Below are 288358 nucleotides of genomic sequence, written 5' to 3'. Positions count from 1 at the left end.
ACAGGAGCGGCGAGTTCTGTGCACCCCATCTTGGTGGTCACTTCTTTCTTTAGAAAGACATAGTTTGCTTTTCGTGGTCTTGGGAAGACAGCAGATGACAAAGCGGTCATAGGCTGTGCATGGCCCGGGTGACACGTCTTTGGCTCGGGGGCAGCGTATCTGGGGACACGGGCGGGGTGCCGTTGCTTCGTGTCCACTGGCAGCTGGCAAATGAGAAGTGTGTGCCTTGGTTACTGCCTCTGTTCTAAAGGCCACGGCTTATTTATTCAACTGTTGTTAAGAGGTTCTGAGTTCATCAGCAGTGTGTTGAAAATTTATAGCTCAACAATTAGCCTTTCATGCATACTTTTTTGCACACAATCTTTTAGGTTTAGGGAACACTATTTTTGATGTCTTTGTGGTCTCTCACGAAGACCTCAGACACAGTTAAATAAAAACAAGCATCAGATTAAAAAATCCAGACAGCCCTGCAGAACCAACTTGCTTACTGTGATCAGACGGGAGACGACGTTAACTTGAATCAATGGGGCATCACCCAGCTCTCCAGATGTGCTCTTGGATTTGGCAAATCGCTTGTGGGCGCGGGGGGCACACGCTTCTTCCTAAGGTGCCTCGGTTTCCTTCTTTGTTAGTTCTTCGCCTACACATGGCTGGAGCTAAACATGCTAAAATAAACAAAGCAATGAAAGAAACAAAATCTCCACGTGCAATCCTCACGCTCAGGAAGTGTCTTCAAGTATTTAATCAGAATTCCCTCTAGGACTCCATTCATTTAAATGATATTGAAAAGTCCACTCTCAGTAGCTAAGGAATAGCCAAGCGATGGTCCTCCCAGGTGGGGCTGGATTCCAAGGAACCATTGCCACTTTTTTCCTGGTTCCCTTTCTGTGTACAGACACGTGGGGTCAGCTGTCAACAAATGCGTCTGGGGTTGAATTGCATTGAGCACACATGGTGGGACTGCGTGTGGACAGTCACTGCACCGGGCAGAGCCTAGCTTATCAGCACCCACGAAGGGGATGAGGGTTTCACTGGGTGAAGCCAATCAGCTCCCAAGGAGAGCTGGATCAGGCCTACGACATATGGCTCCATGGCAGATGGCTTCTCCCACTGGAAACCAAGTCCCTTTGCCCCTTTTTGATCCAACCATTCTCCTCTCAAGATTAAATAAAGCTTGCACCGTTGGCCTATACATTTCTTCCAGTTGGCTCAAGGCCATTCAAGGGGATGGGCAATACAGGCCATGCACGCAGAGAAATTGGGTATTTTCTCCAGTTCAGAGTCCAGAGAAGCTGAGCAACCAGACATGTTCACCAGCTGGCACGGTCTGGGCTGGGATTTGAACCTGAGCTGAGAGGAAGCCCACACCCCTTCACTACCCCTCCTCGGTCCTGAAGGGTCCCTCGGGCATCCAGGGGTGTCCCTAAGGGATCCCCTTCCTGGTCAAGTCTTCCAAACACCACAGCTCACAGCTCTGACCACAGCAGCCCACGGCAGAGCTGTGCCCCACAGGGCTTGGCCGGTCCTACCCAAACAGAGCCATTTTCATCCACGAGTGATGTTAACGTATCGGGGGTTTATGTAATTATTATTGTTACTTCGGTCTTGACTTCCTCTTGCCAGACATGATGTCTAAACAGGAAAGACCAGCCTTCCTGTTTGGAGATCAGTGACTTCCAGAAGCAGTTGGCCCGCGGAGCTCCTCTCGTCCCTCCTCCCCTTCATGTGGTTTCCAAAGATTCCTTTTAGGTCTTGCAGATGAGTGGGAAGTGCTAATAATAGCCGCAGTGAAAGAAGGGGAAGCCACAGTAGGCCAAGTGAGTGGACACCATTGCGGCCCAAGAAATGGGCTCTGTTCCAGAAATCTCTCCCTTCCATTCCGCATCCACAGGGAGCAGTGGTGGGCAGCCTGACCCCGGGCATACGGCACAACCAGAGGGTGGGTGGGGACAAGTGTCCTGGCACCCCTGTGACCTTCCATGGGCACCTGTGCCTCATGCAGTGTCTGCTGGTCATAGTCATGGACAGTGGGGCTGGGTGTGGATGAGACATCTGGCCTAAAGTCCATCTTCTGGGTTCCAGGGAAGGTCAAGGTCCTTCCCCATTATCTCCACTCCACAAAACTCTAAGTTATTTCATTTCATTTAACTTCTCACTTACTGAGCAACTATTATATGAAAGACATCGCCTGCAGAAGGGTCTCTGAGAGACCGAAATGGATATAGGAGCCCTTGTCCTGAGAAGGCCATAGACTCAGTGTGGAGAGGACTACGCAGACACACAGCTAAGCTGGACACAAAGGCCAGGGTGCAGGGACAAAGAGAAGTGGGGCCACCAAATCTTGGGGCCCGAGGTGATGTCGGGCAGCCAGCCCAGCCCAGAGGGTCACCTCACATCCCCAAGGGGCAGGGTCTAGCTCTGGCTCATGGGGACCCTTTCTCTGGGGCTGAGGGGAAGGGGTCCGGGCAGATTCTTCTCTTTCCCAGGAGCACCCTCGGGCTACCCACTCTGCCCTTCCAGGCCTTCCCAGCCTCCCTGGGTCCGCATGGGGGTAGGTGCTGTGAGAAGGGCAGGGAGGGAGGAAAGGAGTCACTTTCCCCTCAAATCCTGGAGATCCGGAGACCGGTCTCAGAGAGATGAGGTAATGTCTGTAACTGCTCCGTGGAGGAGATGGAATGCGCAGAGCCACGCACCCTTCAGACTCTCCCTCCCACCCTCCCATGCTCATTTCTCTCTCTGGCAGCCCCCCAAATGCTGATCCTGCAGTGAAGCTGGGAGGGACAGAGAGGGAACAGTATCAATATTTAGGAGGCCTTCAGGAAACCTGGGCCTCCATCCATTAAATCCATCACCTTGTCTGGACATCTCCCTGCCCTGGCTGCCAGCACTGTCTCTCCATCAGGGCCTGGGCCATGTGAAGCCAGGGAGGGGGGCCCCAGGAGGGAAGGAGGGACGCCTCCGACGGGCACGGGCCCAGCATGCTGCAGGCAGAAGGGTTACAGAGCTGCCTCAGAGGAGGGCAGAGGCCTGAGCAGAGGACAAGGGCTACAGGGCTGGGCTGAACTAGTACGTGGACGCGACTGCAGGTGTGCCAGAGACAGGGGAGCGGAAGCTTCTGCCCCACGGGGGCCTCATCACTGAGTAGACGCGTCAGAGCTGCTTTACTGCAGGGTGGCTGGGGTTCCCCAGAGAGACAGTGGAAACCGGCAGGCCTTCTAAAGGTTGGGCCTAGAACTAGCGTGGTCACTTCTGCTGCCTTCTATTGGTCAAGGCAGGCTACAGAACCAGCCCAGGGGCAGGGGGCAGGGAGCAAACCTCCACCTCTTGACAGTGGACAGCATGTGTAGACGGGTAGGGAGGCGGCTGCCGGAAGCCCTCTTTGGAGACTGTCTACACATGGCACGAGGGTCACCAGGTCTCAGAAACGTCAATGCCTCTGCCCTTCCACATGGGAGGGTTCAGCCCCGAGAGCCATGAACCTCTCCTCTGAGGCTGCCAGCTCTGGAATCCTTTCAACCCCCAGAATCTGAGATCCGTAAAGGTCTACCCTCCACCCCAGCCGCTGGCCCTGGGTGATTCCCAGGAAGGAGTGTGGCCAGTGGCCTTGGTCCGGCAGCCGTGGCCCCTCTCGCTCCTTCACACAGCCCCTCCGCCCCCGCCCCCCTTGCAGACAGTGATCAGTGACCAAGTTCCGGGTCACCCTGCCTCGTGGGAAGAGAAGACCCTTCTGTGGAGCTTCAGAGGTGGAATTTGGACCAGTGGGTCAAACTTCTGGAAAGCAGATTTTGCATCCATAGAAGAACGAAGAATGAACTCTCAACAACAGAGCAGGAGGGGGAGCCTCCTGTTCCTAGAAGTATTCAAGCAGAAGCTGGATCACCCCTGCCAGAAGGACTAGAACAAATCCGTAAAGGAGGCTCAATATCGAGATTCCTCACACCTTTAATCACCCTTCATGCCAACTGTCTGGAACCTACTGGGCGACGGTTGTCACCTTGCAAGCCCTGGCAATTCTCCTTTTGGGAGACAACACCCTGTCACTGTTGAGAAACAGGGGCTGGCAGGTTGAACCCTACCTTCCCAGGCATCAAGTTAACGACCAACTTGTTAGGTGGGTCTAAGTGGCTTTGAGTGTTTCTACTTCAAGATGCCTGGGTGGAACTTGGGCTTCAAGGAATGAGTTTGTGCAGAGCCTTGGTCCCTCTCTCTGCTTGGCCTTTGGGCTGAGATGGAGCTGGAGGAGACTCGTAGCTGTGTTCCCTACGAGGTGCCCGGCGCCTTTTGCTTCTCACGTCTGTATTGACCACTGTCCTGGCCCTGAGCACTGTCCTTAGGCCTCCAAGATCCGTAGGGAGCCCAGTCCTGGGGGATGAGGGCCTCCGCAGGTGCGTTTCCTCTCTGGCTCACACACCACCTTGACTGTTGTGAGCAGCGGATGGGCCTGGAGGGAAGGTGGCCTGACCCTGACCCTCACACAGCGCTGGCCTGGCCGACCCTCTGAGGTCTCTGGCCTTAGGGGTTCCAATGGTCTCACTGGCACCTGCTCTTGAGTTAATGCCAAGCGGTGACCTGCCCTTGAGCTCTGGGAGGAAAGGAACACTGTTCCTGGGTCACACAGGCCCTTCTTCTGCAAGAAAAGGGAAGAAAATTCTCCCTCATTAGTAGCCAAGGGTTAGGGCCGAAGAGGCTACCTAAAATGTAAAAGATGTGATTTGGGGTCTATCAGCTTTAATCCCCTCCTTTGCATTACCTCATTGATCTTTCCTTTCAATAGCCTAGAACTCTTGACAAAAATAGCCAAGGTCCGAGGAAACGTGTGTGGAGCAGATTTTCTAGAATATTCCCAGGTCCTTCTCTGCCTGCACTTGTGCCGCCCACTGCAAGTTCTGCAGGTGAATGCAACAGGGGGTTGGCCAGCTCTTCTCATGAGCTGGCATTTCACGTGGAAGGATGATCACTCAGTTGTTTCGAAATCAGCGTGAACGTCACACAGGGGCCAATTCTGGGATCACCCTTCGAAGCTGCTGTGTGTGGTGTATGTGGTGAGTGTGTGCATGTGTGTGTGGGGGGTATGTGTGGGGTGTGTGTTCTGTGTGTGGTACGTGGTGTGTGTATCGTGTGTACTGGGTGTATGGCATGTGTGTGCATAGTGTGTACGTGTGGGGTATGTGTTTACACGGTATGTGTATGTGTGTATGTGTTTATGTGGTGTGTGTGTGCGGTGTAGTGTGGGTCCCCCCTTGAGTGTGGAGGAATTCCAGGAGGAATGGAGGTGGAGGAGGTGAGCTGATTTCCCAGCCAGAAGGCTCCCTCTGTGAAGACTGCTGTTTGGTTTTTGTCTGTTTTTGTTTGTTTTTTGTGACCTTGAGACTCACAGAGGTTTTCCTCCCTGAAGCGAGTGTCTGTGGATGTCGCGTGGGTCTGGTTTCTGGAGGAGGACAGATGGCAGGACGGTGGGCTCAGACCCTTGGGTGCTGGCCTGTGTGGATTCCAGCAGCCGGGCTCTCAGCACTTTGCCACTTCTGACGTCAGGTGGCAGGGACAGGCTAGATGCCTTTGGGTCAACTGCTTGAAAGGCTCTAGAAGGCACTGGAGCGTTAGAAGAAGGCCAGGCCTCGAGTTTAAGCTTTAGCCTCTTGGCTTCTTCTCTCCAAGGAAGGGCTCTGGGGGAACCTTGGGCTGAGGATGGCTCAGGGCTATGGTCCTGCAGCGCCACCTGGGGGCTATGAGGAGAATGGCCACCGGAGGATGAGCCAGTGGGACGCTCCGCGGTGGGTGGCCAGGGGCTCCTCTCTGGCACTGACCCCAGAGGAGACTCCCCAGTCTCTTGGGAGACCCTGGGCATTTGTTTCCTGCTTCCATCAGTAGACAGAAAAAAACTTTCCCTGAAAGCCCTGGCTTCTGTGGGATTGCCTTGCTGGGGAATCCCAGAGCGACCAGAAGACCCCATTCCCCACCCTTCCTGCCCCACTTTTTGTCAGAATACCTGTTCTATTAAGAGGTAACAATTACTTAAAGACCCTGAGGAGATTCAAACTGGGGAGACAGTGGAGTCCGCCAGGCTATTTTATAGATGAGGAAACTGAAGTTCAGAAAGGCTTTCTCCTGACTCCCAGCCCCGAGCCCCTCCCGTTCCCCGTCCTGCAGCGTATGGTCCACCCGCCGTGCGGATCGGGCCGTCGGACCCCAGCAGAGGGGCTCAGGGGACACACGGAACAGAACAGAGAGGACCTATGACGATCTGAAGGGAGGTAGGCTGACCAGAGAATAAGGCCAAGGTAAGCACGGAGCTGAATGTCTCAGAACAGGAGCTGCGGGCACGAGGTGGACAGAGTGACCCTGGGGGGCGGCACAGAGGCAGCACACTTACCGTGAAGATATCCAGAGTGAACCCTGGGTTCTAGAGAGCTGCGGCTCTGGAGAACCTGGATGCAGCTGCATGCAACCTCTGTGGAACAAAGAAGGAATGAATATTGCAATAAATTTCACATCTGAGTTCCACAGCCCAGCCCCCTTCTCCTTTGGCCTGGCCTGGCCGCCTTGTTCTCTGATGCTCGTCATCACCAACCCTCCCCCAGAGCCAGGCCACTGGCCTCCCTGGATGCTCTGTCACCAGGCATTGGCTTTTGCTGGGTCCCCTTGCTGGGATGCCTGCTTTACTCCTCTCCTCTGCAGCAGGATGAGCTGAAGCCCCACTCAGCCAGGGGCTCCTGGAGAGGTGGATTAATTCACCAGGGCCGCTGTAACAAAGTATGCGGCGTGGGTGGGGAGGGGCTTAAACAACAGGAATGTATCATCTCAGTGTTCTGGAGGCTGGAAGGCCAGGATTGAGGTGTCAGCAGGGTTGGTTCCTTCTGAGGGCTGGGAGGGAGCATCTGTTGCAGGCCTCTCTCCTTGGCTTGCAGATGCCGTATTCTCCCTGTGTCTCTCCACATGGCATTCTTCCCATATTCCTGCCTGTCTCCAAATTTCCCCTTTTTATAAGGACACCAGTCATATTGGATTAGGACCCACCCTAATGACCTTGTTTTAACCTGATTGCCTTTCTAAAGACCCTCTCTCCAAATAAGGTCACATTCTGAGGAATTGGGCTTGAGGACCTCAACATATGAATTTTGCAGGGGACACAGTTCAGCCCGTAACAGTATGTAGTTCTGGTCAGACAGTCACTGGGCTCTTCCTCGTGCTAAAGTATCTGAAAGCTGAAGGGAATGGATTTCTGAATGGAAATTCTGAGCTGGAAGATGGCTTGGAAGCTCGGAGAGCAGGGAGGAGGAGATTTGGGGGGATGTAAAGGATGGGTGAGGCAGCTCCAGTAGCAACAGAAACCCTGACAAAGATCAGAGCCCGGTGGAAAGAAACAGTTTGGGGGAAGGTTTTGCTCTTTGAGTGTGAGATAAACTTCTCTTCCATCTCCTTTGGAAAACTTTAGCAAGTGGTACCTTATTTATCCCTAGATTGGAGTTCCATTTGTGTTGGGGATGCAGTGTGAGGACACCCAGATTGGCTCAAGGGCAAGGGCAAGCACTGCTGAGCAGCCCAGGGAGAGCCCCAATAAATCTAGATCCTGCTTGTTCTCAGACCAGTTCATGGCCCTCTTCCCTGCACAGCTGAGCTGCCTTTGTCGCAGCCAAAACACCCACGTTACAGTAAACGGATCATCCACACCATTCCCACCACGACCAGCCCACTAGCTGTTAGCCTTACTTCCTGGCTGGTTCTTGTGCACACGTCCGGATGCAAACACGAGTCAGTTCTGTTTCTCCCTCACCCCACCCCAGGGTGCTTAATATATGCCCTGCACACAGCAGGTGCTCAAAGCATGCTTCTATAAACTGTAGACCTCTGGAAGGTCGACCCACCTCATGCCCCTTTATACCAGCATTAATGCAGCGCCGGGTGCATGCACACCCCCGGCTCCCCAGATGCAGGCCCAGTGCCTAGAATGTTGGTGGGAAGAGTGACCCTCACAGTTTGGGAGCGGCTCCTCCCAAGGTCTTCTTCAGATTTCTCCCTTCTCACCAATGTTGGCAGGGTTTGGAAGTTACTAGAAGAGCCCTGTGTTTACGAGGGTCTGTGGCTGCCGCTCCCTTTGATCTCAGGCCCGCCCTCAGGCAAAGGAGCCAGAGAAGCGTTAGGCACCCCAGGCAGATCTAAACCAGGCTCCGAGGGGCCCGTTGCTTCAGGCGCCAAAGCGATGGAATTTGCCTGATAGTCTCCCAGAATCCCTTCCCACTTAATAAATTCTGTTTGAAAGGAATGATAATGGTTTCAGGGACAACGTGTTCGAGATGGATTGGAACAGTCAGGAGAACAACGGGTTCAAGGCCGCCAGACCCGCTGACACAAGCTTTGCTTCGGGCCGCGTGGGAGGACATATGGGCTGTCTAGACTCTCGGCGGGTACAAATCTGGAGCTGGAGCAGGGCCGCGTTGTGAGCGGAGGGGTGTGCAAGGACAGCTGGAGCCAGAGGCTAGCACGAGGGCAGGAAGGGTGGTGGGGGAAGGGTGGGGAGCCCTCTTTGACGCCGTCCCAGCAAATCAAGTCTTTTTTTTTTTTTTAAGAAGATGTTGGGGGTAGGAATTTATTAATTAATTTATTTATTTTTGCTGTGTTGCGTCTTCGTTTCTGTGCGAGGGCTTCCTCTAGTTGTGGCAAGCGGGGGCCACTCTTCATCGCGGTGCGCGGGCCTCTCACTGTCGCGGCCTCTCTTGTTGCGGAGCACAGGCTCCAGACACGCAGGCTCAGTAGTTGTGGCTCACAGGCCTAGTTGCTCCGCGGCATGTGGGATCCTCCCAGACCAGGGCTCGAACCCGTGTTCCCTGCATTAGCAGGCAGATTCTCAACCACTGCGCCTCCAGGGAAGCCCCCAAGTCTTTTTTTTTTTTTGCGGTACGCAGGCCTCTCACTGTTGTGGCCTCTCCCGTTGCGGAGCACAGGCTCCGGATGCGCAGGCTCAGCGGCCATGGCTCACGGGCCCAGCCACTCCGCGGCATGTGGGATCTTCCCGGACCGGGGCACGAACCCGTGTCCCCTGCATCGGCAGGTGGACTCTCAACCACTGCGCCACCAGGGAAGCCCAGTCTTTTTTTTTTTTTTAATATATTTTATTTTTTTATCTGGCCTCGCTGGGTCTTAGTTGTGGCATGTGGGATCTTTAGTTGCGGGGTGCGGGATATTTAGTTGTGGCGTGCGGGATATTTAGTTGTGGCATGCGAACTCTTAGTTGCGGCATGAGGGACCTAGTTTCCTGACCAGTGATCGAACCCTGACCCCCTGCATGGGGAGTGCAGAGTCATAGCCACTGGACCACCAGGGAAGTCCCTGCAAATCAGGGACTTGAGAGCCCCTGGTTGCCGGTCAGCGGTGCTGCCAGTAGGCCAGTCACGGGCCAGTGACAGTGATTGCCACCTCTGCTGCTTGGGAGACTCGGCACTGCTGAGGGCTCTGGGCTGCCCCTATTCAAACCAGGAGGCAGAGAGCCCTGCTATGGGCTTGCTGGGAGAGGGAGACTGCTCTCAGCACATTCCCATCATTGGGAATGTATGAATACCCATGCAGTGTGTTTTACACATTGTTTTCATGTACCGTGGAGCGATAATAAAAATAAACTAACATTTTGATAGTACTTTTCTGCTTACAAATTCTTTTGTGTACTTATTCGTTGATCTCTAACTCTGGGAGAGGGAGCTGCCCCAGGAACCATCGGGAAACATATGGGAGCCAAGGAGTATATTTTAGAGAAAGCAGACGTCATCATCATCATTGTCATTTCCATTTCACAGATGAGAACACTGAGGCTCAAAGAACCTGGGGCTCCCTGAAGAGCAAGAAGTGAATAGCAGAGGCAGAACGTGTAGCTCTGGGGCTTCTGCTCCTGTTACTCCTACATTCAGCTGTTTATTGAACACGTACTATGTACCAGGCTTCACAACAGCCCTGCAAAAAAACCCCTGAGTCTTGGAGAATCCAAGTCATTATTAGAGCTGGGCTTTGAACCTCGGTCCTCTGATCCCAAACCCCACGTTCCATGTGCTTCCTGGCCTTTCCTTTCCTCGGGGTGTAGCTCATTCCAACCCTACACATAAGGGGAGAGAGGAAGCTCCTCCAGCCCCAGGTTGGGTAGGACTAGGACATCCCTTACAGACTGACCCGGTGAAGGCTGACTTTTCCTTGTTAGTGTGCTGTCCTCACAGTTTGTCCTTGGATGTAGCCGAGCCATTTTTTAATAGGAGATCCACTGTGTTTGAATTTTTAGGCACACTTTGGGGGAATCAAATCTACTGGCCTCCTTACTCTTTTCATGAGCTCACTCGTCAGCTTCCCAGTGCCTGGGGTTTACTGTTTGTGCCTTCAAATGCAGGTTTCAAATATCCACATCGGTCCAGAAAAACTCTTGCCATTGTCTCCAGAGTCAGCTAAGGTGTGTGCCGGAGCTTAGGTCTTTGAAGACGGGCTTCGGAGTTTGTCACTTTCCCATGGTGCTGGGTGAAAAATGTTGCTTTGCTTTTTTCTCTTTCATCTTTTTTTCAGGCTTGTTCTTAATGAAAAGAAATGGCAGTTGGCAACGTCCCTGAAGCTTTTTAGTGGGGCTCCCGTAATGAGGTTTGCTGAAATTCTGGGTAGAAAATGTTTCCTCTGTAGGCTCAGATGCAGGATTTAAAATTTTGTGATGTCTGTGGCCTTTTTCCTTTGAGCCAGCTGGGTTTGCCTCTTCAAAGATGTCATCCCCAGCCTTGCCAAGCTTGGAGTTTACTAATGTCCTACTGTTAGTGAGGTACCTGAGGGTAAAAATAGGTCAGTGCTTTTTCTTCCCTCTATTTTAAAGAAGAATGTGTGTGTATGTGTGTGTGTGTGGTGTGTGTGTGCGTGCGTGTGTATTTTCCAACATCCCATCTGTCAAAAACAGTTGAAGAAATTTTAGCTCACTTTCTCCCCCAAAAGCTTCACTCCAGGACTGAATCAGATTGTGGAACACTTCAAGGAAAAACGTTTCCATGAAAGTTAGCTGCAATTAACGAAGAGGGAGCTGCGGAGGGGGCGTAAAAGAATTCCTCAGTGTTGGCTGTAATGTCAATTTTGCTGCTGTCTGACAAACACATATAAAACACGTAACAGATCCATGGCCTGTTCCCCTCCACATCCAGATTATTATGAGAAGTGAACACTTCTTTCCATTACGAATTTGCATGGCTTCATTTTCTCAGCTGAAACTTTCAACAAGATGAAATTATACACACAGGCGCACATGATAGTCTTTGAAAATACTGATGAAGAACGTTTCTTAAAAATACATAAATCAAGGAGTCAGTTCAGCCATGAATAAATTTGCTGTGTGCTAAAAGGGATGGGTTAGAAGCCTAAATGCAAAACGGCTTAAATGCTTTTTACTGACACAGGGAAGGAGTCAGCTCTGTGAAGACTGTGAGTTTTATCCTATTTGTATCTGATTTCTGTTTCTTCCAAGTTCAAAAGTATCCTTATGGCCTTATCTGTAAGTACAGCCATGGACATTTGCATAGAGGTTTATTAGTTTGCCTTGCCCTTCCCCTCTTCTCCAATTTACTCCCCCCCCAGGCCCCCCTCCCTCTCCCTCCCCTCCGCCTACCTCCCCCCTGCCCATTTTCTTCCCCACCTCCAACCACGGGCCTCCTATTTCTCCTGGGTCCTCAGCGCTCCCTCCCCTACTGGGTCTTCTTTCCATGAGCATGTCAACACCCTCAAGGCTCTTCCATCTTAAAACTGAACAAAAACCTTCTCTTTGCCACATCTCCCTCCAAAACACCCTACATAATTTCTGCCCTTCACAGCCAAGTTGCTTGCTAGAGTGATCTACACTCTCTCACCCGCTAGTCATTCCCCAAACAACTGCTGTGTGGTTTCCTGACACTGCTCTGAGTTCATCAGTGACATCTACATAGCCACAGCCAGGCCTCCTCTTATGGGATTTTTAAAAAATTGAAGTATAGTTGATTTACAGTCTTTTAGGTGTACAGCAAAGTGATTCTCATATATATATATATATATATATATATATATATATATATGAACTTTTTATATATTCTTTTTCAGCTTGTTTCCATTATAAGTTATTATAAGATATTGACTATAGTTCCCTGTGCTATACAGTAGGTCCTTGTTGTTTGTTTATTTTATTATGGGATTTTCATGTAGCATTTGACAGTGACCATCCAACCATCCATCTGCCCATCCACTCATCCATCTCTCCATCCACCCACCTACCTACACATCCACTGAACTACCTAGCCAGCCAGCCAGTCACCCAATCACCTATTCATCCATCCATCCACCCACTTACACATCCATTCATCCATCCATTCATCCTTTCATCCATCTACCCACCTACCTACACATCCACTCATCCATGCATCCATCCACCTACCTACACATCCATGCATCCATTCATCCTTCCATCCACCTACCTACACATCCATCCATCCACCACACAGTTGCCTGATGTGTCTCCACTTTTAGAACCAGCCCCCTGGCTTCCATGCTACTGCTCTTCCCTGGTCTACTCCCACCTACTCCTTAGTCCTCTCTCCCAGCATCTCTTCTACTTGCCCCTTAAATATCAGTGTTATCCACGGCCCTGTCCTTGACCCTGGGGTCGCTCACTGTCCACACTCTTCCACTCTATGCTTCAACTTCTCCTTTGGTACTGATGATGCCCAAAATTGTATCTGCACCTTAGGTCTCTTCCTTGAGCTCCAGAAACCCCCTGGATCCCTCCAGTATCAGGTCCTCTGATTCCAAGTTATCTTATCCACAGCCCACTCTTCACTCTGTGATCAGAGAATGGCTCCAGAATCCTGGGGGTCATCTTGACTCCTCTTCTGCTTTGGTCAAGTTCAAATCCCTCCCATCAGGGCAAATCCCATCCGCTTAATGGCTCCTTTGTGCCTTCAGAGAAGGGGGCCCAGCACTAACCAAGAGAGCCTCAGCTCAACCTCCAATCCACGAGCCTCAACCTGCCTGCTTCTCACTGACCCCAGCGGTAGCCCCTTGGTGTTGAAATAATAACAGTGAACATGTAATGAGTGCCTACTGTGTACCAGGTGCTCACAGTACACTTGTACTGTGTACAAGTATACTGTGAGCTCAGAACTAGAATTATCCCAATTTTACAGATGGGAAAACTGAGGCCCGAAGTGGTTTTTGTTGGGCCCTTCACGTGGACGGTCTCTTAGACAACCCAGCCTGTGTGGCTGTCCCTCTTGCTTCACTCCACAATCCCAGAGCAGCCGCCGACCTCCAGCTCAGGTCAAAGTTCTGGGGTCCCACGTGCTGGGACCTCATTTCCTCTGCCCTCATTCCTGAGTTCCTACCAATTTTTTTTTAATTTAAATTTTTTAAAAGTCTATGAACTAAAATCCTATGTCCTCAGGTTGTATCCTTCCACCCCTTTTCCTTACTGCAGCAGGACTATTTCTTCAAAATACTAGTCTAGTCACGTCCCTTCTTGTTTAAAACCCTTCAGTGACACGACTTTGTTCTCAAGACAAAGTCTGAACTCTGGGCTGGGAGTGGGTCATGGAAGTTTCTTTTTATATATATATATAAAACTGAATCACTTTGCTGTACACCTGAAACTAACACAACACTGTAAATCAACTATATTTCAATGAAAGTTAAAGAAATAAAAAATAATAATTTTTTAAAAGACCTCTGTCACCACTGGTGGTGCTGAATGGGAGGATGTGTGCGGGCTCATCCACAAGGGAATACTTTGTACTACTGCATCTCATCAATTCCAAAACACACTCTTTTCATACTTAACACTGAGCAATCAGGATGCATAATACACTCAATGGCCATTATTTAAATGGAAGTTTTAAAAATTGTATTAGTGACACATCAAATAAAGGAGTATCTTATAATCAGTGACATCTTAGATATGATGCATTATTTCACTTTTGTTTTTATAACCAACTTGGAAATCCATTGAACAAGATGTCTGTTGGCCAAATACATTGTCATCTGCTTCACGGAAATAATGATAAATCTGCCAAAGAAGCAAGTCCTTTGTCAGCTGAGGTTGTGACGCATGTATTGTTGACGCCCTGAAACTTTGGGTCTGTTCTGACCCTTGGGAGGAGCCTAAGAGCTTCTTGTGTAGACGGTGACCCTGGTGATGGCAATCCTATCACTAGGGGTCTGGGGAAGCTTAGATTCTATTGCTGCTTTTTCTATTACTGTGTTTTCCTGAGAGCTCAGGATTTGGGCAATAGTTTTTAGCTTTACTGGGCAGCCACTAGGGCTCGTCCACATTAAATGTCATGGTGGTAGAGACTATGAAACAACTTAAGGAGGCCAGGCAAATAGGTCTTGCGTTCCGTCTACTATTTTCTTTAGGGGTATGTTGTATAAATGAGTTAAAGAGTGGCCCTTGTGTATTGGCTCCTATGTTGTTGATTTCTTCATGCCTACCTGCACTAAGGTCAATTTTTTACACATCAAATGGCTTTTTAAAAAACTTATTTTATTCAAGTATAGTTGATTTACAATGTTCTGTACAGTAAAGGGATTCATATATATATATATATATATATATATATATATGCATTCTGCAGTGGGTTTAGATATAGCCCAAATAAGTACGTTTTTTACCCATTTAGGGCCTACCTGCTTTGCATAACCCATAAGTCATGAAATAGCACCCAGCATCTGCTGTCCATAGATAAAGACAAACCCCAGGTCTATAAAAGAACATGACTTCTCTAAACCGTGACTGCCCTTTGGAGCTCTGACCTAGAGACTCCGCACTACGCTGCTGAGTGACCTCATGTAGACATGTGATCCCCTCTTGATCCCCCTCTCCCCTGGGAGTGCCCTTGACCTCCCACCTTCTGGGTGGTGGCCCTGAGCCTCTGTCCCTGGAAGCTCTCCTGCTCTGAGGGACTCTCCCTTCCAGGTAACCTGTCCAAGTACCATCCAAATAAAGCTCGTTGTGTGTCACTGCCACCTCGTGGTCATGCCTTTTTCCTTCATCAGACCTGAAATCCTAGAATTCACACAAGGGGTAACTGTGTAAAGAGGCAGATACGTACATTCTAATTGTAAACATTGACCTGCCACGAGGCTTCCCTGGAGTCGGAGAGCAGGGCTGATAACACCATTGAAAGGGCATTGTTTTTACCTAAAGACACAATATATGCAGGGGTGAATCATTACATACGCAGAAAATTTCAAGATTAAAAAAATGGCATCAACTCCCTTAATGCAAAGATAAACACATTTAAGGGCTTCCCTGGTGGCGCAGTGGTTGAGAGTCCGCCTGCCGATGCAGGGGACGCAGGTTTGTGCCCTGGTCCGGGAAGATCCCACATGCCGCGGAGCGGCTGGGCCCGTGAGCCATGGCTGCTGAGCCTGTGCGTCCGGACCCTGTGCTCCACAACGGGAGAGGCCACAACAGTGAGAGGCCCGCATACAACAAAAAATAAAAAATAAATATAAATAAACACATTTAAAAATTACAGAGCAGGGCTTCTCTGGTGGTGCAGTGGTTAGGAGTCCACACGGGTTCTATCCCTGGTCCAGGAAGATCCCACATGCCGCAGAGCAACTAAGCCCGTGCGCCACAACTACTGAGCCTGCACTCTACAGTCCGCAAGCCGCAACTACTGAGCCCGCGTGCTGCAACTACTGAAGCCCATGCGCCTAGAGCCTGTGCTCTGCAACGAGAAGCCACCGCAACGAGAAGCCACCGCAATGAGAAGCCTGTGCACTGCAACGAAGAGTAGCCCCTGCTCGCTGCAACTAGAGAAAGCCCGCATGCAGCAATGAAGACCCAACGTGGCCAAAAATATATAAATTAAATAAATTAATTAAAAAATATATACTACAGAGCAGATGAGTGAGCACACTTGGCTCATTGGTTTGTTGCTGTCCTCTGTGGGCCTAAGGGCTGCCCCCTGGACCATCCCAAGGGAGCCAACTCAGCTCCATTCCCAGGAAGAGGGCACAGCTCTTCCCAGTAGCAGACACCACCGACGGGTGAATGTCAATAGGCATCTCAGATGGGGATGAAGCTAGAGACCTAGTGATCATCACTAGAGATTGTTGCACTTGTAGTAGATGCCAAGTACTTGGATTATTGCAAGTAAGACTGATGAAACTCTGTTATTAGCCTTATAATACAAATGAGGGAACCTCAACTCAGAAGAGTTCATTGACTCGCCCAAAATAACAAATCTAATTGGTGAGACAATTGGGATTCAAAACCAGGTCAATCTGAGTCCACGAGTGAGAGGTTTGACCACCTCTCTCTGTTGCAGAAACTCAACCAGCCCAAGCATTTTGCAACAGTTCTGACAAAGGGCTGGATGAAGGATGGCAGTGATGGAGACAGGAATTGTGTCTTCTCCTTCTGTCTCCCCCAAAGTTATGGGCAGAGGAAGGTGGGGGAGGACTCAGGGGATGGGCAGACCCTGCAGACACCCTACATCCTGGAGTCAGACTTGGGTCCTGACCTACTACAGGGCGAGTGTGGTACAACAGGGCTCTGCCCGCCTGAAGCCCAGTTCCACAGGCCCAAGAACCCTATCAGCCTTCCAGACCTCCTCGCTGGTCACCTACAGCACCTGGGCCAAGGGCTTCCCTATTCAAGCGAGAGTGATGCTCCAGTGACAGGGGATGGAATGGGATGCTGAGACATCAAGGGAGCAAAAGATTGACTACCGATTCCCTTTACCCGAAGTTCAGGAACAGGTGAAATTAACCTGTGTTGATGGGAATCATGACTGGTTATCTGAGTTGGGGCAGGAATGGGTACTGGCCAAAAAAAAAAGTATCTCACCATTCTTACACCGAATACTTCCTTCTATTTAGGAGTGACCCCCGAAGGACAATGCTGTATGGAATTGATCAATTTACTGAGGCCTGACTCTGAATTGCTGGGACCCCCCCCCAGTACCCACATCTCAAGGAGGCACTGCTAGTCTTTTCTGTTGCCATACATGCCAACAGTGAGACTTGGCAAAATAGCCTCAAAAAGAATTCCAACTGCTGAGCCTGGTGATGGAAGAGAAGATGAATGAAAAGAATCTAAGAAAGTTTTGGGTCTTTGCCAGAAAAGAGGCGTTTTAGAATAAATTAGAGTGGCGTGTTGAATTCTCTGGTGGCTGGGATGTATTATGTGAACAGGTCCTGCATCAGCTCTGTATGGAAATGTCCAAAGGTGCTTTTCCAATGTGTTTCATTTGTGTTTAAGTAAGAGGATTAGAAAAGGCTGTGGGATAGACTCCTTTCAGAAGTCAAGAGTTACCTGTGTTACAACTTACTGTTCCTATAAATACACATGCACATGTCATTTCACACGTCCTAGGTTTGGTTTGGAGAAAAGAGTCCAAGGGAAGGTCACCCAAAGCAAGGGTGATGCTGGATGTAGAGCTACCTGCCTCCGAGCCCCCCAGCTCCTTCCTCCGGCGTTCTGTCCTTACAGGAGGTTCTGATGGGGAGATTTCATCAGTGTCTGCACTGCCCATGCTCCTGCAGCTTGGGGAGAACCATGGCTTTTGAGCAGGTCAGGCAGGAAAGATCACACTGAGACAAAGTGGCCTTGCTGCCCTCTTCTGAGTTTGTGACTGTAACTGTTACTGGCAGCAATACTTTGCTGTTGGTTTTTGTTTTACTGAATTTCTTAGTATGAGGTTCCTGAGGAACTTCTTCACTCTGTTTTCCTTTCCTATCCCTCCATCTCTCCATCCCTCCATCCTACCCAGCTCCTGGCTGCCAGTCGAGGAGCTCTACCCATGCCCCATCATTTGAAACAAAGGTCAGTAGGTTTCTTAGAGTCTGTGATCTCCCACCCCTTCAGCACCCATGTGGATGTCCAGCTCTCCTGGCCCCTGCCCTGCATGTCCCAGGAGCATCTAATAGTAGCAGCTTTGACACCAGGGAGACTTTGCAATGTGCTTCATCCATTCACCAGGCATTTATTAAGCATACGCTATTGCCCAGGCAGCATACTGGGCTCAGGATACAAAGGTGACAAGACGAGGTCCCTGCCATCAGGGGTCACAGTCTAGGTAGACTCTGCATACCCATACACACTTTGGTACAACACAACGTTATATATCAGTGACAGAAATCTGTGAGGTCACAAGGAATGAGCAGTGGTGCTAGGAAATTCACCAGGCAGACATGGGGTGGGGGTGGGTATGGAGAAAAGGAATCCCAGGGGGAGGAAGCAGCATGGATAAGTGTAGATGGGAAAGTCTCACGTGGTCTGGAAACCATATGTGATCTGTTATGGCCAGTGAGGGTGGGACACGGAAGAAAGGACCTTTTCTCACGGAGCTTATAGTCCAGAGGGGTGAGTGGCCAGACAAGCTCACAACTCTCAGAGGAAGCAGGAAGTAGTAAGAGCTTGTTTTAAAAGAATGGATACAGCGCCAAAAGTTTGCACAAAATGGAGACAGGATTTGGGTTGGAGGCATCCAAGGAGGCTTGGCGGGCTGGATTTTGAAGAGCATGTAGCATGGACTGCAGTGATGGGAGAACATTCCAGAAGGAAAGGACAGAGTGTGTGTGTGTGTGTGTGTGTGTGTGTGTGTGTGTGTGCATAAGAACAAGGCTAATGGGTGCAAGCATTGTTCAAAGAATAAAGAACAATGGCCGCAGGACAGGCTCAGTCTTATGGATCAGAGGGGCCCCAAGAAGTTGGGATGACAACAGGTAGTGTGTGTGTGTGTGTGTGTGTGTGTGTGTGTGTGTGTGTGTGTGTGTGTATGTGTGCTGGAGTTAGGATGGGGGGCGGGCACAGCGAGGGAAGTGAGTGTCATGTGAAATACTGAGTCCCAAGCTGGATTGGATTTGGAGGAAGCTGTTTGGGAAGCCGGGGGTAACTTTGGCGCACCTTCCTTGGTTTAAATTTTCTTAATTCTTTTACAGAAATACATTTCTATATTAAAATAAACATGAAAAAATACAAAATATATATAGTTTTCTTTTAAGATAAAAAAAATACAACTTCTAAGAAATCACGACTGCCTCCAGAAGCCCGCTGGGTGTGGGTTCCCTCTCATGGCCATTAGGGTGACTAAGGAAAAGATCGGAAAGGTACAGGGAGCGGAGTCAAGATGGCGGACTAGGAGGACGTGGAATTCACGTCTCCGCACAACTAGGGCACCTATCAGGCACTGGTGAGGGACCACGGACACCTAAGGGGACGGGAGGAACCCCCAGTGACCGGGTAGGATGTGGGGTGTGGGGGGAGTGAAGGGAGAGAGAAGTAGTGGAGGCCAGACAGGACGGGTGACCCTGAGGGGCGGCTGGGGGAGGGGAAGGGATTCCACACCCGAAGGGGGAAATTGGGGGACCATTGGGAGGGCAGAGGAGCAAAAGGGAGGTTTCCCCTGACCACTTGGACCTCCAGGAACCTGCTGAGATTCTGGGCCTGATCCTCTGCCCACCGAGGCCCCCTCCAGCCATGCGGGTCCTGAGGGAGTGGGAGGCAGGGAAGGGGGAGCAAAAGTAAAGACCGGACCTCCAGAACCAGAATGGCTGGGGGAGGGAAGACGTCCCTACACCCAGAGGACTCACCCACGGTTAGCGGTCCAGTGGTGATGGGGGAGACCCATGGGGAGACCGTGTGGGAGGCATACAGGAACGGAAGGGAAAGTGGCAGTGCTGTCCACTTGGACACCGGGGAGCCTGTTGGGTTCCGGGGCCAATCCTCTGCTCTCGGAGCCTCCCTCCTCCTGTGCAGGGCCCAAGCCCCACCCTTACACTCCAACCCAGGGCCCCACCTCTACATTTGGAGACCCCCTCTGAGACCCCCTCCAACGCGCTGGGCCTAAACCCCACCCACACACCCTCACCCAGGGCCCTACATCCAAACTCTGAAACTCCACACTCCAGAGGCCCTCCTTTCCACACACTGCCTCTCCCGTCCTGGGCAGGTCCTAAGCAGAGGCCCTGCCCCATGCTTGAAGGTTGCCCCACCTAGGTCCCACCCCCAAGGCCTTTTCTGGCTGTATAGGTCTTGAGCCTAGACCCCACCCCACACTCAAGCATCATGCCCCCCCACCTGCCTAGGTCTTGCCCCACTCTAAACCCTGCCCCTGCCTAAGTTCCACCCTGCCTAAGCTCTGCCCCCATAGCCAAGGCTTTTTTTTGTTTGTGTTTTTTCCTCTTTTAGATTGGGGTTCCGTTTTAGCTTGTTGATTCATTGCTGTTGATTCTTTTATATTTTTCCCAATAAATCTTTTATTTTTCCATTTTATTTTATTCTTTTTACTTTGTTATTGTTCTCTCCTTTTGGCGTGTTCCCCCACCACCCCCCCTCCTTTATTTTTTCCTTTTTCTGTTGTGGTTTTATTTTACCTTGTTTCAATTATAGTTTTGTTTTTCCTAATATATTTTTTGTCTTTCTAATTTTATTTTGTTTTTTATTCTTTGATATTGTACTGCTTCTACCTTTCTTTCTTTCTTTTTTTTTTAAACTGTGCCATGAAGCTTGCAGGATCTTGGATCCCAGGTCAGAGGTCAGGCGCCAGCTCCTGTGGTGGGAGCTCCAAGTCCAAACTGCTGGACTAACAGAGAACCTCAGACCCTAAGGAATATCAATTGGAGTGAGGCTGCCCAGAGGTCCTCATCTCAGCACCAAGACCCAGCTCTATCCAACTGCCTGCAAACTCCAGTGCTGGACATCTCAGGTCAAACAACCAGTAAGACAGGAATATAGCACCACCCATAAAAACAAACAAACAACTAAGTAAATAAAATGAAACAACAAAAAAATATGTTATAGATGAAGGAGCAAGGTAAAAACCTACAAGACCAAATAAATGAAGAAAATAGGCAACCTACCTGAAAAATAATTCAGAGTAATGATAGTAAAGATGATCCAAAATCTCGGAAACAGAAAGGAGAAAATACAAGAAACATTTAACAAGGATCTAGAAAAACTAGGGAGCAAGCAAACAGTGATGAACAACACAATTATTGAAATTAAAAATACTCTAGAATGAATCAATAGCAGAATAACTGAAGCAGAAGAATGGATAAGTGAGCTGGAAGATAGAATGGTGGAAATAACTGCCAGGGAGCAGATAAAAGAAAGAAGAATGAAAAGAATTGAGGACAGTCTCAAAGACCTCTGGGACAATGTTAAATGCACCAACATTCAAATTATAGGGGTCCCAGAAGAAGAGAAAGAGAAAGGGTCTGAGAAAATATTTGAAGAGATTATAGTTGAAAACTTCCCTAACATGGGAAAAGAAATAGTCAATCAAGTCCAGGAAGCACAGAGAGTACCATATAGGATAAACCCAAAGAGAGACATGTCAGACACATGTTAATCAAACTATCAAAAATTAAACACAGAGAAAAAATATTAAAAGCAGCAAGGGAAAAATAACAAATAACATACAAGGGAATCCCCATAAGGTTAACAGATGATCTTTCAGCAAAAACTCTGCAAGACAGAAGGGAGTGGCAGGATATATTTAAAGTGGTGAAAAGGAAAAACCTACAACCAAGATTATGCTACCCAGCAAGGATCTCATTCAGATTCGATAGAAAAATTAAAACTTTTACAGACAAGCAAAAGCTAAGAGAATTCAGCACCACCAAACCAGCTTTATAACAAATGCTAAAGGAACTTCTCTCAGCAGGAAACACAAGAGAAGGAAAAGACCTACAATAACAAACCCAAAGCAATTAAGAAAATGGTAATAGGAATATACATATCGATAATTACCTTAAATGTAAGTGGATTAAATGCTCCAACCAAAAGACATAGGCTGGCTGAATGAATACAAAAACAAGACCCGTATATATGCTGTCTACAAGAGACCCACTTCAGACCTAGGGACACATACAGACTGAAAGAGAGGGGATGGAAAAAGATATTCCATGCAAATGGAAATCAAAAGAAAGCTGGAGTAGCAATTCTCATCCCAGGCAAAATAGACATTAAAATAAAGACTAGTACAAGAGACAAAGAAGCACACTACATAATGATCAAGGGATCAATCCAAGAAGATGATATAACATTTGTAAACATTTATGCACCCAACATAGGAGTACCTCAGTACATAAGGCAAATGCTAACAGCCATAAAAGCGGAAATCAAAGTAACACAATCATAGTAGGGGACTTTAACACTCCACTTTCACCAATGGACAGATCATCCAAAATGAAAATAAATAAGGAAACATAACCTTTAAATGATACATTAAACAAGATGGACTTAATTGATATTTATACGACATTCCATCCAAAATCAACATAATACAATTTCTTCTCAAGTGCTCATGGAACATTCTCCAGGATAGATCATATCTTGGGTCACAAATCAAGCCTCAGTAAATTTAAGAAAATTGAAATCACATCAAGTATCTTTCCTGACCACAACGCTATGAGACTAGATATCAATTACAGGGAAAAATCTGTAAAAAATACAAACACATGGAGGCTAAACAATACACTACTTAATAACCAAGAGATCACTGAAGAAATCAAAGAGGAAATCAAAAAATACCTAGAGACAAATGACAACGAAAACATGATGATCCAAAACCTATGGGATGCAGCAAAAGCCATTCTAAGAGGGAAGTTTATAGCAATCCAAGCCTACCTTAAGAAACAAGAAACATCTCAAATAAACAACCTAACCTTACACCTAAAGCAATTAGAGAAAGAAGAACAAAAAATACCCAAAGTTAGCACAAGGAAAGAAATCATAAAGATCAAATCAGAAATAAATGAAAAAGAAATGAAGGAAACAATAGCAAAGATCAATAAAACTAAAAGCTGGTTCTTTGAGAAGATAAACAAAATTGATAAACCATTAGCCAGACTCATCACGCAAAAAAGGGAGAAGACTCAAATCAATAGAATTAGAAATGAAAAAGGAGAAGTAACAATTGACACTGCAGAAATACAAAGGATCATGAGAGATTACTACAAGTAAATATATGCCAATAAAATGGATAACCTGGAAGAATTGGACAAATTCTTAGAAAAGTACAACCTTCCGAGATTGAACCAGGAAGAAATAGAAAATATAAACAGACCAAACACAAGCACTGAAATTGAAACTGTGATTAAAAACCTTCTAACAAACAAAAGACCAGGACCGGATGGCTTCACAGGAGAATTCTATCAAATATTTAGAGAAGATCTAACACCTATCCTTCTCAAACTCTTCCAAAACATAGCAGAGGGAGGAACACTCCTAAACTCATTCTACGAGGCCACCATCACCCTGATACCAAAACCAGACAAAGATGTCACAAAGAAAGAAAACTACAGGCCAATATCACTGGTGAACATAGATGCAAAAATCCTCAACAAAATACTAGCAAACAGAATCCAACAGCACATTAAAAGGATCATACACCATGATCAAGTGGGGTTTATGCCAGGAATGCAAGGATTCTTCAATATACGCAAATCAATCAATGTGATACACCATATTAACAAACTGAAGATAAAAACCATATGATCATCTCAATAGATGCAGAAAAAGCTTTCGACAAAATTCAACACCCATTTATGATAAAAACCCTTCAGAAAGTAGGCATAGAGGGAACTTACCTCAACATAATAAAGGCCATATATGACAAACCCACAGCCAACGTCGTCCTCAATGGTGAAAAACTGAAACCATTTCCACTAAGATCAGGAACAAGACAAGGTTGCTCACACTCACCACTATTATTCAACATTGTTTTGGAAGTTTTAGCCACAGCAATCAGAGAAGAAAAAGAAAGAAAAGGAATCCAAATTGGAAAAGAAGCTGTCACTGTTTGCAGATGACATGATACTATACAGAGAATCCTAAAAATGCCACCAGAAAACTACTAGAGCTAATCAATGAATTTAGTAAAGTAGCAGGATACAAAATTAATGCACAGAAATCTCTTGCATTCCTATACACTAATGATGAAAATTCTGAAAGTGAAATTAAGGAAACACTCCCATTTACCATTGCAACAAAAAGAATAAAATACCTAGAAATATACCTACCTAAGGAGACAAAAGACCTGTATGTAGAAAACTATAAGACACTGATGAAACAAATTAAAGATGCTACAAACAGATGGAGAGATATACCATGTTCTTGGATTGGAAGAATCAACATTGTGAAAATGACTATACTACCCAAAGCAATCTACAGATTCAATGCAATCCCTATCAAACTACCACTGGCATTTTTCACAGAACTAGAACAAAAAAGGTCACAATTTGTATGGAAACACAAAAGGCCCCGAATAGCCAAAGCAATCTTGAGAAAGAAAAACAGAGCTGGAGGAATCAGGCCCCCTGACTTCAGACTATACTACAAAGCTATAGTAATCAAGACATTGTGGTACTGGCAGAAAAACAGAAATATAGATCAATGCAACAGGATAGAAAGCCCAGAGATAAACCCACACACATATGGTCAACTTATTTTTGATAAAGAGGGAAGAATATACAATGGAGAAAAGACAGCCTCTTCAATAAGTAGTGCTGGGAAAACTGGACAGCTCCATGTAAAAGAATGAAATTAGAACATTCCCTAACACCATAAACAAAAATAAACTCAAAATGGATTAAAGACCTAACCATAAGGCCAGACACTATCAAACTCTTAGAGGAAAACATAGGCAGAACACTCTATGACATAAATCACAGCAAGATCCTTTTTGACCCACCCCCTAGAGAAATGGAAATAAGAACAAAAATAAACAAGTGGGACCTAATGAAACTTCAAAGCTTTTGCACAGCAAAGGAAACCATAAACAAGATGAAAAGACAACCCTCAGAATGGGAGAAAATATTTGCAAATGAAGCAACTGACAAAGGATTAATCTCCAAAATATACAAGCAGCTCATACAGTTCAATATCAAAAAAACAAACAACCCAATCCAAAAATGGGCAGAAGACCTAAATAGACATTTCTCCAAAGAAGATATACGGATTGCCAAGAAACACATTAAAGGATGCTCAACGTCACTAATCATTAGAGAAATGCAAATTAAAACTACAATGAAGTATCACCTCACACCAGTCAGAATGGCCTCATCAAAAAATCTACAAACAATAAATGCTAGAGAGGGTGTGGAGAAAAGGGAACCCTCTTGCACTGTTGGTGGGAATGTAAATTGATACAGCCACTATGGAGAACAGTATGGAGGTTCCGTAAAAAAACTAAAAATAGAACTACCATATGACCCAGCAATGCCACTACTGGGCATACACCCTGAGAAAACCATAATTCAAAAAGAGTCATGTACCACAATGTTCATTGCAGCTCTATTTACAATAGCCAGGACATGGAAGCAACCTAAGTGTCCATCAGCAGATGAATGGATAAAGAAGATGTGGCACATATATACAATGGAATATTACTCAGCCATAAAAAGAAAGGAAATTGAGTTATTTGTAGTGAGGTGGATGGACCTAGAGTCTGTCATACAGAGTGAAGTAAGTGAGAAAGAGAAAAACAAATACTGTATGTTAACACATCTATATGGAATCTAAGGAAAAAAATGGTTCTGATGAGCCTAGGGGCAGGACAGAAATAAAGACACAGACGTAGAGAATCGACTTGAGGCCCTGGGAAGGGGAAGGGGAAGCTGGGACAAAGTGAGAGAGTAACATGGGCATATATACACTACCAAATGTAAAATAGATAGCTAGTGGGAAGCAGCTGCATAGCACAGGGATATCAGCTCGGTGCTTTGCGACCACGTAGAGAGGTGGGATACAGAGGGTGGGAGGGAGGCGCAAGAGGGAGGGGATTTGGGGATATACGTATGCATATAGCTGATTCACTTTGTTATACAGTAGAAACTAACACAACGTTGTAAAGCAATTATACTCCAATAAAGATGTGAAAAAAAAAGAAAAAGAAGGGATAAGATCGGAGATGCCCTGACATCCCTGGTCGATTTAACTTTCATGGCATCTTCTGTGAGGTAGAGGCAATCACGCCTACAGATAAGAAAACAGGCCCAGCGAGGGTGTGTAACGTGCTCGAGGTCACACAGCTCATGAGCAGCAGAATCTGAACTCAAACCAGGTTCTTGGTCCAAGTACAAGTTCTTTCTGCAACAGACTGAGTGGTTGATAAATGAGATATAGGGGGAAATAAAGCTGAAATAGGTTGTTGCTAAGTCACGGAGGTTCTTGAAAGCCAGCCCAAAAGAAAGGTTGCAAGCCAAAAAGAATATTCACGGCCCACTAGGGTTAGACCCAAAAGGTGAGAAGAAGAGGAGCAATATGGCCCTAAGAGATCTAGTTATTCTCAACCCAGCTTCTTTGGAGCCACCTTTTATCCTTGAGACTGAGAGTGACCTACACTGAGCAGTGGCATTGTTCCCATGGATATAGTAGGAAGCACACCTCTTTCTCTCTGTTTTCTACTTAATGTTGTTCTGCCATGTACAGAGCCCTCAGAATCACCGAGCAGCCCCTTCTGGAACTGAACACTGGAGAAAGGGTGTCGGCCATCTGTAACTTCTCCCAAGGTGCCCTTTCCACGACTAGGATATATCCCGTAGTCGATGCAAAAGGAGAGAACAGTGTTACCGGGTCTGAAAGGAAATCGATGGAGAGTGGGAACCGTTGCGGGCAGTCGCAATTTTCTAGATCTATTACTTTGCATTTAGAGATCAGTGAAACAACGTCGTGTTGCTATGAAAATCAAGAGATTTATGTGGTTCTCATCGTAGGAAAACAACAACTTCATAAAGGACCCCAAATGGTAACTTAGTGGAAATAAAAAGGGAAGAGTTGCTTGTGGCTTGAGATAAGTGGAAAAGTGCTCCTTTGACTAAGAAATGGTGGTTACACTTTGCAACTGAATGTCATTGTCTTTCTTCCTTTTCTTTTCTTTATTTAGAATGAGCTGAGAGAGTTTGTTGAGAAACCAGCCAACATCCTGGAGATCCTCAGGCCACCTCAAGTACTGCTGTTTCTGGACGAATCCTCGGATGGAGGGATGTTTCATCAGCTGGTACTGGGACAGGGGCCCCACCACCACCATGATGAGGATGCCACTGAGGTCAGCTAAGCACCTGCTCTGGGCGTAACTGAAGGCTTCGAGGCACCACCCGTCTCTAAGGAAGTGTCTGCTCACGAGACAGACAACCTTTCTGCTGCTCCACAGGGCATCCTGGATGTTGGCGATATGGTTTTCCCCGGGCAAAAAGTCTCTCTCTTCAAAGCACAGGTTAAATCTGTTTCGGTCGCTGTACTGGGCATCCAGGTGTTTGAGCAAAGCATTCTGCACCCATTCAAAGTCTTTGCTACTGAAGCACAAATAGGCATCGTATTTGTACGTCTCTGATTCTCTTCCCTTGATGGGGTCCTTGAACACCAGTCTCTGGATTTTCTTATAACAGATGAAACAATACCCCCGAAACTTCGTAACGATGAGGATGGCCACGAGGAACAGAGTCAAAGTGACAGTGAAGAAGGTGAAAAGGGAAAACTTTAGGGACTCTAAAACTTCCTCTTCATCACAATCTTCTGTGGAAAGAGAGTAGAGGGAAGTCCCAGCCATGGAGCTCGGGTACATGCAGTGTATGTCTGCCGGAGAGCCAAATATTGTGACGTTGGTTTGATTGAGCCAATTGATAAAAGTGCTAAGTTCACACTCACAGATGAACTTGTTATGAGTTATGTCCACGGCACTCAGCGATGCAAATAAATCAGGATCAGGAGAGAGGAGCTGGTTTCTGGATATATCCAGGACCTCTAAATTAGCAGGTAAGTCGCCAGGAAAAAGAACGGTCAGCCTGTTGTCCTTGAGGATGAGTCCCCTCAGTGCAGTCAGATGACGAAATACTCCTGGTGGAAGGAAATTCAGGTAGTTTTTATTCAAATATAGGACTCGGAGATGGGAAAGCCCTTTAAAAACATTCCAGCAGAACCCGGCTTCCCAGGCGAGCTGTAACATATTTTCTGCAAGGAAAAGCTTTTCTAAGCTGAGGTTCTCTGAAGGGGCATGGTCTTGGTTACAAAAGGAAAAGCGATTTTGATTTAAAATGAGAATCTGGAGATGAGGTACCTGGAGAAGGAAGTAGAGATTATCCAGATTTTCCAGCCTATTCTCTGATAAGGTGATGAAGTTAGCTGTAAGTGCGATGTTTGGCAAAGTAGCCAGTTTATTGCCACTCAAGAAGATATTAGGTATGCTTGGAAGAAAAGAAATAGTTTTAAGAGCATTATCCCGGAGATCCAAGGTGTTTAATTTTTCCAGGAATCTGAATGTTTGGTCCTGAATGATGCCGATGTGATTCTTTTGCAGATCAATATAGGCTACCTTAGGTAGTCCATAGAAATTAGAATTATACAATTCCCCCAGAAGGTTATGTGATATATTGAGAACTTGGAGGTTGTCGAGTCCATAAAATGCTTTGTCTGCAATATTGTTTATCTTGTTGTAGGCGAGATTCAGAACCTTCAACTCCTTGAGCGTCTCAAAGAGTTGGAAGTTCAGGGAGAAGATAAACCCATGTGAAAGGTCCAGCCGTATCACTGAGCTTCCGGCCAGGCCGACAAAGGTGTGCTGGTCAGGGTCTTTGATGTTATTGAAGCCAAACCCAGAACCCATCACGTGATGGGTAAGAACCAAAGAGAAAATCTGGCTTCCATTGATGGCATTGCTGAAGTTTCTTGTGATGTCCACTGCCCAGCCATTGCCAGAAACATCTAGGGTTCCCAGGACCATGTTTCTGAATGGGTTCAGACACTTCCCCCAGTCCATTGAGACCCTGCTGTACAGGGTGTTATCAGCAAGGCTTAAAAAGGAGAGTGTTTTTCCTTGGAGGGGTTTGAGGTCGTGCTCACAAACAGTGGTTATTTGGTTGAGGGAAAGATCGATGGACTTCAAGGAATTCAATTCCCGGAATGAACGATGAAGGTAAAGACTCTGAATCTGATTTTTGGATAGGTCCAAGTGAGTCAAAGACCCCAAATTTCTGAAATAACCATCTTTTAATACAGCACTGGAGAGACCACAGTAAAACAGTCGAAGTTCGAAGAGATGGGGCAGTTTCTGAAAAGCATCTGGGTGCAAGAAGTCTATCTGACTTTTGCCCAGGTCCAAGATTCTGAGATTGGGCAGATTTTGGAAGGCTTCTTTGTCAATGGTCAAGGGGGTAAACTGAGTCCCGAGCTCCAGCAGCTGCAGCTGCTCCAGGAAGGGGAAGGATGTGGTTGTGACTGTCCTGATGTAGTTGAAGCTGAGCAGGAGACTCTTGGTGGTGTTGCGGACCTGGGGGACTTGGGTGAGGTTGCAGAAACGATATACGGCTCTCCAACCATCGAAGAAGCAGGAAGAAATTCCAAGCGCGGGACTGGCCATGAGCACCATTCTTAAGAGAAGGTCAAGGTGGTTTCCCATGATCCTATGGAGAAGAAGGGAGAGTGAAAACACAGGAATCTAAGCTCAAGGCATTGCGCACGGGTGCTTAGGGCTTGGGGGATTCCTCTGTGATGTGGCTGTTTCTTAGACCCTTTGTTTCTCTGGATCCAAGGCTGTAGCTGTTGGCAGATACTGTCTGGTGTAGACAGAGCTTTTCTCACTCTCTATCATTTATGTTGCATTTTTCTACATAGCAAGCACAGTTCTAAGTACTTTCGAAATATTTCATTTAACCTTTATGATAACTCTGCATTCATTCCTGAGTCTGTGCCTTCATTCATTCAAGATTTGCCGATGGAAGTTGGAGAAAACAGCAGGAGGAGATACATTTTAACTTCACCTCAGCCAGGGACCCCATTCCTAGCCCAAGGCAGGCTCAGCTGAAGATTGGAAAATAAATCCACTGATTTTCTTCCCCTTCTAACCTGTCAAGGATACTAGGTCATCTCCATTCATCCATCCTTACTCCCTACACAGTGCATCTCATAATATAAAAACTGGGTACGTCGTTTTCCACAAAGAGTCAGATTTCAACAGTTGAAGAAAAATGTATTAAGCACCTCCTGCACACCTGGCACCTGCGTGACCCCATGAGTGTACAACTGAACAAAAAACAGTCCCCTTGCCTAAGCCCAATAGGCGAATTCACTGTCTGAGTTGAGCATTTGCTTCACACACACAGCAGCAAACGGCACTGAATGAGTGTATCTAGTTATGTTCCCAGTGCTGTGCTGGGAGCTGTGAAGGGTACAGAGAAAGTGCACGAGGGCCCACCCCTCAGAGAGCTTCGCCTCTACCCATCTGCACAGCACCTCCACCTCGGTGCCTGCGAGGTATTCAACTTGCTCTATGTGTAATATCTGAAGGCCTCTGTTGCCGGGTAAGGAAAGACCTACGTGGCTCAGAGGGCAGGAGAATGAGGGGGAAAGAAAAGACAGAAATAGGAAGAGGGCCCTGGTTTATAAAACCATCACTGGCACAGTTTCAATATCAGGGTAGACAGCGTGAAGCAGCCATGGTGCTAGAGAGGGCACCAGCCCTGGACCACTTGCCGGCTCTGAAGACGTTTCGCTGTGTTGGGGTAATTTGTGGTGGGGTTTCCATAGCACCTTTGAGGCTGCGACACACAATTTACAGCAAATCAGAAGTAGACATTGACTTCTGAGTTGACCCAAAATATCAAAAGCAGGCATTTACACATTAAGAGTAGGGCAGCGTGGTATACTGATGTATACTGTCAGGTGGGATACAACTATTGCCATTTCATATTTGAAATTAAACAATTTCCTGTTGGTAGTAATTAAATATAACCTACTATTAAAAACAACCAGGCATTTAATAATCATTAGAAAAAACTCGCTGAGAATGTTTATCACGGCTCTTAATTTCTCCACCATTTCCACCCAGAGGCTCAGGGTAACAACAGCAGGGTCACCTCTGTTCTCTGAAACGTCACCCACACTTCAGCAAGTCCTGTCAGTTTCACCTTCCAAGTCTACTCGGTTCAAGCCGCCATCTCTTGATGGGGCTAGACTTGAGACTTCTTACTGGTCTCTCTTATATCTGGGCTGACTCTCCATTTTCCAAACAGCAGCCAGGGTGTTCTTTTAGAAACATAACCCAGGTGATACCACGCCTCTCTGCACAGGACCCTCCCTTCTCCTCCCACTGCTCTGGGAATAAAACCCTGCAAAGACTTCCTTCATCCAGCTCTTGCCTGTCTCTTCAGCATCCCCCTCCTCAATAACTTATTCAATTGATATCTGCTGAGCATCTATGTATCTGGCACTGTTTTAGGAAGAGGAGATACAGTGGTAAACGCAATAGACCGAGCCTGCCCTTTTGCTCTCCAAAAATGCACATTTGCATCATAAACCAAAACTTGCACCCAATTTCAGAGGGTTTACTGACCTCCTGAAGGCTACCCCTTTCAACCTCATGATGAGAACCCTTAGTCTACATATAACAACCACCACGTTTTATGTTCTAGAACGGGGCTTGGAAAACTTTTTCTGTAAAGGGCCAGAGGGTAAATATTTTAGGTTTTGCAGTCCAAATACTGTAGTTTGCCAACCTCTGTTCTAGAAGAAGAGAGACTAGAGACTCTGATTTCACAAATGAGGATTTTAAGTGACTGCAAGATAAATGTGTTCTGATATTGAACTCATATTTTCAGGAAAGAACTAGCTTGGCCCCCAAGCTGCTGACAGTTTTGCAGCTGTTGTTTTATCCAAACATCAGAATGAATTCTCATCTTATGTAATCTGACGGGAAAATCCCTGCAGAGACATGGAAGTGAGAACACCAGCTCAGAATAACAGAGTTAAGATGTCTAGTTTCAATTCTGTCTTTTTACAGACCACTCAGGGCTGGCCTCCAAATGCCTACGCTGTACTGGGTGGCTTGACTTGAATTTGTAGTAATATCAGGTGAAAGAAAGCCCCAAACAATACATATTCAAGATACTGAATTTTCAAGTCCATAATAGGGAAGCTAAAATTAGGGCTTCCCTGGTGGCACAGTGGTTGAGAGTCCGCCTGCCGATGCAGGGGACACGGGTTCGTGCCCCGGTCCAGGAAGATCCCACATGCCGCGGAGCGGCTGGGCCCATGAGCCATGGCCACTGAGCCTGCGCGTCTGCAACGGGAGAGGCCACAGCAGTGAGAGGCCAGCGTACCACAAAAAAAATAAATAAAATAATAAATAAATAAAATTAAACCGTAAGGTAGATAAGGCCAGCTGAACAAACAGATTTTAAAGAAAATTATTTGGGCTTATGTCATATTACAAAGATATCGTGCAGACCTATTTTCTTATGAAATACAGCAAGGTGTGAAACAGCTACATCTTCATCTCTGAAGCAGACTTCTTTGGGTCAGGTGCCAGGACAGGTGAGCAGAGGGGCCAGGTGAGCTGAGCTGACAGGAGTCTGGAGGGGTTATTCATGAAGACAGAAGCTGGGAGGAGGGACCACCCACGCAGGGGTGTCCTGGAATGAGAGGCAGGAGCTAAAACGCGTTGAAATAAATATGAATGAGCACTGATACAGGGCAAATCTAATTCAAAGATAAGAACCAGGCGATGAAGTTGTTTCAGACCCGACCAGACCTCAGAAAGATGAGTGAGCCAGAGTGAAGTGTAGGCAGTGAGACAGACCAGGTGGGCAGCACCTATGGACTTTGGGAACCCAAGAGAGATCAAATGACCTAAAACCCCAAACCCCTGAATGCAGATAGCTGACCGCAGCTTCTGACCCTGCGGAGGAGGGCGCCATCTAGTGGTGGCTGGAGTGAGTTCTCTGAGGCAGCAGGTAGAGGAACCCGACAGCGCGCTCCTAAACCATTATTGAAAAGATGGTGAGTAGCGACAGGTACTTACACTGTTAGTTCTGCCATCAGGCGACATAGGCATTCCTTCCTAAAAATCACTCAGCTACTTAGAATCACACAATAAAACCACAGGGCTTCTGGGAAAAAAGAAGACGGCGTATAGCACTCAAAACCTTCATCAGCGGCACCAGAAAACCTCATAAAAATGGTAGCACCATCTTATACGTGTTAGGTGGTTAAGAAATACATACACACTACAATAAATATTCCTTTACCTTGTAAAAGGCCTGAGGGTTGCTGCCTCGGGAGCTACTGTGAGGTGCTGGATGGAGGGGGTTATTTGGTATCAGGGGAAGTTGTACGCCAGTTGGGGATGGGTGTTGGCTCAAATCACAGGTGGAGCAAGGAGGTCACTGGCAGATTTTTGAGGTCTTTTCCTTCCACATATGTAGCTTGGTTCAGCTGGGTACAGTTTTCTTCATTTAAACTTAAGATATGGCACAGAAGCATATGCAAATTTCATGTTCACTTATATGTTAATGTTGTTCCCTAATATATCAATATTGTTCCTTAATATGTCAATCGTGTTGGAACAGATTCATTATTTCAGAACAAGCATTATGGCAGAACTGACTGAACTCTCATTCAAGGCTAACAGTTCCAATTAAGAGTAGAAAAAAAGGAGGTTCTCTATATGAGTCTACCCTCTGTGCCTGTGTGATAGAGTTTGGAGAACCCACGGGACTGGCTTGGGAATCATCTCTGGGGACTATTGCGGACTCAGGTCCCAAAGGGCTCAGAGACTTGAGTGGTCAGTGTCACCTCCAGCAGCTTCAGCTGGTTCCTGTTTCAACAAGAGACTGAACGGGAGGAGGAAGTTCTCAATCCTGGCGACACATTAACCACTGGGGAGCCTCGAGCCCGCTGAAGCCCAGGCTTCCAATAGACCAGTTAAATGAGACTCCTAGGGGTGGGCCTCAGGGCTCTGTACTCTTAACAAGTATGCAAATTTTGTACACACCCATATTTTAGAATCACTGGTATAAACCAATGATTCTCTAACTTGGCCATACATTGGAATCACTGGGGGACTTTAAAAACCATACAGGTACCTGGGTCCCATCTGAGAGGTGAGGTTGTTCTGGGGTCTGAGGCCGCAGCAGTGAGAGGCCCACGTACCGCAAAATAAATTTTAAAAACTGCTGACTCCACAAATCAGACATAGAACTACCGCAGGACCCTGCAATTCCACTTCTGGGCATATATATACCCCAAAGAACTGAAAGCAGGAACTCAAACAGATATTTGCACACCACGTTCATAGCGGCATTATTCACAATAGCCAACAGGTAAAAACGATCCCAATGCCCACTGACAGATGACGAATGAGATAAAATGTGGTACACATATGACGGAATACTATAAAGTCTTAAAAAGGAAGGAAATCCTGGCACATGCTTCATCATACATGAACCTTAAAGACATTATGCTAAGTGAAATAAGTCCGTCACAAAAGCACATATACTGTGTGATTCCAGAGATGAGGTCCTTAGAGTAGCCACATTCAGAGAGACAGAAAGTGGAATAGAGGTTGCCACGGGCTGGAGGAGGGAGGAGGGAGAGCTACGGTCCTGTAGGTTCAGAATTTCTATTTGGGATGATGAGAACTTTCTGGAGATGGCTGATCGTGAGGGTAACACAGCGATGTGAATGTCCTTAATGCTCACTAAACTGGACACTTAAAATGGTTAAAATGGTGAATTTTATGCCCTGTATATTTTACCACAATCAGAAAATAAAATTAAAGAGAAAAGACCAACACTGCTGCTACCTGAGCCTAACTCCCGGAAATTCAGTTCGGTAGGTCAGGTGGAGCTGGGGAAGTGCATTTTATGGCCCAGGTACTTTTTTTTTTGGCGGTACGCGGGCCTCTCACTGCTGTGGCCTCTCCCGCTGCGGAGCACAGGCTCCGGATGCGCAGGTTCAGCGGCCATGGCTCACGGGTCCCGCCTCTCCGCGGCATGTGGGATCTTCCCGGACCGGGGCACGAACCCGCGTCCCCTGCATCGGCAGGCGGACTCTCAACCACTGCGCCACCAGGGAAGCCCTAGCCCAGGTACTGTGAAGCAAGTGGTCCTCAGGCCATGCTTTGAGAGACGCCGGTCTAAAGGATTCCCTCCAACCCAGAAGCCCCGTGATTCTCTTAGAGGAAGAGGGCTGGTAGGAAATTCAGAGGGCTGTGGAGAACTGGGTGTTGATTATTGAGGCTAACTTGTGTCGAGGGCCCTGAGGGGTAACAGGAAGAGCACAATCAATGCGGGCCTCAATACTCCTGCCAAGCGCTGTTAATTAAGATAATGAGACCAGAGGGAGAAGGGTCGGCAGCCTCTCCTTTGAGTGGAATTCATTTAGCTTTAATCCCAGCCGTCAGCAGAGTGGGTTCCCTTTCTTGACTTAGTTGCCTGCTCAGCAGAGCTGCGGACCTCTCGTTGGGTGAGTTACGGGCCGTGGTGTCTCCATGGGCAATGGGGAAGCCTGCACGCAGGGGCACCTCTGCTCCCTGGGCAACACAGTTAGCCTGCAAATCCCGCTGGCTGGGGCTAGAGCTTCTCCTGGGCTAAGTTAAATGCTTGATCCTTAACAAATAATACTCATAATGGGCTCTTTGACAGGATCCGGGATTCTGAGCTTGGCCGCAAGGCTGGAGAGAGAATGTTTCTCCTGGCAGGTGGTGGCTCACATCTGGCAGGCGGTCGGAGTGCTGGGCATGGAGGACCGCTGTCTGAGCAAAACAGTTCATTCATTTCCAAATGGAGAGCGTTTCTCCAAGGTTCACATAGCAATAAAAATCCTGGAGTGACACCTTATTTTTGATAAAGGAGGCAAGAATACACAAAGGAGAAAAGACAGCCTCTTCAAGAAGTGGTGCTGGGAAAACTGGACAGCTACATGTAAAAGAATGAAATTAGAACACTCCCTAATACCATATACAAAAATAAACACAAAATGGATTAAAGACCTAACCATAAGGCCAGACACTATCAAACTCTTAGAGGAAAACATAGGCAGATACATCACAGCAAGATCCTTTTTGACCCACCTCCTAGAGAAATGGAAATAAAAACAAAAATAAACAAATGGGACCTAATCAAACTTAAAAGCTTTTGCACAACAAAGGAAACCATAAACAAGACCAAAAGACAACCCTCAGAATGGGAGAAAATATTTGCAAATGAAGCAACTGACAAAGGATTAATCTCCAAAATTTACAAGCAGCTCATGCAGCTCAATATCAAAAAACTATCAACCCAATCCAAAAATGGGCAGAAGACCTAAATAGACATTTCTCCAAAGAAGATATACCGAGTGCCAACAAACACATGAAAGAATGCTCAACGTCCTTAATCATTAGAAAAATGCAAATCAAAACTACAATGAGGTATCACCTCACTCCAGTCAGAATGGCCATCATCAAAGAATCTACAAACAATAAATGCTGGAGAAAAGGGAACCCTCTTGCAACCCTCTGTTGGTGGGAATGTAAATTGATACAACCACTATAGAGAACAGTATGGAGGTTCCTTAAAATCTACAAATAGAACTACCATATGACCCAGCAATCCCACTACTGGGCATACACCCTGAGAAAACCATAATTCAAAAAGAGTCATGTACCACAGTGTTCAATGCAGCTCTATTTACAATAGCCAGGACATGGAAGCAACCTAAGTGTCCATTGACAGAGAATGGATAAAGAAGATGTGACACGTATATGCAATGGAATATTACTCAGTCATAAAAAGAAATGAAATTGAGTTATTTGTAGTGAGGTGGGTGGACCTAGAGACTGTCATACAAAGGGAAGTAAGTCAAAAAGAGAAAAATAAATACTGTATGCTAACACATATATATGGAATCTAAAAAAAGAAAAGTGGTTCTGATGAACCTAGGGGCAGGACAGGAATAAAGATGCAGACGTAGAGAATGGACTTGAGGACAAGGGGAGGGGAAGGGTAAGCTGGGATGAAGTGAGAGAGTGGCATTGACATATATACACTACCAAATGTAAAATAGATAGCTAGTGGGAAGCAGCCACACAGCACAGGGAGATCAGCTCTGTGCTTTGTGACCACCTAGAGGGGTGGGATAGGGAGGGTGGGAGCGAGGGAGACACAAGAGGGAGGAGATATGGGGATATATGTATATGTATAGCTGATTCACTTTGTTATAAAGCAGAAACTAACACACCATTGTAAAGCAATTATACTCCAATAAAGGTGGTAAAAAAAAAAAAATCCTGGACTGAGTCCACATGTGAATACGTTCAAGGTCAGCCTCGGAAAAAGGCTCAAGGCCAGTGGACACGGTAACCCTCCCAGGGCAAACGTGTTCTCCAGATGCAGAATACAACCTCCCATAGGGACAAGCCAGCCAACGAGCACTCTTGAAGGCTGCAATGTCACCGGGGCCACGGTCCTTCCAGCCCAGCGTTCCGCCTCTGACAACAGTTCCAATAAAACCCATGGGTGACTGCAGTGCCTCGAACCTCAGAGTTTGCTCCCCAGATACAAGTCCAGCTTCCTCCCCAAACCACCATGACTTTGAGGCTCTTCTGGGTGTCCTCTTTTTCATTCAACACCACCTCTTTTCGTGGTGACCAGCTGCTGTACTGAGAATTTGTGCTTGTCCTAGAGTAACTCTTCCCAGGCTGAGCCTCCCACTCTGTGCTGGTCACTGCTGGATGCTGGGGAGTCCCTGCCTGCAAGTCTCAAGGTTTCTAGAAAGACTCTAGAGCAGGGATGCCCCAAGTGATGTCCCCAGACAAGCAGGATCAGCACCACTTGGGGCCCCACTCCAGTCCTCCTGAAAGAGAAGCTCTGGGGCTGGGGCCTGGCAGGCTGTTTCCTCAAGCGCTCTGGGTGATTCTGATGCGCACTCGCATCTGAGAACCACTGGGTTCAATTCTGGAGGGAGGAAAGAAATATATCCTGATAACTACAGTACCGCAGAGTGGGCATCTTCGCCTACATGCTCGTCCCCACAGAGCTCTGAGCTTCCTCCCTTCTCTCATCCTCCCAGTCTTTGGGAGGTATCATTGTTTCCCCATTTATACACAGGAGAAAACTAAGGCCCAGAGCAGTTAAGTAACTTACTTAAGACCACACAGCTCTGTCCACTCTCTAAGCCTAGTGTCTCTGGTGTGGCTGCACAAGTGGGTCAGTCCAGGGGTACTGCTGTAGCCCACCTCTTGGTCATCATCTGCTGATCTTGTGGTCACTTCCCCTGGGTCACAAAGGGTATGAGCCCTGGCTCCCAGGGGAAGGTGAGCCTCTCAGCCCCTCGCCACTTTCAGCTCTGTGTGAAGGCCCACCCTACCCCTGAGATGGTCCCTTTGAAATGCTGAGTTCTCTCCCACTCTCGCAGCACGACCTTCCTCCTTCCGGGTCTCTTGGGCCCTTCCTTCCACTACGCTGACTCTCTGACGGCCTCGAAACTCCCCTTGAACCTTCCGTGACCTTTAAATGCATCCTCCTCTTTACACCTCCCCATGGTTCTAGACTCCACAGACCTTCTCTTCAAACCCTCTTTAAAACCTCCAGCTCGGACGCCCCCTTGCTCTGCTATCCCATCTGTCTACACCAGCCACCTGCCCTCTGCCTGCCTACGCCTGGTGGCTTTAGCTCTGTCAGGAAAAACCACCTTGGTGCCCACACTAATGTGCAGAATCCAGTCGTGCTGTCACCCTCTCTCCTGCCCCTAAGGAGTGATTCCAAACCTTCACCGGCTTTCCCTCACTCATCCCGCCTGGTCTTGGCCCTCTCAGAAGATGTTGACCTTGCTTCCTACTTCTAGGAGAGAAGGAAGGTCTGGCTCTTTACGTGGCACATGCCGCAGCCATCCAGTGACTCTCTGTGTCTGCCAGCAAAGCCCACAGGAGGGCTTATGGCCCGTCCTGGGGGCAGTGCCCTGCGGAGCCACTGAGGTGAGGTGAGCTCCGGGGTCAAGAGCGTGCGGTGGGACTGACGCAGCTCAGGCTGGTCCGGCCAGAGAGGGCGGCTTCTTCGTGCACATCTGGGTGCGAAAGGCGCTCCATGGCCAGACGTGGCAGTCCGTTCATGCCAAAAAAAAAAAGATAGCGTGCTCCCCACCCACCCTTCTCCTCAGACCCGTCACACGCCCGAGGGGAGACAGTCATCAGCAGCTTCCATGAGCATCGCAGATTCACACAGCAGGGAAAAGCCTGACCTGACGACGGTTCTCCAAAGAGGAAGCAGACGATTAGCGCACTGGGTCTCTGTGCACTGGTGCGACCTCAGGAGAACGGTTTACTGATTTGCTGGTGCCCGGGGGTCTCGTTAGGGTTTGTTTGCATCTCTCCGTGTGCATGACGCTTCGATACAAAGCTTGTCTAGTAAGTCTAGCCCAGCGAGAAACTTCCCTTTCACGTGTCGGGGTGGAAGGGGATATAACAAGAAACTCAGTCAAATGCCTTGCTGAGTTCCCAGGGCTGCTGGAAGCTGGTAGCCCTGTCAGGATGGAAATGAGCTGAGTCTGATACGACTTGCTGTTCCAGAACCTATGCTGACCTGCCGGGGTTCCCGCCACCTTTCCTCAGAGCTGCAGACCCTGGGCCAGATCTCTTCTAGGAATGGGTCCACAGCTGCCGTCAAGCTCCCTGGTTTGTAGTTATTTTGTAAATACCTGTTGAATGAATGAAATTGCCACATCGTGCCTCTGGGTCCTCCTCCCTCTTCAAGGCCCGCAGGGCCAGCTGCCAGGGTGCTGAGGGCTCATCTGCACTCTGTATCCCTCGGATGCTCTTGAGCCGGGGGGCGGGGAAAGCCTGGAGCTCTTCAGAGCAGCCGTAGCTCGCCCGCTCTCTCCCCTCCTACCTGGGGGTGGTTATCTGTACTTATGATCCCATCAGCTTCTGAGAGGGAGCTTGTCCCTTCTTTCTTCTTCCTCACCTGGACATACCTTGAAATATCCTCTTGGGCATCTGTAGCATTTCCTCCAAATTCAGAGCATATGGGGCTATAGCCTTTCTGATCAAACACTGCACCATATTCATCTTTGGTTGTGGATCCTTATTTCCATCTTCGGTACATATGGAACTCTAGCAAGGTGGGTGAAGTCAGGCCAGCTTCCTTAATCCCCCACAGGAAGAAGCCTCAGGTACATCAGTGCAGATGGTGGCTAATTCTGTGAAGCTCATCTCAGGACACCACCACCAGCACTGATTCCCCTCACTTCCAATTGTTTGTGCCGTTCGGCCCCACAGCCCCTGCCTCCTGTCTGGGCTGCTGCAGTGCCCACCCCTCCAGCTGACCGCCCACAGCCAGCCTGACCCCGCCACCTGCATCTCTCGCTCAGCTAAATGAGGGGGTTGTAGAGCGTGGCTCTGACCAGGAACCTTCACTAGCTCCCCCTGCCCGCAATGGCCCAACTCTTCAGGGCATAAAACTCCACTGTGGACTCTAATCTATTCCTGGAATGGCTGATTAGAGAGGTCCCTTAGCGCCTGAACCCTCCCATTGGACAGAGGGGAAACTCCATCCAATCTACCTTCTGGCTTATTTAGTCTTGCCTGGGCTCCAGGGATAACTCACCTTCTCCCAGAGTGAAACTGGATCCCAGTTTCTCTGCTTATGCTGATCCTGGGCTTGGAATGCTTGTTCCCATCTCGTCTGCTTACGCAACTCCAATTCATCCCTCCCAGGCTACCCCAGAAGTCAACTCTTTCGTGAAACGGTTCTCATATTCCTACAGGCACTTTATCTCCCTCCCTTGTTCTGTGGACATTTTCACGGTGGCATTTTCATCGCATCTTGTCTCCTCCAGATTGTCCATCTCCTGAGGGCAAGGACCCAGTTTTGCTCACGCGGTACCCCTGAGGCACACAGCACAACTGAAGTGCCCGGTGATATGTTCCCCATTAACATTGTGAAGGAGAGCGATTTTCATCAGGAGCACTTACCTCCAGTCCTAACAGAAGGGGCTTCTTGTATGTTCTTATCCTAGAGGGTCCCTGATTGTTTAAAGGCTTCAGTTTCTGAGACAATGGGGACCTCCTCGCAGCGATGATGGGAGGATGGTCGTCAATGTTTTTCTGGTGAATTGAGAGAAAGGGCTTTTGTTTTCCTAAGGGAGAACAGGAAAGCTAATTAGGAGGGAGAAACAGAAAATAGTACATAGATGTTTTTCTATGCCACACGGTGATTTTCTCTGTAGGGGTGTTTAAAACTTTAGGTGTGTCTCTGATTAAGTGGAATTTTAATTGAAAAAGATCAAGACCCTTTTGTAAATCGAGGCATATGGAACATCAGAGCTGAAGAGACCTGGAGAAATCTCACGCCCAGCCTCTGGGCCAATTAGTCACGGGGGGGCTTTCTTCCTTGTCCCTCCAGGGAGGGAACTCCATAATCCACTCCATCTTTATCGTCACAGTGGTGGTGAGGAAGCACCTCCCTTGGAACCAGACATCCCTTTCATGACATTTCTGTGGTCATTTAGTTACTGGGGACCCACACACAGGATGAAGACCATCCACTGTCTTCTCCACAAGGAGCAGAGAGCTTGTGGGTTGCTAGGGAAAAAGCTAGGTTTGCCATCAGAGTTTGACATTTCTAAGCAGTATGATTAAGTAAACTGTGGTTGAGCTAGGAGACACTGGATCATTATTGGGTCTCAGATTCAGGATGAGATGAGCCCTGAAAGTTAAGAATGACATATAGTGGGGGCTTCCCTGGTGGCGCAGTGGTTGAGAGTCCGCCTGCTGATGCGGGGGACGCGGGTTCGTGACCCGGTCCGGGAAGATCCCACATGCCGCGGAGAGGCGGGACCCGTGAGCCATGGCCGCTGAGCCTGCGCGTCCGGAGCCTGCGCTCCGCGACGGAACAGGCCACAACAGTGAGAGGCCCGCGTACCGCAAAAAAAAAAAAAAAAAAAAAAAAGAATGACATATCGTGCTTTTCACCATTTTATTGAACTGTGGCTCAGAGGGTAAGTATGTGCCTGTCACATATCCATCACGTTGTGGAGCTAGGATTTGAATCCAGCCGTGAACTTAGTTTTCATTTTGATCTTCAAAAGAAAAAAAAATCAAACTTGTGGACACTGCAGAATAGATACAGAGCCTCCAAGGATGATTTGCATATGACTCACCCAGAGATCTTGCTGAAATGCAGATTCTGATTCAGCGGGTCTGGGGAAAGACCAGAGATTCTGCATTTCTAACAAGCCTCCGGGTAATACTGATGCTGCTGGCTCGGTGATCATGATTTGTGAGGTAGGGACTTAAGAGAGCTGTTATGGGCCTCACTGCTCACTACTCACGTTGCCTCATCTCCCAGGAATAAAGTAGGACCAGGATGTTGCATGATCACTTTTGAGAAGGGGGGCCATACATTCTCCCCCAATTCTTCTTAGTCCTGAAGACTGAAGCATTGGATGGTGCTCGAGGAGGGTTATTTGAGGCTTCTGAGGCAGGGGAGCTGGGCAGGTCACATCGTTTTACTTGGAGCTAAGGAAAAAGAGAGGCTTGGGTACCACTTCTCAGGCTCCAGGACAGGCGCCTCTCCTGGAGACCAGCAGGGGGCGCACAAAGGGCGAAGACCAAGGCAAGAGCCCTCCGAGGGCCTCCGGAAAGTCTGGGCTGAGGGGTGTGGAAGCCACCAGGGGCTCTGGACTGAGCCCCGCTGAGAAGTTCCTATTGCTTGCTTACGTTTAGAGAGCACACAAGTGCTCCTGGCAGGCTGGCACAGGGAGAGGAGATCACGACTGAATTTCAAAACAGGACTGTGATGTCTTTTCTTCCTTGGCATGCACCTTAGAAGGAATTACCCACCCCCTCCCCCAACCCCTTTGAGGCTCTGAATCTGTTGGGCAGTGTACACAATTTTGATTTTTAGGAAAGGTCAAAATGACAGCTAAGTTTGTAGCTGGATTCAAATCCTAGCCCCACAATTTAATAGATGTGTGACCTTGAGGAAGTGCTTAACCTCTCTGAGCGCTAGCTTAATCACCTATACGATCACAACAATAATAGTTTCTACTTCCCTGGGGAAGCATCCACAGAGGCTTTTGAGGACCCTCCAGTTTCCGAATGAACAGTTATTGATGTGTAATCCTCTAATATTTCTTGCTTGCTTAAGTAGACAGACATCATTTATCCAACTGCACCTCACCAGAAATGTATTCCTTTTGGAAACCACTGAAGGGGAACAGTGAGAGAAGGAAACGGAATGATTTCTCAGTATGCCGGGGAGATTTGGTGTTTCTTTTTTCTGCACTCATGGGAAATTATGTAAAAGTTTCCCCTATTGTCTTCAATATCTTCAGGTGGCAGTCCCCCCAAACCAAAACAAAAACAGCACCGTCAAACAGAGGCGTGACAGTCTGAAGAAAGGATGTTGAAAACCCAAATGGTTCAGGTACAAAAATGGCTTCTCTTCTGTCTGCTCATTACAAACTCTTTAGCACACAGTTTTAAAGCATCTGATTGAAAGAAATAATTCCATCCGAGCGGTTATTAAAAACTAACAACTAGCGTGACGCATCTAAAAATCCTTGGGAAAAGATAGCTCACCAAGGAACTGAACATCTCCGTCTTCTGCTTCAGGCAGCACCAATATCCTCAATTAGAAAATTAACATCTGAGACTCCGACAGCCCCCCCGAATGCAACTCAGCTAAACCCCGCGTGTTCAGGGGTAAAGTAAATTGCCTGGAAAGATGGGCAGCTGCGAGGTCAGAAGCCCGAGCAGACGGAGAGCTGGGAAGTCTGATATTGCATCCCCTGAAAGTAATGACACAAAACAATCCGCTAAGAGCGGCAAAAATCATTTGGATTGTGATGTAAATTGGAAGCAGCTGGGGGGAGGCATGGGCAAGAGAAACCTTATTAAACTATGATCCGTTAGACACGGAAAATGGAAATGTGAAGAGAGATTTGAGAACTGTCCTGGGAGGGATCTGCAGTCTGTGCTGGGTTAACAAGAGCATCAAGAGAAACCTCCCAACTGAGCTTAAGGTAGATGGCTAGTGGGAAGCAGCCGCTTAGCACAGGGAGATCAGCTCGGTGCTTTATGACCGCCTGGAGGGGTGGGATAGGGAGGGTGGGAGGGAGGAAGACGCAAGAGGGAAGAGATATGGGAACATATGTATATATATAACTGATTCACTTGTTATAAAGCAGAAACCAACACACCATTGTAAAGCAACTATACCCCAATAAAGATGTTACAAAAAAAAAAGAGAGAAACCTCCCTAGGCTGGTAAAATGCAGTCCGCTCGCTCTTCGGCAGAGGGGGACCCCCCCTGGTGAGAGGTGAGGGAAGGGAGAGGGAGGGAGCAAGGCCAGGAGGAGGGGGTCCTGCATCTCCAGGCCTGCCCGGTGCAGAGGAGGAAAGATGATTTCACTGGCAGTGCCCCAGGGACTGTAAGCAGGGCAGACAGGACTGGGAAACATGCCCCTGCTGGAAACACACATTCCTGCTACATGCCCGGCGTCCAGGGCCCCCAGGGACGTGTGTGGAATGTGGAATTTGCCCTGGGCAGGCTGCCCGGGGTGGCTGTGCGCCATTCTGAATGGGGGAGGGGTCAGCAAGAAACTTGGCTCCTTGGCGCTGTGGGTGGTCCCTTCCAAGATGCATGAGATATGGCAAAAGCTCTGGGCTGGGAGAGGGGAAACCTGGGTTCTAGCCCTCCTTCGGCCATCACCTGGGCATCCTTGACAAGTTTAACTTCCCTTGTCCTGTTTCTGTACGTGTATGATGGCAGGTTTGAACTGGAAGCATTTTCACAGCCTATAAACCCTAAAGTTATCTAATGAGACTTGCTGAGTATCGTGACAGCAATCACAGACCAGGACACAATCACAACCCGCCCCCCACTTTCATCAGATTTGCAAATCTGTTATAGATATTCTTGAAAATATCTATGGAAAATAATAGTATTGATGTACCAATAAAATGGATAAATATACTGGATCCACATATATCCTAGCCTCGAATAGCAACTTTTTCCCACCTAGGAATTTACTCTCAGAGGGAACTGCATCTTTGGCTAGATAATCTTTTGAGAGTAGAAAACTTTTCCCCCTCTTTGTATTTCCACCTTCCGCTGCCCACCTCCACCCTCTAGAAGTCTCCTGAAGTCTCCCCAGGCCAGGTATGTAACAGGACTGATTCCAGTTTGCAGGCTTTCATTTCCCAAACAGGGACTTATGTCCAGGACACAGAGGCTCTCCCAGGAGGTCGTGAGAGGAGTGAAGTTGGTGGGGCAAAACAGTGAGGTCTGGAAAAAACAGGAAAGGAAGAGAGGTCTGGGGGTCCCAGGAGGACAGGACTTTGGCAAGTCCCCAGCGTTTGGCCGTGTGGTCTAGAAGCAGCAGAGACTGCCAGGGAGGCAGGGTCAGGAGCGTGCTCAGTGGTAACCTGAGTGGACCAGACTGGTGCGGGATCCCCCTCAGCCCTGCCCTGAGGTCTCGGCACTGCCTAAGATCCAGAAACTATGACACCGCCCTGGGGTAGTTTCTATTCTCGCCAGCCTGGTGAGACAAAGGGTGCAAATGGATATGAAGTTGATCTCTAGAAAATAAAAGGAGAGGCAGTATTTCTTACACACCTCAGCGTCTTATTGATTCATACTTGCAATCCTTTTGTGTGTTGAGAAAGAAAGTAAAGTTAGCCTTGGGGCTTTCTAGAACCAGTTAAGTCTCGGACCGTGATGAGGCAGAACCTCAGAACACAGAAACTCAGGGCTGAAAGTGGTTTTCAATCTTGCCTTCATTAGGGCCAAGTTCAAATACTGGCTCAGTTGTCCTGTCTACAAAATAGAGTGGTTATGAGGATTAAATGAGATGATACATGTAGCTCGTATTTCTGGGTCCCTTGCAGTGTCTTGCACGTGGTAGATTATTTGTTGACTATTAAATTATTTATTGACTAGTAAATCATTTATTTTTTTGGTTTTGTTTTTGTTTTTTTGCAGTACGCGGGCCTCTCACTGTTGTGGCCTCTCCCGTTGTGGAGCACAGGCTCCGGACGCGCAGGCTCAGCGGCCATGGCTCACGGGCCCACCCTCTCCACGTCATGCGGGACACTCCCGGACCGGGGCACAAACCCGTGTCCCCTGCATTGGCAGGTGGACTCTCAACCACTGTGCCACCAGGGAAGCCCGTAAATCATTTACTGATTATTAAAGCTAGTCTAACCTACAGTGAATAGACAGATAGATAGATAGATTAGGAACTGGTTTGGTGACCTTGGATAAGTCATGCTGTCAGCAGCGCAAGGACTAAGAATCCTGCAGTAGTGTTGGGGCCATAAACATTCATCTAGAGCAAAGCGTGAGCTGCTCATCTTGAATTAGTATGGTGGTTTAAGCACATGGACCCTGAAGCCAGACACATCCAGTTGGAACCCTGGCTCTCCATTCACTGCTGTGTCATTGGGTGCGCTCCCTGGGCCTCAGTTTTGTCGTTGGAAAAATGAGAATAATAACAACACCCACCTCACAGGGACTCAGAACAGTGTCTGGCTCAGCGTAAATGCTGTTTTTGCGTTTGCTGTTATTGCTGGTGTCATGCATTTGTGCACAGTCAAGGAGAAAACATCCGGCCCCCACCGTTATGAAGCAAAGTCATGTTTGGGGCACTTGAGACGAGTTTACCGCATGCCAGGGAGGTGAGAACCAGCTGTTTCCAGGTTGCAATATCCTCTTGTTGGGTTCCGCAATACCATGACTTTGGAGATTACCCCAAATGAGAGTTCTCTGGGACAACTGTGGGGAACGGAGGGAAGGTTCAACGAAATACAATCAATGTGAAGAGGGGAATTTATCCATTTTCCTTACCATAAATGGGCTCCTTCCCTCCTGCATTCAACTGTGGTTGTATCTCTTACAAAACAAACAAAACTATCTTCTCTTGCCGTGACTACTCCTCCTGCCCTGCTGAGAGAAAATCTATCCTTTTGTGGTCAAATTCCTCAGACGTGAGGTCTGAAGACTCCACCCAATGATCCTACTGCCCAACAACCTAGCCTCTTCTGACCCCATGAGACCTGGCTTTCTTGTGCGAGCACCCCTCTCAAAGTTGGCCTCCTCATCTATTCTTGCCTGAATCTCTCTGTTCTTCTTTTTGGCACACACAGCTTTGGCCACCCATCTCTTCTTAAACTATCTCCTCCCTTGGCTTCCTTGATTTTCTTCTCTCTTTCTGTCATTCTCTTTTCCACTAGTTCCTCTCTCCCACACCCTGCCCCTAGAATGTAGGTTTTCCCCTAGACCTTGTGCTCAGCTTAGCTTCTTCTGGCAGTGATCACATTTGCTTTCACATGCTGGGCAATCCCCACTACACTCCCACCATCTCCCCCTAACCCTGACCTGAACTGTATTCAAAGTGCGGATTAAAGGACATCCCCACTTGGGTGTCCTGCAATAACTTCAGATGCAATAATGCCCCAAAGTGACTTAACAATATTTTGGTCTTTGAAAATCCTCCAGAAAACAGAAATATTTTTGCACGGCGCTCAGAAGGATGTGAATGGACCTCTCCCTGGGCCAGGGACCCAACTCTCGTGTGAATCAATTTCCCCCTGCCTCACAGGTTATGAGCCAACCTTCTCCTTTATTCTATATTACTCATCACCAAATCTTACTTGTTTTCCTTTCAGGTGACCCTAGTGTTATCTTTTCTTTTACATTTTCATCACCCAGGTTCAGACTTCTATCCAATGTACGTTTATTGGGCACTCTCTCCCAGGAAGGCTGTAAGCTGATAGGGCTGCATCAAGGATAGACCCAGTCCCAGAGATCAGGGCGCTAATAGTCAGGACTGGGGCGGGGTGGGGTGCAGCCACAAGAGGGAGTGACGCTGTGAGAGGGTGTGCTGGCAGGGTAGTGGGGCACAAAGGAGGACGTGCAAACCCAGCCTGAGGGACCTCTACTGCCAGGGGATATAGACACTGATCACTGAGTCCTGTGCATGGGGAAGCGTAAGCTTGGGACAGCAGTGGGCGTTCCCGGCAGAGGCTGTCAAACAACACCGTCAAGGGAGAGGGGGAGCCCAGGCATGGGAGTCCGCTGTGGGTTCAAGGTGGGAGCTGGCGGGAGGTGAGGCTGGAGAAGATACCCTGGGGCTGGATCAAGAAGGACCTCGAAGTCTGTTCTGAGGCCCCTGCTAAGTGCTTTGAGTACTGCCACCACATTAAATGCCAATTCCTCCACCAAACTTACCCAATCTTTAAATTCCCAATAATAGTGCTTAACCCACAAGTAGGTGAGGTGCTTCACAGTGCCCAAATCTGGCTGAATTTCAATCAAGAATCATTTACCAAATGCTGCCTGCTATGTGCCAGACACCAACGCTGGCTCAGAGGACCGCAAGATGAGTGAGACACAGCCCCGCCTCTGTAGGTGGGGCAAAGACCCTTCAACCCAACTGGGCAGCACAGGGTGCACGCGCTTCAGGAGAGGTGCAGGCAAGGAGCAGCGGAGGGCAAAGGAGGAATGCCCCCAACTCTGCCTGAAGGCTGGGGGAGGGGCCAGCCACGAAGTCTTCCTTGGAGAAGGTGCTATTTGAGGTGCTTTCTAAAAAACAGAGGATTCCCGGGACTTCCCTTGTGGCCCAGTGGTTAAGACTCCGCGCTTCTAATGCGGAGGACACGGGTTTGATCCCTGGTCGGGGAGCTAAGATCCCACATGCCACATGGCCAAAAACCCCCAAAAAAACAAGAACAAAAAAAAAACAAACTCAGAGGATTCCCCAACAGAGAGAATTCTGGGCACAGGAGAGCAAGTGTACGGAGAGAGAGGCATGCAGAAGAGGCCTAGTCAGAGCGCCATGGGCAGTCACTGTGGCATCATGGGCCAGGGGTGGACTGACAGTGGCAGGAGGCGGGGCTGGGAAGGAAGGCAGGGAATTTGGACTGCATGGGGGAGGGGCAGCGAGCGCCTTTGCTTCCTCTGAGCCTCATATTATCCTTGGGCTTTCTGCCCTCTGCCTTGCCTGGTGCCTGACTGTTGTTTCTATAACAAATGCAGCTGAAGACCAAGTAGCTCCCGAAGCCCTCGCTGCCTTTTCCAGCCCACATGGGCTGTCTTCTTTGAACCAGCAGAAGACGCCACCTAATTTCACTTACTTGCTCTCTAATTGTTACGCAGGTGCTGGTTTTCTCTCCTCCCCTGAACCTGGAAGCTTCTGAAGGGCAGGAACAATGCCTCAAACCTGAGTTGGTCCCATAAAGCCGAGCACACTGTGGGTCGTGGCCCCCAAATGGGGGAGGGCGCTGCAAAGCCAGTGCTGGGAGTTCCTGAAGCGTGAGACCTGACTGAAGATCTGAATCTGCTTTCTGCGTTCTTCTCCACGAAACAAAAAGGGAAGCAAACACATGTGGATTCGGGAACTGTACATTCCAGTGTTTTCTTGCCCTCCGAGTCTATGAGCATGAATAGACAACAGGCCTATTTCGGTTTCAACACTCAGCAACACCAAACTTCCAGATACAGAGAAATCAACAAAGGAGGCTCTGGGACACAACTTCCTCAGAAGTCTTGCCTCCCCAGAAAGAGACCCAAAAAGCTGGCAGGGATGGCTCCACATTCAGACAACAGAATCTAAAGGCTTCTTGCTCTGCTCAGAGCTATAATACCCAAGGGGATGATCCTGAGATGTCATTTAGGATGGAAGTACCGGTCGGGTCGATATGCATGGTGTGGGCATAGGGGTTGTTAAAATACGCTGGGCAGTTAGCTTTGGCCTGGGCCCCTCCTCTGGGAACCCCCTGGAATGTCTCCACAATCCGGCAGCTCAGAGCCCCACGGACCTTCTCCCAGGGCCCTGTCCCAGGGTTCCCTTTCAGACTGGCTGTGCCCGGCACAATGGGAAGTTGCTGGCCACTGTCTTCTGTCCACAAGAACAAGGGTGAAGTGAGTCAGGGGGTCCAGGAGATTTGGACAGATTTGTCAATGCTCAGCCTGGCTGAGTAAATGCAGGGAAAAGTGATCGAACAACAGACATTTGGCAGAGGCCTGGCTGCTGCCCAGGGCAGCTCTCCAGCATCAGTGTGTAATCGCAATCGCCCTCTTCCAGGCACCCAGCAAGAGGACACATCCCAGATGCACCTGACAGCCAAACGGCATGGTATTGACTGGGTCACTGCTCCACAAGAGTGCCTATCTGAAGGACACTGGGGTTAGTTGCTTGTTTGTGGGTCCCGGTGCTGGATAGGTGTTCCAAACACTAAGTGACTACATAGCTAACCCACTGCAAGGGAAAGCCTCTGCCACCAATTCCCACCCAATGCGGCCTCAGCAGACTTCCTGGGATAGCACCCCTCACCCCCAAGACAATCAACCAACCCCCTTCCTTACCCCTTAAAAAATGTCGTTCCAACTGTGGTTTTCCAGGACCATTGCCACTATGCTCTTATTTTCATAGGCAGATTTTTTTGTTTTAAACATAAAAGTCAACAATATTTACCTTGGAGTCTCTACCTGGTGTTATGAGGGCGGAGAGGCGGAGGTTCAAGGCCTTTTGTTGAGCGGCTCAGTAACTGTCTGGGATTTCCATGGCTCTGCTGAGGGTGGCTGTCTCCCTTTTCCAGGGAAGATAGTGAAGCCACCTGCCCCTTCCCAGGGTGGAAACGAAAGTGAAGATGAGAAAGTCTGATAGCGCTGTTCCACGGTGGAGATGCAAGTCATTTATTCACAGCCAAGGTTTCCCGAGCCCCGCCGGCAAGGTATCTACGTGCTCCCCCTCTGCCCCCGCCCCCCGGGGCCCCGAGGAGCGAAGAGCGCGGTCCTAGGAATGGGTCCAGGGAATGGGCGCTCGGGGCGCCGGAGGAGAGCTGGAAACAGCCCAGGACTCCCCTGGAGGGGAACAGGCGCCCGATGGCTACCAGTGGCCCGGTCCCCGCCCCCCATGGGGACTCCGGGTCCCCGCCCCGCCCCTCCACTCCTGCGCGGCAGGGCGCTCACCTCCGGGGAAGTCTCCCGGCGCCGCGCGCCACGTCCCGTTCCTCCCAGTCGCAGAAGCGGCGCCCCAGGCAGGCCTCCAGAAGACGCCGCCGGCCCCGCCCCTGGACAGGCCCCGCCCTCGTCCCAGCCCGCAGGCCAGGTAACCTCTGCGTTCTCTCTGGCAAGTGGACCTCCTACTCCAGCCCTGAGGCTCCTCGGATGCACCCCGGAGACCCTGCGGCTGCGGGGACCGTCGCAAGTGTCCGTTTGACGAGGAATAACATAAGGGACCCATGGATTTGGGAGTCGGGAGGGAGGGACGCGGGTGCTGGGTGCGTGGGGCGCCCTGGATCCCAGGGGGAGGGGCCGCCTATAAGGGCTGCGGGCGTCCGGGTCCGGGACAGGGGGACCGAGCTGCAACCTTTGTAGACTCCCGAAATGTCCCTCGAGATCATCCAGGCCAGCATTCCGTTCCCTTCCTCTTTCCATTGTACAGAGGAGGAAGCCCAGGCCCGAGGACCTGGAGTAGTGGTCCAAAGGCACAGCCAGAAGCTGGCGAAAGAGGAACTCGACCCCATGCTCTCGTGACTCTCAGCGCAGTGCTCCTAACACTACGCCAAACCGCAAGCTAAAAGCGGAGCATTCTGATACGTTCCAGTCAGCGAGGGCCAGCTGGGAGCTGGCGCGATTTGAGGAAGGAAGCCCCGGGTTCTCCAGGAGAAGACAGACCCTTTCTGTCCTGCCTTCTCCTTTCTTTATTTCCCAACTCCTCCACTACTACAGTTTGCAGGTAAAGGGACCTGTCAAAAGTAAAAAACCGGCTCCCCAGAGGCCTGTGCAACCAAAGGGTTAAAGAGAGGTGACCGTCAGAAAGTGGCGGAGTGGCTCGCTGGGGTGAAACCCAGTTCGGGGACAGATACGGCACTGTCCTGAGTAGGACTAAGGTGGGGGAAGCGTGAGGGCAGGCGCACAGACTGCTCGGGTGGGTGAGACCCTCAACCCCGCTAACAGTGGGAGCTCGGGTGTAATCACAGGACGGCTGACTCTCCCACCCGCTGGCCGGTGGAACTGGGTGATAGGATGGGCAGGGCGGGAAAGATCCGTGTAAAATGTGGGACTTAATTACAGCGCAAGGATTTCATCACAGAGTTTTTACGGCTTCCCTCCTTGGCTGGCAGCCTGAAGTGTGAGCGACAAATTGCCTCAAGTAGGTCTGAAGGGCCGCATGCAGAGGGGTAGAGCCGCCTTCCCGCTCAACACTAACCCCACTGTCGGGGGGCTGCGGAGATGGAGGGGTGCTCACACACTGGCTGCCAGGAGTGGAGGGGGGTGGTCTGCAAGGGCACGCAGGGAGTGCCGAGATCTGGGAGCCCCGGCGGCCAAAACCTGACCGGAAACAGCGTCTTGCTGCGGCAGGCCCAGGCTTCCCTTTTTTGTCTTGTGGTATCAGGGGCACCGCATGGGAGATCTTGGTTCATGGCACGTTTACCCTGCTTTGTCCTGCTGGAACTGAAAGGCCAGCAGGGGCCTTGCAACCCGCAGTAGCAAGAGTGCTGGGAATAGGTAGGGGAGGAAGGAACATCCCGTTCTGGAAGGCCTCCCCAGGGACCACCAAAGCCCTCTCCCCAGGCCAGGCACCTGGCTTGGATACCATTTCCATTCACCTGGCTGCAGGGACTCATGTCAGGCCTGGAATGACTCTTAGATCCTGAGGTCATTGAGAGAGATGACAACTTACGCCTGAATCGCCAGGACAGCTTAGGCTGTTCTCACCTGTGGTCCTTGAAGTGAGCTTCCATCATCTTTCTCCAGTGTGGCAGGGAAGGGGCTGGTGATCAAAGCTTCTGCTGATTAGGGCCGAGGCCTGTTGCTTGCTTTTCGTGCATTAAAATCCAGAATGGTTCACACCCTCAGGGTACCACAAGGTGCTCACAGGCAAAGCCCGCTTAGAGGTTCGTATCACTCCCCTGTTTAAACTTTCAGTTACTTCCCTATTGACTGAGATGAACAACCAGATTGCAGACCAAGGCCCTGGCAACTTCTCCAGGCTTGTCTCCCTAACCCTCACCTCTCAGGCTTCCAGCCTCACCAGCTGCCTTTCACTCGCTTAGGGTCCTTACACTGCTCCTTCTGCCTGGGATAACCCTTCCCCACGACTCTGCATGGCTCGCTCCCATCCATCCTTCAGTCTCCCCTCAACATGGCTCCTCTTTTTTCTTTTTGGCCAGGCTGCGCAGTTTGTGGTATCTTAGCTCCCTGGACAGGGATTGAGCCCAGCCCGGCAGTGAAAGCACCGAGTCCTAACCACTGAACGGCCAGGGAATTCCCTCAAATGGTACCTCTTCAAGAAGTTCCCTATCCCCTCTATCTAAATGATGCTCCTCCTGTAATTCTTTCTCCTAGAATCCTGTTCTTTTTCTTCACGACTCTCAACTCAATCTGTAATCTTGTGCATTGTGTTTATTTTGTTTACTGGTTCAAGGTCAGTCTCCCCTTAATACTTAATAGACTGTAAGCCTCATGATGGGAAGAGCCGAGTCTGATCTGTGTCACTTTGAATCCAGTATCTGAGAAGTGTCTCCCAATAAATATTTGTTGGTAAAAGAATGAATGAAAGAATGAATGATATTAGCACTCTTCATTTTAAAGGACAAAGTTAGAACTCAATAAACTTGCAAACATAGGCATTAGTGACTATTGCTATTAAAAAGGTAATAACCAAAACAAGATTCAGGGAAATACAAATTCCAAGGTTGATTAGGTACTTCTTAAAACTAACTGTCCATTCAACAACCATATATTAAGCTTCTACTATAGACCCTATGCTTCTGGCCAGGAATACAAATGTGAATAAGATCTGGCTCTCAGCATCAAGGAGCTCACTGCCCAGTGGAGAGGGTGGACATGTAAACAAATGGTTACAATATAATTTGATAAATGCTACAGTAACGTGTACCTAACTCTGCCTGGAAGTCCCTGCATCCAGGAGCTGAGGTCATTGCTGCAACTAAAAAGATAATGGCAATTTTGTCACCAGGACAGAGCAGAGAGAGGGCATTCCAGGCTGGGGGAACGGCTTGAAGAGGAACTGAGGGGAGAAGGGAGGTGGCTCCCTTGGGGAACTGTCACTGGTTTGGAGTAAATGGAGTGAGGGGGTGGAGGCCAGATCACAGGAGTCCATCACGTAGGCTCTGCTAAGGAGTTTGGATTTTTCTGTTGCTGCCTGTGGGGACTGGGGATCCATTGGATGGTGGTTAGCAATGGAGTGACACCACACCTTCATATTTGTCTACTAAACTTATAACCCTGACATCAGTGTGTACAATGAATGGGGTAAGGGATGTGGAGGGGGGCGGGTCTATTGGCAATAAACCCAGCTAGGAGGCTACTGCTATTGTCCAAGCAGAGATAATAAGAGCATACATTAGAGCAGTGGCATTCATTCATTTCAACCAATAAATTTTTTATGCATTTATGAACCAAGCACCATGCTGGTGGTAGGCTAGGATATTAATAGCCGATGTTTACTGGGTGCTTACTAGGTGCCCTACTCTGTTCTGAGCAATATACAGGCATTAACTGATTTCGTCCTCACCACAGCCCTATGAATCAGGACAGTTATCATCCCCATTTTACAAATGGGGAAACTGAAGGAGAAGAAGTTGTGTAATTAACACTTGCTCACACAGCTAGTAAATGACAGAACCAGGATCTGAACTCAGGTAGTTGGGCTTCAGAATCTATGCTCTTAACCGTTATCCTATACTGATAACATGGTAATGAACAAGCTAGACAAGGTCCCTGGTCTTATAGAACTGACATTCTGGCCCTGGAGATGTAGAGAAGACAGATTAGAACAAGGTTTAGATTATGGAATCAGCAAAACATGGTCCCTGCAAAAGAAAGTGATGTCAGGATAAATTCACAGGATCCTGACTTTGTGATTGGTCACAGTTGTACCAGTCACAGAGCTAGGAAATACAGGTTTGGGGTGGTAGTATGGTAGAAGGTGGACTTGGAGGGACAGATCGAGTTCAGTTTGGGGTAAATCGGTGTTGGGTTGTCTATGGGATCTGTAGGTGGAGCATCTAGCAGGCAGTTGAAGTCTTATATCCGAAGAACAGGAGAAACTTTTATATGGAGACAGAGTTGGGAGGCATCAAGATAGAGGTAAGAGTTGAAGTACATAGGTGAAAAACTGTCTAGAAGATAGGCAAAGTCAAGGCCCAAGAAGGAGAATAAGTTCATTAAAGAAAAGATTGATAAATTTAACTACATTAAAATAAGACCTCTGTTCATCAAAAGACATTATTAACAGAGTGAGTGAAAAAAACCGGAAATAAAACTGGAGGAGATGTTTGCAACACATGTAATTGCCAAAGAACGAGTATTCAGATCATATAAAGAAGTCATACAAATCAGTCAGGAAAGACAAAAGAAAAATGGACAAAAGATACGGGCAGATACCTCACAAAAGAGGAAATCCAAGCTAACCAGTAAATCAACAAATGAAAATGCGCCAAATTGCATTAATAGTATGCTAAATGCAAATGGAAGCTATAATATGTCACATATTACACCTACATCATATGGACCCCAAGTAAAAAGTCTCATAATAACAGGTGTTGCTGATGATATGAAACAACAAAAATTCTCAAACATTGCTAGTGGGAATGAGAATTGGTACAACCATTTGGGAAAAGTTTGGTATTAACTTGGAAAGCTGAAGATTCACATGCACTAAGACCCAGAAATTCCATGCCTACAAAGTATGTAACCTGGTATTCTCCATACCAGAATATATACATGCAAATGTTTAAGGCATCATTGTTGTAATATCCCTGCAGTAGACAGTTTCTATGATCGCTCCCAATGATTCCTGCCTCCTGGCATTCTTGCCTTTTTGTAATCCCCTCCTCTTGAGTGTGGCTGTATCTAGTAACTTGCTTCTAACGAAGAGAATATGGCAAAGGAGATGGGAAGCCAGTTTTGAGACTAGGTTATAAAATAATGTGATTTCTACCTTGATTATACCTTCTCATTGGCCCTCTACCATGTTGCTACCATGTTGCCAGCTACCCTATAAAGAAGTCCACATGGCAAGGAATTGAGGGAGGCCTCTTGCCAACAGCCAGTGAGGATCTGAAACCATCAGTCCAACAGCCTGTGACAAATAACTCTTGCCAACCACCACTTGAGTGAATTTAGAAGTGAATCCACCCCCAGTCGAGCCTTAAGATGAGACCAGAGCCCCCAGTCAGCCTCTTGCCTGCAGGCTTGTGAGAGACCAGAGCCAGTTAGGCCGTGTCTAATGTCCTGGCTTCCAGAAACTGTGACATAATACATGTTGTTGTTTTAAAACACTAAGTCTTGGGGCTGATCTGTTATACAGAAATAGATAACTAATGCAATCACCAAACTGGAAAGTCACCCAAACATCCATCAAAAGTAGAATGGATAAACAAACGGCAGAACAATTATGGTCATACAATGGAACATTAAACAGCATTGAAAACAAGTAAACTACAACTATATCCACCAATACGGACAAAACGTAAAAACACATGTTGAGTGAAAGGATCAAGACCTAAGAGAAAAGATAAATGTTATTCCGTTTATGTAAAATTCAAAACAGGCAAAGCTAAACTATCCTGTTTAGATATACATAAATAGGTGATCAATTATTTTTAAAGATCAAGAAAAGGATGATTGTGGAAGTCAAGGTGACCGTAGGGAGGAAGCACCACTGGGAAGGAGCCCCAGTGTTCTTCCAGGGTGGGGACAGTGTTCCGTGTCTTGACCTGGGTGCTGGTCACAGAGGGTTTGCTTTATGACTGCTCATTTCAGTGTGCTGCGATGCTGCATCCACTTTTATGTACGTGTGTTGTCTTTCACGTTAAACAACTGTAGAAGAGATAAAGGAAGAAACAAAGAAAGTGGAAAGAAAAATAGGAGGAAAATCGAGAAAGAGAGGAACCAAGGAGGTGGTTGTATGAATTTCAAGCAGGCGGAAATGGTCAACTGTTCTAGAAATCAAATACCAAAAAATACGTCTTCCCATCGGATGTGACAAATTGGGAATGTGTGTGGCAGAATTCTGAGATGGTCTCCGAGGTTTCCACACCCTGGTGCACCCACCCTATGTACTCCTCTCCCCTTGAGTGTGGGTGAGACCCGTGACTATGATGGGGTGTTTCCGTCTTTGATTAGGTTATGTAAGCCTCCACCTTAGCAGACTGTTGAGAGATTCGCCTGTTGGCCTTGAAGAAGCAAACAGCCTGTTGTGAACAGCCTTATGGAGGGGACCGTATGTTTAGGGCCTGAGGGCAGCCTCTAGCAGCTGAGAGTGGTCGCTGGCCACCAGTCAGCAAGAAAACAGGGGTTTCCATCCTATAGCCACAACCCCAAGCTCCAGAAAAGAACATAGCCCAGCTAATGCCTTAATTTCAGCCATGTTAGACCCTGAGTAGAGAATCCAGCTACATCACTGGACTAGTGACCCATGAGACTGGACTACACCATGCTTGGACTTCTGACCCACAGAAACTGTGAGATAATACATGTGTGTTATTTTAAGCCACTGAGTTATGCGACAATAGAAAACAAACCCAGCAGATCATTGAGGACCTCAGCATAAAGTTGGTCATTGAGAGAAGTCTGCGCAGGTCTTTAAAATAGGATGATGCCATGACTCCCAGGCCCCTGTGGTCCCTTTGCTTGAATTCAACAAACTCTCCCTCACCTGACAAATTTGGCTGGAATAGATCATTCCTTCTACCATGTGCTGCCATCATATGCCATCCCTGTTATCGGTGCCACCGTTCTCCCCTTGAATGCAATTTACTCCTGTTCATCACTCTGCCAGGCTGTGAGCTTCAAGAAAGCAGGTCTCTTTGTAGAGTTTCCTTATCTTCGCCTTTATGTCCCTGGCTCCTTGATCTGGTTATGACACATGGTGAGTGCTCAGTAAATGCTGGCCAAAGCATGAAGCAATGAATGGTGAAAACCCATGCTTGCTTCATTATGCTTGTGGGGAGCCAGGCTTTGGGAATGTACAAAGCTGGCTTTCTGCGGCAGCTTTGGGCTCTGGAGTTCTATGGGACCACCACCATGTCAGGTAATTTGCAAGCCCTGGAAAGGCCCTTATGGGTGACCGTGGTCGTCCCTTCTCTAGGGCCAGTTGCCCATGTGCCGCTGAAAAGGAGCTCACGGAGAGGGCAGCTGGGATGGCCCTGTCTACCGATGGTCTCAGAGATCTGAGCTGTAAAATGTTTCTAAAAGCCCCTTGGCGAGGTCATTTAATAGCTCTTCAGGACGGCCAATTATTTGAGGGCCTGAACCAGTTGGAGGGCTCAGGAATACGACAAAGGCTGTGTAATCTCGGTTTTATAACTGAACTTCATAAGAGTCCAATATGGCCAATGCTCTAGGTTAGGAAAGGAAAGAGCTGCTTGTCACACTCTGCTAATGTGAGTTGACATTATCCATCTGGTCTAGTGCTGGGTTTTAGCTTTCTGTTCTTTTGGAAATGTCCCTCACTGGATCTTAATTGCTTCCTCCTTCCCCTTCTTTTCCCCCCTTTCTTCACCTCTTTCCTCCTTTTGCCAAAACAAAGTTTTTTATTTTCAGAATGCTTATGCAACTACACCTCTCTCCTCTAGACTATAAGCAATCCAACTCCCTTTGATTCTAGGTAGAATCTGGCTACTTCTTCCTGGATCCTCCTATTTCTACTCTCCCTACCCCTTCCTCCTCCCAAGTCCCAGTCAAGGTGGAATGCCTTTTACGCTGTTAGTTAGTGAATGCAGTTAGAGTGAGCAGTTCGCCCTCCTGGGATCCACACTTGCATGTCTGAGATCACAGGTTCAAGCATAGCTGCAGGGCTGCTAAGATGGCTTTGCTGGGTTGTGCCTTCTGAAGGTTTCCCAGTTGGTCGGCAAAAGGTGGTGGGTCAGAGGGAGGTGTGTGTTGGCAGGGGTATAGGCACTTTTCTTCCAGCAATGTTTCATTCTGCTGCCTGGCAACACCAATCGTAAGAAAGGGAGATATTCCCCTCCTTGCCATCCTCTTCTGTTTTTGCCAAGAGCATGAATTATTTTCTTTCTCTCCATCTTTATTATCTGTGACCTCCTTGCTGCATTTCTATCAAAGAACATGTCTCTGAGAATCTCGAGGAGGGCCTGGTGAGACCCTATATCACACGCTTCTACCAACTCCCAAGGAGCAGTCATAAGGTTAAAATGTGACTTCCTGCAGGGCAAAGGAAAAAGTATAATCAGAGTGTTATGTCCCTGCCGTGGGTTGGAGGGAGCCTCTCCTTTTGGATGAGTTGCCATCAGACTCATCTGGGTCTGGGGGGAAATCTGCCCACCGTGGCCAGAAGCTTCAGGGTTGTGTCCTGTCTTCCTCCCTCAGGGCTGGTGAGCATCTGGGGTGGGGGATGAGTGTTGGTGGAAATGAACTTCATGTCCTCACTTCACCCAAACTTGATTCTCCATAATCCGGTTGCAAAATATTCTGAGGTGGTATTGCAATTTTGATTCCTTAAAAAAACTTTGTGGGGACTTGCCTGGTGGTGGAGTGGTTAAGAATCCGCCTGCCAGTTCTGGGGATGTGGGTTCGAGCCATGGTCTGGGAAGATTCCACGTGCCGGGAAGCAACTAAGCCCGTGTGCCACAACCACAGAACCTGCGCTCTAGAGCCTGCGAGCCACAACTACTGAGCCCGTGCTCCGCAACAAGAGAAGCCACCACGATGATGAACCCACGCACCGCATGGGTAGCCGCCGCTCGCCGCAACTAGAGAAAGCCCGCATGCAGCAAAGAAGACCCAACGCAGCCAACAAATAAATAAATTAATTTAAAAAAACAAAACAAAACAAAACATTCTGTGGTAAAAAGTTTTGTTTTAATCCATTTGACCTCGAAGAAACAGTTTGTTCTTGTTGATAGCCATCTCCCCCAAGCTGCCTTCTCCCTTTGTTTCTGTGACACATCAGCGTCACCCCTGATCTTTTTTATCACAGCTCCTCATGTTAGATGAGAAATGTCATCTCTCTTAGCTCAGCTCTCCACTCCTGGCCACTTCCATGACCTGGCCATCCCTGTGTGCTTCCAGTCACCTAGCTGGGCCATGATGAGGCTGTCTTGCATAACTGCTTCCTCCCACACTTAATAGGCACAAATATCCGTCCAGATTTTCCTTTTGAGATTTCTCTTGCAACCAGTTCTTTACCTCTAGTCCCATCAGCACTGCCCTAGTCCAGGACCTCATCTCTTTGTTCATTCATTCAACACATATTTATTAAACCTCTACTCAATAGCGACACGGGCTGGAGAGCCTCGTAACCCAGGAGAGCCCAGCTACCCTATTTCCCAGCTCTATGACCTCGGATGCATTTTTCAATCTCTCTAAATCTCAGTTTCTTATCTGTAAAATGGAAAGAGTAATATCTCCCTTATCAGACTATTGTCAGGATTAAAATAATATACGTCCTGTACATCGCTTAGCAGAAGGCTGGCGGGTTATAGGTGTTCAGTACTTTAGTGGTTCCTATTGCTACATGCCAGCTGATGTGGGAGCACCGGTTAGGAGGGAAGGAGCCTGACCATTTACAAGAATGAGATGGACATGCACACAGCTAGTCAATCAATGGCTACAGTTGCAGCAAGAGACATCTGTAGGGGATATGTGGGGTCACAAGCCCACCTGGGAAGGATCAGGAAAAGCCTCAGATGGGAAAAACAGGTGGCCTGATTCTTTTTTTTTTTTTTGGAATTTTATTTTATTTTATTTTTTATGTAGCAGGTTCTTGTTAGTTATCTATTTTATACATATTATTGTATATATGTCAATCCCAATCTCCCAATTCATCCCACCACCACCCCCTGCTTTCCCCTCTTGGTGTCCATATGTTTGTTCTCTACGCCTGTGTCTCTATTTCTACCTTGCAAACCGGTTCGTCTGTACCATTTTTCTAGATTCCACATGTATGGGTTAATATACAATATTTGTTTTTCTCTTTCTGACTTACTTCACTCTGTATGACAGTCTCTAGGTCCATCCACATCTCTACAAATGACCCAATTTCGTTCCTTTTTATGGCTGAGTAATATTCCATTGTGTATATGTACCACATCTTCTTTATCCATTCATCTGTCGATGGACACTTAGGTTGCTTCTGTGACCTGGCTATTGTAAATAGAGCTGCAGTGAACATTGGGGTGCATGTGTCTTTTTGAATGATGGTTTTCTCTGGGTATATGCCCAGTAGTAGGATTGCTGGGTCATATGGTAGTTCTATTTTTAGTTTTTTAAGGAACCTCCATACTGTTCTCCATAGTGGCTGTATCAATGTACATTACAGGCGGGTTGATTCTTGAAAGACCACCAGCTGAGTCATGATTGCCAGACTCCACCATGTCAAGCCCAGCATCTCCCACCAGCGGTGGCCCTGACCTCCTGACTGCTCTCAGCTGTATATCTCCTGCTCCCCTTCAAGTCACCCTCCATGAGCAGTCAGAGTGACTTTTTGAAACATAATTCATGGGCATTCCATTACTTAAAACCTTCCAATGGCTTCTCCTTGTACTTGGAGTCCAGTTAAAACTCCTTTGCATGGCCGGCGAGGCCCAGTGTGACTGGCCGTGCCTCCTTCAAACTCAGCTGCTGTCCCTCTGCCTCTCTCACTGCTGTCCTTTGTGTTCCTCTTCCAGCCTCTGTCCCTGCAGTACCCCCTGCCTGGAATGCCTTCCCCAGGGCCAGCCCCTTCTCACCCTTCAGGCCTCAGCCCAACCTTGAGACCCTGAGTCCTTCCCTGCCCAGCTTGTCTAACACAGAAATCCTTCCTCATCGTCTCCCCCATGCATGTGTGTATATGAATGTACACGTCACCATCCACCCTAAGGCTCACTAAAGTAAACTTCTAACATAAGCAAATATTTCCCTAGAGAGGATTTCTGCAGTTTGGGAAATAGGATTCATTTTTGTCTCGCTTTCTCATTCATGCTCTTCCAAGCTCTCTTTATATATATGCATTTGTATGTGTATGTATAAATGACCCAGTAGAGATCACACTACATATATTTCTCTAAAGAGTAATTAACATCAGAACATTCACATATCTTAGATAGAAGATGATATGAATAGAGGTTAATGACATAATATTTGCTTCTTGGTGTTGTACTACTTTTTTTTTTAACATCTTTATTGGAGTATTATTGGTTTACAATGTGTACTACTTTTTAAACATCAAGAATAAAACCAAAAATTTTGTACCACTCAAGATGTAGAAAAATCACTATTAAAGTTCCTTATTATTAGGTGGCCATATTAAAAAAATTTTAAATGGAAGGCAAAAAGAAATTCTTCATTTATGAATTCTCCTGGCACAGCCTTCTACCATGTTAATTATTTACTATTGTTCATAACTGCTGGAACAGAACAGCAACAGTTATTGTTTTGTTGCCTGTCAAGCCTGGTAGGAAATACCTTCTCAAGTATGGAGGGAGGCATATGGCTCAAACCACACCTCCTGGTGCTAGAAAAGATACAGAAGCAGAAGGGATAGGAAATGAGGGGATTCTAAATGGTCAAGCTTTGCTCTAGGTAGACACATAATCGGATTGGATTACTAAGATTGGGATTCAAATCCAGTAAGAAAGGACCCACAAATACTCTTATATGTGATTTTTACCAGTCTTGTTCTAAATTTAGCTCTCGGTCAAGTGGAACATATGTTCATGTAATTTTTTTTCATAAAAGTTACGTTTTCCATGCCTCTGTATAAGAATATTTTTCTGCTGTTCGCATATATTACAAACAATTTGGATGGGAGTAAAATTCTTGAATCCTTACTTTCTTCATTCAAAACACTCTGGATATAACTTAAAAAAATATTTAGCATTGTTGAGAAGTCTATAACATAAAATCCATTCCTTTGCTTATAATGCAAATAAAAAATTTCTCTTTTCTGTTTTTCTCTTTCTGACTTAGAGAGTGGCATGGACATATATACACTACCAAATGCTATGGGAAGCAGCTGCATAGTACAGGGAGATCAGCTCCGTGCTCTGTGACCACCTAGAGGAGTGGGATAGGGAGGGTGGGAGGGAGGGAGACAGAGGGAGGAGATATGGGAACATATGTATATGCATAGCTGATTCACTTTGTTATACAGCAGAAACTAACACACCATTGTAAAGCAATTATACTCCAATAAAGATGTTAAAAAATATATTTCCCTTTTCTGGATGGTGATAGTGATTTCTAGAAATGGGTCAAGTAATGAATTGTGCCTGGAATCCAGACGATGCTTTTGTACTTTCAGGCAACTTGTCAGTTCTGTAACATGTTTTAAAATTATGTCTTTGATTATGTCTTCTATTTGTTCTGATGTCTTTTTAGGAATATTTATTATTCCTATGTCGAATCCCCATTCTCTTTCATTTCTGCTGCTCGGAAAATAAGATTCATTTCTGTCTTATTTTCTCACTCACACCCCCTCAAGTGCTCTCTCTCTCTCTGTCTACACACCTGTTATCTTCTTTCTCATAGTTTTCATGCCTTTGTCTTTTCTTCTGCTTTCTGGGTGTGCTTCTCAAGGTTGTCTTCACATGACTGATTTAGCAGATCATAGTGAGCTCTGCTCTTTACTGACACATTGCAACTTTCCGTCAACTTTTTTTTTTGAAAAACGACCAGACAAAAAAGTTGAAAGAATAACACATAATGATCATCACATAGGTTCATTGTTAATATTTTGTTTATTTGTAATATATGCATATTTAAAATGCTGACCCATCTGAAAATAAATTGCAGCTATTATAACATGTATCCTTTAAGTACTTCAGCATGGAACTCTTAAAAATAAGGACATTCTAGGGACTTCCCTGGTGGTCCAGTGGGTAAGACTCCATGCTCCCAGTGCAGGGGGCCCGGGTTCGATCCCTGCTCAGGGAACTAAATCCCGCCTGCATGCTGCAACTAAGGGTCCTCATGCCACAACTAAGACCTGGTGCAGCCAAAAATAAAATAAATAATAAATAAATATTTAAAAAAATAAGGACATTCTAGCAACATGGATGGACCTAGAGATTATCATACTAAGTGAAGTAAGTTAGAAAGACGAATACCACATGATATCACTTATATGTTGAATCTAAACTATGACACAAATGAACTTATCTGCAAAACAGAAACAGACTCACAGACGTAGAGAACAGACTTGTGGTTGTCAAGGGGGACGTGCGGGAGGGAAGGCTTGGGAGTATGAGATTAGCAGAGGCAAGCTATTATATATAGGATGGATAAACAACAAGGTCTTACTGTATAGCACAGGGAATTATATCCAATCTCCTGTGATAAAATACGATGGAAAGGAATATGAAAAAGAATGTACATGTATGTATAACTGAATCACTTTGCTGTATAGCAGAAATTAACACAAGCTTGTAAATCAACTATACTTCAATAAATTGAATATTTTTTAAAAGTAAGGACATTCTCCTCTATAATCTTAATATTGTATCACATTTTAAAAACTTAACAATAATTCCCTCATATCTAATATCCAGTCCATACTCAGATTTCCTCAATTGTCCCCCAAGTGCCCTTTTTCCAAGTCAGTACATATTCAAAATTAATACATTGCTTTTTGTTGCTTTACCTCTTTAGCCTCTTAATTTAGAACAATTCCCCCTCCCCTTAGCACACTGTTTCCTGATATTAACTTGTACACTCTCCCATATTCTGGATTGTCTCATTGTTTCCTTTTGGTGTATTGAGCATGTCTCTCTATCTCTGTATTTGTTATAAAGTGGAAACTTGGTTTAAATGTGTGATTGATTCTGCCTAAATATTTTTGGCAAGAAAATTCATAGTGACACTATACTCTATATATTGCCTGATGTTCCATTATTCATGATTCTAAGGTTGATCATGTTGTTAAGGTAAGAACAATCTATTGCAAAGACGTGTTTCCCCTTTGAGATTAGCAAGTGGTATGTGGGGTGATATTTGGCAGAAATATGAATTTTAATTCCTCCACCGCATGCTTAATTTCCCTGTAATATTTTCTTATCTTCCTTTTTGTATAATAATATCTGCCGTCTTTTCATTTCAGATCGTTTTCTCTTTGCTCTGCATTATGAAGACCATATCTTTTCCTATTCTTTAGAGAATGCCAAGCACTATTTCTCAATTTTCCTTTTGGTGTCTGCAGAAAACCACTTCCAGAGATCTGGGCATTCGTTAAGTCTTCAGGATGACGGATGCTTTCCCATGGTCCACGGTACATTTTCATAGGTCCCGTCTTGGGTTTTGGTTTACTTCTCAAAGCAGCAGGGACCCACCCAGACCTGGTGTATGTCCACAGAGGCATGGGTAGCTCATTGTAGTATCTACTTGTTCACTTACCTTCCTGTCAAATTTCCTTTCCGGCTTCATCTCTGGGCAACAGGTCAAGGGGCAGAGCTCTCAGCCCAATTCCTATGTCTATGGGGCTGCCGTCACCTCCACTTCACTGGATGGAAATGCCTCCTCTCAGCCCCTCCTGCCTGTGGACAGTGCAAAGTGGAAGTACAGTCTCCAGAGGTCACTGCTACGGGGGCTCTTCTTGACATGCGTCCCCCTTTCCCCCCTCACTTCTCACTGCCTGCATCATTGGCTTTGGAAGTAGAAGTCTATAAACAGATACATAAAGAGAGAGGGGCTAATGAGGGGCTGGGGGGAGAAGGAACACAGTTCTTTGCCTACTTCTAAAAGGAGCTGCTCTGTGGTCTGACTGCCCAGTGTCCTGGTTTGTACAGATTTTGTGTTTTGGACTCAAGGCTAGGCAGTGGGGGAAGAGATGAGGGGCCCTCTCTCTATGTTGAGACCGACAGCCTCATATCTCCCTTTGATTAGGCTTCTCAATCCAGTTTTATAAACTTTGTAGTTACTAACTGGGGATAGATTGACTGTTAGACCCAATTTTTAGTGAGTACTCACGCCGCATCTTCAAAATTTCAATGGGAAGTTGGGAAAGTTATGTTGGTAGCTGACATCCAGGTGACCATGGAAACTCTCTGTCGGACTGTCACGACCCTTCGGAGTCCAGCTCTATTTCTTACCCAATTTATTTCCACTCCACCCAGGCCCTTTCCATTCCAGGTGGGATAACATCTCTGTTGTATTTGGAACACCAGGCTCATCCTTGCCTTCATCTAGTTGGTCCCTCTCATCTGGGACCGCTTTCCTCCACCATCTAACCCTTAAGGTACCCTTTACCTCCTCCAAGAATGTTTTCTTGAGGGGTCAACCCCTCACGGGTCCATCTCTCTCTGAATTCATGGAGCATGCTGTGTCTGAATCAACTCTTTCAGCCCCGATTCTCTTTTCTGTCTACTCTGTCTTTTTTTTTTAAATTTATTTATTTTTGGCTGCGTTGGGTCTTCGTTGCTGCGCACGGGCTTTCTCTAGTTGCGGCGAGTGGGGGCTACTCTTCATTGTGGTGCACGGACTTCTCACTGCGGTGGCTTCTCTTCTTGCGAAGCATGGGCTCCATGTGCACAGGCCTCAGTAGTTGTGGCACGCGGGCTCAGTAGTTGTGGCTCGCGGGCTTAGTTGCTCCACGGCACGTAGGATCTTCCCGGGCCAGGACTCGAACCATGTTCCCTACATTGGCAGGTGGGTTCTTAACCACTGCGCCACCAGGGAAGCCCTACTCTGTCTTTTTGCTTCATGGCTGTCAGCTTTGTCTGCTGAACTAGCCTGAAGCTCCCTGAGGGCGGGGACTAGGAGCTTCTCTTTATGCCCCTGCCCCCCACCCCAGCATCTCTGCAAGCACTGAAACCCACCCTCCTCAGGCACAGGACTGTGAGACCAGGCGAGTCTCAGTTTTTTTTTTTTCTTTTTCTTTTTTTTTTTGCGGTAGGAGGGCCTCTCACTGTTGTGGCCTCTCCCATTGTGGAGCACAGGCTCCGGACGCGCAGGCTCAGCGGCCATGGCTCACGGGCCCAGCCGCTCCGCGGCATGTGGGATCTTCCCGGACCGGGGCACGAACCCATGTCCCCCTGCATCGGCAGGCGGACTCTCAACCACTGCGCCACCAGGGAAGCCCCAGAGTCTCCGTTTTTTACAGCTCTGATTTCATTATCTGTCAGGTGAAAAAACAGTGCCTCCTCCCAGGGCTGGTGTGAGTATTCAATGAATTCACGTGCGGACGTGTTTTTTGCTCAGTGCCTGGAATGTACTGGGCACTCGGAAATATTTGAATCTAAGTCAACATTACTACCTATTCATGTACAGCCTGTCCTGGAAATCGCTATATAAACTACTCACTTCTTTCCCTCTTCCTTTATCCTGTCCTCTCTTTTTCACATTTGTGCTTCCCACATTCTTTTACTTTCTTCCTTTTTGTTTGTTATTTCATACACTCTCTGCTGCCGCACTGAAATGGTATATTTTTCTGGCTTCCATGGTCTGTTTCCTTGACGTTCTGAACAGTTGGGGTATATAAAAATAATCCAGTCTCTAATAGTCACTGCTACTGAGTGTCTTCTGTCAACAGCCCTCTCCTCTGTCCTCATTCATTCACTCACTCATTCATTCATTTGGTCATTCACTCATCCATCCAAACACTCATTTATTTACCTGTGGCGACTTTGTAGATGAAAATGAAGAGCTTGGAGCACGTGTGCATGCGTGCGTGCATGCATATGAGTGTACACGTGCACGCATGTGCCTGTGTGCGTAATTGCAGCCACCTACTGGTTACCATGACAGATTACAGGATAAAGATAGGAGAAAGAGGACGAGGAAGAGAAGGCAGAGCTCAGCCAGGCACTGCTAAGTGCAAGTAACAGACACGCTAACACACTACAAACATATGTTTCTATTACAGTAAAATGTGTTCAGAATTCCTTTTCATCACGTTAGGGAAATTCCCATTCAACTCTATAACCTTTGGGAAACTCCCCATAATTCACAGAACATTAATATCCCCTGCGTGTCTCAGTTCAGTTGGGTTCACTGAACAGGTACCAGGACTCTGGGGAAGATGGGCAACAGCCAGGTGGGAGCTGGGAGCAAAGGAGAGGTAAGCTTGCTGTTTCCCTGAAAAGTAATTATGCCAACGATCTGCTAACTGCAGCAAAAAACCATTGGGCTGTGATGTAAATTAGAGAGGGTTTGGTGAGGGAGAGAAGCTGGGAAGAGAAACACTATTAAGCTGTGATGGTTTAAGCACAGAGGACGAGGCTGTTAGGAGAGATTATAAAACACTGGAGAACTGTGAGGGATGGCTAGTCTATGCTGGGTGAAGAGGACCCTCAAGGGACACTTCTTGGAGCCCGAAGTTTCGAGTCAGCTCGGCCACTGGTTAGGCTGACCTGGTCGTGGAAAGGGAGAGGTGGTGACACAGCCCAGGAGGTGCTGGTGCCAGGTGACTTCAGGACACAGAAACTGCAGAGGAGAGAGGAAATATTTCACTAGAGGCACCTCAGGAAGTATGTGAGCAGAGGTGACAGTCTGGAGAAAATAGCCCTCCAGAAGTAAACTCAGCACCGTGTTCCTTACTGCATCTCGTTCCAGGAGCTGGCTCATTCTTGCAGCCATCCCAGCTCATCAGCTCTGGATTCACTAGCCCACTCAGGTTCCCTGGGGCCTCTGCTTACCTGGATGGACACAAGGCCTGTCAAGGCTCAGCTGCCCCCTTCCCCAGACCTCTCCAAGGCAGACCATGGGAAGACAATCCCCAATGTGGGTGGGATAAGCTCTATGCTCAAAAGAAAAGATCCATCCTGAACAAAGATTCAGAGATGCCTTCATCATGTCCAGACCTGTGGGTGGTCCTCACTGTGCTCCACGTGAACCTTGAGTTTTCTGTCTTGGGAGGCTCCCCATTGCCCAGGGACAGAAGTCTTTCTTGGCATGTTAGTTGCTCTGGCCAGAGGAGCTCCATTACCCTGGGTACTGGAGCCCGGTGGAAATCTAGAAAATTGTGCTGTTCAGGACTAGCTCAGTGCGGGGAAGCTGACAATCTTCCCGCTCACTCTCTTCCTCCCCTCCATGCCTTTCCTCTTCATCAGGTTGGCCCTTAGGACTACACACTTTCACTTCCCATCCTTGAGATGTGGCCAAAACAGCTTAGCACATACATATCCTGAAACTCTTGCTACTCCTAGCCAGTAAAAGGAAGCAAGGGATTTCTTAAGCAAGATACAAAACCCAAAAAGCTTAAAAGGAGGAATTGATAAAGGATTTGAGCACATTAAAACAAAAAACTTCAGTTTTCATGTACTTCTACTTCATTATAAATAAGTGAAAACACAACTCAAAGACTGAGATAATATATTAGCAACGTGCATGGCTGACAAAGTTTAGAATTCAAAATATATAAACAAATGCCTACAAACCTATAAGATAAAGACAGACAGCACCATGGAAAATGTACAAAGGATAGCAAGATGCAATTCCTAGGAGAGAAAGCTTCAATGGCCAATAAGTTCATGAAAATTTGCTCAACCTCAGTCATAATAAGAAATGCAACTAAAAACGAGATGCCATTTTATACTGGCTGGAAGAAAAATGGTTTCTTCTCCAATCCTGATGTTTCCTTTAAGAAGGAAGATCCCCCCACCATATATCCATCACCTCTAGTCCTACCCTTTCCCCTCCCCATGGAGATGGAATGAGTTACCGGGTTGGGGGGGGGGGGCTGTGACCCACATTTTCCTCCTGAATGCAACTTATCTAAAAAAGATCTTCAGTGCAAGGAGTTTTGTTTCTTTCTCCTTCCCTCTTCACCTGGCCCAGAATGATCCAGCAGTCTGGGTAAGCGTAATTACACTGCAGATTCTATCCTGCCATGAGTGGGCTGTTCCAGGCTCAGCAAGTTCTTTTCTGCTCTCGTGCTGACCCCAATTTATTGCTGTTTGATTCTCCATCTGCTGGGTCCTTTGTCTTATTTCTCAGTTGGCCAAGAGCTTGGGCAAGAAAGAGTTAGTTTTATTGGTTGGGCTGCCCCAAAGCCTCTCCATCAATTGGCAGAAATGAAAAACAAAACAAAAACAAAAGCAAAATAACAATACCAAGTGCTCTCAAGAAAGCAGAGCAGCAGGGCCTCTGTGTGCTGCTGATGAGAGAATAAACGGAAGCAATGTTTTTAGAGAAAAATTGAGCACTACTAAACTTGAAAATATTGATTCCCTAAGGCCCAGCAGTTCTTCTTTTAGGTAGAGACTCTCACCCACATGAACATGAGTATCCATTCAGCAAAGCTGGTAGAAATGAAAAGTTGGGACTCACCTCGATGGTCATCAATTGGCAAAATGAAGAAACAGGTCACGGTATATTTGTACAACGGAGAGCCACACAGCTACATTTATCAATATGCATAAAAAATGTTGAATGAATAACAGGAAAGTTGCCAATGGAGACATAGAGTGTGAAACCATTTAAATAAAAGTTGGAAATTGTACAGAATAACGCTGTATACATATGTGTAGTGATGGTGGTGGGATGTAAGTGCAGTGGGTGTTGTACCAGGCACTGTATGTACATTATTATGTGTCATCAGCCCAACGATCCTGTGAAGTAGGTGTGATTAAGGATGAGAAACTAGGGGACCCATGGCTATAAAGGGGGGCAAGAACAGACCTTGGGTTTATGTCATCCCAGGGCTCACTACCTTCTACTGACTTCAGAAGGGCAGTTGTAGGAGGTAAGAAGATGGGTCAAGGGAAGTCATATGGGCTTCACCCATGCTCCTGGGCAGGGGGCCCTGGGTCTTTGTCCTCAGCTCCATCTGGATGGGCTCCTTCTCCTGCCCAGGCATCGGACGCCTTCAGCTTTTTCTCCATCTTCCAGCATCCTGATCCAGGGAGTCCATAGGGAGCACGATCAGATGAGACTAAAAGACTCAAGATTTGACAATGACCATTTTGGAAAAGGTGAAATGTAGAAAGTAGAGGTTCATAAAGGAAGGAGAAATAGTGAAAACGTTCCCAGCATTGGATATTGTATCATTAACAAGCTGCAGTCAAGTGTCATAAAAACTTGAAAAACTGGTTTAATGAGTTTTATTTTTCTCTTGATACAAGAAGTTCACAGGTAGGCAGGGTGTGATTCAAAGGCTCAAGGTAATCAGAGTCAAAGTCTCAGCCACTCCTTGGCATTTTCTCCATGGTTGCCCTGTGGTCACCTCCAGGCAGTAACAAGGAGAAAAGTCAAGGTCAAAAGGAGACTCACTCACTGAATCTACCTGCCTTTAGAAAGATGGGAGCCCTCTGTAAAGTCCCACCTGGTGATTTCTACTTACATCTCATTGGCCAGAACTGGCACTTGTCCACCCTATCTTCAAGGAAATGTAAGTTTTTTGGTTTTTTTTTTTTAATTGAATCCTCCAACAAAATTGGAGTTGTGTTAGTAAAGAAGAAAGGGAGTACCAATATTAGATAACTCAAAAGTACTGAAATCCCCCTGATAGGAAAGGAGAAAGAACGTTTACCCTTGAATATCTGGTCCATAAAAGTTGGATTTTTAATTTTAAAAATCCATTTGAATTTTACATTCAGTTCTATATCTGCTTGATTACAAAAGTCAGTGTATAAATTACTTATTGGTTAAAGTACTTAACTGTTTACCCCAGAAAGTTTTAAGTAAATTCATACTCCAGGAAGATGTCTCCTATTGATCCCATTGTTTCTTGCACTCCCAACACACCCTCACACATCCCTGGAGTTGGAGGAAGGGGAACAACCCATTTAAAAAGCACTAGAGTGATAAGGTGGATGCGAGGTGGGACATGAGGTAAGGATTTCAATTTATTCCCTTCTTGGGAACAAATGATGCATCTCTAGAACTTCTTGTGCAATCCTGGTTGCCTTCCAACCAGTACACGCTGCTCTGAGCTGTTTCTCTCCCCTGACCACACTCTATCCTCCTGTGGCCACCCGTTTAAGTCCTGTGAAGCTCTTTAGGCACCTTTTCTAGTTCACTTTTCACACCCACAGTGCCTTAAGTCAGGTTCTCCAGAAGCTGACTCTGAGACAAGGACTTGTGTGTAAGTGATTTATTAAGAAAGTGCTTCCTGGAGGGACTTCCCTGTTGTTCAGTGGTTAAGAATCTGCCTTCCAATGCAGGGGATGCAGGTTTGATCCCTGGTTGGGGAACTAAGATCCCACGTGCCATGGGGCAACTAAGCCCACGTGCCACAACTACTGAGCCCACGTGCTCTGGAGTCCATGCACCACAACTAGAGAGCCTGTGAGCTGCAACTACTGAGCCCACACACTCTGGAGCCTGTATGCCACAACTAGAGAGAAGCCTGAATGCCACAACGAAGAGCCTGTGCACCACAACCAAGAGACTGCATGCCTCAACTAAGACCTGACACAGCCAAAAATAAATAAATAAATATTTTTTAAAAAGAAGAAAAAAAGAAAGTGCTCCCTGGAGAAATGAGTAAGTGGTGGGGGAAGAATGGCCAGAAAGGAGAAAATGCCCAGCAGGAGCACTGCTATATATTAATTGTGTCTTCCAACCTCCCTCAAAATTCATATGACAAGGCCCTAATCCCCAATGTGATGGTATTTGGTGGTGGGGCCTTTGGGAGGTAACTTGGATTAGATGAGGTCATGAGGATGGGGCCATCATGATGGTATTAGTGCACTAATTAGGAAGGGACCAGAGAGTTTGTTTCTCTCTCTCTCCATCATATGAGGGCACAGCAAGAAAGTGGCCATCTATAAGCCCAGAAGCAGGTTCTCACCAGAAACCTACTATGCTGACACCTTGATCCTGGACTTCCAGCTTCCAGAGCTGGGAGGAATAATTGTTCTTTGAGCCACCCAGTCTGTGCTATTTTGTTATGTCAGCCCAAGCTAAGACAAGCACCTTGAGGCAAAATCTCAACCAGATGGTGCAGAAGAGCTCTTGAGGGTAAATGATGTCTCAGAAACTGTCCTGATGGAAGGGTCACAGGAGCGATCTGTTAGAAGCACAGGCACCTATGTCAGGAAACCAGAGGGAATCCAGACTGAGCACTCACAGGGCCTGCTACACACGGGTGGCTTGGCAGCCCTGTGCTCCCACCTGTGGGCTGCCCCGTCACCCACGGGCTCTGAGGGTGGCCAGGACCCCTTTGTACAGTTTACCCTTGTGGTCTGGGTTAAACTCAGATCCTTGCTCACCAACGTCTGATCGCAAAGAGAATTTGGAAGTCACCCATTTATTCCACTTATTGTCACACAGACAATATTGCAAACTGTTGCCTGAAGGAAAATGAAAACAGAACCGTGAAATTTGATGCAACTCTGTGATCTGTTTGTCGCAGCAGATTTTCCATCTTTCTCAGGCCAACAGCATCATGGTGAGACCCCCATCTGCCTGTGGGACTATAAGGTGCAAAATACCAACTTGGACCTCGGCTTAGTGCAGAAACACCACTGCGTTCCCTTGTCACATCGGCGCATGAGCTCGAGACGTTTGTGTTCTCAAAGAGCCCAGATGCTACCTACCCTGAGACCACTTCCCCCAAGCTCCCTCCCAGGAACTTTTAAATTCTTAGTCTTTTTCTGACAAATTTCACACTAATTTTGGTTAGTGCTGGCGCATCTACATCCTGGGACACATGCAGCCTTAAAGATGTTCTTGGATATTTAAGTTGATGATGATGATGATGATAGAAAGAAAGAGAGGGAGGGAGGGAGTGAAGAAGGAAGGAAGAAAGAAAGAAATTAGTGTGTATTGTACATAAAATTAGTGTGAAACACTTCCTATTTTACCCTTTAGAGTTGTCCTTAAGAAAATATAGCTACTCTGAAAACAGAGCTGAATGTTCTTGATGAAAGGATTTTTTTCTGTAAGTTATTGACCTTCCTTAGTGTCTGCATGCAGAGGATGCAACCATCTAAATTGCAATAGGAGAGCCTTGTGTCTGCAGCACCGTCATCTATAGTAAACAGCATGTCATTGACACCTCAGAAAACTAAAACTTTCTCTCTCTCCTTGCTCTGAAAGAACCAAACAGGAACACTATCTAAACGTTGAGGAAATACTAACTCATTAAACACTATTAAATGAAAAAAAATCATGATCCAGTTTGTATAGAAGATTCCAATCTCATAAAAATAACAAAACACCGTACACCTGGGTCTGAAGATATATGCACATATAAAAGTCTGAAAAGGAATGCACAAGTGTACCCCACAGTGTACCCCTCCTTTCATTGTTGGTGCCATCTCCATTCTTGGGGACTCACAGAGGACAGGAAGACCAGAAAAACACAAATGAAAAGCCAAACACGGCCTAGGGAAGTGCCGAGCAGAGAACAGTGGTGCTGGTTGGCAGTGGTTCATGACACTGCTTTTGGTGCCTGATAGACCTGGGTTCAAATTCAGATTCTGTCACTTACCAGATGAGACCCTGGGCAAGTGACTTCACTGCTCCAAGTCTCATTTTCTTCATCTTTAAAGTAGGGTTCATAATTCCACCTGACAGTGTTATCTGACCATAAAAGTGGTAATATCAGAAAGTGCTTATCGAAATGACTGGCATAGAGCAAGGGCAAAGAAAATGGGAGTGTTTTTTTTTTAACATCAACTTTGTTGAGGTATAATGTGCACACAATAAAATGCACTGAGCCCCACAGATTATGTAGCTGTAGCTTATCCTACCATCACCATAGATTAGACTTGCCCTTTGTATAGTTTCATATAAATGAACTCATAAGTACGTGCTTCTTTCACTTGGCCTAATATTTTTTTTAATTTTTATTTATTTATTTATTTATTATCATTTTTGGGTGGGGGGGCCGCGTCGGGTCTTAGCTGTGGCACGTGGGATCTTCATTGCGGTGCGCGGGCTTCTCTCTAGTTCTGGTGTGCGGATTTTCTCTCTCTAGTTGCGGTGCGCAGGCTGCAGGGCACGTGGGCTCTGTAGTTTGCAACACGCAGGCTCTCTAGTTGAGGTGCGCGAGCTCAGTAGTTGTGGTGCGCAGGCTTATGGCCCCGTGACATGTAGGGTTCTTAGTTCCCCGACCAAGGATTGAACCTGCATCCCCTGCACTGGAAGGCAGATTCTTGACCACTGGACCAGCGGGGAAGTCCCTGGCCTAATATTTTTGAGATTCAGTTGTGCTGTTGCATGTATCATTAGTTTAATTCCTAACAGCCCCAAACTGACAACACTTCAAATGTCCATCAGCAGGTGAATGATGAAGAATTATCCAAAGAAAGTTCTGGCTCTTGTCTTCGGCTACTGGGAGGTGATTTTTAGGCCCCTGGAATATCCCGCTTCATAGGACTGTCTGGGGACTTGGCCACCCATCAACCTAACAAAGTGATTTATGATGGATGGGTCTTTGGAACACACTATATCAGTTCTGACCTCTGGGAGGGGCTGGAGACTAAAGGTCAGCCGTGTGGCAATATGTGATCAAGCTCCAAAAAAACTCTGGACACCAAAGCATGGATGACCTTACTGAATCGGCAATACTCTGTGCAGTTTGCCACACGTCGGTGCCGGGACATGTGTGTGTGTGTGTGTGTGTGTGTGTGTAATACATCCCTGAGGACATGGAAGCCTCATGTTTGAAACCCTCCCGGATTTGGGCCTATGTGGCGGAACATTTCGTTGGTTCTAATTTGTAACCCTTTACTATAATAAAAATGTAATTCTAATCTGACACTTTCCTGAGTTCTGTGAGTTGTTCTAGCAAATTAGTGAAACTGTGTGTGGTCATGGGGACTCCCAAATTTGTAGCCAGCTTATCTGAAGTGAGGGTAGCCCTAGGGACCCTCAAACTTGTGGTTGGTGCCTGACCTGAGGGCATCTTATGGGGATGCTTCCCTCAGACTTTGCAGTTTGGCAAACTCATTGCAAATGGATAAAAAAAACTGTGGTAGGTACCATGGAAGAGTACTCAGTGGTTAAAAACAGGAACAAGCTATTGATGCATGGGACAGAGAGATAAATCTCAAAAGCATTGTGCTGAGGGAGTGTGAATTTTAATGCAGCAATTCAGCAACTGACTCAGACAGCACATGACCAGGCACCACTCCCCCGGGCTCATTGCACAAGAAATGCCATGCTTTCACAGGGAGGCTAAATGCTATGGCCTGTGGGTGCAGAGAGCTCTAGTGGGAAGTGAAACGTGGGCAGGGCTGGAGGATAGAGAGGTGTGGAAGCCGAGAGGGCGCTTCCGTCCTACCCAGATGAAAGGTACCCTTGAGGACAAGCCTGGCGGGAACACAGACACTGAGGACTTGAAGGAGATGTGGCAGGAAAGATGGCAGGCTAGGGGTCAATGGGAATTAGGATTCACCTTGTAAGGTGTGGCATTTCTGCAGAGCCCCAGGGATGGGCTGCAGCATGGGTATGGGGTATGACAGTGAGCCTGGGCTTGTGCGGTGGCAGAGCAGGTATGAGGACTGGCTCTGCCTCTCACATTATGTGGCCTCAGGCACATCTCATTACCTCTGACCCCCGCCTTGCCCACTCCTCAGAGGGACTGACCACCCCTGCCCTGCCTCAGAGTGGTTTTGGGCGGTGAGATCACCTACTTGAAAGCATCTTGGAGCTGCCATGAGCTATTTGAGGGAAAGAGATCGTGTCCTTGTTTTTGCAACACTCCCTCAATGCCTTCCCACAGACATTTGGCCACCACTGCAAGTGATGCTTATTACAAGGTAAGCACATGGGTGTGAAAACATAGGTAACTTTAAAAGACTCAGCATCCACTCCAAGCCAGTTGGGGGCGACACATTTTAGATGCATGATCTGTAAACCTCTCCAAAATATTCTTAGCTGGAAATTAGTATCCTCATCTTATGGGTGAGGAAACAGAGGCTCAGAGAGAGGAGGAAGTTGCCCGAGGCAGATTTCAAAGCCCAGATTGTCTGCTCATCAGCCCTGCTCCCCCTGCCCACCCTGAACCCACAGCGCAGCCCTTGGACTCCAAAGGCCAGGCCCAGGACATTTACGGATGTGTTGGCTGCAGACATCCCTGCGGTGCACATTGCAGGTCTGGGTTGTCCCACAGTGCTCCAGAGAGCTCTCGTGTATACAGACATCTCTCTGCCTTTAGAATCTGGTTTTCCAAAATTATGACAATGGCAACTTCTAACACTCAGGGCATGAGGCTCAGCTTTATATGTTCAGTACCTCGATCCCCACTGTCATTGCCTGTTTTACAAAAGGTGGGAGGGGTGACGTCGCTTGCCCAAGGTCATACAGCTAGCAAGGAGCAGAGCTGGGACTTGAACACAACTTGACCCCCAAACCTCCAATGATGTCAACCACTGTGTTTCGGGGATTTAAGGAAGAAGAAACTGCGAAGGAAGAGAGAAGGCTGGTGCTCAATTCTGAGGATATCCTGAATGCTCTCAAGGAAGGCCAAGAACAAAGGAAGAGAAACATAGACTAATAGAGCCGGGCACCGACCAAGCCAGAATGTACAACGCAACCAAGATTCCCCCCCAAAAGTGTTCTATTTTCAAAATGACCACACGTTAAAAATGGCTCCTGCAGACAAGGTAAGAAAGGCCAACCCTTGCTGCTCCCTCGGAATTGCAGTTCCTCAGAGCCGCCACCCAGCACAACCACCAGAACCAGGCCTTGCTGTGGACTCTCACCCAGGCAGGTGGATTTTTCATAAAGACTTTGTTTTTGATCTAGAGGAAAATAAAATTATTCTCAGGGGCTCTGACAGCTTAGTGAACCAGGAGAGACTGTCCAGCCCCCCTGTCTCACGTGCCTGGCAGGGTCGCTGGGAACCTGCAAGCCAGGGCAGGGGATCGGAGAAAAGGGCGAGTGGCTGGAGAGAAGGGAGAGGCTTTATAAATAACTCTGTCCTCCCTCCGCCTTGAAATCACAGCACCGTGACAGGTTGTGAAATTAAATGAAGAGCAGGCAGGGCCCTGGAGAAGCTAAAGCATCAGTGAGGAGAGAGGGTGCAGGAGGGTGATAAGCTAGAGAGGCAGGTTAATGATAACACAGGTAAACAGGTGGCCCGTGAGAGAGGTCAAAAAGCCCTGGGTTGTGTACTCATCTGTGTGTGTGTACTTGTGTGTGAGAAAGATACATACACACACACAAGGAGGGAGGGGGAGAGAGAGAGAGAGAAGCCCATGAAATCCATTTGTATTTCAGCCCTCCCTCCCTTTTAACCTAATTAAAAGGGTCCTCCTCCCCTACATGGAGGTCTGTGTGGATCCCCACATTGTCCCTGCCAGTCCATCTCTACCCTCATCCCCAAAGGTCACTATAAACTACTTTGCAGTGAAGGCATCTTTAAAATTTAACACCCTGTACCCCACTGACCAGGAGTGGCAGGATGATTAGGCAACCTGGTCCCAAAGAAGGGAATACCAGAAATGACTAAACTAGGTCTTCCAGAAAGAGGGACATCCCCCTGCCACAGACCCCAGTCGCCTCTCACTGATCTGCACCAGGAAGTTGGGAAGATATGCCTCAAATCTGCTCCCTGAGTTGTACTCCTGAGGCAGGGAGCCCACTTCCCAAAGGCCTGGAGTACAGAATATTGTTTGAGGGATGGGTGCCCTTTCTCTCAGTGAGGTTAAGCATTTCCTTCCCCAGATTTACTCAGTGGCTGTTTCTTATATTTCCACTTCCTTGAAAGTCTGCTTCCTTGCTGAAGCATCTCAGACCTTCATGGTCCCTCTCCCCTGGCCCCTCTTATCCCCAGGAGCCTCTCTGGTCTGAGGCTGACCCTAGGCACTACTATGCTATAGATTACATTGTGTCCCCTGAAATTCACATGCTGAAGCCCTAACCTCCAATTTGATGGAATCTGGTAGTAAGGCCTTTGGGAAATAACTGGGATTAGGTAAGGTCATGAGGGTGGAGTCCTCATAATACGGTTAGTGGCTCCATAAGAAAAGGAAGAGAGAGAGTTTGTTGTTTCTCTACCATGTTAGGACACAATGAGAAGGTGGCCATCTGAAAGCCAAGAAGAGAGCCCTTACCAAGAACTGAATGGGCCGGCACCTTGATCTTGGACTTCCCAGCCTCCAGAACTGTGAGAAATAGTGTCTGATGTTTAAGCTACTTAGTCTCTCGTATTTTGTTATAGCAGAACAAGCAGACTAATGCATACTACAAATAATTCTCAAGCCCTTTCAAGTTTATATAGCATTTATTGACCCTGGTACTAGAAAAAGTTGAAGTCTGAGAGGCTGTCCAGTTTGCAGGGACTTGTGGTCTGTTTGATAATACAAGACTCACCACGAGGCAGACAGACATATATAATAAGGTCTCTGAGCAGAAGCAGCTCAGTGTCGATCAGCATAGTCTGAGCACATCTGGCTCAAGGACAACCATTACCAAATATACACACTCTCACCCATACAAACACACTTTTTCCCCTCAAATCCTTGGTAGCTAAGCTGTGTGACCACATGGGACGAAGTCAAGAGAAGTCTGCAGCCTGAGTAGGTTTCTCCAAGAGCTCTCAGTGTGACCTTGACAAATGGCATCCCGTGAGTTAAGCTCACAAACTAAACCAGTGGCTCCTGCCCCACTGGCCACCATAGCCGCATGGGAAAGACATGCCTGGCCATGGACCTTTCTATCAGTTTGGTTCAGATTGAGCCCAGCCTCTTTCTTTGGATGGTTTTGTCTTCTTGCTCACGGCCTTTTTTGATTTGTTCAAATATTTGCCGTATATTTTTTCCTACTCTGACTGGGGGCAGAGTCTTGTTAGCTTAAGGATAATCCTTGAATGAGATTGTCCTCCACAGTCCCTTCTAGAGATGGGAATTTCCTCCAAAGCCCTGGGATTGAGGTTTTCGCCATCTCATCTAGGACTCTCTGACAGAGAGAGGCTTCATGTTAAGTTCAGCTTTTCCTTCATGTGAGGGGACAGTTGTTGCAGACTTATGGAAAGCTATTCCAGAACACATGCTACCCACTCCCAGAAATCTGCCTGAGCTACCCAGATTCAGTCAGAGTCCACTTACACAATGCTGAGAGTTCTCCACACATAAAGAACTTTAACATCCCCAGGTAAATAGCTCTGCAAGGAGAACATGCAAATTATGGCTTAAAGCCTGCCTCTATTTTTGCACAGTGCCTACCAATGTGGCTTTACCTTTTAGCTAGGGCAAAGTAGCTACTACTTCTTTTATACAGAATCTATGCCCTGCATGAATTTGTTTCCTGAGACTGTTAGAAAAATAAAGAAAATTAAAGACCATGAGCCACTTGGTTTCCCTTCATATACCCAGCAGGCATGATAGGGTTAGATGTGGAGTGTTTAAACATCAGGTTACTTAGAGCATCGCTTTGAGCAGGAATGAATAGGTTAAAGCAAGACAGAAAAAGGGTGCAGTCAATCAGGTAGTCTGGAAGATGCTAAGCTTGTGCTGGAGATTTTATCATCAAGACTTTGCAATCAAGGTTTTACAACAATCAGAGAATCCACACGGTTGAGGAGGAAGTATAAGAAGTCAGTCAGAACATCAAAGGATGCAATGTGGAAGGCATAAAGTACCACACACCAGCGGACAAGAGGAAAAATTAGTTACAGAAATTGATCATTAGGAAGGTACAATTGTAGGATAATATGAGCTGAGGATGCCTAGAGAGGCCATGGGATGTCTGTGGGCCCTAAGGTGCAGGTGGATTCATGCAGTTCTCAGCAAGCCCAGCCTGGCCCCATGTGTCTGAGAGGTGAAAGTGAATGATGTAAGGTAGAAAGATGGTTGGGTTTTAAATCGTTGCCTAGTGGTTCTGCTAAATTTGATCAACTCCTCCTCAGTCTTAAAATGAAAAAAAGAAAGGTGGTGGTGGGATAGAAAAGAGAGCATAGAAAAAAGAAGAATGCAGAGCAGGAGAAGGAGAGAAGAATGAGACAAAGATAGAAGAATGCAAAGGAGGATAAAGTGGGGGATAAATGAAAATTATGGTCTCAGAGACAATATTAAAATGACTGCAGTGTGTGTCTGTGTGTGTAGGCATGTGTGTGCGTGTGTGTGTGTTTACTTCTGTTTCTGGGAAGATGTAATAGACATACTTTTTCCTTTTCCTCCTGCTAAGAACAACTAGAAACTCTGGACAATTTACATAAAATGAACATGAGAAGACTCTGAAATGTAGAGAGAAAAAAGTAGATGAGTTAGGGACTGTGGGATCTAAAGAATGACACAGTAGTGGGATTCCTGGGAGTCTTTTTGGCTCACATATCCCAGACCAGGATAGAAGCCAGCAACAGGTGCAGACAAAACAAAGAAACAAACAAAAACAAGAAAAGCCTGCTCTCTCTAGCTAAGGAATGAGGAAAAAGGCAGACTAGCAAGACACAAAACTTTTAGACAATAACCATTTTACTCCAAACACTTCAGACAAAAAAAACCTGCCAACAAAATCCTAGTGGGGAGCATAGACTTCTACCCTCATGAGACTATAATCAGTTACCCCAACACCCCTGCCAAAGTGGTGTCAGAAAAAGTCAAGTAGAGAGCCAGGAGATCACCTCTGACAGCTGGTTACAAGGACTCCCTGACCCCTGACTGAAGTGTTAGTAGAAATCACATGAAAATCTGGAACTCTAACCTTCACCCAGCAATAATGAGGGGCCCTTCCCTCTGGTGTCAGTGGGGGCTGAGTGAAGAACCTTGACTTCTACCCCACCTGGCAGTAAGAAGGCAGTGCCTTTCATCTCCCTTTCCAGATCGGTGGTGCAGAGAGCAAGTTAAAACAGGAGGTTTAAATAAGATTCAGAGTTTCATAACATAATACAGAAATGTCCAGCTTTCAATCAAAAATCATTTGTCATATCAAGAACCAGGAAGATGTCAAACTTAATGAAAAAAGACAAGAGATGTCAAAACCAAGATGATAGAGATGTTACAATTATCTGGCAAAGATTTTAAGCAGCAATAATAAAAATGCTTCAGTGAATGATTAGGAACACACTTGAAATGAATGAAAAAATAGAAAATTTCAGCAAAGAAATAGAAGATATAAAGAAATAAATTGAAATGTTGGAACTGAAAAATACCATAATCAAAATGAAAAACTCAGTGGATGGTCGAGTAGAATGAAGGAGACAGAGGAAAGACAGAGGAAGATAAAATATTAGAAATTACATAATCTGAACAACAGAGAGAAATGGACTGTAAAAAAAAAATTGACTAGAGCTTCAGAAACCTAATATTCATGTCATTGGAGTCCCAGAAGGAGAGGAGAAAGAGGAGGAACTGAAAATGTACTTGAAAAAGTAATGACTGAAAACTTCCAAAATCTGGCAAGTGACATAAATTTACAGATTCAAGAAACTGAATGAATTCCAAACAGGATAAAACCAAAGAAATTCATGCCTAGAAACATAATTATACTTCAGAAAACTAGACAAAGAAAAATGTTGAAAGCAGCTAGTGAAAGCTGCCACTTTACCTCGAGGGGGTAAAGCAATTCAAATGACAGCAGATTTCTCATCAGAAACCATGGTAATTTGAAGGAAATGGGATGATATTTTTCAAGTGCTCAAAGAAAAGAACTGTCAACCCAGAATCCTATACCTTGCAAAAATATCCTTCAGGAATGAAGGAGAAATCAAGACATCATCAGATGAAGAAAAAATAAGAATTTGTCACTGGCAGACCTACCTTATAGGAATGGCTAAAGGAAGAAAGAGAAACCTTGGAACACCAGGAAGGAATTATTGGTACAATAGGCTTTCCTTCTCTTCTTGAGTTTTTAAAATTATGTTTGACAATTGAAGCAAGATAACATTGTCTGACATGGTTCAAAATGTACGTAGAGAAAATCTGTGAGACAATTATATTATAAATGGGAGAAGATGAAGGGACATAGAGGGAAGTAAAATTTCTACACATCACTCGAGTCGATAAAATGAAAACATCCTTAGACTGTTAAGGTACAGATATATAATACAAGACCTAGAGTAACCACTAAAAAAGCTATATAATAGATACATTCAAAAACACTATGGATAATGCAAAATGGAAGACTAAAAATATTCAATTAACCCACAGAATGCAGGAAAGGAAAAGAGAAATGAAAAACAGAAAAAACAGAAAACAAAAAAATAAAATGGCAGACTTAAGCCCTAACGTATCTAACGTATACATTAAGTATAATGTATATACTTAATAAATGTATTAAGTATATACATTAAGTATAAATAGCCTAAATATACCAATTAAAAGACAAAGACTGGTGCAGTGAATTAAAAAATTACCTATTACCCAGCTCTATGCTGTTCACAAGAAACTCATATCAGATATAACAATATAACAGGTTGAAAGTAAAAGGATGGAAAAAATATATCATGCAAATTTTAATCAAAAGGAAGCAGGAATGGCTATATTAATCTCAGATAAAGTAGGCTTGAGAGCAAAGAAAATTACTAGAGACAGAGAGATATTAAATAATAATAATAGGGTCGTCACATTTAAGAGATAGAGCAATCCTAAATGTAAATCCATCAAACATCAGAGCTGCAAATATGTGAGGCAAAAACTGAAAGAATTGGAAGGAGAAAGACACAAATCCCCAATACTAGTTGAAGACCAACAGCTCTCTCTCAACAACTGATAGAACTAGACAGAAATCAGCAAGGATATAGAAGAACTCAGCAATACTATCAATTTATAAGATTTAGCGGGCATTGTAGAACACTCCACGCTTCAACAGCACAAAACACATTCTTTTCAAGATAGGCCATAAAACAAACCCTGGCAAATTTAAAAGAATTTAAACCATAGAGTATGTTCCTGACCACAATGGAATTAAAGCAGAAATCAGGAACAGAAAGATAAGAGACAAGTCTCAAAATATTTGAAAATTTAACAACACACTTGTAAATCATTGATGGGTCAAGGAAGAAGTCTCGAGGGAAATTTTAAAAATATATTGAACTGAATGAAAATGAAAATACAACATATCAATTGTAGGATACAGCTAGAGCAGGCTAAGGGGATACTTATAGCATTTAAGTATTTATATTAAAAAGGAGGAAAGTCTCAAATCAATGATCCAAGTTCCATCTCCAGCCGATGACCTGAAAAATAGTAGAAAAGCGACATGTGAGTTCCCTCCTGGTCTTTTCCCATGGTAAGTCCCTTGTGCTTCTCTCCTCTTGAAAAACAAAGTGTGGCTGAATCTGGGATGTTCCTGAAGAGCGAGGGTAAAGACCACATCTGTCCTGTTCTAGTTTCCGTGTCTAGAACAATGTCCAGCACAACATGTGTGCTTCATAAATAATTGTTAAGAAGAGGGATGGGTGATTGGGTGGAAAGGGAATAGCTGTCAATCCTGAGAGCAGGCAGTATTGGGGTAGGGGAGGAAGGAAAAAGACAAGACAGGGAGAAAAAGAAGGAGAAGGGGGAGGAAGGGGCAAAAGCAGGAACCTCCCGTTGCGTGTGTGTGGCGCTGGCTTGCAGACACCCTGCCTTGTGGGTAGGGCAGCTCCTCCATGCCTTGGCGCCCCCGTGGCCTTTGTGGCTCCCTTACACACTTGCTCTTCAGGGTCTCTGGGCGCCCCCTTGCTCATCCTCGTACCCACACAGCTCCAGCACAGCGCAGACGTCAGGGCTGTCGGAGGCATTGTCCCGCTGTTTTAAACCACGGAGACCTTGCCTACTGCGGACAAACTGCTGATGGGGAGGCGGAAGTAGAGGGCTGCTTCCCGAGAATCTCTGCGGGATAGGGGTGCTCTCTACACACCTCCCTTGTCACCTCCTTCCCTGAGGGGAGTAGATAACTGGTGGAACACGTAGTGGACGAGGGAAAAAACAGGAAAGATGCTGGTTTGGGTGGACTTGCTGATTTGGGGGACTGAGAGCCACTAATAGCCTAGCGGGGCGGGGGATGGGCAAGAGATGCACGGGCTGGGGGACTGGGGGGGGCGCCTACGTGCAGTAGAGTCAGAAACCCCCAGACCACATGTTGATTGTGTGCATCCAAGAGTGGCCTTTGAGTGTTGGACATGTGTCCCCAGCAGGCAGGGCCATGACCCTCTTTCCCCATGTGGCAAGTTAGGCAATGGACCCTAAGGCACCCATGGGGCTTCAGTAGGAAGATGGGGATAGGGTAAGACGACATCATCTCTCTCTGCCTGGGGTGACTCAAGGGCACGCCTCCTGGCAGCTGCGCATGGAATGAAGGATTTGCAAAGTTCCTGCTTACCGTGGGATTCTGACTTATTTCCACAGCTCTCCCGGGCAGTAAGAAAAGTAAGAAAGTAAGTAATTTATTTAGCAACATGACAGCACAGGATGGCAAGCGTGCCAGCTGCAAAGATACCAGGTTTTGTCCCATCTCTGGCACACGGTGCCCTGGCCTCCCTTTGCTACATTGCACCTCTTGCTCAGGTGCCTCTCCCCTCACCTTCCACCTGCCCCTCCCCTGGATTAGAGAGACCGCTGTGTGAATTGCCTTTGGGCTACTGAGCCCCACAGCCAGCAATTGTTTGGTGTGTCTAAAATGCTCAGGGAGTATAGGCTGCAGGGCTGCTGTGGAGTTCTCTCCTTGAGATGGCAGGATTGGGTGTTTCCAAAATGACCCTAGTTTCCCGTTGTTCTAAACTTTCTAACCACAAAAAAATTTATGAGTTTCATACTGTCACAGAGAAAATAGAAGTATGATTTATGCCACACAGTTTATGGACCCAATTTCATAGCTATTTGGTAGTTCTAGCCCATATCTGACAGGTACATATTATTTTTTTCCCCTAAGAAGTTGTTGAGCGTAGATAGAAACTGCTTAAACATGATAAAGACTATTTACTAAAGACCAAGATCAAACATTTTACTAAATGGAAAAAATGCTGAAGTCATTTCTGTTAATTCAAGAACAAGATATAGTGTCTGCTGTCGCCACTATTGATCAACACAGGTTTGGAGGTTTTAACTAATAGAGTAAGACAGGAAAATGAACTGAGTGGAATAAATATTGAAAAAGGAGAGGAGATATCTTTATTTATAGATGATAGAGAGTATACCTAGACAACTTAATAGATTTTAATAAAATAATAGTCAAATGAATAAGAGAATTTAGTGAAGTAAATGGATAAATATATAAAGTTTTGATCTATGATAGCAATAAACATTTGGGAAGGGAAATGGAACAAAGTCCATTCATAGCAGCAACAAAACGATAGCATTTCTAAGGGCGTATTAACAAGAAAAAGTATGCCACTTATACAAATAGAATGAATACAATTGTATTGAAGGACATAAAACAATACTTCCACAAATGGAGATGTACAAGACATGTTTCTGGGTGGAAAGACTTAATATCATAAACATGCCGGTGCTTAGGAAGCGAATATATAAATTTAAGACATTAATATCAATATATACCTTTAATGCAGTTGTAATTAGAATCCTAATTCTAAGAACTGGATAGAGTAGTTTTAACTTTTATATGGATAAAATCATTTTACATTTGAAATGTGCAGCGAAAAACAGGGAAGAAAATTACAAATGCGGGGGGAGCAGCTTTAGTTAACGTTAAAACTGAGACTAAAGCTGTCAGTATCTAAACGGCATGATACTGGCACAGGAGCCGACCAGAATAACAAGGAAAGAGTTTAGAAAGCCCAGAAATAGATGCAGGTAGATCAAGAAAACTAAACTATGATGGTGGCATTTCCAGTCAGAGGGAAAGGGTGGTATATTTAATGAATTATACTTTCATTGGTCATCCAACTTTAAGAAAAACCAAGGGAGAACCTACCTTAACCACATATGAAAACAAATTCTAGATGAATTAAATATTTGTGTCAAAATAAACATTAATATATTAGAATAGGATTTAGGGACATATTTATAAAAACTTGGATGAGGCAACACTTCTTAAAGAAGGCAGGAATCTCAGAATCCATCAAAGAAAGGGTAGAGACATATTGGCTATTCACAAATTGAACATTTTATATGACAAGAGAAATCCAGAAACAAAATCAAAGAGCGAACAAATGATTAGGAAATATATTTCCGTTGGCTTGACAGATGAGATATAGATTGATAAATAGATAGATGAAGGGTTAATATCTCTTGTGTTGGGTGCCTATAAATTAATTATATTTTTAAAAGTTAAATAAAAAACACAGTAAGAAGATGGTGAGGGAATATGAGCCGCCAGTTTGCAGAAGAGGGAACCCAAGAATCCTGTAAATGTGAAAAGAGCGCAAACTCACTAGCTGTCAGAGAACAGATTAAACAAATGAGGGAATGGGGCCACCTAAAGTTTTAGGGTGACCAACTTGTCCCAGTTTGCCTGGGACTCTCCCAGTTTCGAAACCCCTCAGTCCTGGGCAAATTGGGATGGCTGCTCTGAGAGAAGGAAGAAAAACCTGGAGAGAGAGTTTGAACTTGGACTGGACCAAACATTTACCCAGTGAGATCAAGTTAACTCAGACAGGAAGAGAAAAACCCATTTTCTCTGTGCTTCGTCATTGCCTGCTTCCCAGTCTCCACCAGCACTTGGTGGTTTGTAATATCCTGGCTGTGTCCGGTCCCCTGGCAGACATGAATCCACTTTGAGTTATGGGGGCTGGAGAGGCCAAGACGCAAGAGATTGGAGAGTGTAATGAACTGAATGTTTGTGTGCCCCTAAAATTCATCTGTCGAAGCCCTAATCCCTAATGTGATGGTATTTGGAGGTGGGTCCCTTGGAAGGTGATTAGGGTTAAAAGAAGCCATGAAAGTGGGGCTTTCCTGATGGGGTCCTTTATAGGGTCCTTATAAAAAGAGATACCTGAGCTCTCTTTCTTTCTCTACGATGTGAGGACACAGCAAGACAGAGGTGGCCACCTGCGAGCCAGAAAGAGGGCCCTCACCAGAACCGACTATGCTGGTACCCTGATCTCGGACATCCAGCCTCCAGAACCGTGAGTATAAAACTGTCTGTTGTTTAAGCCACCCAGTCTATGGCATTTTGTTATGGCAGCCCAGCGGGCTGAAAGACAGTGGGGAGAGGAAGTTGGGGAAATCACCTCCAAATCCAAAGGAAGCATTGACCATTTAGATGCCTGGACGCATAGTACCAGCCACACCTGGGAACTTGTTAGAAAAGCAGATTCTCGGGCCTCACTCAGACCTCAGAATCAGAAATTCCGGGGTTGGGGCCCAGCATTCTGCATTCGAACAGCCTGCCAGGTGATTGCAGTGGGCACTCACGTTGGAAAGCCGCTTGTTTAGACTCTACCTGGGAAGTGCCAAGTGTGCCTCCCCAGCCCCACAGTCTCTGGGGACTGAAACGCTAGGCTGCAGGGTTGACTATGCCCTGATGTTGCAGGGCCTGGAGGACACAGCAGCCTGCTTCTTAGAGACAAGGTGGCACAGAACATTTGCAATTAACAGGCAGGCGGGAAACGTACAAGCCATCTGCCAGCCTCACCGCTCATAGGCTAATGAAGGTGTATGGGAGGGGTAGTGACAGAGAGTTCCAGCCTGGATCAGCTCCTCCCCCATCTCTGGGGTCCCTCCCTCCCTCACATTCTGAAGTGGTTAGAAGTTAGGACTCCAACATAGGAATTTCAAGGAAACTCAATTCAACCCATCAGAGCGGATGATGATGTAAACCAGGCATCTGGTTCTACGCTTTACTTCTTTACCTCAGGTCATCTGCTGCAACCTTGTGAGACAAGTACTGTATTTTTTTTCTAACTCTTTATTATAAAAAAAAAATTTAGGCAAACAGCAAGCTGAAAGAATTTTACAGCGAGCACCCCTAGACTGCATACGCCTACCTAGATGCTACCATTGACATTTCGTTATATTTGCTTTGTCACATAATCTGTCCATCTATTCACCCTTCTAGCCACCCATGAATCTGCTTTATTTTTAGATGCATTTAAGAATAAATTGTAAACATCAGTACACTTCCCTCTAAATTGGGCATGCAATCACTAACTAGAGTTCAATATTTTTTTAACAGATTTTTCTTTTAAAGTACATTTTTGTACTTACAATGAAATGCTCAAGGCAGATTTCTTGAGTTGAAACCCAGTGTGTAATCCAAACCCCTATCAAGATACAGAACATTACCATCATCCCAGCAATTTCCCTCATGTCCTCTCAGTCAGCCCCTGCCCCCCAGCCCCCAGGGGTAACAACTGTTCTGATTTTTCCACCATAGGTTAGTTCTGCCTATTCTAGAATTTCATATAAATGGAATCATACAGAACACACTCTTTCATTTAAGACTCCTTCCACTGAGGCAGTTTTCAAGGCTCATCCGTGTTGAGTGAATGATGTGTGTGTCAGTAGTTCATTCCTTTTTATTACAGAGAAGTGTGGCTGTACCACACTCCGCTCCAGAGGCCCCTGGCTTGTTTCCAGTATTTGGCTACTCAGGATAATCATGGATTCACACCTGCATTTTACAGATGAGGAGTGATGCTCAGGCTGTTCTGTGTGACTCAGGTCACACAGCTGTGAGGGGAGGAACCAAGATCTGAACTCAGCCACGTCTGTCTGATGCCAGAGCCCAACGAGTTTTTTTTTTTAATTATTATTATACTGTGATATCCTCTTTGGCTTTCCCTGGCCTGGGTAGCTTAGGAAATAAAGTATACCCCAGTGTGTGTGCTTCTGCATCAGAGTCAGGCAGTCTGCAGAGAGGCTGTGAATCCTGCTTTGCCCTTTACCAGCTGGATGACCTTGACTGAACCTGCCTCTGCCTCTACTTTCCCATCTGTAAAATAGGGCAGTAACAGGAGGCCTTCACTGGGTTGCTGTGAGGATTAAATGAGCTAATATATGTGAAGCCCTGGGGCCGTTCTAGGCATATGGTGAGTGCCATGTCAACGGTTTCTGTTACTAATGTGAAAGGAATCTATCTGGCATTGTCTCTAGGCCGGAACCCTGTGCTAAAGGACGAGCGACACATTGCATCAGACTCCTCTTGTCCACACCTCGCATCCTTTGGACACACATTTTCCTCCAGCCACTGGTGAGGTCATCAGCTTCACGCAGGCGTACCTGTCAGCATCTCTCGCAGGAACCTGCCTGGCACTCACAGTGGGAAACCTGAATAAGTGAGGGTGTGAACAACCCATGGAGCAACTCTAGACCAGCCGGGCACAGGAGCCGGTTCCGTCACTGGAATTCCCAGGCACGTTCTCTTGGGCGTCTCAGAGGGTCCCAGTGGGACCGAGTTCCAGGTGCCCTGAGCAGTGACATCTCAAAAACATAGCCTGCATCACCTTTCCTTCCTTCTCTGCTTCACTCTTCCCAAGTCCCCACTCCTGTTTGTTTGCAGGTAGGTGATTCAAGGAGGTGATGCCAAGGCATCATTTCCCCCAAATTAACCACCTGCAAACAAGCCCTTGTTTCAGGCTCTGCTTTTCAGGGAGAAGCTGGGCTGAGAAAGCTTACGTTGCTCACAGGCTGGCAGGGAAGGCAGGTGAAGCCAGTGGTGGGTCCATACTTTAGAGGTGGCGTCCGGGAGCCTGTTGCTCTGCGGCCAGAGTGCACTGGACACAACTGACATGGGGCAGAGGACGTGGCCTGGCCAGTGCATCCTGGAAGTGAGGCTCGAGGGGGCTTCGTGCCATCTTCTCTTCCACCTTCTTCAGTCCCAGGGGCGTTCTGAGGCTGGCGTGCGGCATCCAGGTGTCAGGAAGCATCTGATTAAAAGAGTCTGTGTTTAAAGTGGTGCAGCCCCTGTGGACAACAGTATGACGGTTCCTCGAAAAAATTAAAACAGGAATTAACATATGATCCAGCAGTTCCACATCTGGCAGATACCCAAAGAATTGAACGTGGGCCTTGAAGAGATATTTGTACACTCATGTTCACAGCAGTATTATTCACAATAGCCAAAAGGTGGAAGCAACCCAAATGTGAGTGCTGGGTGAATGGATAAAAAAATTGTGGTATAAACATACCATGGGATGTTCTGTGGCCTTAAAAGAGAATTCTGGCATGTTCTCTGATGACCCTGGAGGACGTTATGCTAAGTGAAATAAGCCAGACACAAAAGGACAAATGTTCTATGATTCCACTTATTTGAGGTACCTGGAATAGTCAGTTCACAGAGACAGGTTGCCAGGAGCTGGGGTGACGTGGGAATGAGGGAGTTATTCTTTAGGGGGTACAGAGTTTTCAGCTTTGCAAGATGAAAATCGTTTTGGAGATGGATGATGGTGGTGACGGCTGCACAGCCATGTGAATGTACTTCATGCCGCTGAACTGTACACCCTCAAATCATTAAGATGGTAACTTTAATGTTGTGTATGTTTTACCACAAGTAAAGAGAAAAAAATCCTTCTAAAAACTGTTTTAGGGCTTCCCTGGTGGCGCAGTGGTTAAGAATCCACCTGCCAATGCAGGAAACACGGGTTCGAGCCCTGGTCCGGGAAGATCCCACATGCCGCGGAGCAGCTAAGCCCATGCACCACAACTACTGAGCCTGTGCCCTAGAGCCTTCGAGCCACAACTACTGAAGCCTGCGCGCCTAGAGTCCGTGCTCCGCAACAACAGAAGCCACCGCAATGAGAAGCCCGCGCACAGCAACGAAGACCCAATGCAGCCATAAATAAATAAATTTATTTAAAAAAAAAACTGTTTTAAATTTTTTAGAAGTCTGTGTGAATTACTCCCTCCTGCTATTGACCCCTGGTTGTGAACCTAAATGATTCTCTAGTGTTGCAGATGACACAGCATCCGAGAAATGTTCTGGGACGAGAGATCACATGGTCGACTTTTCTGCCTGTGGGTCTGGGTGGCCCTGCAGGGGAGGAATGTTCGAATCTTCCCGAGCCCTTCTTCCTAATTTGTGAGAAAGCAGGCAGGAGCGACCTGATTGAGCAGAAGATGCAGCTCCTGCCCCACGCCCGCCTTTCCAGGACCGGGCTTGGTGCTGGTGTTTCAGGCCTCAATTCAAGCGTCTCTCTTGTACCCCCTGGTGGCGTGCTCCCAGGCCCGACCCCCAGTGTCTGTCAGGGGCGGGACGGAGGGGCTCAGATGCTTGAGTCTAAGTCATGCAGGCCCTGGGATCCTTGGGTCCCTGAGTGCAGGCTTCCCCTCAGGAGAGTGGGGAGACACCCCCTTCTGGGAAGGACAGGCTCATCTTGGAAATGTTTGGTTTGTTGATATGAAATCTGAGTCAATCCCCAAACGTTCTTATGGCAATTTACACGAATGTCAGCTATTTGTGGTGAACCCTCCGAAGCACTCATTCATTCATTCATTCACTCATTCACTCATTCATTCATTCACTCAAAGAGCAGGCACTGTCTACCAGGTGACAGACACAGAGCTGAGCCCCAGGGCAATAGATATGATGGAGACAGGCCTACCCTTCCCTCCAGCAGCTTCCAGGGCAGAGGGCGAGGAGGACGTGGGACAGGAGGTAATGCAAAGCTGGGTGAAGCCTCTGACTGGGGAGGAGGGCTTTGGGCACGGAGGACAGGAAAGACGTTTGGTGATGCCTAAATTGAGATTAGCCAGGCAAAGGGGGAGGGGCAAGAGCGTTGCAGGCAGGGAGATGGCATGCACGATGCTCTGGGGGCCAGAGGGCAGGACCCAAGCCAAGTGGAGTTTGGGTGCAACGTGGAGTGGGAGGGAAGAGGGGCGAGAGCTGGGCTGGCTGCAGAGGCCCTGTTGCTTGTGCGAAAGAGATTGGGCTGCATTCCGAGGGTGGCGGGAAGGCCTGGAGGGTCTGGGGCAGGGATGGTAAGCTGGCTGTGAAACTGGTGGGGAGCTTCACTCCCCACTACCCCGCCATTAGAGGAAGCAAGCTAGCTGCTGGCACCCAGCTGGCTGGGCAGCCGGGCTCTCAGCATCACCCCTGAGCGCCTGTCCAACCTGCTGGCTGGGCAGCCAGGCTCTCAGCATCACCCCTGAACGCCTGTCCAACCTGCTGGCTCCCTGCCCAGCCAACTGCAGAGGCCGTTGAATTGCTTCTTCATCCAGGGGCCAGAGCCAGACCAGACCTCAGCCTCTGCAACGTGAAAGCAGGTGGAATTCCGAGGGGTTCCGAATTAGCCCACATCTGATCCTCTGAGCAAGCCTGCCTGGGGCAGAGTCCCCAGGAACCAGTGTCCCTGTGATCCAGCGTCCTCTTGGTCTTTGGGCTAAGACTGAGGGCTGATGCGGGCACTAGGTGAGCTCAACTGTGCCGGGACCACCCTGCAGCCTACCTTCCTCCCCGCTGTGTGTATGCACGAGTGTACACACACATACCCACACAGTCTTGGAAGGTGGGCTTTGCTGCTGTGCACCAAGAGCTAAGGGGCTCCCTTCTGTGGGCAGCAAATGGTCCTTGCATGGGAATTGCAGGGAGTGGAGTGCTGGTGCCTGGAAGGACCCCGGTGTTCACCTCTCTGCTCCAATAATTCCCAAACTTCACTCATTCATCACGCTCACCTTCTTTGAACATGCTTTGTTTGCTGACATTTTTCTTTTTTTAAAAATTTATTTATTTATTTATGGCTGTGTTGGGTTTTCGTTTCTGTGCAAGGGCTTTCTCCAGTTGTAGCAAGCGGGGGCCACTCTTCATCGCGGTGCGCGGGCCTCTCACTATCGCGGCCTCTCTTGTTGCGGAGCACAGGCTCCAGACGCGCAGGCTCAGTAGTTGTGGCTCACGGGCCTAGTTGCTCCACGGCATGTGGGATCTTCCCAGACCAGGGCTCGCACCTGTGTCCCCTGCATTGGCAGGCAGGTTCTCAACCACTGTGCCACCAGGGAAGGCCTGACATTTTTCTTTAAATTGATTCATTTGAAATTAAATACACTGATTTAAAAAGGACAATTGCATTCCTATGGTTTAATGAAAAACTACTTTCACTTTCCATAAATAGAAGTTTAAAAAACTAGAAGCCTAAATATCTAGAAGGTTGTCCATATACCATATCAAATCACCTACTGGTGTTCCCCAGTAGGTAGGGGTACCCCAGTTGGTGATTTCGTTTGGGTCTGAGAGCATTTTTTTGAAGTTTTGTAAATCTTTTAAAAAATTTTTTTTTATTTTTTATTGGAATGTAGTTGATTAGCAATGTTGTGTTAGTTTCAGGTGTACAGCAAAGTGATTCAGTTATACACATACATGTATCTATTCCTTTTCCAATTCTTTATTCTTTTCCCATTTAGGTTATTACAGAATATTGAGCAGAGTTCCCTGTGCTGTACATTAGGTCCTTGTTGGTTACCTATTATAGCAGTGTGTACATGTCAGTCCCAAACTCCCTAACTATCCCTCACCCTCACCCTTCCCCGCTGGTAACCATAAGTTTATTTTCCAAGTCTGTGAGTCCGTTTGTGTATTGCAAATAAGTTCATTTGCATCATATTTTTTTTTTTTTTTTTTAGGATCTGAGAACATCTGAGAAAATTCCCTGTGCTGTGCTGAGCCCCCAGGGCCGGTGTTGACCTGAAGACGCAGGTGGGAGGCTGCAAGGTGTCAAGGTAGGGGGTGCCTAAGAGGAAGTGGTCAGCCAGTGGGTAGGCGGGGCTGGTCTAGGAAGGCTTCCAGAATGTGAGGTTCCAGCTGCCTCCCAAAGGACATGGCGTGATGTTGGGCTGAGGACTTTCCTGGTGAAGCAGGGGCCGAGGGACCCAGTGCCCTCACGGGGCTGGAGGGCATCTAGAGAAGCCAGCACAGCTGGCCATGGGGGACCCTTATTCCCACACGAATAGTAGAGCTGTGAGAGGCTGGTCACGATACCAGGGAAGCCCTTTATGAGGCCAGTGCTGGCAGGCACAATTTACGTCGTAATTACAGAAATACACAGAAAGGAACCACAGTATCAGATACAGTGAGAGTCTTCAGTCCTTCCTTTGTGGCTTCTGCACTTTGCTGCCCCTACCGCCAGCCCCCGGACCCCTCCCTGCTCTCCAGCGCCCCTTCCCAGTCCCTTGGTTGGATACCGCTCCTCAGGGGCAGCCTGGCCGCCTGCTCATCTCCCTCCTTGTGAACTCTCCAGGCCATCTTGCCCTTCTCCTGGCTGGAAGTCCCATGCCCATGACTCCAAATGTCCACCTCCAGGCCCACCTTGCTGCTGCACTGCTGACCCATTGCCCATCCTGACTCTCCACCTCCAAGGCCTGCAGCTCCCGAGACATGGTGGAGTCCCCTCATCTTCCACCTCAGACCTGTGTCTTCCCATCACCGTGACCGACCTCACCACCCACTTGCTTAAGCCAGACACCAGGAAATACGCTTGGTCCCTCCCTCCTTCTTCCCCAGCAAGTCTGTGCATGCATCCGAACAGCCTGTCAGTTCTCCAGTCTTTTCCTGCCACCCTGCGGCTGGACAGGCCTCCCCAGACCTCAGAGCTCCTTGTTAAAACCCTCCCATGGCTCCTCGCTGCCCCAGGGATGACACCACCCTCCTCAACGTGGTCACGATGCCTCTGCAGTTTGCATCAGGTTCAGGGTCCCAGTTCCAGACTCCTTGAGCCCACTTTTCGTCCCCCCTCATAGTACGCAGTGTCTGATTGCATTTACCGGGTGTTTCTCCTTCAGACTGGAGTGTTCCAAGGGCTGGCCATGTTGAGGAGGGTGGCACGGGCACAGCAAAGGCCAGAGGGACAGTTTAGGACATGGGAAAATGCTCAGTTTAAAGGAGCATTGGTTTTATTAGGCTTTTTTAAAAAAATTATTATTTAGGCCTATGGAATGATTTACCTACATACCCCAGAGTTGCTGGGAGAATTTAATGAGATAGTTGACATGAAAGTACTGCGAAAACCCGACAGCTCTACGATGATTCGTCCTTACTAATTATCAGAGGCTTGCAGTCCTGGGTCTTATGGAGATGGACAAAATGACAGAGCTAGAAGGGATCCCAGGGGTCACCCTGACCCCTTGCTACCCCTCAGCGAGGCTTGGGCAGGGGGAGCCCAGAATCTTTCGGCCCTCTTTAAGAAAAAGAAAGCAAAACTACAAATATGATGTTAATACAAAAATGAATATTTATTTAGAATGAGAAATCACAGCAAATGACACATTTCAAAAAGCTTACAACACAGACATCACAAAAATCGAGGCAAAGATAACAAAATATTTTATAACTCGTCCTTATTGATTGTCGCTGTCATTCATCTATAGTACTTTTACCCTACACGTTTTAGCTGTGTGTTCTTTGATCTCCTCCTCGTAGGACAATAACTGGTATTGTCATTTTCTATAGAGACAATAAAGAGAGAATTCTATCTTTCCTGTAATCATGGTCGATGTCAATTCGTTTTTATTGTCGGTAGTTTAAAAATGCATTTCTTCTGGCTTCCCTGCTGGATACTGGTGATGCGGCGTCTAACTGTCCTCCACGTGGGCTGCCCCGGTGAGCCAGCTCCTGGGGGTGGCAGGCCCCTCGAGAGCCCTGGCCTACGTCCTCGCCCCCAGGCGTCCCCCCAGCAGCTGCTTCAGCTTGGCCATATCCTTGCCCACCTCAACCCCCAGGAATCTTGGCCTCTGCTGGTCCAGTCCTGGGTTGGGGCAGGGTGGCCATGAGGCCTCGTTCACGGCAGTCTCTGAATAGGAGGCTAAGCAGTGTCTTATTCTTCCTGGGACCAAAGTGTGTGTAGTTTGGGTGAGGTGCCCCAGAAATAGGTGGGTGTCAGCCATTAGAGGTGGAGCTGGATGGCAGTCCTGGGACCCCGCTGGGATGGCACGTGAGCTCAGCTGGGCCAGGGCACTCACCGCATCCGGGTCCACCATGGCCTCCTAGACGCCCGGATGAGAATGTGTTGGGACCAGCAAGGCCTCTATGAGTTCGGGGCTGTGAGGTGTGGGCTCAGTTGTTCTCTGAATCTCACTATCCCGGGTTAGCATTTCCCAGAGGGGTCCTGGGGATGCCCTGTGACACCAGGGTCCTGTGAGACCATTTTACCATTTCCATAATAAAAACTCTGTGATGCCCTTCAGTAAGGATACCTAACGATTTGCTTAAGAGAACTTTCCCCAAATTTGACCTTAGAACACCTCTTCCACCTAACATCTGTTAGCATCCTCAACTTAGGGAAATGCTGCCGTATAGAAACTTTTTCAGAGAAAAGTGAGGGTAGCTAATGTTCAAGACCCTCCAAAGGAACTTCCACAGCTGGTTTTCCCACAAGGAAACAGATGGGCCTGAGTAGATCCTTCTCAGCGAAGTTACATATTCATTAAAGGGCTAGAACAAGCCCTACATCTCCAGACAAATGTCCCCGGGGGGGGGGGGGGGATATCACCACCATGCTAGAGACACAGTGTGACACCTGAGGGTTACTTGAGGGTTAAGTGCAATTACACCTCAATGCCTGAGCACGCAATCAAAGTGGCTTTTCTTTATCCTGTTTTTGTTAGGACACCAGATTTCAGTAAGTTCAGGGTCAAGAGAGACTGGTCTCATGGCCTGAAATTCCACAGTGAAGTCCTTCCGGTGCTGGCAGCCCTCACAGTAGTAATTATGACAAGGGACCCCCGAGGAGCCCAGCCTCGGTGATCCCTGGGTGGGAAGAGCAGGGTGCCGGAGGAGTGTGGCCTGGTCTGAAGCATGGACATTTGGGGTAGGGGTCGGGTTAAGGACAGGAACGGCAGGGACACACTGCTGCCCGACGGATGGTGCAGGACTGATGGCTTTGATGGCTTCCCAGGGCAGCAGCAGAAAGAAGAGAGTATTGAGAACAGCTACCGTTTTTGAGTGTTTACTTTGTGCCAGGCGTTGTTCTAAGCAATCTATGTCATCATGGTATTTAATCCTTTCAACAAACTACAAGGTAGGTGCTATTAGTGGCCTCACTTTACAGGTGACAGATGCGAGGCTTGGGTGTCAAAATCTTGCCTGACTTTGCTTCTGTGAGTGATAGAGCTGAAATGTAAACCCAGGTCTGTTGGGTTTCAATGCCCAGGAGTTTAAGCAGCAGATAGCACTGCCCAGCGCCCACTCCAGGCACCCAGAAAACCCAGAGCTGATACTGCAAAACCAACGTTAGGGGCCCGTGTGGGACTGCGGAGGCTGGAGAGCCCCTGAGGCTGGAAAGGCCCATCTGGGACAGTGTTTTGCCAAACTAGAGAAGGTGGTTCTGGGACCTACGGACTTGTGAATTCACTGTTGATAGTAGACAAGCATCTGGTTCAGTTACAAAATAGATGGCTTGTCAGCTCTTGGATATGGAAGTGGTGGTGCATAAAAATCACTGTGATATCCTAAGTTAACAAAAAGCAAGTTATACCAGATGGACTTCATTCCTCTTTCTGGCTTTGCCCTTCTGCTGGTCTGGAGCGTGGCGGAGGGGAACTTGTAGACGGCTGTGCATCGAGTGTCTGCTCCCATTCCCCTGACGCTGGTGAGGACACTTTTGGAAAGTGAGCTGGATGATGCCAGGGCGGGCTGCTTTCTGGTGGGTTGAAGACTTGAGCCCTAAGGGGCCTCCTTTAGCCACGATGAGCACGGAGGGAGTCTCAGGAGGAAAGTGGAGACGGTTCAAGAATCAAAGAGGAAAATGTCACCGTGACCTGCCTGTGGAGAAAGCCAACACCACCGAGCAGGCAGATTTAACTCCATGTCTGGGGCACTGTCTGGGTGAAACCACCTTTGAGTGGGTGTTCCAGGCCAGGCATGGCTCGAATCACCGTACACAGATGAACTTGTTAGTTCCTCCCCACACGCCTGTGAATTAGGTCCTATTATTTTCCATGTTTTACACTTGGGGAAATTGAAACAGAGAAAGGTCGTGGCTAGCAAACCCCTGAGACTGTGTCCGTTTAGACTGAGACCGGCATCTACAGAGGGGAAAGACCAGCTACTGTGAGCACAAAACAATGACCGTCTGAGCTCCCATCCCTGGCTCTGGGAAACCTTCTCTGCCTCCCAGGCAGGGCTGGTGGCCCCTCCATGTACTTGCCAGGCCACACCTCCACCTGGTCTATCATTTCCTGAGTGTAGCTGGCATCGCATCCATTTAGGGACCCTCAGCACGTAGCTCAGGGATGCGTCACGGGCTCTCTGTTAAAGCTGATGAGGGGGTGGGAAGGACTCGAGAACTGAGGGGTGGAAAGAGTTAGAAAGTGTGGAGGACAGATGGAAGTCCTAGGGCCCTGGAGCCTGAGGGTTAGCAAACGTTTACAGGGCATGTGTGGCCCCATCTCCGTTAAAGGCCAAACGGAGGGGATGACGTAAGGAAGAAGTTTGTCACACCCCAGAACGTGGTCTTGAGGGAAGCTGCAGAATGTTCTTTCCTGAGTCCTTGGGTGGCCTGGGGAGGGGACCTGGTAATAGACTGACTCCCTGGCTTCTCACACTCTTCTCCAGCCCACGAGCCAAGAAGCCTAGGAAGTCTTGGAAGTTTCTAGTTGTGAAAATGGGTTGCCTTCCTTGTTGTCCTTTTAAAAGCACAGAGATGTAAAAGACATGGAGCGTTACTTGCGTATTTCTAAGTGAAAGAAGCCAGCCTGCTGAGGCTACACAGTGTAGGATTCCAGCTCTGCGACATTCTGGAAAAGGATAACTATGCAGACCGGTGGGCGCCAGGGGCCCAAGCGGAGGCAGGATGAAGAGGTGGAGCACGGGGTATGCTCAGGGCAGTGAAGCTACTGTATATGATCCTGTCATGGCGGATACACGACATTGTACATTTGTCCAAATCCAGAGAATGGACGACACCAAGAATGAACCCTGATGTAAACCATAGAGTTTAGTTCATATTAACGTATCAATATTGGCTCATCAATTGTAGCAGGTGGGGACTTCCCTGGCAGTCCAGTGGTTAAGACTCTGCGCTTCCACGGCAGGAGGCACGGGTTCGATCCCTGGTCGGGGAACTAAGATCCTGCATGCCTCGTGGCACGGCCAAAAAAAAAAAAAAAAAAAAAAAAAATCCAGGAAAGAGCATCTCACCCTGTCAGAGCTGGAAGAGCTCCGAGACCATCTGATCTACCCTCTCACGGTACCGCTGAGGAACCGGAGGCCTGGAGGGTCCCCCATCCCCCAAGACCCGGTGGCACCCTCAGCTGGGTTCAGATGTCCGGGACTCCTCGGCATGCCTCACATGGAGCGGGCCTGCAGCACACTCTCAGACCTGCTCATCTACCCCCATCTCACCCCAGCACGTCCCTGCTTCACACCTTCTCTGACTTCCTGTTCCCCGAAGGGAACCACCCGCCTCCTTAACATGGCACCAGGCTTCCAGGGTCTGGTCCTGAGTTACGTCTCCAGTCCCTCCCCACACGCCCGCTCCAGGCCCCGAAGCACAGAACTGGTCTCCCATTTCCCACCCCCCAGCCCTCCTCTACCTCCCCGCAGGCCTGTGCTCCTCTCCCCTCCCTTCCCCGAGCACCCCATTCAGCCTGCTCCCAGCTGGGCTGCTGTGCCCGCGGGCAGCCCCTGAGAGCCCAGGTCTGGGTCCAGCGTCCTTAGCTTCAGAGCTCTGGGTTTGTATCTGCCGATTTCCCAGTCCTTATTTCCACTGGACTGGAGAGTGCAGACCTGGCCTAGCCCATGGCAGGTGCTTAATGAATATTTATTGACTGAACAGGGTCTATAAATATTCTTATGGGCTCCAAGAAGACAGTATCAATCTCCTTCCCCCAGGCTCCATCCCATCCCCCTTGCCCCAAGCTCTTAAAGCATCCGCTCGTGTTTGGGTTTCTTTATCCCAGCCTCTCGGAGGACCGGGGACCAGAGCTCCCGCAGGCTCTGAACACGTGGATGAGGCACTAAACAGGGCAGGTTGGGCTCCTATGCAGGTAGCTGGGCCCTTCTCTGGCCACTTAACACCGTGCACTGCAGGTACCCAGGGACTGATTTTCCAGCCCAGTGTGGAGACGGTACACTGCCTGCCACAGCAGTTCAACGTGGCCCCAGTGACGCTGCACGCTCTGTGTTAAGCTTTACGGTTTCAGTGCGATCGTGCTCAGCAACCGCCCTCCCTGACAGGTAACCGCTGCTCCCCGGAGCCCTGTTCTGTCTGCTAGAGCAGGCATCTTTCCCTTGGACTTCTCTCTTTATCACCTTGGAAATGCATGGACATTAACTTTTATGCTTTAAATTCAAAATAGACAATAAAATTAGGGGAGCGGGTTAGTGTTAATCTACAGGGCTGCCTGTGGAGGTGATCTGAGCCCTTCAGAGTCCTTGGAGGACTTTCTGAGGTTGTCCTGCCCTCCCTGAGCAGAACTTTCTTCAGCACTCAAGAGAGGGCTATGCTGGGAGGGAAGGCAAATGCCCAAAGGATTGACAACTTCCCTCTGCAATGGAAAGCTTGGCTTGTAGAAGCCAGGGAGGTGCTCCTGGCAAGAGGGTCTGGGGGAATAGGATGGAGCATCTCAGCCCGCCTGCTTGGGGCAGTCCAACCAAGCTTTGTCTACAAACACTTTGGAGGGTGGTGGGGACCAAGGCACGTCAACGGCGCCTAGAGCTGCACTGAGTAAATCACCCATGTGACACCCCCTTTCACAGTGGGGAACAAGTGGAGAGCAGCGGCCATTTGTCAGACGCTTACTGTGCGCTGTCATCCTCACTACAGCCCAGCGGGGGAGGCAGAGGTAAACCATCTCTAGTGTCTGCATGAAGAATTGAGGTCTGGGACGGGGGGCAAGAACTCGTCCAAGTGCACAGCCCGTTAGTGGCACAGGCAGATTTTGAAGCAGGTGACGGCCCGTTCCAAAGCCAGGGCTCTCCCGGGATGCCGCACCACTCTGCAGGGGTTGCCTTGGGACCCAGACGCCCTGGGAGGAGGGCTGCCTAGCATAGCCAGGTGTGGAGGGAGGGAGCAAAGGAGCAGGCGAGGCCTCCAGGCCCCGCAGGCTGTGGCCTGTGAGCCTCTGCATGTCACTCCCAACCGTCCAGGTCTGCTGTGTGCCCGGGGGCAAAACACTTCTGCAGGAATGCAGGAGGCAGTCCTGTCCATGTGCCAGCTGCTGGCATGGCTGTAATTAAGTGGAAAAGGCTCTAAAGAGCCCACACCAGCCAATCACAACCTTGCAATTAAAACAAGCTCCGTGGAAGTGAAGTGTGAAGACATTCTGTGACTTCTGCCTGGCGTGCGCGTGACGGGGAGCCGGTCAGCCGGAAAACTGCTGCCCTGCAGTTCTTGCTAACAGGCACTTGTGTAAACACCTCAGGCTGACGCCTTGGAACATCCCGGTTCTCAGCACGCTCCTGACCGTTGCCCTGGAGATGCCTCCCTCTCCCAAAGCAGAAAGCACTTTAGGCGGGGAAGGCTCTCTCCATCCAATTCACAGTACAGCCCGGTGTGTTCTCATCCCTACTAATTCCTGGGGCAGGGTGAGAATGATTCTCTTTATACCCAGAGGGCCTCCAGGACTGTTACACGAAAACAGCCAGAAGCATGACGTGCCTGGGATAGCATGAGGAGGTTTTCCTGCCACAGAAGCTCACTATAATGAAAAAAAAAAATCATGGCAAACAGTATTTGTGACTGAAACTCTGACGTGGCCAGACACTAAAGGGACTGAGGGGAGGATCCTGGTAATTCGGTTGGACCTCGTCTGACTCTGTCATTGAGCAGGCATTTCCATCCTACCAGCCTCTGTGCTTAGAACAACGTTGACACTAACACCTGGATGTATGTTGCACCTGTGCTACCTGTCTCCCAGGTGTGGGGGGCTGAAGAGGCATCCCTGTGCTCGGCTCACATGCTGCTGCTCTCTGCTTTGGGAGAGCATTTTCTGGAAGGAGGCGAGGCCAGCCCCCAGAGACAGCCTTGCAGGCTTCTTTGGTGGGAAATGAGGCACTTACCTGGTGGTCTCTGAGACACACTGTCCATTTAGAGGGAAGGAGGGGAGGACAGGTGTGGCGTGGAGAAGAGCTGAGACCTGCCCGACAGGGACCCCGGGAAGGCTGCTGGCAGCAGGGGGCAGGAGGCAGGAGGGTGTGGGCTGCCCACAGTGAACTGTGGACCCCGGTCCCACCCAGCCACCTATGCTGTCTGTCTTTCAGCTGACCAGATGGAGTTTAAGCATCCATGAAAACCAGCTTCCGGCACTAAACAATGTTACAATTACCAAACACCTTTACCCACTCGCTCAGCTGTTGCTGCTGGTGGCCCCGCTACCCAGGGCATCGGGCCGGGCATGCCCTTTCCTGTTCCCTCCCTCCTTCAGCCTCTGGTTCTGGTCCTCCGCTGTCTCCATCCCCTGGGATCACTGCCACTGCCCCTCCCTGCCCACCCAAACCCATTCCACTATTGCAGCCACGCTTCAAACTGTCATTTTCTTCTTAATTTTTAATCAGTCTGTGTCGAGAAAAAACAGGATTTGATCAAGCTTCCAGCCCTCACCGCTCTATCAGCATAGCAATTTTGTGGATCAGAGTTTTGATTGTATTTGTCTAAAACCCAGAGGAGAGATGGAATCAGCTCCACAGATCAACATGTATTCGAAGAGACACTTCAAGACTTGGGAAATGTTTTTATCAATCATTTTCTTAGGAACGACACCCAGTGGGCCCCGGGAGGGTGCGGTGCGAATGATGGATGGACAGGTGGGTGAGACAGCCGGAGGCCTGGGAAGCAGGAGCGAAGGGTTGTCTGTCTTCGGAGGCTGCGGACTTCGCAGGACAAAATAAAGGGGGGGAAAAAATCCAACCTCACATTTTATTTGGAGGGGGAGGAATATGTTTTCAGATACAATTTCTGTTTTGGAAAATTAAATCTGTCTGAGTTTGGCAGCGAGGGCAACAACCCTAATAGTTAACTGGAGATGGGCTCACGACTCAGATAAATTGTCAGGTGGGATCTTTTAAAAATGCTGAAACAGGGCTTCCCTGGTGGCGCAGTGGTTGAGAGTCCGCCCGCCGATGCGGGGGACACGGGTTCGTGCCCCGGTCCGCGAAGATCCCACGTGCCGCGGAGCGGCTGGGCCCGTGAGCCATGGCCACTGAGCCTGCGCGTCCGGAGCCTGTGCTCCGCAACGGGAGAGGCCACAACAGTGAGAGGCCCGCGTACGCAAAAAAAAAAAAAAAAAAAAAGCCAAAACAAAACATTACCTTGGTTACTTCTCCACCATGAGATGCTATTTGAACACACTCTGACCATGTGTAAAGTCACAAGATTTAGGCAATGCCATGGATCCGTGCGCTAGACCATGAATACAAATACTGATGATACTTCACCAAAGGACAGCACGGAGGACAGGAGCTCTACTTTCTGAAGAAATTTCCAGCAAGCCGAGTCTGTCTGAGTCTTTCTTTTCCTTTCTCAGTGGAACCGCCACATCCCGCTTTAGTCTTGCCTTGAGCAGAGTTGTCCAGCCCAAGGAAGACTGTCCAAAGGACACCCCAGAATCTTCCTTGGGGAGCCTGCAGGGGGCGCTCTGCTACTCTTCCAGCAGCTCAACACAGACTTCCTGCAGAGTCTGATGCATCCTCATTTGGCGTCCAGAGACAGTTGGAAGCAGATTTTAGAAGCGATTTACATAATGTGGCATGCTTTCAGAGGAGACGGGTAGTAATCGTAAGTCAGCGGGATGTGGGATTTGGTGGGATACGCTTGGAACCGTCTGTCCCATGTTCCGCAGCACAAGATGCACTTAACACCTTCATCCAGGACCACACAGGGTCTCCCCCCATCCTTTTTGTTCCTCACCGGTCTTGGCAAATCCTCAAGTTTCATTTAAAAGCACTGCCACTGCCACTGTTGAGTCCGAGATGTACGATGTGTCACTGTCCCCATGTTGATAAATTAGAAAACTTCCTCCATCCCCCCCAAGCTCTGTCCTCCAGAGGCCTCACTCCAAAGTACAAGGTGCCCATCCCCAAAGGGGCAGCAGAATCATCGGGACTTTTTCCAGTTATGGATCTTCTTCCATTAGAGGGATCTCTGTAAAAGAAGAGATGGTTATTATACTAATACACCAGAAAACACCGCAAAGATCTGGACTCGTGAGTTTTAGTAAAATGTCTACCGTTCCTACAAATCAGCAAGAAGAAGAAAATGCCAAGTTCCACGTATCAGTTAACAAGCAAATAAAGCAACTCCTCTGTACAACATTATTTGCTGGAAAATCTCATACTCAGCTCATAAAAAATAAACGGTTAGGCTTCAACCATGCACCCTAATGGTCATACCAACCGAAAGGTTACAAGTTCAAGTACAGAGAGGCAGGGTGGTACTGGAGAAAAGGAACTCTATGAGGAACCAGGAGACCCCCGTTTCCATGTGCTTACTGCCACTTACTGTCAATATAAGCTGGAATGAGTGCTCTCATTGGTAAAGTGGTGCTGGTGTCCCCTTGCCCCGGGAAACACAGCCCTAATTAGCCTGATGCAGTTTTACTATCTTGCCATGAGCTGCAACCTGCCTTTCCTTGCAGTAGGCACATACACGCCTTTTACTTCACCCCTGATACACATAACCTGTATGTACCCAGAGCTTCTCCAGGGCTGGGCCCTCGTGCCCGCATCTGGGTCTTCCCTTTTAGCACGTGTGTGTTACCTGGATCCCAAGCACCACTTTCAGAAGTCCTGCCTAATTAAGGGAGAAAGAAGAAAACATCCTGGACCATACGGATGCTGTGAAAACCAAGTTCCGCCCACTGTGGCCTTTCTACTTTGGATGGCTTGGTGCTCTTTTATGCCTCCAGAAATTTCAGTTAATGGGCTCATCACTTGTGAGATGATGATCATTTCTTCCAATAACTGGCCTTGCCCACGGCCTCTACATGCAGAGAGATCAAGATGCAATTTAAGCTGAGTGAGACGGTAGCACTGATTTGGCCCTGAGCTGGGAGCAGGGTGGGGCTGTGCAAGGGTGGCCCGGGCCTCGGGGCAAATGCTTACCATCTGCAATGTCAATGCCTGGGCTGGTGGATGCCACCTCCCCCGCCGTGCTGGGAGCTGTGTCAGGGTTGTCGGAAGCGGGGCGGGTGCCCCCTTGGCACGTGGGAGGTGAATACAAACTCTGGAGCAGCTCCGAAGAGCCTGAGACGCTGTCACGGGTTCCTGACTCCCCCGGGCCCGTGTCCGTGTCCCCTGAGCCGGGGTATGCTGGGGGGCTCTGGTCGTCCACGGGTAAGGGGCAGCCCTGGCCCACGGAGGACAGGTACCCTGGGGCTAAGGCACTCAAGCCGCCACTCACAGCCTCGTCATAGGACGGGAGCATGACGGGCACGCCGTCTACCACCACGAAGTCGGGCTCGCTGCTGGAACTCCTGGGAGGCCCCCTGTGGAGAGGAAAGTGGTGCTAATCTGTCAGGCGACAGGTCACCCCGGGAACGAGGCCACAGTGCCCCCCACTGCAGCTGGGGTCCTGGGGGCTGCGGAGCCCTGGGAGGAGGCGGTGCAGGAGACCCAGCCTCCCTGCCCGGTCCCCTCTGGCAGACGCTGCGTCCACCAGGGCCACACTCTGGACGGGAGAGGTTTTCTCCTCCTGCTTCCCTCCTGGCCTCTTGCCGCTTCTGGGCTCCAGTATCTCCTCATACTTCCTTCTTCCCCCCATTGGACCTCTGGCCTTGGCCTTATGGTCATAAACCTGAGAACAGGGGACTCTGTGGCCCGTTCCAACCGAGCACCCCAATGTGCCCCTGCAGTGTCCCTGAGGAAGCCTGTTGGAAACGGAACAGTACCATTAAAAGCTTGGGAAACCGTGGACCCTGATGCCCCTTTCATTTACCCCTGTGCTTCGTGTTTGTTTTCTGCTACGGTATAAAAATCATTCACTTTTAGTCAAGACAGAAAAACAACAACAACAGAAAAAGAAGGAACTCTGAACACCATCTCACTACCTGTTCCGGGTCTGTGGGCTCACAGCTGCCCCCCGACCCAGCAGCCACCTGAACCTAAGCTCCGCCTGTGCTGCCCAGAGCGGGGGTTCCCTTACGCTGACACACACGCGGCTTGCAGGATCTTAGTTCCCCAACCAGGGATCGAACCTGGCAGTGGGAGCTCCAGGTCCTAACCGCTGGACCGCCAGGGAATACCCTAGGGACCATTTTTAAAACATCTTAATAGTTAGTCTCTATCCTGGAAACTTTGTTCCCAAGCCTATGTAGAAAAATAGCTCCACAGGCCACGTTCAAGTGCTCCAGTGTACTATAAATCACAATATGTAGTTCAGCTTTCTCCTTATAACCCTTAGGTCTTCTTTCGATAGTCTAATTGCTCAATGATAGGACATGGTCCCTTGACCCATAAATAATAACGGGGAAGACAGAGAGAGCGGATGGCAGGTTGGAGAGGAAAGAAGATTCTGTCACCTCAGCTGGAGCTTGGCTGTGGCCCCAGGACGGTGTGCACACACTCTGGGCCTGGCGTGGATGCAGGCGCACACCCACCCCCGACCTAGCACACTTTCACGGCTGGGAGAGTGGGGTGCTTGTAGGTTGGGGGGCTCCTGCCGCCAGGTGGGGGCATTGCTATGTGGGATGAGGCTGTCCTGGGGGCGGGAGGTTGAGGGGAAAAGGTGCGTGGTGCTTTCTTCAGCAGCCCCGCCTGCTTCCCACCCCCGCGCCTGGCTGGGAGTGTGAGAGGCACGAGTGAGTTTCCTGGAGGGCGGAGTGGGAAGCGGTGAGTCCCCGGGAGACGCCTCCTCCACTAAGCAACACGCTCTTTGCCAGAGGCGTGGTACACACGACCCTGGGGGCCAGTTTGTCCCTGTGTCAGAAACAAATGCTCTTTTCTGAAGCATGAGGTCCCCAAATGAGAAGACTCTGACATGGGCACAGGAATCCAAGGAGGTACTTGATTCCCTTGGGAGCCCTGGCTGCTAGCATCCTATGATGTTCGGTGCCCTGACTTCCTTTTCACGTTCACAAACTTATCCCTGTGCTTTCTTTCTTTTTTTTAAAATAAATTTATTTATTTATTTATTTTTGGCTGCGTCGGGTCTCCGCTGCTGCGTGCGGGCTTTCTCTAGTTGCGGCGAGCCGGGGTTACTCTCCGCTGTGGCGCGCCGGCTCTTCATTGCGGTGGCCCCTCCCGTTGCTGAGCACGGGCTCTAGGGTGCATGGGTTTAGTCACTCCGCAGCATGCGGGATCCTCCCGGACCGGGGTTCGAACCCGCGTTCCCTGAATCGGCAGGGGGATTCCCAGCCACTGCGCCACCAGGGAAGCCCATCCCTGTGCTTTCTAAATGACTTCTCCTTCCAGGAACAGTGACCTGCCAGCAGCAGTGCTGGGTGGCTCTTGGTTCCGAAGGCGCTGGTGTGCTCGGTTCTGGGCAAGGGGCCAGCGTCGGAGGGGCAGGGCAACAGGCTGCCCTGGGCACTGAGAGGACCAGACCGCCTCTGAGGGACTTTGACAAGCTCCTCTCTGGTGATGACGACAGGGAGGATGAAGACACTGACCCAAGCTCCCCTGTGCAGCCCAGGAGGATGGAGACTGCCCCCCGCCCCGCCCCCGCCCACCCACAGGTCCCACTCCAAGAGCTCAGACCCTACTTGGAGGCAGCAGCTCACCAGCCCTGTCCTGGCTTCCCATCCAGAGCCTTTTCTCCTTCCTGACACTTGCCACGGTTCTGCACACCGGTTTTGAACCTCTGTTGGGTCACGCACTTTGGACCTTGTCCCTAATTACGTCTGTGTATTTCTTACCCTCCCTGTGGCCTGGAAGCTCCAAGGTACGTAACTCTAGAGCTGCAGGCACATAGTGGGCAATGGGGGGACCCCTGGGGGTGGGAGGTGCAGGGTATGCAGCCCTGACTGTGCTCCCCTTCTCTGCACCCCCTACAATGCCTGCCTCGAGAATGTTTATCCCGGGAAGGAGGGAGATAGGGGCTTACGGGTGGCGGGGCAGAAAGAGGGAAATGAGTCTGTCTCCAGCTTGGTGTTCTGACCCCAGACACCCCAAAACCTCCCAGGCGAATGTTTTTGCTTTCTCCCCTATTCCCCCTTAGAAGCTCAACTCTGCACTCATCAAGGCTGACCATCCTTTCTCCTTGCTGCCTAAGGTGGCTGCACTGAGCCTGACCCAGGGTGGCCATGGGCTGCACTGACCTGGGGGGAAAGTGGGCCTTGAACTTGGTCTGGAACATCCTGGCCAGGATGACAAGCAACAGCAGTAGCAGCACGCTGGTCGCCGTGAACGCCACGATCTTCCACGTGGTCAGGAGGGTCTCGTGGGTGCTGGGCCACGTTTGCTCTGCCGTGAGAGAGGACAAAGCAGCTGTGACGTTCCCAGGCCATGACGGGCGCTGGGTTCCTGTGTGCTCGTCTGAGGGATTTGCCTTCTCTACTTCTCCGCACTCCACCTGCACTGGTTCACGTTACCCCCAGATGCGCTGTGTTAACAAATGCTTTCCCCGCCCCCCTTTGCTGCCTCCAGGGCAGCCATCACCCCTGCTTGGGGCAGGTGGCCGTGGCCACACCTGGAAAAAGCCGGGGCAAGCAGGCTGGACCGGGGTGGGCAGGAGATGCTGGGCGGATGTGCACGGGTGGTCAGTACCCGGGTGCTCTGAGACCAGGGGTGAGGACGGTTTGCTAGTAATTTGTTATTAAGTAGGAAGCACTGACACTTGCACGTGGCTTACGTTTTCAGAAGTGAGAGCAGGCTTTACCCATCATCATATCATCTGTGTTCTGATATGCATCTTGGAGTGGAAGAGAAAGGCTGAGCCATGCATCGCTTGGGTCACACCCATGGGCCTGTGTCCTTGTCAGTGGAAGGGGGCAAGGCTGGGAGAAGACAGAGTGCACAGAGGCCAGGTCCTTCCATGGTTGCTAGGGGTCTAGGGACCCGTTCAGAGGGTCAGCATTGTAACATGGGCATGGGCGGGTTAATACTCCTGACCCTCTGAACAGGGTTTGGAAGCATCAGCCGCATGTATCCACAAAGATGAGTTTCTATATCCAGTCCCTAACACCGCGTGTGACGGGGGAGGGCGTGTGGGAGGAGGGACGGGGCTCAGGACACAGCCACCCGCCACTGTGAGTAGTTGGAACCTGGACCATCCAGGGACGGCCTCGACGTGCTCACCTGACTTGATGCAGTAGACTTGATAGGAAGGAAACCACTCCCCGTACTGGCAGGTGATGTATTTGTAATCACTGGTGAGGCTGTAGCCGGGATCGCAGTAGAACTCCACCACGGTTCCGTGGTTGTAGCGCTCACATGGCCGCGGGTGGCAGATGAAATCTCCGTGACTCACCATGGGAGGTAGCGGACAGACTTGGGCAGTGGGGGAGAATAAGAGTTTCAGAACCACATGCTTATCCCGTCTGGACCCTCAAAACAGAGACTGAGCTCGGAGAACACATCCCTCAGAGATGCACTGATACGTGAATCATCGGACTAGTGATGATTAGCTGTCCCCGTGACAGTCCCTTCGTCTGTCCCTTCACGTGAGGTCAGACGGAAGCCTGCAGTAAGATTCTGAGCATTGCCGCTGTCACGTGGCATTATAAAGTACATCGTAAAAGAGAGGTTTGTTTTACACCGCAAAGAGTATGCCTACTTACTAGACAGTGTTAAGCTGCTCTATTAATAATGCATGCTATTATATGCCAGACAACCTAGTAAATACAACTGAGATATTTATGGACAAAATCTTCGCTGAAAGGAACAGCTAATCTGAGCCTGTTCCTGTGGCTATGGGAGAAATTTGGGACCATCCAAATCCCTGGGTGTGCCTAACCTGATCCTCAGATGCCCTCCTGGGGTTTGGCCAATGCTGGCTCCGTGCAGGCCCAGGCCACAGCCTCCCAGTCATAGGCCCCCTGGCCAGCACGGAGGAGCCTCGGGGCCTGGGCCTGGTTTGCCACCAATATGCTACGTGACCTTACAGAGGTCACTTAACCAAACGTAAGCCTTGATTTTCTCCTCTGTAAAATGGAAGTTTATTCTACCCTTGATCGTGTTTTATGGTTTTTCTAACCCTCATATTCTATGATTTTAGGGGAAGAAAAAGTTGTTTTCAGTTGCCTCTCTTGAACCCAAACTCTGGGTTGACAGGTAAGAACGGTTCTATCTTTGGGTCCAGAAAGATGGTTTTCGTGGAGTTTAGTGCTTGTTCACTGATTCCCACAAAGAGCCCTCTTTCCGGGACGAGGCCTCAGAACCGCCCTTAAACACTCCTCAAGAAACAATCAAAGCCCAGACTACCGATGCCAGCTTCAAACCCACACCTATGGAGACCGCTACGAGCTTTGACCAAAAAAGGGAGACAGTTAACTGTTGAGCCTCTTCCCAGGGGTACCCAAGCGCTGGGCAGTGGAGACCCACAGGCAGGCCTCAGAGCTCTCCCCACGCAGCCGCATCTGCAGGGAGCTGCCCGTCCCACACGGGCCGTGGGAATGTGTGTCGGGAGCCCTCATCTGGCAGCAACCCGGGCGCTGGGGCTGGTCAGCAAGGTGGGCCCACCCAGTGGGGGTGTCCCACGGCTTGGGGCCAAGAGGCTCTTTACAGACGCTCTCTCTCATCCTGCAAACGATGCCACGAGGCAGATCTTGCTGGCTCTTTTCAGAGTCAGGGAAACAGAAACTCAGAGAGGTCAAGGTCGGGCTTCCCTGGTGGCGCAGTGGTTGGGAGTCCGCCTGCCGATGCAGGGGACACGGGTTCGTGCCGGTCCGGGAAGATCCCACATGCTGCGGAGCGGCTGGGCCCGTGAGCCATGGCCGCTGAGCCTGCGCGTCCGGAGCCTGTGCTCCACAACGGGAGAGGCCACAGCAGTGACAGGCCCGCGTACCGCAAAAAAAAAAAAAAAAAAAAAAAAAATTAAAATTAAGAGAGGTCAAGGTCTCCAGGAGCAGCTGGAGGAGTGGGTAGGAGCTCGGGCTGAGTTCTGCCTCAGCTCCTCACCAGCCGGATGACCCTGAACAAGTTGCTTCTCATCTCCGAGCTTCAGTGGCCTCATCTGTAAAGTGGGAGCATCTGAGGGTTATTCTGGGGAAGGCTGGTCTCAGTTCCGAGCTGACGTGATGTAAGTGGGCGGTCAGGGATAACCAGGAACCGGGCATCTACAGAGAGGGGTCGTAACGAGGCAATTGCTTCCGCAGGTGATGGAAAAACCTACGTGGATGATGAGGCCCCTGAGATGAGCAGCAGCAGGGAAGCCACTACTGCCCCTGGGCGGGTGGGACGGAGGTGTGCTAGTGGCCGGGCCCCCGTGTAAGTTGGAGCCACGGAGGTGATCCTGTAGGAGATGGAGGCCGCGGAAACTCAGGCACTGCTGGAGATGCCCCGGGGCAGCGAGGCACCTGCCCTCACTCCCTCTGGACAAAGCCGGCGAGGAGCCCGCGGACCGGGGGGTGGTGGTGCAGGGGAAGGGCCAGGACTGGGTCTGAGGTCCACGGGCCCAGAGCGTTCTCCATGAATGGCGGCTGGCAGGTGACTGCGCCTCGGGTCCCACAGGTAGACACTGGTACAGTCGGGACCGGAGCTCTGGCTTTCCGCCAGCCCAGGGCATCTCCCGTCCCAGCAGATGCATGCCCTCCACAGAGTTGCCCATGGCCACAGAGTCCCGTCACCCAGTGCATTTCTAGTTCCACAAACTGGGGCTCCTGCTAAATTCACTCCCTCCAGGGTGTTCCATGAGCATCCCCAGTAGGTGATCAAGACAGCAGGAGAGGAAAGGGAAGGGAACGACGAGAAGGAGGGAGAGAGAAAAGGTACCAGCAGCATTGAGCTGGTCCTGGGATGCCAGCAGGGGTTTGCAGCAAGGGCCCTTCCTTCCCCAAAGGCCCCTCTGTGCAGAGCACAGGGAGGGAAGTGTCCGGCTCCCTGCCCAGTGAGGGAGGCCACTGGGCTCTCAGAGCCACCTTCCTGGGCTGAAGGAGGCCCTGCCTTCCAGAGTGAAGGGGAGGTTCGATGTCCGCTGTGCGGCCAGCCTGACAGGAATATCTTCCACTCTGGAGGCCTCCAGGGCTTCTGGGCTCATGTGGCCACAGGGGGTCCCCCCCTCCTCTGCACCTCCCATGAGTGCCCCCCAGCACTGCAGCGGCTCACGGGAGGCTGGACCTTTGCTGCGAGAGTAGGTCCTTTCCACGGTCAAGAGCGGCAGGACTCTCCTCCTAGCTGCCCTCCAGACAAATGCCCGGGAGTCCCCACAGGGTGAGAAAATCGCCAGAGCATTTTCAAGGCCCAGAGAACGTCATGAGAGGTCGGAAGAAGCCCTGTAAATATATACATGCAAGTTTGTTATGGCGACTAAAAATCGGCATTCTCCACCTGGTTCTACAAGAATGAAGTCACTAAGCCACTGGAGTCGCTGACCTTCAACACCCCGTGAAAGGAGTTCGGGGTGGAGATCAGGAATGAGGCGCTCTGTACTCTGGGGAAAATTGGCAGAACAGGCCTTCAGACAGTTAGATATTTTCAGGAGATTTTATGAGCCCAATTTCTTGCACCTTCTCACATCTAGGAAAGCACTAAAACCATTCATGGAGACGTCTCCTTGTGACTAGCTGCAGCCTTCTGCCAAGATGTGAGCTTGACTGTATGTATCCCCCGTCACCAAAATCACATGTGTACCGCCCTCCTCCCACCTCTTCGGAGCAGTTCCTCAGAGCCATCTGAGAGCCTGTCTCCCAGGCTATAGTCTTCATCTGGCCCCACATAAAACAACTCACAGCTCTCATGTTGTGCAGTTTTTTCCACCTGACAGTTTTCAGCAGCATTTTTCCTCACTTGGAGGATAAAGGACTGTTCAAATCATTGCCTTAACCCTGAGGCAGGTGGTCTCTGATGTGCTAAGGAAGGCCTGGGCTGACCGGACCCTGCATTTGACAAGGGAGGGGGGTGGTACAGCGTGTGCAGCCTGGCACGGGCATGGAGGGCCCCAAATTCATGTTCAAATCCCAGCTCTATACCGCTGAGTTGGGGGCAGGGTGTTAGGCAGCTTGTTTAACTTCTGGGGGTTTTAGCTTCCCTGTCCGTGTAGTCAGGGCAACAATTCCTAACTCCTCGGGTTGTCGCGAGGATTAGAAAGCCTGGAACGCAGTAGGCACTTAATAAATAACAGCGCTTAGTATTACTGGTGCCTGAACTTGCTGCGTGCCCGTGCTGTACAATCAGGATACGTGGATTGCACCAGGCCGGCCCCAAACGTTCCTGGAGGGAATCTGGAAGCATCTCACTGGCAGGTTTTCTCAGAGGTCAGATAAAAACCACCCACGGTAGAGGCTTTGATTCTGAGACTGTCATAATCGGTTGCTAATAGAGATGCATTTGTCCCCTAAGTGGAAACATTTATCTTCACACTGTGCAGTGTTTCTAGTGATTGCACCTGGCCGGCCATTAGCTTTGCTGCAAGGAAACCCCCCCCTCACCCGTGCATCCTGGTAGGGGTAGAGGGTCGGGAGTGTTCTTTAAACTTGGAAGGAACAGCCAATCAAAGTGTTAATTATAAATTTGGGAAGCTTATTTTATTTTTTAATAACTCTCTTTTTTTTAAAATTATGTACTTATTTATGGCTGTGTTGGGTCTTCGTTGCTGCACATGGGCTTTCTCTAGTTGTGGCGAGTGGGGGCTACTCTTCATTGTGGTGCACGGGCTTCTCATTGCAGTGGCTTCTCTTGTTGTGGAGCACGGGCTCTAGGTGCGTGGGCTTCAGTAGCTGTGGCTTGCGGACTCTAGAGCGCAGGCTCAGTAGTTGTGGCGCACGGGCTTAGTTGCCCCACAGCATGTGGGATCTTCCCGGACCAGGGCTCGAACCCGTGTCCCCTGCATTGGCAGGCGGATTCCCAACCACTGCGCCACCAAGGAAGCCCTGCTCATTTCTTAATTCATTTACTTAACACACAGTTTTTGGACAACCACTGAAACTAGATAATGCATTGATCCCACCCTCCTGGGGCTTACTAAAGACAGATGATAAGTAAACAAATGAATATTGATGTGTCTGGGTGAGGCCTTTCCTCTCTCTCTTGAAAAACACCATCAACTCTCACACACAGCAGGTGGCCTGGGCGACCTGCCCCCACCTCCCGAGAGGCCTGGAAGTGACTGGGACCAAAGGGAGCCGGATATTCTTTTAGGCACAAGAAGATCCAAAATGTAAGTTGGTCCTGGCAGGGGATTAAAGAACCAGGGATGCAAAAGCTTTAAAAAGGCCAGACCACATCTGTGGAGAGATGGGTGATGGAGACGGGTCAGAGGACAGCGGCTGTGTGCACCCCAAGCCGGAGAAACCGAGGATACCCCAGACGCCAGAGCAGCAAGGGCAAGGGCCCTGATCTAGGACAGGTGGTCGAGGGACATGTGGGGAGGAACATCCCGGGCAGAGGGGATGACGCACGTGAGGGCAAGCTGGAGGCATGAAGGGAGGAGGGGGGTGGTGGCCGTGTGTGACCAGAGAGGGGAGGGGCTGCACACGGGAGGGTGCAGAGGCAACAGGGCAGTGTGTAGGCAGCTCCGTGGGCCCCGTGGCCGGAAGCTGAGATTTTACCCACGTGTCAGGGACGCTGTAAAGAGCCGGTATAGACCTGTTTTCACAAGGAAGCTCTAGCTGCTCTGTGGAGGCTAGGAAGCAGGGATGGAGGTGAGGAGGCTGTCAGGTGGCTGCTGCCACAACCAGGTGAGAGAGGATGGTGTCTTGGACCAGGACAGTGGCAGTGACATGGTGATCAGGAGAGCGATGGGACCTATTTAGAACTATCTGTTTCTACAATAGGATTTGCTGAGAGATGGAATTTGGGGGCCATGGGAAGAATCAAGGATGACCCCCAGATTTCTGCCATTAGCACCCAGGCAGATGGTGATGCCATTTCACCACATCAGGTTTTTGTTTGTTTGTTTGTTTGGTGGGAAGGGAGAGGTAGTGAGAGTCTGGGCTGCCAGTGAGACAGTCATCCAAGTATTCATCAGGCAGCAGGAGAAAGCGCCTGGGGTCAGTAAAGAACTCAGGCATCGGGGAGCTCCCCGGTTGCCTAGCGGTCAGGATTCTGGGCTTTCACTGCCATAGCCCGGGTTCAATCCCTGGTCGGGGAACTGAGGTCCTGCAAGCCACGCGGTGCAGCAAAAAAAAAAAAAAAAAAAAAAAAAAAAATAGAGAAAGAAAGAAAAAGAACTCAGGCATCATAAGCCTAGAGATAAGACTGAAAACCATGAGACCGGGTGAACTCACCTAGGGAGAGAGGGTAGAGAGAAAAGAGGAGGGGTCCCCATCCAGAGGCTGAGAAATCAGTTGCAAGAGTGAAAGAGACTGGCCGAGCAGACTGGGACGGACCAAGGAAGCTGAGACAGGAAACTGTTCCGAGCAGGGGGCAGTAGTTCCCAGCAAGCTGAGAATGATTGGAAATCACCGGTGACCTTGAGGCAAGCAATTTCAGAAGAGTGGTGAGTGGCCGGTGGAAGAGGGGCAGTGTGAGTGAGGAGTGGGCGGGGTAGGACATGTAGACTCAGAGAGGGTTGCTAAAGGAAAGCAGCCAATGGGGCAGCTGGAGGCCCGGGGGATCCTGCCCACCCCCCGCCCCCCAGGAGCCCTGGACCTTGTTTATATGTCCTCTACGGGAGCAGACCAACATGGAGGACAAGGCTGGTGATGCTGGGTGGGAGAAGGAATGCAAGGTCATTATGAAGGTGAAAGGAGCTGTGATCCTATATGCACATCAGTGGACAGACTGGCCTTTGACAGGAGCAGCAGGAGGCCGGAGGGAGGAACTAGAGCTGGAACCAGGGACGAGTGGATCGAAGCCAGGGTGATGGAGACATGGGGGACTTGCCATCTGTAGGTTCGCACTCTCTGAAGGCAGTATGAGGCGAGGCCATTGCTCAGAGAGAAGGAGCTTAGAGCTGAGAATTATACATCACTTACACAGTCCTTCACCCATTTATATATTTCATTATGTCCAGAAGAGGAAAACAAGGTCTAAAAATAGTCTGTGTGCTTCGTGAACATTCACAGAAATTATTTTGGGGGGAACACAAGAATGTAAGACATTACCACCTCTAATTATTTTTTTAATCCTTCTGAGCCACGAGCCTAGGTATTTGGATTGCGTGTTTCCATTCTTAGTCTTCCAAAGCTTCATGCGGCCCCCTGGGTGGTCCTCTTGTAGGAAGGAGCTGGCTCTTGAGTCTGTGTGTCCAGATCCACCCCACAGGGCTGGTGCTGGAGGTTGCTGGCTGCTCCCACGATCCCATTCCCCTCTTCTTTCTGGGCACAGAGCTGTCTGCATTGCCCAGTGTCCCTTGTTCCTCTAAGTTCTGGTCAATGAAATGTGAGTAGAAGTGATAACTACTCCTCCAGGCCCGATGCGCGGAATTCTTCCAAGCTTCTAGAATGAGACAACCTCCCAAGAGGACCTTAGAAGCTGCACCTTGAAAACAGCAGAGGCTCCACTGGCCCCTGAATGACTGGGTGGAGGAGGTACTGGCTGACCCACACTCACTAATTCCACACGTGAAAATAAACTTCGGTTTGGTTTGAGCCACTATACCTTTTTGGGAACCTCCTCCCAGGAGTGGGTCTATGCTCTACAGTGTGGATCAGCAAAGCACTCGCTTTCCTGCAGTTCACTGCTACCAGGACAGGCACCCACCCTCCCTACCATGTTAACATCTTAACATCTGAGGAGCATCTTGGTGATTTAAGTCAGTGGTCCTTCAACCCTGCACATCAGCATCGCCTGGGGAGCTTTGCCTACCTGGTCTTGGGTGGGGTCCTGGGTGTGGCCAGGTTTCTGAAGCTCCCCAGGTGATTCTCCTAGGTGGTCAGACTTGAGAGCTGGGGAGATGAATCTCCCTTCATTCTCCACCTGCTGGGATGGAGGGCTTACAATCTCCAGTGGAGCGAGCGTGAGAATTAAGTTGCCACAGTTTCTGGTCAGAGTCTTTCCCTTCCACGAGGCCCTTCACTGCAGTCCATGGACCATCAGCTTTGGGATCAGCCGGGAGCTTGTTAGAAATGCATAATCTCAAGCCACATGCAAGCCCTACTGCATCAGGAACTTCATTTTAGCAAGATTCCCAGGTGACTCACACACACGGTCCAGTCTGAGAAGCGCTGCCCCAAGACCACGATGAAGCTTTGTAGCTGAGCTCAGCGGTGACAAGGAGAGAAAACTTGCTCTTCATGCCAGAATCTGGCCCTCAGCTGGCCTGGCAGAGCACGGGGAGGTGGTGGGAAAGCCAGCAAGTCTGGGTCTCAAGTCCAAAGGCATCATCTCAATACCAGCAGCGTGATATCCGAGCACCTCTCAGGAACCAAGAGCACGGGCGCTGCTCTGTACACGTACAGAACCAGCCAAAACTCTGCCTTCAGGAGTGCTGCCGGCTTCTAATCATTAAACTGCCGCTGCCCCCACCGGCTGTCCCCAGGCTGATCTAAGTTTGGGTGATGATGCCAGGAAGCTGTCTGGCACCCTCCATGCCCAAATCATAGCCGTTTCCAAGGCTACGTCCAAAACCTTGCTTTCGGCTCAGGGAAAATCAATAAACATTGTACAGCACATAACATTTTCCACTTTTGTTTTGCTGTAACAACACGGAAGGCCAGTAAATGTGTCCACCCATGGAAGCAAATGATGACAAGACTGGGCCTTTGCTTATTTCCAGGCCTGATGGAGCACGGTGTTGACTTGCTTGGAGATGTGCTGACAGATCAAAGTTAAGATCAATATTACCCAGCAGCCCCGAGGGAGGGGCTCTGATCTGCTTTCCGTCTTGCAGTCACCACATTAGGGTGTTCCTGAAGGAACACACGATGCATCTGATGACGACTGTGAAACTTCAGTGCAAAAAAAAAAAATACGGCTTCACATAAGAAATCCAAAGTGTGCCTAGTTTTGGAGACACAGTGAAGCCGCAGAGGAGCACACAGGTGAGGGAGCAGGTGTAAAACCGTGAGTTACTCTGACACGCGTTTCTGGGTACCAGTGAGGTGTCCTTCCTTCTTTGTAGTGACTCAAGCACCAGGGGCTAAGCCCGGTACAGCCTCACTCACCACGATGTGAAAATAAATCACAAGACATCCGTGGTGTCAAAGTGTTCGGATGCCTGTGAACATCTTCTCAAATAGGATTCCCACAGATGGAATGCCTGATGGTAACTGGGGCATCTTAAGTTTTTGAAAGGGAGAGAAATTGGGGGCTCAAGATGAAAAAGGTGTGTGTCCCCCAAGTTAACACAGAAAGCCCACAGGGAAGGGAGCATTTAGAGCAGGTGTCTCCTGCCTTTCCCTGCAGTCAGCAAACGCTTCCCCATGAGAGCATGCTGAATATAAAATGTTGCCGGTGTATTCCAGCAATTCTTAAGTTCCTTCTGCACAAACTGGACCAAGCTACTACACTGATATTAATACATAACGCATTGATGTTCCGAACTTCAAACTTTTCTCCCATAAATGTTTTCTTAAATTTCTTGTGCCTTCTCAATCTTATCTGTTAGCAAATCCTAGCAAATGAGGGAATAAATAATTGAGTACTAAGTTCACGATAATGGAAAGCAAGGGGTTATGCTTCATTCCTAGCTGAGTGCGAGTGCATGCGTGTATGTGCATGTGTACACTGATGTGTATGGTCCCACACTGTACATAGAAAATACATGGCTATGTTTTCTGCTAGCAAAAGTGCTTCTAAGGCTTACACAGTATTCCTTAGTGTTCTGCAAAAAAATAAAAAATAAGAAAAGAAAAAACTCGCTATTCTGTGAAAAGTACCATGCTTTACTGACATCTGAATGTATTTGAAAACTACTGGCTTAGAAGTCATGGACAATGAAAAAAGGAAAAAGGGGAAAAGTCAGCTAGAGGAGCAGGAAAGGAGAGAGTGTGAGAAAAGCCAGGAAGACATAACATCAGTGGATTAATGGAAGTTGCCTACAGGCAACTTTACATAGTGCAAAGACCATTTTCTTGGGTTCAAATCTTGGCTCAAATACTTTGGAGCTATGTGACCTTGGGCACTTCATTTAACCTCTTTCTGAGGTAGTTTTAGTTTCCATCACCTGCAAAAGAGTAGCAACACCCACACTGCAGAGATCTTATAAAAATTAGAAACAAGAGCTGTAAATCAAGCAGTGTCTGACATAAAAATAGATGCCCGATAAACAGATAGCTACTATTATTAGTAACTATATTATGTATGTAGTAGCTATATTATGAGCCTATGAGAGAAAATGCAAGCAGAAAGGCCAATGACAACTTTGAACAAGCCCCTATCATAAGAGTAGCATACACGCCACACACTGTTCCACTTCATCCTAACCACAATTTTGCAGAGCAGATGTTGTTATGGCCTCATGTATACAGAGAAGGGAATCGAGGCTCAGGAAAGTGAAGTTACTTGTCCAAGGTCAAATAAATAGAAGACCTAGGATTTGACCTTAAGTGAGGCTTACTCCCCGAAGCTATGCTCTCTCACTGAGCCTTGCTGTAGGGTTTTACGTGTGCACAGGCACAAGGGAGTGTAGGCCACCCAGGGACCAGATGTGACAGAATGGGTTTCTTAATCTGCTAAGATGAGGGCTGTGCACAGTGGGGTTAGAGTTTGGAAAAGTTTGGAGCCTCTCGAGAGAGAAGAAAGGCAAGATGGGGGAACCCTGATGAACACAGAGCATTCCTGTTCCACTTGTGGGCATCAGCAGGATGCTGTGGACAGGGCCAGAGGAGAGGCGAGCTTAGGACAGGGCTGTGGGTGGAGTCCAAGGATGCTGGCCAGCTGAGGTTTGGGAAGCTTTGAAGACGGTCCTTTAAACCTGACACAAGAGGTACAAGGAAGACACAAGAAGCATCTGCTTCTTCTCAAGCCAAGGCAAGGGGAGCACATGGTGTGGGTTGTGTTGTGTTCCCCCAAAAGTTCTGTCGCAGTCCTAACCCCAGGTTACCCGTGAATATGACTTCACTTGGAAACTGGGTGTATTGCAGATGTAAAAGTTAAGATGAGGTCATATTATAGTAGGGTGGGCCCTTGATCCAATATGATAGGTATCCTTATAATAGGAGAAGAGACACACAGAAGGAAGAGACCCATGCGAAGACACAGACTCATAGGGAAAACACCACGTGATGACAGAGGCAGAGACTGGAATGGTGTAGCTATAAGCCAAGGAATGCCAAGGCCGCCTCTAGAAGGAAGGTGAGTCTCCGAAGGAACATGGTCCTGTCAACACTTGGATTTTGGACTTCTAGCCCCCAGAACCATGAGAGAAGATATTAATTATATTTTAAGTCACCAGCCTGTGGTACTTTGTTCCAGCAGTGCTGGGAAACTAGTACAGCATGAGTCTATCCTTGGCCTGGGAGGAAGTGGCCAAGCACTTGGGCCAGGTCCACAGGGAAGCAATCAGCTAGAACAGGAGGGTTTCCCGGCTAATGTCAGAATGTCTCACTGAAATAACTAGACACCAAGATTTCCTCAAAGTGAAGTAAAAAAAAAGAATCGTTTTACATGAAAGTGGTTATTTCATGAGCTATGCTTTAGTGGATGGAGTGGAATAAAAGCAATGCAGGAGGACAGCATCCCAGGGCTGGAACCTTAAGAGCTCCTTGGGGAGACACCATTCTTCTCTTTGGGTAGTGACGGCAGAAATTACGTTGGGGAGCCTTGTGCTTTGGGGACAGTAGAGAGTCACTCACAGTTAACTCCAAGGACCACAGGATCTTTGAAAAGGTCAAGTAGTATGGGAGAGTAAGGGTCCTCTTACATGCAATTTTAGTCATGGTTGTCTCTAGAACTCTTAACTTCCTAGCTTCCTATAAATTTACTTTTCTTCCCAATTCAAAAAAATTTCCCTTGGAATAAGATATTTATGGCATGAAAATACAGATTGATGTCGGCACAGTTGTTTGCCTGTGATCTCCTGAGCTAAGGACTAGTTTTAAAATCTGAAATCCAGTGTAACTGGCTTCTTTAAAATTCCAGCTGTTTCCACCACCTTAATGCCTGGACCTGTTACCTCCCTTCCCATGAGTGGAAGAGATGGCGTTAGAAAACGCATTAGGTTCTCATCCATTGAAGAACAAACTGGCCAGCATGTGAGCAAAGTCCTAGACTTTTCGGCAGGAGCCCCAGGTACTGGGAGGAAGAGGAACGATCAGGTGAAGGGCCACCTCTGCTAAGCGCTTTGACTTTACAGAAATCTGGGCACAATTTAGAGTCGGGCACCATCTTTTTGCAAAAATAAAACCCCAAACAACAAAAAAATCCTCCTGTACAGAAAGAGAAAATGATTGTGAACACAGATATTATGTTATAGGTTCTAACAAAAAAAAAGAATGATGCAAGACGCCAAGATGGACACAGACAGGTGTGAATATTTTATCTGCCTATCATCCCAGACTTCTAATCACTTTAGGGCAAAAAGGGAACTCTGGGGGCTTTCCTGGTGGCGCAGTGGTTGGGAGTCCGCCTGCCGATGCAGGGGACGCGGGTTCGTGCCCCGGTCTGGGAAGATCCCACATGCCGCGGAGCGGCTGGGCCCGTGAGCCATGGCCGCTGAGCCTGCGCGTCTGGAGCCTGTGCTCCGTGACAGGAGAGGCCACAGCAGTGAGAGGTCGGTGTACCGCAAAAAAAAAAAAAAAAAGGGAACTCTGGTAACTGCTTGTGAAGAAAAGTGGGGTTGCAGGAATCCCCTGGCGGTCCAGTGGTTAGGACTTGGTGCTTTCACCACTGAGGGTGCGGGTTCATCCCTGGGTCAGGGAACTAAGATCCCGAAAGCCGAGCAGCTCGGCCAAAAAAAAAAAAAAAAAGAAAGAAGGAAAAAGAAAAGTGGGGCTGGGGGTGGGAACTGGGGAGGAATGACCCCCAAACCGCCCTGCCGAATCCTTCCTGGTGACTCTGGGTCTGTAAAAGGCAGGGAGTGACTGAAGGGGTTTATTACCTTCTGGGTTGACCTGATTGCAAGATTTTATTACCATGAAATACAAGTCATCTAACTTTCCAGAGAGGAAAGAAGGAAATAAATCCTGCCTGGAGCAGGGATGGAGAAGATAGTCTAGAGTTTAAGGAAAAACACCAAGCTTTTCCCTTTTGTACAAGCCATCTATTTTCTGAGCGTGACAAAGTCACCCTCTCGGCATAGCCAGTGGCTCAAACCACTGGCCGCAGCTTTGCAGTTGCTTAGTTGTGCATTCCTTTCACTGACCTGACATTTAAACCTCACAAAATAAAGACCTCTGCTTGCACGCCTGTGAGCTTTGCAAAAATATGAGGAGACTACAAGGCAAAGCAGAAATACGTTTTGGTGAGAACCATGAACGCGGTGGCTGAAAGGGATTGGTCCCCATGCCCTTGTCCCCTCGAATCCAGCCTGGCCCGCAAAAAAGGGCTGAAAGACCTCAGATCTCTCTGCCATGGAAGGTTTGGAATTCAGACTAATTCAGAACACTGACCCCAGGAGAAGCTTGCATGTAGGAGTCTCATTTTATACCAGTGGCTTCCACTGCAGAAAATTTGCAGCATCCCTACGGACACAATCTGACACAGGGTTTCGACAGAGCCAGCATGAGGGGGCTTCCGATTTATTCCGTTTCCGCAGATTCAACCCCACCCCTGTGCCTTGCAACCAGGAGACGTTTCCATAAAAACATGAGTGATGGTGCCTGGCTTCAGATCCACTGTGTCCCCCTGGGGCCTGAATCCGCTCCAGGACAGGCTGCCTGCCCGGGTGAGAGCTGAGGGGTAGGGGCCTTGGGAGAAGTTGGGTCCGAGCCCATCTGGTGGGATCCCATCTCTGAACGTGACAGTACATTGGGGCGGGGGGCGGCGGTTAGCCAAGTCCCCCGTTGGTGTTCTCTTCTTTCCTTGATTTGGTGAGAGAAACCAGTCCAGAACTCTGCCACCTTTGCTCACCTTTGGTGGGAAAAGGAATCAGTTCTCTTCTTTGATGTCAGTGTAAAATCTCTGCAATTGAATGAGGTTAAAAAAAAAAAAAAATGGGCTTCCCTGGTGGCACAGTGGTTGGGAGTCTGCCTGCTGATGCGGGGGACGCAGGTTCGTGCCCCGGTCCGGGAGGATCCCACATGCGGCGGAGTGGCTGGGCCCATGAGCCATGGCTGCTGGGCCTGCGCGTCCGGAGCCTGTGCTCCGCAACAGGAGAGGCCACAGCAGTGACAGGCCCGCGTACCGCAAAAAAAAAAAAAAAAAAAAAATGATGATCCTAGGAGAGTTGGAGGGTTGATGGCTACATGTTTCCAAGGAGGTTAAAAGGAAAGCAAGGTGGTGGGCAGAGCTTGCCGAGGGGCTACGGCTGGCAAAGAGCAGGCCTGGAGAGAGAGGCTGAGGGTGAGTTCAGGGCCATCTATCAGATCAGGAGTCATACAACTCAAGAGAATAAGAGCCTGTAGGGTAGTAGCTGGGAAGCCTGAGGACTTGGTTCCACTTGAAAAATAGGAACTAGGTCTCTTGGTTTTCTTAGGATTTCTTAGGATTTCTTAGGATTTCTCTGGATTCAATATAGAAAAAGAAAAAAAAAGAAAAGAAAAGAATCATGAAGCTTCTTGATGCCACGGCACAATCTACTCTTGAATACAAGAGAGACGTGTGCCCGAGAAGAGGAAGTGCTACAGCGGCAATTACGTATTGTATAAAGAAAAGACAGGAAAATTAAGCACAGTGATCCCTCAGAAATGCTGCGATGACACGCAGGTGGCTATGTTCTGGTAATCACTCTGCTGTAATGTATGAACAGTACATGGAAATAGTATTAGAATAATTTACTATTGCTTGTGAACAATAAATTAACCAGGCTGCTTGCTAGTTTGCATTTTCTTCTAAGAAAAAACCCCATGAGGGTCACAGGCAAGGTAGCTGTGATACAAACAGTGCCGGATACAGGAATGTTCATTGCCAGGAAACAGAACAGGAGAGGATGTGATGCCCTAACACGTCTGCCAAGATGGCAGAAGACATTTTCAGTTCACAAAGCGACCTCCACGTTGCTTCAGACAGGGCTTCTCCCTAGCCAACGCCACTGACACATGACAGGGGGACGACCTGAGATTTCCTCTTTTCCAGGCCCAGGGAACACATCTGTCTTCAGGGAACTGAAGAGTCTTTTGTTTTTGAGAATAAGATGGGGAAATCCTGTAAGACTTTGACTGATGGAAGTTGGGTGCCTAATGAGGGTTCGAAATTAGCCATCGACTCACATACTTGAAGGCTGGGAGTCTGAGGAGATGGAAGAATTCTGCTGTGACCTGGCAAATCACTTCATTTCTCTGGTCTCAAGTTTCTAAGGAGGTGGAATTAAATGAATGATTTTCATACTTTACACTGGGAAGCTCTTTCTTCAAATAAATCTTAAGTGGGAACGTGAGATGCAAGTATGTAAAACAGTCCCATGGAGCGGGGGGGGGGGGGGGGGGGGGCAGCTGGAACAAAGCTACCTTGGACCTGCTGGCTTCCTAGGGACCCCCGGGGTCTCAGAGCCTTGAGGACAGGACAAAATCACCTGGCCAAGTATTTCCTAGCCTTGTATAATCCTCTCACATTTGGAAGAGAAAGAAAGGGAAGGGTATAGGGTCAGATAAGCAGATAAAGAAGCCCTCTCTCCCTCTTCCCATATAGAGGCCCCACTGCTACACTGAGTAAACGAGAGAAAAAAGAACATTCACTGTTCCTTTCTTCATTGTCTGCTGACTCCATTTCATTTGGATTCAGCGGCTGGCAGGATCATGGGTGAGTCTGCAGGAAGCTTGAGAGCCCAGGAGAGACTGATGGAGACCCTGGTCCTGGCCAGCTGGTCTCCTCTGAATGCTGGGAGGCCTGGGTGGCTGTGGGTGACCAGTGGGTCGCTGCTATCATCACTCCACTTTTGGTGAGCAGGACTTGAATTCCTAATAGCAATAGCCCCACAGCATCTAGTACATCTCTGGTTGGTACCAGAGTCCTAACTGGGAAGGAGGGAGGGAGAGAGGGAAAGAGGGGAGGAAGGAAGGAAGGAAGGAAGTGGGGGGGGGGAGGAAGGGAAAGTTCCCATGTTGTCCAACATTATATGCAGGGCAGCTTGGGCCAAATCATATAGTGTATCCTCCTCTTCCCTCTAAAATCTCTTCCATGATAAAAATCCAGGTTATAGGGAACATCAGAAGAGAAAAAAGTGGCCCACCGGCAGCTGAGAGGTGAGTCAGAAGGCAGGGACCTGGCCTCTCGCAGGAGCCAGCAGGGGCAGGAGAAGCAGCACAGCTGGGGAGTCAGGTCAGGGCTGGGTCTTTTGAATCTTTTGAATCCTGGCTCTGCAATTTACTCCCTGAGGCCATGTTACCAGCCTGCTGACTGTCAGTGAAGAGGGGCAGAATAATCCCTGGAGTTGTTTTAAAGCTAATAAAAGGCAAGTGAAGTGCCCGGTGCCAAGATGACCCCCAACAAACATCTATTTCCTCTCCCTGCCAGTTGCCTACTGGTGGTGAAGGCTCATGGGTTGACTGAATACGCGCCTCCAGGAAACTGTCAGGAGTCGTCCAGGGGAGAAACTCTCCCTTTGCTTCGCTCCCAGAGCCAGCGGAGGACAGGATGGCCTCTCTGGATCGGTGTGCTCTGGTTCGGAGCAGAGTCAGGGAACGTGGCGGCTACGGAAGAGCCTCAGAAATCAGCTCTTGCCACTCACTCCCTTCCCATCCAACGAAATGGACTCTCTGCAAGCACCAGAGATAGGATTAGAGCCCAGGCCCTAAGCTCCAGCAGGTACCCTGGGTCCTAGAAGCGCCTGGAAGAGCAGTGTGGGTAGAAAGCGTGGGCTCAGGGGGCCCCCTGCTGCACCGCTTGTGAGCAGGGTGACCTTGGGAAAGCTGGGAGACTCTCCGAGCCTCAGTTTCCTCATCTGCCGTTGGCACCATACTTAGTTCTCATGACGCTTATTAGGATGAGAGATCATGGGCTAAAGGTGCCTCCACAGGGCCTGGCATGGAGCAGACATCCACCAACAGTCAAAGGAGTCAAAGGAGCCTTTGGTTACAATAGCTACACATCGATGAGTACATATACCACGTGCCAGGGGAATGCAGGGAGGAACACGGTGCTCTCTACCTTGGAGTTGCTCCTAAGAAGATAAACTTCTGATCTGCTTCTCCCTGTTCAAGAATGTAAGTGAGGAAGCCCCCCCCCCGCCCCGCCCCCCGTAGAGGCAGTCCGGTGGCGCCAGAGCCGGGTTACAGGGGTGGGAACCTCGCTGGCAACCCCAGGCCCCGAGACCTCGCACAAAGCCACTCATCTCCAGCACTGCTGATTCATTTCTGCAAAGGGAGTGCCAGGGTGCAGTGCGTAGGGTGGGGGAAAGGTAAACCGGTGATGTCTAAGGCTTTCTAAGCTCTGAATTCTATGATCAATGGTCCCAAATCAGCACCCACAAATCCCGCTGTGACTTGGTTCTGTCATTTCCCTTGACTGACTTAAGATTCAATACAGAAGTTTCCAGCTAATTAAGAGGTCCAGTTGGCCACTTTGTGGTCGAGGATGGCTGGGCAGGAAGGCGCGAGAGACCTCGCTTGTCTGGTGAGACGTGGCAGCAGGAGGGACACAGCTCCATGGGAGCACGTCTGACTCTGGTTTAGGGGATGACACAGCGACACGTGACCTCACCACGGACAATAATTTACGGCAACCTTCCTCGGACCAGGCCTGGACTCCTTTCTGTGCTTTGTATTTTCCTTTTGTAAAATGGGAACCACCTTGGCACAGGGTGGGCTGTGATTATCCCTTTGAGTGTTATCTGCCGAGGATAAGACGCAGGGCAGGTCTTTTCTGAGGACGCCCGGGTTCTTCCTCTCTCTTTCTTGTTCCTACACAGGATTCATTTAAAGTCCCGAGGCGCAGAAGGCAGGGCTCCTGGAGAGAGATCCCTGCCGGTACCTTTGCCTCCGGGCGCTTCTTGTACCAGAAACGAGTTTTGACTAGGCAACAAAGCACAATGAAAAGGCCACTCAGGAGCTGGGAACCCACCCCGTCCAAACTGGCTTTGAGTTTTGATCCCAAATTGGAACGTTTCAAGTAATTTCACATTTGACCAAACAGGGTTTTTCAGTTTCTTATTTTTCCTTCTTTTCTTATATAAGGATGCAGACCTAAAAGGACCCCTGGGCACTCCTAGGTTCTTAGGAAATCTCCTGCTGCCTTTCCTTGATAATTGCATCTGAAACTGATTAAGCTTCCATCTCTGACATGTGAGCAGTGAAATGGATGGGAAGGGGCGGGGGGGCTGGGAATTACTTTGGGCATTCTGAGTTTGGGGACTGGTTGGACTTAAAAACAAAACGTCTTGGATATTCAGCTTCTAATGAGGTCAGGTTTGCTTGTTTCTGGGAGAAATGCCAGCCATGAAGCTGAGAAAGTCTGTTGAAAGGTCAGCATTGGGGAAGCCCCCACCTCAGTCATGGCAAATGAAACCGTAGGCCCCTACGGTTCCTGGAGCGATTTATTTCTCTGTTTGGGAAAAGCAAACACACAAGCACAACAAACTCTCCTGGGCCCCGGGGTCCACGCGCGTGGTCCTCCTGGGAAGCCCGTGTTCCCACTGCCTTCGGCGTGGAGCCCAGGCACCACGTGGCAGACAATCCGACACAGCAAAAAGTGGCTCACCCTCCCCAGGTCCTTCAAAACCATAGAGACCCCCGTGGGAACCCCTTCCAGGCGGCCTCAGAGTAGGGAACAATCTTCTCTACCACCAAAGGCCCTGAAAACTTAGAAATGGAATATTCTGAGCTGAGCCCCAGCTGTGTAGAGTGAACTTTCAGGAACTGCACATGGGATGGGTGAGCCCAGCGGGCAGAGACCTCATGTCACTAGTTTGCCTCTGTATCCTCCGTGCCTTGCAAAATACTTGGCATACGAACATAAAAATTTTTACTGAACGCATACATGAATCTCACAGGCATTTATTTAAAATAGCATATACCACTGATCTGGGTTTCTTTCTTTTCAAACTCTAATCTCACTAAATGTTTGACTGGTCCTTTCTAGATCTGATCCCATCTTTTTCCCCAGAGGCTATTGAAAGAAGGACTTTTGGTTAAAGGATCCAGCCCTCTAATTTAATGGTTGCGAAACAGAGGAATCTTTAAGTGGGGAGGTCACAACCAGGGACTAAAAACTCCCAACTTTGGGCGTCAACCATCTGTCCTCCCAGCCCTTGCTACCTGCCTCAAAGATGCAGTCATGTGAACTCTGCTGTCGTTAACCGGCTCCCAGGAATTCCTGTCAACAGATACCCAGCACCCGTGTTACTACTTCCAGGACATTTGAAAACTTGAATGTGAATGGAGTGTTCTGATACGTAAGGCTTTTGCATGGTTCTTCCCCATGCAGACAAAGCGCCCTTTTCTTCAGCCACCTGTAGCCAGCATCCCTTGCAGCCCTAACATCACAGTGTCTATGGGATTCTGGGGAGTTAGTACCACTTCCTAGACATGTGTCTGCAGCCCTGCCTGTAACCGTCTGTTGCATGCTTGGTTCGTTTACTTATTTTTATGCCCCTCAATATTCTCCTATATTCCACCTTCAAACCATTGGGCCAGCACTCCTCACACACACTAAGGCATGCTGCCTTGGCTACTGAGCTCTACAGAGCTTCAAAATGCACAGTCCTTCCAAATGAGTAAGATGTTTACACTCGTTCTCTTTTCTCAAAGCCTGAGCAGAGACAAAAAACACACTTCTGTTTGGCCTTCAGGGAAAAGACGCAAAAACTCATAGATCCCCAGACAGAAATTTTCATTTTACAATTGCGATACCACCTACCAGAACTTTCCTTTCCCTCTTTCCAAATGCAGAAGCACGCACGTGCCCTTTGGTTAAGGTAGCCGTGGGCATACGCGGTGCGGTCTGTGATGACGCTAGTCTCTAGGTAACGGGATTTGTCATCTTGTTCTCCCCATTAGACTGTAAGGTCTTTGAAGTAAAGAATGATGTCCTCTTCTTTCTCTATAATTCCCCAGACCCCAATTCGGTGTCGCTCTGTGTCTACCAGGTGTCCAATAAACACTGCTGACAATGTAAACAGAGTTCTTAGCACTTACAAATGAGAAAATGCCCACATTCACTGTCAAAGGTTGTTTTTTTTTTTTAAAAAAGATTTCTTGGATTCAGTGCATGTGTGTGTGCGTGTGTGTGTGTGTGTGTGTGTGTGTGTATGAAAGAGAGAGCAATGAAAGCCTCAGAGATGAAGACGACCTGAGAATGGAAAACATGAAGACACACAGAGATAAAGAAAAGCACGCAGACCCACAGTGCGAAAGACCAGCACATAGAAACCCATGGGGCTCCTTCCAGGCTCAAATTTATATATTCATGTATTTTAAAATGACGTAGCCAACGCTGTGGTCCAAGATTTTGTGATTTCAGGTGTTCTACCCCACACAACCCGGCTGTGGGAAAACAGACAGAAGACGGGTGTCATACCACTCAATAAGCCAGGTGCCACGGCCCCAGGCCTTTGAAACACGTCACCCACACCTTCCTACTGGGCCTGGGAATTCTTGCCACCTTTGGTGAGGCTGCCAGAGTTTTTCCTTCCAAATTATAAAGTCCTTCATGAAGCCAGGCCTCAGTTACGGGATGGTTGACGCTGAGTGTGACAGCTGCCACTCCACACTGGCACCAGCAAAGCCTGCTCCATGCCGCTAGGGAGAGGAGACAGCACGCAGTGGAAGAAGCCACGCCGAGGGTTGGCAGTGTGGGCAAGTCACGCCACCCTCCAAGGCGTCAGTCGTCCGGTCTGCGAGAGGAGACACAATCCCTGCGCAGCCCAGTGGCTGAAGTGAGGCTCTGCTGTAACGGGGTGACTCATGGGCACGTGCGGGACAGCGGGGAGTGCCGTCTGCCACCCGGACTCACGGCCCCCTGCAGCTGGGATTTCTACAGGGAGGAGAATTGGACTAGAAGCACAAATCCCTTCTAGTCCAACTGTTTTAAATTTTTTGACGCTTTAAAAAAATGGCTGTTTTAAATTTTTTGATAACTGTTTTAAATTTTTTGATGCTTTAAAAAAATGGCTATAAAAATATCAATAACTGTTTTAACTGTGTGATAACTGTTTTAAATTTTTTGACGCTTTAAAAAAATGGCTATAAAAATATCAAATTGTAAAGAAATCAGAACCAATCAGATCACGCATACATAATGCACCTTAGTGATGAAGAGCATGAGCTTTCAAGTGGCAAAGACCCTTGCTCGAGTCCCCACACCCCCACTTACTAACTGTGGGACCTTGGCTGAGTTACTGAATCTCTAGAAACCTGGGCTTGCTCAGCAGTAACGTGGGATTAAAAAACAGTACTTGTCTGGGACTTCCCTGGTGGTCCAGTGGCTGAGATGCCGCACTCCCAATGCAGGGGGCCCGGGTTTGATCCCTGGTCAGGGAACTAGATCCCACATGCCGCAACTAAGAGTTTGCATGCCACAACTAAACAAGAAATATCCTGTGTGCCACAACTAAGACTCGGCGCAGCCAAATAAATATATTAAAAAAAAGTAGTTACTTGTCTCACAAAGGCAATAGGAGGACTAAATGAGATATTTGTCAAACATTCTGATACACAGTAAGCTCTCAAGGTAACTGGCAATCATTATTCTTGTTCAGTACTTCCTCCCATTATCTGCGATTCACCTTATACAAACACAGTTAAAAGTATGCAAGTAACCGGGGCTTCCCTGGTGGCGCAGTGGTTGAGGGTCCACCTGCCGATGCAGGGGACACAGGTTTGTGCCCCAGTCCGGGAAGGTCCCACATGCCGCAGAGCGGCTGGGCCCGTGAGTCATGGCCGCTGAGCCTGCGCGTCCGGAGCCTGTGCTCCGCAACGGGAGAGGCCACAACAGTGAGAGGCCCGCGTACCGCAAAAAAAAAAAAAGTATGCAAGTAACCAAAATCTCCTCTGAACAACCAACACGATGTTGCAGTGTAAATGCATAAAAGCCTGGGTATTTTGTCCACACAGCCATGCCCAGATTCTCATTTAGTGTGACTCTGTACACAAGTCTAATAGCACTAATAATGATGGACACTTGATCGACCACCTACTGTGCACCCAGCACTTCACTGAATGTGTTACATTTGTTATCACACTGGACCCTCACAGTCCCACAGGTACAGTCATCTCCCGCATTCTACGGATGGGGAAGTAGAGGCTGATAGAAGCTAAGCGACTTGCCCCAGGTCAAACTGACTAAGTAGGAAACTCAGGATGTGAACTCAGCCGGTCTGATGCCAACCCACACTCTAATCAACGCCCTACAGCGCCTCCATGACCATCCTGGTGATTCCGTCTCCAGGCTTGTGGCAGGTTAGGAAAAAGAGCTCGAGGGGTGGAGGGAACTGAAGTGACAGGTACCGTGACACGTGATGGACTGATGGATTAACAGGGAGACAGGAAAGGGAAGGGGATAAAAAGCTCACAGAGAAAGGTTTCCATGGCACAGCTGTCCAGACCCAGCATATCAGGGGTCAGAGCGCCCTAATATATCATTCAAAGCCCCCGAGGGTGTCATGATTCCACAGCACAGTGCGATAATTTTCACTCTGCCATCAAGAAAAATCAAATTGTGTGCTCAGGAAGACAGAAAAAAAATGAGGGGATGGGGGACCGTGGGTGATATATTAAAGGGGTGGGTAGATTCCCTGAGGACAGCGCATCTATGTTGAATACCATTCGACAATTTGCATAAATAAGGCACCGCCTTTGAAAAAGATGATACACTATTCAAGTGAGAGTTAAGGAAATACCAGCACCCGGGTGTCATCTGGATACTTTTTGTTCGTGGATCCTTACCTTTTATTTTAACCCAGCTTCTATGAAGTCTTGAGACAAAAAACCCTTTAGTCCTCTCTGCCTCTCTCAGTTTAGAATCATGTCTTTGGTGCCTTTAGCCAGGGTAGCATTTAAGCGTCTCACAAACTAATTGCATCAGGTAATTGAAAGGAACATGTATTGAAAATAAGGATGTAAATATTATTTTTTTTAAAATGGAGGACAAAAAGGTATTAGGTGGTCTTCTTGTCACAGGCAGCTGTCACCTGGACTTTTAGCATCCCCTTCGGGCACAGGCCAGGCTGGCAGAGAAAAAGGGACTTGTGTTAAATCACAAGACCCATTTCCAATCAGAAGCCACTCATGGCTTCCTGTTCATAACCTTAGCTCACAGCCCCTTAAAGTGAGATTTTGTTTTATGCCTATTCACATTATATTCCCTAAGCTCCAGAAAAACTGCTTTCAAAGTCTCAAAATGAAGCTTAGAACATGATGGCTTGAAAGGTGTTTGAACTGAATTTGAAAAGATTTGAAAATAGCACTTAAAATTGATATAATTGTAACATGATACCTTTAACAGGTCCTCTAGTTCTGCTTATCTGAGCAGGGAGAAACCTCCAGGAACCAGAAAAGCCCCCATTCACCAGCAGCCCACACTCACCACGCTGGCCAGCGGCGTCCAGACGGCAGAAAAGCTGTTCCCAGTGGAAACAGGAGATACCCTTATCCCTCTAGGCTAGGGTTGCCAGATGTGGCAAATGAAAATACAGGACACTGAGTTATAGTTGAAGTTCGGATAAGCAAAGAATACTTGTTGACCATGAGTAAGTCCCATCCGATATTTAGGACATGTTCACATTAAAAAATTATTTGCTATTTATCTGAGATTCAGATTTAACTGGGTGTCCTGTATTTTACTTCTCTCTACTGTGGGCTCTGATCCCCTAGGAGATTTAGGATGGGTGGGAAGTAGGGGCGAGCGGGGGTTCCGCTTACCAGCCTAGGAGAAGAGCACCACTGACGGCCCCGGCTGGCATTCTCTCTCCTTCAAGCAGCAGGCTCCCCTCCCTTCCACCCCTTCCTCCTTTCTCTCTAAGGAGGCTCCATGGCTCCGGCCAATCCATGGTCTTCCTTAGGAGACACCTCTGATCCCTCTGGCTGTCACCCCCCATAACACACCTCCTAACCTGACCTCGTCCCACACTGAGGTGCACGCGTGGAGGCAGACGGTGCTTGTGAGAACTTGTTTGTTTCTACGTTCTACTGTGTCTTGATTTGTTTCCCGAGAAAAGCTGCAGATGGGCTTTGCAGGGGCTCTTGATTAGAGATTTCCTTTCATTTTTTTCTTTCCCAGTATAGACCCGCCCCCCGCCCACTGTATTCAGATGCCAAGAAGTAAACCGGTGTTTGTTCTCTGCATAATCATAATTTCAAGACCTGAATTAAAGCGAGGGCTGAGCCAGTATGCCCAGCTTACCTAGGAGAAGTTTCTATAGACCCTTATAGACGCTGGCCTGATTCCAGCAGTGGACGCTCTGACCACCTCCCACCCCGACCATTCCATACTACTGATTAGTGGTCTTTAGTGAACCGCACTCAAAAATAATCACATATATTTAACAAAAACAAGGAGGAAAGATCTCTTGGCTTCAGGCTTCCAAGTGTGTGCTTGCAGCAAAACATTTAGAGCCAAGCCATAAAATGAATGGAAATAGGAGGAAACACTGACACAACAATAAAACGAGGGGTGAGATTAATGATGCCATAATACAATCTGTTTTCATTTGGTGCAGAGAAAATTAATTTTTGAAGACACTTCATTTAACTTTGCAATATTTTGCAGTGTAACCTTTGATGCTTGAAACTTTTCTCTTTCATCCCCTTTAAGCCTGAGAATGGGGAAAGCCCCAGTTTTATGTCTGGTTGTAAGTATTGCTTCATGGCAGACGATCAGGCTTGCTGCCTCTGCAAGCAATGTGTACTCAGGGAACAGAAGTTATTGCTGACCATAATCTCAGCTCTTTACCTCCTATTGAAACATCCACTTTAATAGGCCAAAATTCAACTTCCAAAAGAATAAGATGTGATACCTTCCAGAGCAAGGCACCGGGGTGGGCTGGACGACCAGATAAGGTTGTGTAAGCACTCGAGATACTCCGACCCCTCGAGTTTGAATCCAGGAAAGCAGTGATAGGAGATCACAGTTCCCACTGGGAAGGAGGTCTGGAACTCGGAGATGTTCACATAGCCATTAGAAGAGGCAAGCGGTCTCAGGCAGCCTGCGACGTGGGAAAGAAAAAGGGAATTGTCTCACGTGGTCATCTTTGTACACCTGAAAGACAAAGCACTACATGTCTTTCGGTTTCCCCCGCTGAAAACGTGGCATGGCCTCCGAGGACTGCACACCTTGGTCTTAAATGCTCAGACCTCCTTATCTGTGTACTTATTCTATTTCTAAAGCAGGCATTTGCTTGTATAGTTGCAAGTGGCATCGAGAGGGTCAGACGAGTAGGGAAGTAGTAACGAGAGGTGGAGCTGTGGATCGGGACACCCCTAGCCGGTGGTTCCAGCCCTGACTGCATGTTAGAATCACCTGAGGAAAGTTTTTAATTAATTTATTTTTCATTGAAGTAGAGTTGATTTACAATGTTGTGCTAATTTCTGCTGTACAGCAAAGTGATTCAGTTATACATATATATACATGCATTCTTTTTTATATTCTTTTCCATTATGGTTTATCACAGGATACTGAATATAGTTCCCAGTGTGATACAGTAGGACCTTGTTGTTTCTCCATTCTGTATATAATCGCTTACATCTGCTAATCCCAACCTCCCACTCCATCCCTCCCCCCAACCCCCTCCCCCTTGGCAACCACAAGTCTGTTCTCTATGTCTGTTTCTGTTTCATAGATAGGTTCATTTGTGTCACATTTTAGATTTCACATATAAGTGATATAATATGGTATTTGTCTTTCTCTGTCTGACTTACTTCATTTAGTATGATAATCTCTAGTTGCATCCATGTTGCTGCAAATGGCATTATTTCGTTCTTTTTTATGGCTGAGTAATATTCCATCGTATATATGTACCACATCTTCTTTCTCCACTCATCTGTTGATGGACATTTAGGTTGTTTCTATGTCTTGGCTATTGTAAACAGTGCTGCTATGAACATAGGGGTGCATGGATCTTTTTGAATTAAAGTTTTGTCCGGATAGATGCATGGGGGGGGGGGGATTGCTAGGTCATATGTTAATTCTATTTTTAGTTTTTTGAGGAACCTCCATACTGTTTTCCACAGTGGCCCCACCTACTTGCCTTCCCATCAACAGTGGAGGAGGGTTCCCTTTTCACCTGAGGAAATTTTTAAAAACACTAATGCCCAGACCTGTGCCCAGGTAGGTATCCAGCCTGGACACCCCTACCTTTTTTAAAGCTCCCCACATAATCTTAAAGTGCTATCAGGGCTGAGAACCACTGAGGTGCCACAGAGGGAAGAGAGACTATTTCCTGTTTCAGCAGTTGTGGTGGGCAGCTCGAGAAGGTTAGGATGCAGACTGGGTTCCACGGCAGCAGAGAACGGAACAGACACCTGCCTGACGCAGTGCAATGAAAGTTTTGAAAATCCCATTGTGTTTTAGGTGAAAAGGAAAGTAACATGTAACGCAGTGGTTCTCAAACTTGAGAATAACCCAGAGAGGGCTTGTAGGACAGACTGCTGGCCCACACACCCAGAGCTTCTGGTTCAGTGGGTCCGTGTGGAGCTCAAGGATTTGCACTGCTACAGGTTTCCGGGCGCTGTTGCCGTGGCACCAGGCTTTGAGCAGACGTGCTGTAGCGAGTTTGTGTACCATGCACAGAATACCGTGTGCCATCCGAGTGAGCGTGAGGCCTCGATCCCTACTTCTGTAAAACAGTAGCTGCCTTTTGTCCTGAAGCCTGTGCAGCCCAGTGGAACATTCCCAGTGGCACAGCAGCCCACGTGGTGTGGCATCTGCTGTGATTAGTGAATTTCTTATTGGCTTCAGCAGCTTCACTGGAGGGAATAATGACCCTGCAGAGCTGTGCTCTTCCCGGGGAGAACTAATTGTGTGTGAAGTAAATAATAGATAATGGAAAAACCTACTTTCCCTTCCAATCACCAAGCACAAACTGTATCACGCAGGCACTGCAGCAGATGACGGAACTCCTCTCTTAAGATGACTCTCTGACACATTACAATACAAGCGTCGAAGAGCTGCGTATTCAGCGAACTGCTCGGGTCGGCGCCTTAGACTGTGGTGTCTGTGTCTGTATCAGAGCAGACACAGACAACACAGTGAGGGGTGCAGAATGTAGGAGGCATTCACTCTGGGGTCATCAAGGGTCAACCTGCACTGCTGCATCCTGGTGTCCTGGAGCCCCGCAGACCCCACAGACCCCAAAGATCCCGGCCTGGAACAAGCCACACTCAGGATGGACCAGATCAGACACGCGTGGTGCCCAGCCATCCTTTTGGGCAGTCCCGACGGTCTTAAAGGATTTTTTTTTTCGGAGCTGAAAATTAACACTGTTCATGGCAAAAGTGAAATGTGTGAAGGGAGTTTGGCAATCAGGCATAAACAGGATCAGTAACTGAGAAAAAAAAAAAAAAAGATAAGCAAATCAACACCAACAAGGCAATGTGTTAGAACCCTGAGCAGGGTTCCAATGTGTGGGCACACGTGACTGTGCCCCTGCCTCCTTCTGGGAAGGAGTGTGGTTCTAAGCTACCCATGTGGATAGACTGCATCCCCTAAGTCAGAAACTAACTCTGACCCACAGGGAGCAGGAAGCATCGGCACATGGATCTCTAAAACACAAAGTTCCGGGGAAAAAATGGCCTTGGAACGGTTCCCACCTCCGACCCCAGAAGGAGATGAAAGGGGTTGGAACACGTGCAGCCAATCAGAGAAGGAAAGCTATGCTCACTCTTGGTTGGAGGACAGCCTGTCGTAAAAATACAGTAGAAAACTGACTGCGACTCAATAGTTGAATGTGATTTCTATTTGCACTTCGAGATAATAGAGAGACGGTTCCTCAGGCTGTAGCCCCTGGATCTATAGGTACAAATAAAAATTACAGGATGAAATGTCACTCGAAGGGCCAATTATATACCCCCTGGGGGCTCGAGAGGTGTCAGGCTGTCTAAAGCAACCCTGCTGTGCCCACGCGGGTGGACGGCAAGGTGCAGGGGCTGGAGGCGGGTATCAGGGCCCAGACCAGGGGCACCTCCTCTGTGGGGACCGAGGGCTCTGAGGAGGGCTGAAGGTGGGCTGTGGGCTGTATTGCTGTTTGAAGACGCACACCTTTCAAGAGCGGCCGGCCAGCTCTTTTGTTGCTGCAAAAAACATCGAAGCTGTGTTATGACTGAGATTTAGTAAGGGGTGCTAGAGGGGAGGGGCGAAAGGGCACAGACAGAGCAAGAGGCAAGCCTGCACCTGAACTCGTGACAATGACACCCCGAGATGTCTATCCCCATAGGGCATTTAAAAAAATCATTGGGGTAAAAAGAACCCCTAAAGAAGCGTACTATATTTAAGGGATGTAAAAGGAAATTGAAAGGGTGGGAGAACCGAAAGACAAGTGGAAAATATGAAAGCGAGAAGGGGTTGGAGTCTGAAATAATTTTCTTGGCCGTTACTCGGATGGCGCCGCAGGACTGGAACGAATCCATGGTTAATAAAGTTCATTTGGATAAACAGCCCTACCTAAAAGCCGGCTGCTGATCCTGTGGAGAGTCTCTAAGAGAGTAGAAATAAATCACGTGTCTCCTTTAAGAATGTAACACATAACACGCTAAACAACCCAGAAGCTTCTGGGGAGAAATGCAGGAGGGTGAGGACCTGGGCTGCCTCTGTCCTCCTAATCCCGAAGCCTTTGTTTCTTCAAGGGGCCGTGACTCTTAAACTCTCACATAAGGAAATGATTTATTTCCAACTATGGGGTACACAAAGCAATATCAGAGTCTGCCCGTCATGATTTCCAAGCAGAAAGTTGACATCCGTCTCAACTTTAACATGCCAGTGCTTTTGGTGTAAATAAGATTGCTAGCCTTCTCCCTTGGATTATGAATTATGCATGGGTTTCTTAGTCCTTTGGTCCAAGTCACATGTCAAAAAATAAAATCAGAATTAATGGGAACTCGAGGGCTTATTTTCACAAACAGGGGGCCCTCTGTGTCAGCCCAAGCAAATTTAAAAAACGCAGGAGGATAAATATTCATCGTATGGTTTGGATGAAATTTGAATTTGATTATTTTTCTGCTCCTCATGCATTATAAAAAAGGATAACATTATTAAGAGAAAATAGCCTCTGTAAGATTGGCTTTAAATATATTCGCACCACAACCGAAATCAGTATAAATGCTGTTATTTCCATTAAATATACAATAGTTCATCGTTGTGTTCACAGCCCAGTTACAAGGCTCCTAATTCTGCAACGACTTTTGGTTTCTTAGGATAAAGGAGACATCCAACACACTAAAGAATAAGGTATCTCCCATTTAAACTTTAAAGCTGGGTGTATAGAGCTGGAGAGAAGCACAGGGAATTGTGGGAAGATTCCAAACACAGAGCTGTGGTGATCAGAGTGCAGTACAGCTGAACCATGGGGTGTGCGTGGCTTTGTGTTTCCCCCTGTCATCCTATTAGAGAAACGTGTACCCGCTCCACAATCAAGTCTGAAAGAACAGCTGAGAACCACAGCCTCAGCCCCGTACCTTGACAGATGGGCAGATGGTCCCACGTTCCGTCATCACGACATAATGAAGCCATGTTGTACAGGTCAGGGTACCGGATCTTGAATCCTTCGTGACACGTGATGATTAATTTATCTCCATGTCTGTATGTCTTGTTATGAATCTCGGCATCTTCAATTTGTGGAATGCGGCAATCTGCAATTGTGTAAAAAGGACACATTATTTTTGGAATTCAAACAGTTGTGGTTCACAGCTTCACCAGAAAGCTCTTATTTTCACACCTGGTCTCAACCTACGCGGCAATCTGATAAATGGTTCTTTATTTATCGCTAGACTCAGGTCCCAAGGGCAAGCAGCAGAAGCTGCAGAACCTGCTTCACAGAGAAAGAGGAAGAGGGGTCGAGGTCCAGGTCCAAAAGGAACCTTGTTTTCCGCCCGCGACACTTTACACTTTACAGTTGAGCTTACAAGCAATTTTGGAAACGAGTGAAGAAAGACAAAAGCTGGGGATTCACATGAACTATCTAGCTGGTTGCCCACTTGGCTGTGTTTGTGGACCGTGCACTGCACCAAACAGCCTGGCTGGCTGCTCTCGCCTGGTCCTCCCGCCTCTGCCTGTGGGGCGAGGGCCTGGGCCTGATAAGAAAATGTGCTTTGCAGAACAGCAGGGGGCCGAGCTGGGGCTGCATTTGCTATTAGCGTTTCCATCCACCTTATCTGTTTTTAAAAAGATAATGAATAGAGCAGCACATACTACTGCCAATATCACAAAAGACTCAGAGAAAGCAACTGTTGCCTTTGAAACATGGAATCAGAGCAGAATGCAGGTGGCTGGGAGGGGAAGAGGCCACGGGGTCAGGAGAAGGGTGTTGGGGGGTACAATCATGCAACAAAATGATTAAAAGAGAAAATAAAACTAATCAATCGTAGGGCTTCCCTGGTGGCGCAGTGGTTGAGAGTCCGCCTGCCGATGCAGGGGACACGGGTTCGTGCCCCGGTCCGGGAAGATCCCACATGCTGCGGAGCGGCTGGGCCCATGAGCCATGGCCGCTGAGCCTGCGCGTCCGGAGCCTGTGCTCCGCAACGGGAGAGGCCACAACAGTGAGAGGCCCTCGTACCGCAAAAAAACAAAAAAAAAAAAGCAAAAAAAAACCTAATCAATTGTAACTATCCGCTTCTAACTCTAGTTACCTCCAGTTTACCCCGCGGGCCAGTCCACTCTGTGCTGGGAAGTTGGGGTCCTGCTCCCTCTGGCCCCTCCCCCTCTAAACACCGCCCAACTAATCCCATCTAATTTTTTTTTTTTAAATATATATTGGAGTAGAGTTGATTAACAATGTTGTTGTGTTCGTTTCAGGTGTACAGCACGGTGATTCAGTGATACGTATATATGTATCTTTTCAAATTCTTTTCCCGTGTAGATTATTGCAGAATGTTGAACCGAGTTGCCTGTGCTATACAGTAGGTCTCTGTTGGTTATCCATTTTAAATATAGCAGTGTGTACACGTCAGTCCCATCCGGTTTAAGTCACTTTGTTCACCATGTGTCTCTCTTCATCTCCTGTTTTAAAGTCTCTGATTTTACACGCATATATGCTTGTAAGCATGAGCTATTTATTTATTTCTACTTTTAGAGTCAGGTAGATGAGTTATGTTTCCAGTTTGCTGCTTCTTAGTTTTTTGAAACAAGGCAAAATTTAAAAACAGCACTTTGATGATCATAGAAGCTTCCTTCAGAAATTTCTCAGTGGGTTTCTCAGCCACTCCCCAAAGCCTATTGAATCCAGAATAGGTTGGAATAGTATTAATAGGAAGTCTGACCTTCAAGTTCCTCTAAGCTTTGAACGGTTAGCTCTAGGGTGATGAGCCTCTGGGAAGCCTGAGGCAGGTGGCTGGCCTGAGGATGCCTCTGCGAGCTGGGAACTTGGGTAGCTATCAAAAGAGCATGTCCCAGGAGCTTTGATGTGCGGTTGAGGCTGGGTTTACTGGGGGCAATCTGACAACAATGGACTCCAGAAAACAGAAAGTTAGTGACGGGAAAGCCTCGGGCAGAAGAGGCCTCCCAGGCAGAGCAGGGCCCTGGCAGCTGAGAGCGCAGGGGTGGCGGCCATTCACCATCTCCTATGAGTTCTCCGGAGGCAAACGCTTGCGAGCCCGGCTCTGCCTTGATCTCAGCCCTCGTTCCCACCATTAACTTGAGAGCAGCGACTGTGTCGCCACTTCCCCTGACGTTCCCTCCGTGCCTCCAGACCTTTGTACACACCTGGCAAAGAAAGGCTGAGGGAAGCCATGTGGACCTTTGCCCGAGAACGCTGTGCGCCTGCAGCCCCCTCGAGAGGCTGATTAACAGGCTTTCGGGGCAGTCCTGGCAGCTAAGCCTTCCCCTGAGGAAACCCATCATCAGCTCTTCCCTTTGCCTATGGATTTCAACAGAGAGAGTCTTGGCTGGAGAACTGGGTTCTGGTTTCAATCTTACTTCTCATTTTTGTGTCTCAGGCTACAGAAAGAGGTTTTCTAACTGTTCATGTTTAACCAATAGTTTTTCTGCAAGAATAGCTGAATTCCTCCCAAATCAATCCCAGAATAATGATGACGGGAGTCACAGATAATTGACAGTTCTCTGCACACTGCTGCTGCCTTCTTCTTAATGGAAAATGTGAATTATATTTTTTTCAATATTGCTATGCAGAAATTATTCACAGCAAATAAAAACACATTTGTCAAGGCATCGGTCTGTAAAATCTGGGCTGTAAATAGATCCTGTGGTAGTAACTTATATGACTAACAGTTATTTTCATGGTTGACTTAAAACTTATTCAAGAATTAACCAGTATACTCAGGAGGTGGCCAACCGGTGGCAGTAAACTCAATGGACAGAACTGGCCGTTTGGACACTGTGACATATGGACACCGGCTGACCAGGAGCGGAAGCACGCAGCCTTGTTTTCAAGAGTGGCTTCTCTGCATAGTCGTCTATAGTATAGAATGCTTTGAACTTCTAATTAGAATGTCACGTTTCCATAGGCAGGAGCCCGGGAATAGAGGTTCAAAGGGAATTCACAGCCTCCCAAATGCGAGTCATTATGTACTCTACTCAAAGAAGAGTCAGCAGAGAGAGTGATATAGGACCAATTTACTATGTGAGTGGAACCCCATATCCACCGGGGAGTCAACAGTTGGAGTTCAAACTCCACCAAGGTAGAGAGGCCAGAAGCGGCCGTGCCCTCCGCGTAAGCACAAAACTCAAACAGACCATCTCTAACAAAGCCTAACCTAAACCTTGACAGGAGAAAATACCATCCAGAGCCTTTCTAATTATTTTTTATCTAGAATGTCTGGCACCTAATCCCCCCAACTGAAGGAGGGTGAAGTAGAAAGAAGGCTTTGGAGTAAATACATGTCCTAACCAGTTATCGGTAGCAGTCAACAACTCTGGACCTTATTTCTCTGGAAAGAAACAAACCAGGATCTTTAGGCTCTGAAAAGAAACATGCAACCTTCATCAATTCTAAAGTTTCATATAGAAATAACATGATTTTCTATAGCACAAATGCATCCAGCTGACACAAAGAATTTGTAAAAACTGCTTCAAAAATGTTGTTACCAAAGAAATATACCTATGAAAAAAGGTCTATCAAGTAGAATCAGGTCAACAGTCAAAACTTTTGTCTACAGGGTATCAGTGGGCACTTTGGAGATAAATTTGAGGGATATCAAAAGCTTCCATTCCAGAAATCATTTTTCACCAGCCTATCACTATCATTATTTTTGTATCTTGCTACTAGTAACAATGAGGTTTTAATATGATAAATAAATAACAGAGTGGATAAAAGGCCCTAAGGCTGACTACACATGTATACCTACGTACAAATCAATTGATCAGATTTAGTTGCAGAGAGCAGAGTCCTAAAGGATGGAGCAGGAAAGAGAAAGAGGAATTTTAAAGAATATGTGCCATGTGGTAGATTTACTTCTCTTTTATTTAATTAATTAATTAATTTATTTTTATAAATTTATTTATTTAATTTTGGCTGCACTGGGTCTTCATTGTTGCGCACGGGCTTTCTCTAGTTGCGGCAAGCGGGGGCTACTCTTTGTTGTGGTGCACAGGCTTCTCATTGCAGTGGCTTCTCTTGTTGCGGAGCACGGGCTCTAGGCACATGGGTTTCAGTAGTTGTGGCACACGGACTCAGTAGTTGTGGTGCACACGCTCTAGAGAGCAGGCTCAGTAGTTGTGGCACACGGGCTTAGCTGCTCCGCAGCATGTGGAATCTTCCCAGACCAGGGCTCGAACCCGCGTCCCCTGCGTCGGCAGGTGGATTCTTAACCACTGCGCCACCAGGGAAATCCCAGATTTGTTTCCCTTTAAAATATTAGTTATACATGAAAACAAATCTGATTCCTTAAAAATGCTATGTTTCAACATCAATATGCCCCCCAAAGTGTTCCTAGGAACATGAATACATGATACTCACTCAGATTCACAATTCATATTAGCATATTAAAGGCTCTGAAAGCCTTGCTGTAAAGAATTCTACTGGACCTTGTTTAAGCCAGCACTTGTAAAGCTGTTCACTCATTCATTGAGTTATTGAGTACTTACTCTAGGCCCAGTACATTCTAGGTGCTGGGGATAGAGAGAAAGTCAAGTATCTTACTCTTATGGCGTTTGCGATGAGGGAGACTGCAAACAGGCAAATTATCAGGTAAGTGAGCTAGAAAATAACAGGCAATGATCACTGCTATGATGAACACATAACGAGGTAATAGGATAGGAACTGACTTGGGCACTCCTTTAATTCGTGTAGACAGGCAAGGCGCCTCTGAGGAAATGACTTTTATTAAGCTAAGACCTAATGACAAGAAGAATCCAATCATGTGTGGACCAGGAAGAAGTTTCAGTCAGAGGGAACAGCTACTACAAAGGCCAGGAAAGAGCTCAGTGTCCTTAAAAACACAAAAGAAGATCAGGGACTTCGCTGCGGTGCAGTGGTTAAGACTCCATGCTTCCAATGCAGGGGGTGCGGTTTCGATCCCTGGTCGGGGAAATAGGATCCCACATGCTGCACAGCATGGCCAAAAAAAAAAGGCTAATCTCATGTTAAAAAAAAAAAAAAAAGAAAATCGGTGTGCCTGTAGTAAGCAAGAGGGAGACGGAAAGTCAGATCATCCAGGGTCTTGTAGATGAGGACAGGGGATTTGGTTTTATTTTAGTGTGGCGGGAGCTCCTGGAGTTTCTAATGCATGGGCCATGACATGGTCTGTATCACGTGGGTACATGCAGTAAAGGGCTGGCCTTGCCAAAAGGGAGTTCTGGCCTTTGCCCTCAGCTCCTGGGAATTAACCTCTAAGCCCTTGGATTGCTCTACCTGAGATGAGTATCTTTGTTTATCTGGAGCTTAGCATAGACCAGATAGTCTATGCTAACAATGTGACTTAGGCCAGGGAACGGTGGTCCCCACAGTTATCAGCTCTACTTTTGGAAGAACTGGAGACACATAAGTGGCCAACTACATCCACATGACCAAGCCCCAGTAAAGATGCTGGACACCAAGCCTCAGGTGAGCTTCTCTGGTTGTCAATACTCCGTGTGTTTTTTTTTTTTTTTTTGCGGTACGCGGGCCTCTCACTGTTGTGGCCTCTCCCGTTGCGGAGCACAGGCTCCGTGTGCGCAGGCCCAGCGGCCATGGCTCACTGGGTCCAGCCGCTCCGCGGCATGTGGGATCTTCCCGGAGCGGGGCACGAACCCGCGTCCCCTGCATCGGCAGGTGGACTCTCAACCACTGCGCCACCAGGGAAGCCCAACTCCGTGTGTTCTGACACACGTTGTTGCTGGGAGAACAGGCGCTGTGTGTACAGCTTCACTGGGAGAGAGCAACTGAAAGCACATGCCTGGCGCCTCCTAGACCCTGTGTGCCTCTCCCCTTGGATGATTTTAACCTGTGTCCTTTTGCTGTAATGAACCATAATCATGAGTATCATCAGTCCTTCTGGTGAATTACTTAACCTGAGGATGGCCTTGGGGACTTCCAAACGTGTAGCTGGAATCAGAAGTGATAGTCTTGGGGGGCCTGCTAAATTCAGATTCCTAATGAATAAAACCTCTAAGAGGAGGCCTGGAGATGTGCATTTTTAACATGCCCCTTGGGCAATTCCCACGATGTCAAAGTTGAGAACCACTGCTTGATGGATACACAAGGTGACCGACTAGATTGAAGACAGCGGTCCAAACGCAGAGGCTGGCTCACATTTAACAAGCCCCAGTCCATCCTTAGCAGCTATGTCAGACAAATGCAGTAAAGAGCAGAATCTTATGTGAGCAGCTGGGAGGCAGCTCGGCACCCAAGGCCTCTCCCTCCGCTGGCCCGACGTGGGGTTCTGAGGAGACCTGCATTATAACAGGACCTTCAAGATGCAGACTGGGGAGCCACGGTCAGCCCCAAACTGCTCAAGATAGCATGAGGGAAAATGAACTTCCTCTGGGATGGGTTTGGAAGGATGGGTTGCCCTGTAGTTTTCACAAGCAGCCCACCTAATTCTGGCAAGTTTCAGTTGCAAGCTTGTGAAGAACTGCTTTCTAGGGAATCTCCATGATGGGCGTGGTGTTCGAGGTTGCTCACAATCATTTTGTGACCTTTATACACGATCTGACAAGGCTCTGTACACGTGCAGATGTTCTGCATTTTCGAATAATTCTGCGACTCAAAGCAACTCCATACCTCCGTGGCCCCTGTACCGAGAGGGCGAATGGCAGCGCTCACATGACATGGGAGATGACGGGAAGCAGCTGGTAAAGGCTGCTAGGATTTGGATTCTCCCTCTGCACTTCCAGGGGGCTCAGCTGGGCAGGCTTGTGAACCCTCGTCTGAGGCGGTCCGGCCGTCATCTTGCAACAATGATAACTGATCATTTCTGTCATTTATCTTTGCTGCATCTGCCTCCAGCTGACCTGACCTTATTTCCTCTGGATTTGTTTTTCCTTTCAAGTCATGACCACATTTAAGTTAAAGAAATCTTTTCAAGAACAAAAACCCAAACTCACACTGAAGTCACAAGGGAGGGAGAGTAGGGAAGCAGTGACTTCTGTTACAAGAATCATAAATAAGTCATGACAGTGGTCCCGGAGACAGGGAGAGGCAGTGCTCTGCTCCTTCCCATCTTAGAAGATGGAAAATGAGAAGAGATTATCTTAGGGGAAGACATGCAAATACTTGCTCTTGTGGGCACGGGCTGCTGTTTCTGATAACCCATGTCCAAGGCAACAAGAAAGAAATTTTACAAGGTAGAAAATGCACACAAGAAGAAAAGGGCCCTAAATAAAACGTTTGAAAAGCATCCATCTGTTTGGGGAAGTTTCTGGAACTGGGAGACAACTCACTTTCATATAGGAGTAACTGTAAAAAAGAAGTAGGACTACCTTGCTTTTGAAAAGTGTCTGCACCCCACAGTTTCACTGAATAAAGGAGTCACCTGCCATCTTTACCGCCAGCTTTAGGTCATGAGTCAAGTTGAATTTTTTAATTCAAAATTTATAATGTAATACTACTACTTAAACTTACACTGTACCTTTTCCCCAGGAAACTCAAAGAACCTCCTTAACTTCAAATTACTCATCTTTTATAGCAATCCTGGTCAGGTCTATGGGAGTCAAAATATTTTAGTAAGTACTTAAAAATAACGCTTACTGAGTGAATTCATTTTTTTTCCTTGTTGCACTCTGCAAGGAACTGGGGCAGAGAGGGGTTCAGCATGGAGACAGAGCAGATTGGGACAGGGACAGGGACAGCTCTCCTGTGCTCAGTTTCTAAAAGTTCCCAGGGTAATTCCAGTTACTGCTGCCACCTGCACTTTTTTGTCTCAAGTGTCCTCATTGTCTGCTTGTGGCTGAAGTCTGAGCTCCCATCGCCCAGATCAACCAAAATAGAATCTCTTGGAGAAAGTTCCAGGCACTGTTATTTCTAAAAGTTCCCAGCACTGTTATTTCTAAAAGTTCCCTGGGTGATTCTGACACGCAGCCTGGGTTGCACACCAGCAGGATGGTAGAAAGAGCACTGAACTAGGAGTCAGGGTGTGGGTCCTAGTCCTGGTTTATTTGCCATGTAACGTGTGTAAGTCACTTAAACTCTACAGGCTTTAGTTTCTTTTCTTCTTATTTTTTTTAATGTGGACCATTTTTTATAAAGTCTTTATTGAATTTGTTACAATATTGCTTCTGTTTTTATGTTTTGGTGTTTGGCCACAAGTCATGTGGGGTCTTAGCTCCCCGACCAGGGATTGAACTGGGGCCCGCGGCATAACCACGGGACCTCCAGGGCATTCCTGGCTTTAGTTTCTTTGTTTATAAAATGACAGCAGTGGGCTTCCCTGGTGGTGCAGTGGTTGAGAGTCCGCCTGTCGATGCAGGGGACACGGGTTCGTGCCCCGGTCCGGGAAGGTCCCACATGCCGCAGAGCGGCTGGGCCCGTGAGCCATGGCCGCTGAGCCTGCGCGTCCGGAGCCTGTACTCTGCAACAGGAGAGGCCACAACAATGACAGGCCCGCGTATTGGAAAAAAAAAAAAAAGACAGCGGTGACATTCTCTGATTCTAAGAATTAATGATCTCCCAGAACCTCTCTTTTACACTACAGAAAATCATGTTCTCTTCCCCATTGTCAAACAATATCAGACCACATCCCCACATGAGGAGGCCTCAAACTTTTTTGCATAAGAATCTGTTGAGAGTTTTAAAAAAAATATGCAGGATCCTTGGCCTCACTCCTAACATGCTAATGCAGGAGGTGTGAATATGCAGGGAGTCCTTGGCACACACTTTGGGAAACCGGTGCCCCGCGTGAATAGGTTCTTACCGGTTTAAGCAAGATGCCACCCCCATGAGGTGTGGGTGTGGGCCCACTGTGATTATGTGTCACCTGCTCCCCCTCCCTTCCCCTGGGAAAAATCAGCTTTGGTCAGGTGAGGTGAACACACTGGAAAGCACAGACCTGGATCTGGGTACTAGCTCTGCCACTGGGATGCAGGGCTACCTATGAGACCGTGGAAAATGCAGCCTCTCCGACCCTCCACGTTTCCTGTCTGTAAGGTAGTAGAACCTACTCCACAGGGTTGCCGTAGTAAAGAAGATAATGCATATAAAGCATAGGTACCCGATACATATAACAGATGCCTCCTAAAGAGTTCCCTGGCGGTCCAGTGGTTAGGACTCCACGCTTCCACTTCGGGGAACATAGGTTCGATCCCTAGTCAGAGAACTAAGATCCCCCATGCGGTGCAGTGCGGCCATTAAATAAATGAATAAACAAATAAATTAATTAAATAACAGACGCCTCCTAAAACACTGCAGTCTTGCTGAGAAGGGAAAACAGAGGCAATGTGAAGACCAGGAACAGGTATACGGGGGTGTTGGACGGGCCGGGTGCCCAACCCCAAGGTAGACTTTGCCGATAATGATGGGGGCGGGGCAGGTTCTGGATTGCTGTCTAGGGATCTTTCACCTTCAACTGCTGCCTCTCTGAATCCATCTTTGTCAACATCCCCAGAGTGCAGGACCCGGGACAGGCAACTCAATTCACAACGTCCTATGGAAAACTCATTCCCGATTGCTCTGACAACATTGCTAATTGTGGGAAAAGCAATGATAAAATGTGTACCAAGCTAATCAGAAGGATGGAAGGAAAGAATGCCCACGTGCTTTCCTTGTGTGTGAGTGACGAAAAATGGCTGGTGCCAACTGCACTTGGAACTCAAATGTCAGGAAAAGGAGTAAAGGGGAGGCCAGAAAAAAAAATTAGCAACTCCTGGAGGAGCTCATTGTATTTGCCGGCAAAGGTCTACCTGAGGGAGGCAAAAGTCTTAACCAGACCGCCTGTCTAAAGGGGGCATCAGGCAGATGGGCTCCACCAGGCCTACAGCCAAGTGATGAAAGAAGACAGGCCAGGAAGCACCACAGGAAACAGCTGTCAGTGCGCTGGGGCCTCCCTTGCCCACCTCATGCATGAGAACCGCCTGCTTAGACTGGCAGGTAATATACATGGTAACATCTAGTGTGGGGAGCCGGTAGTCACGTGCACCGTGGCTAGCGTGTCATTGGTACCCACATCGCCCTCCTAGGCGGAGGGACCTTCCCGCTGAGAAGCACCAAGAGGCTGGATGAGGTTGCTCTGTGGGTTGCCAGGCAAAGCTCATGGGTCTCAACTCGGCCCCTGGAACTGCAGGTCCAACCAGACCATCCTGCCAGGGGCTACATTGGTCCTCCTCAAGGCGAGGAAAGCCATCTCAAGGGGGGCTATCCTTACACGGGCGGCCCTGTTTTCTTTCTTTGTGACATCTTTGTCGGTTTTGGTATCAGGGTGATGGTGGCCACATAGAATGAGTTTGAGAATGTTATTCCCTCTGCTACATTTTGGAAGAGTTTGAGAAAGATAGCTGTTAGCTCTTCTCTAAATGTTTGATAGAATTAGCCTATGAAGCCATCTGGTTGTGGGCTTTTGTTTGTTGGAAGATTTTTCATCACAGTCTCAATTTCAGTGCTTGTGATTGGTCTGTTTCTATTTTCTAGTTCTTCCTGGTTCAGTCTCAGAAGGTTGTGCTTCTCTGAGAATTTGTCCACTTCTTCCAGGTTGTCCATTTTATTGGCATATAGTTGCTTGTAGTAATCTCTCATGATCCTTTGTATTTCTGCAGTGTCAGTTTTTACTTCTCCTTTTTCATTTCTAATTCTATTGATTTGAGTCTTCTCCCTTTTCTTGTGGATGAGTCTGGCTAATGGTTTATCAATTTTGTTTATCTTTTCAAAGAACCAACTTTTACTTTTATTGATCTTTGCTATTGTTGCCTTCATTTCTTTTTCATTTATTTCTGATATGATCTTTATGATTTCTTTCCTTCTGCTAACTTTGGGGTTTTTTTGTTCTTCTTTCTCTAATTGCTTTAGGTGTAAGGTTAGGTTGTTTATTTGAGATGTTTCTTGTTTCTTAAGGTAGGCTTGGATTGCTATAAACTTCCCTCTTAGAACTGCTTTTGCTGCATCCCATAGGTTTTGGATCATCATGTTTTTGTTGTCATTGGTCTCTAGGTATTTTTTGATTTCTTCAGTGATCTCTTGGTTATTAAGTAGTGTATTGTTTAGCCTCCATGTGTTTGTATTTTTTACAGATTTTTCCCTGTAATTGATATCTAGTCTCATAGCGTTGTGGTTGGAAAAGATACTTGATACGATTTCAATTTTCTTAAATTTACCAAGGCTTGATTTGTGACCCAAGATATGATCTATCCTGGAGAATGTTCCATGAGCACTTGAGAAGAAAGTGTATTCTCTTGTTTTGGGATGGAATGTCCTGTAAATATCAATTAGGTCCATCTTGTTTAATGTATCATTTAAAGCTTGTGTTTCCTTATTTATTTTCATTTTTGATGATCTGTCCATTGGTGAAAGTGGAATGTTAAAGTCCCCTACTATGATTGTGTTAGTGCAGATTTCCCCTTTTATGGCCGTTAGCATTTGCCTTATGTATTGAGGTGCTCCTATGTTGGGTGCCTAAATATTTACAATTGTTATATCTTCTTCTTGGATGGTTCCCTTGACCATTATGTAGTGTCCTTCTTTGTCTCTTGTAATAGTCTTTGTTTTAAAGTCTATTTTGTCTGATATGAGAATTGCTACTCCAGCTTTCTTTTGGTTTCCATTTGCATGGAATACCTTTTTCCATCCCCTCACTTTCTGTCTGTATGTGTCCCTGGGTCTAAAGTGGGTCTCTTGTAGACAACATATATATGGGTCTTGTTTTTGTAACCATTCAGCCAAGTTTAAGTCTTTTGGTTGGAGCATTCCATTTACATTTAAGGCAATTATCCATACGTATGTTCCTATACATTTTCTTAATTGTTTTGGGTTTGTTACTGTAGGTCTTTTCCTTCTCTGTGTTTCCTGCCTAGAGAAGTTCCTTTAGCATTTGTTGTAAAGCTGGTTTGGTGGTACTGAATTCTCTTAGCTTTTGCTTGTCTGTAAAGGTTTTAATTTCTCTGTCAAATCTGAATGAGATCCTTGTTGGGTAGAGTAATCTTGGTGTAGGTTTTTCCTTTTCATCACTCTAAAGATGTCCTGCCACTCCCTTCTGGCTTGCAGAGTTTCTGCTGAAAGATCAGCGTTAACCTTATGGGGATTCCCTTGTGTGATATTTGTTGTTTTTCCCTTGCTGCTTTTAATATTTTTTCTTTGTATTTATTTTTTGATAGTTTGATTAATATGTGTCTTGGTGTGTTTCCCCTTGGATTTTTCCTGTATGGGACTCTCTGCGCTTCCTGGGCTTGATTAACTATTTACTTTCCCATATTAGGAAAGCTTTCAACTATAATCTCTTCAAATATTTTCTCAGACCCTTTCTGTATTTCTTCTTCTGGGACCCCTATAATTCAAATGTTGTTGTGTTTAATGTTGTCCCAGAGGTCTCTGAGACTGTCCCCAGTTCTTTTCATTCTTTTTTCTTTATTCTGCTCTGCAGTAATTATCTCCACTATTTTATCTTCCAGGTCACTTATCCATTCTTCTGCCTCAGTTATTCTGCTAATGATTCCTTCCAGAGAACTTTTAACTTCATTTATTGTGTTGTTCATCATTGTTTGTTGGCTCTTTAGTTCTTCTAGTTCCTTGTTAAACGTTTCTTGTATTTTCTCTATTCTATTTCCAAGATTTTGGATCATCTTTACTATCATTACTCTGAATTCTTTTTCAGGTAGACTGCCTATTTCCTCTTCATTTGTTAGGTCTGGTGGGTTGTTGCCTTGCTCCTTCATCTGCTGTGTGTTTCTCTGTCTTCTCATTTTGCTTAACTTACTGTGTTTGGGGTCTCCTTTTCACAGGCTGCAGGTTCGTTGTTCCTGTTGTTTTTGGTGTCTGGCCTCAGTGGCTAAGGTTGGTTGAGTGGGTTGTGTAGGCTTCCTGGTGGGGGGGACTAGTGCCTGTGTTCTGTTGGATGAGGCTGGATCTTGTCTTTCTGGTGGGAAGGTCCACATCCACTGGTGTGTTTTGGGGTGTCTGTGGACTTATTATGATTTTAGGCAGCCTCTCTGCTAATGGGTGGGGCTGTGTTCCTGTCTTGCTAGTTGTTTGGCAGGGGGTGTCCAGCACTGTAGCTTGCCGGTCATTGAATGGAGCTGGGTCTTAGCATTGAGATGGAGATCTCTGGGAGAGCTTTTGCCATTTGATATTATGTGGAGCTGGGAGTTCTCTTGTGGATCAATGTCCTGAACTCAGTTCCCCCACCTCAGAGGCACAGGTCTGACACTTGGCCCGAGCCCCAAGACTCTGTCAGCCACATGGCTCAGAGAAAAGGGAAAAGAGAAAGAGAGAGAGAGAAAGAAAGGAAGGGAGAAAGGAAGGAAGGAAGGAAGGGAGGAAGAAAGGAAGAAAAATTAAATTAAATTAAATTAAAAAATAATTATTAAAAGTTAAAAAGTAATAGAAAAAGAAAAAAAGAGAGAAAGAAAGAGAGAAGAGTGCAACCAAACCAAAAAAGAAATTCACCAAGGATAACAAGCACTAAGAACTATACTAAAAAAAAAGAAAAAAGAAAACAACGAACAGACAGAACCCTAGGGCAAATGGTAAAAGCAAAGTTATACAGACAAAATCATACCAAGAAGCATACACGTACACACTCACAAAGAGAAAAAGGAAAAAAAATATATATATATCATTGTTCCAAAAGTCCATCACCTCTATTTTGGGATGATTCGTTGTCTATTCAATGAATAGACATATTCTATTGTCACAGATTCTATTGTGGAATCTGTGTATTCCACAGAACAGGGTACATCAAGTTGATTGTGGAGATTTAATCCGCTGCTCCTGAGGCTGCTGGGAGAGATTTCCCTTTCTCTTCTGTGTTCACACAGCTCCCGGGGACTCAGCTTTGGATTTGGCCCCGCCTCTGCGTGTAGGTCGCCTGAGGGTGTCTGTTCTTCGCTCAGACAGGACGGGGTTAAAGGAGCCACTGCTTCGGGGGCTCTGGCTCACTCAGGCCAGGGGGGAGGGAGGGGTATGGATGCGGGGCGAGTCTGCCGCGGCAGAGGCCGGCATGACGTCGCATCAGCCTGAGGCGTGCCGTGTGTTCTCCCGGGGAAGTTGTCCCTGGATCCCGGGACCCTGGCAGAGGCGGGCTGCACAGGCTCCAGGGAGGGGAGGTGTGGATAGTGACCTGTGCTCGCACACAGGCTTCTTGGTGGCGGCAGCAGCAGCCTTAGCGTCTCCTGCCCGTCTCTGGGGTCCACACTGATAGCCGTGGTTCGTGCCTGTCTCTGGAGTTCGTTTTGGTGGTGTTCTGAATCCCCTCTCCTCGCGCCCCCCAGAACAATGGTCTCTTGCCTCTTAGGCAGGTCCAGACTTTTTCCTGGACTCCCTCCCGGCTAGCCGTGGTGCACTAGCACCCTTCAGGCTGTGTTCACGCAGCCAACCCCAGTCCTCCCCCTGGGATCTGACCTCCGAAGCCCGAGCCTCAGCTCCCAGCCCCGCCCGCCCCGGCGGGTGAGCAGACAAGCCTCTCGGGCTGGTGAGTGCTGGTCTGCACCGATCCTCTGTGCGGGAATCTCTCCGCTTTGCCCTCCGCACCCCTGTGGCTGTGCTCTCCTCCGTGGCTCCGAAGCTCCCCCGAAGCTCCCCCCACCGCTACCCGCAGTCTCCGCCCGCGAAGGGGCTTCTAGTGTGTGGAAACCTTTCCTCCACAGCTCCCTCCCAGTGGTGCAGGTCCCGTCCCTATCCTTTTGTCTCTGTTTATTCTTTTCTCTTTTGCCCTACCCAGGTACGTGAGGAGGGGAGTTTCTTGCCTTTTGGGAAGTCTGTGGTCTTCTGCCAGTGTTCAGTAGGTGTTCTGTAGGAGTTGTTCCACATGTAGATGTATTTCTGATGTATTTGGGGGGAGGAAGGTGATCTCCACATCTTACTCTTCTGCCATCTTGAAGATCTCCCCTCAAATGAATTTATGCAAAGTCAATCTGACTTTACCTATACTTTTTCTTATGAAATGTGGGAAAGGGATGTATTAGCAGGGAAAGTGCCCCCCAGTAGACTAGTTGAGTGATTTTGGAAAGGAAGAGGCCCCGATGGTGGCTGTCCCCCTGGCCTTTAGTCACTGTACTTAGTATGTCAGCAGTCCTGTGCCCCCAGGCCATATTTTCAGTCCTTTGCCAACTCCATGGTACCCTCTCCAGCATACTGGTCACCTCCCCTGCTCCCTGGACCATAAAGTATCCTCACCCCTGCTCAGGGATGTGCAGGCTCTCTAGTCTTACAGAAGCAGCTTTGACAAGCACAGATGTTTCTTAGGCTGGAGGCTTTGGGTGCCAGGAAAATAATTCCTTGCCTATATTATCAGTTTTGTAAGTCCAAACTTCTGTAAGTGAGTTTGCCTGGAATAAACCATTTAGATTGGAGTAAAGGGAGAGAAGGGAGATGGCTGGTATGTGTGGCAGGGTGAAGTGGAGAATAAAAGAGAGGGAATCTGTGCGAATGCACAAGAAAATATTTGCTTTAATACCACCTTGCTTCTGTAGAGCACTTTACTGTTATAAAGCATTTTAATGCATATGAACTTATTTTTAAAAATCTGTATCTCAGGCAGAACTGGCTGACAAGGGAAGACTGGAAGAAGTCGAGGCAACAGTGACCAGACCTGGGCTAGAACAGATGTGTCCCTAAATCACCATTTAAGTCTGGGAAGACTCTTAACTTCTCTGAGACTCAGTTTCCCTATCGATCAAACAAAAACTAAATTAGAACGAGGGCTTGGATTATCTAATTTCTAGAGTCCCTTCGACTCTGAACGTTGATGATGCCATTTGTTATAACAATGTGTTGTTGCATAACTGATTACAGTAGGGCTTTTGTGACACCAAGAGGAAAGTCAGACTTAATCTTGTAGAGGAAAAATGCTGGCTTAGAATGAGTTACAGATCTGCTGCTTACCCATCAGTTGTGTGACTTTGACAAAGCGAGTAACTTCTCTGAGCCTCAGTTTCCTAATCAGGAAATGAGGACAATAAGACTTGTCTTGTAAGGCAGTTGTACTTGTTAAATGAGATAGTGAATCTGCATGTATTTTTAAACTCTAATGACCTAAAAAATGTGATAATTTATTGTTATCACTATCACCAGCATGCAGAAAAATCCATTAGCCCTCTAAGCATTACCTAACAGGGCTTCCCCGGTGGCACAGTGGTTAAGAATCCACCTGCTAATGCAGGGGACACGGGTTCAAGCCCTGGTCCGGGAAGATCCCACATGCCGCGGAGCAACTAAGCCCGTGCACCACAACTACTGAGCCTGCGCTCTAGAGCCCGCATGCCACAACTACTGAGCCTGCGTGCCACAACTGCTGAAGCCCGTGCACCTAGAGCCCGTGCTCTGCAACAAGAGAAGCCACCACAGTGAGAAGCCCGTGCACCGCAACAAAGAGTAGTCCCTGCTCTCAGCAACTAGAGAAAACCCGTGTGGAGCAGCGAAGACCCAATGCAGCCAAAAATTAAATAAATGAATAAATAAATAAATTTTTTTAAAAAAGAATTACCTAACAACAGAAACAAATGAATTGAGCAGACCTTACTATTAGCCCAGCATAAGTCCTAACCAGGGAGTAAAGGCCATTCGCAACTCCAGGGAAAAATAGTTTCGCTTCTTCCCTGCTTTACGACATCCATGGAGTAGACTTCCGTGTGCCCCTTGCCCCTTCAAGCCACATACAGAAGGCTTAGGCTGCTAACAGTGATGATTTTCTCCACCGTGAGGGCAACGAAAGTAATCTCCTTATACAGATCTTTCAAAGACCAACAAAGATCACCATTTATATTAAAAATAATTATACCGTCGTACTTAGAAAGGCAACACCTGTTCTTCCAAACTCTGTAAAATGACGATGAGAGCACAACATCGTGACTGGAAATGAGGAATCTCGGTACGTTCTTTGGAAGCACCTGGTCTTATTTTAAGTTGCCTAATAAAAGAACTGACACTCCACTGCCATCCCCAGGTACACAGCCCCTCCCAGCACATTTGGGGCTAAGTGTTCAGAATTATGCACGCAGACCTATATAATAGAAGCCTCTAGTCCAAGGTGATTTTTCACTCCCTTTCTTGGAATTACTATGTATTACATTGTTATGTACAAGGTGGAAAGAAGCTCATCTAAAAAGGGATAAACTTTTTTTTTTTTTCCAGGATGACCAAGTAACAGAGGGCCTTCATCTCTGGGCAATATTCAGGAAGCCTGTTTTTTTCTTTGTTCTCTGATGTTTTTGAGCTTGTCTGGGTTTTAAGCACTGGGTATCCTAGGCCATGGGTTTTAGCAGGAAATAACCTTTTTTTTTAAATTGAAGTAGAGTTGATTTACAGTGTTGCGTTAGTTTCCAGTGTACAGCAAAGTGATTGTTATATATATTCTTTTTCAGATTCTTTTCCATTATAGGTTATTACAAGATGTTGAATATGGTTCCCTGTGCTATACAGTAGGTCCTTGTTGTCTATCTATCTTATATAGTAAATAAACTTTTAATTAATAGAATCTTACAGAAATCACAGCTTGCATGGACTGCATGTAAGAGGAAAAATAAATTTACTTTTAAAAACCTTAATTCTTTATATAATTTTGGCTTTTTAAAAAATACCTTGAAAATAAAAGCAAAGGTAGCAAGTACTTTAAGGGTAAGACACCACCTTACCCATCCTTGATAATTTCCAAAAGGAGGAGCATAATAGATGTTTGATCAATGCTTGCCAAATTAAATTACTTTAGAAGTTTCATAAAGAAGATACACACTAAATCAGAATAAGAGTTTACATAGCATTATTATAAAAGCTCCATCCCCAAATAAAATCAATAATGGTGTTAAGAGAAAGTGAAACTCGCTTCTAATGAACTTGATGAGATATCAGTTCTGTGCCTCACGGAAATTTGGAGCTAGAATTAATTCTTAATTCATGCCTATTCCTACTTCAACCTTGCTGATCATCAGAGATATATAATCAACAACTGGCATTCCAATTAGTTAAACTCAATGCATTCTTTTAAACTCTGAAAGTATCTCTATAGCGTGAAAACAAACAAGCAAAAAATATATATATATATACATATATAAAGTTGTTGCAACCAATAGACTTAGGGATAATTGCTAGGAGTAAATGAATATCTTGTCACGACCAATAAATTTAGGGATACTTGCTAGAAATAAATGTCTACCTTGTCAATCTACCATTGTTTGCCACAGTTCTTTCTTTCCTTAAATGAATCATGTCTAACGCAGAACTGATAAGTAGTAATTGATTTCATTCTCTGAGTAACATGCATCTTCTGTATCGTTATATACAGTTTTGGCCCAATATATTTACTGCACTTTTTATTGAGTAACATGGAAATGAATGCTGAGTTGGCAGCCCAATAATAAATGGCCCTCACGTTATCTGAGTTGCTCTCTTGCATTGACAAAAATGGTGATAAATTGGGTTGTAATTGAGAAAGAAAAGGAAGATGATTACTCCTGATGCTGAGATGCATTTATCCCCTGCCCCAGCCCTTACTGAACACGCGTGCTCCTCCATCAGCCTGCAAGATCAGCCCTGAAACAGAAAGCAGCCCAGGGTACCGCCCCGTCTGGCACACAGGCTCATACCCCTGCAGCCACAAGCTTGACCACGTGAGTGGCTTCCATGGGATGGGGGTAGGGGGTGGAGGAGAGCGCTTTACCTTCCTGCACACAGACGGGTTTATCACTTGGGATCCAGCCTAGGGTTCCGTTCAGATGTTTCATACACAGTCTCTTTGTAGAGCCCTTCAGCTTGAATCCATCTTGGCAGTGAAATCGGGTGACGGAGCTTTCAAAGAAAACCCCTCCGCTGGGCGTCCTGAAGCCATTCTCAGGGACGCCTGGGTCAGCACACACCTGAAGGTCATCGAACCCTACATGGACAGAGAGAAGAAAAGGTGCCTCTGAATATATTCTTCGGATGCTGAAGGTTTCCCATGATAAATGGCAGACACTGTATTCTTTCCGATGCTATGGGCCACCCAACTCCACCAATAAAAAAGCCAAGAAAATAAACACTCTAGTGCACATTTCACACTGCTCTTTGCTCTTTGCTTAGAAAAGCGCTCATTAGTAATTTCAGTTCCACGGTCAAGTTAGCCCTTCAAAGAGTTTCTAGGAGTAGCAGATGAGGAAAAGTAAACAACGAAAGGAATACAAAATGGTAATGTCGAGACTGAAGTACAAAATGCAGAAGGGAGCGGAGGAGGGAGAGGTAGTCAGGAAAGGGGGAGATGGAATCTGAGCCTGGCTTTGAAGGACGGGTAAGACTTCAAGGACAGAACCAACTTCGTGAAGGGGGACACAGGGGAATGGCTTGCGCAATGGCCGGGCCGGGAGACCGCGGGCGTGTCTGCAGAGCAGCAGGTGGCTGAGAGCAATACAGGGTTTGCAGAAGAGGCAGGTTGGCGATGCCCACCCTCCCCTGCCCCCTGCCCTCGCCCCCATCAGCCAGGCCTGGTCCACATTTCTCCTCCTCTGGGAGGCCTTCCTTAACCCCACTCTCCCTGTCCCCCCGCCGCCCCCCCCCCAATTTGTTCCACCACTGTAACGTGAACACAGCCCTGTACTGAATCATTTGGAGAATGATCGCCTCTCATTCTGGGTTATGAGCCCCTCGAGGACAGGTTTTGAGACTTCTTCACTCTTGTGAAACCTATCACAGCTCCGCCCAGAAAGTGCTCCATAAATGTTTGATGAGTGAATAAACAGAGTTGGAAAAGGGAGAGGGAGACATACTGGGGTGACCCTAGAAAGCCAGGCTGAACGAGGAGGCCAGTGTGGGGCCATGGAGCTGGGCAGTGGGGACGAGGAGGCCGACAGTACAGCAGCCTGAGGGACTAAGTGGAGGAGAAAGGGCCCAGGGTGTGGCTGGGAGACCCAGGCAATGGTGCAATTAGACGTGGTGGGCCTGAGAGCACAGGAAAGTGCTGGAAGCAGCAGGGAGGGCCCCAGAGTGGGAGACATCCCGGTTCCAGGGGCCCCTTGTCAACTGACTGGATGTCGGGGTGGGGGAGACAGCCAGATGGCTGGGACGAAGGCCCGACTCTGGCCTCAATGAGGAGGAGAGGGCTGGGGTCACGGCCCGCACTGAGAGCTTCGGACAAAGACATGACTGGGACCAGATTTGCATTTTTGAACGATCTTTTGTGTAGCCACACGGAGCTCATGGATGTCACGAGCTCGTTGGGGGACCCCAAGGATAAGGAATGGGTCGTCTATGTGCACAGTGCTCCAACGTACCCTCCAAGGAAAGCAATGTAGGTGACAGAGAGAGCCCCAAACTTCTGCGCACTACGAAGGCCTTCTACTCCATTTTCTGACAAAATCAACCAACAAATCCTTCCTGAAAAGGTACCCAGAATAACTATGCATGATTCCTTCCAGATGGGGGTTGGTGTGCCCGTCCACCCCCACCCCCAGCGCAGCTGCTGGCGCCAGGTCAAGACGTGGCAGAGGGACAGGAATAGCCTGGGCCGTCTTAGAAAATCTCAGCCCAGACTGACAGGCAGTATCACCAGGGCTCTTGGAGGACTTACGTGGTTTCCAGGCGATGCCCAGATGTCAGACTCATGAGACATCTGATCCTCTGTAACACACTGGGCTTGCAAAACGTCCTCAGCTGGTAGGTGATTCCCTGACCCCAACTTCCATGGGCTCATGAAGGGCTCACTTGCTGTCCTCCCCAACTGACCTCAAGACCCTGGACATTCTGCCAGCACCGCTGTGCTGAAAGCCACAAGACACAGCACAGTAGGCACCGCGGCAGCACCGGGTCCAGCAGTCATAACGTGCTCTCTCTGCCGAGGGCATGCGGCAGTGGGCCAAGTGAAAAGTCAAGGCGGAAAGCAGGGAAGTGGAGAGCGTCCACATCTGACTCTATTACATCTTTAAGTGGGAGCAGGTCTGATACTTTATCAAACAGAAGACGCTTTGACAAAGGACACCATCTAGCCTCTCAGCCCCCTGACACGCAGCCGCAGCTCTGCCCCGCTGTGAGCACCCTGACAGTGGAGGCTGTTTTCCAGCCCCTTGGAGGGTGATTAATACCCATCTGGGGGGAGGGCAATAAAGTACTAGCAGGATGGCTTCATGTCTTCGTTTCAAAGGAAAGCACTGTAAATTGTCAAGTGCTTCCTAAGTGATGAAGGTCAATGATTTCCTTCTGAGTCTGGCCATCTCAGGGTGGGTCCTTTAAACGTATACCCATTATGGTATTGAGGGGGCAACTAGCAGCAACGGAATTCGTGATTCCATGCCAGCCCAGAAAGCCCAGAAGCATAAACATACAGAAACGTGAATGGTCTGGACGCTTTCTGGCAGTCTGTGAGTGAAAGTCACTCTGACACACACGCCGTAAGTCAAACAGAGGCCGTGTCAGTCACTGGGCGGCCACAGAAGGGCAAGCCGAGGGTAAGAGGAGGGGACAGCCCTCTGGAAGGTCTGGGGCTGACTGCTCACAGCTAGGCAGACACCCGCCAGCCAGAGGGAGGAAGGGCACTGGGGGGGTGCAGGTCACAAGGCATGGAGGTGGGAAGCCGCTGAGCACATTTCAGGGAAGAGGTCGTTCTGCCAGGCTGGGGGCAGGGTGACCGCCATAGGTGGAGCCCTGGGGTGGAGGGTGGCGAAGGGAGGGCAGGAGACGGCGACAGCAGATCCCGAAGGCTGAATGTGTTCGCTAAGGGTCTGGACTTAATGAGGAGGTATGGGGTAGGGGCATGCCATGTACTGAGAGCTTCGAACAAAGACACGACTGGGATCAGATTCATTTTGTTGAATGATCTTTCCTGTACTCGCAAGGGGGACGGACTCATCTAGACCAAGCAGGAGGCAGGAAGCTCAGCGGAAGTGTCTCCAGGCCACCAGCTGCACCAAAGGAGCAGCGGGGCAGCTTTGTAAAAGGACGTTCACGGATCCAGGCTCTCTCTGGCTGGGCTGGGACCCAGAAGTCTTGAGTTTTAGAAAGTTCTCTCAATGACTCTTAGGCAGCTAGGCCCGCACCTGCCCAAGGGAGGACCGGCATCTGAGAACTGTGGGACCTCAGGGCTCGTGCCAGAACTGCGTGGGAAATGAGGAGTCAGAACCAAGGCGGGCGCAATGGAACAGAAATAGGGCCACATGAGACACTAAGGACACAGAATCACAAAACCTGTGACCAACTGGATGGAGGACGGGGTTAGGGGAATGAATTAAAAGAGAGGCATCTAGGATAACGCCCACGTTCTGATGTGGACGACGGCGTAGACAGCGGGGCCGTGCACTCGGACTGAAAGGACAAGGTGAAGACAGCAATGATATGTCTGGTGGGGGGCCGGGCAGTTTGAGTTCTTGGTGGAGGGGGGACACCCAGGCAGAGATGTCTAGTGATGAGCTGGAGGCCGAGTCTGAAGCTCCATGGTGCCCTGGGCTGGTGCGGGCATGGGCGGGTGCACCGTCCCGGGAACGAGCACAGCGTGAGCGGAAAGACAGCCAAGGCACCCACAAAGGACACTGGGAACACAGGGCCGCGGAGAAGGAAGACCTGACTGTGTCATGGGAGCAAGGGAAAGGGGTTCAGGAAGGAAGGAGCGGGCGGCAGTGTCAGCTAAGATCCACTAGGCCAAGTCTGAGAAGCATCCAGTGGCTGGGGGCGGGGAGCGATGGGACCAGTGCCCAGGCAGCTTCAGGGACAAGGAAGAACTATCCCTGGGGGAGGACGCCTGCCTGCTGACGTTTAGCGGGGGGCAGTGAGAGTAAGCATGGGCTTCTCTTTCCAGATGCTTAGTGTGAACAAAAGAACACAGGTTGGGAGTTATCCCTGGATTAGGGTCAAGGGAGGGGTTTGATTGTTGTAATAAAATTACAAGATGAAGGAGATTTGAATATGTCTCTACACAGCAGGGAGAAACAAAGATTGCAGATGACGGGGAGCAAAGGGGAGGCAAGAGGGGTAAGTTCCCTGCACCTGGATGTGGGCAGGGAGGGGACCAAACCCTGGAGGAGGGATTGCCCTCCACTGGGGCAGGAAGGGGAGTTATGCCAGAACCTCCATGAGGGAAGCATGTGCCCCATAACGTGCTCATCCTCCAGGACTCAGCTTAAACAGCGCCTCCCCCTGGGAGCCTTCTTCCTCCCTTCAGGCACCTGGGCTGACCTCTCTCAGCCAGCCCCTCACCCTGTCATTGCTGGTCTGCTTAGCTGTCTCTCCCACTGGGCTGTGAACTCCTGGAGGGGGAGATGGGGTCCTATACTTCACTTCCTCCTATAGTGAGTGTGAGCATTCCACAAGTGCTGCTAGTGAAGGATTGGTGGGTGGATAGATGGATGGATAGATGGGTGATGGATAGAGGATAGGTGGGTGGATAGAAAATAGGTGGGTAGATAGATGGATGGGTGGACAGGAGATGAATGGATGGATGGATGGATAGATGATGAGGATAGGTGGGTGGATGGCTGGATGGCTGGATGGATGAATAGAAGATGAATGGATGGAGGGTGGGTGGGTGGATGGATGGAGGGTGGATGGATGGATGGAGGGTGGATGGATGGATGGAGTCACATGCTCTGCTGCACTCATCAGGCAAAGATCCCCACCCCATCCCACCAAACAGTCACACCTATCACTCTGATAGTCCCAGAAGCTTATGTATCCCATAGACAAGGGAGGTGTGCCTTCTCTCCCCCAGCACAGACACACTCTCTCCTAACACCCTCTCACCTTCCTCTCCTCTCCCAGCCTAAGTAGACTGCATTCCTTAGATTTTTATACCCTTCTTCCAATCCACATCCTCAGACACCTCAGCCTTCCTCCTCCGTCTCCACTGTAGGGCCCAAGGTAGGTTTACGCAAAGGATTTGCCTGAGACATCTGTGCCTCCCCCACCACCACACACACACTTTGGGCTGGTCACCCCCTGCTCACAAATGAGCCATGCGGACTGCTAAGTCCTAGGCACTGACCCCTCGACTTGTCCCACCACCCTACCACCGTGCCCCGGGCCACAGAGCTGTTCTCTCTCAGAGAAGGACAGATCATTCAAGTGAGAGCTGAAGATGCAGCCCCGAATCCACCAGAAAAACGACTCCTGCTCTAATAAATAAATGATGAGAGCGTCGTGGAAATGATGACGGGAGAGCAGCAGAATTTCCCAATGAATCTGACTCGGTACTCTTTCTTTCTTTATTCCTTCCTTTTAAAAAGAGCATTTCCATCCACTTTCTCTGCTTCCATGTCACCACTGCTAGCCTCCGGCTCTGTTCCCATGCCTGGGACAGCGCTGATGATCAGGGTGCTGTGGGCCGTGGGATCCAGCCCTCGGCATGGAAGAGGGAAATAAGAACAAGTGGTAAAAAGAGAGCAATCAGAAAATGGGATGGTATAAGAAGGAAATATGCTTCATTTTGGACAACTAATCCCATGGAGCAAGATAGTAATTTTCTAGGACTTGCCACGTCTTCAGACTCCACTTTTCAAATCACCCCTGAGCGGATCAGTTCCCAGCCCAGGTCATTCTTCTGTAGAGCTGTTCTCTTAATGCCTTTCTGAAATGTTGACGATCAGCCCCATCAGATCACACATCCATTAAAGGGGGGGGGGGGCTGCTTTAGGGATTAGGGAAGAGGAGTGGAAAATAACCACTCAAATCATCTTATCCCAGGAACCATACTCCTAAGGTCCCCATCACTTTCACCCCATTCTTCAAATTCTATGTATGCTTTGGAGCTAAGTAGCCACGGCATGGAGAAAAAAGTTCACAGCATGACTTCCAATATGTTTCTTTGTGGGGGAGTGGGAGGAAAAGGGAATATTCCATTTTCATACGTGCCTGGAAGCAGCATCCCCTAACAGTTGCTTCTAAATTCAATTCAGAGTGCAACACCTATCTACAAGAGACCGTCTTTGTGATGGTTCATTTTATATGTCCACTTGACTAGGCCAGGGGATGCCCAGATAGTTCATCAAACATTTATTCTGGCTGTGTCTCTGAGGGTGTTTCTGGATGAGACTGGCTTTGAGTGGGTAGACTGAGTAGAGCAGATTGCCCTCCCTTACGTGGGTGGGCCTCACCCAATCAGTTGATGGTCTGAAGATAAAAGGGAGAGTAGAAAGAATTCTTGCTCTCTCCTGACTGTCTTCAAGCTGGCGCATCAATCTTCTCCTGCCATCAGACTCAGACTGAGACTGGAACTTACACCATGGGCTCTCCCGGTTCTCAGGCCTGCGGATTCAGACCGGAACTTACACCCTTGGCTCTCCTGAGTCTCCAGGTTGCCAACTGCAGATCTTGGACTTCCCAGCCTCTATAACTGCATTAGCCAAGTCCTTATAGTGCATGCATGGGATCTATCTCCTATGGGCTCTGTTTTCTCTGGAGAACCCAGACTAAGACAGTCTTCCTAAAGGTACTCGTGCACTTTACAAACAAGAGGAACACGGATGCTGACTGTCCCCACACTCCAGAGGATGATATTTCTCTCTGGACCCCTGAGTTCAGGTAAGCAGCCCATTGAGGCAGTCGGGTCACAGTGGCAGGGGCGGGGGCAGCGCCTGGGGCCTGGGGTCTGAACGGCATGCTGTAGAGTCCCGGCCTGAGGTCCCCTCCGGTGCTTTCTCAGCCTGTGTCACACTCTTGAGTCCTGGCGTCTCCATTACTGGCACTGATTTTCCTGCTTACTGTTTGTGAGCCCAGGAACAAGTCACAGGTAGGATTGTAATTTGAACTTGTTCTCGGTGGGATTGAGAGAATCCCCGTCTTCACACACAAAGAAACGCATCCGGCCTCAATCTCATTACGAAGTCTTGACACTTCTGATTCGGATACTTCTGAGTCTGCTGAAACCTACCGGACAGTTTTACTGTGAGCAACGGAAGTCTTTGAAAAGAATCGTAAAAATGAAAGAGGTGTGAAAAGCAATCTTTTGGCTTATTATAACTGAGAAGTCATATCCTAGAAAGGAAGAGTGTATCAAATGTAGCCAAATCAATTTCAAACTAGGACCGGGCTTCCGTCTCCCTGTAAACTGCTATATGAGTCTTTGGGGGAAGAAACAGAATAGAGACACAAAAATTGATTTTTTATGCATTTACTTAGTGAGAAGGTCCTTCTGTCGTATTTCACGTTTGTGAATGACTTGAATCTTCATGAATCCTAAACTCTGTGAGGGCAAGAATACTCATAAATGTTTTTGAGTCCCTGTATCAGTTAAAACAGGACTGAGCCAACAGCAACAGTGAAACAGTTAATGATTCAATAGGACGTAGATCCTCGTGGTTCCCCCCAAAGCTGACACCTCCCAGCACACCGTCTCAGAATGAAGAGGCTGGGGAACCTTTATGGTCCCCCAAAACATTCAAGAATCCAGGCAGTCAGCCACCAGACAGCTATTGACCACAACAGGGATCTGAAGAGCATTTCTGGTGATGAAAAATGCTCTTGAGGAGATCACGATCTAACCTCAGATATCAGTTTCATGAAACAGAATTAGTCCTGGAGAGTGGAGAGCGTATTGCCCTCGACAGCAAAAGAATAAATGGAGAAGGATGTAGTAAGCTTGAGGAAGTCCCTCTTGGCCACGTAAGGGCTTTTCCCCCATTAGATGTGAACATTCCAATTCCAGCTGCCTTGGGCTAAAATCTGTCTTTTTCTCATCACCGGCAACGCAGACCAAGTTTCTTTTAAACCACCTAACTAGTAAAATATTACTGTGCTTCAAAAAGCATTTATACCAGGAAGGGAATGCTTCTGCCACATTAGAGAAAAATCTTCAGAAAAACCTATTCTTAAAGATTCTGAAAGTTTAATTATCTGGGCTTGCTGAATTACAAGCTAAAATGCATTGGGAAGGTCCTGAGGATCTGTTGATGAGGGGACCCTTTGACCGTCTCTATACTGCCAACACACACCTCACCTTGATCTCCCCCACCGTCTCAAGAATCCCTTGCTCTTAGAACTACTTTAATTCATTTGTTAAACGAACACATGTATTGATAGCCTGCCTTATTCCAGAAACTGTGTGAGCTGGTGCTGTATTTGTAACAAGGCATCAGCAACAAAAAGAAGACGACGATAGAGGCAATACTACAGAAATCGTATTAGGCAAAATCTATTCAGCAAATAGATCAATTCTCTAACATCAGTATTTTCAAACACAGAGCTCCTGTGTATCAGGTCGGCTATAGGTGACCTGATAACACAGAACTACCTGATGTGCCAGAAGTTTCCGGCCACCTGGCGGCCAACTGCACTTTGGGGCTGGTCCATTCTCTGCCTGTCAGCCCATCAGAGGCTCCTGACATCCCTTCAAGGTGTTGCCACACTGGAGTTGAACATCAATGGATGTTCCTTCTGAGCCTGAGATCCTAGAGAAGTTCTACATATTCTGGAGGTCCGTCCTGAGCCAAGGTCAGGCTCAAAGAATTAGAGGATCCCCCCCCCCCACCGCCAGTGCTAGATAGTTTAGGGGCTGCCAAACATCTTCCAGGAAATGCTAGGAGGACTGAGTAACCCGGGCCCCAAGGCTGCTGGAATGCCTCAACTCTTATGGAGATCAAGGAGCTGGTAGGCCCCTCCCAAGTGAACCCACCAGGAGGAGGGAAGCCAGAGTGGGCCACGGAAGACCCTTGCTGGGATAAGAGAAGGCCTCAGAGTCAGAATGCGGTAGAAACAGCAAGTTAACAATTTAACACTGTGGAAATTACAATTAAAATCAACGTGAAAATGTAATTTGCTTTATAAAGATTCATTAATAACCCATATCTCCCTAACAAGATCATTAGTCAGTGTTTCTTGACCTCCTCTGTTCCAGTCTAAATCGTCTCCATGTTTGGCAAAATTTCAGCTTTTTGTTTTTAAAAAGAAAAAGAAAGAAGGGGAGAGGGCACTTACTAAAACAGAGATGGGGAAAGGAAAATATAATCTGTGTATACACTCACTCAACAAACAGTGCTGGGCGCTGGGGGAAGGAGCTAAGGGCGCTCACTCAGCAGGTGGCATGAACTGGGGCTTCCTGCAGAGCCAGCCTGCATCTAGGACCTTGAGTTTTTGATCTACAGGCTGTGGCCTTGCAGTAGGTCACGAAATCAATTTTAAGGGTCACAGCCAGCACTTTTTAGAAATGAAAGAGAAAGGAGAAGTCAGAGTGCCTCCTCCATGGTGAGGGTGAGTACTGTTTTGTGTGGTTTTATTAGTTCTGCTTGTGCACACATGCTGGTCTGCAATGGAAAATATATTTCTTTCAGTGGTTCACAGTCAAAAAGGTTTGAAAAACACTGCTTTAAATATACTCCACCTTGTCGTTCCACGTGATAACATACATTTACTTCAAATAAGGTAGTGGGTGCTTGAGGGCTCAGTTTCTGCAGCGAGACTGTGTACTTTGAATCCTGACTCTGCCATTTTCTAGCTGTGTACTACTAGCTGTGTACCGTCTACTATTTATTATAGCAAATTTATACTACCAGGATATCACTTAAACCTAGTTTTTGGAAGAACCAACAATGTGTTGGGGGGTTCAGGATTTATCTAGGTGGGTTGAAAACTCAGTATTTTGGATTCCATTACCCAGAATCTACACTGAATACTGCATACACAGTTATAGACATAATAGAAACTTGGAATATCTGTATGGTAATCAAGTTAGGTAACATTTCCCAAGAAATAAGGAGAATGTTTTAATGTTTCAAGAAATATCCAGAGATGAATATAACATCGGCTACGTCTGAGCAAGTAAGTGTAGCAAAAATAAGTCTTAATAGCATAATTTCAACTTGATTAAAATGGAAAGACTACAGATGTGGCAGTCATAGCACTCCCCACTGGATGCCAGAACTGGTATTTTTCTCCTCTTGATTTAATTCGCTCTGATTACTCAATTATTCCTAAGTCCTTTCACTCAGTTTCGGCTCCAACAAAACTGAGAACAATGCTAACTCCTAATGTGATTTCACTCTAGTTTCATGATACTGCTCCCTAAAAGCATGTCCAGCAACATAATAAACTTATTCCAGATGGTGATATCATAACAGGGAAAAACAGAATAAACCTTCATCTGTTTGAAATAAACCATTCGGCAGAAAAATCTGAGGATTTCTTCCACCAGCTGGGAAGAAGAATGGAACATGGTGGCATGGAAGGTTCATAGTTGATATAAACTTTAGGATGACCAGTTGACGAAACATTTGAAGAAGGCAAGGTTAAATTTAAAAACTGACTGAGAAGCTAAAAATGTGGCTCTTTTCGAAAGCCAATCCTTATTGAGTATAATGAGGTGACCTGTCTAGCTGGCTCTGTGACCCTGGATAAATAACGCCATCTTCTTGGGTTTTAACATCTTATCACTGAATGAGGTAATTGGATGATTTATCAGATCTCTACCACTGCCAAATTCCATGATTTCTAGTCACTTTTTGATAAAAATTGGTAGAAACCTCCCAAAGCACAGGCACTCAGACTGAAGAGGCCCAGAAGGTAATGCGTGGTTGGTTAAAAAAAAAAAAAAAAAAAAATCCTAGAACACACTTTCAGAATGCTTGTGGTTATTTGTTACTTCCTAAAAATCAAATTCCCTTCACACGAAAAGGGAACGTCGCTAATTATTAGAGAAATGCAACTCAAAACTACAATGAGGTATCACCTCACACCGGTCAGAATGGCCATCATCAAAAAATCTACAAACGCTAAATGCTGGAGAGGGTGTGGAGAAAAGGGAAGCCTCCTACACTGTTGGTGGGAATGTAAAATGGTGCAGCCACTATGGAAAACAGTATGGAGGTTCCTTAAAAAAACTAAAAATAGAGCTACCATATGATCCAGCAATCCCACTCCTGGGCATATACCCTGAGAAAACTATAGTTCGAAAAGATACATACGCACCCCAATGTTCATAGCAGCGCGATTTACGATAGCCAAGGCGTGGAAGTAAGCTAAATGTCCATTGACAGGTGAATGGATAAAGAAGATGTGGTTTATATATATACACAATGGAATAGTACTCGGCCATAAAAAAGAATGAAATAATGCCATTTGCAGCAACGTGGACGGACCTAGAGATTAAGTTGCCTTCTGCCCTCCAAGTAGGAAGAAGCCTGGATTAGAAATCTGGACCCCGTGTTCTAATCTCTCACTTAGGGATTCACTGTGTGAGTCTGCACAGTCATTTAAACTTTCTGTCACAAATTTCTCAGCTAGAAAATGAGGGGGAAATTATTTAGGTGACTTCTAAGATTGCTTAGACCTAGAGACTAAGTAAAGGAAGTCAGACAGAGAAAGACAAATATCATATGGTATCACTTATATGTAGAATCTAAAATATGATACAAATGAACTTATTTACAAAACAGAAACAGACTCACAGACTTAGAAAACAGACTTAAGGTTACCAAAGGAGAAATGGTAGGGGAGGGATGAATTAGGAGTGTGGGATTAGCAGATACAGACTACTATATATAAAATAGATAAACAACAAGGTCCTACTATATAGCACAGGGAACTATATTCAATATCTTGTAATAGCCTATAATGGAAAAGCATCTGAAGAAGAATATATATGTATAACTGAATCACTTTGCTGTACACCAGAAACTAACACAACACTGTAAATCAACTATACTTCAATTAAAATTTGTTTAAATAAAGAGGTAATTAAAAATCAAATTCCCTTTCTTTTCTGTAATCAACAGCTTTAGAGCAATTTGAAAACTGTTTTCCACATGGAGAGAACTTTACAGTTTACAAAGTGTTTTACATACACAATCTCATTTCACCCACACGCCAACCCTGTGAGATCAAGATAACAGTCTGATAGGATTCACTTTCCCAGCCACTGTAGAAAAATCCAACTGTTAACAGTACTAACTTTTCTAACAGTACCCACAATCTTTTCAAAAACACTGTATATTCCCTCCCTTGAATGCTTCAGTCACCAACTAGAGTCCAGATCATGAGGTTTCTAACCTTTATTTACATTCTCAAGTGCCACTGGGACTTTGTCATCATGTGGGGACAGCCAGGAAGAGCAAGATACAAAACAAAATAGAAGATGGAAAAGAAGCTGCTGAGTGAGGACCAGATCGTGCAAGAAGACTGTCTTCTTTTATCACCGAGACAGTCTTCAGTCCTATTAACAGGTAAACCTCGGTACATGCAAGTAACAAAGAGATTAGGGCTCTGTTTTGGGGTTTTTGTTCGTTTCTTTCTCTGTTTTTAAGATGCTCTTAGCTCAAGGAAAATCTTGTTTCCATCACCTATACTAAGTCACCATACACAACGTGCCCATATGTTCCAGGAACCGCCATTTCTGTTCTGTCCTCCTCGGATTCAGCTATCTTCGGTCAAAGCCACACTCTTCTCCTTGCTGGGATTTGTGCCAGCAGCTCCTATATCTGAATGTGTCAGGATCACGTATTTAAATGGCAAGGTATTTTATTTTATTTTTTAAATTTATTTATTTTTTTAACATCTTTATTGGAGTATAATTGCTCTACAATGGTGTGTTAGTTTCTGCTGTATAACAAAGTGAATCAGCTATATGTATACGTACATCCCCATATCTCCTCCCTCTTGCGTCTCCCTCCCACCCTCCCTATCCCACCCCTCTAGATGGTCACAAAGCACCGAGCTGATCTCCCTGTGCTATGCGGCTGCTTCCCACTAGCTATCGATTTTACATTTGGTAGTGTATATATGTCGATGCCACTCTCTCACGTCATCCCAGCTTACCCTTCCCTACGTCCTCAAGTCCATTCTCTACGTCTGTGTCTTTATTCCTGTCCTGGCCCTGGGTTCTTCAGAACCTGTTTTTTTTTTTTAGATTACTAAATGGCAAGGTATCTTAAATACAGTTTTATCACCTATCTCCCTTACAAGGCTATTTAAGTCAAATGGGATCTTTATAAAATTATTTTGAAAACTACAAAACAGTATGCAAGTATATATAAGCTGGAACTTTCCAGCAATTCCAGAAATACAGAAATTACAGAATATTATTGCAGGAAGCAATCTTAGAGGTCACCTAAATAATTTCCCCCTCATTTTCTAGGTGAGAAATTTGTGACAGAAAGTTTAAATGACTGTGCAGACTCACACAATGAATCCCTAAGGGAGGGATTAGAACCCAGGGTCCAGATTCCTAATCCAGGCTTCTTCCTACTTGGAGGGCAGAAGGCAAACCTCAAAGAGGGACTACACTACATTGCCCCCTGCTGGAACGGGCATCTTGCCATGAGGGCACCTTTACCTCGGACCATTACCAAAATGTACCTCCAGGAAAACGTACGGGGATCAGACTGTTAAATCTAAAGGATTTCCTCTAAACTAGGATAGCTGTGTGAATTCATTCGAACAGACTTGTAGAGTGTGTGGTTCTCTGACTATAAAAATTGGGGGAACATTGCTCTTCTGATGCATAGAGAGTTGTTTTCCTCTCCCTCTTCTAACACACCCTCTCAGAGCACAGCAGGCTAAGACATTACCAAAACCTCCCCGCAACAGGCCAAAAGGGCTTCAAGGTGAAACTCGAAAGAGGCAACCTAGTTCGCACGTGTTCCCAGCCGTCTCACAGCCCACCACGTGGAGATCAGCCTCCTTCTTCCGAAAGGCTGCCGAGTATCCCATTTATGCCTTTCACGGTGCTGTCTACCTACTCGTGATCAGTTACTTTTGTCACAGAAGAAAGCTTAGGCTGGAGGAAGCAGGAAGGGGCCAGGGTCGGGGAGACAGAGGCTCTGGAGGGCTTCTCCAGGGATAGGAGGGGATCGGGGCTGCACGGGTGCTATGCCAGGGCCAAGAGCGCTGGTACCTGGGGTCTTGCTCAGCTTTGAGGGGCGCTTTGGGGGCAGCCTGAGCCCTCCCAGAGGAGCAGGACTGGAGACCCTGGCTGGAGGTACCCGGGCAACTGAGAAAGGGATGGCAACAAAGCAGCGGTCAAGTGCTCTCCTTGCCTGACACCGCAGAAGCGCAGGACTCTTGTGGGATGCAACGGATGCGGACGTGGAGAAGGAGCCTCCCATGTCCCCCATGAGCTACCCACATGCGCGCACACAGAGACTGAACTTCTCATCACCCAGGCAGTTAGGGGCTCAAAGCAAACTACATTTGCTCTAGAGAAATACAGGAATTTGTGCCACTTCCTCCCTCTTGGTTTCCACACGAAGCCTCACTCCTGGGATGTAAGTTTGGCTCGAACAGGGAGAAGCCACCCTGGTCGCAGCTATCCCAGAATGCACGGGGCCTGGGTGAAAGTCATCCCTGGGGATAAGATGTGCTCCACCAAAAGGACTAGTCTTTTGGGATAACCCCCTGACATGTCTTTGATGGACAGAGTTTTCTGACCTTATTGTATCATTCACAAAGCACAGCTAATCTGGTTTCCCCACGTGACCTATGGTGCTTTATAAAGCGTCGCATCACTCAGCATTCTGTGGTTGAGTTGTGACATCCGGTGTGCCCATGAACTCCGGCACCAGGGCTTGCCTGGGATGACTGGGTGGCCTCACTTGTGGCCCACTGGTGACGAGTTAGAGATGGACCTTCAGCTTGAAAAGGCTGCACATTTTATCTTTTACTGGGTCCTGTGGTCCTGCAAAGGCATCCCTCTCCTTAGGCTAGACAGGCACTGGCACAGTGCCTTTAACCAGGCAGAGAGGGCAGTGAATCCGGATGGTGCCCTGGTGTCAGAGCCTACCTCTGTCATGATGCCTAATGCCACGTTTTCTTGAGCACAGCAGTGGTGCTATGGCCTTGGGCTGCAGCAAGAATGTGCACTCCCTGTATTCTTCTACTGGGGACCCTTGTATAAAATTCACAGCATCCCAGTTTGCAAACATGTTGGTCATATAGCATTTTCTCAGGAGCACCTGTACATTCGGCACCTGGACCATAATAATTGCTAGTATCTGTTCATACGACAAAACACTCTGAACCCATTAAAATTACATTGTGAGGACTTGCTGATCATTCAATGTTAATGATTATGGGACAATTCCCCACATGTAGTTAATGAAAAAAAACAAAACACCAAAAAGTGTATACAGCACGAACATTTTTTTTAACTATACAAAAAGGATGCATTTGCACAGAAAAAAAAAAAAATGAAATGTTCCAAAATATTAACTGTTACTTGGGATTGAAGGCTGATGGGTGATCTTTATATTCTTTTTTATACATTTCTCTACTTTCCAAATTCTCTGCAATGAATATTTATCATCAAGAAACAAATGTTATTTTTTAAAAGTGAACACTAATGGCAAGGGTGGGTTAAATTTGAGGTGGGTGAGAGCTGGCCCGTGGGGCTCTCCACAGACACACACGGTCTCAAAGATTCAAGACAGAACAAAACTGTGACATTCTAGAGGAACGCGGTACTGAGGACTAGCTCTGCCTTGGTGGGTATGAATTCCACAGAGGCTCCTGCAAATAACAGAATGTCCCTTTAGTGGTCCCCCTAAATCATCTCCCTGCCCAAGGAGCGGCATTAACTCTGAGTGCCCAAGGCTCTGAAGGTCTGCGGTGAACGTCTAAGGGCTGTTAACATCTAGAATTGTGCTGGCGTGGTTTATAGCTCTGCTCCCCAAGAGGGGTGCCTGCACCCTGAAAATAAATGGTGCTCACCCTGGGCAGGCACCAGGAGACTAGGAGAGAGGCAGAACAGATGGATGCCGAGGATATAACAGGATAACACAGCTGTCTGGTCGGGACTGAAAATGAACCGCTACATCCTATCTGAAATTACTTAATTTCTGAAACACTGTATTATAAATATGCTGTCAATGGAGCTAGTGGGTTTGTGAGGAAAGGAGGTGAATCAGAAATGGTTTGACAAAATACCACTGGTTCCCCAAACAAATATCCTTCCCTCGGATCTCAGCCTACACGCTACCTGGAGGATAGAGGGAAACGCTACCAATGACGTAAGACATTCTCCAGGCAGCCTGGGGCTACTGACGAGCAGCTTTGCTTCGAAAAAAAATCATAGTTACTAAAGGGTATCGAAACGTTGGCCCTTTTTTATCTGCAGACTTCTACCCTAATTTATGGTTTTAAATGTCATGTTACAGTCTTACAGTTGTGAAGGAGGTAGAGGGTGTCTGTGAGCAGTTGAATAGAGGAATAAATGCATAACATGAATGCAAAGAAAAATGCAATTAGATACTTGTTTATTTAGCAATAGGTTTGGGGTTTTTGTGATTATTTATTTTTCTTGCAAAATTTATAAAATCCCAAACTTCTATAACATAGAAGCAAGTAAATCATCCTTTCTTGAGTGTCAACATGCAGCCTATACTATCATTATTGGCCAAAAAACAAAACAAAATAGAAAAATCTGCACTTAGGGAAAGCTGGGGCTTGCTCGCTATCTCTGCTGCTTCTTATGGCTGGAAGAACAGCAGAGAACTTTGTGCTCTAGGATTCGTCTGTTTGCTAATTTTCTCTACGCGCAATTTATTTTCTAATTTCATCTCTTCACTATTATTTCAGCGAGAAGCCGCAGGTATTGCCTCCACCTGTGAGGTATTATTAATTAGTAGCTAACAAGGGTGAGCAGGAATCATGTACTCCATTTGGTTCATGAGAGGTGGTGCTCAAAATCTTTTATACCAGCCAATCTGAAAAAAACACAAAAATCTGATTCTGGGTGCATTTAAGGATTCTTGGATCGTGCAGACCCAGACACACATACCTTGAGCAACCATGTAGATGAGATTGTCATAATTTCAAAGTTGGACAGGAAGAAAATGAACCAGCTGCTATTTAATTTTTATGGCGCCTACAATTTGTCTCATTAGCTGGCAAATAGGATAGGCTGGGAACTAAAGCTGCTCTGGCCTCAACTCTGCACGAGAGAAAACAAGGGCTGCAGAGCACTCACTCACTCTGATGGGGACAGGAGCCGGTAAATCACAGCTGCTAGGCTGGCTCCGTCACTGCAGTGACCCATGACCTTCAGCAAATTACAGAAGATTCCAGATCTTCGTTCCCTTATCTAAAAAAGAGGGTCTTGGAATGACCCTGTCCACATCTCAGAGCTGCGGGGCACCTGGAGAGGTAAAGATCCCTAAGTGCTTTGAAAACTCTGGAAGGCTATTCGAATGCAATTTGGAAATGACCTGATGGGTAACCTGAAGCCCAAGGGTGGCAGATTTGACCTGAATTGTAGAGGTGCAGCCCAGAGGCTGGCTTCCCTTATTCAGAGACTCAAGGAAAATCCCTACATGTTTCTCTTTCTCTGTTCATGGTTGTTACCCCTTGGCCAGTGAGGCAGTTGGAGAAAGGGAGGATGAAAGTCAGTAGGTTTCCTAGGTCATTTCCGACTTAGAAACGGGGTGATGCTACCTGGTGACAAGTCACGGTAGCCTGCTGATAGAAGTCTGTAGACCATGTGGACCAAGTGGAGCTGGGGAAGTGGGCAGGAAGCAAAGAGTAAACAGAGCCCTGATGTATGATAAAGACTGGCTGGCCTTTGGCCCTGGATCCTAGGAGGTACCCTCTAAAGCCTTGGAATGTCCTGAGTGATACGTGTCTTTATGATTCACGCTGGGCTCCAAGTAGTTTAGCTAATGCGATGACTCAGAATGGGGGTAGGCCATGCCAGAAAGACCAACCATGTGATTAGAGGGTTGGACCACTGGGCCAGGTGATGTCAAGCTCAACTTTCCGACCTCTGGGGAGGAGTGGGGTGTTGGAGATTGAGTTCAGCCATGTGGCCAATGATTGAATCACTCACGCCTATGGTAATGAAACCCCAGTACAGACACTGGACACCAGAGCTCAGGTGAGCATCCCTGGCTGGTGATTTACAGTGATATAGGAGAGTGACGTGTCCTGAGGACAAGGGCACTTTGTTTGGGGACCCTCCCAGACCTCAACCCACATCTATTTTTTTGACTGGTTCTCATTTGATTCCTTTATAATACAACTATAATCATAAGTATAGCACTTTCCTCAGTTCTGTGAGTCACTCTAGTGAATTATCAAACCTGAGGGAGTAGAAACCCCCAAATTTGCAGCCAGTAGGTGGCCTGGGAACCCCCAGAGCTTGTGGCTTTTGTCTGAAGTGGGGGCAGTCTTACTGGGGACCCTACCCTTAACTTACGGGGTCTGTGCTGAGTCCGGTAGTTGGTGTCCGAATTGCACTGCAGGCCTTTAGGGTCCAAGGTGGCAGGAAGGCAGTGAAAGATGGGATGCGTGACGTTGATCTGGATTTCAGTCAGCAAACCTGAGGCTAGATTCTCGCTTTATCGTCAACTTAGCTTTGTGACTTTATTCAGGTTACTAAACCTGTTAATTTCCCCCAGGCTTAGTGTGCTGACTGGTTGGTAAAATGGTGGAGATAATACCTGCCACGTGGAGTTACGAGGACTGAACGAAATGTCACACCAAGTCCTGAACATTCCAGGAGTGGAGGTTTGATCTGAGCAGAGCCGTGGGGTAAAGCCCAGAGGCGGGTGAAACAGCAACTCAGTCAGGTCCTGAGCCTCAGGGTGGGAGGCTGGGGGCATGATGTTGCCATGGCCTGCAGGTCAGGGGCAGGAAATGAGTGGGGCAGATAGGTTTTGAGAGTAGAAAGATGATCCAGAAATGCTCTGAAAACCTCCTCCTTTGAGCAGAGTGTCTGACAAGTGATCCCCACTGAGAACGCTCTCTCCTAGAACAGGGGTTGTTCCAGGTTCAGCCTTGAAGGAAAAGGAGAAGCTGAGGGATTGGGGCTCTGGGCCGCCCCCCCCCCCACTTTTCATGTTTCCTATATGCGGGCTACAGGTAAAAAAAAAAATCATCTGAAAAACGTTTCTGCCACTATTTTAAAAAAAGAGTTTGTTTTAGAGAATAACTCTGATTGCTAGGATGGCTCCTCCCCAGTACCTTATCCTGAGTTTCAAGAATCAGACAACAAAATTAAAGTGACCAACCTTTGGGAGGGAGAGACTGCTGATTAGAAGTTCCGATTGCAAGGAAGGGGATGCTAGATTTACACAGCCTGTCTTAAAAGCCTGTACTTACAATAGCAAGTTTTCAAAAAAAATCAAAGAAAAAACAGGGCTGATTTCGTAGCAAGACTCTAGAAGAAAAGGTGACTCAAAAGTGTTGAGACGCTCTTCTTTCTTCAGCCTCAAGGAAAGTGGCTTCAGATGTTAAGACCTGGGGAGCTCCCTGGTGGCCTAGGGGTTAGGATTCTGGGCTTTCACTGCCGGGGCCCGGGTTCAGTCCCTGGTCAGGGAACTGAGATCCTGCAAGCCACGCAGCGCAGCATGGTGCGGCACGGCCAAAAAAAAAAAAAAAAAATGTTAAGACCTGCATACAAAGGCTGGAAGGAAGGGCACCAAGGTAACCACGGACGCACGTAAAGCTGTGGGGTGGGCTTGCAAGGGGAGTGACAGGAAAGTATGGTGGACAGAACCTCAAACGACTTACAAAAATCTTAAGGACCAAAAACTGGTAGGGGGTTGGGACGGACAGTGACTATTTGTGTATTTACCCAGCCTCCAGTAACCAGGCATGAGGTCAAGTGCTTCTGGAGAGAAATGAGGGAGACTGTCTCTCCTTTTTTACATCAGTCCGATGGGGAGGCCGAAATAGTACTGCCTTGCACCCAGTGGCTTACAGAATTCTCACTGAAAACAGCTCCTTCAGTCTTAGACCTCTCTCTCTATCCTCTTCCACATCTTCCATGCCCTCAGCCAGAAGGAACCCTGCAGGAAGGGGGATGAGGGAGACACCAGGCAGTACTGGGCTCTCTCCTCGCCCTGATAACTGCCACTGGTTATCTGCCTTTTTCTTTCCCTCATCCATCCCTCATTCAAACAGACTTCTGCTAGGTCAAGTGCTGGGCTCAGTGGAGCGCAGAAGTTAGGCGGGGCGGGGGTCCCCGCCACACCCTCCTTTTACAATTGAGGAAACTGAGGCTCCAGGGGGTTGCGCAACTTGCCCAAGGTCATCAAGTTAGTGGGTCCCAGGGCCAGGATCTGAATCCAGGACTGTCTAGCCCACTCTCTCTCCCGACACGACCCCACCTGGAGAGGCCATGAACTGTAGGGGCCGGTGAGTCTAAGAAGGCAAGGGAGGGCCTCTGAGGCGGGGCCGGGGTGGGGGGGTGCCCCTGTGGAGGTCAGAAGGCCTGGAAGCCGGACCTCATGGGGGGCGGCCACAAACAAGGGAGTGGGCTGGTGGGGGAAGGCCTTCACGTGAAGCATCAGGGTCGTGAATCGCTCAGATCTCAACCTGGTTCTGCAAAAACCTTGCTTTGAAATTCCTCTGACTCTTAGCCCTCAAGCAGTTTGGGCACGTGGTCTTTGCCAAGAGTTCATATTCCTCCTACTCCCAGAAGGACATCATCTGTTTATTTTTCAAAACCTCAAATCCCTGTTTCTCATGAGGCCAGGAAGCCCATCTGTTCCAGGTCCGCTTCGCTGCGGCCCTGACTGCACCGGAGCGGAAGCTCTTTAACTCGCCTTCTGAATGCGGGATTAACGAGCCCAGCAACCTCTGCCCCTCACGAGGCTGACCTAACAACCTCCCCACGAAGACACCTTCCGACTCCACTGCCGGGTCAGGCACCTGCACCCGAAACACACACTGAAAATCGCAAGCCGCGACGGAGAGCACCAGATGGTCTGGTCTTCATGGGCAGGAGGAGCAAAGCTGCGCTTACAGCAGCACCGACTTCTTTTCTAAGGGCAAGCTTCTTCTTGCTGAATCTTAATCCACAGTTCTTTATGTTTTTCAATAAAGTCAAAAGCTCCCTCCTGACATTTCCAACCAGCAAAGAAAATAAAGGTGTAAGTGTGCTCAGAGGCACCCCTTTCCTTTCTAGGGAGAAGTGCTGGGGAATGGGCTGGACAGCGGGTAAGGCCAGAGCTTGAAGTGGAGAGAAATGGGTTTGGGTCCAGCTCTGCTACTGGTCAGCCGGGAGGTCTTGGCTGGACAGGCTGCTTTTCCCTCTGTGACTCCATCTTCTCATCAGCAAAACCAGTTTAACACAGGCTGAGTCACGGTGAGGATTCAATGAAGCGTCATGCCGAGTAAGGGCCTGACACCCTCAGTCAGCTTCCTTCTGCCCTTCCTCATCTGGGAGAGGTGTTTTTTTTTTTTTTCTTTAACGGTTTCTTCTACGCGTTTGATAATTTGGCCTTTAAAAATGTAAGTGAGGGCTTCCCTGGTGGCGCAGTGGTTGAGAGTCCGCCTGCCGATGCGGGGGACACGGGTTCGTGCCCCGGTCTGGGAAGATCCCACATGCCGGCCCGTGAGCCATGGCCGCTGAGCCTGCACATCCGGAGCCTGTGCTCCGCAACAGGAGAGGCCACAGCAGTGAGAGGCCCACGCACCACCAATAAAAAAAAAAAAATGTAAGTGAAAGTAGGAACAGTTACCTTCATCTCCTCTTTCTGTGTCCCTGCCACCTCAAGAAACCGTGCGCCTAGCGCAAGGCAGTACCCCGCGTGGTCTCCGCCCTGCTTCGCTTTTAATGTCGTCGACACGGGGGAGGGTGGGTGGGAATGGGACCATCCTTAAGAACTCTGGTCAAGGGATTAAGGAAGGCGGAAAGGAGAACAGTGCTCCACCACCCACGTGTGGTGCCAGTGGGCTCAGCTCTCGGAACGAGATCAGGAGGCCGGGAGCCCCCAGGGGCTGGGGCTGCTGCTTCTCCCCACCCAGGCGGGGCCCAGGATGGCCTGTCCCTCTGCTTCCTGGGGCGCCGCACAAGGAAGCCCCCATGGACAATGGGTTTGCCCGCTGACATCCACATTTCCTTTGGGGGGGGACAGAGTAATGGGGCGGAGTCCTTAAAAGCGGGAAGTGGCTGACTCTAGCCTTTGGCACCCGGCCACTTGCCCAGGGAGAGGCAAACAGCTGGTTCAGTCTGAGGGTCTCAGGGCATGTGGCGCCCCTCCCCAGCCAGGCCACACTACCAAACGCCCTCTGCGAGTCCCCACAGCCCCCGAGAGTGGTGACAAGGTCTGCTACTATAAAAGTCTCTTTCCTCCCTCAATGGCCCTGGGCTCAGGAACTGCTGTCCTGGGACAGGGTCTCACCTCCACAGGACTGTGCCCCCGTGTCACTGGATCCCGCCTCACTGACAGCCCTGCCGTTCACAAACCTGCCCTAATTCTCCTTGGAACCATTTTGACGGTGCCCCGGCTTCTGTGGGAGACGGCATTTCCTTCAAGGTTTTCCTAAGCTGACTTCCTCCAAGTTTGGAAGGTTGCCCCTGACTCTGACAGTCTATGAAGCCACACGGTTTACAATGTTTCGGATTTCTATCCAGACGGCTCTCCCGATGCACCTTTCCAGACGTGAGTCCGGGTCCTTGCAGACACCTCTCCATCAGCAGCCCTGCCCCTCTGATCAGGCCACTGCCCAGGTGCACTGGACTCGCTCTGCCTCTGACGGAAGCACTGACAGCACACAGCCAACCAGTGAGAAAGGAGCCGGGGCCCTTGTGCTGAGATGGATGGTGATGCCAGAGCAACATCAGTAAGATGCTGGCCGGCCTGAGCCAACTCAGGAAGGAGCACAGTGCCTGCTCCAGGCTCAGGCTCTGGCCCTGAGTGTTCCTTCCTGCAACACTTCGGGAGGCAGCACACACGCAGAGAAAAACACAGACGCCAGCATCTGACAACCTGCCTTCAACCCGGAATCAGCCCATCTCTAGCTGTGTAACTTGGGACAAGTCAATCAACCTCTCTGGGTCTCAGTTACCTCATCTGTGAAATAGGGACAGTGAAGTCCTTACCTCTTAGGGCAGTTAGGAGGTTTAAAGGAAATATGATATCTAAAGCACTCAGAGCTCTGCCTGGTGCCCGGTAAGCAATCAATACATGTTGACTATTATTATCATCATTATTGAGTGGTCTTCATCTCTTCTGGGAAGATGTCTGACTTCTCCCGGCAGTACGTGTGTTTCTTCCTCTGTATCTCCCCAACGTCGTGCTCACATCACCAGCCCAGCACTTACTATGTTGCTATAATTATTTAGCCATGTGTTTTTCGATCCAACTAGATCACGTATTTGTTCCTCTGACAACCCGGTGAAGGCCAGGGACCCCTTCTCAATGCAATGTTTTAAATGCATAAAATAAAATGCATAGGATTCTAAAGGAAACCAATCATACTGAAATACAGTTATCAAAATATTTCTCAAAAAACAGATCTGTGATACGGTAATCTATGTTTGTCTTTATTAACACTTTAAATAACAAGATGTACTGCTGGGTCTCATAATTACCCTGATTTTAAAGGAGTGATGAACATAAATGATATTTTGAGATATTTACAACAACCATAAGTAATATGAAATATCTGTCAATTCTATTGGTGACAAAGTCACAGGGATTACTGACAGCACTCTGGTCAATCCCCCTGGTCAATCCCCTGCCTTTATAAGTAAAGGAAACGCTACACTTCAGTTAGAGATTAGTGAAAATCAAAAGGCGATTTTTTTTCTAACCTAAACTCATAGACCCTTTGAATTCTACTGAGAACCTTGATCTGGGCTGTGAGTCTCTAAGAGCTCGTTGTTCTGTTTATCTTTGTAACCTCAGCCTCAAGTACAGAGCTTGGTATGCAGGAAGGACTTAACACGTTGTTTTTTAAACTTAATAAACTTAGGACATTGTGCCAAGTGCTACAAACAGATGCTGAGGCTCCTGCCCTCTAGAAGCTAGAATCTGTACGCAAGTAACTGTGACACAAGATAAAAGCTGAAAAAAGCCATAACGTAAGTGATTAGAAGGGTAGGGGGCCTCTGGTGTGTGTGTGTGTGTGTGTGTGTGCGTGTGTGTGCGTGTGTGTGCGCGTGCAGTAGAGGACTGGATGACAGTCGTGCATCTATCAAATTATTTTGAAATTGTAAGTTATCAATCTATCATCTCCTTGACTAAAGTGAGATTTTCACGGACACAGACCATGCTTTATTTATGTTTGTGCAACAGGAATGGTATATTGAAAATGTTAAACAGATGTATTTTTCATTCCCTTATAATCATGTTCCCTGCAGCCCTCACACAATTACAGCTAAGTCTTTTCCCCAAAGGAGGGAAGCAGAGCAGCAAGGAAGGCCAGGGAGGGAAGGAGGCAGGCATGGAGAGAAAGGCTGCCACCTGCCACCCGACAGGCGGAGATGGTGGACAGACAGCCCTGGTAGACAGACAGCCCTGCTACCTTTGGGCGGGGCTGGAAGAAGAGAGTAGGGAGGGGTAAGGGCAGCACCTCCTCCCCTTGGGGCTGACTCTCAACACGGGGAGGGCAAAGGGGAAAAGGGAGGGAGGAGGGAAGGAGGAGGGAGCGAGGTTAAGAGAAGAAGATAAAAGCTGAGGGCACTTATTTCCTGCATCCTTTCAAGACGCTGGGTAAGGACCACCTTGCAGGTGCCTTGGCATCAACAGAAGACGACCGTAGCAGAAAGGAAACGCAGTGGTGTGTACCGGGTCCTGAAAGGCAGGGGCCAGGAGAGCACCCACAGGGGCCCCTGGGCTTCCAGGTGGCATGAAGGGACCCAGTGGGGACCTGGAAGGTAGCTGAAACTTGAGAGGCAGCAGGTGTGCCATGAGGCTGCTGCAGGGAGAAGGGAGGGGGCTTCATACCTAAACTGCAAGGTGAACCACACAGGCCGGGGACAGGATGGAGAACAAGGGGAGACTCGGCGTGCAGAGCAGTCAAGCAGATGGCCACGCCGAGGGACCTCAGCCCCAGAGGTTACACAGCTGTGGACTCCGTCCTGGATGCCAGCAGGTGCCCAGGGCGAGGGCTCAGAGGAGGAGAGCTCAAGGCCAGCCTGCCCCTTCCCAGCGCCATGAGGACATCCCGGCTGCCCCTGCACCGAGAGGCCATGTCAGCCCTTAGGAGGGCAAGGACTGAGCCCATCTCTGTAGGAACGAGTGACAGGGAGGTGATGGACACTCGTGGAAGAACCGTCTACACGGTTTACTGTAATTGCGTCTGCTCTGCTCGGCAGAAGGGCTTTTATCTGTAAACACGCACTCTCTCCACCCCACCCCAAGATCAAGGTACTGCCACTCCAGTCTGGAGTTCTCTCTTGTGTGTCTCTGTGACACCCACTGCCACAACGCAGTTGAGACAGGCCTAGGAGTCCCCGGCCTTCATTTCGCCAAGGGGGGAAGCAACCAAGGCACCTGGTAATCTGAATGACGTGCTTTGGTCATCCCCAACCAGGACTGGAATTAAAGCCAGCTCTCATTACGTGGTTTGGCATCAGTATCCCTCTTCTATGCTGAGATCTTTATTTTTTTAAAAAATCAACAAGCAAATTAAAAAAGAAAAGAATTCCCAACTAATACCATCATTTGATTGAATCTAGCCATAAGAAAAAATTCAGAAAAGAACATGACTCTAACAGAAATATATTGAGAGTGGCAGGGGAGATTAACTTTGGAACGTATGGAAGTTCTACAGAATTCGAAGGAGAGATCATTCGTAATTCATACCAAGCTTTGACAATGTGCACAGTCTCCTGTAAACACGTGTAACTCATCCTATGAGTTCACCCATTTGCCAGACAGAGTAAGAGAAAGTGGCTTTTCTATTATATGATTAAAACGTGACTGTGACCCCACCGTGCTTGGGGCCACGAGTTGCTGAGCTCCTGGAGAGCGGCTCCCAGACCCTACTTCCTCCCTGTTACTCTAACTCAGAGAGGGGCACAGAGCCACTACTCGCCAACAGGGATCCCCTGTGCACTTAGAAAAAGGCAGACATGAAAATTGCAGGCCAGAGCCCAGCCAGGGTGAGTAAAACTGGGGGCCACCTGTATAATCACAGGTGGGCACATTCAATAAGACATGGCATTTACACAAAAAGTCTCCTTGGTCAAATCTGTAATCATTTAGGGATAAAGAAGATGTGGTATATATATATACAGTGGAATACTACTCAGCCATGAAAAAGAATGCAATAATGCCATTTGCAGCAACATGGATGGACCTAGAGATTATCATACTAAGTGAAGTCAGAAAGAGAAAGACAAATATCATATCTAAAGTATGATACAAATGAACTTATTTACAAAACAGAAAGACTCACAGACATAGAAAACAGACTTACAGTTACCAAAGGGGAGGGGAGGAGGGGTAAATTAGGAGTTTAGGATTAGCAGATACAAACTACTATATATAAAATGGGTAAACAAGATCCTACTGTATAGCACAGGGAACTATATTCGATATCTTGTAACAACCTATAACGGAAAAAAATCTGAAAAAGAATATATATACACACATATAACTGAATCACTTTGCTGTATACCAGAAACTAACACAACATTGTAAATCAACTATACTTCAATTTAAAAAAATCTGTAGTCATTTAGAAAGCACCATTTTGCTGAAAATCTATCTTCTAAGGGGTAGTTTCTTTTCTTTTCTTTCTTTTTCTTTTGAGGGGTAGTTTCTTTTTTGGCTCTGGTTCAGAGGGAAGCGTGCAGCAGAGAGCAGAGAGTTCTCAACAGCAGCCTCCAATCTCTTTATCCACAAAGGCAATCTTTTCCTCTGCACCCAAGGTCGGACAGAGACAGAACACTACAGGGGTAATGTCATCTGTCATGAGTAAAATCATTAGTGCTGTGTAAAAAAATCTTTTTAAGAAAATTGGCATTATTCATCTCTGCTATGGAAATGATGATCACGGTGTCCAAATGTCCAAGTATGACTATTATTGAAATATCTCACATTTATTTGACTTCTCATGTTTTCTAATAACTCCCACTTATTAGTCCTTCCTACCGGGCCCTTACATCCTTTATTTCAGGGATGAAGAAACGGGCCTCTGAGATGTTAAGTGACTTGCTTACGGTCTTAGCGTAAGCGGCAGAACCAGGACTAAAACCTACACCAGCCCCCTTCCTACTCTATCCTATACTCACGCAGGGTTGTCTGAATTGCCCTGAACAGAGAATCCACCTTTCTGTTCTTCAAAAGTTCCTGATTCCTCTGGTGAAACCTATCAGGAAACCCTCTCTGGTCAAAAAGTATCTCTGTGTTTGCTTTTTCCACCTGACTGCCCACACCATTCAGAGTCAGTGCACCTATCCAGGGAAAGGGAGACCAAGGATGCTGCTGCCTTTGCTGTTCATCAACCGTGTCCCAAGTCTCACTGCTTCCCCATGCCCTGCCATCAGGAACATCTACAAGGCTTGCTGGGTATAAGCCTTACTTAGCCAGTACCATCAGGCCCTTGTGTCAGCAGCCAGGCCTCAGGGGCAGGCCCTGCCACCTCGGCTGGTGGACCAGTTGGCTGCTCAGAATCCGTAAGGGATTCTGCCATTCAGGGTCAAATATGGCTCCCGATGGAGGTGAGTCCTGGCTTTGGAGGTATCTGTCCCTACCACCACTCCACACACTTTTATTTTGGCCTAGAGTTGACAACCATTATTAGCGCCATGCTCTATCCACTAGGCTTCCAAACCCATCTGTCACTGGCTCGTGCCAAGAGAGCAAAAATCAGCTGCTGTGCTTAGGCCTGACTTTCAGTTGCCTGAAGTTGAGGATCCTGTCCTACCACTCGTGTGCCTTCCTCTGCTAACACCTCTTCTTCTTCAGATCACTGAACTCCCCAGGGGTGATTTTCACTTCAGTTCAGCAGCCTTAAAAACAGGTATAGAGAAGAGTGAGAAACAGGGGTTTTTAAGTCCAGTTTTCTATTTATAATCAGGAAGAAGATTGAAACACATGCAAACAAGACATAAGGATTATTGATGGCCTTTATTTCCCCAAATTATCCTATTCTTGATCAATACATGAACGAAAATGACTGTGGGTTGTCTGTTCTGACAATAACTTATAATCTTCTTCCAAAAAACTTGAAAACACCTTTGCCTGAAATTGCCCTGCTTTTCCCATGCGTTCACACTCCAAGTCCTTTTTCCCAAGGTTGTAGCTTGCCCTCCTCTAACCTTCCCCAGCACTTCATCCACACGTTCCTTTTCGGCTTTTGCTATTTTATAGTCATTTATATTTATACTGTTCTGTGCTCACCTCTTACTCTAAGCTCCTGGAAAGCACACACTCCTGATTCAGTTTTGCATCCCTAAGGTTCTTAATGCCGGCCTTTCACATGGGTGGAGCTCAGAAAAAGTTGGTTTAGTGAATGGACCAAGGGCTGATGGATGGATGGATGGATGGGACGGATTCAATGGATAGATGGGTGGATGGACAGATGGGTAGATAGATGGATGGATGACAGATAGGTAGCAGGGAGGAGGAGAGACGGGAGACTCTTCTTTTGGGTATACTACTACAACTTACTCTCTTTTCGTATTTCTTTGGAAAAGCAACTCACATTCATCCTCATTATCACACTCATTTGATTCCTAGGCACGTTCTCAGTTTGGGGAGGTTTTGCAATTTCTCTGCTGCCACCACTAAATTAAAAGTACACCGGCAAGCTGTAGCAAGGGAAAGCCATAAAAGGTCCAGAACTTAAAGGGCTAGATATCTGACTAAACCACAACCCACATATCACTGTTCTCACTTCATATTTAAGAAATAAAAGTCTGTTTGGAAAATTCCCCAGGCCTTCCTTCTCTCACCTGCTTAACAGCCTTCCCAGTTCTCTTGAAATATCTTTATTCTTTCCTAAGACTCTCATTGACTATTTTCATCAAGTTTTAAGCAAGGAGAGTCAGAAAACAACAAAGGAGAAAATAAAGTCCACACTAAGAAAAATACAACAGGTTAGTTGACAGCCAAAGGAATATCTGCCAATAGCAACGCCATTTGTCTTAGTTACTGCTTTTAACTTTCTCTCTCTCCTGGCGTGAAGAGAAATAAAACTGCGTGTCTCCAGCCTCACGCATATACAGTTAGCACCCCAGGCAACAGGAGCCGCAAAGTTCAAGTACAGTAGAGACAAATTCAAGTAAACAGACTGTAGACACAATTGAATGCAGCATTTAGTCTCATGGTGCTAGCCACCGGAGCTGGTGGGTTTCATGCAAAAACTGGGGACTCCTATGGGAGAAGAGCCCCATGTAGCCAGCTAGGGTCTCCTCCTCACAGAAGTATTTACCCACTGGACATAAAAGATATAAGGATGGCAGAGAGAGGGGAACAGAAGGAGGAGGGCTGCCAAATGGTAATTTGGGACCTTTGTTCCAATAAAAATGCCTGAACCCACATGCTAGGTGTGCTGAGTCTCCCTCCCCCGCACCGTCAGATCACTGCTGGAGGATCGCCACCCGTGTGGCTGTCCTGCTGCGAGGCAGTGAAAGGCCCAACCAGCCCTTTAATGGATCCACTCAATGTCACCCCTTAAATTTCTATACCTGCACTTCGACATCAGCTTCGTACTATATTCCCTGATGGCGCTGGCAATTATAACTGCTCGGAGGGGTGACCACTGCCCATAATCAAGAGTAATAAAGACAGTGGCTTAGATTTGGTGGCCCTTTAGAGTTCCAATTCCAGCATCCAAGAGAGACCCATTCCTTAGCACGGAACCAACGCTCTGAGCTACTGAGTCCCACATGCAAGCTTTTTCTGAACATTTATTCTTCTCGTTCCAAGCCAGCTGGGAAATCTCGTGTGCCAACAAAGTGCTGTCATTTCCAGCAAAACCACAGCTGAACTCGTGTCCCCACGTGGTCCAGGTTGAGCACCACTGAAGGGGCCTCGGAAAAGCAAATGCAAGTCTGGCCTGGAAACCACGGTCGTCTCACACTGCTTCTAGGAAGGCCCTGGGTTTATTTCCAAGGCCTCTGATACAGGCTATATGAGGCAGAACTGGCACTCTTGGGGCCTGCGACTTTTCAACAGCAACCTCCCTGACTAACTCACACACCGTGCAAGGTCTCGATTTGCAGGACTTTGTGGGCTTTTTCCGCCGGGCTGAAAAGAATCCGTCCAAGCCATCTGCCCCTGCGGGCAGGAGCTGGCGCTCCACAGAGGCCAGGGAGGATGTGGGCTCTCCCCGTCCTTGCCATAAAACCACCCCCAAACCCCCGAAGGGCAATGACGAAATGTCCACGTTGTACTGAAAACAAGAGTAAAAGTGAGAAGAACACACAGCTCCTAGTGGATGAGGCAGCAAGTGGGTCCTTCATAAAGCCTAAAGGGACACTTGGGAATTCCAGTTTCCCATCCCCCCACCTTGCTGACCTCCCACCTACACTCAGCTTCATAAAATCCCAGCTTGGCGGCTCTAGACTGCTACCTGGAACCCCCAAAGAGAGGGCTGAGTCACGGGGACAGAGGACCCGTGTGGCACCGGTACAAGCCCCCCTATTCTCTAGCTTCTGAGTTCCAGTCTTCTCAGTCAAAGGCCAAGTACCAAGCGAAGCAGCGGTCAGGGCGGTATGTCAGGGATGCTCTAGGCAGCCGTAAAATACATAAGATGCCGTTCATAAAATATTCCGAGGGTGTTATTAGGAAGCATGGCTAGGCTACCTCAAAGCAACTTGTTTTCTACGTGACCATATACACACATAACTCCAGAAAATACTATAGTTTGTGTATAAATGGCATATCTATATTCAGACATGGTACGTGAACTCCACTGAGTATCAAAGGGATTAAATTACTTCGGTGAGGTCTCCTGCAAAAATTGGATACTTACTGCTGCTGGTATCTATAACAATTTTCAGGCACTCTGCATTACTTCACACCAACCTTCCTAGTTCATTGCACTGAGATATATAAAGTTTCTTAGGATCTGCCCATTTCAACTAGAGGTCGTTCGTTATTTTCAAAGGCTGTAATTTGGATTCAAGACTTTAAAATAAGCATCCTGGGCACTGAAACATGGCCTGACCGCACTGGAGTGAGTTATTCTGCAATTCTCAGTGACTGAAAGTAATTGTGGGAAGATAGGAGCCTCCACAGACAAGCCTCTCCTTCAGGCCACAGGGAAACAGAACCGGGGTTAAAACTTCCTCCCGTGGCGTGGTGGTCCGAAGCTGGACCCCTCCCCCTCCTGCCCTTGTCCTTTATAGATCCCTCTGGCTAATGGGGCACTGGGGAGGATGGAGACCATTCTAGCAGTGCCTCACCTGCCCATCTTCTGCCACGTTCCCACTCCAATGACTGCCCCTGGCCTCGTGCTCCTAGCACTCTGGGTGGACACTGACCCAACTGTCCACCTCGCCTAGATCACTGTCCTGGGACACTCGGGCACACACTCCCATTCCTAAGATGCAGCGGTCAAAGCTTAGACCCCACTGGTGCTTCAAACCAGACGCTACCACTCACTACCAGGGCAATTCCTAAACCTCTCTCTGCCTCAGTGTACACAGCTGTAGCCCGGGGATATCAGTACCTCCTTATAGAGCAAGCAGGAAGATTCAGTGAGATGATACGCACAACCACTTAGAACAGCGTCTGGTACTAGTATGCACTCAGTTAAAAAAAAAAAAAACATTCTGAAAGACGTTGAAATGAAGTCAGAGCTTCCTGCTGACCTTGGCACACTTAACACATGGAAAATTTTTCTCCTTCCCCAAACTTCACTGAAATGAAAATAAAGGATTATGAAGAGGTGTAAACCCCCAATGACACAGAGAACAGGAGAAGCAACAATGCAAAAAACGTCTCTAATTTTTACGGAACTGGAAAGTGGAGAGAGAAGTTAGCAGAGCTGTGAAGAGTAAAGTCAGGGGCACCCTTTCTGAGCCATGAAACCTCAGAAGGGCTGAGAGACCGGCAGCACCGATCTGCAGCAAGTGGGGCTGAAACGTATTAAGGAACAGTGAGACCCAGGTCCCCTCTCCTGGCTGGGCCCCCAGGTGATCATCCTTCCCCTACCACAGCAGGAGACGAGAGGTTCATTTTATGGCAGCCCCAGACTCGGAGACTCGGGGGATATCAGGCACAGCAGAGATCAGGGAAAAGCCACCATACACAAAACAGGGGCTTCAGTGAAAGTGTAATCCTAGACCAAACACCCCTCCTCACTGCCCTTCTACCCTCTCCAGGAAAGGTGGTATCCAGGTGAAATCTCCTCATCCCTACCCCAGGCGAGAAATCAAGAAGATTCTCCTCCGGAGAAATGAACAGCCGCAGAGAAAACACTTATGGATGGTACAGATGTGGGTAGCTGGGGACCACCTCCCCCCACCCTCAGGGAAATGGCTGAAATTCCAGCCCAATCAATTTTCAGTGACGCCCAGGAACTGACCAACCCCACCTGTGCACACAGAGCGTCCCTACGTGTCTTGGTATTAATTACGAATGGTCAAGGAAGTTTCCAATTTAAAAGGAAATCTATGAAGAAATAGGAAACAATGCAGAAAGAAAAATACTGCAGTTAATATCCTCAAATAAATAACAGAAGATAGGTATCCAAGATACATGAACAGAATGCTATTTAAAAAAGAATCAACTAGAGAAAGAGTTCTTGGTAATTTAAATATGCAGCTGAAAAAAATGTGACAAAAATCTGGAAGAGAAGTCATGGAAATCTTTCAGAAAAGAGAACAAAAGGGCAAAGAGATGGAAAATTGAAAATAAAAGATAACATTTAAGGACCAATCTAGGAGTTATAGGAAAGCCGGAAAGAAGAAAGAAAGCGAAGAGGAGAAAATAAAGCAGTAATATAAGAAAAATTCCCGGAAATGAAAGGCACAAGTCTCCAAATGGACAAGACCACAATAAAGGAACAGACCCCATACTGTGTACATTATTGGGCATTTCAGGAAACTAAGAGATAGAAAGAGATCCTAAGCTTCTGGTGTAGGGAGGACAGGTCATGTATAAAAGACTGAGAATCAGAATGACATCACACTTCTCATCAGAAATATCAGAAGCCAGAAGACTATGAATTGATTCCTTCAAAATTCTATGCTTCACAACAAGTTATCAGTCAAATGTGAGAGTAGGAAAAAAAGACATTTTCAAACAGTCAAATCTCAAAATATTTACCTCTCAAACCCCTTACTCAGGAAGCTACTAAAGGATCTGCCCCATCAAAATCAGGGGGTAATCCAAGAAACGGGAAGACACAGATTTGGAAAACAAGGAATCCAACGCCGGAGGGCAGACAGACCCTCCAGATAACTGGGCAGCAGACCTGGAGAACAGGCAGTCCAAATTGGGATGGTGGGGGGAGGACTCCAGGAAGGATATCTCCAGGGAAAAATGCAATCGATAGATTACTGATTGCATTTAACCATACAGAAAATAGTATTAAGAAAGATTTAGAGTTCTTTTGGAGATTTAGGGAAGAATTAATTACAGGGACACAGAAAACACTTCAGAACAAAACAAAATACCAACAGAGTGATGGTTAACTCCTGGAAAAATAAAATGTTATTGGAAAAAAAAAAAAGGAAATGTTATCTGAGTATACTTTTGTGCTTAGTATAGTGAACAATACTCACCTAGTCAATGGAATGTAAACAATGACTGGATTTAAACAAAAATTAGGAGACAACTGTCTTGAGACCAGAAAGAATGGGGAATGGGGGAGGGAACTTCCCATATGAAGTCAATAGGTAATATCTAAAAATTTTAACACCTTTAAGTTTTAGGAATCAAGAGGTATCAGTGTAAGCGAATGATTTAGAAAAGTGAAGGTAGCCTCGTGAACAGTGACAAGTGTTGACAGTGGCTGCCTCAGAGGGGCAGAACTCAGGCCAGGGAGGGGTGACGCAGGGCACCGCTCTCTCCCAGGTTAAACCTCTACCCAGAGGTCACAGTTTCTGTGCTTCCTAAAACCCTTGGCTGTCTATTACCTAGCAGGTGAGAATTTCAGTCAATGGCTCTATGGACTTGTATGAGTCTGCATCGTTTAAGCAATAGCTTCTTGGTGATTGTAACGGAGAGCTTTAGTCTGACTTAGTAAAATGTTCTGTTAGAAACTGTTTTATAAGAAAGATACTTTCAACTACTAAATGCAAACCTGCCTCCAAGAAAGGAAAAGTTGAAATCTGCTCAAAGCATTAGCATTCGATTAGAATCATCAGGAAAAGCACAGTGGTGCCTGAATAGAAACGATACTGCCAAAGTGGTTCTATTAAAAAAAAAAAATGAGCTGGCCTTAATTCTTATTGGGGTTCAGCTATGACTATCTCACCCAGAAGAAAACTGTCTGATGGGCCAGGTTGGAAATTAACATAATAATGATAACAGCCACTACTACCATATTTATACTTGCATAACATTTTGCTCAATACTTTCACTTGTGTTATCGCATTATCCTCTTTTTACAGCTATACACGTATTTTTCCGTAAGGACTTAACAAAATCCACACAGCTAATATTCTAGGCGGGCTTGGACCCCAGCTCTTCTGACTCTAAATTCAGTGCTAATTCACCAGCACCTAGCACAGTGCCTGGCTCATAGGAGGTGTTCAAAGAGTATTTGGTGAAGGTGTGATTTATTGTGCCCCCCAGCTCGTGACTCCAGCCCACCTCGCATGGCCCAGAAACACCCCGGAGAGCCTGAAACCTGGTGAGGGAGTCACAGAGAAGGTAGGACAGGCTACTGCCACTGGCCCCCAAATTAGTCTCGCTCCTCCAGTCATGCTCCTGCCATATTCTCTGCACCCTTCACACTTTATTGTTAATGTTTTCCTGTCCATCTTCATCTCGACTGCACACTCCATGAGGGCAGGCTGTGTCTATCTGCACGGCGCCCTCAGTGTTCAAGTATCAGTTGAATGTGTGAATGCATGAATGACACTTCCTAGAGCCTCCCCACGGACTGTGCCGAGCGGATGAGACCTTAAATGGCTAATTTTAGCATCAGGTGTGAGGGACATATAGAAGGATCCAATAATGAGTTCCTGATGACCGGGGTGGGAGGAAATGGGAGCTCTCGCTACAACCGGGTGTGAATCGCAGGAGCTCTTCTGCAACCTGCACACCACCGGAGTCAGCCATCTGCTCAGAAGACGGCAATTAGGACACTGCAGTCCGAAAGCCCAGCACCACATGCTCGCGGCTGTGAGCTGTGTACACAAGTGGCAGGTCGCACGTCCCCTCCCTCGCCTGTGTCTGCTGTGTGGTTACCTGCTACATGATCTGTTTACAGAGTCATCACTCAGGGTTGCTTTTGTGCTCAAGAGGCAGGGCTATTGTTTTTGGCATCAACAGGGGAGAAAACAAAGGAGGCTTAGAGTGAAAAAATGGGGCCAAAGCACACCAAATCCCTGAAGAAAGATCCCAGGAGCCTCTCAGAGGGCCTGCCCAGCCGAGGCCACCCAGCCCTCTGCGCAGAGCTTCTTTCTCAAGCAGGACTAGAACCGTTCCACCCAAGGTCCCCGGACTCTGAGGGGATGCTTGAACACTTTTTCATTTCTTTAGAAAGATGAATGGAAATAGTACATTTATTCAGGACAAATCCACATAGACCAACATAAAAATCCAGGTTTCTTTGTTTGATTGGGAATACAAGGTGGTGAAAAAGCTGATATTCACATCCACATATCTCTTTAATCAAAAAGGAGAGAAATGAACGAACTATTGCTGAATAAAGGTAGTCCCTCTCTTTTAGGACACAAAGTCAGTGGGTTGAAAATAATAAAAGGGATCCAGAGGGGTGAAGCCTGGGAGCCACTGTTCTCAGAGACATATTTGGGCCCTCGGCTTTGTAATCAGACCGATCAGAGCTGCATAGAGTATCCAGGAACCCTGGAGGCATTTAGTACAGCCGAAAAAAGAGAGGAGGTGGCCAGACTGAGGCAGGGGAGAGAGGCAGGTACAGCCTGCAGAGCGCTCTGTGTCTGGTGCTTTGGTTACACTCCACCTGCAAGGGGGGACCAGTGAAGGACCCGTGCAGGAAAATGATACAAGCAAAGATGTGTTTTGGAACAACAACTCTGTTAGCGGTAGGGTTGACAGACTGGAGGCACAGAACCCACCAGGTGGGCTTCTCCAATGGCCCAGGAGCAACAGGAAGAGAGCGGGAATGGGGGCAGTGGGGCTGGGGACGAGGGGCAGTACTCAAGGCGCCTATGGTGCGGAACTGCCAGGGCGGGCTGGATACGGAGACTCGGCGGGTCCAGGCCTCCCATCTGGATCAGAGGCCCGGACAGATGAGAATGCCAGTCACCGAGACGGGGAAGTTGGAGAGAGAAGCACTTTGAGAGAAGACTATAATTCAGTTTTAGACAAGATGAGGTATGATGCAGGGGACACCTCAGTAGAAATGTCCAGTAGGCAGCTGCACATCCCCATCAGGTCCAGGAAAAAATCCTGAGTGGGGAAATACGTGCAGTTCTAGGTGGTAATTCAAGCCACAAGGGGAGATAAGCTTGCACGGGACAGACTGTGTGTCGCGAGAGGAGAAGAGGGCCAAGAAACTCCGGTGATAAAGTGATGTTTTCACCGTCACAGGAGGAGAGGATTTCAAGAAAGAGGAGAACAGACAAGACCCCATGGTGGGCATGGACTTAGTGGTCCCTGTCTCCTGGTGGTGACATTTACCAGGGGAATTTCAGTGGGGCGGTGAGGGTGGAAACCATATTGTTGTGCGTTGAAGAGTGAGATGGAAGTGAGCAGAGAGACTAAATATGGACTATTTTCAAGGAGGTCGGCTGCAGAAAGAGAACACTAGGGCAGGGCCAGGATCAAGGAAGGGTCTCCATTTGAAAGGGGAGCTATTAGGTCTCTTTGTCGACTGAGAAGGAGTCAGGAGGGGCAGTGGTGGGATGGAACAAAGGGCCCCCATACTCCCCACCTCGCTGGCCCCCATCCTGCCTACCATAGCTCAGAAGGTTGCATCTCCCGCTGTCCAGTTTGTCTTGGGATGCAGTGCGGCTCTGGCCACCTTCCCTCAGGGACGTCAAGTCCTCTCAGATCTGGTGTGGTACTGAGGGGGTCACTAGAGAAGGGTTACCAAACCTAGCTAGCTACGCATCAGAATCTCGTGGTTAAACACATAAATCCCGAAGCTCCGCCCAGATCTGCCTTCTCAGAGTCTCTGGAGGCGAGGTCAAGAGCTCTGTCTTGGTAGAAATTCCCCAGTGGTTTCTGATGCGCTGGGGCACCACTAACTTAACTAACAAACCTTGTGAATCGTACACTTAAGGGTCCACAGGAAGCAGGGCCTGGTCCGCCCCTTACCCAGGACTGGCTGGTCATGAGGCCTCCCCACAGCTCCTGTCCTCACACAGTTCAGGGCAGTTTCCAACAGTCTTGAGAGAAACCGAGGCTAATCTGCAAAGCTGAAGGGACTGGGAGCTCATGCGCCGGCCCTCCCCTGACAGAGCAATGACAGAAATCCTTTATCCTTGAAATTGTCCTTCTTTACCCAACAGGGCTGGGAAGAACCGCAGGTAATAGAGCCCCGCGATCCTCTTGCTTGCATCCCATTCCCTGAGGATGAATACATACAGCCCAATCCTGGAAGAACGTTCTGGCTGGGACACGGGCTTGAGTGTCAGGCCCACTACCCTAAGAAAGAATGAGCACTGCCCAGACGTGAGACACCCTATTCGTCTGGGAACCAGGGGAGCAACACATGTGCCCATCACTCCTCTCTCCAAGATTCAGCTCGGCTCTCGGGAAATTGGTCCTATCCCCCGGAACTGTCAAGAATTCAGGCTCTGGAAGCTTAGAAGAACCGCAGGCTTGTCAGTCCTTCCGAGGGGGCAATGGGAGGAGCTGGGCACCTCGGCAGACACAGAGGAATGGCCTGACCCTGTGAGGCCTCAGCTGGGGTATGGAGCTGGGCGAGCACGCAGTGCTGCAAGCCATGAAGGAAGAACGCAGTCAGCTTCGTGTCAGCGAAGAGGCAGGAAGGGCATCCAGCCTTCCAGAGAAGGCTTTGAGAGTAAGGGTGAGGAAGGGCTGTCAACACTTAGTCCTTTATATCTTCGCTAATCCAAAGCAGCTTCATTCCAGAGGCCACGGGATTCAACCTGCTTTGACCTCTAGGACGCTGGCTGGGTCAGAGAGGTTCCAGCCAAAGATCAGAGAGTGACCTCTTCCCACAGGAGGTGAAATGTGGTCCGTCTCAGTCCTGTGAACTAGTAAGGCAGTCAGGGAGAGAGAGAACCCATGCAATCAGGCCTGTGGCGGGAGAGAGGACGTCAAAGGCTGCCGGACTCTCTGCAGGAGCATTTCTTCAAATTCCATTGTTTCAGAAACATAATCATCACCTAGCCAAAACTGTCTTCCCGAAAAAGACATACGTGACCTCATAGAGCTAACCTCCTGTGTGTTACACATGGTCTTTTAATCTGGTGTGCATGTAGGTGCTATCTGTTCTAGGGAGGGAATAAAAGTAGCTTTGATGGCTAAAATACACATGTTTGACGTGCAAAGTCCTCAGCCTGAAGGAGATATGGTCATGAACTGCTGTTCTTTGGAGAAAGGTGGTTCTTGTTGTAAATTTATAAAATCCAAAGGTATTTACAAGAGCCATGGCAGTACTGGGCCTGCCGGTCACCCCTGTCAAGGGGGTCGTTTGTCACCCTACCTGTCCTCCACTAGATCACCAGAACCCAAAATGCAGGGCCAGATGCCTGTCTGGGTACTTGGCAGGCTACAGGCGCAGCTGCAATTAGCAAGCTGGATCATGATTCAGCATCAGACGCGGGCAGCCTCCACCGGAGCATAGCGGACAGCTTAAAAATAGCGGAGCTGCGGCTGCATCTCGCCACCCCAGGCTCCACGCGAGGAAGGTCAGCTGCCGCCGGCAGAGCCTGCGGAGTGTCCGCCTTCCAGCTGTGACGGCGTGGGAAGCGGAAGGGGCGGCTCCCATCAAGCTTCCCAGGAACAACGCCCAACGCAGAAGCGCCGGTGGTCCCCGGTCCCGCCATGGGGCGGGCGCCCGAGGATTCACAGGTCCAGGTCTCATTTGAAATACACAAGCCACCGAGGGACACATCCAACACTGTTTCCCCACGTCCAGAGCACCACACAACTCCGTGTGCGGCCACACCCATAGGGGGCGCCCCCGACTCCCCCTCCCCAGTTAATGACCAGCGAGGGTCTGCTCTCAGCCTGAGGGAGGGAAGCAAACATCTCGGTCTAGTGAAAGGAGGTGGGATTTCGTCTTCAGAGAGGCCTGGGTTCCAAACCCGTTCCAACATCTGCCAGCAGACACCACCAGCTTCCTGGTCGCCCATCACTACTCGTCCCTGTTTAGGACAAATTCTGTCCCTTCTTAGGGTCTCAGACTCCGGTGTAAAACAGAGCTCATGATCACTAATTTTCTGGTCATGTTAAGGGTAAATGAGGCTTTATTGAAATGTTTGCCTTTATTTGAAATGTCCTGAAAAGTTAAACTTTTTCTTGTTATTGCTTGTGAAATACTCATATTAAAACTGAAGTCTTAACTTAAAAAAAAAAAAAAAAGAAAGAGTAAATGAGGCAACATACAAGGCGGTGAGAAGGATGGGCAGTGTAAATAAGCCATGATAAATCCACACTTTCTTCATAGCAGTGACTGAGGTCTGCCCTGGGGGACCACAGTCACAGTGGAACCATGGTCAGGAGGACAGGTGGCGGCCTGGGGCATACAGGGCAGGGAAAACCACCGGCAGGTCCTTGGTGTCCTGCTATTGGTCGAGTTTTCATTTCAGTCATATTTTCTAGATGCTATTTTCTAGATGAAAAGGCAATATCTTCAGGGCTGCTGTTGTCTTTAGACATGTTCTACCCAATAGCCCAAACGGAGATTTACAATAATGGAGAGACTTGCCCTTTTTCTGAGAATACTAGTATTGAATAGATGTCACTTGTCCCCAGATTAATCTACGAAATTAACAAAATGATTCTAAAATATATCTGGAAGAATAATTTCATGGTACTAGCTGAGAACATTCTGAAAAAGAAAAGTAGTGAGTGGGGATTTGCTCTATCAGATTTTAAAAGGCACAAGTAGTAAAACAGTGTGGTAATGGCATAGGAAGAGACATCAAATCAATGGAATATAACAGAAGGTCGAGAAACAGACCCAAATATCTAAACTATGTTAGTATATTATGAAGCTAGTATTTCAAAACAGTGGGAAACGGACAGACTATTCAATCAACAGTGTCGGTACAACTGGCTAACCACTTGGATGAAAATAAACTATATCCCCACTTCTCTGAATACACACAAGTGAATTTCCAGATTGACTAAAAGTTTAAATGTAACAAATAAAATATAGGAAATATAAGTGGATATCTAAATAAGCTTGTGTTGGCAAACAAATTTCTAAGCATGACATCAAATAGCAGAAACTGTAGAGAAAAAAGGTTGATACATTTATAATAAATGCAATTAAAGGCAAACGGAAACTTCAAGGACAATCACTGTAGTACACGTGAAAGGGTGAATATCTGAAAAGATTTTACATATGAATAAGAAGAAGATAAAAACATCAATAGAAAAACTGACAAAGTACATGAACCAACAACTCAAACCAATAAACACAAATGGCCCTTAAAGATATGAGGCCTTCTTCACTCCAGCCACACTGGCCTTCTTTCAGGTCTGGAACATTCTATGCCACCTCCTGCCACGGGGTCTTTGCACAAGCTCTTCCCTCCACCAGGAACCCTCTCCCTCCATCTTCACCTAGTTAAATCCCTCAACTCTCTGGTCAAAGCTAATTTCCCCAGGAAAGCCCTCTTTAAACACTCCCCCAACCCAGACTAAATGAGATTCCCCTCTCTCCTCCCTTCCAAGTCTTTCAACACCAAGTAGTTTTCCTCCTGGCACTTTTTACAGCTGGTAATTATACATTTATTTTTGTAATTATCAGACTGTTTTCTCCTGCTCTGGATAAACTGCCTGTCTTTTGCTGATCATTTTATGTGCAGCACAACGGTTAAATAAATTACATGATACACATAAAATAGAATTCTACACAGTGAGTTAAAGTGTTACAGAAGATTAATTTTAAGAGTATAAAAGATATCATGATATATTGTTAAGAAAAAAAGCAGGTTATAAAATCACGTATATGGTACCATTTTGGGGGAAAACGTGTACATACAGAAAATAGACATACATCACATTTTTAACAGGAGGTTGGTGTGATGTCTGTTTTCTTAATTTTGCTTATCCAAATTTTTGTTCAATATTTCAACAGTGAATACACACGCACACATACATATATAGCTTTTTTAATAAGAGGGAAAGATTGAAACGAGCTATGGTTTTCCTCTCCAACCCACAGAGTCCAGTGATTCCTACAGGAGCCCAGTGGGTGTCCCTTTCCACAAGTTTCCCCCGACCCTCCACCACCTCTCTACCTTCATTTCCACCAACAGAAAGAAAGAGCCTAGCTCCAAGGCACCGTACAGGACTCTGTTTAGCCACCTTCAAGCCCCAGATTACTCGTCTTCAGAAAATAAAAACTAAACGGAAGAGCATACCGCACTTTAAGAAAACTAAACAGCCCAACTCCCAAGAACAGTTAAAACGCGAAATCTGTGCTTAGCCTTGAGAACTATGTCTACTCAATGAATATATGTGGACAGACTGACCACCTAATGCAATGGACAAAGGGGCAACTGCAAGTTTTAATAATGAACAGCAAAGATCATGCTTACACTAGCTCAAAGAGGTGGGCGTGTTCTGTATGTTACGGGCATGCACGATGTCTGCCACAAGCAAGACCCCGGGAAGGAAAAGTGTTGCTGCCAAAGGTCAGGGGAGGGGTGGAAAGGAGACCCAGCTTCTCAGGTGAGGGTCTCATACAACGAAAAGACACATTTCATGAGAGTTCAAGTACCCCACTGGTCTGGCGCTCTTGACACAGTAAGCCTGTGCTGACAAGGCACTTTCCTGGGGCTTCCTTTCTTGAGAGTGAAATTGGCCTGCTTATTTGTAGGTAAGGATGGAGCCAGCCTGCACTTAATACACTGGTGGAACTGCTCAAGAATTGTCCATCCCTGAGGAAAAACCTCCCCTTGAAGGGCCGCCATGGACAAAGTCCGCTCTCCTTATCGGTGTGGGCTGGGCATGTTTCAGTCCCAGCGAGATGCAGACTTCAAGGCCAGATAAACTCCCAGTCACGCTCCATGGTCCCCAGACCCCACGGCCCCGCTTAATGGGGATGGACCTTTCCCATTTGTGGCCGGCGCACACTCCCCTTCCGCTGAGCTCTCAAACCAAGCAGGCCTGTCTTGTGGTCCATCCAGGAGAAGCCCGTTTGCCATGCACTCGGGGAAGGCCGGCAGCTTGCTCCCTTGTGTCCATCTGGACCGCTTTCCTGAGTTAGAACATTTAGCACTATTTCTTACGTTCAAGGCTTGGAGTTTGGGGGTGAGAAGAAAAACAGATTCTGCAGAAGTACTCCCAAAGTCTCCTCTGTTATCTCTTCCCTCCCATTCCTAGCTCATCTGGGCCTCCTCTTTCTCTCTCTTCCCCTACAGCTTCTCTCTCTTACTTTAAGGGGGGAAAAGATAATGCCAGTAATTCACTATTAAGTCCACATATGCACAACTTCTGTCACCCACTGTAAAATAGTAATAATAATAATACCAGTGAGGCTAACCTATATTGAAGGGTGCTCAGAAACCAATCACAGAAATGCCGCCCCAAAGCCACAAATGAGCTCCCAACACGGGGGCTGCTACTTGTTCTCATGCATCCCCTCCCCCTCTGCAGAGTTTCACGCTGCTGACCACCCCCTCCCTAAACCATGTTATCCCAGAGTCTGGTAACACTGCCCTATCCTGGTCCCCTATCTGTCTCTCTGAACCTTCCCTTGGTCTCCTGTGGGGAAACTGAGGCACAGAGAGGTTCCAGGACATGTCCCAGATCATGGGCATATTAAGACATGGGCTGGAACTCAAATGCAGGCCTCCGAACTCTCTCTCTCTCCCCACCAGCCCTCAGGGGAGTCACCCCCAGGCCCCCGGGCCCCTCCATCTCCTCTCTAGACCACTGAACTGCTTCCCGTAAGAATACTCCTACATCCGCGTTTATACCCCCAACTTCTCTTTTCCATCCTCATTCTCCAATGCCTGCTGGGCAATCCCACCTGCGTGTCAAAATTTAACTATCTTAAGACCAAACTCATCATCTTTCCAAAGTAAGCTTTTCTCCCTGACATCTGCATTACAGTTAATGATTCCACTCTTTTCTCTGACACCCACATTAGAAACCTCTGGCTACAATGTCTTCCCTTCCATTCTCTTGAATCCATCCTCTGAAAGGTCTTCCCGCCTTTCTCTCCCCTCTCAGCCCTGCTACCAGTGGGCCTCCTCTGGGCCTTTAGCACCCCTCCCCTGGAATACCTCCTCCTGGTTACCTGCTTCCATGACCCCTCCAGCCTACCCTGTCCCAACCACAGCCAGACTCATCACCCCAGAGCAGGGCTTCTCAACCTTGGCCCCACGGACACCGTGGGCTGTGTACTCTTTGCGGCCGGCGGGTACCCTGTGTGTTGTAAGATGTTCGGCAGCATTCCTGGCCTCCACCTTCCACCCATTCCAGTCATGACCCCCAAATGTCTCCAGACATTTGTAAATGTCCCCTGGAGGGGAAAAATCGCCCCGTTGAGAACCATGGCCCTAAAGCATGACTCAAACATGCTGCTCCTTTCAGAAACTCTCAGTGGCTCGCCAATGTCCTCCCAACTAGTTCTCTGGAAGGAAGCAGTCTTCAAGAGATTAGGGAATTATGTTTCCTACTTATGATCTCCTTTCTCTGGAGATTTTTGGGCTCCACCACCTTTGGGCTGGGGTTCAAGGTGTACTGGGGAAGAGGGGTAAAGAGGCAAAGCAGAGAGGGCAGCTGACAGATTCATCTTTGGTCTGACAGCTGAGGCTTCACGGCTGAGGGTACCCCTGCCTGGAGACAGTGAGGCAAGGAGGGGTAGACACGCAGGGCTCCAGGGCCAGATAGCGCGGACTGGACCCCAGACCCACCCCTTCTTAATTCTAGGACCTTGGGCCTGTCCTTTCGTCTCTCTCTGCTGTGGTTTGCTTGTCTGAAAACGGGGATGAAAACAGTACCTAATTCATAAGGTTGCATGAGTCAATATGAACAAAGCACTTGAAAAGTGCCGGGCATGAAGCAAGTAATTGATAAACATTAGCCATCACTATTACCACTATTAATAATATTGCTACTACATTTCCAGCCTTATGGACTGTATGTTTCCAAAACATGCTCTCACTTCAGGCCACAGTGAGTCCTTACGCGGCAGTGAACACACCTTATGCTTGCCCACGGCGAATGCCTATGTTCATGCTCCTTCTTCTCAAATCCTCTGGTTTCCATGTCCTCCTACAGAAATTGTACACGCCTTTCAAGGCCTACCTCAAATGTCATCTGTTACAAATCCTTCCCTCTTCAAACAAGCCAAAAACCATCTTTCCCGTTCCTGGACCTCACAACGCTATGATTATGTTACAAGTATAGGGGATAGAATTATTCCAACTAAATACATCTCAACCCCTACCTTACGGGTCACTCTACAGAACCTGGAATATTGTCTTTCACATAGTTAGTAATTCTAACTTGAATGCATAAAGGAAATAATTAATCTAAGATACTATTTTATAATACTATGATTTCTTGTCTGAGAGAAGCATTACAAGGCATATAAATACAGTTGCCCCTTGGTATCCTTGGAAGATTCATTCCAGCACCCCCAGGGATACCAAAATCCACAGATGCTCAAGTCCCTTACATAAAATGGCATAGTATTTGCATATAATATATATATAATATATATATGTAATTTATGTACATCCTCCTGTACACTTTAAATCACCTCTAGATTACTTATAGTACCTAAGTAAATGCTATGTTAATAGTTATAAATACAATGTAAATGTTATATAAGTAATTGTCAGTGCCCAGCTAATTCAAGTTTTGCTTTGGGGAACTTTCTGGAAGTTTTTTTTTCCAAATATTTTCGATCTGTGGTGAGTCGAATCTGCAGATGCAGAACCCTCGGATATGGAAGACTGACTATACTCAAACTTCACTGTACTGAGCTGGATATCCTTGCTAATATATATTTGTAACAGAAAAGTGTTCAAACTCTCAGTTCTTAAAGTCGCAAGCATACCATTTCTCCACTTTTTTTTTTAGTATGTTAAGTGCTGAATTAATATTCTTACATAAATCATCAATTGCTTCCTCGTAGTTTTGCTTCTGTGCTGGCTTTGATAGTTTCCCTGTACTAAAACCCAGTCACACCTCACAGTTCCTGCTCAGGAGCCTGAAGATCTCGGCATGAAGGGAAGGGTTTCCCGTTACCCTGCTCCTGAGTCTTTGTGTGAGCGAATCAGGCTCAGAGAAAACAATTCACACTATACAGCATTCACGAAACAATGGGCTGCCGGCCATCAGCGGATGGCACAAAAGGGCCTGAGAGTTTGGGTCTCTGTTCCCTGGAGAAAATATCACCTAGTGTGCTGCTGGAAACCAAAACAGAGCCATCATCAGAAAGGAACCTGTCACACCAGCCTTGGACCAGCCCACATGCCTGGGCAGCTGAGCACCACTGCCCTGCGGCCAGGCCTCAAGGGGACTGGATCCCCGGGCCCCAGCCCAGGGAGACTCAGGCACACGGACAGAGGAGACAGAGCGGGGCAAACAGACTCACTCATCTTCCCAGGGAGGTAAAGTGTGAAGAACAATAGCATATTTAAATTCCACAAAAAAACGTGCCAGGCTGATCTGAGTGTCCCCTATAACTCTAAATGTATTGGAGGGAAATTAAAAAGAAGTACTTAGCAGTTCATAAGCATATGAAATACATTACCCAAGACACAGGGGGCAGAGAACCTGTGGAAGAAGGGTTTTAAGGGAATTCATGGAGAACAAGGTCCAGGCGAGGGAGGGAAGGAAGGAATGGCAGAAGCAATCGTGGCTAGCATTCACTGAGCTTCTGTTCCCGGCCAGAACTAGTTACAAATGCTTTCCCGTTAAATGCTTTTCTCATTTAATCCAAATAACCCCCAAAGATGGGCCCTGTTGTTATAATCCCTCAAGTGTCTGAAGGACGGTAAATGATGTCACAGAAAATCCCCAGCAGAGAAGAGACTGGGCCCTAGGCCTGGCTGGGCCAATAACCAGCTGTGAAACCCACAACACACCCTCACCCTGGGCCTTCACCTTCACACCAGCAATTTAGAAAACCCGTAGGGCTCTCCAGTTCTACCGCTGCTAACCCAAAGCCCCGTCTGGGTGGACCACACACCTGAACAACAGGAACGGCGATCATGCTCCGAATATGCCTTATGGCAAAAACATAACCCAAACAACTTTTTTCATGAGCAACTAAACCATCTGCGTATAACACTGGAAGCAGTAGCAGCGGCACACTTGACGCTTCAGTATGTCACAACGACGTGCTGACTTAGAGATAAGCGAGACGAAAGCAGTGCTTTTGCCTGTTTATTGGAATACTTCTCGTTCCTGCCCACATTTTCAAGGAGAAAAAATAAAGATGAATATTTCTCACACATCATGTCCTATGACCCCACAGGCTTCTGTGTCCCGCCTGTCATTCACCTCTGCCTCTCCCACCCTGCCTGGCCCAGGGCCTCGCACATAATAAAGGCTCCATAGATGCTAGTTGAGTAAAGGATCACCCCACCTCTTCTCTATTTATTCTTTTGATATTTATAGAGAAACCACTTTATAGCGGAGAGTTCTTCTAAACCGCACAGCGTTTGTTTGGCACTGCCAGGGAGGAGGAAGGGTTAAGTTAAAGGGGCAGCTCAGCCAGTCCAGATGAATTTGTCAGCCTCCCTGTCTGCTGTTCCTCTTTACACCCTGTTTCCCCAGCACGCCTTGAACCTCAGCCCATAGGGGTTTAAGACCAAAACTTCCAGAGAAAGGCACTCATAAGGAGGAAAAATAATTTGCCAAGCCCTTGAAAACGGCTTCCTTCTCTGCACCACTTCCATCCAGAGCTTGCTAGAGACTCGCTCCCCAGCACTCTGTTTTGAGCCTGTGATTTTTTTAAACCCTTTCGGGTCATGAACCCATCTGAGGATCTGTGGACAGCAACACACCCTCTTCAGAGAAATGCACACACAAGTCTTCAAACACATGCACGGCCTGGGGAGGGACGGTTCCCAGACCTCCATAAGCCGGTTCACAGGTCCACAGGCACAAGGCTGCAACTCCTAGGCTATGGGGATCAGAGAGGGGAGGGGGAGCTAGGCCTCAGTTGACCTGGCACTGCCTTCTCGGTTGGTCTGGACAACACCTCTTCTTTAACGAAAAGAGATTAGGGTCTCTTAACGCAGGCCCCACAAAGCAGCACCACAACCCCGTCTGAACTGACAAATCATTCAGCATTTCTGTTTGTTTCAACTTAAAATATCAGAAGAAGAAGGGGAAAAGAAAAGAACAAAGGAAACGTTTTGACTAGGAGAGAAAAAATTGCTCTATAAAAGATACTTTCAGGGCTTCCCTGGTGGCGCAGTGGTTGAGAGCCTGCCTGCCGATGCAGGGGACACGGGTTCGTGCCCCGGTCCGGGAAGATCCCACATGCCGCGGAGCGGCTGGGCCCGTGAGCCATGGCCGCTGAGCCTGCGTGTCCAGGGCCTGTGCTCCGCAGCGGGAGGGGCCACAACAGTGAGAGGCCCACATACCGCAAAAAAAAAAAGAAAAAAAAAAGATACTTTCGAAATGACTCAAAAACACAATCAAAGATAACTTCTTGGGCTTCCCTGGTGGCGCAGTGGTTGAGAGCCCGCCTGCCGATGCAGGGGACACGGGTTTGTGCCCCGGTCTAGGAAGATCCCACATGCAGCGGAGCGGCTGGCCCCGTGAGCCACGGCCGCTGGGCCTGCGCGTCCGGAGCCTGTGCTCCGCAACGGGAGAGGCCACAACAGTGAGAGGCCCGCATAGTGCAAAAAAAAAAAAAAAAAAAAAAGATAACTTCCTGTTACTGTGCATGTTAACCCGTCACTTCCCCGCAGGCTAACTCCACATCATAATACAATGTTTACCCGACCTGAACCAGGGGTGGGCCCACCGGGTGGCCTGGGGAGCCATCTGCAATAGATTTTTTAGTGGCCATTTACACTTGCCGCTGTAATGGAATAATGGGAGTGTCTAGCCGTAGATCGATTCGGTTACAGTGAATATGATGGCCCTTTAATTTGGGAAACTCTGCAAATCTGAGCTTCCAGATCATCTCTGGACCCCACTGTCAGACTCTGTATGTGGTTTGTCTGTGTACAGCAAATCTTAAGAAATGTTTGGAGAATGACTTCACAAGATGTATGCGTAAGTAAGTGAATGGCTTGTAAGCCAGCCCCCTTAAATACATACATATACACACACACACACACACACACACACACACACACACACACAAACACACACACACACACACACACGTAGGTTCACATGGCTGTAGCCTTGGCTCATATGGCTTCTTCCTCCCCTTGTGCACCTAACTGCCACTGTTCCTTCAGCACTCATCTCTGCTATCATCTCCTCCTGGAAGCCTTCCCTGATCTCCCCTGGCTGGGATAAGAGCTCTGGATCCTCATAGTATCTTTCTATTAGAATTAACATTTGTCTTCCTTTGATATCTGCTAAGGACTGTGCCCCCCCTCCAAATTCATATCTTGAAGTCCTAAACCCCAACATGACTATATTTGGACACAGGGCCTATAAGGAGGTTAAATTAAACCTAGTAAGATTAAATAAAGTCAGAAGGGTGGGGCCCTAATCTAATAGGACTGGTGTCCTTATAAGAAGAGACACCAGAGTGCTCCCTTTCTTTCCCCCTCTCTGTCCATGTACACAAACCAAGGAAGGGCCATGTGAGGACACAGCTAGAAGGCGGCCATCTGCAAGCCAGGAAGAGAGCCCTCACCGGAAACCAACCCTGCTGGCACCTTGACCTTGGACTTCCAGCCTCCAGAACCGTGAGAATATAAATTTCTGTTGTTTAAGCCACCCAGTCTGTGGTATTTTGTTATGGCAGCTCAAGCAGACTGACAACAGTACCAATGCAGACACACGAGCTCCTTGAGGGCTGAGACTGTATCATCGTCCTGTTTCTAGTCTTAGTACCTAACGTGGTCCTTGCACACAGTAAGTGATTAACAAATTCCTGTTGAGTAAATATAAGAGTGGATGGAGGTAAGAGGCTGTAAAGACCTCCTCCCTTTCTCACCCTTAGAATCTCAGAGCTATGTTTAAACCCCCTCAGGTCAGAGTAGGTAAAAAACTCACCCTCCAGGTGCTGTCACTCACTGAGGGAGAGGCAAGGTGGCTGCCTTCTAGGTGTGTCCTCACATGGCCCTTCCTTGGTTTGTGTGCATGGACACAGAGAGGGGAAGGAGAGCGAGCACTCTGGTGTCTCTTATAAGGACACCAGTCCTATTGGATTAGGGCCCCATCCTTCTGACTTCATTTAACCTTAATAGGTTCAATTTAACCTCCTTATAGGCCCTATGTCCAAATATAATCATGTTGGGGTTTAAGGGTCCATGATATGAATTTGGGGGCATAATTCAGCTCAAGGCAAAGCCAGACGTCAACCCTCTCAGTGTCCTTCCTGCCAGTTACTTGCAGCTGTTTGGGCCACCTGCCCAGATGTCAAATGCAAGAGGGAAGAGACAGTTTAGAAATAATAAAATGCTCAATTCAACAACATCTTTTATTCATATGGGAGCAGGTCCTGGCTGCAGAGTCCTTTAACCCGTTGACCAAGCCACCAGTAAGGGACCATTAGCTATGTCGGTGGTGCTTTGTGAGATCACCAAGGAGAAAGCCTGTTGCCTGCCCTGAAAGAACCTGTAATCTAGTTGTGAGGTCTGAGTTAGGAAATATTCTCTGGGTCCTTGGTACCTTCATTAGTCAGTAGACTCGTGTTTACTGAGTATCTAGAACCCGCAGAACATGGTCAGGTAAAAACAGATTAATCAGCTATGGACCCTAGCTTTCAGGAGCTTTTATAAGTAAAAACAAAACAAATAATAATGATGAGGATAATGAGAAGAGTAGCAGTCAACACTTAATGAAATCTCATTATGAGCCAGGCACTGGTTTCCATGCATTCCATGTATTAACCTATCTATTCCTCACAACAGTTCTATGACGTGGGTTTTATTATCCCCATTTCACAGATGAGGAGACTGAGGCAGAGACAGATTAAGTAGTTTGCCTCACATATAAAGCAACCAAGGAGTAGAGCTGGGATTCAATCCCAGGGATCTGTCTCCAGACCCCTTGTCCTTAGTGACTAAAAGTGCCACATAGGTGACAGAGACCTTCTTTTCCTGCCTCCTTAGAATGACGGGGCTGGACAGTGTGCAGTGTTTTCATAGGGTGAAGACAGAATAAGAGGAGGCACAGCCATGTAAAGCAGGTACACACCCAGGTGGAAGCAGGTGGGGGCCCTGGGGTGGCTTGCTCAGCCAGGTCCCCACCCAGTGCCCACTCTGTCCAGGCAAACCCTGTAGGGGAAGCCAAGGGGCTCTGCGCAAACCCCCTGGACCAACCATCTCCATGGTCCTCCCCAGCTCAACAGTCTACGATTCCAGTGCTGTGAGACTTCTGACAACAGAGAAGATTTGCAGAGCTAAGGAAGCCAGAGATCATCCAAGAGTCTCAGAAGGTGTGGAAGGGAGATGTAAGCTGTCTCCTCGGACACAGGAAGGCTCGGTGAAGGTAGAAAGAGGATGGGGTAATGTTCCAGGCCCGGGTAAAGGCCAGCTGGAGGGCGATGAACCCTAACCCTAACCCTCACTTAGGGCAGAGCAAATGAACAGGTTCAGCAGATCCAATTTGAATTTTGTCCCACCCTTGTTTCTCCAGGTCCATGGGCCATCTTTAGTGCATCATCTTTCTTCTGGAACTTCTAACGAATATGTGGTCATCTGGCTCTTCAACTTGGTGAGAGCAACTTTACATGTGTACCTTCATCCAGGAACGATACTGAAGAAATAGAGTTTGCATGTAAATGGAAGGTCCAGGAGAAACAGGCCTGCTGCAGCCTCTTGCATTTCCGTGGAAGTTAGCTGATGCTCCATCACTGAGAACATGACCCAGTTTAGCAACATCGACACAGCAGGGACTAGGGAAAAGGCCAAGTATTAGAAGACCAAGGCCCATGGGAGGTGAGATGCCACAAAGTGGAGGTAGAGACCAGTCCCCGGCTTTGCTTTTGATTAGAGCCTCTGGTAGCCACATGGCTGGAGGAAACCGAGAGAGAACAATGTTAACAGTAGCAGCAACAACAGACTCTCAGGAATCCGCCCTTGAGTATGGCTGCGGTCCTCTGCCCAGGGCGCAAAGGCGATCCACACAGAGACAGGGCAGGTTCACTCCCAGTTTTAGATCCTCTGTGTTTGGGGAGCCCCCAAAGAACTGGGTCTTCCTTCATCTGGAGATGACAAAGGGCAAAAGCTCTGGGCTCATTACCATGTAAATGAAAACTACAAGGCAGATTTTCCGCAAAGCCGCTCTCAGGCGTTAAATGCCCTGCTACCTCATTCAACCATGCAGGACCCTCTCCTATTAATTCAAAGCCCGCTGATCGGGCTGTCTTTTAAAGGGCTGCTTCCCCAAATGAGACCCGGCATTCCAGGGTTGAGGACAGCTGGGGACCCGAGAGGCGGTTGGAGCAAGGCGCCCCTGGCGGCTAACAGGCTTTTTCCCGAAGGGCTCTGAGGATGGATCGCAAACGGGATTTCCAGGCATTCCCTCTGAGGACTAGGAGTCCCAAGATCTCCAGCCCACAGACACCCAAAAGCAGCATCCCATCCGCAAAGCTATAAAGGGAGTCTGGAGGATTAGAGCCAGTATGCAGCTAGAGTTCGACGGAGATCAAGCGCTTAGTGAGTCTCTGGATCCAGACGTGGCTCCCAATTCATGCTACTGTCCTACCTGAGCCCGGAGCTGCTGGCCCAGCTGCTGTGCCGGGATGCTTCCGGCTGAGAAATACCACGCAGGAGGAGGCAGAGGCGGAGAGGGACACGCAGAGCCCCCACCTCGCTCCTGGACCTCTGAAGCACCTTTAATCCATCCCCTGCCTGCCTCACATGTTGAATTGCTTTTTCCTGGGGCATCTGTGAGCACACAAAAGGGGCTGACTGGGCTTGGGCCAACAGCTATTGAGAAGTTCCTCTCCGCGGTACAAGGACCTTCTCAATCTCCAGACGCGACCATTCACTGAAGGCGCCGGCGGCAGGGCTGGAGCACAGATTGGCACATTCCCCTTTGCAGCAAAAGAGCTCCTCCAGCTGCCTTGACATCGTGTTTGCATAAAATGAGCTTTCAGGGGGTCAGGACCCGCACGTGGGGAGGTGTTTCCGTGCTGTGCAAAGCGTCTTCCTTTTGGATTTAGGAAAGCAAAAGGCAAAAATGGCCCTAGGCACGGTGGAGAAGTCTCCTTCCAGACCGGCAATCCTAACTCTGTCTTGTATTTATAAAACCCCTTGTCTTCTGACCCTGCCTCTTCCATACCTGCACATCCGGCCCCCTGCGGAGTGTAAAGGACCGAGCCTTGTTGCCCCTGATTTACAGATGAAGAAGCCAAAGCATGGAGAGGTTAAGTGACTTGCTTCAGAGGTGACAGAGCTGGTCACAGGGGGTGGGGGTGACAGAGGGTTCTCTCTCTGACAACCCGCACCTTTGAAGATTCACTGACAGCCTGAGAAGACTGAATCTTTGAAGGACCGGAGCACAGGGCTGCCAAAGGATTTGTGTAAGAAGGACGTGCAGCTGAAGCACGGAGCTCATACAACATCCCAGCCCCCCAGGAGTTCGGCGGAAGGGGCAACTGCGGGGAGGAGGTCCCCCGGGCACCCTCACCGCACTCACGCACACCATCCCCTCTGCTCAGAATCCCCAGGAGGGGGAACACACAAACACCACCTAGTGACCATGTCCAGCTCTAGTTCTCGGGTTAGCTCCGTCCTCCCCGTGAAGGTGGGAAAAGACTGTGACGCTTCTGCAGTCAGGCGTCAAACATCTCTGTGCACATCCTCCATCCTCCCAAACAGAGCCTTCCTCCCTCCCTCCTGCCCTGCGTTCCCTTCTGTCCAGTGGGTGTAGGCACCCAGAATTCAAAGTACTTAAACATCATCCTCATAATAACATGAGATTAAACCTCCTGCCCCCAAACAGAATGGGCCATCAACAGTCAGAATCAAGTTCTATGGTCGTTGTCACTGTTCTGTTATTATTACTACCAATACTGCTTAGCAGCACAACTCTTCACCCCCCTTACTGGCTTCTCCTCTTGACATTTGAATGTGGGTGCTTCCCGGGCTTCCCCCTCAAACCCTCTTCTACACTCTCCTCCCAGAAAAGTCATGCCCCTCCTGCAGCTCCTGCCACTTTTCTTTTGGCCACACCACGCAGCATGTGGGATCTTAGTTCTCCGACCAGGGATCCAACCCGTGGCCCTGCAATGGAAGCGGGGAGTCCTAACCACGGGACCGCCAGGGGATTCTGATGCATAAATCTGCGTCTCCGGCTCTAACCTCTCTCCTGAGCACCTAAGCGAGTTTTCAACTGCCTGATGGACGGATGGTGCCCAAATGGGTGTCCTGCAGGCAATGCAAATCTCCTAGTCCAAACTGAACTCATTAGCTTCCCTCCAAATGACCGCTGCTGGGGCTCTGCAAACGGCCCTTCCTCCGGCCCCACAACCAGCCAGCTGTCCGGCCCCAGTTCCCCCTCCTTCTTCACCTACGTTACATGCATTCATTTCTCTGTAGTTAAAGCCCTAATCATGTCCCTCCTGGGCCAGTTCAAGATTCTTCTAACCGGCCCCCGCTGGAATCCAAGTTCCCCGAGGTCAGAGCTGTTTTGCTCCCCACTGGATCCTCCACCAAGTCACAGGAAACCCTTCATGAGCAAAGGTCTCTCTATCTCTCCTCCACCTTCACATTGCTAAAAAATTCTTCCCTGAAGCAAAGATCCAATCACGTCAAGTCCCCAAAGACATATTCTGTAGGTCACCAATTGACCCCAGTGTTCAAATTCCTACATGTCGTAATGAGCTGGGCATGTAGCTCCAACCTGCCTGTCCAGCCCCCTCCCTTGTGTCTTCTCAATCTATCTGCCCTTTACTAAGGCTGCCCTGGGCTAGTCCTTGTCTTTGGTACATATTCTTTTCAATCTTAGTATCTGTATCCTCTCTCCTGGAGGGGAAAAAAAAAAAAAAAAGCATCTCTCAACCAACACCTTCTCTGCCTGGAAAATTATTTTATTGTTCAAGACTTAGCTCAAGTGTCCTCTTCTTTGGTAAGCCTCCCTCCGCCCCTCCTTCTTCCCCAGAGTCTCCAAGATACATCTCCACTATGGGACCTGCTATAGGAATTAGGACAGTGAGTTCTACACCGGGGCCAAGGCCCGGTGACCTCCTAGCGATTTCAGTACCACACACCTGTCTCAGCCTGTGCCATCGGGTGTTATTATGTATTTGTTACGCTATATTCCTTCAAAACAAACGAAGCTCTTGGTAGGCTAATCCCAGCATGGTGAATGTAGCAAACATTCATTATTCATCATCAGTTTGTTAGTGATGACGCTGACAGCTCAGATAGTTATGATACTTCCCCCTAGTCATGCATTTGATGCTCACAACAATCATGGGAGCCAGATGGTCCAAGTATGTCACAAATAATGAAACTGAGGCAGCAAACAGGTTACCATCACTTAGCCAGATGGTGACAATAGCAAGGAAAACGGACTCCATGTACTTTCTACTGGACCCTATACCTCTCCAGCTCTTTGCCTCAAGAAATGAAGACAGAACCACCAAGTCATTATTACCAGCAAAAAAGCACCTCCCATCCATAAAACAATGGTGGAAACAGTTTGGTGTGATGAAAAAACCTGGTCCACCATTTACAATCCAAGAGAAAAAATCTGGGCATAGAAAAATCTAAACATAGAGTGGCCCCAATGAGCCATCGAGTACATGCTGTCATACTACCACTTAAAGCTGCAGATGCGACTCCCAGAAGAAACTGAAAATGCATCCTTGGGTTAGATTCTGACACGGAGACTCAGAGTTAGTTAACAGAGGCAGTGTAATAGAACAATTGCGAGCCTCTCCCAGGATTAAGCCTCTAAACCTATCAAGTTTCTACAAAACAAGCAGATCCTGTTATTTCTGCCTGGAGAGAATCAGAATCTTCTGACTTTAAGTGTTAAAGGATTCTTCTACCTCCTGAGGCTCTGAATTTGGAAACCAGCTAGATGAGCCGCAATGTTGTACAACATTCAGATTTTAAAGAATCCACTGTAAGAATGGATTTTCTTTCTTCCTTAAAAGAACCTCTCTCTTGCTGGTTCACCCAATTCAATCACATATCCCTTTTATAAATGCAATCAAACCAAAGAAATAAGGTCCTTTTGTATTTTGTGACTCGGAGAAAAAAGGCATCTCGAACACGAGTGACCCTCCTTGCTCGGCTCTGCTCCCTCACTGGTAATTCCAGGCCATAAAAGTCACCCACTGCAAACAGAAATGTGAGATAACCAGGTCGAACTGTCACTTCCAGAAAACCTTACTCATCCTCTCCCTTGAAAAGGTCAGTTTATTGGGATAGTGATGAAATGATTATTAACCAGTCCTACTGGGCTCTGCAAGTCCTCTCACCTCTAAGGATAAAAATCCGTTCCTGGAGACCAGGCATTCACTGGACGTGCTCACACTTGTGTACACACTTGTGTACAGGCCCTCCTGGGGCTGCTTGTGGCTTTACCCCACGGTGAATTAATGGAGGCTCACCCACCATAGTGCTCCCAAGTTTACTGGCATCGCCAGACAATGTCAAGAATTACTTTGTTTTACTTCTCTGATGTTCCCAGTTTACCCTGTTTCAGATGAATGAAGCAATTACAATACTCTCAATGAAGAAGCTATATTCCAATGCACTTTCAATTCCAGTTTGTGAGCAAGTTACTTAATTATTTCTATTTGTTTTTCTTCCTGAGTGGATAATTTCTTCTGTCTTAGAATAGCAGAGCAATCTTTTTCTTAAAGAAGAAATACTGGGCCAAATGCTTCCTTAAAACTTAGTGTCTTCAGCTCATACCATCAAACACAAACATCTTCCTGGACAGTAGAGTAAACAGCGCTCAGATCTCATCAAATATCAAACCTTATTCTTAATTCAAAGCTGTTGAAGGAACTTTTCGTGGTGCCCATGATCCTCAGCTATAATTTTTCTTTTTATCTTTTGATATGTACTAATTAGATTATCATCTACATCGTATAAATGAAAAGACAGGTTTAAAGGCTGGCCCCGAAGAGATAAGTCTCGACCAATAGGCCTGGCCGCTTATCCGTCTTTGTCTATTTGTGGGACCTTAGGAGATCAACCTCCCAGAGAATGTCTCTTCAAATTAAAAAGAAAAAAAAAAAAAGAGAGAGAGAGAGAGAAAAAAATCAAAATCTCTTCATTTCACTGGGTTGTTAAGAAAATTAAAGGTGGTGATACATGTAAAAACACCTTGCAAACCATAACATTCTAAGCACATACTAGCTAAAGTTATTATTAGTGCTTGACAACATGGCATGGAAAAGGACCCCTCCAAGGAAGGCTACCCCATTGGGAATGATAAATAGGAGGGGATGGTGATGGCCTGACAGTCACTAAGGCCATCTCATTGGGGACAATAAACAGGAGGGGATGGTGATTGTCTGACAGTCACTAAGGCTATCTCATTGGGGACAATAAACAGGAGGGGACGGTGATGGTCTGACAGTTACTAACGGAAGGCCCCAGAGACCAGCCATTTGTTTTCACACCCTTTCCTCCTCAGGGCAGGTGAGACTCAGAGCATATCTCATTCATTCTGACCCCCTTCCTCAGACAGTCACAAAGAGACTGGAATTGAAATAAAACACATCCTGATAAGTTCACGAGTTTCTAGCCCCTTCCCTCTCTCCATTCGGAGCTCAAGATTTAGGCACTGAGGCTCTCACTTTTTCTCGAGTTGAGAGATGCTGTTGCTGTTGTTGATTTGCTTATATATTTTCTGCTTTTGAGTCATAACACAAAAGAGCGCCCCTGAAATGCAAATCAAAACCACAATGAAAAACCACCTTACACCTGTCAGAATGGCTATCGTCAAAAAGATAACAATATTAATATATTAATAGTATAGCACAGAGAACTCTTCTCTATACTCTGTAATGACCCACATGGGAAAAGAATCTAATAAAGAGTGGCTATGTGTATATGTATAACTGATTCACTTTGCTGTACAGCAGAAACTAATACAACATTTTTAATCAACTATAATCCAATAAACATTTTTTTAAAAAAGACAACAAATAATAAGCATTGGTGAAGATGTAGAGAAAAGGGAACCCTTGCACACTGTTGGTGGGAATGTAAACTGGTGTAGCCACCATGGGAAACAGCACAGAGGTTCCTCAAAAAATTAAAAATAGAATTACCATATGATCCAGCTATTCCACTCCTGGGCATATATCCAAAGAAAATGAAAACACTAATTTGAAAAGATATATGCGCCCCCATGTTCACAGCAGCATTATTTACAATAGCCAAGATATGGAAGCAACCTTAATGTCCATCAACAGATGAATGGATAAAGAAGATGTGGTATATACATACAATGGACTATTGCTCAGCCATAAAAAAGAATGAAATTTTGCCATTTGGAACAACATGGATAAGCCTAGAGGATATTGTGCTTAGTGAAGTAAGTCAGACAGAGAGAGACAATTCCACTTATATGTGGAATTTTAAAAATAAAACAAATGAGTATAACAAAACAGAAACAGACACAGATACAGAGAACAAACAAGTGGTTACCAGTGAGGGGAGGGGCACAATAGGGGAAGGGGATTAAGCGGTACAAACTACTATGTATAAAATAAATAAGAGGGACTTCCCTTGTCCAGTGGTAAAGAATCCCCCTTACACAGCAGGGGACACAGGTTTGATCCCTGGTCAGGGAACTAAGATCCCACACGCCTCGGGGCAACTAGACCCTTGCACCAAAACTACTGAGCTCACGTGTCTCAACTAGAGAGCCTGCGTGCTGCAAACTACAGAACCCACACAGGCCCTGGAGCCTGTGTGCCGCAACTAGAGAGAAGCCCGCACGCCGCAAGGAGGGATCCCGCGTGCTGCAACTAAGACCTGATGTAGCCAAAAATAAATAATAAAATAAATAAATAATTTAAAAATAAAATAAAATAAATAAGATACAAGGATGTAATGTACAGCACAGGGAATATAGCCAATATTTTATAATAAATTTAAATGAAGTATAATCTTAAAAACTATCAAATCACTATGTTATACACCTGAAACTAATGTAACATTGTATATCAACTATACTTTAATTGAAAAAAGAGTTCTCTTACTCCAAAGTGGGGCAGGCCACAGTTCCAAAATATTTGATACCTGTGGCTTAAAGAGAAATACTTGGGTTGAAACACAAAAAGCAAAAAAACGCATTTAGAGATTAGCATTTCCATGCCTACGGAGAAAGTTTACAATTAAAAGGATAATATGGGTCACCATGCCTTACTATCAGGGTGACCCTGAGCAATAATAGTTCCTACTTCGTAGAGCTGGCATGAGGATTAAATGAGTTAATATATGTAAATGAGGAGAACAGCATTGGCACAGAGTAAGCACTGTCTAAAGGTTTGCCATTAGTATTATTACAACAATTGACAAATTTTTATCCATCACTCAGGTGTTGGCCAATTTAAAACTTGTCCCCCCCAAAAATAAAATAAAATAAATAAAACTTGTCCCATCTTTTTCCAATCTTCCATGGTTAGCAACAGTTGACAGTTTGTTCTTGTGAGAATGGACCAATAAATCAACAAAATGTTGCATCTGATCCATGAGAATCTACATCTGAGGCATCTGTCCTAAGTGCTGTGGTTGGTTTTGGCGAAATGCAACTGTGCTTCTAAACAAATCAGAAAACCTATTTTTCTGCCCCTTTCTTTCCCTCAATTCAGAGACGATGATCCCAATGACCTCTTTAGACATATTGTTACTAAGTGTGGTTATTTCAACTATCAAACACCAAATGAGCTTGCAAAATAAGACAAGGATAAAAGAAGTCTGGAAAAATCACCTTCCTCTTCAGTATCAATAAATAACACTAAATTTTCAATTGAATTAAAAATGTACGTGAAGAAAACAGTTTGATGCAACCTTCTGCATTCAAACTTTCGAGAAGAAACCAGCCCTTACTTGTCACTTTCCTAAGGATCAAGGACTATGTTCAATTCCCTTATCTTCGTATCCCCAGGGCATGCAACAGACACTCACAAAAGATGGATGAATAGATGGAGAAAACAGAGCTGGCTTTTACCCACAGTGTTCAGAACCCATCAAATTCCTATAATCACAGAATTAAAGAATGTTAGTGATATGGAAGGAATTGAGCTCAGGAGAAGTTACACAACTTGCCCAAAGCCACGTGGCTATTTAACAGCAGAGACTGAACTTGATCTATCACCCCTGTAAAGAACACTGGGCTCTCAAGCTGTACCAGAGCTTCCCAGCTAAGGGCAAGTCTCCGTGGCCTTTTGGAAGCTTTTGAAATATGCCTCTGACACCAGGAAGAGTGTCACGTGGGTGCTTTTCTTCCCGTATCTAATCCATACTTACTGGAAAGCAATCTTCACCTACACTCTTTGTTACTCTCAGGAATTAAAGAACCACTGACTCTCTCCAACTTGCCACTTCAGGCCTCTGAGATGAGAGATTCGCTATTTGTGGTATGAAATCCTTCTCCTGCCTCCCAGAGCTTTCCGATTTCACCTCGGGGATAAATCAAAAGCGTTTCCATGCTGCTTATATTAGAGTGGCTTTTGTTGAAGAAACATGCTTTATAATTTGAGGCACTGGGACTTTTGTTTACAGACTGAATTAAGTACAGGTTGAAACTGTGGCTTTTAGACATAACATTGCAGGAGAAGCTTACGCTCTACCACGTAAGAAATCTTTCTCAAACTCCAAGAGACGGGCACCTCCAACTCAGTGAGCTGGGCAGACAGCATTTGTTCCTGCCTGCTGGCACACAGCTCAATGCTACGGCCACATGGCCCAAACAAGACCTCCAGGAGCTTAAGCCAGCGGTACTAGTGCCACAACTCTGATGTGCAGACAGGGCAGCCCAACGGGGAGTGCCCTGGGTCAGAGACTTGGAAGCAGAGAACGGAAACGGAGCATAGCTCAGATGATATTACGCTCCTGCTCTAAACCCTTCAGTGGTTCCCACTGCCTGCCGTGTGACACTCGGAATCCTCACGGGGGCTTATGATTGGGTCCCAAACTATTTATTCCTCCTCCTTACCTACTGGTTCCCTGCAGATCTACCATGTTCTAGATGATCCAGACTGTTCTGTCTCCCTGAACAGTTCAATGACGTCACCACCTCCACACCTCTGCACAAGGTGTCTCTCCCCTGAGATGCTCCAACCACTGCCTCCCTCAGATCTCATCCTAAGTGCCACCTCTTCTCTAGAACCTTTCCTGAGTTCTCCTCCAACCTCCCAGGCCTCCTCCAAGTGGAAGTGGCCTCAATCGCCATGACACTCTTGTAGTACTTTTGTAACCGCCCATGGTAATTATTTTCTAAACGGTGTGTCAGCAATTTGGGAATGTCTTTTCTTGCTGTCAGTCAGCATTAGCTGAGCATCTTCTGTGTGTCAGATGCTGTGCTGGGTGCCTGGGACATGAAAATAAATAAAGTCAAGGTTCTTGCCTTCAATGGGCTTATGCTCTAGTGGATGAGATGACACTAGGACAAAGGGTTATACCTAGTGCAGGGGGGGGAATGAAAGAGATGATGGCATTATAAGTTGGGTCTTAAAGAGAAATGTGTTCACTGGGCAAAAAATAGAGAGGAAGGAAGGGTTCTTCTAGGGGAAAAGAACATTATATACAGCAGTGCTTGTCACAGGTTTTACCGAATGAATAAAACAAAGGCCGGGAAGGTTCCAGATTGGTTAGCCCCCTGCTCACTACTGTCTACATTTACTGAGTGTGTTCATGACTCCCATCCCTCACAGCAACCCCGAAAGTTAGGCAGCATCATCCTCATTTTATGGATGAGAAAACTGAGGCTTCCAATGCCCAAAACCCCAAAGCTATCAAGTAGCAGAGCGTGGCCAGTGTTCCTGATACTATAAGGTTGTACTAATGAGTTCGCCTTCAAGGACCTAAACACAAAGCAAACTCTTAGCTCTCTTCCTCTAAGCCTGGGTGGACCACTCCGGGCAGACCTCAAATACCCAAAAACCATCTCAGGGAACACATACTGAGAGGGAAGAAGAGAGAAGCAGCCGAAGCTGTGCTGCGTCCAGATTCTGGGAACAGCGAGGCCCTGTGTCTCCCTATAAACCTGATGTTACTCCTCTCACAGTATATGGTTTTAGTGGCCCCAAATGTGGGTCCTCTTTCCTAATATATAAACGGCAACCTGGAAAGAGCCGTCCAAAAGTCACCTCAGGCCAACTCAGGCTCATTAAAGCTCCCTTAGGGCTCTGAGAATTGAACTGAACCTCTGGCTTTCTAGGAGAAAGCACTTCGTTTTTGACAGAGTTCTCTTCCCTCCTTTTCTTCATCTGATCACTTGCTCAATTTTTCCCTTTCTAGTTCAGGCTTTTTCTGTAACTCCTGTATTGGGCATATGCTCTTTTTTTTTCCCCTCCTAGCTGAGACTATTATATCTTGCTATTGTCATGTTCCTTTTCCATTGAAAGCAATCAAAAATGAAAATCCACATTTCAGAACGGTGTCTATTAAATAGGCACCTTTTCATGGTTGGAAAAAAAAAAAAGACAGCACTCTCTGAGGGCTGACTTTCAGTTCTGTGTATCACCTAAAGATTAGACGCTTGGGTGAGACTTTTGCCTCTTCACAGGCCATTTGTATTTGGGTATTTGAGAGAGACGGCAGAAAGTCTCGAGCCAGAACCAATTTGTTTTAAGGAATTCTTTGTCGAAAGCATTGCTAATCAAAGTGTGGTCCTGAGACCAGCAGCGACTGCATCACTTGTGAGCTTGTTGGGAACGGAGACTCTCAGGCTCACCCCAGACCAGCTGAACCAGAATCTGCCGTTTTGCAAGATCCCAAGTGATTCATAAGTACATTAAAATTTTAGAAGCACTGGTCTAGAATTAAAATGAATTTGCTTTAATGAAACCACCCTGTAGCCTCCACGTGGACTTCTTTCCTAAGAAAGAAATCTCTGTACAGTAAACTCCATAGAACATCCTCCACCACGCTTTTCCACCCAAACTGTTTATTCATGGAAGAATTTTGAAATGATAAATCAGCTTCCAGAAATCACACTCAGCCTGAGGGAGTTCCAGATGACACAAAGCTGATGGCCAGCCTTTCTACAGCGTGTGGGAACTAAGAAGGGAGAAGTAGGGCTTCCCTGGCGGCGCAGTGGTTGAGAGTCCGCCTGCAGATGCAGGAGACACGGGTTTGTGCCCCGGTCCGGGAAGATCCCACATGCTGCAGAGAGGCTGGGCCCGTGAGCCATGGCCGCTGAGCCTGCGTGTCCGGAGCCTGTGCTCTGCAACGGGAGAGGCCACAACAGTGCGAGGCCTGCGTACCGCAAAAAAAAAAAAAAAAAAAAAAAAAGAAGGGAGAGGTAACAGGCAACCCTCGTCCCGCCTTCTTTAAGGCCCTGGATCTTTCTGTTGATATCTTTGCCTCTCGGAAGAGGGGAGTACAAGACGTGTTGTACAACCGCACGGGTGACTAATGTGAGACTGAGGGGGCTGTGCTGTGTACTGAGCTCTGAGATCCTTGAGTGGGGGGATGCTCTGTAAACACAAATGGCAGAACCAAGAGCCAGCCAAGTCCAGGCTGTGCTCACACCTCACACTTCCAATAACAACAGTCAAGACACACACAGATGAACCCTGACTAACCTGTCACCTACACTGGAGAAAGGAACAGAGAGGATGGAGAATCACGTGCACCTGGTTTAAAGAAATGACAGCTAGAACTGGAGGAAAGAAAAGGGAAGAGGGGAGGTGATGACCAGGCCCTGCTCGAGGCTGTCCTGCCCACCTGGTCTCAGTCACCCTCCAAGTGGAGCTAAAGCTCACGGGCGGACAGAGGCTGTGACCAGAGCCCTGGCAGGCCACACAGGTGCTGGCCTGCCATCCCACTTGACCTTGGTCTCTATGAAGAGAACACCTGCCTCAGAGACATTTTTATAAAAAAAGGGAGCACCAAAAAAGTTACCCCTTGTTGAAAAACCAAAACCGGGTCCCCCAGCCAAAGTGAGTGTTTTCTCACTAATTCCGATAAACGTGCACATCACAGGAAGCTCCTCTAGACTCCTGGCATCTTTCAGACCTCTAAGTGCAACGCCTGGGTTATTGATTCCTCTGTGTTAAAGCCCAACTTGGTAGTGCCCTCCCCCACTTCTACTAATTTTTCACTCATTATTTCCATCTTCACCTTTGAATTCTCTAAAACGGCAATATTTTAAAACACTAAAATGGTTTACTTGTATCAATCAATACCTGCTTTTCCACCAATTATAATTTCTTTGTAGATTAACAGTTTTTCAGCTCCAGAAACATGATTCTGTCCTTTTAATATGCCCACATCAGCAAGCTCTCACAGGAAATCTGGAAAGGACGGCAAAGAGCAGTGGTGGCAGAAAGACCCTTAGGCTCTGAAATTCAGACAGGAATGCCATCCATCTTCCTCTACCACAACCAAAAGACAGCCCTCCCCGCCAGAACCGAATATGTCAGATATCAGCCGCCTCTGAGGACTGAGGCTCTGAATTTGATTTCAGCTAACTTCCACTTCATAGAAAAGCACTCAACTTTATTCCCCCTGTAACTCAGACCTGGATAAGCCAAGCAGTTCTCCAGAAACACATCTGAAGGAACAACTGTGCATCCCCTCCCCACCGTCAACATGCACGGGCATGCCTGAACACACCACCTCCCAAGGCAAAGAGAAAGTTAACTTTCAAATAAAGCTGTCCTGCAGCCAGTCTGGTCACATTTCCAGACCCTTTACATTCACAAAGGTGGTTCTTGCAACTCTGGCCTAAATCCAGAAGCTGAAAACTGACCTCTCCCTGCTGAGGGCACAGACCAGGGTCAAAGGTCCACAAACACACGTTCGCCACAAATACACCACTTTCTTTCTCTCTCTCTCTCTTGGCCAAAGTGAGAATAATGGGCCAGGCTTATTGTCTTTCCTTCAGAGAAGCCAGGATGGGCGGCTGGTGGGAAGCTCCAGACAGAATGTGGGTGTGTGAAATCTATGCAGGCTCCACAGAGGAATTTTCTGGGAACTCCAGGGGTTTTGAAGAAGGGTGGTCTCAGGCTGGGACACAGGGGCTCCTCGGATTCTCGGGTGCCCCAGAAGTGTGGGGTGTACGGGGGGCGTAGTGGCAAGGCTATCCTGCCAGCCAGGCTCCCCTTCCCTGCCGTCCCAGGCCCTCCCCACCACGGCGGGGTCACTCACCGCCCGTGAGCTGTGCAGGGCCGAAGCACAGCGCCAGGTGAAACCACAGGATCACGGCCAAGAGTCTCTGGGGGGACTGAGGCTGCTGCTGCTCTAGAAATCCATCTCCATTGCTCGGGTTCATTCCATGATACATCTTTCATCCACAGAGGGCATCCGGCTTGCAAGAGTCTGCAACCAAGAGCGAACACGACGATACCCCAGGCTGCCAGGGCGCCGGGGGCCACGCTCCCCCTCCTCCGCCCTGGGACCGGGACCCTCGGCTTCCCCTGCTCCTTTCCCATTCCTCACCCGCGAGGCCCCCGCCCCCTTTCCCACTGCGAGCTCCCCCCTCTTCTCCCCAGCGCGGGGTACACTGAGTAACTGCCGCCGCGGGATGCTGCGCGTGCGGGAGGGATGGAGGAGGGGTGGGAGGGCAGGGGTTAGCGCACATTGGCTCCGTGCCGGTCCCCCGGATTCAGCGGCTGTGACCACGACAGGAAAATCTAAAGCCTTCCAGCCTCTCGGGGCTGAAAAAACACTTTTCCCCGGGCCTACACATTTCACTCCTAGCAATCTCACGAGGTGGCACCGGATCCCCCCAGCTACTTCTCTGGTTTTCCCCAGGATCGGGATGGGTCCTACTGCCCAGTCCCCAGTGAGATTTCTCTGCGCTGTCAAAAAATTCCTCCCTCGGGGAGCAGAACCAGGCACCAACTCCCCCTCCTCGGCCTGCGAGCGCCTCCCCGGGATGGAAAGCCCCTTCCGGGGCTCTCGGTCTTACCTGTGGGTCTCATGCATGCAGCTTCCTTCCCTCCTCCGCCTCCTCCCCCCGCCAGTCTAACCCGCATCTGTGCGCGACCTCTGCTGCCGCCGCTGCGCGAGCGAGCGAGACGGAAGCGGCGGCGGCGGCGGCGGCGGCGGCGGCGGCGGCGGCGGCGGCGGCGGCGGCGGCGGCGGCGGCGGCGGCGGCGGCGGCGGCGGCGGCGGGCTCCAGCTCCCCCCGCCCGCGCTCTCCCTCCCCAGGCTCCGGGAGCGGACGGGTGCGGGAGTTGCGCGGGGGAGGACGGTAGTCCGGCCGCGCGCCCCCGAGGAGTCACCCGCGCGCCCGCTACCTGAGCTCCCGAGCGCGCGGCGGCGGCGCGGAGAGACGGAGGGGGCGGGGGCGGGGCGGAGGCGCGCAGCTCGGACACGCACGCGGCGGGCACGCGCCTCCGCAGACGCAGCCAGCGCCGCGGCTGGGGAAGGGGCCCCGCCAGCGCGGGGAGGGGGAAGGGACCCGCCGCCGCCGCAACCAATCGGAAGCCCGCGCGCCTGCACCTGTCGGCACAGGCCTAGGGCCGGGTCGCCCCTTTCCTGGCGCAGAACGGCGGTCTCCGCCTGGGCTGCGCGCGAGCCCGGGTGGCCGCCGCGGCCTCCGCGCGTCCTCCGGTGCCCCCAGAGCGCGGCACGGCGCGGGAGAGGGCTCCGCTTTAGGCTGCTGCCGCGGTGGTGGCTCCAACCCGTGGGACAAGAGTGCACAGCCCGGCCGGTTCCCACCCCAAGACCTTCACCACCGACGGGGTTCACGTGGGCGGGGCGGGGGACGGCCAATTGCCAAAGTCTCTTCCTTTCCTGCGTTTAGCTCTCCGCACCTCACCAGGTCCCACCAAGGCTCTGCGTGTCCGCTCAGAGCCCGAATGACACTCTTCCCCCTCCCCCGCTCCCTTGATATTTGCCCTTTTGCGAGCCGCAGGCTTGTGCAGGAGGACTCTGAGCCTGTCTGGGAGATGCGCTGGCCCCTCCGAACCTCCGCCCGGCGCGCGCTCTCCTTGCGGGGAGAGGGAGGGTCCTCGGTGCCGCTGCAGAAGGTGGAGTACGGAGGAGGGGGCGGCGGGGGGGAGTGCTTCTGGGGCTGTGGATCGGAACCCAAGGGGTTCGAGGGTGTTTGCCTGGGAAACATCCAAGTTTATCTGGAGAGAGTTCGCCTTGTCGGTGTTGTCTCTCTGCGGCTTTTGGTGCCCGAGCCCAGCCCGCAGAAGGGTGCAACTCACTCCCCACTGGTTCTGGCCGCCCGCTGGCCCTGCGCAAAACTGGTCTTCCTCGGCCTGCCTGGCTCCGAGGGCCTCCGTCCCAGCCACGGTAGTTAAGGGGTGTGAGCTGATGAGGTGGTGCAGGTAGGCAGCACTTTAGAACCAGCGGCACCCCATTATTCTGTAGTAATTTGTGGATATGAAAACCATGTTTCGGATACCGCCACCAAATTGTCCTCTGCTTCCGTCGGCTTTCCCCAAATTTCACATACTGATGGTAGTCAGGAAATTACAGCTTTTACTCTGTCGACTCTTACTGGGAGTAATCTTAACAAATTCTTTCAGGATAGATTAACTTTTAGTAAATAAATCTAATTCAGCATTTTTTCTATTTATTTATTTTTGCTTTGTAAAACTGAGGTGGCAGCTTTGTATAGAATAAGTTTAAGATTTTTCACTTGCACAAGTTCGTTTCTGCTGAAGCTTGTGCTTTGGGGCTCCAGAATCTTAGTTGGGTGCCCATGCTTCCAGGGTCCTATGACTGACCTCTAGAGTTTGAATACTTATGTAATTGTTTTTCTCAGTAAATTTTCTAAAGCTTTCTAATAAGCCGTCAAATCAACAAACTCAGAAACATTTGTTGACCATGTGTATGTCTTTATAATCATAAGAGATATGTCTAAGCACTATTGAGACCTGTTCTCCAGCTGATAAGTACAATCCAGTCGTACAGAGAATATCAGGATTGAAATAAACATCCAAGTTTATCTGGTGCAAACACAGGACCTGTGCTTGAGTCCCCCCCTCTGACATTTCTGCTAAGTGGTCACGCAGCCTCATGGAATACTTGAGGAAGCCTGTAATGTTTGCCCACAGCTGTCTTAGAAAAGCCCTCTTTGTACTGAACTGAAACCTACCTCCCTGAAACTTTTACACACTGGTTCCGGCTCTCCCATCTGGGCCCACACAGCTAGATGGAATTTCTCTTCCTTAAGACAGTGCTTTACCCATTTGGAGATGGCTTTATGTCCCCTTAACTCTTCCTTTCTCTGGGTTAAACTTAGCTACTTCGCACAGTGTAACAGTGCCTAGACTCCTCGTCAGCCTTGTAGCCTTTCTCTGGATGGGACCCAGTTTCACAATGGCCACCCACCCCCAAGCAATCAGAGTTTGTTTCCAGAAGGGGATTCCACATTCACTCTATGGGTTCTGACCAGCATACGACAGGACTGGCACATCCTGTATTTGAAATATTTGCTTCTATTAATGCAACTTTAGAAGACAAGTATTTGAGTGCAGGTACAGCACACCCTTTTGTTAGCTTTCCACATTATCTCATGTATTAGTTTCTAGGACTGTCATAACAAAATATCACACACTAGGTGTCATAAAACAACAAAGATTTATTTTCTCACAGTTCTGGAGGCCAAAAGTCTGAGGTTAAGGTGTCAGCAGGTTTGGTTTCTTCTGAAGCTGCTCTCCTTGGCTTGCAGATGGCCACCATCTTGCCGTGTGCTCACATGGTCACCCCTCTGTGTGTGCAAGTGTCTGGTGTCTCCCTCTGTGTGCGTGTGTGTCCTAATCTTTTTTATAAGGACACCAGTTATATCGGATTAGAGACCACTCTAACAACCCCATTTTAACTTTATTCCCTCTTTAAAGGCCCTGTCTTGAAATACAGTCACATTCTGAGGTACAGGAGGTTGGGGGGACACTATTCAGTGTCCAGTGTTACACTCATTTTACAGGCGAGGATGCTAAAGACAAAGGAGTTCAATCCATTTACTCACGACCACCCAGCCTAGGAAGGCGTCAGGTTAAATCTAAAGCAGTTCAGTTCCATCCTAATGGTTTTCCCAATACGTCACAGCTCTTGCTGTGAATACCTTCCACCTCAAGGATTCTAGGCAAGTTATCCTGAATATTAGGATATAGATTTTTCTCAAGAGGATGAGAATAAACGTAGATGGAATGCAGGAGAGAGCATGACTTCCTTCCTGCTAAATGGGGAAAAACTTAATCTTTCTTCCTCTTTCATATAAAAGTCAGTGCCAAAACCAATACCAGTGGGGAGACATGCTGAAGCAAAGCCCCCAGAGCCTCCCTCCCAAACACAGGAGAGCCGAGGGGCTTTTCTGACCTGATTAAAAACTCCACCCCTCCTCGGACTCCACGCTTCTCTCAACCCTCCATGAATGACGTTCCTCACTGTTTTCACTCATTTTCCCCTCCCCTCTCCCATCCTCTTACTGCCCCCCACCTTGCCCTAGGATTTTTTTTTCAAAACTTACTGAAGCTCTGTATTCACGGCATAGCCTTTGATTTCATTTTCAGTGGACAATAACATTTCATTCCAAATATATTCATTGAGCACCTACTATGAACTGGGCACTGTACTAGGTGCTGGAGATGCAGTAGTGAACAAAGATGCTAAACCCCCTGCCCTGGAAGAACTCACAGTCTACTTAAGGAACACATGATAAACAAAAGAAGAAAATATTGGGAGTGTTAGACGGTGTGAAGTACTAGGCAGAATAATAAATCAGGGAATTTATAGAGGAGATGTGTAGGTTAGAGCATAGGCAGAGTCGTTACAACAAAGTGATCCAAATATTCAGTAACTTAAATAGAAGTTTCTCTCCCTTATGTGAATGTCTTACTATTCTAGGTGGATGGGGCATCTCTGCTCCATAGGGTCATTCAGGGACCCAGATTCCTTCTACCTCATTATTCTGCCATCCTCTAAGATACTGTCCTCATGTGTGGGACTGAAGCTGGGTCACTGATCTGTCTGGGGTCCAGTCTGAGGGAGAGTGATAAGAAAAGGGAATCTAAGGCAAACAATTTCCTTTCAGGCAAGGGGGGCAGGAGTTACACAAAAATTAACTCTCTCACCTATCATTAGTGAGAACCTAGTCACATGATCATATCTAGCTACAAGGGAAGCTGGGAAATGTAGTCTTTATGGGGCAAACAGATGACCAGAAGCAAGAAGAGAGTGGACTGAAGGGGTCACGGAAAACTGGCAGTCTATGTGGTGTGCAAAGATCGAGGCTTAAATTTTTCAAAAAGTAGGCAGGGAAGCCCTTACTGGGAAGGTAGCATTTAAGTAAAAACCTGAAGGAGTGAGCTATGCAGTTTTCTGAGAGAAAAGCATTTCCAGGCAAGGCGAGAGCAGACGCAATGTCCCTGAGGCAGGAGCATGCCTGTTGTGGACAGGAAACAGGAAGGATGTCAATGAGGCTGGAGTGAGTGAGTGATGCAGACAACTAGGGGGGCTGAGGTCGGAGGGGTCTCCTACTGAGGTGGACCTTAGAGGCATTGGCAGGCATCTGGTTTTTACTCAGAGTGAGAAGAGAAGCCATTGGAGGTTTGTGAGCAGAGAAAGGACACGATGGCACTTGAACAGGAAGTGTCTGAAAGGATTTATGTCCAGCATGGCATCAACCACACTCTACCACTCTGCTCTGTGGCCCTTCCATCCTCCCTCCTGAGCACCTCTCAGCTCCTGCGCCCCTGAACCCCAGAATGCCAGCTTTGAAGACACACTGCTTCACAGTCCTATCAACCCTCAGTGTCTAAACATTATCTCCACGAAGCACCTCCCACAGTCCACACCTTTTCATTCATCCCAGTGTGCTTGCACTTAGCAGACTGGTACCGTGCCTCTGAGTAGACTGTGAGTTCTCTGGGAGCGAGTGTTTCTCTACTTGGTCCACCTATTGCTAAACATAGAGCCTGGGACACAGTAGAGCAATCAAGAATTATTTTCTGAATTAACTGATTAACAGCAGAAGGAAAGGAGACTTTCCCCACCAATCTTGCCCTGGCATTGAAAACCAGACTGAAGTCAGTTGATATTCTCTCTTCTCTCTGGGTTTCCTCAATCCTGCCCATCCAGGAAAACATAGAATCAAACACAACCCATTTAATGAGCTCAGGACATTCTAGAACATAGCTTAGCATTGCACTACATGCTGGTTTTGAGTACAGATCTAGAATTGTCAAAGCATATGACCCACCCACCACCTCTGTCCTGGATGGATAACACACTCAGTGAGGAGACACACTTCCAAGGCTGGAGTGTGGAACAGGATAAAAGTGCGCATTTGGAAATAGAGTTACTATATGATCCAGCAATCCCACTCCTGGGCATATATCTGGAAAAGACAAAAACTCTAATTCGAAAAGGATACATGTACCCCAACGTTCATAGCAGCACTATTTACAATAGGCAAGACATGGAAGCAACCTAAATGTTGATACACAAATGAATGGATAAAGAAGTGTTTTTTATATATATATATATATATATATATGTATATATATATATATATACACATATACATATAATGGAATATTACGCAGCCATAAAAAAGAGTGAAATAATGCCATTTGCAGCAACATGCTGGTACCATGCCAGCACTGTCCCCCTGCCATAGGTCCATCTAGAGATTATCATATTAAGTGAAGTCAGTCAGAGAAGACAAAGACAAATATATGATATCTCTTATATGTGGCATCTAAAAAAATGATACAAATGAACTTATTTACAAAAGAGAAATAGGCTCACAGACATAGAAAACAAACTTATGATTACCAGAGGAGGGAGGGACAAAATAGGAATTTGGAATTATCAGATACACACTACTATATGTAAAATAGATGAACAACAAGAACCTACTGTATAGCACAGGGAACTATAGTCCATATCTTGTAATAATCTATAATGGGAAATAATCTGAAAAAGAATATATATATGTATATATGTATAACTGAATCACTTTGCTGTACACCTGAAACATTGTAAATCAACTATACTTAAATTTTAAAAAGTGCTCATTCAGTCACCTCTCACCCATTCTTCCTCCATTCAAGATGTATTCTCGGGTACTTGACATGTTTCAGTCATTGTACTAGGTGTGGAGGATACAAAAATATAAAAGACACAATCTTTGTCTTCAACCAGTTGATAACCTATGGAGAGAGTAGAAAAGTAAATCTGCAATTACAGGGTCACAGGCTAAGTGCTAAGATTGTAAAGCAGATAGGATGGAGTGTGCTGGAAAAGGATCCTGGGGGTGACTTCATACGTTGTATGAATAGAAGTGTGTGTGTGTGTGTGTGTGTGTGTGTGTGTGTGTGTGTGTAAAGGGAAGAAAAGGAAGAGAAGGTGCAGTGAGTTTCCAGGCAGAGGGAACAGCTTGTGTAAAGACCAGGAAGGAGGGGGTGGGGAAAGAGACCAAGTGTGGAATTTAGAAGACAAGTTGGGAAATGCCAAGAAGTAACACTTCCAAAAAGCACCTGTGCCATACGGAGAAAGGCTTGGAAAGTCATGGAAAGTCATGGAATTTAGAAGACAAGTTGGGAAATGCCAAGAAGTAACACTTCCAAAAAGCACCTGTGCCATACGGAGAAAGGCTTGGAAAGTCATGGAGGGAAGTTTGGTTTGTGTCTGAAGAAAAAGAGAGAAGACTGTGGAGGAGTGGAAATAAATTGGAGAGAGGAGCCAGGAATGGACTATTCACCATTGGACCAAAGATACGTGAAAGGTACTCAACATCACTAATTAATGAGAACATGCCAATTAAAACAACAGGCACTATTTTCCCCTATCAGATGGACTACAAATATAAGTCTAATAACATCAAGCGTTTGGTGATGATGCAGGGAAAAGGGAATTCCCATATTCTGCTGGTACGAGTGTAAATTGCTATGTATTAACCGTGTCTTTTATTTTCTGTATTCTGATGCTTTGACACCTGGGGCCTTGCTGACCCTGGAGAGACTGCCCTTCCCAGGGCTAAGCAATTCCTAGAGATAGTAAACTAGAGCCCACACACCCCAGTACCTCCTTTATGGTCTCTCACACTTAGAGTTACTATCCCCCTGACATAATCACCACAGGGCCAGGTACCAGACAACTAGGGACAGCCCCTATGCCTCAGAGCCCACTGAAATTATTCAAACTAGCCTATTATAAACTTGTTTACCCACCTCACCTTTCCTTCCCATGAAAACCACACATTCCCCACTGCACCCCTCACTCCCTCTGCCTCCTGGCCAGTCCTGGTGCTTCCCCAAGTGGCCCTGCATGATTTGCCATGCCTCCTGCTTCTGGGGAATTGTGAGTATAAAGAAAAATACCTCTTTCCTGACAGTCATTTCCATGTCTACATGTCTTACTGTACCTGATTAAAACAAACCCTTTGGTGTCCTTAAAACATGCTACGCTTAGAGGAGGGTAAACTGCCCTGCAAACGCACCACTCATTATTACCCCTAAAGAAGCCCTGGCAAGTTCACCTCAAACACTTCGCCCACTAAGCAAAGATGATGTCAGTACTTACTTCATACAGCTGCTGAGAGGCTTAAAGGGGATCCCCTAGAAAGCACCTGAAGAGCACCCAGGACCAAGTACTCAGGCAAGCATGTCCCAGGATGTTCACTGCAGATATTTATGTAACGGTGGAAAACTGGAGACACCCTGAATAATGGAATGACTAAAGGAATTGTGGTACAGTCACACTAAGGAACAGTATGTAGTCATTCGGTATAAACTAGATCTCCATGTAGGACTATGGAGAACTCTCCAAAACATTGTTGGGTGAAGAAGCAAATTGTGGGACAAAATGGACAGTAAGACATGATTTACGGACAAACAGTATCATAGATTTTCTGTCAACTAATGTGAATAAAAAGCAAAAATGTCTGAAACCATGCACAGAAGACAGTGGGGTTGCATCTGGGTTGGTGAGAGCAGATGGAATTGCTGGGGAGGATTAATCAAAGAATAGTTTTATTTCTATAATTTAGATTTTACTTTCGTTATTTAATTTATTTATTTGTATATAATTTTGTTGAGAATACTATTATGTAATGCTTAGATAGTTAGAAGTTAATTTGCAATGCAAAGGAAAAGATAGGAGGGGAAAAAGATAAACATAGAAGAGGAGAAGGTCAGAATGAACCTGGGGCCTAAGGACATGAAGTTAACTTTGAGAATACCATGCACTGATGGTATATTTTTTGAAACTAGAGATAATGGAGATCTATCTGCATAAGGCATCTTTTGACTGAAGCATTTCCTTGGACAGGAGTGGAGGGATAGCCAGTAAGGACTAACTACAAAACTAGTTTGCCATTTTGTAAACCCTGAGCTCCCCTCCTCATAGAGATTATTGAGATACTGGCTTCCCTTGTCTCTCTCTGGAGCCTTCCTCATTTCATACTATATCCCTAGCAATGGGTTGGTTGTTTTCCTATAATAATTATAGTAGGCTAGACTGACATAACCGATAAGCCAAAACAAGTAACAACATAATAGAAGCTCCTTTCTCTTCATAGGACCGTGCAGGGCACTGACGGTGGGGCAGGGATGGGAGAATTAGAGGAAGACATTCAGGAGCAGACAGAAGGCAACTTTGTCATCATCAACATAGTTTCCAAGAATCTGTGATCACTGCCATTTCAGCTGTTTTACAAGATTTAAAGATGGTGAGACCCAACACAATGACACTTGGATAAATGAAAGGCAAAATTCTCTGATTCTTAGAGCTCTGAACAAGAGAAGATTGCTAGGCAGGGCCACACAGGGGATTGCACCCAGGAACAGAGTAACAGCAGGCTGGGGGTCTAGGGGGCAGCTGATTTATGGCAAGTGGGGTGGGGTTAGCTAGGCTTCACGGTCTTCCTGTGGATTGGCTAAGTTGAATAATTTGGGGGTGGGGCTCTGGGCATAGGGGTTACCCCTAGTTGTCCGGTACCTGACTCTGGGGCAATTAGGGTATATGTTTCGTGGCCCCAGAGTGTTAGGGCCCAGCAAGTGAAGTGGTTTGGGATGTGGACTTAATAGGCTGTTTAAGAAGGGAAACTGACTGACCAGCCTCTATTCAGGGCTTCAAAACTGGGACAAGACAGTACAATTAAAAAAAAAAAAAAAAAAAGTTATATCAGCCCATAGAAGAAGGAGGGTAAGGCATAGGGTCCAGGCCTAAAAGTGGTCCACATCTTTTCTGCCCACATTCCATTGGCCAGAATGAGGTCACACGGCCAACTAGTCACATAGTCTCACATAGATGCAAAGGGCACTGGGAAATGTAGTCCCAGGGACAACCGTTTCTGAAGAAGGAAAGCTCAGATTTCAATGGCCAACTAGCAGGCTGTGCCAAAAGGCTGTAAATGAATCTGAACTCAAATATTTCTTTACTTCTTCCCCCCCACCCCCCCACCCCCCCAGCCCCCCAGCCCCCCAGCCCCTGCTTTCTTAATATCTGTTTCACCTGCTTACATGGCGAGCTGCTTCAGGGCAAAGACCATCATGTTCTCCCGCTTTTGATTCTTCCCCAGCAATTATTTCTGCACCCAATGGGCTTCTCACTAAAACAAGTCTCAAGTAATTTCAGTATGCAAATTAGCTGCCACTTCAGAGCCTGGCATAAATATCTGATACTTAGAATATAATTTCAGTTAGTTAAATTTAGATCACTGGGGGGAAAAAAGAACAGCAGCATAAATATTCTCCGGGCCTTTGGCCTTTTTATTTAATTCTGAATTGGGTAAGTCTTCAATAACTTTAAGCTTTGACCTCTATATAGTAATATTTGGTTCTTGGATTAAATCAAACAAGTGTTGCTAATGAGATAGTTTAACAATGTCACATATAGTCAGATTTTCCATTTCGGTTGACTCTTGGGTAAAGGTAAACCAGTGGTTTCAGGAACACTTTCAGTAGTTAATTACATTAAAAATGTTATTTTCCTGACCTTTTTATCTTGTCTCATCTTCTTTCACCTTGCCCTTTTTTCTTGGTTTCTTAAAGACTCTTACCATTTGGGCCTCTCACCGCTGTGGCCTCTCCCATTGCAGAGCATAGGCTCCGGACGCGCAGGCTCAGCGGCCATGGTTCACGGGCCCAGCCGCTCCGCGGCGTGTGGGATCCTCCCGGACCGGGGCACGAACCCGCGTCCCCTTCATCGGCAGGCGGACTCTCAACCACTGCGCCACCAGGGAAGCCCCAAGACTCTTACCTTTAAAACCACCGTCAATTTAGCATAAATATCTTCTTCAGGAAGGCTAACACTTAATGACACCAGGGAAGGGGTGGGAGAAAACAAACCTCACTATGGAATCACTCGACATTCATCCAGCACTTATTGAGTGCCTAAGGTATGCTGAACACAATGCAAATCCATAAAAATGCAAATGGCTATCATCTCAGCCTTTAAGAAGCTCACAGTGATGAACCCGAACCTACACTTCTTCTACATAAAAGTTTTTATTCAGTCACCCGTTCATTCAACAGATATATCTTGGGTCCTACTCTGTGTAGGTTGCTGATCTAGCTACTGGAAATACAGACTTGAACCAAACAAAGTTGCCTGACCTTCTGGAGCTTACATTCAAGGAAAGGAAGGTAGGCAATTACTTATCCCCACTCCCCACCCTTCCAACCTAGAGGTGATTTCCTTTACCTGTGAAGTCCCCTGATATTTTAGTATCTTCTGGCCAATTGCTACTCTCTACCAGAGTTGACAAAGAGCAGGAACTAGGTCTTAACTTTGATATCCACCATGATGCTAGGACAGGGTTAATAAATGCTTATCAGCTCAATAAATGAATAATGAGTGCGTCTTTTCACAAAAGTACAACCTGTGTAGCTAAAGCAGGTGGAGACCCACAGGAAGCTGAAAATGCCTTTTTCATGTCCGAAGGCAACAAAGTAGCTGCAAGCTCAATGGGGTTTGCACCCACGCTCTCCCCCTGCCTTCTCCTGACCTGGTTTGGGGACTGGGATGAGAGGGTGTGGACATGAACTACATCTGCCATTGCAACTGCATCACAAATAAATTTTGCAATGGGCTTTACAGTATGATTTTTTTTTTATTCTCAAAGGAGAATTTTAATTCTCTAGGGGCCATAATAGTATGAGAAAAGATATAGACCACTTCAAGGCATGTTCGGGAAATCATGGATAACGTCTTGTGCCGAGAGAGTATGTGTGTTTAGGGGTGAGTTAGGAGATGGCTATTAATAATAAACGGAGAACATCCCGTTAGGGCCTCACTGTTAGGGACCTTACATGCCATACCAAGGAGTTTAAACTTTATTCAAAAGACAGTGGAGAGGTTGTGGATTGAAGGTTGGAATGGAAGAGGTTGTGGGGAAAGAGAAGAGTGAGAAAACAATGGAGCAGCCATCACAACAGGCCGGGTAAGGGGTAATGACGTGTGAACCAGAGTGGTGGCAGTGGGCATGGGAGAATGGAGGACTGAAGAGGAGGACTGTCAGATCTTCAGATGTGTTGAGGGTAAGGAAAAAGAGGATGCAAGGATGATATCAAGGCTTGATATCAAGCCTAGGAGACTAAGCTATAAATTACTATGAAAAATAGGGAACACAAATGAAAAGCTTTCATGAGGATGGTTATGAATTCAAAGTTGGACATACTGAGTTTGACTTGCTGGAGGGAAATACACACACAGATATCAGGCAGTTGGAAAATAGGGCTTAGGAGCTTTGAAGAGGGCTCGGTGTGGAAGAAGTAGGTCCACGGGTTGCTCCAAGTCTGTCTGTTAAAGCCACAGAATAGATGTACTTGCTTGGGGAGTGCACAATAAAAAGAGAAGAGGCCCTGGTCAGAGCTTTTGGGAACTGTACTGTAGGGGAAGGAAGGAATGGAGAGAGGGAAGGAAGAGGGAGAGCAGTCAGTGAAAAAAAGAGCAGTGGTTCTCAAACTCTAGAGGGTCAAAGAATCACCCAGAGACATTCATGCAGATTCCTAGACCCCTCCCCAGAAAACCAGATTCAGCAGGAACATACAATCTAAAGAGAACACTCCCTTCATTACCTACTGATGCATGAGAGATAACCCCAGAATTTCACATCTTAACACAGCAACATTTTTGATCTCATGGTTTCCGGAAATCAAAAATCTGTGAGCAGCTCAGCTGGGTGGCTCGAGGCCTTTCGCACGGCTGCCATCAAGTTGTAAGCCAGATATCTGAAGACTTATCTGGGCCTGAAGCTCTGATTCCAAGATGAGTGTCCTCATCAAGTGGCAGCCAGCTTCCCCTAGCGCAGGTGATCCAAGAGAGCAAGGCAGAGACCACAGTATCTTTCATGACCCAGGCTCAGAAGTCACATTTGTCATTTCTGCAAAATCCTATTGGTTACATAGATGAGTCCAATTTACTGTGAGAGGAGAGTTCACAGAAGTGACGGGAGACACAATCAGGGTGGAGGGGCAGCTTGGAGGCTGACTACCATATGTCCCTACTCTCCTGGAGTTATTTTGATGCAAGTAGCCCTCCAAGAAATACTGGATGGGAAAGAGTAAAGGTCAACAGAGGAAAGAAACTCAAACAGAAGGTGGACCTCAGTGCCAAATAGGACTGAGAAATCAAGATAAGGTTGAGAAGAGGCCAGTGGATCCGGCCTCTGGTATATCAGTCTTGACCTTCTCAACTCGGAAGCAGCACTTCTAGAGAAACACAACTCTTTTTATGCAACTCATGGTGAGAAATATGTTTTACTTCATTGCCTGGTACACAAGGCACTTGTATATAGAAACAAATGTTTCATGAGTTAATACCTATTTCTACTGCATGAGAAGCACTCATATTTCTTATCCTAGTCTGGTCTATTTCTCTAAAAAAAATGCTAGTCAAGACCCACTAAACTGATTTTGTTGGTCATTAAAGCATCTGACCTGAAGCTTGAAAAAGCAGTCTCGATAGGATTGGGTAACAGTGAAGATGATGGTTATGACAACAAATACATTTTGAGTATACACACTTTGCACTAAATGTAATACCATGAATTATCTTAGTCATAACAACTCTATACTATAGTACCATTATCATAATTTTAGATGAAAAAGTTTAGTACTTAAGTAGCTTTCTCAAGGCCATATGGTTAGGAGATGGTACAACTGTAATTTATTTTAACCTAAACAATATGATTTTGGAACTTACACTTTAGAGCTGTGGGATCCAATATGGAGGCCGCTGGCCACGTGTGTGTACTTCAATGTTAAATTTAATTAAAACTAATGTCTCAGTCACACTAGCCATATTTCAAGTACTCAACAGCCACATGTGGTAGTAGCCTCCATATGTGACAGCAGAGATACAGAGTGCTTCCCCCATTGCAGAAAGTTCTGTTGGACAGCGATGCTCGAGAGCTAAACCACCAAGGGCCAACGTATTCGGAAGATGGGCGTCACTGAGCATGGCTGTAAGGTGAGAGGAAGGAGTTAGAAAAAAGAGAGAAGAGTCGAGATGGGGGATGCAAGATGGAGCAGTGGCCTGGGGGAGGATGGACGGGCAGGATCAGAGTACGGGGAAAGTTGGCTTTGCCAAGGGATGGGGACAACTTCTGCTCTGGGTCAGAAAGGAAGAGGAAAATGGGTGAAGGTCCAGAGGAAGGGGAAGGGGACAAAGCTTGCTTTGATAACACTTGATTTTGTCTAAAATGTAGGGGCTGAGAACAGGAACAAAGAGTGAGTGGGCCAAGTTTGGGCATTGAGTCAAGTAAGAAAGATTGGAAATCATCGCTGCAGGAGGTGCATATACACAAAGAGAATGATTGATGCTCACCCATGGGGGCTCAGCTGTGGTTAGATACTGAATTTTAGAGGCAGCCAACCATTTATTTCATTCATTCAACAAATACTTGCCAAGTGCCTACAACATGCCAGGCACTGGAGAAACATTAGTGAATGATAGTGACAGAAACAGGCAAGCCCATTCTCTCATGGAACTTACTGGTGGAGGTCTTTGTTAATCACAGAGCTGCCAAGTGTAGCCCTGCAATGGACACATACCACCAAGGAGAGGGGCTGGCGCTCTAAAATGGCTACCAGAGGGCATGGCAGGGGATTTCATCTGGTCAGGAAGGTCAGGGAAGGCTTGCCTCAAACCAAGACTTGAAGAAGGAGCACCAATCCATACAGAAGGGAGAACGGCTCACAACTTTGCCCTGAACTGGGACCATGCAGAGACGCAGGCAGGCAGACAAAGGCACCTTTGTAAGGTTCCTGTGGATAGAAGTGTTTGCTGAGCACACAGACAAAGCCGCCCATGGTGGTCGAGATTCTACTCCAGCCCTGTGTGTGGGTGGCTTTGAGTGAAAACACACCGTATGATATCCACAGTAGGATAAGCCTGCTGGATGTGGTGGCTGGAATTTTCGTGGGCTGAGGGTTCCTACCCTGCTGATTACATCAGTAAAGAAGTCAATGCACAGGGCTTCCCTGGTGGCACAGTGGTTAAGAATCCTCCTGCCAAGGCACGGGACATGGGTTCGAGCCCTGGTCTGGGAAGATCCCACATGCCGCAGAGCAACTAAGCCTGTGCGCCACAACTACTGAGCCTGCGCTCTAGAGCTCGCGAGCCACAACTGCTGAGCCTGTGTGCCACAACTACTGAAGCCCATGCGCCTAGAGCCTGTGCTCCACAACGAGGGAAGATACCACAATGAGAAGCCCGCGCACCGCAACGAAGAGTAGCCCCTGCTCGCTGCAACTAGAGAAAGCCCGCGTGCAGCAGTGAAGACCCAACGCAGCCAAAAGTAAAAAAATAATTACTTGATTAATTAATTTAAAAAAAAAGAAGTCAATGCACAGCATTATTACTGATACAATACATGCAGAGTCAGCACTCACAGCAAAGCATCCATCACCAGACTCGTACTGTAGAGCTATCTCCCCTCACTTAGACCTCTCGGAAAAACAAATTTCCTTTGAAGTTAAAAATGCCAGGCTCAATTTTAGCAAAACAGAAAAAGATAAAACTTTAAAAAACCCACACAATTTTTAAAGTTTCAACAAAGCACATTCTTTTTAAAAAATTTAATATAATATCTATATTATGTTGAGGATGAAGAAGAAGTTCCAAATTGGGTAAGTTATTAAGTGTTACTATTTTTCCAAATTTCCCTTGGGAAAGCCTCTTCCTATGTTTAAGTTTACAAATTATTTGTGATAAAATTTCAAAAATAAATAACGTTATGGCGCAGTTTTGTGTTCCTGTGTCACTGCTGAGTGATCCAGTAACTGCATCCCGTTATCACACTGTGGAAGTGAACTCCCTTTCGGCTCTCAAAGTACTTATTTTAAGTCCTTCCTTCCTTCATAAGAATTGGTTGATTACCACCTCCTGCTTTTAACTGCATTAAGGTTACAAATGTGAAAAACATCAGAATGCCAAGATGAAGCAAAACTAGAAATGTTAAAATCCTGTCCTGCTCTCTGGTCCACACGTGATTCTCTCTGGCTATAATTATGTTGCACTTGCTCAGAAGGGCGTACAATGTAGAGGTTAGGGTGAGGGCCAAGGTTCTGATTCTGGCTCCACTGCTAGCCAGCTTCCTGATCTTCTGATTCTCTCTCTGTGCCCCAAGAAAGAACAGTCCCTACTTCACTTCACTGTGGTAGGGTTTACACATAAAGCACTTACAACAACACTCCAACGCTCCAACTTAATATGGGTCAGCCCTCGTTTCCACACATATCTACTCTCATACACATAGAATTTTGCATGGTGGATAAATGGTTGTTTCCATGGGAACTTAACTTTCATATTTCCAAGTCCTTACCCCACTATCTTCTTCTTCTTCTTCTTCTTCTTTTTAAAGAAGTTTATAAGCTACAAGTTTCATTCTTAGAACAGCATTAACATAAGTTTTTCATTTACTGCCGTGGGTGTTCCCATAAAAAATTTGTTTTCACTGTTTTGTGGGTCTGCTATTTTTAATGAGTTCATATCTCATAGGCACATGTAGAGAGTTGTCTATTCTGTTTTCTCAGTTACTGTTGCTTTGGGGCATCCATATTCTTGTATAGTAAGGAAAAAGTGGGGGTGGGCATGAAATAACTGAATTCCTGTGAAATTGTACTGCAAAGCTAAAATCTGAAACTTAACCTATCATCCAGCCATTGAGGAAAAAAACATTTTGACCCAATTATTATCTTTTTAGAAAAGGTAATTTCAAAGCAATACATTTTTTAATTATCTAGTGTCAGGTGTACAGCATCATAATTCGAAATCTGTATACACTACAAAGTGATCATATCCGTCACCATAAAATTGACCACTTTTGCCCCCCCCCAACCCCCTTCCCCTCTGGTAACCACTGACCTGTTCTCTGTATCTCTGAGTTTGTTCGTTTGCTTTGTTTTGCCTACCACAGATGAGTGAGATCATATGGTGTTTGTCTTTTCCCTTCTGACTTATTTCACTTAGCATAATACTCTCCAGGCCCATCCATGTTGTCACAAATGGCAAGATTTCATTCCTTTTCATGGCTGAGTAGTAATCCATTGGGTACACATAGCACATTTTCTTTAACCATTCATCCATGGATGGACACTTACATTGCTTTCATATCTTGACTATTGTTAATAATGCTGCAATGAACATAGGAGTGCATATATGTTTTTGAATTATTGTTTTCATTTTCTTTGAATAAATCCCCAAAGTGGAATTGCTGGATTGTATGGTAGTTTTCTTAATTTTTTGAAGAATCTCTATAATGTTTTCCATCGTGGCTGCACCAATTTACATTCCCATCAACACATCCTCTCCAACACTTGCTATTTCTTGTCTTTTTGATACTAACCATTCTAACTGGTGTGAGGCAACATCTCATTGTGGTTTTGATTTGCATCTCCATAATAATTTGTACTGATGAACATCTTTTCATGTGCTTATTGGCCATCTGTATGTCTTCTTTGGAAATGTGTCTATTCAGTGTCTCTGCCCATTTTTTTATTGGGTTGTTTTGTTGTTGTTGAGTTTTATGAGTTCTTTATACATTTTGGATATTAGCCCCTTATCAGATACATGACTTGCAAATATTTTCTCCCATTTAGTAGGTTGTCTTTTTGTTTTGATGATTGTTTCCTTTACTGTGCAGAAGTTTTTTAGTTTGATGTAGTCCCATTTGTTTATTTTTACTGTTGTTTCTCTTGCCTTTGGAGTCAGGTCCACAAAAACATTGTTAAGACGGATGACAATGAGGTTACTGCCTATGTTTCCTACTAGGAATTTTACTGTTTCAGACCTTACATTTAAGTCTTTAATTCAATTTGAGTTGATTTTTGTGTTTGGTGTGAAATAGTAGTCTAGTTTCATTCTTTTACATGTGGCAATCCAGTTTTCTTAACACCACTTATCAAAGAGACTGTCCTTTTTCTCCATTGTATGTTCTTTGTGACTCTGTCATAAATTAATTGTTCTTATATGTGTGGGTTTATTTCTGGGCTATCAATTCTGTTCCACTCATCAATGTGTCTGTTTTTGTGCTAGTATCATACTGTTTTGATTTCTATAGCTTTGTAGTATAGCTCAAAATCAGGGAGCATAATACCTCCAGCTTTGTTCTTCTTTCTCAAGATTGTTTTGGCCATTCAGGATCTTTTCTGTTTCTGCACAAACTTTAGAATTATTTGTTCTAGTTTTGTGAAATATGCCATTGGAATTTTGATAAGGATTGCATTGAATCTATAGATTGCTCTGGGTAGTATGGACATTTTAACAATATTAATTCTTCCAATCCATGAGCACAGTGTATCTTTCCATTCATTTGTGTCTTCTTAAATTTGTTTCATCAGTGTCTCATAGTTTTCAGTGTACAGGTATTTCACCTCCTTGGTTAAATTTTTCCCTAGGTATTTTATCCTTATTGCTACAATTTTAAATGGGGTTTTCTTAAATTATCTTTCTGATAGAAATGCCACAGATTTCTATATATTGATTTTGTATCCTAAAACTTAGCTGAATTCATTTATTAGTTCAAAGAGTTTTTTGGTAGAATCTTTAGGGTTTTCTATATATAGCATCATATCATCTGCAAATAGTGATAGTTTTGTTTCTTCCTTTCTGATTTGGATGACTTTTATTTATTTTTCTTGACTAATTGCTGTGGCTAGGACTTCCAACACTATGTTGAATAAAATTGGTAGAGTGGACATCCTTGTCTTGTTCCTGATCTTAGAGGAAAAGCTTTCAGCTTTTTCATCATTGAATATGATGTTATCTCTGAGTTTGTCATATATGGCTTTTTTTTGTTGAGGTGTGTTCCCTCCATACACATTTTGTTGAGAGTTTTCATCATTTATCATTTATCATTTTTTTATTTTATCAAATACTTTTTCTGCATCTATTGAGATGATCATATAATTTTTATCTTTCATCTTATTAATGTGGTGTATCATGTTGATTGATTTGCAGATGTTAATCATCCTTGTATCTCTGGAAGAAATCCCATTTGATCATGGGGTGTATGATCCTTTTAACGTATTATTGAATTTGGTTTCTTAATATTTTGTTGAGGATTTTTCCATCTATACTTAACAAGGATATTGGCCTGTAATTTTTTTGTGTGTGTGTGATGTCCTTACTAGTTTTCGTATCAAGGTAATGCTGGCCTTATAAAGTGAGTGTGGAAGCATTCCCTCCTCTTTGATCTTTTTTTTTTGGAAGAGTTTGAGAAGGATAGGTATTAAATCTTCTTTGAATGTTTGGAAAATTTCACCAGTGAAGCTGTCTGGTCCTGGAATTTTGTTTGTTGGGAGGTTTTTGACTACTGTAATCAGTCTTCAGGTTTTATATTTCTTCATGATTCAATCTTGGTAGATTGCATGTTTCTAGGAATTGGTCCCTTTTTTTCTATGCTGTCCAATATTTTGGTGTATAATTGTTCATAGTATTGTCTTATGATCCTTTGTATTTCTGCAGTAGCAACTGTAATTTCTCCTCTTTCATTTCTGGTTTTATTTATTTGAGCCCTTTCTCTTTTTTCTTGGTTAGTCTAACAAAAGGCTTTTCAATATTTTTTATCTTCTATTCTCTATTTTTTTTAATCTTCTCAAAGAACCAGATCTTAAGTTCACTGATCTCTTTTCTTGTCTCTTTAGTATTTATTTCATTTATTTCTGCTCTGATCTGCTCCTTCCTTCTACTAACTTTGGCCTTCATTTGTTCTTCCTTTTCCAGTTCCTTTAGGTGTAAAGTTAGATTGTTTATTTGAGAGGTTTTTTGGTTTGTTTGTTTGTTTCTTGAGGTAGGCCTGTAATGCTATGTACTTCTCTCTTCAAACTGCTTTTGCTGCATTCCATAGATTTTGTACATTGTATCTCTCTTTTCATTCGTCTCCAGGTATCTTTCAATTTCTCCTTTGATTTTTTCAATGACTCACTGGTTGTTTAATCTCTACATTTTTGTGTTTTTTCCAGTTTTCTTCTTGTAATTGATTTCTAGTTTCATAGTGGTCATTGTGGTCAGAAAAAATGCTTGATATGATTTCATTCTTCTTGATTTTATTGAGACTTATATTGTGGCCTAATATATGATCCATCCTGTAGAATGTTCCATGGAGAAGAATGTGCATTCTACTGCTTTTGGATGGAGTGTTCTGTAGGCATCTATTAAGGCCATCTGATCTAATGTGTCATTTAAGGCTGATGTTTCCTTATTGATTTTCCGTCTGGATGATCTACCCATTGCTGTAAGTGGAGTGTTAAAATCTCCTACTATTATTGTATTGCTTTCAATTGCTCTCTTTAGGTATGTTAATAATGGCTTTATATACTTTGGTGCTCATATGTTGGGTGCATACATTTATAAATGTTACACCTTCTTGCTGGATTGACTCCTTTATTATTATTCCATGCCCTTCTTTGTCTTTTATTACAGATTTTGTTTTAAAGTCTCTTTTGTCTGATGAGTATAGCTACACAAGCTTCCTTTTTGTTTCCATTTGCATGGACTATCTTTTTCCACCCCTTCACATTCAGTCCTTACTTCTAAAGTGAGTCTCTTGTAGGTAGCATATAGATGGGTCCCGTTTTTTCATCCATTCAGCCACTCTATGTCTTTTGATTGGTGAGTTTAGTCCATTTACACTTAAAGCAATTACTAATAGGCATGTACTTATTGCCTTTTGGTTAATCGTTCTCTGGCTTTTTTGTTGTTCTTCTTCTTCTCTGTTCCTTTCTTCTCTTTCTCTCTTTCCTTGTGGTCTTTTGGCTTTCTTCAGTGTTATGTTTAGATTCCTTTCTCATTTTCTTTTGTGTGTTTAAGTTTTTTCCTTGTGGTTACTGTGAGGTTCATATATAACATCCTATGTATACAGCGATGTAAGTTGATAGCAACTTAATTTTGAACACATTCCAAAGCTTTACATTTTTACTCCCCCCTCCATGTTTTTTTTAATGATATCTTTTACATCTTTTTATTTTATGCTTCCCTTAACTATTATAATTTTAGTTAATTTTACTACTTTTGTCTTTCAACCTTCATACCTGTTTTATAAGTGGTTGGTCTACTACCTTTCCTGTATATTTACCTTTCTAGTGAGACTTTTACTTTTGCATGTTTTCATATTATTAATCAGTGCCTTTTCTTTCCAGCTTAGAGAATTTCCTTTAACATTTCTTGTAGGGCCAGTTTAGTGGTGATGAACACCTTTAGCATTTGCTTATCTGGAAAACTCTTAATCTCTTCTTCAATTCTGAATGATAACCTTGTCAGGTTGAGAATTCTTGGCTGGAAATTTTTTCTTTTCAGCACCTTGATTACATCATGCCACTCCCTTCTGGCCCGTAAAATTTCTGTTGAAAATTCTAACAGCTTTATGGGGTTTCCCTTATACATTATAAGTTGTTTTGCTCTTGCTGCCTTTAAGATTCTCTCTTTATCTTTAATTTTTACCATTTTAACTATAATGTGTCTTGGTGTGGCTCTCTTTGGGCTCATCTTACTTGGAACTCCCTGGGCTTCCTGGACCTGGCTATCTACTCCCTTCCCCAGATTAGGGAAGTTTTCAACCATTATTTCTTCAAATTATTTTTCTGGCCCTTACTCTCTGTCTGCTCTTTCTGAGGTCACTCTAACACAAGTGTTATTCCACCTGATGCTGGACCAGATGTTACTTAAGTATCTTCACTTTCTAAAATTCTTTTCCATTTTGCTGCTCTGTCTGGGTGATTTTCATTGCTTTGTCTTCCAGCTCATTGATTCATCCTTCTACTTCATCTGGTCTACTGTTGAACCCCTCAAGTATAGTTTTCAGTTCAGTTATAACTTCTGTTTGGTACTTTCTTATATTTTCTATTGCTTTGTTGAAGTTCTTGCTGTGTTCATTCATTATTGTTCCAAGTTTGGTGGGCATTTTTATGATCATTACTTTGAACTATTTATCAGGTAGGTTGCTTATCTTCATTTCATTAATGTGTTTTGCTGGGGATGTGTCTTGTTCTTTGGTTTGGGACGTATTCCTCTGTCTCCTCATTTTGTCTGACTACCTATGTTTGTCTATATGTATCAGGCAAAACACCTACTTCTCACGGTCTTGAAGGAGTGTTCTTGTGTAGGAGATGACCCTTGGGGTCCAGAAGCACAGTCTTCCCTGAACACCAGAGCCAGATGCTCAAGGGGAGGCCCTTGTGTGGGCTGCATGCACACACCAGCTGTGTTGGGGTCTCAGCTGCTGTGTGGAAAAGGCAGGGGCCTGGGGTGCTCACCTGACTTGGTTGCAGCATGGCCACTGCATGGGGAAGGCAGGACACAGTGCATTCGCCCAGCCTGGTTGTGGTGCAGCTGCTGCGCAGGGTGGGCAAGGCCCTCAACCAGCTGGGTTGTATTGTGGAGTGGATAGAGCATGCCCTCTGGTGCTATCAGGCTAGAAGGAGGGTGCCAAAAATGGCATTCACCAGCTCTTCACCAGCAAGTTAGGATGAGATTGTAAAAAACGTGCCCACCAGCACTTCCATCCCCAAGGAAGTCCCAGCAGGTTCCTACCTCTCTGGCAGCCACTGTAAAATCAGTAAGTGGGTCTCCCTCACTTATGGTCTAGGTGCTCTTTGCCATTTTTGCCCTTTCTGCTGCTTTTGCCCTGGATCTCACTGCAAATGGGTCTGCATGTAAGCCCTTTAAGAGTGGGTTCTCTGTTCCCTATAGTTTTATGGTTCTCATGGACTCAATCCCCACTGATTTGTGGGGCTCCTCTTTTCAGTGCTGGACCCAAAGGTCAGGGTGCCTCACATGGGGCTCAATCCCTTCACTCCTTGAGGGAAAGGTCTATATCTTTGGGATCCCTCCCAGCTGTGGGTCACTGCCTCTGGGGTGGGGACCTGGGTGAGACCGTGTCTCTGTTTCTCTGTCTCAATGCATCTTTTTTATCTTTTGTTGTCAAGACACTGTTTATCTAGTTCTCAGGTCCTTTTCAGAGGAAAATTATCCATATGTAGCTGTACGTTTGTTGTGTCCATGGGAGGAGTTGAGTTCAGGGTCTTCCTATGCCGCCATCTTAAACCCTTCTACTCAAAGCAATAAATTTACATAAAATAAAAATTATTTAGACGTTAAAAGCTTTCACTTGCAACATGAATTTTGAGGAACCTCAATTATCTACAGTAGTGTTGTCCAATAGAAATATACTGTGATATATACTTACATATATATAATTTTAAATTGACTAATAGCCACATTAAAACAAATAACATGTGAAATTAACTTTGATAATGTTTTATTTAGTCCACTGTGTTTAAAATGCCATCTCAACAAGTGACCAATATTATAAAAAGTGTTGAGATATTTAACTATTTTTATAGTAAATTTTTAAAATCAGTGTGTATTTTATACTCATAGCACATGACAACTGGAACTACCCATGTTCAAATGCTCATACCCATGTGTGGCTGCCAGCTGCTATATTGGATGGAGAAACTCTAGTTTATTTCTCCCCTTTGGACCATCCAAGAACTAGTTGCTTTGTGCCAAGAGATCAAATCTGAAGACACTAACAGTCATTCTGAATAAGGGCCCAAGACACACGTCTATTCCATAAGTCAATTCAGATTGTGAGGTTAGAGCACATTTTGCCATATTTCCTAAGTCTCCAACAAATGCAGAAAAGAGGCCCATGTCCTCATTTGGCAGAATGTCTAAATTCTGAGGCCTCCAGTGAAATACATTGAGGATTTTTCTGCCAAATAAAAAGGAGGCTGATTGTTCCTAGTATCAAGGGAATGCTTCGCAGCTGAACATTTACAAAACATCTCTTTCATCTGCCTGATGGAAGAGCTGATCAAGGCTTCCCAGGTAGTCATTCTCCCAGGGATCTTGACCAGATGCTAACAAGGCAGGTGAGAGCACCTGTCCTGCTTGGGCAGCTGTGCTCTAAGCAGGAGCCTCATCACCAGGTCCCTCAAAAGATAAGGTTTCTCTTCCCAGTTTCATCAGCCTCTTCCAGACATTCTGTTTGCTGCTCTGTGCCGTAGTCACTTTTATTACAGCTTCTTTCACCTGATTTCCAAAATCACTGTTTTCAAGGTCACCTGGACTGAGACCTCTTGTCACTGCCACTCACCATCTTCCCAGGCCCCTGGGGTAGAAACCCTCTTTCTCCAGATCGAGTCCACCTTCAGGTCATGGTTCCTTGACCTCTGCCGTGTACCTTGAATCCATCCCTCCCTCTCCCCTTGCCAATGTCTGGGTTTACACTCCCTTCCTTCTTGCTTGCCCCATTACTGAACAAATTTCTTAACTAGCCCCCTTTCTCCAAGTCCCCTCCCCATACTCATCTCAATTTATCTTCTACCTTGCTGCCAGGGTGAGCTTTCTAAAATAGAAACTAAATCGGGTCACTTTTTGGTTTCAAGACTTTTACTGACTCACTGTTGTCTACATAGTGGATTTTAATGCTTTTTTATAAGCAGAGGAAGCCCCAACTTTTTTCAAGAAGGTGTTACCAAGAACCCCAGGATAGAAAACAGATAAAATCTGAGCTGCTCTGAGCTACTCTGGGTGAAGCAGGGACAGAGGCCTCAGAGGCTGCCCTGAAGTCCTCTAGTCCCACCTCCTCTGGGCCCCCGGCAGCTTCAAGGAATCCTGAAGCACTTCTGGACACAGCTGGAACCCTACTGCCCAGCGGGAAGCCTGTGCTCCTTGGCCTAGCATTCAGGGCCCAGTGGAATCTGGGTCCAGCCCACCTTTTTGGTGCCATCACCTGTCACGGCACTGCACACATACCCCAAGTCCCCTCTACACAAACCACACATGACCCCACATGCCAGGCATTTCTGAGGCTTCACACTGTGGCCACACAGTGTCCTCTGCCAGGTGTGTCCTCCTGCCCATCCCTGTATGGTGAGATCCTAGTTCCCTTCCCAGGTTTAGCACCATCATTCTATGTGAACTCTTCCCTTATGAACAACCTGGATGAACTTCCGTTATAAACTAACCCCTCCCTCCTCTAGGAATACTGTTGAATTTACCGTCTAACCACTTAACCACATCCGTTACCTGGACATGTTTCTCCTAGCAATATTGTGGGCAAGGACCTTTGATTATCTTTCTAATCCTGCCCCAGATTTCAATAAATCTTTGTGGCATCATGAAGTTAAGACTGTGTCCCCTCTATCATCAACAGAGGTGAGTGAGCTATTCTCAATTCCATGAGGAATTCTGAGAACCTCCAGGGCAAGAAAGAGGCCAAAGAGCCCTGAATTGGGAAACTGGCTTGCTCCAAATATGTATTTCTTTCTTTCTTTCTCTCTCTTTCTTTCTTTCTTCCCTTCTTCCTTTCTTCCTTCCTTCCTTTCTTTCTTCCTCTCTTTCTTTCTTTCTTTATAATTGAAGTACAGTTGATTTACAATGTTGTGTTAATTTCTGCTGTACAGCAAAGTGATTCAGTTACATATATATATATACATTCTTTTTTTAAAAAATATTCTTTTCCATTATGGTTTATCATAGGATACTGAATATAGTTCTCTGTACTATACAGTAGAACCTTGTTGTTTTTCCATTCCACATGTAATAGCTTACATCTGCCAAACTATGTCTTTAAATTAGGCCCTACACTATGGCTATGGTTTTAATGCTCTTGGAATAATGATTATGATCACTCTAGTGACTAATTTTTATAAGGCAGCAACCACATGCCAAGCACTGCTGTAAGCATTTTTCAGGGATTAACTCATTTTTGTTTTGCAGAATGAAGGCCGCAGGAGTTACTAAATTGAACTCCTCTTTCTAGTTGCATTGGGGACTGAATGAGATATTACAGATCATCTCCTGCAGCAATGAAGAAACCACCAGAGTCACCAGACAGAGAATAAGATGACCACTTCAGGTGATTCAGCAGGTGGCAGAGCTGCCTGGTGGCAGGTCTCCTGGCTCTTGGGTGGCTGTACTTTTGTCCACACAGCACTGCTTCTCTGTAACAGGAAATGGCCTGGTACCAGCGAGAGCCACATGTAGATGTACAAAATGTTTTACAAAGCTTCCACAAAGGCATATGACATTCAGATAGCAGCACAACTCAGTTCATGCCCAAATATTTCCTCACGTAAATGATTCCATTTCAAATTTGATTTATTTTATGTAAAAGCTGCCTCCTGGTAAAAATTATAATCACTAAATAATTTCTCTAACAATGGTATGAGTTGCACCAATAGAAACCTAGGGTAGAAACAACCTCCTGTCCTCAGCTATAGACGTGCTAATGACTGCATGTGAGATCCCATCCAGGCAGAGTGGGCTCCTGGGGAGGCCTCAGTCACTCTGGTTAAGGCTGCTACCACATGGCTTCAAGAACATGGCTGTCAGGACCCTCGGATATATACTGATCATAATTTTTTGTAAAGCATGTCATCTTAGTCAGCTGAGGCTGCTCTAACAAAACACCATAGACTGGGTGGCTTAAACAACAGACATTTATTTGTCACAGTTCTGTAGGCTGGGAGGTGCTAGGTGAAAATGCAAGCACATTCATTTCTTGGTGACGGCCTGCTTCCGGGCTTACAGACAGCCACTTTCTGTTTGTGATCTCACATGGCAGAGAGCAGAAGGTCTGGTCCCTTCCTCTAATCCTATCATGGAGGCCCCACCTTCATGACCTCATCTAAACCTAATCACCTCCCAAAGGCCCCACCTCCAAATACCATCACACTGGGGTTTAGGGCTTCAACATATGAATTGGGAAGAACACAAACTTTCGGTCCATAACACATGTCTCAATTCAAAGTGCATTTCCTGAAAGGCAACATGATATGGAAAGACAAGGGAACCTGAAGTCAAAACTTCCACCATTGACCAACTGATCTTTGGGGGAATCAGTTAATATGGCCAAGTCTCAGATTTGTCTTAAGGAAATGTTATCAGTTCTACTGGTCCTGCCTAGCTGGGTCACTGTGAAACTTCAAGGAGATGTGGGTGAAGAGGACTGGGGTCAGTAAATACTTAATTTTCTTCTTTAAGGATTGACCATATTTGGAGAATGTTATCCAGAACTGTTTCCTCATTACATCTCAGAGAAAGGAAGTGACTTAGCCATGATCCACAGTCCAGGATGAACACAACAGAACACAACAGAGGCATCGCCCCTCCCTAGCACTCTATCCTTTACCTAAACTGTTTTAGGATAACATTAATTCCATTCTTCTTTTCTAGGAATGTGTAGAAACTTTTGTAAACCCGTATATTAAACCTTAGAATTTGTAACTGAAGGCTAGAAGGATATCAAAATGATGTTTATTGAATGCATTAAGGCACTAAGCTCTTGATACATAGTTTCATCTGACCCTCAGGGCAGCCCAACAATGGTACTGTCACGGCCCCTCTTCCAGTCCACTGTTCCAGAATTTGAGGGTCAGGAGAGTTAAGTAACTAGCCCAAGACCACACAAGTGGAAAGTGGCAGAGGAGACTGAAACTCAAGTTTGCATGACCAAATCCAGTGCTTTTCCCATTAGCCCTGGATGCCTCAACAAGAAAAATTAATCTCACAAAACTGGAGAAAGAGGAAAACAACAATGTGATTTCGGCAAGCTGTCCACTGATGTTATTTCAGAAATGTGCACTTAACATTCATATTTTGTCAAAAGCAGTAATTGCCATATTAGGAGAAAACAAATTAGTTGTTCTCTCTCTCTCTCTCTCCTCTCTCCTCTCTCCCTCTCTCTCTCTCCCCTAAAAGTTTAAAAAGTACACTTTGGGCTTGCTAACTTAAAAGGGCAGAAGGATGGTGCAGTGAATTAATGTGCTTCCACGGCCGCTTCATTTGCATACACTGCAGAGGCGCAGAGACGCAGGGACCCCTGACTAAAGGACTTCCCCGCTACATTCCATTCTGGGGGTAACGCCTTCACCTGGCTACTTTTAAAATTCTGCTACTTTAAGGTGTACAAATGCGAGTTCAAATTCCTGCCTGAAACACCGGTGGGGGTTCACTACGCACCCTCAGCTTTAAGGGTCACCCTGTCTTTCTACAGCCTCTCCCCCTCCCCCTCCCCCTCCCCTCCCCCTCCCCTCCCCCTCCCCCTCCCCTCCCCCGTCCTCTCACCGCTCGGGCGCTAGGAAGTCCCCAGTGGGCGAGGGCCGAGGGCTGCGGCAACGGCGGGGGTGGGGGGTGGGGGGGGCGGAGGTGCATTGTGAAGTGGCCACAGCGTCACAGGCGGCCCGGACCCCCGGGATCCGAGGGCGGGGCGGGTCTCCGCAGCGACCCCGTGAGGTCCTGGGACCCTGGCTCAGACGCTGGGAGCGCGGGGAGGGAGCATGGAGGGCTTCGGCCGCTTCTCCCCGCGGCCTCACTCGGACCTCTGGGAGGCCCCGCCGCCCCGCAAGGAGCGCGCATCCTCGGCGCGGCTGGGCGGGTCAGGGCCGCAGAGCGAGCAGAGCCTGTGCTCCCGGGCCGGGACTCCCCGAGAGGGGAGCGAGGCCGCGGCGCCCTGGCCGCACCTGCTGTACTCGCCCATCCCGCGGCCCCGCCGGCGCCGGTACCCGGACTTTCCGCCTGAAAGCCGCAGCCTGACCGACGTGGCCCGGAGGCCCCCGGACCACGCCAGGAAGCACCGGCCCCGCAGACGGCGCCTGGAAGACGCCTGGGGGGAGGCAGGTACCAAGCCCCTGGAGCAGGGAGGCAGCCCGCCTAGCCGGGCCTGGCAGCAGCAGCAGCCCCAGCTGCCACCGCAACAACCTCAGCCCTGCCAGCACCACCCTCCGGCCTGGGGAGATTCGCCCTCACCTTACCCGCAGGGAGCTTACACTCCCCCGAGTGGAACTTTCAGGGTAGAAAAGGTGCAGAGCAGAGACCAGTGGGCAGTGCCGGCCTTCAGAGGTCTCGGTCGCTGGTCCCTTTCCTCGGTTCTCACGAAGAAGTGTTCTGTGCCCTCCAGAGAGTTCGGGACGCAGTCAGGTTGCGTGTACATCCAGAAAAGATACCGTAATGATCCAGGGGAGTCATTAGCCAGCCAGTACTCCCAGCCCTCGCTCCCCAGCAAGGCGATGCACAACCAGCACACCCAGATCCTCAAGTACAAGCTGGAAGGGGCAGAAATGTCCTCCAGGGACCGGAAGGTTGTGGCCCTGGTGCTGACCTGGCTCAAAAAGGCCCAGAGGATGCGGGAGCTGCAGCAGCAGGCGGCTCTAGCCTGGGAGGAGCTGAAGCGCTCAGACCAGAAGGTTCAGTTGACCCTAGAGACAGAGCGCCAGCTGCTGGTGCAGCAGAGCCAGGAGCAGTGGCAGCAGGAGAAGGAGTGGCACAAGGCTCGCCTGAGGCGGAAGCAGCGTGTCCGACAGCGGGACAGGCAAGCGACCTACACGATCCGGCAGGGGAGCAGGTGGAAGGCGCAGCTGGAGGACCAAGACAACCAGCGCCAGGAGAAGCTGGAAGGGGTCCCCTCTGAGACCGAGACCAAGCACGGGAAGCAGTACCAGGTGCAGCGCCTGCAGGAGCACGAGAGGAAGATGCAGGACCTGCGGGAGCAGAACAGCCTGCAGCTGCAGAAGAGGCTGAAGCAGGCCTGTCTAAAGAAGCATGTGCACACCACGGAGGGCCAGAAAAAGATCCAGGAGACCAATCTTAGCTCCCTAGTCAATTACCAGGCCCGGAAGGTCCTCATGGACTGCCAGGCCAAGGCTGAGGAGCTCCTCAGGAAGCTGTCCCTGGAACAGAGTTCCCAGTGGTCCCAAGATTTTCCCCAGGGCCTGATTAAGGAGCATCACCGGGAGCCGAAGGAGAAGGTCAAGGAGGAGGAGCAGTGCCAGCAGGTCAAGTGGTGCGCGGAAGAGCCCGAGGAGCAGAGGAAGGAGCACAAGCGGCTGTCCATGGAGCTCGCGGACCAGAAGATCCTGCAGACCAGGAGTAACGTCCACAAGAATATCGGTGACAAGGTGCAGCACATTCGGGAGCTCAACATCCTTCGGGAGAAGAATCATCACATCCTGAAGCTGAACGCCGAGAAGGAGGAAAAGTGCCACATCGAGGGCATTAAGGAAGCCATTAGGAAAAAGGAGCGGAAGACGGAGCAGATCTCGCGAGAGAAAGATGCAACCTTCGGTGAATTCCAAAAGATCTCCAGGGCCCCCGGGACAGACAACGTGAGAAAGTTTGCCAACAACTTCTTTGATCCGATAGGGCGGGAGGCCCAGGTTCGAGTTGGGCAGCAGGGAAGAGGCCACTGAGAACCTGACAACAAATAGCTTACAGCCCAGGCGGCTAGAAAGAGATGTGGCAATGTGATTCATTTTATAATCTGATTATAATTGAGCATTCATTTTTTAAAGTACATAAAATAGCTGCAATTTCCTCTGATGAACTAGGTTATTGATTCATTTGGATGGTTGAGAGGGTTGGGGTAGAAATTTGGAAATTTTAAGAAAATTACTTGCCTTTGTACATTTGGATTTAAATAGAAAATATTCATTTAGTTCTCAAGTAATCTTAGAAGCATATGTCAGACACATCTTTGAGAAACCAAAGAAAAATCTACAGTGGGGAATACAGTTCTGTGTCATGAGGTAAGTCTTTCCCTGTCCCAGAACTTATGAAAGTGTGAAGTGTAATGTACCTGTCATAAGAAATCTCCAAGAAAAAAAAGAGTGTGTGGGTCTAGGGGTGGGGGGAATTTCTGTAAACAAGTATATTTGGGAACACAGCATACTACAGCCCCTCTTGGGATTTCATAATGCATGTGAAATTTTTAAAGGCTCTGAAAAGTCTGGCAGTAAAGACACATTTGATTAACCTAGTGTTTTTCACAAACCACAGAACTCTTTTTTCTTGGATCTTTCCATGGGATTGATGTTCTGTGAAATATTTTTGGAAACAGCTCTCTGTAGATCCTCCCAGGCTGCACTTCTTTGGCCTTCCCTTCCTGTGTTAATAGGAAATATTTATAATTCCTTTAGCACTACTGATTGACTGCACCACCACAGACATGCTGTCCAAAAGCTCACTGAAATCTTTTGGTCCAATTCTTTTTTTTTTTCCCCCTTTTGGTCAGTCTCATTCAGTCTTTTGGAACAAAATTCTATTAGAGTCCTTCTCTTCCCCTCTGTTTCTCCTCTGTCTCTTCTGAAGGAGATATGTGATGTCATTCTGTCTACCCACATTGTGTCTAATTAACCTAAACAGTCTGAACGAATGGCTAAGCATGACTCAGGAACACGACATTTAAAAACTAAGGAGCCAGAAGCTAAGTAGAATTTAACCCATCACATCTCAAAGTCTCTATTGAAAAATTCTAAAGGTGTTCTTTAAATGCCCCTAATGTACCATTTGTCTTTCAAAAAAAAAAAAAAAGAGAAGAGGAAGTAAGCCCCACTGGAAGATTTGTGTCTTCTTAGTGTTTTTGAAATGACATGAAAGGTGACCTGGCAAGGGGTTTTGTTCAAAGGTCAGTGTGAGATCCATATTCTCATCTTACATAATGGAAACTGGGCCCACTTCCCTGCCGTAGTTCCCCTCTGTCTACTGTCCCCAAAGAGACCTACTCAGGCCCTCACTCCTTTGCTCAAAAGTAGAAAGGCCCGTACATCTTGGCTCAATTTCTAATCTTATTATTTTCTTCTCTTCACCCAAGCTAATGCTGTTCTAGCCAAATGCTGTGTACATTCCCAGCATTCTAGGAAGGTGCTTAAAATATCTCAGACAGACGTCCCATGAATCTAACTCTTCCTCTTGACATAGGTGTGTGACTTTGGGGAAGTTACCTTCCTGGGCCTCAGTTTCCTCATCTGTAAAATAGAATTATATTTCATACTTCAAAGGGATGTTGTGAGGGATGATTAAAATCATGTAAGGTGTCTGGCATAGTGTCCAGAACCTAATACACACAGTAATTAAATATTGCAGTTGTTATTATATTACTGGCTTTCCATTTTTGTCAATTCCATTCTCCCTATCTCACTGCTTTCTCACCAGCTGCCTCCTCCCATCATACCCAAGTCTGATTTTTCTGAGGTTAGCGCACATCCTGCCTCTTGTATGAAATGTGGGGCCTCCCTGGCTGCTCCATCTCAACATCAGCCTTCTTTGACAAGCCGCTCACTTTATGGCTTATTGAGCACTTAGAAATTGATGCTTTGCTGGCATATCCATTTTGCAATCCCCATCTTGGCTTCCAAACTGGACTGCATGCTACTTAAGGCCAGGGTCATTATACCCATGCTAAACATGGTGGTCAATATATAGTCAAAAGCCATGAAGCACGATATTTTGACCCTATATCCATATCCCATGCCTTTACCCTACTAATGTTCTTTGCTCTTTGCTCCAAGAAATAAATACAGACTTTCATTCTTTTATCCAATTCTTTATGAATATTACTGGTAGAAATAATCAATACAGAATAAGACTGATAGAAGATGAAGTACATTTACTTTCCCCTATTTTTCCCTTAAAAAAATATATTCTAGGGCTTCCCTGGTGGTGCAGTAGTTGAGAGTCAGCCTGCCGATGCAGGCGACACGGGTTCGCGCCCCGGTCCAGGAAGATCCCACATGCCGCGGAGCGGCTGCGCCCGTGAGCCACGGCCGCTGAGCCTGCGCGTCCGGAGCCTGTGCTCCGCAATGGGAGAGGCCACAACAGTGGGAGGCCCGTGTACCGCAAAAAAAAAAAAAAAAAAAAAAAAAAAATATATATATATATATATATATATTCTATATATACATATATATCCCCAGTATAAATATATATATATATTTTTGACCCCCACCATTACCCATGCCCCCAAAGACCCAGTGAGGATCCTAGACTTTTACCTGGGGATGTAATAAGGAGCTCCCCACCCTGGCAGTGTCAGTTGAGACCACTTGGGGAGCCTAGACTTTCAACCACTACTGACACCACCACCACCACCACCACGATGCAGTAACAGGGCACCCCTCTCTCTCCCTACTGAGTGGTATCAGATAAAGCCTAGTGGAGAGGAGTTTTGTTACCCTCAATCAGTAACACCCCTCTGGTGTCAATAGATGTCATGTGGGGAGCAGTAATGAGGCACTCTCAGCCCTCCCAGCCAGGGAGGTATCAGTGGAGGCCTAGAGGGGAGCCAACATCCCCACCTCCACCCGGCAGTGGTGGAGAGAGCCCCCTCCCCCCCGCTCAGGTGGCAATGGAGGCTGAGTGGGGAGCTGGACTTATACCCCTGCCTGGCAATAATAAGGCCTCAACCTTCTTCCCTTTCTAGAACAGTGTGAGAGGAAGCCAGATAAAACAGCAGATCCAGTCTTACAATACTCAAAATGTCCAGGTTTCAGTTCAAAATCACACTTCATATCAAGAACCAAGAATATCTCGAACTGAATGAAAAAGACAATAGGAGTCAATGTGAGGATGACAAATGTTAGAAATACCTTAAGTTCTTAAAGAAGCCATGATAAAAATGCTTCAACAAGCAATTATGAACACACTTGAAACAAGCAAAAAATAAAATTGTCTTGGCAAATAGAACGCCTCAAAAAAAATACAAGATATACAGAAGAACCAAATGGAAATTTTAGAACTGGAAAATACGTTAACAAAAATAAAAAGCTCAGTGGATGAGCTAAACAGTAGAATGGAGGGGGCAGAAGAATCAGTGAACTGTAAGACAGAACAATAAAAATTACCAACTCTGAGAAATAGAAAACTACCAAAAAAAAAAAAAAAATTAGCAGAGCCTCATGGACCTGTGGGACTATAACAAAAGTTCTAACAGTCATGGCATGTCCCCAGAGGAGAGGAGTAAGAAGGTAGGGCTGAAAAAGTGCTCAAGGTAATAATCACTGAAAACTTTTCAAATTTGGTAAAGAGCTAACCCTACATGTTCAAGAAGTTGAGTGAACCCCCCAAAAGAGTAAACCCATAGAAATCCATAAGACATATCATAGTCAAACTTCTAAAACTGAAGAAAAGAAAATAATTCTTGATCACAGAATGAGAAAATAAGCCACAGACTGGGAGAAAACATTTACAAAAGAGTGGCTATATTAATATGAGACAAAGTGCACTTCAGAGCAAAAAATTACCATAGACAGGAACATCATAAACTTACAAGAGAGTCAATCCACCGAGAAGACATAGTTCTAAACATCTATGTATAAACAACAGAATTACAAAATATATGAAGCAAAAACCAGTAGAACTAGAAAAAGGAATAAAATCACAGTTGCAGCTGGAGACTTGAACACCCTTCTCTCAACAACTGATAGGACTTCTAAAAAGAAAATCAACACAGATACGGAAAAACTTAACACCATCAACTAACAGGATCTAATCAACAGTTGCAGAAAACCCTGGCCAGCAACAGCAGAACACACATTCTTTTCCAGCGCTCATGGAACAAATAGCAAGAGAGATCATATCCTGGTCCATAAAATAAACTCAAGAAATTTAAATTACTGAAGTCATACAAAGTGTGTTCTCTGACGGCAAAAGCATCAAACTAGAAATTAGTAACAATGATACCAGGAAAATCTCCAACAGTTAGAAATTAATCAGAACTCTTCTAAACAAGCCCTAAGTCAACGCCTCAAAGGAAAATTTTAAAAATACATTGAATTTGGGCTTCCCTGGTGGCGCAGTGGCTGAGAGCCCGCCCGCCGATGAAGGGGACGCAGGTTCGTGCCCCAGTCCGGGAGGATCCCACGTGCCGTGGAGCGGCTGGGCCCATGAGCCGTGGCCGCTGGGCCTGTGCGTCCGGAGCCTGTGCTCCGTGGCGGGAGAGACCACAGCAGTGAGGTGCCCGCGTACCGCAAAAAAAAAAAAAAAAAAATACACTGAATTTAATTAAAATGTCAAATTTGTGGGACACAGCAAAAGCAGTGCTGAGAGGGAAATTTATAGAATTAAGTACATTTAAAAAGGCAAAAATCTCAAATCAATAATCTAAGCTCCCACCTTAGAATAACCTAGAAATAGAGCAAAACTAAACCCAAAGCAAGCAAAGAAAATCAAAGAATGGAAATCAATTCAAATAAAATTGAAAAATTCTTTGAAAAATTCAATAAAATAGACAAACCACTAACAAGACTGCTAAAGAAAAAAGAGAAGACACAAATTACCAATATCATGAATGAAACAGCAATATCACTACAGACCCTGAAGACATCAAAAGGATAATAAGGGAATGCTATGAACAACTTTACACAAAGTTGGACAACTTAGATAAATGGACCAATTCCTCCAAAAACACAAACTACCACAACTCACCCAATATGAAATAGATCATTTGAATAGCCCATAATCACTCATGAAATTAAATTCATAATTTTAAAACTCTCCCCCCAAAATCTCCTGGCCAGATGGTAACACTCAAGAATTTCACAAATGCTTAGACAAGAAATAACACCAATTCTACACAACCTCTTCCAAAAAAATGGAAGAGAAGGGAACACTCCCCAATTTATTTCATGAAGTTAGTGTTACCACAATACCAAAACAAAGACAGTGTGAAAAAAACAAAACCTGCAGAATAATGTCACTCATGAACATAGATGTAAAAATCCTTAACAAAATGTTAGCAAATTGCATTTAACAGTATATAAAAAGAATTATGCACTGCAACAAAGTTGGATTTATTCCAAGACTGCAAGGCTGATTCAGTACTTGAAAATCAATCACCATATTAATAATCCAGCACATTAGCAAATTGAAGAAAAGCACATGAACATATAAATCAATACAGAAACAGCATCTGACAAAATTCAACACCCATTCGTGAATAATACTTTCAGGAAAATAAAAATAAAGGGGAACTTCCTCAACTTGATAAAGAGCATCTACAAAAAAATCTACAGCAAGCATTACACCGAAGTGAAAGACTACATGCTTTCTCCCAAGATTGGGAACAAGGCAAGCATGTCCATTCTCACTGCTCTTATTCAACATCATGCTGGAAAGCAAGAAAAGAAAAGAAAAAGCATAAGATTGGAAAAGAAGAAATAAAACTATCCTTATTCATAGATGACATGATGGTTTATATAGAAAATCCGAAGGAATCTATGTAAATCTTCTAATAAGTGAGTTTAGCAAGATCACAGAATACAAGAGCAGCATACAAAAATCAATCAGATTTCTATATATTATCAATGAACACATGGTCACTGAAATTTAAAAATACACTACCATTTACAATAACTCAGAAAAACACATATAAATCTAATAAAACATATATACGACTTATTTGCTGAAAACCACAAAATGCTGATGAAAGAAGGAAGACCTAAATAAATAGACCTACTATCCATGGATTAGAGGATTCAACATAATAAAGCACAGGGAGATCAGCTTGGTGCTTTGTGACCGCCTGGAGGGGTGGGATAGGGAGGGTGGGAGGGAAGGAGACGCAAGAGGGAGGAGATATGGGAACATATGTATATGTATAACTGATTCACTTTGTTATAAAGCAGAAACTAACACACCATTGTAAAGCAATTATACCCCAATAAAGATGTTAAAAAAAAAAGATGTCAATTCTCCCCCAACTGATAAACAGATTTAGTGTAATTCCTCTTAAAATCTCAGATTTTTAGTAGATATGGACAAGGTTATTCTAAGATGTATACAGAAAGGCAAAGGAACTAGAAGAGCTAAAACAATTTCGAAAAAGAGAAAGTGGGAGGAATCAGTCTGCCCAGTTTCATGACTTATTACATGGCTGCAGTAATTAAGACTATGTGATACTGATGAAGATATAGACTCATACATTAATGGAACAGAATAAAGAAACGAGAAATAGACCCACAGAAATATGTCCAATTATCATTTTTGGCAAAGATGCAAAAGCAATTTGGTGGAGAAGGACAGACAGCTCAACATAATACTGCTGGAACAAGTGGATATCTACAGGCAAAAAGTAAGGAAGTAACAGAGGGACAGAGACAGAGGGAGGGAGGGAGGGAGAAGGGGACGAAGGAAGGAAAGATTTCAACCCAAGTCTCACATCTTATACAAAAATTAACTCAAAGTGGATAATGGACTTAAATGCAAATTGTAATACGATAAAGTTTTCAGGAAAATATCTTCAGGATCTAAAGTTAGGCAAAGAGTTCTTAAACTTGACACCAAAAGCACAATCTATAAAAGAAAAAATTGATAAATTGGACTTTATCAAAATTAAAAACCTTTGCTGTGTGAAGGAATCTGTTAAGAGGATGAAGTGACAAGTTACGGGATGAGAAAATGCAAGTTGAAACTATAATGAGATATCATTATTCACCTACTGAATGGCTAAAATAAGAAATAGTGACAACACGGAATGCTGGCAAGGATGCAGAGAAACTGGATCACCCAGGCATTGCTGGTGGAAATGCAAAATGGTACAGTCACTCTGGAAAGCAATTTAGCAGTTTCTTCAAAAACTAAAGATGTAACTACCATATGACACAGCAATTGCAGTCCTGGGCATTTATCCCAGAGAAATTGACTTATGTTTGTACAAAAACCTAAATATGGATGTTTATAACAGTTTTATTCATAAGAACCCAAAACTGAGTTAACCCAGATGTCTTTCAACAGCTAAAAGGTTAAACAAACAGTGGTGAATCCATACCATGAAATACTACTCAGCAATGAAGAGGAAACAACTACTGATACACACAACAACTTAGATGAATCGCCAGAGAATTATGCTGACTGAAAAAAGCCAATCCCAAAAGGTTACATAGTGTGTGATTCTACTTATATACCATTAATGAAATGACAGGATTTCAGAAACGAAAAACAGAGTAGTGGCTGTCAGGGATTCTAGATGGGATGGAGGTGGAGGAAAGTGTTTGTGGCAATAAAAGGGCAACATGAGGGGTTCTTCTGGTGAAGGAAATGTTCTGTATCTTGGCTGTCAATGTCAGTATCCTAGGTGTGATACTGTACTATGGTTTACAGGATGTTATCATCAGGAAAAATTGGGTAAAGGGCACATAAGATCTCTCTGTCCTACTTCTTAAAACTATGTGAATCTACAATTATCTCAAAAGATTTCTAAAAACAAAATAAAACTAACATCATTTATTGCTGGAAAAAAATACATTTTTGTTGGTGACGATGAGAACGTCAAAACCTGAACCCAGGAAAACTAGATTTAGTAGAAATTTATTAACACAAAGTAAACTCAACAAAGGCTAAAACTGAAAATAGTAACAGTTGTTACTGACTAAAAATTGAAGCACATTTTCTCTATACATGTATCTATGTATAATTTGGCCTGGAAAAATTGAACTTGGTAGAAATAATTCCCGCAACAGGAGAAGCTGTAATTGGTCACATTTGATATCGTCAAGAACACTGATAAATAAATGCAACTGGTCTCAATGCAAAGAAGTTTCATAAATTGAAAACAAAAATAGAAAAATTTGGAAGCAATGACTGTACCATTTAGAAAACTGATCACAGAACTGAATTGGCTTAAAGGAGTTTGTGTTAGAAAATACTCTCTCAATGAAAACATAATAGCCTTAGTATTCTGACTTAAATATTTGTATTCAGTACTTAGCAGATCAAAACTATGGGATCAAAACATCCTATCATCTAGCCTAAACTTATGAAATGTTTACTATGTGCCAGGCGCTTGACATACACTAGACACTTTTACATTCATTTATATCCTTTTATTTTATAACCTTTATAACATAAGTTAGCTACGGTATTTCACAGATGGAGAACTGAGGTTTACAGAGACTGATCAAGATTTCTGAGATGCTGCTGCTAGTAAGTGGTAAAGCTGGGATTTGAACCCAGTTCTCTCTGACTCCCTATGCTGTTTCCATACATTACCGGCCTTTCAGTGATGAAAAGGAAATATACCATTGTGATTATAACCCAGACTCTGAAACCAGACTATCCATGTTCTAATCTAATCTCCATCATTTAACTAAGAGGGGCATTGGGCAAGGTTCTTTACCCATCCATGCATCTTTTATGAAAATCTGTAATTATCTTTCACCCCATTAGTATTACAAGAACAAAACGATATGGTTATTTCGAAAGACAGAGAAAACACATTCAATGAAATTCAAAACATCTATTTATGATTTAAAAAATTAACTAGCTCAGAATCGAAAGGGATTTCCTTAATCTGATAAGGGGAGTCTAACCAAAACCTACACAAAATTATTTTTAATGGTGGAACAGTGAAGGCTTTTAAAATCAGGAAGAAAAAAGAAAAGAAAGAACACATATAAGGTTTGGAAAGGGGAAAAGAAACCTAAAAATTCTCATTATCCACAGATGATATGATTGTCTGTATAGATTCTTTTATCTACAACCTTAAAAGTTTATATATGCATAATACAGCTTTGTGTGATAGCCAAGAAAAAGAAACAATTCAAAGTCCATCAATAATAGAAGGGGGCTTCCCTGGTGGCGCAGTGGTCGGGAGCCCGCCTGCCGATGCAGGGGACGCGGGTTCGTGCCCCGGTCCGGGAAGATCCCACACGCCGCGGAGCGGCTGGGCCCGTGAGCCATGGCCGCTGAGCCTGCGCGTCCGGAGCCTGTGCTCCGCGACGGGAGAGGCCACAGCAGTGAGAGGCCCGCGTGCCGCAAAGTAAATAAATAAATAAATAAATAATAATAATAGAACGGATACATAACCTGAAGCACAGTCACACAATGGAACTCTGTACGGCCAAGAGCAAACCAATGGTCGGCAACCATACTCGACAACATGGGTGAATCCCACAAACTTAATGTTGGGTGACAGAAGCTAGACGCCAAAGAGCACACACTGCATGACTCCATCTACATAAAGTACAAATACAGAAGGACTAATCTCTGCTGTGGAAGTCAGCAGTGTGGCTCCCCTTGGGTGGGGCTGATGGCTGCAAGGGGTCCAGGAACGCAGTGTGAAGTAAGGAGGTAAAGCGTGGGATGTAGAAGCAAACGGTGTGGGGTTGAAATGCCGGCTCTGCCACCCACCAGCTGACAGACCGTCCACGCGGGACGTAACCACTGTGAGACTCAGTTTCCCCCACTGGAAAATGGGCATAAGGATGGTCCCCACCTCACTGGATTGCTGTGAGATGAACAAGATAATGGATGTGAAGTCTGTGGCTCAGGAAGTTCTGGAAAGTGATAGCTATGGTTGTTGTCAGTCTTGTTCTGCTTCCTGGACTCCTCCACTAGGAGCCTAGTGATTCCTGGGGGTAAAAGACAAAGAGTGTTCCCTTAGCAGATGGCTTTTGTTTCAAGACGTTTCCTTCAAAGACGCTTCGGGGACACTCCAGACCCCAGATATGGCCTCTTCAGTCGACACAGGGGTTACTTTGTCATTGGAACTCCTGCTGAGGTCACAGACACCGAATGTCAAATGGTAAATTCTGCAAGGGGAGTGGGTGAGATACTAAATCAACTGCTTACTTGACTGCACTTCTTACAAATCTCAGACCAGCAAAACACACCTCTCATTCTTACCTTTATGGTCAGAGCTGCTTGAGTCTAAGGGCATTTTGGTTTGGAGGCTGTGTTTGGAAAACCTTCTGGTACCACTCTATCCGGGACTAGTCAGGCAGCCTCCCACCCCACTCTCGCCCGGGCATGCACCGCCATTTATCATGAAAAGAATGCAGCACCTGCTTCCCCCGCTAAATTTCCTGCTTTTTGTAAAAGCTTCTAAAATAGATTTTGAATTGTATGGTTTTCATAAATGCTGTTTTTGCAAAGCGTTTCTTGAATGATTATTTGTGCTTAGTGTTTGAAAAATAACTTCGCTCAAAGAGAAGGAAGATAATGTGTCTAGTGACTATAACTTTTATTAATGGGGGCACCCCTGAGCCAAGTTGAAGGAGATGGAGATGAGACACGTGGATAATCAACATCTGAGCTCCTAGAAGGGAGCCATAAACATGAACTGGCAGACTTCCGTGGAGCTTCATCAATTCGTGTTCACTGAGCCTTATTCATTAGGGCAGTTGGGAAGCAGCAGGTATACACACGTGTGCACATGTGTGTATTCCAAGGGATGTAAGGACGAGAGCTTGGTCCAAGCATCCTACCAATGTGACTTCTGCCTCATCCCAAGGTGAGTCTGAGGCTTTCAAAGTATTGAAGAAAATAGGAAACGCTCCCCTAGTTCATGACGTAAAGCAGGAAGAAGCTTGAAGTGGGGCGGGCTGGGTTAGGGGTGCTGCACAAAAGCCCAAAATAAAAACAGAGCCTTTTCAGCCCAGAAAGAAAGTCACCCTACCCGCTGCCCAGGCAGGAAAAGACACGGTCCAGAACATTTATTCTGCCATGCGTCAGTCTTTCAGGCAGAAAAAGTCCTGGCAGAAGTTGATTTTGCAAGTTGAACAGAGAAGACACCTTTTTGGAGTGGAGGGGATCAAATGATACTAGATGAGAAAGCACTTTGGAAAGTTAAAGGGATTATACAAAGGTAAGAGATCATTGTCATTAGTGGTATGTTTGCTGAGAAGTTGCCAGAATATTTCTTCTCCATAGATGATCATGACACCGCAAGGGCCAGTCGTGTCAGCGTGAGGATGGCGTCAAGTCAGGTGCCAGGAGGTGGGCCGTCAAGTGCCGCCCTACCACTGATGAACCGCTAACTAAAAGCAAGCCCTTTGCCTCTCTGGCCTTGAGTTTCTATATCTGTAAATAGGGCATAATAATAACACCCTGCTCAGCGGGGTGTGGGAGGCCACATAGGTAAACGTGCCCAGCATGTGAAAGCCCTCAAAAAACCAGCTATTGTTTACTGAGCTCTTATTCTGGGCCAGACACCACGCAGAGTGCTTTTTGTCTAGTCTCCCATTAATCTTTACAAGAAACCCATGTGGTAAGAATGGTTATTCTCCATGTATGATGGAGACACGGAAGCTCCGTGTGGATGGAGGCCCTGAAAGGTCCTACTGGGTGCCTGAAACCCGTAAGTGACAAGATCAAAACACAAACACAAATCCCGGTGGTTCCAGCCCCAAGCTCTGTTCACTCTCTCCCATTTTTCCTCAATAAATGTTACTTGAATCTCAACTAGGTTGTCCATCTTTTGAAGGCAGGTCCTGTTTGTACTTCCTGAACTCTCATCCCAGAGCATCTGTTCTGGTATTGACTGCCATTAAATATTTACTGAAATTGAATTGTAATAGCTCTGTGGGAAGGTCCCTGCTGGCTGGGTCAGGCTCTGACAGCTGTTCTGTGACTCCACGTGACTCCCTGATCCAGGAGGGATCCAGGAGGGACCTCCGCACAGGAGCTCAGAGGCCATCACACACACAGCTTCCAAGGGCAGGTGATCAGACAACTGTGCCCATCACCACCCTGAAAAGAGGGACCAGATCAGGTAGCCTCTGGTGGCCAGGAAGGAGTCTAAGGCCCTGGGGGCATCCTCCAGCCCAGCTGGCTTATCTCAAAGCTTCCCAAAAATCACTTCAGAAGTAACATTCGAGGTGTCCCTCATTGTAAATCTTCGAAAAGATTTCTTCGAAAGCCTGATGTAAAGACTGTATTGTAGGAAACACTGCATCACCATCAACTTGCAAGTGAAAACTGCTAAAGTGTACACAGTGGACAATTCACCCAGCATTTCAAATTAAGGCTTTTCTAACGTAGCATTTCTTCACTCCCACAGACAGATGCACACGGCCTGATTTGATATGATACCCAAATATAACCAAGGTGTAATTTAGGAAACTAAATTAAACTAAACCAAAGTGTAATTTATTTCTGAGTCGATGATAATACCACTGTAAATTTTCTTTAGGATAACTCCTTCTCGTGTCAGAGATAATAATGTTCTGGTCTTCAATTAAATGAAAGATTGAGTATTTCCTAGGGAGCTAATTGGTAGATGAGGTGAAGGTGCTTCCCTTGTGCTGCCACGTCCCCTCGTTTTCCATTGTTCTTGGGTGCTCTCCTTTCGTGCATTCATCCCTCTTTGCGAGTGCCTAGTTCAGAGTTAGTCCCCTCAGGTATACATAATTCTGGAAGAGGAGGACCGGTCCTCTGCCATTCAGAACCCAGGGAAGCAGCCATGAATGAGCAGGAGACAACCAAACTGCTGACAAGCATGGGAGGCTGGCAGATGGAGCAGCTCATCAGTTTGGCACTATACTCTGAAGCCAAGCAAGCCCCGCCCCTAGTGCAACGAGTATCATTTTTCAGGGACTGTTTGCCAGGCTGAAAGTGCTGTGTGGGTAGAAACTCCAGTGTCCCATGGCCTCTCCAGCCTCTGACACTGAACTGGCTTTTGTCTTGACCTTCTCATATAAGATCTTGGACTCCCACAAAGTTGCCTCTGGAAGGACCCAGAGTAGGTGCCCCTCCCCACCGTCATGCTTGTGGGCCGTGTTCTGCCTCCGTCCCGCTCCTGTCCTCCTGAAAGCCCGTGTGAGAGTCTCTGGCACTACCCAAGTGAGACCCCAGTGTCCCCATCTTCCTACACAGCCACTGCTGCCGGGTTGTATGGTCCTACAGCACAGGGTGCCGTGTGCCCAGAATATTAAACTCTCGTGTCCCCCACTGTGAGCCCTGCTTTGTCCTAGGGACACACATGCCTGCCGTTCACATTCTTAGGTTCATGGTGTCTCACACAAGACAGTTCCTTCAATCCCTGCCTGCTGCCCTCCGCACGCTGCCCCTTATCAGAGGCCAGCACGAATCCTCCATCACACTCAGAGCCCCAGTGCAGTTCAGTTCTTGTGAACTGACTCCTTCTGCCGGCCCCCAGCTCATCAGACCGGCCTGGACACGTTTGCTGTCAGTGAGGGCTCAAGGAAGGACACCCACTGTGGGAATACACTGGGGTTTTTTAGTTAACATGCTGTTTCGTTTTTAAAAACTGAGATAGATAGATAGATAGACAGATAGATAGATAGATAGATAGATATGTGAGAAAGTTCTTCCTTAGAGTAGAAAACCAGCAAATAAATGTAAAAGGAATAATGGATTTAGAAAACCAGCACCTGGCAACCATCATCATAATGATAGATTCAGGCCAGAATCATCAATGGATGCTAAAATTAGTGAGTGAAATTTAGAGGAGTATATAGACCAACTCAAAGTATCTCCCCCCAGGATTCTTATTAATTACAAAGTAACCTTACAGAAGGAAAAATTAAGTCACTTTACTGTGGAGAAACCTGACCCATCCCCCCTTAACCAAATGATCAAAGCTAACATCACTGGTGATGAAACAAAGAGACAGCAGCACGTGCCTCCTGATACGGTGCCCTGAGAAGAACCCAGCACCACAGCTTTGGTGTTACTGCCCAGAGCATACGACCTGAATGCGATCACAAAGAAACATGAGACAAACCCGAAGGAAGGGTCGCTCTACAACGTAAGTGGCCTGCACTATGAAAAAATGTCAAGATCGTGAATGCAAAGAGATACTCAATAACTGTTCAAAATGAAAGCAGACTAAAGTGACACAACAACTGAATAATATAGTCCTGGGTTTTCTTTTGCTATAAAGGACTTTATAGGAAAATTGATGACAACTGAATAAAGTCTGCAGATGAGGGAACAGTATTGTATCAGTCTTGCCCTGTATCAGTATATGTGGTGAGAGAGAAAATGATAAAACCAATATAGTAGAATGTTAACATTTGGGGTACAGGCAGACCTTATGTATTGGGCTTTATTGTACTTCACAGATATTGTGTCTTTTACACATTGAAGTTTTGTGGCAACCCTGTGTCAAGCAAGTCTATCGGCGCCATTTTTCTAACAGCATTTGCTCACTGTGTCACGTTATGGTAATTCTCACAGTATTTCAAACTTTTTCATCATTATTATATTCATTACAGTGATTGTGATCAGTGATCTTTAATGTTACTATTGCAAGAAGATTATGAAGGCTCAGGTGATGGTTAGCATTCTTAACAATAAAGTTTTTTTGTTTTTTTTTTTTGCGGTACGCAGGCCTCTCACTGTTGTGGCCTCTCCCATTGCGGAGCACAGGCTCCGGACGCGCAGGCTCAGCGGCCATGGTTCACGGGCCCAGCCGCTCCGCGGCATGTGGGATCTTCCCGGACCGGGGCACGAACCCGTGTCCCCTGCATCGGCAGGCAGACTCCCAACCACTGTGCCACCACGGAAGCCCAGTATTTTTTAATTAGGTTATATATGCTCTCTTAGTCATGCTATTGCACACTTAATAGACTACAGTGTAAACATAACTTTGATGTGCACTAGGAAACAACAAAAATTAGAGTGTCTCACTTTCTTTGATATTCTTTTTTCTGGAACCAAACCTGCAATATTTTTGAGGTCTGCCTTATTTGAGTGAAATTCTTTGTCCTAGCCTTGTAACTGCTCTGTAAATTGAAGTTAGGTCAAAATTTATTTTTTTTAAATCTAAGTTTTGCTTTGAGATCTCTGAAGGCATGTTTCTATGTTGCCAAACCAGGGTCGTGGGAGAAACAGTTGCTATTTTCCCAGCAATAGCTAAATCCAGTCTTCTCCTTGGCTTTAAGGGCACAGCTGGCTTTCCAGGTCTTTGCAAACAGAGAATCATCACTGTTACCTGAATTTAAACCAGTTCTAAACCTTTTCATGGCTGTTTCAAAATAGCTTAGAAAAAATTGGTGGGGAAATGGGATGGGCGTGGGGTGAGGAGGGCTGCATTTCTAAAAGGACGCATACACCCTGTACAACCTGAGCCCCCCGTAGGGTTGTCTGCTCGGCTTCTGAGAGGGAAAAGCTGCAAGGTCAAGGCAAGACCCTCCCTCCCCTTCATGCCAGGGGCCAAGAGCTCCATGTCCACAGATTCCTGCAAGCCTGCTCATGACTCAGGTCTCAGAGCTGATTTCTTATAGTCCTAAAAATAATTCGAAACTAGCCCAAAGCCACTCACACATCAGACAACCTGAGGGCACTCTTGCTGGCATCAGGAAACTCAGAGACCTAATTAAACTCTTCTTCCCCTCCCCTCCCTGGGAGCACAGACTAGGAGAGAGCAAATCACAATGGTCAGATCCACGTGGGTGTCTCCTGAGGGGAGGGGGTGACCTCAAATCCCAGCAGAAAAGCAAAGAAGGTGGGAAGACTGTGGGATCCTGGGCTGCCTAAGGCTGGTTTCCAAGAAAGATGAGTCCCTGCTGCTTCTCTCTTTTGTTCAGGGGCCCGCCAACCCTCTGACAACCGCCCATATGTCCAGCTGGGGCAGTCCCGCTAGGAGCAAAGAGACCTGGATATCTGTGCTAGAGACGGGCTTCAGAGCAGTATGTGGGCCGTGGCAACTGGAAAAGACTATTTTCAGTTGAATCTGCAGCAATCTACCACTCCCCTCCTATGTGGGAGGGACAGATATAAACCAGGGACGGGGCCGTTCTCCCAAGCTTAGTTAGGAAGTGACCTCAGGATTGGACAGGAGGAAGTTATAGGACTAGAGTCCCCACCTCAACCCCTCCACCCCACTGTCACATACCCTGAGTGAACAGGAAGTGCTTATACACCTGGCAAGTATGCAAGAACACTTCTTAGCTTTGAATCAAATAAATAACATCGAGGCGACATTCAGTGTTCATTGTGTACCTGCCTCGCTCCAGGCACGATGCTAATCTCTCCAGGAGATGATTTCTTTTCGTCCTCCCAACCATCTATGTGGTAGGTATTATGAGTCCCATTTGAGAGTTGAGGAAACTGAAGCTGAGAGAGGCAATTTCCCAAGTCACCTTTGAGAAAGTGGAAGACCTGTTAAGTTTGCAATCAAACAGGGAAGCCAAACAACCACATGAAATATGAAACAGCAGTAAAAGAGCTCTTTGGAGAAGAGTTGCACCCTAAACTTTGTCCATGACCTCGCCATTTTCAAGGCTTCAGTCATCTCCATGCAAGGCCCCCCAAGCCTGTAGCTCCAGGTCCAGTCTCTCTCCTGTGCTACAAAAATCCCCTAAGTGCTTGCTGTCTGCTTGCTGTCTCCTCCAGGTTGCCCTCTCTGGAACTCACACTCAGCCTGGCCAAAACTAAGCTCACCATCACTTCTGTGTTCATCCCAGACTAACTCCTCATCCGATGTGTCTATTTCTGGGCAGCGACACCATCTCCTAAAGACAAAGGTTTGAAATCTTGAGGCTTTCCATCACTGCTCCATTATATGCTGTCCGAAATACTTTTTTCTCATTTTCCTTCCTCTCCCATACCTGCAGCTCTTCTTTCACCGATCCTCCCTCACCCATCTAAGGAAATCTGGGCTCTCTTTTAGCAGAAAAATATGATAGAACTCCTTCCTCATCTATCCACCAGTGCCTAAGAATGATTTTTTGAAATTTGATCAGTCAGAAAAAGGAATGTCAAATCCTGGACGCTCACTTTACCTAGATCCAATTTTAATGATTCACATATATATCTTTATTATCTAACAAAATGGGACGAGGATACTCAGCGTGAAGAAAAAAACATTTTTTTAGAGTCTACCAAGCCTTGTGCCAGGTGCTTTCACATACATTATCTAACTTAATTATTATATCAACTCTGCAAGGTAGATACGATAAAACTCACTTTATAGACAAATTCAAAATCAAGCTCAAAGGGTGGGAGGGAGGGAGACGCAAGAGGGAAGAGATATGGGGATATATGTATATGTATAGCTGATTCACTTTGTTATAAAGCAGAAACTAACACACCATTGTAAAGCAATTATACTCCAATAAAAATGTTAAAAATTAATTAATTAATTTTAAAAAGTCAAGCTCAGAGGGCTTCCCTGGTGGCCCAGCGGTTGAGAGTCTGCCTGCCGATGCAGGGGACACGGGTTCGTGCCCCGGTCCGGGAGGATCCCACGTGCCGCAGAGCGGCTGGGCCCGTGAGCCATGGCCGCTGAGCCTGCGCGTCCGGAGCCTGTGCTCCGCAACGGGAGAGGCCACAAGTCAGAGGCCCGCGTACCGCAAAAAAAAAAAAAAAAAAAAAAAAAAAAATCAAGCTCAAAGAAGCTGAATAACATGCTCAAATCATACACCTAGTGAGTCTAGAAGCCTTTCTCTTCTCTTTTACAATTTCTCCCTAAATGATCTCACCCAGATTTAAAATATCATCCATAAGCTAATAATTTCCAGCTTCACGTCTACAGCTCTGTGTCTGGACCTCTTACATCCCCCCTTAAATGGCTAGTCCACCTAGATAAATTAACATGACCAAAACCAAGTTTGGGGTTTTCCCCTCCCCCACTAAAATAGTTTCTCCAAGGCTACTGAAACTTCTGCCTCATACCTACCACTCTCTCCCTTGCCCTCCATGCTCCAGTAACACAGGCTGACTTGGTATGACTTAAACATGTTAATCTTATTCTTGCTACAAAGAGTATGTATTTATAAGGAATATCCTTCCCCCAAATCTTCCTTCTAGCTTTTTCCTTCACAATTCAGATCTCTCACCTCCTCAGAGAGTTTCCCTAATCGTCTAGCTCAAGTAGCCTGTTGGTCCCACCACTTTGTATCCCATCATTCTATTTTCTCCTTAGTACATGTCAGTACATATGTGAAATTAATTTTTAAAAATATGTTAGTTGGTTCTCTCCCCAGACCAGATAGTAAGCTCCATGAAGGCAGACACTTGATTTCTTATATCCCAGTTCCTAGTATAATACCTGACACAAAATGGGTGCTCAATAAATATATCTTGAATCGAAGAACGAAAGAGTTTCAGAATAAGAATTGAACACAGACTCGTGTAAATGCAAACCTCATGCTGGATGAAGGTTGAGTGATGGTTACTTGTCTTGGAAATCACAAGATGAGGCAAGTTCCTAGGTGTGCATCAATTTCATTAAACCCTTTGTAGCCAGTTTGATCCCAAATAAGCTAAGGTCAGTGGTGGGTAAGAAGCTGGGGCCTGGGGGCTGCCATGGTGTTCCATAGTCAGTGCCCCCTTGAATGACCCATGCTTCCATCTCCATGCCAGGATGGCTACTGTGACATGCATTCAAACCTCTAATTTCACCCTGAGGTAGACACTACTAGCTGCCTTCCCAATAGGCATTTCCATCTTCCTAATGCCAAGTTTAATTCATGCATCTGCCATTAGCTTGCCATGTGCTTTGGGGAAAGCTGGATACATCCTTAATCCCAAGGGTCTATATGAGTCTAAGCCAGTCATGGCGGTCCCATTCCCCTTGCCTGTGACCGGTTTAGGCATGAACATGGTATGCGGTCCTGGCTAAGGACATATGAGGGGAAATCTATGTGGGGCTTCTGTGAAAGATTCCTTCACTTGCCCAAGAGAGACACAAGGAAAGATAGTTTCTTTTCTTCCACAAGAGTAATTGTGTTATTGTGTCTGGCTGCGGCACAGTAGAACTAAGGCAGTCATCGTGAGCTCACAACAGAGCTCATGTGTTGAAAAGGGCAGAATAGAAGTATGGACAGAAACAGGGGCCTTGATGATAGATGAGCCACTGAATTAACCAACCCCTGCAGCACTCTACCTCGAGATCTCTTTCTATGCGAGATGATAAGGACAATGGTCTTTACTGTCCAAACCATTCTGAGTTGAGGTTTCTGTTTCTTTCAGCTCAAAGCAGGCTCAAGGAGCCATGCCCTGATGAGGCTTTGTTGATCTTGTTCTTGGCTCTGTTTCAGGCCTACATCAGTCAAAGTCAAATTGTTGCTGCCTTTAGCAACAATTGGTCACATCCGGTCCTCGGTCCTGAACTAGCCTCACTATGTGGAATCCTTCCAGATCGAGAAGAGCCACACGAAATAAATAATTTTGACATATTTATTGCACTTTGCATTTTATAGAGGTTTCAGTATTTCCTTCTAGATGCTTAAGCGTCTAGTATGTGCCAAGCATGGCACAAGCAGCATGATGTAGCTGTGAGGGAAGCAGACAAGATCTGTGTCCTATGAAGCCTACAAGGAAACAAGTACAATAATTTCAGATTGTGGTGACTGACGTGCAGGAAATAAATAAGGCAATGAAACAGAGAGTAACCAACTAACTGCAGTAGGAAGACTTCTTAAGACCTGATGGTCAGGGAAGGCTTCTTTGAGGAGGTGACCTTTTCACAGTTGTAACTTGCATCTATTTTTTCTATTGTTGAAAAATGTACATAACATAAAATTTACCATTGTAACCATTTTTAGTGTATAGTTCAGTAGCATTAAGTACATTCACATTGCTATTCAACTATCATTACCTTCCATCACCAGAATTTTTCACCATCCCAAACCTAAATTCCATATCCATTGAACACTAACTCCCCATTCCTCTCTCCCCCCAGCCCCAATGACCACCATTATGCTTTCCCTATGAATTTGACTACTCTTGGTACCTCACAGAATTAAAATCATACAATATTTGTCTTTTGTGGCTGGCTTATTTCACTTAGCATATGTCCTCAAGCTTCGTCCATGTTGAAGCATGCATCAGAATTTCCCTCCTTTTTTTTTTTTTTTTTTTTGCGGTACGCGGGCCTCTCACTGTTGTGGCCTCTCCCGTTGCGGAGCACAGGCTCCGGACGCACAGGCTCAGCGGCCATGGCTCACGGGCCCAGCCGCTCCGCGGCATGTGGGATCTTCCCGGACCGGGGCATGAACCCGCGTCCCCTGCATCGGCAGGCGGACTCCCAACCACTGCGCCACCAGGGAAGCCCAGAATTTCCCTCCTTTTTAAGGCTGAATGATATTTCATTGTATGGATACACCATTTTGTTGATCCATTTATCCATTGATGAATGCTTCAGTTCAAGAAGGTGACATTTGAAATGAGAGCTAAAGAATGAAAAGAACCAGCCATCCAAACCCAAAGAATGTACAACACTGACAGTGGACCGTAGTGTAAACTGTGGACTTTCAGTGATTATGATGTGTTCGCATAGGCTCATCGTTGTAACAAATGTACCACTCTGGTGGGCGATGTTGATAATGGGGAAGACTGTACATGTGCGGGCACGGGGGTATATGGACAATCTTTGTACCATCCCCTCAATTTTGCTATGAACCTAAAACTGCTCTAAAAAAATAAAGTCTTAACATAAAAAAAATAGCGCCAGTCACAGAAATTGCCAAGGGACTGGTTTCTCGGCAGATGGGGCAGCAAAGATAAAGGCTGGGAAACTTCTAATCTTTCCTGAAGCCTCAACTCCAATGCCAGCCCCTCTGCGGTTTTCTCTCACATCCCTGAGCAGGTGGTCACCCCCTGTCTGTGCTTCCAAGGACTTTTACCTGTATTTATCCCATCGCACTGTTGTCTCTCCTACCAGGCTGTGGTTCCGAACACACATTTTTTTTTTTCCCCAAGAGCTGCAAACAACTGCAAAACGGTGAATTTGAGCTGCCAACAAACTGAAAATGATGGATTTGAGTTTCTCTTTACTTTCAGTCCCATAAGGCAGAGGAGATAAGGAACACGATGAAACAGCAAACACAGGCGGAGGAGGAAAAGAAGCAAAGGGCTTGCGTCATCTCCTAGCTAAGCCTTGAATTTAGAGCCACAGCTTCCTGGAGCTGGGAGGGATATTGCAGATCCTGTAATACAAGGTGTGTGCTTTGTTCTGGGGTGAAATGTTTTGTGCAAGCTTCCTGGACGGACACGGAGAGGCTGGGAGAAGAGCAGGCTCTTAGCAGTCCTCAGAGGCGGTTAAAGCAAGTTTTCAGTGCCCCTCTGTATCCCCCTGGTGTCCCATCGGCTGGAGGACCTCACATTACGCCACAGTTGGTGGGCTTCTGGGGCAAAGGGGTCCTTGCAGGGCCCCCTCAGCTCATACCTGCAAGAGCTGCAAACAGCCCTGGGTGACTTGCTGTAAATCTTTGCTAACAGGAAGGAAAATGGTGGTTACTCCCATTGCCCCAAAGATCCTGGGTCCCAGAGAGAGAGAGAGAGACTTGGTCTTACTCCAGAGGATGCCATCCCATCAGCCGGGAGAGGGTCGCTGGTGGTGTGGAGGCCCCAGGTGCACTCTAGCGGTTGGTGGGTGGGCAGACCATCCTGAAACTGGCTGTTCAGAGGTGGCCCCTGTGCTTTGCTCGTCCACATGGCCTTGAACCTGTCAGAGCTGCCACTGCGCTTTGCCTGAACTTGCCCTCTACATCCCAAGCCATCCTTCTCTGACTCTCTGTCACAAAGCTGATGAACACTCTCTCTCAGAATAATTCCCAGGCCCCTCAATCCCTTTCAAAAGCTAATTTCTCCCTTTACATGGAGCACAATTTTGTGGGGACAGAGGATATAGAGTAATGCCAATGCTGAATTCTCAGAAAATGGACAGACATTAGATCGATATGTATGCATCCCTCACATAGAAATAGGAGGATGTTCATCCTTTGTTTATCGACTAGTCAATCAAAAAATTACTCAGAGTCTATTGTGTGCTCAGAACTAGACAGCTTGGAAGAGACGGCACAGCCTGACGTGGTCCTGGCCATTCACAGAATCATCAACCTGCTGAGGATGACTAGAACACGTGAGAAAATGAGAGAGAAATTGAATGCTGTTGAGTGTGGCCCTAACCCTTTGTGCATAATTACAGGCTGTCATCCATCCCTGGGAAACACACCCCTTCTATAGGATGGGTCTCCCTTGGAGTATTTTTGAAGGTGAATGAGGCACTGTTCTTCCGAATGTGGCATTCCTGCCAAACTCTCTAGCACATTCGTCATCTGAATAAATCTGATCAACAAAGGATACCCTATACTCCTCGGAGCAAACACCAAGTACAGATGCTGCATGTGGACCCTGAAGACGGACGGTCATCTCAGTGACAGCTCATTATCACATGACCTGGAAAGCCAAGGTTGCCAATGTCTCCGCCCCTCACCAGGTGGGGCCACGTCCCCTTGCCTGCAGGGATTCCCAGGGTGGCGGCTCTGTGTCTCCGGCTATGGCTACACCAGGCACGACTGCCGATTGTTCCCCTGGGGCTGACCTCATACACCTCACGCTTTTGTCCCCTGGGCTGCTGGGAATGTCCTTTGGGGTTTTCCCATCTGAGCTGCCATCTCTCTGCAGTGGCTCCTGCCCTTCCCCTCTTCCTGTCTTCTTGGGGGAATCACAAGGTTTAGGGAAAAAATAGAAGCAATTCCTCTCTAAAGAATTCCACATTTGAAAAAAAAAAGAAAAACAAGGGGCTTCCCTGGTGGTGCAGTGGTTGAGAGTCCGCCTGCCGATGCAGGGGACGCGGGTTCGTGCCCCGGTCCGGGAAGATCCCACGTGCCGCGGAGCGGCTGGGCCCGTGAGCCATGGCCGCTGAGCCTGCGCGTCCGGAGCCTGTGCTCTGCAATGGGAGAGGCCACAACAGTGAGAGGCCCGTGTACCGCAAAAAAAAAAAAAAAAAAAAAAGAATTCCACATTTGGCTATTTGTTCCCCCTGTGATGGGCTCAATCACAGCCACCACCTCTGTCCAGAGTTACAAGTGCAAAGGAACCCGGAGAAGGGAGAAGTCAGTGTGGAAGGAAAAGGGCTGGGAAGGCTGCCTGGAGGAGGCACCTGACTGTGTCTTTGACATATTGGCATGATTAGAAAGAGAGGGGGAGGGGAGACCCCAACAGGGTGAAGAACTGGGGCAGATCTGAGCAGGCTTGGGGTGGGGGCAAGATGAGCGTTACACCAGGGGCAGAAGGGCATGGAGGAGCCTGGTGAGTGCAGGGCAGAGGGCCAGGGGAGGAGGTGAATACGGTCCACTCCCCAGCCAAGAGTGAGCACTTACTATGGGCAGGCACTGTGCTAGGTCCTGGGGACAGAGCAAGGGACAAACAGACAAATCTTAGTGCCCACCACACTGGAATGTGACGGAGCTTATATCCTAGTGGGCAGAAGCATCCTAGGAGTAAAATAATAAGTAAATTATATAGTATTTAGAACCCGATAAGTGCTATGGAGGAGAATAAAGCAGGGAGAGTGAAAGGGTGAGCTGGAGAGGCTGAGGAGCATCAAAATGTAAATGTGATGGTTAGAGAAGGCCACACAGAGATAAGTGACGTTTGAGCAAAACTATGAAGGAGTTGATGGAGTGAGCCATGTGAGGAGCTGAAGGAAGAGTAATCCAGCCACATGGACCAGCAAGTGCAAAGGCCCAGGGGTAGGAGCTAAATCCACATATCCACAGAATAGCAAAGGGACCAACATGGCTAGCGTGAAATGAGCAAAGAGAGAATAGGAGATCAAGTTAAATAAGTCATGGGGAGGTGGACTGTGTAGGGCCTTGTAGACCCCTGGAAGGGCTTTCTTTGCCTTTTTATTGTCCTCTGAGCGACATAAGGAGAGATTTAGCAGCTCTCTCTGATGCCTTGGTTGGCAAGGGGGGTCGGGGGGGAAGCAGGGAGGCCAATTAGGAAAGAATGCAACGACAAAGGCAAGCGGTCATGATGTCGAGGACCAGTGTGGTGGCCGTGAAGGTGAGAAATGGTGGAGGCTGGGTGGTGGTTTTTTTTTTTTTTTTTTTTGGCCACATCGTGGCATGCAGGACCGAACCCATGCCCCCTGCAGTGGAAGCATGGGGTCCTAACCACTGGACCACCAGGGAATTCCCCTGGGTGTGTTTTTAAAGTGGTCTCAACAAGCTGGCTGTAGCCGATGATATAGCCTGGGGTGTAAGAGAAAGCACTCCAGGAAGATGCCAAGGTTTTCCACCTGAGTAATTGGAAAGAAGGAAATTCAATTAATGGTGATAGCTACTTGGTTGGGGAGGGGAAAGGACCTGGTGGGAGGCGTGGAGTTTCAACTATAGAGACTCTGATTTTGCCTTGCAGGCAACAGGAAGGATTTTAGTGTTTGTGGTAAAATGAACGTTCCAGAAAGGCAAATCTGGCAGTAATATTTAACAGGGGCCAGAGCAGAGAAAGACCTAAGATTAGGGACTCTGCTTTAATCTAGACATGAAGTGATACTTATGGGAATGAAAGTAGAAAATCTATGTAGAACGCAAATGTGCAATGGAGTCTTTTTTTGAGACCCACTAAAAACAGCCCCAACCTTCCCATGTCCCACAGTAGGTCCTATGCCCTCCCTGATGTTTCTGTGATTTCAAAGCCTGACGTTTGTACAGCCATTTCTCACGCTGTCCTTTGAGCGCCGATCTCGCTCTGCCTCACTTCTTGGAGCTGGTACCTTTTCTCTGACTTGGGACATCCCCCTGTCTTGACTTTTCTCCCAAACTACTCACACAGGAAAGCTTTACTGAAGATTTGTAGGGTCGTGGGGTGTTGGGAGGTGACATTGCGCTCCTGCCCCCAGAAAGCTTAAGGACACCTTGTTCTTAAAAAGCTGCTCCACTGCATCTGTCTTAACACGTGTTCTCACTGGCCTGAGTGACAGACCCCAAATGACAGCAGCTTGGAGTCAAGATAGACGCTCATTTCTCTCTCACGTAACAATGCCGAGGTCAGGAATCTGCTGTGCCCCAGGGCTGGTGTGGCCTCCCGTGGTGTCAGGGCCCAGGATCCTCCTGTCTTCTTGCTCCGTCGTGTGTGGCCTCCATTCCCAAAGCCTTTTTTTTTTTTTTTTTTTTTTGCGGTACGCGGGCCTCTCACTGTTGTGGCCTCTCCCGTTGCGGAGCACAGGCTCCGGACGCGCAGGCCCAGCGGCCATGGCTCACGGGCCCAGCCGCTCCGCGGCATGTAGGATCTTCCCGGACCGGGGCACGAACCCGCGTCCCCTGCATCGGCAGGCGGACTCTCAACCACTGCGCCACCAGGGAAGCCCCCGAAGCCTTCTGAAGGGGACAGCTGGCCGCTGGAAAGAGGAAGGTAAGAGCCCACCCCTCCCTCGGAGGGAAGTTCCCGCAGGCTGCCCGTACCTCTTCCTCTTACAAACCACTGGGCAGAAGGAGGGCGACAGGTCGTATCTGATTGCAAAGGGGGTGGGACTTGCAGGTGGGATTTATTCTGGGAAGTCATGTACCCACTGAACATTTAGGGATTTTTTTTTTTTTTAACTAGAAGAATAGAGGCAACTGGAGGCTGTTGATAAGCCTCCCTCCGTGGAGCCGTCTCACTTCCCGGGACTCCCTTGCGCAGCCCAACGACTCCACACTGACAGCCTTGCTTTCCAGCCAGACACACCCTTTAACTTGAATTCCTAAAACAGCACTATTTCTCCTGAGAAGGACTTTGTGCCAGGCTCTTCAATTAACGCTTTTTCTCCCAACCCACAAAAGAACAGCCATTTGAAGAAAACAGCGACAGAACTTGGGATGAAGAAGAGAGAAAATTTAGGTCCCTGCCTTTGGAAACAGGAAAAATAGGAGTCACCCTATTGGAAATAAGGTCACTGGGAAGGAAGAGTGTAAATAAAAATAAAAAACAAACTTACGGTTACCAAAGGGGAACGGGGAGGGGGATAAGTTAGGAGTATGGGATTAACAGATACACACTACTGTATATAAAATACATAAACAACAAGGACCTACTGTATAGTACAGGCAACTATATTCAATATCTTATAATAAGCTATAATGGAAAAGAATATGAAAAAGGATATATATATATATGTATAACTGAATCACTTTGCTGTACACCAGAAACTAACACAACATTGTAGATCAACTGTACTTCAAAAATATATTTATATATATAGGTGGGGAGGTGGAATGGGGATGGGAAGAGAGTGCATTTCAGGAGGAAATGGTTATACAAGGTTTGGACATGATAAATTAGAGGTAAGGGTGGCATCAAGGTAAAAATGTATTCCACGTTCTTGAAAATGTAGAAGAAAATAGCAGGTAAAAAGTCAAGCTGAAGGAAGAGTAATCCAGCCACATGGACCAGCCAGTGCAAAGGCCCAGGGGTAGAAGCTAAATCCACATATCCACAGAATAGCAAAGGGACCAACATGGCTAGCGTGAAATGAGCAAAGAGAGAATTTTTATATGCCTCAGTTTTCTCAGCTGTAGAGTGGCAGTAATAATACGACCTCTTAAATGACGTAGAGCGTGTAGCACAGGGCCTGCACACAGCGAGTACGGGGTGTGTATTAGCTGTTACTGCTTGCACTAGGTGCAAGTCATCAGCTAGCAGGAGGCAGAATGTGCTCGCCTAGAGGGATGTTTGAGAAAGAAAAGAGATGAAAATCTCTCCTTGGGGGTCCACCAAGGGGGAGGGAGGAAGAAAGAACAGGAGAGGGAGGAGAAGAGGCTGGGAAAGTGTGGGGCTGCTGAGGCTTTGAGAGGAGGGAGGGTCAGGAGTGGGTGATCTTTAGGTCAAACGCTGCAGTCAGACCTGGACGAGTGGGACTGAGGCAGAGACCCCATGTTCCACAAGCGAGTCATCAGTACGCTTTGCAAGGGAATTTCGCTGAGATATTAGACACAGCAGCCAAGACCACAGAGGATAAATGAAGAAGTGCTGGTATAAATGAAGGGCAAGGGCAGCATAGATCTCACACGGCCACCGAGACACAGGAGCCCGGTTGCTGGGAGTCACAGAGAAACAAGGCTAGAAATCTGCCAGGTCGATGGGGGAGATCACTCAGCCTGGGCGACACTGGGGGTTCCAGCATGTCCACCAGTCACTCAGGGCAGCAGGACCCGAGGGATGCGGGGGCAAGGACTCCAGAGGGAAGGGTAGAAGCCAAGCGAGCAGCAGGCTTCAGCTCACATTCCAGCCCCCCTGCATCTCTCACCTTCTCGCTTCTATGTGCAGGCAGTTCTGAGGGTCGGCCAGCTGGTCTCAGAGAAGCAGGTGCTCCTTTGTGGCTGCTCCTAGGTCCTCTGCATAGCGATGCCACAGGGAAGTGAGTTTGAAATTGACGGGGGTTTTCTGCCAAAACTGGTACCCCACTTGTTCCAGTCACAATCTACTCATCATGTAGTGATTCAGAAATATGGCCAAGCAACCCGACAGAGACCCATATCCTTTCTTTCCCTCTCTTTGGTATCTTAGAGGTGATGAATAAGAATCTGTCATATTATTTATGATAAAGTGCCACACACATACTCCCTTTGACATTCAAATCTCGACTTAAATAGCATGAAACATGCCTGCCCTCTTTAAAGGATGGCTTCTCTGAAAGCGGGTAATTCACCGTTACCTCTACATGACCAGGTGTAATTTGCGAGACCAGAAGATTCATTTTCCTGTTTAAAACAATGAATGGGGCTGAGATGCTGATTTGTTTGGTAGCTGCTTTAGGCTGCCAACTCTAGATGTTTTCATCTTTTATCTAGGCTGGTGTCTGTTTCAGAGTAAAAACAGCCAGGAGCAGTCAGTAAGATAAACACTTGCCAAGAGGGAAAATCTTATCTAATCCACGTGGGACAAAGAAGTGCTGGTGGACCAGCCCAAGTCCAAGAGTAGGCTTGAGGTCCAAGGGGAAGGCTGAAATGGCCTGGAGGTCCACAGCCTTGCCTCTGCCCTCACAACCAGCTACACCAGTCAAATTGTTGTACAAAGGCCTTCTGGGAAACCGATACCAAGATGGCAAGAGATTTTTACTTGGAAAAATGTCAGAAGGACATAGGAGAGGGAGCGGGAGAAGGAAAGAGAGCCCACAGATGGTGGCACAGGTCTGGCCCCCGGGGAGGGGCCAGAGAGGAGGAAGGCTGAGGTGGGAAAGTCTCAGACTTCAGCTCCGTTCTCAGAAAGCTTCTGCCAAGCTGATGGGAAGTCTCCGAAGCAAAGTGACTCATCTAGGGAGTCCCCATCCTGCAGAAATGGGCCTGCCACAGTCCTCTGCCTTGCATAGTCATTGACTGGGACCAACCCTGGGGAAGCCTGGCCTCCATGCCAGTGCCACGTTGGATCCCGCTGGAGCCATCAGTCAACCTTGCTCCCTCCAGTGGAAGATCTGAGCGACACATTTTTATGGCTGCCAGGCAGACAATTCACAAAAAGCCATGTCTAGGGCTTCCCTGGTGGCGCAGTGGTTGGGAGTCCGCCTGCTGATGCAGGGGACACGGGTTCGTGCCCCGGTGCGGGAGGGTCCCACATGCCGTGGAGCGGCTGGGCCCGTGAGCCGTGGCCGGTGAGCCTGCGTGTCTGGAGCCTGTGCTCCGCAACGGGAGAGGCCCGCGTACTGCAAAAAAAAAAAAAAAAAAAGCCATGTCTAAAAAGCTTGGTAGGGACTTCCCTGGTGGCGCAGTGGTTAAGAATCCGCCTGCCAATGCAGGGGACACGGGTTGGAGCCCTGGTCCAGGAAGATCCCACATGCCGTGGAGCAACAAAGCCCATGCGCCGCAACTACTGAGCCTGCGCTCTAGAGCCCACAAGCCACAACTACTGAAGCCCGCACGCCTAGAGCCTGTGCTCCGCAACAAGAGAAGCCGCTGCAAGAAGAGAAGCCACTGCAATGAGAAGCACGCGCACTGCCACGAAGAGTAGCCCCTGCTCGCCTCAACTAGAGAAAGCCCGCGTGCAGCAGTGAAGACCCAACGCAGCCAAAAATAAATAAATACAATAAATAAATTTATTTTAAAAATTAAAAAAAAATTAAAGGCCTGGTAATGATCCTTGTGAAAATGTTTGTGACTCAGATACCAATACGAATGAATTTTACTCCAAGAGACCACTGCTTATTGGGATGATTTTGAAAGTCAAGGGACAGTAGTGGATTCTCCTTACAGGGACTGGGCAGGGACTGGCTCTGGTTCTAGGTCTTGAGCTGTGTCCCACACACTGTCAGTGCTCCATAGAGTTTATTATGGTAATAATAGCAATAATGACCACCACAACGATAACAATAGAACAGAATAGAATAGAAAAGAAAAGAACTAGGTTCTTATGTTTGCTAAGTGTGATGCTTTCCATAAAAATCCAGGGCTGAGATCATGGCAGAAGTGGTTTTTTTTTCTCTGATATATAACTTCCAAATTATGGTAACTGCTATACTCAAGACACTCTTCAGTTAGAGAAGGATGGGGCAGCTCACGGAAGGAAAGGGAGGCTGGCAGGATATTCCCATATCCCATTTCCCAACCACTGACACACTGTGCAGAACAGCATGTCGTAATCACGAGCACCACTGAATTAGCATCTCCTACCTGGCAGCCTTGGAACTGGATGTTTTTACGTATATTTATTATCTGGATTCCTCAACACAGGTCACAATTTTTTTTTTTTTTTTTTTTTTTGCGGTACGCGGGCGTCTCACTGCTGTGGCCCCTCCCACTGCGGAGCACAGGCTCCGGACGCGCAGGCCCAGTGGCCATGGCTCACGGGCCCAGCGTCTCCACGGGATGTGGGATCCTCCCGGACCGGGGCACGAACCCGTGTCCCCTGCATCGACAGGCGGACCCCCAACCACTGCGCCACCAGGGAAGCCCTGAGCCACAATTCTTTATCTGCAACTCTGGAATCCAAAAAGCTCTGACAGCCATAGTGTTTTTTCCCCAAAGTTTGAGGCAAACTCCCAAGGTGGTACAATCTGACCTGAACCAATGTAAGACTATTGGTTTATCCTCCGACTATGAACATTCATATGTTTCACTGCAGAAATAACTAATGTGTTGCTTGCAGGGTGCTGCTCCAGAGCCCACTTGTGGTGTTATATAATGTACAGTTTAGGAACTGGATTACTTATCTATATCTGAAAAATTCTGAACTAGAAACATGCCTGGCTCCAGGGATATGGGATAAGGGATTATCCTCTTGAATTCTGCATCCATCAGCACATTTTCAGTTACAGGTAACAGACAACCTAACTCAAATTGGCTTAAATAATAAAAAGAATCTATTAGCTGATAATTAAAAAGCCTAGAAATTTTGTGGCTTTCAGACCTGGGTTAATCCAGAGGGCCACAGATGTTAAGCCCTACACTCTCTCTCTCCATCTTTCTTGCCTCTGCCCTCCTCAGTCTGTCGGCTTTATCCTCAGTTATATTTACTCACTGAAGCCAAAATAGTTGCCATCGTTCCAGGCCTCACAGGGACAGAGGAAGAGAGCTCAGAGGAAGAGAGACAACTTCGTCATGGATTCCAAGAGAAGGATCCCATGGCTACACTTGACAGCCACCATGTATGGTGAGTGGGGGTCAATTGTGCTGATGAGCTTTGCCTGGAGCAAGTGTCCTGCCTCCAGGGCTAGGATCAACTTGGTGACCTGGACCCCCAAACACAAACCAAGAGCTACTAGGAAGGGGAAAGGGGAAATGGATGCCGTGGAGGTCATGACTACCTCATCGCCTCTTATTGAATACCTGACACACAGCCAAGCACATTAAAGACACACAACGCATACTGGTTGCGATGGTTACGTTTATGGGTCATCTTGGCTGGGCTAACGGATGCCTGCAGAACTGCTAAACTTTATTTCTGTGTGTGTCTGGGAGGGTGTCTCCAGAAGAGAGTAGCACTTGAACCAGCAGACTAAGTCAAGATCACTTTCCCCAGTGTGGGGCGAGGGTGGTAGGGGGAGGCCTCATCCAGTCGTTGAAAGCCTGAATGGAACAGAAAGGCAGAGGAAGGGCGTATTTGCTCTCTCTGCCTGAACTGAGACATCCACCTTCTCCATCCCTCGAATACTGCGAGTCTCTCAGGCTTTCAGATTCAGACCAGGACTTCATGCCATCAGCCCCTTGATTCTCAGGCCTTTGAGTTACACCACTGCGCTCCTGGTTCATCAGCTTGCAGACCGCAGATTGTGGGACTTCTCAGGCTCATGCGGGCCAATTCCTATAATAACAATTTTTATATCTATCTATCTATCATCTATCTATCAATCATCCATCTATCTAAAAATCATCTATCTTTCTATCTATCCTATTGGTTCTGTTTCTCTGCAGAGCCCTAACTAATACGCCAGTCTTTACTCAACAGAAACCTTATCCCCAGGGGTAAACAAGGATTCTGCTTTCTTTATAGCATTAGTTGTCAACCCTGCTTCATGAACCCATGCAGTTTTCCATGTAGTGTTCTTACAGTATTTATTTACTTTATTATACGTCATATTAGTCATTTGTGGAAATCTCATCCACCTCACTAAACTCTAAGCTCCTTTAGGTGGGGTCTTGTTTGGTTCTGCCCGCCCCCCCCCCCCCAATGCTTAGTATGTGTCTTGCAATAGCAAACAATCTGTGTTGGTTGAACTAAGTCACCTCTCCCCATCTCAGGTCAAAGCAGTGGCGGCAGAGAGAACTGGGCAAGGCGGGGAGTGTGGGGTAAAGATGGATGGAGAGAGAATGATGTTCTCTTCTCATGTTTTTCATTAGAAAACTAACCCTAATAGCACCGCACTTACCACACTGTAGTAAGGGGGTTCAGGGAGCAGGAAGCAGAAAGTGTCCTGGGAACTGCCTTGAACAGTAAAGCTGATTTATTTGTTCATACATAAAATCCTCGAGCCAGGGCAGGTTTCAGAATTCACTGAAGGACGGAGAAGCTCTAGAGTGTCGACATGGACCCAGTTTCTTTCATCACTCCACTTTGCCTTCCCGAAATTGTCTTTCTCATGGAGGCGAAAGGCCTGCCGCAGTCCCAAGCATCTCGTCCTCACACCACGCCGTCCAGAAGGCTCGCACTGCTTAAACTGAAAGCTGGCCGGGGAGATGGAGGGTGATGCTGGATGGAAGCCAGGGGAACAGGGGAGCATCAGCTTTTCCCTGAGTATTTCATGGTATACTAGTTTCCTAGGGTTATTGTAACAAATTATCCAAACTAGGTGGCTTACACAACAGAAATTTATCATTGCACGATTCTGGAGACTGGAAGTTCAAAATCAAGAGGTTGGCAGGATTGGTTCCTTCTGAGGACTGTGAGGGAAGGATCTATTCCAGGCCTCTGTCCTTGGCTTGTAGATGACCATCTCCTCCCTGTCTCTCTTGGCATTGCCTTTCCTGTATGCTTATCTGTCTCAGTGTCCACATTTCCTCTTTTTATATAAGGATATCAGTCATATTGGGTTAGGGGCCCACCCTACTGTAGTGTGACCTTATCTTAGGTCATTGTATCTGCAATGACACTGTCTCCAAACTAGGGCACATTCTGAAATACTGAGGGTTAGGACTTTGACATGAATTTTATTTATTTATTTATTTATTTATTTAAAGAATTGTGTTGCATTCCTTTTCTTTTAATTAATTTATTTATTTATTTATTTTTGGCTGTGTTGGGTCTTCGTTTCTGTGCGAGAGCTTTCTCTAGTTGCAGCGAGCAGGGACCACTCTTCATCGCGGTGCGCGCGGGCCTCTCACTATCGCGGCCTCTCTTGTTGCGGAGCACAGGCTCCAGACGCGCAGGCTCAGTAGTTGTGGCTCACGGGCCTAGCTGCTCCGCGGCATGTGGGATCTTGCCAGACCAGGGCTCGAACCCGTGTCCCCTGCATTGGCAGGCAGACTCTCAACCACTACACCACCAGGGAAGCCCCCCGACATGAATTGTAGAGGGACACATTCAACCCATAACACATGGGACAGGGGAGAAGATAGCTAAATGAAAATCAGGATTCTATTAGGGGAGAAGCAATAAAATGGATGCTGGGCCAGTGATCCCAGAAGCCTCTACAATATTTTTTTTTTTAATAAAGAGAGAGTGTATTTTCTCTTTTAAGTGCAGCTATTGTGGAAAATCACTTCCCCTTCCTCTAGCCTATGATAGATGACAGACAGCATGACAATAAACCCTAAGAGAGAGATCTCTCCATCACACCGCTTTCTGTCTCTGTGGTTTCACTGTATAGTCTCTCTCTGGCAGCTGTGCTATGTAGCCCTTTAGATCCTCCGAGATACCTCTGAATATTATCTATCTAGTCTTCACAGTGCCTGCTGGGAGACAGGACTTCACTTCAAGAAGCAAGTCTCCAGAAGATTATGGTAGAAATGCCCAGAAATGAGAGTCCTAAGGTTTCCCTGCTGTCCCAGGCATTTTTCTTGACCCAGAACACTCAGCATCTGGGATTAAAATCTATCTTTTCAACCTTGGTGGTATCCTGACACCCTAGTGGGGAAAGATGATCTCACTGGGCAGTGTCCACAGAATGTGGAAGTAAAAAAGGCAGAGACTTTATCTCAGATAAGGGCTCTGATGAAGGAATGAGCTGGGAGAGAATGAAGGTCACAGGATGACCTGGGCTATTTAGAGGTGCCCCAACCCCAAACAGTGGCTCCTTCAACCCAGGGAAAAGAAAATGCTACCGTTAGGGGTCCAAGCTATCTAGAACATCTTATTCAGAAGAACCCAATTGAGACCAGGTGTGATAATGTCTTACTTCTCCCTAGTAAAGAGGTCACAAACAACTCTAAGGAAAAACTGTGTGGGGTCCATGGTTTGTTTTATTTCATTTTGTTTTTTAACAACTTTACTGAGGTATGATTGACATACAATAAATTGAACTTACTTGAAGTGTACAATCTGATAATTTTTGACATATGTATACAACTGTGAAACCATCACTATAATCAAGATAATGAACATATCCATCACCCCGGAAAACTTCCCCCTCTTCCTGCTCTCTCACCAGTCCCACACCCATCCTCAGGCAAACACTAATCTGTTTTCTGTCCCTATATATGAGTTTGCTTTTTCTAGACTTTTATAGAAATGGAACTGTACAGTATGCACTCTTTTTTCGTCTGGATTTTTTTCACTCAGCATAACTGAGATTTATCCCTGATGCTGTGTGCATCGATAGTTCCTTCATTTTTATTGTTGAGTACTAGTCCATTGTCTGAACATCCGTTGACCACGATCTCTTTATTCATTCACCTGTTGAAGGGCACCTGGATTTCTTTCAGTTTCTGGCTCTTACAAATAAAGCTGCTTATAAATTCACCCTTGTTTTCACAGGAGGTCCACGGTTTGATTGTGGCATATTGGTTTGGCGGGGATGGCTTCATTCTCTGTGCGTGGGTATGTGGGCCACACGAGGATATTTTAAGGGATGAGTGGTTCTGCTGAGATCCCAGAGCTCTACTTGGCAGAGACTGGCTTGCTGCTGCTGCTGCCATCTTGGGCCATCTCTGGCTTCTGCTTCGCTCTCCTTCCTTCCCCAACCCATAGTGCTGCCATAATTAGTGACTAGATTGAAAACTAGGGAAAATAGTCATCAGGGGAAGAAGAAATGACTTTAAAAGGACCTGAGTTTTATTTTTTTTTTAATCAACTCTAAATCCTCCATTATTATCAAGCAAATCTGCTGGCCCACATAGAAAAACCCTAAGATCCAGGCCAGACAGGCGCCTGCCCTGCATCCTGGGATTAGAGGTTCCCACTCTGGCTCTCCTCCAGCCACACCTGACTCCATCGCATAGGAAGCCCACCCAAAGCCTGCGTTACCGTCACCCCCTTCACCACGTGCTCAGTGCCCAGGTCCCTAGAATCGCTTGTCCAGATGACCTCAGTCCACTTATAGGACATCTATGTGCTGTTCTGCAGATCTGAACTGCCAAAAAGTAGACAGCTGTGTGCAAAGAGTGTGAACAGAACTTGCATGTGTTCATAAGCGTACCCTCGTGTGTATGTACACCTGCGTGAATACACTAGTTCACAAGGCCCCTTGTAGTATGGGTTGCAGTCAAAAGTGAAAAGAGAAGGGGGCAGACAATGGGCCAGGGTCTGGGGACCAGGGGCCAGCTCTTCCCATGGTCCCAGCACAGACCTCCAAGGAGTTCAAAAATTTTAAAACCAAATCTGGCCTACGGGCTATCATAAAGGTTTATTTGTCAACACAGAAATCTAGAACAGATTTCACTTAATGTTTGGCTAGATTCAGAACTTTGACATATTCAGACACTGGGCCCATGGCTCTCCATCTGTACTCTTGCCTCGAGCTCTGAAAGTATTAGGGATGGGCCTGGGACCACCCCTCCCCTCCTCCTGCATCACATATCTGTCATGTTACTTGCTAGCTTTTGATCCTTTCTTTTGCCTTTCGGGGTTCTCCTTGATGTTCATTTTAATCTTTTTTCAACAGCATAGATATTGAGAGAAAAAAGTGTGATTAGGTTGGGGAAGAAGGGGACACACACATGGTGTAATCTGCCCCAAGCCCACCTGCCTGTACACCAGACTCTGCAGAGGCTCTAGAATTATGAGTTGATGTTTCTCATCTAAATTATGAGAATCAGGGTAGATGCACTGCTTTGAAGTCAGGC

At 47.0% G+C, this 288358-nt stretch overlaps 3 protein-coding genes across 9 annotated transcripts; 1 reads left to right on the top strand and 2 right to left on the bottom strand.

The window, feature by feature from the left end:
* Positions 1-18904: 18904 nt before the first annotated feature.
* Positions 18905-50795, bottom strand: TLR5 (toll like receptor 5). 5 transcript variants are annotated; one of them, XM_012533577.3, is made up of 5 exons: positions 50704-50795; positions 50207-50354; positions 46237-46506; positions 40701-40864; positions 18905-29376 (listed from the first exon to the last, which is right to left on the bottom strand). In XM_012533577.3, exon 5 carries the CDS (start codon positions 29370-29372, stop codon positions 26796-26798), a length of 2577 nt encoding a protein of 858 aa, XP_012389031.2. In that variant the 5' UTR covers positions 29373-29376; positions 40701-40864; positions 46237-46506; positions 50207-50354; positions 50704-50795; the 3' UTR covers positions 18905-26795. The 5 variants fall into 5 exon arrangements, with proteins under 5 accessions (XP_012389031.2, XP_012389033.2, XP_049561621.1 ...); XM_012533579.3 differs by having other exon boundaries at positions 50207-50348; positions 50704-50763; XM_049705664.1 differs by lacking the exon at positions 50704-50795 and adding an exon at positions 39701-39820 and having other exon boundaries at positions 50207-50571.
* A 51191-nt stretch (positions 50796-101986) lies between these two features.
* On the bottom strand, positions 101987-223118 carry SUSD4 (sushi domain containing 4). 3 transcript variants are annotated; one of them, XM_004271003.3, is made up of 9 exons: positions 222970-223118; positions 222207-222377; positions 157593-157805; positions 138888-139061; positions 134237-134425; positions 109510-109701; positions 108531-108675; positions 105379-105761; positions 101987-104419 (listed from the first exon to the last, which is right to left on the bottom strand). In XM_004271003.3, the coding sequence occupies exons 2-9, from the start codon at positions 222340-222342 to the stop codon at positions 104391-104393; spliced, it is 1461 nt and encodes a 486-aa protein (XP_004271051.1). In that variant the 5' UTR covers positions 222343-222377; positions 222970-223118; the 3' UTR covers positions 101987-104390. The 3 variants fall into 3 exon arrangements, with proteins under 3 accessions (XP_004271051.1, XP_049561772.1, XP_033286312.1); XM_049705815.1 differs by lacking the exon at positions 222970-223118 and adding an exon at positions 222638-222771; XM_033430421.2 differs by lacking the exon at positions 105379-105761.
* Positions 223119-250556: 27438 nt separating this feature from the next.
* CCDC185 (coiled-coil domain containing 185) lies at positions 250557-252872 on the top strand. Its single transcript, XM_004271330.2, has one exon. It carries the CDS (start codon positions 250760-250762, stop codon positions 252665-252667), a length of 1908 nt encoding a protein of 635 aa, XP_004271378.2. The 5' UTR covers positions 250557-250759; the 3' UTR covers positions 252668-252872.
* The last annotated feature ends 35486 nt before the right edge of the window (positions 252873-288358 follow it).

Source organism: Orcinus orca, chromosome 1 (assembly GCF_937001465.1).
Source record: "Orcinus orca chromosome 1, mOrcOrc1.1, whole genome shotgun sequence".
In the NCBI taxonomy this organism is placed as follows: domain Eukaryota; kingdom Metazoa; phylum Chordata; class Mammalia; order Artiodactyla; family Delphinidae; genus Orcinus; species Orcinus orca.
This window is presented reverse-complemented; position numbering and strand designations above follow the sequence as displayed.

Bases quoted from the DNA above. Each gene is read 5' to 3' on its own strand.
- TLR5 (XM_012533577.3), bottom strand. From the start codon at position 29,372: ATGGGAAACCACCTTGACCTTCTCTTAAGAATGGTGCTCATGGCCAGT.
- CCDC185 (XM_004271330.2), top strand. From the start codon at position 250,760: ATGGAGGGCTTCGGCCGCTTCTCCCCGCGGCCTCACTCGGACCTCTGG.
- SUSD4 (XM_004271003.3), bottom strand. From the start codon at position 222,342: ATGTATCATGGAATGAACCCGAGCAATGGAGATGGATTTCTAGAGCAG. The intron at 134,426-138,887 runs GTACGGGGCTGA...CCCACGTCGCAG, and splicing joins CCATCTGCCCATCTGTCAAG to GCTGCCTGAGACCGCTTGCC. The intron at 109,702-134,236 runs GTATCACATCTT...CCACTGCCCAAG, and splicing joins CCGGTGCCTTGCTCTGGAAG to TCTGTCCGCTACCTCCCATG.